Source organism: Balaenoptera musculus, chromosome 4 (assembly GCF_009873245.2).
Source record: "Balaenoptera musculus isolate JJ_BM4_2016_0621 chromosome 4, mBalMus1.pri.v3, whole genome shotgun sequence".
In the NCBI taxonomy this organism is placed as follows: Eukaryota; Metazoa; Chordata; class Mammalia; order Artiodactyla; family Balaenopteridae; genus Balaenoptera; species Balaenoptera musculus.
The window spans coordinates 38,089,527-38,366,389 of NC_045788.1; the positions used below are offsets into that span (position 1 = coordinate 38,089,527).

At 38.9% G+C, this 276,863-nt stretch overlaps 5 protein-coding genes and 1 non-coding gene across 9 annotated transcripts in view; 3 read left to right on the top strand and 3 right to left on the bottom strand.

Annotated features, from left to right (window-relative positions):
- The window catches only part of RSRC1 (arginine and serine rich coiled-coil 1), a 415,975-nt gene extending 355,448 nt beyond the window's left edge, over positions 1 to 60,527 (top strand). Inside the window, exons 8-10 of the mRNA XM_036850366.1 lie at positions 48,310 to 48,416; positions 55,342 to 55,494; positions 56,437 to 60,527. Coding sequence (XP_036706261.1) covers positions 48,310 to 48,416; positions 55,342 to 55,494; positions 56,437 to 56,529 — 353 coding nt within the window. The 3' untranslated portion in view covers positions 56,530 to 60,527. The remainder of the gene's footprint in view (positions 1 to 48,309; positions 48,417 to 55,341; positions 55,495 to 56,436) is intronic.
- Positions 60,528 to 79,072: 18,545 nt separating this feature from the next.
- On the top strand, positions 79,073 to 123,544 carry MLF1 (myeloid leukemia factor 1). 4 transcript variants are annotated; one of them, XM_036851513.1, is made up of 7 exons: positions 79,073 to 79,232; positions 97,581 to 97,728; positions 107,533 to 107,616; positions 108,791 to 108,919; positions 110,730 to 110,889; positions 120,471 to 120,609; positions 122,162 to 122,246. In XM_036851513.1, exons 1-7 carry the CDS (start codon positions 79,186 to 79,188, stop codon positions 122,244 to 122,246), a joined length of 792 nt encoding a protein of 263 aa, XP_036707408.1. In that variant the 5' UTR covers positions 79,073 to 79,185. The 4 variants fall into 4 exon arrangements, with proteins under 4 accessions (XP_036707408.1, XP_036707405.1, XP_036707406.1 ...); XM_036851510.1 differs by having other exon boundaries at positions 79,074 to 79,232; positions 122,158 to 123,544; XM_036851511.1 differs by having other exon boundaries at positions 79,074 to 79,232; positions 107,557 to 107,616; positions 122,158 to 123,544.
- TRNAW-CCA lies at positions 85,217 to 85,289 on the bottom strand. The gene has a single exon. It is a non-coding gene; the product is annotated as a tRNA-Trp (tRNA).
- A 3,252-nt stretch (positions 123,545 to 126,796) lies between the features above and the next one.
- On the top strand, positions 126,797 to 179,780 carry GFM1 (G elongation factor mitochondrial 1). Its single transcript, XM_036850012.1, has 22 exons — positions 126,797 to 127,013; positions 128,329 to 128,481; positions 129,342 to 129,474; positions 129,928 to 130,132; positions 132,105 to 132,221; positions 135,686 to 135,836; positions 139,299 to 139,453; positions 140,026 to 140,110; positions 142,451 to 142,588; positions 144,362 to 144,463; positions 146,145 to 146,201; positions 149,795 to 149,932; positions 150,823 to 150,905; positions 161,295 to 161,457; positions 163,059 to 163,203; positions 167,844 to 168,004; positions 168,775 to 168,828; positions 168,991 to 173,363; positions 174,210 to 174,292; positions 174,969 to 175,092; positions 178,791 to 178,881; positions 179,611 to 179,780. The coding sequence occupies exons 1-18, from the start codon at positions 126,915 to 126,917 to the stop codon at positions 169,120 to 169,122; spliced, it is 2,271 nt and encodes a 756-aa protein (XP_036705907.1). The 5' UTR covers positions 126,797 to 126,914; the 3' UTR covers positions 169,123 to 173,363; positions 174,210 to 174,292; positions 174,969 to 175,092; positions 178,791 to 178,881; positions 179,611 to 179,780.
- Positions 150,935 to 157,397, bottom strand: LXN (latexin). Its single transcript, XM_036850014.1, has 6 exons — positions 156,693 to 157,397; positions 155,294 to 155,356; positions 154,009 to 154,186; positions 153,556 to 153,692; positions 151,544 to 151,606; positions 150,935 to 151,274 (listed from the first exon to the last, which is right to left on the bottom strand). The coding sequence occupies exons 1-6, from the start codon at positions 156,819 to 156,821 to the stop codon at positions 151,176 to 151,178; spliced, it is 669 nt and encodes a 222-aa protein (XP_036705909.1). The 5' UTR covers positions 156,822 to 157,397; the 3' UTR covers positions 150,935 to 151,175.
- On the bottom strand, positions 174,052 to 215,080 carry RARRES1 (retinoic acid receptor responder 1). The gene is made up of 6 exons (XM_036850013.1): positions 214,762 to 215,080; positions 188,912 to 188,974; positions 185,998 to 186,181; positions 182,329 to 182,465; positions 174,435 to 174,497; positions 174,052 to 174,355 (listed from the first exon to the last, which is right to left on the bottom strand). The coding sequence occupies exons 1-6, from the start codon at positions 215,038 to 215,040 to the stop codon at positions 174,206 to 174,208; spliced, it is 876 nt and encodes a 291-aa protein (XP_036705908.1). The 5' UTR covers positions 215,041 to 215,080; the 3' UTR covers positions 174,052 to 174,205.
- Positions 215,081 to 276,863: the final 61,783 nt, after the last annotated feature.

Sequence of the window (276,863 nt, forward strand, 5' to 3'; positions counted from 1 at the left end):
CCAGTGTGTTGAATACATTCATATGTTTTCATGTCACTACTTAACATCCTTTTTTTTTTATCTTGAAAAACTCCTTTCAGCATTTCTTGCAAGGCAGGGGTAGTGGTGATGAACTTCCTCAGCTTTTGTTTGTCTAGGCAAGTCTTTATTTCTCTTTCACATCTGAAGGATAAACTTTGCTGTATAGAGTATTCTTGACTGGCAGGGGTTTTTTTCTTCAACACCTTGAATATGGCATTCTTCTCTTTCCTGGCCTATAGGGTTTCTGCTGAGAAATCTGCTGGTAGCCTGATGGGAGGTTCCTTTTAGGTTATAATCTTTTTTTTTTTTTCCTCCTCTCTGGCTGCCTTCAGAATTCTCTTTATCTTAGATTTTGACAATTCATTATATTGTGTTTTGGAGAAAGTCTTTTTGTATGGATAAGAGGGTAATCTGTTAGCTTCATAAATATGAATGTCTAAGTCTCTCCCCAGGTTTGAGGAGTTCTCAGCTATTATTTCTTTAAATAAACTTTCTGCCCTCTTCTTCCTCTGGAACCCTAATTATTCTAATATTTGTACATTTGATGGAGTCCCATAGATCACGTAGGCTTTCTTTGCTCTTTTTCATTGTTTTCTTTGTTCTCCAACAACCATTATTTCAAAGTTCCTCACCTCTAGCTCACTTATTTTATCTTCTGATTGGTCTACTGTGATATAGATGCTCTCTATTGTTGTTGGTTTTTTTTGTTCCATTTTGCTCATTGAATTCTTCAGCTCCAGAATTTCTGCTTAGTTCTTTTTTTATGATCTGTGTCTCTTTAAATTTCTCATTTGTTCATGTATTATTTTCTGATTTTGTTGAATTGTCTTCATTTTCATGTAGCTTGAATTTTTTCAAAACAACTTTTTTGAATTCTATATCAGCTAGATCACAAAATTCCAATGAGTTCAGTTATTGGAGGATTATTTTTATCTTTTGGTGATATGTGTCATTGATTTTTCATATTCCTTATAGTTTTGCATTACTGCTTTTGCATTTGAAGTAGCAGACACCTCCTGAAATCTTTACTAGTTGCCTTCAGGTGGCATATACTGTTTTTTGGTCCTATTATATCTGAAATTTTCTCTGACCTTGTATGGATACACCTGCTCCACACTTCTTGCTCTCTCTTGTAGTAGAATCCTTTAGCTTTTATGTCTTCTCTGGTTCTTACAATTCACCAGACTGACTGCTGGAAACTTCTCTTTTGTCTTCTGAAGGTGGCGCTACAGCTCATGTTTGTGGTTTCTTCCTGGTCTGCTTTTCTGAGAGCACTCCATTTACCAAGTGTGCTGTACACTTGGGAGCACACACAAGGAGATAGCTGCAGAGTTGGAGGAGGTGTGGGTTTAGCACTTGTAGCATTGGGGGTGCTCATAGGCCCAGTGGGGGGATCCTCAGGTGAGGTTCTCCCAGATGCCCATGGGCAGACTTCCCCCTGAAGTCCTGAGTACAGTCACCCATAACTGCATCCCTCTCATGCTTTGTGACATTCTTATCTTCCTCTTTCCTGATATTCTCCCTCCACTGTGTCATGGAGTTCCTACCTTAGTGCTCTGGGGGCTGCTGATGAGAAACAGGTTTCTCCAGGGCTTCCCCAGCAGCATCCCACACGGCTGTGGCTGCCGAGCACTCACTCATTGCTTTCCTTTTCCCCCACAAGAGAAGTCACTGCCGGTTCAGCAGTGCAGTGTTGTCTTGAGGGAGGGATAGCACTGGCAAAGTTCCTCTTTCTGTCTCCAGTGCATCCAGACTCCTTTGTTGTTGTTGTTTCAACAGCATGCTGAAATCTCCCCTCTCCATGGGTTTCTGCTCAAGTACAGGTTTTCCCAGGCCATGGCCGAGAGGGGTTGTGGTAGGTTCTGCAGCTTCTTTTGGTTTCACAGCCCATACTGAGGTCTGTCTGCTTATTACCAGATGCACATGTGGGCAAGACTCGTCCCAGGCCCTTTGGCATACGGTGCTGGATCCCTCAACTCCCATTAAGGTGCTTTTATTCATGGATAGATGCCTAATTTAGTTGTTCAAAAAGAAGGACAAAATGGAAAGACATCTTACACTGCTGATGTCACTCCTTGGCCTAATAGTAAAACATAATCCCAAGGCTAAATAGTGAAATAGTGGATAACGTTTTCAGTGACAGTTATTTTGATGAGTTTTTCTCTAAATAATGAGAAAAATACCCAAAAGTATGTAGGTCACAATTATTACTTGGTAAATTACAACTTTCTTTTTTATTTTAAAAGTTTCTGCAAATCCCCTTTTGTGTGTCAGTTTCATTGTGTGAAGGGTAGTGATATCACAGAAATCAGTGATTTTATCCACCTGTTCCTTCTGATAGTTATTATCCGACAGACTTAGCTTCTTTTTAAGGCCAGTTCTTGGCCATGATAGTAGCATGTTAGCTACACAAAAGAAGACGTTTGTCTATTTACTAAACCAGGAAGACCTGCACCCAATTGATCTAAAAGCTATATCATGTTTTGTAGGTATTAGTTTATTTTTTTAATTAATTTTTATTGGAGTATAGTTGATTTACAGTCTTGTGTTAGTTCCTGCTGTATAGCAAGAGAATCAGTTACATACATATATATATTAACTTAAAATAAGGCCAAGAATTATAATTTTACAATATTTACATTTAAAAATCAATCTTTCAAAAGTCCATGCCTACATCTTCTAATCTTAGAAGTGCCACTACAAGATTGACTTTAAAGAAAACCATGCTGCAAGAATTATTCCTGTGGTGATACATGATTTCTGTCGATGGAATCAGAAGCTGCAGATGGATAAGTTAATACTGTGCAGAGTCTTATACTACACCGTCTTCTCAGGGAAATGAAACAGTATGGCAAAGACCTATAAATGATTATAAATATAAACCTGCTTTTACACTAGGTTTGAAAGATCTTCACTTTACTGAGGAGAAAACTGATGTTTATTTGAATAAGCTGGCAACATTACCTACATGTCAAGTTACCTTACATTTAATTTTTAGTAGAAATGAGATATGTCTATTTGCTAAAGATCAAAGACAAGCCAGTGTTCACATCAGGAAGAAAAATTAGCAAGTGCATGAATCAGGTTGTATTTATGTAAGATAAGGATAATGATGGGTTAGCCTAAGTAAGAACTCTGCCTTGATTATAGTATTAGCATTTGGAAATAGCAATTACCTGTTAACGGAAAGCAGATGAAATGCAGATAATTTTTGCAATTTATAATTGTTGATATTAGTAAGGCTCAAGTCTTTCTCTTTTTTTTGGCTGCGCCGAGCGGTATGTGAGATCTTAGTTCCCCTACCAGGGATCAAACCCATGCCCCTGCAGTGGAAGCTCAGAGTCCTAACCACTGAACTGCCAGGGAATTCCCTCAAGTCTTATTAATAACTTTAATGATGTCAGAATATGTTTACTACAGCAAATTATTTGCTCTAATAAAAGAAATATGGCCAAAATCCAATTAGAGTGTGTAAATGTTTATCTCCTGCAACATATCTTATAATCTACTTTTTGGCCATAAGATGTATGGCAATAACATATTCAGAGATAAATATTTTAAGGACATTAAATTATTGATTACACATTAATCAATATGTATAATAAATAATGAAGTCAGACCTAGTTTCTAAATAGAATATTTTATCCCCCAAATATTTTATTTCCCAAAACATACTTTTAGGCTTACTGGCAGACTAACAAGCTTTAATCCTGCTCTTAGAGGTTCAGAATGGACATCCAAGAATAATTCTATTACCAAAAAGTTTTACGGAAAATCGGCCTTATTTCTTTGTGCTACTAGAAATTTATTTATGAGACAATTTTTACTGTAATTGACCTTTTTTGAAAATATATATGTTTATTTTATTTTTCTGGGATTAATAAGACTATATCCTTTATTTCTAAAACCATGTTACTAACTAATAGGGGAAAATTAGAGGATTAATATAACATATAAAAATGTTTTCTAAATTACACCTGTTACTTGATGTAAAATTAAGAAATGGAGAATATTGTTCAAAGAAAATAGTTTATGTAAACCCTGATTATTTGTGCAAGTTTAGTATGATTAGATAACTAACCACCATTTTAGAATAGAAAAAGCTGAATTTGTTTATACAAAATCATAATCTGGCCAATTCTGGACATTTCTACCTTACTATAAACTTTTTTTTTTTAAGATTTATTGATTGATTGATTGATTGATTGATTGATTGCTATGTTGGGTCTTCGTTTCTGTGCTAGGGCTTTCTCTAGTTGCGGCAAGCGGGGGCCACTCTTCATCGCGGTGCGCGGGCCTCTCACTATTGTGGCCTCTCTTGTTGCAGAGCACAGGCTCCAGACGCGCAGGCTCAGCAGTTGTGGCTCACGGGCCCAGTTGCTCCGCGGCATGTGGGATCTTCCCGGACCACGGCTCGAACCCGTGTCCCCTGCATTAGCAGGCAGATTCTCAACCACTGTGCCACCAGGGAAGCCCTATAAACTATTATTAATCCAGGATGATCAGCAAGACCCAATGGAAATCAGCTCTGATGTCAAGAAAAAAAGAATTTTTCTGTCAAACTGGATATTAGGCATTGCATAGAGCAAGTAGGGTTGAAATAGAACCAAAATTTAGAGGAGAATTGAAGTTCAAGAAGCTCATGTCGTAAGAATCAGAATCCTAGACTGGAAAACCAAGCAAGAGGCTAAGGCAGAGGATTTACACAATGTCAGACTAGAGCCAGGGCTTAAAAGTTATGAGGCCATGGAACAAGACTATACATCTGAGGGAGATACATGGAATGCTAGTGCAAGCCCCCAAGAGGCAGTGGGTTACCAAGTCTTTTGCTTTCTGAGTCGAAGGACTCACATTTCTGTACACTCTGCTTCAGTCAGAACTAGTTTCAGGGTATTGCCCTGAAAGGCAAGTCAGCATTGTGCTCAGTGGTTGGGTGACTCAGACCCTCCAAGGCTGTAAGAGAGTGCTACAAAGACATTGGGAATGGTAGAAATTATTGGGGTAAGAGTAAAGGAGAGGATTCAGTCATCTTTTTGAATCCTATCCAACTGATGTAGCCATTATTGCTTGTAATTGGAATCAAGCCTTGCTGTAGTGCTGCTGACCAAGGCAGAGGAAGCACCATAGTAATAATGTATATGCTTATTAGTCTTCAGAGCCAAAACACACTAAGACATTTCAGGAAAATACCAGATCGGGGTTGTTTACATGAAAAGACAAAACTACTTGTTTATGTAAACAAAGAATAAGAAATCCACTCTGCAAACCATCATTCAGCACCAAAATATAGATCATGAAAAGGAAAACTTTTGTGTGACAGTAACATTCTAGGTATCCCAAACAATTTTTATTGTATTGACTTCTACCCAGTCTTTGTTTCTACCTACCATATTCATAGATGATTTTTTAAGTCAAGTTGATTTTTAAATCCAGGTTGTTTTATAATTCCAGGCTTCCTATTCATTATCTTTTTGAGAACATTAAGGCAGAAATACCACTGAACAGCATTTACTCTGAGGCTTGAAAATAATGTCTTCTCTTTCTAAAACAACCTGAAATAGCCTCTTGTTAGAAAAAAAATCTCCCTTCTGCATCCTTTCAGCTTCTCTCTCCATGATCTGGCCAGCTTTTTTTTTTTTACATACAACACACAGTAAGAAATATATTATACTTTTAACCTAATATACATATGCATAAGTACATATAACTGAAAAAAATTTTTACAAAAAATACTTATCCACTCCTAATAGGATTGCATCGTCAAACAGGACAAAACAAAAATCACCCACTAATGGGTCATGATTCTCAATTTGAAAGGCGTTGCTCTGGGATAGGTTTCTCCTACATTTCTTCCTTACCCAAATCACTCTCATACCTTAACTATAAAAGCCTGAGAATATGTTCTGCTTTTGCCTATGATTATAGTTAAACTGAAAATAGTAAATTACTGCACACATTGTTGGCATTTTTCTTAAGGCAAATTTTTAAGGTAAATCAATGCGTTGTAATAATATAAAATGAAATTAAGCCATTCAAAATTAGAAGCAAATAGATTTCACTAAATTGGCATCCTGTATGAACTCAATAAATAATTCTTAACTGATTACAGATCATTTCCCTATAAGTATCTGTGAGTGTCTAGAGGACATTGTGTGTTCTTACTTAGGATATAATTATCTGTTAAGTTTCTAGTTAATGTAAAATTTACAGCTTACAAGTGGAATATTATATATGTAGGTGATATATTTCTTCACATCTTTAGATAAAGTTTATTAAGTTAAGTCTGAAGTACCTTCCCCTTTAGCACTGTTTTCCAGCACAGATCACTAACCGCTAATGGAATTCATGTTAATATGAAATTGATAACTGAGCCAAATCTGACTTCATGATGATTTAGATTATAAACTTGAATCCAGGTTCTGGAAATGGCCTGAATTCATCTAATTATGTGTCAGAAGCCAATTTACATTCAGTTATTTCTGTGCATGCAGCTCTTTTAATTTATGAATAAAATTTAACTATAAAATTATCTCAAAAATGAAAAAACAGATCTGGAACAAGTAAACTTTTGAAAAGAAAGAAAATAGAAAAGATGGGGTTTTCTTCCTAGACAGATTGATTAAATTGTATGTCCTCTGAAGTAAAAATGACGTTTTAATTTTAGGAGAGTGATGATAGTAAGTCACACAGTTATTAAGTTGGTGAAGCCAGTATTTGAGTATAGAGTATAGTTCTAATACCAGAACCCAGGAGCTTAACTACTATGCTATATAATCTTCCACTGTGCTATCCTATGATGGTACCTTTTTTGAAAGGGATTTTATTCTTTTACCTCCCTTCCCCCAAAATAGTTACATTCGTATATCTTTTGGGAATGGGAAACATTAAGATAACAAAATTTAAATTGACAGATTTTAATTTGTGTTAATTTTTTTAAATTAGGGGATTGATATTACTACTTAGAATCTATTTTGAAATGCTTTTCTTAAGACTTCGTGTACTGCATTTTGTTTTGCCTAGAGGCATCGTTTTAAATGTAATTACATTTTTAATAATAATAGTATGAACCTATTTTGTAGAAACTGTGAGCAATATATAAAGTATAGGGAAGGATATAAATACACATAATCCTACCACCAAGAGAGAGAATTTAGGCTAAAATTTTGGTGTATCCTCCTAATGTATGTTTGATTGTTTATAATGTTGAGCTCATACAGCATATACAGTGTTAGTTTAATGTATCAACTATGTATTGTAAAAAATAAGAGAGAGATCTCACTGTGCAGAGGACGCCATGTTCTGTAGGCCTCCAAATTTTTACCTCGTACAAATTTGCCAGTGGAGTATAATAAGCACACCTTACCCTGCCTCCCATTCCACAAATCCATCTCACTCTTTTCAGCCCCCAGATATATACAATTTTGTGTGCTGCACTTTTCACTAGTTATGTAGTTATTTTCTCATGCTATTAAGAGCTCTTTGAAAACATTTTAATGGTTGTATAATCTGTATTTATAGATATGCTGTGACTTAAGAATTTCTCTATTTGGGGATGTTTAGATTTTTAGAATATTTTGTCAGAGACACATACTCAGTAATACGAAGCAGTCCAGGTGTGGGAGCATAGTGCTAGACCCATACAAGTACTTGCTACCAGTACTATGTATGTGGAAAGTCATTCCATTTGTTTATAAAGAGCTTCTCTGTGCAATCTTTAAAGAATTTGTACTTCCAGAGCTATAAACCATGATGAAAAGAGGGACAATATAGGCCAGAGAGGGAATAATAATAGTAGCCCTTTCTTTTATTTGCACAGTATTTTATGATTTTCAGTGAACTTTCACAAGTGTATGTTATTTAACTTACTCTTCTCAATTCCGCAAGGAAGGAAGTATTAATCACACTTTGTAATTGAGAAATTGTATTAGTATGACCTCCAAAAAAGAAAGTTTCCTAATGGACAATAGTTGCTTCTGTACAAGCTTCAATAACTGACTCTCCGATAGTAGAGGATTCTTTGCTTATTTGTTTGTTTAGTTAATGGATCAGAGTGAAAATATTACCCTAAAGTTGGATCTACTCAGGGTTGAAATTTAATGCTTTTCAGTATTTTAACAACCATCAAATGGCCCAATCTAACTTTTTTTGTACTTCCAGAAACGTTTAGAACTATCCTTTAGATATGTTACAGAGAAAACAGGCTCTTTTCCCAAAGTAGTATTAATTCAGAACACAAATTCAGTACAGTCACATTTTTTTAACTGATTCATATTTTTGTCAAGAAAACATTAGGTCTGTGCTTTAATAAATGACAATCTATTTCTAAAATTAGATTTTCTTTAGGAATCCTTCACTAGAATATGTATAATGTTTCTTGGCTTCCTTCGGCCTATTGATGTGAACTGAAGTTTGGAGAAACTTTCTGATTTGCTCTTAGTTCTTCCTAGTCAATTTATATACTCCAGGAATGGTAGAGCACTCAAAGAAGGGCTCATATATAATCAGCAAGCATCAGAATTGATGTTGTTCATCTGAAAATTGAACTGTCTGTACTGAAAAAACAGGTTAAAAAAAAAAGAATTCATCTGTATACCCACAAACTGCAGTTGCGGGAGCCAGCTAGTTAATCCTTAGGAAAAATAGCTCATCTGAGTAGTTATCCCCATTTTAATTTTTTTTTGTAAAAAGATAAATCAATGCTTTATTTTGCAGCTTTAATACAAATTTAAACTACAATGAGATACTACTTCACATGCACTAAGATGGCTATAATCGAAAAGACAGACGATAACAAGTATTGTTGTTGGTAATATGGAGAACCTTGAGAGAATGTAAAACATTGCTTATGAGAAGATAAAATGGTACAGACACTTTGGAAAACAGTTTGATGGTTTCTTAAAAAGTTAAACATAAATTTACCATATCACTCAGCACTTTCACTCATGGAGATGTTTAACCCTAGGGAAACGAAACATGTCTATGCAAAAACTAGTACACAAATATTCATAGCAGTATTATTCACAATAGCCAAAAAGTGGAAACATTTCAAATATCCATCAACTAGTAAATGGATAAACAATATGTGAAACATCCGTCTAATGGAATGCTACTTAGTAATAAAAAGGGAATAAACTACTGATACATGTTACAACCTGAACACAAGGGACTACGTATTATATGATTCCATTTCTATGAAATGGAAATTTTTACCTCTAGAAAGGTAAATGTCCAGACATTATTCTGGGAGATAGGAACAAGAAATGTTTACTAACTTAGCTTCAGTTGGACATCTTCCTGTGTTCAAAAAAAAAAAGGAAACTCTTTCCTTCTTTAGGGGCTTCACCTATGCTCTTTTCTATACCAGGAAAGCTAGAAAGTTCTCCCTCTTCTTTACCTGGCTAATATATGCCAATACTTCAGGTATCAGCTTAAATGTTGTGTCTTCAGAGGAACTGTATCCTTACCTCACAATTTAATCAAGCCTCATTGTGACACTATCTTTTAGCACCCCTTGCCGTCTTTTCATAGTATTTATCACAACTGTAAATCATTCATTTATTCAACAAGTGCTTATTGAGCCACACACTATTCTAGTGTCGGCTACAGGAGAAAACGAAGCATGGAGCACATTCTAGTGGGGAAAGACAGATAATGAACAAATAAGCAAATATGTAATACATGAAGAGATAAGCGGTAGGGAGTACAGTAGAACATGGTGAGAGAGAGGTTGGGGGAGGGATGTCATTACCTATATAGTATCTTCAGGAAAGTTCTATAATAAGATGACATTTGAGCAGAATGAATGAAGTTGAGTTTCAGTTTTGAATGAAGAATATACACAGCTTTCAATGTTAGTACTTTCTTGGTTTCTTCTTTTTCTTGATAAATCCCAGTCCTGTAAATCAGTATTCTCCAATTTTTGAATGATTTGATGTTGTATCTGGTAATTCTTCAAAATAAGAGATACAGAAAATGCAAATAATTTAGTTAATCTCTTACCAATTAACATTTGTGAATTTGTATTACATAGTATCTTACTACTCCAACCACTTTGGCAAGTTAAAAAATAGCATTTTCTCCAAAATGGCAGAATCATTTTACGTTGTTACCAAATTCTATCCCACATCTGAAAAAACAAAACAGTGGTAATTTCTTTTGTAGAGATGGCAAGGAGTAAGAAAAGAGCCTAATTTACTAAAAGTAGAAAAATAAACTTTTAGACATAGTGAAATTGAGACTTTCTTAAATATCATACAAAAACACGATTCTGACTACTCCCCTTCCCTTCCTCCCAGATTCTTATCAATCTACTCGTTTTGATGTTCATCTTTTATATCTGTAGAGAGGCATATGTTACCTATCAAAAGTTATTTTTTATTGGTAAGGACATTCTTGCATATCTTCAGAGACAGAATATCACTTTTATAACCTCTCCCTCCCTTTCCCTCAGAATTTGGGTAAATTTCTGAAGTAGACAAGAAAAGCTGGTTGGTAGAAATGATTGTGAATCAGAAATCTGGTCTCTTTTGTCCTAGAAACTCCTTTCTTTTCTTTTCACTTTTAATATGTAAAATCCTCAGTAATGTTTTATCATTCAGGCGTTTTCTGAAATAAATATATCTAGGGAAAGAGGTTGAAAATGGAGAATGCTGTTCTTTTCATTATTTAATATGCAGAAGGTTGAGACTAAAGATAAGTGGGGAAATTAAGCAGAAGAAACTTGTTAACAAAAAGAAAACAAATTTATGGAAGATATAAGCAATCATATGGCATTTTATCATTGTGGACTAAGTTTTGTATGCATCCTCATTTTTGGAATTTACTAATTATAATAGATTTTGTAAATCCATTGGATTAATGAGATCGTAAAAAACAAATGATACAAGCAGTTGCCTTCTGAGCACAATCATAAGAATATCCTTGAGAGCTATTTAAGTACAGTGTATGGATTCCCAAACCTCACCCCAGATCAAAAGAATCAAGACAAGCCCAGTGTTTTTATTTAATCAACCAACACCAAGCCATAAATTCGCACCTTTGAACCACTGTTCTGAACCATTCAGTTTGTAGCTAATAATAGGAGATGGTACATTATATTTTTTGCCAATGAGATTGGTTTTAATGCATCCAAGTTATTGTTGTCTCCTTCAATGGAGTCAGTTTTCAAGACATACAATGGACTAAGCCTTGTGACCTTATAACATTGCCCAATTTTGTTTTTATTTTTGCCTTACTGAAAAGTTTAACCAAGCTTGATACCCCACATAGTTCACCAGATATGATTTCAATACTGACAGAAATATAATCCAGCCTCCAAGGATTGAGTGACAACATTTAGATTATTCAAAAGATTGCATGGCGGGCTATGAAAATCGTATTGGGGGTGTATGGTAGGCTGTGAAAATCCAAGTGTTAAAGCAGTGTCTGCATCGTCGATGGAAAACACTTACACATTCTGGTTTGTTTTTTAAAAATCAGTCACACTATTTTAAGTCTCATCTCCTCAACGGAATTATAGTACCTTGACTGCAGAAACCATGTGTCTCACACTTCTTTGAAATCTCAGTGCTTGCACAGTACCTTACTTAGAATGGTCACTCCTAGCACTTGATAATATTTCCCCACTAACGATGTCTCTGCACAGAACTAATGAGCCTTTTCCTGTTACATTTTGTGATGAACAACACAGACTTGTTAGGGCAGTCGTGTTTGTGATGCTGCCAGTAGTTCTAAAGTGATCCAACACACCCGTAACATTGGTCTTATTACTAACAGATTGTGAGCCAATAGGTAAGCGTCAAATACTATTCTAGAAATCTTGATTACCCCTCATTTTCTCTTCATTTTTGAAATTACAGATCTTGCTTTCAAGCTTTCAGTGTTTTTATTCAGAAGAATATTGTCCCTAGCAAAAGTCAAGGGTAACTGTTTAGCAGCTTCAAGTCCATCTTTCACATGTATTCAGTGTTCACATTTGCAAACAGGCAGGATTCTCATAGCATGCAAAACTACAAGGGGAAGAAAGGAATAGAAGTCATACAAATAGGAAATGAGTTTTTTCCCTAAAAATTAAATTTCTCCATCTGTTAGTATACTGGATGTAGTAAAATCCTAGCTATAATTTAAGGAAATTTGTGTTAATTTGAAATTTTTGAAATCATTTATTTTGGATGGATAGAGATATATCATAAATTAATATACCAAATTATTTTGGATTTCTTTCAAAAGAATAAAAAAGCCCTAAAGTTGAGAAGGTCAACCAACTGTACATTTCAAAATGTTTTATTCTTTCTCTGGACTTATTAATTTAGCCTTTAATTAGCATAGTCATTTAATTAATCTAGAATTTAATTTATTTAAAGTAAAAAAGATATTTTACAGAACTTCCTTTCATGTACTGAAATGCCTATTGAGATATTTGGAAAAAAAATTTTATATTGGATTTGAAAGTTCTCTGAATTAGAAATGTTTATTTTTCTAATTTTTATATTATAGTCTCTTATAATTATAGGCAAATTATAAACAACATAGCCTGTTTATCAGTAATTGACATTTGGGCATAACTGCAGTGTACTGAAACCATATTCAATTTGTGCATTTTACGTGAATTTGTTTATGAACTATTTTACGCTGGAAGGTGACAATCACAAAAACTATAAATGCATATGTATTGTTTTGTTTTGGTTTTATTTTTGTTTCTTGACAAACATTACCTTAATTTCACTTCCACAAAATAAAATTTTAGAAACTCTCTTTGATTATATTTAAAATCTGTGACTAAGTGCAGAGCCTTATTATGCCTTTAAACATGGTTTAATTCATTATTATGAAGTGACTATCCAGGGGTGTTTTAATCTGCATAATCCAGAGCATATTATCACAGGTATGTTTAAGTCGGAATTCTGTGACTCTCTGGGGAAATGGACTACAGACCCTTGAAACTGCTAATTTGAATCTAATTCAACAGAATTAAGATTTTCAAAGAAAAATTTAGAAGGAAGGACAGTTCTGAGCCCTTAGAAATACCCTGCAGAAACAGAAATCCTCCTTGCTATTTGAGGAAGGAGGTGTTTGAGCTCTTTTCTCGTAGGGTGGTTTGTGGACTGCTAGAAAGCAGTGTCATATTGTCCTCTGACTCAGCCCCAGAGAAAGTTTTCACAATTTCCTTCATCATCATAGATTGCTCTTTCTTGACATATATCTAAATCATGTTAGGTATCAGGTAAAGCTGTTTTATTCTTTCCTACCACTCCCTAATCCTCATCAGGCTAGAATAGGTGATCCTGCTCTATGCAATCCTGGTATACCTGTACTGCTCCATTCACATAGCAAAACACTAAGACAAATCATAGGCACTTATTCAAAACTTGCTCACTGAATAAATAAACTTTAATGATTTTGTAGTCCAGTCCTCCCATCTCACACATTGGGAAATTGAGTCACAAATGGTTAAGTTATTTGCACAAATCACGCAAGAGAACAGAAACTAAATCACACGGTTGGGAAAAGTCTGTGAGTTTGGAACTCAGGTTGGTCAACAGCATTGAAGGTTTTTTGTTTTTGTTTTTTCCTTACCCATATCAGCTGCACTGAAGTTGACAGTCCCTAAAAGAGGTAGGGCAAAGCAGCCCACAGCGCTACTATGTCATGAACTAAAGAAATACAGGAATCAAGCAAAAGTAATAAGAAAAAAAAAACCCTGTTGATATTATTTTAAATGTGAATCTGTATACAAATGTTGAAAGCTTCTTGAAAGTATGGACATGTCCTGTTTTTCTTTCTATACTCCCTTCCATTTTGTAATTGGATCAACGCCCCGATTTTTATCATTCTAAAAATAATAACAATAATAATAATAATGTTTGTTCCGCTAGGATGTGAGCCACAAGAGAGCAGAGACCATGCCTGTGTTTTGGCTTTGGTATGCCCAGCACCCAGCACAGGGCACTTAGTATAATAATTAAAGATGATGACTCCCCAAGGAATTCCAAAAACTCAAGGAGTAAAGAGTTCATTTAAAAAAAGTGACATTGGATCTTATCAGTCTAGAAGGTCAGCTTAATAAAGTCCTTTAGTGTTTTTATTTCCTATTTATTGTCTAAATAAGCTTGTATTTGTTTTTGTCCTCTGTTTTATTTAATAAATTAATAAAGAATTAATACATTCTTTTTCAATAGTGAATTAACAAATTAGTGTGTTAAAATTCACACTGATGAAGAGAAAGCTGCCACTCAGTAGAAGGAAAAACAAATAGATCAATATAGTTGCAGAGGATCTTATCCAAAAAAATAATTTAAACAAAAGATTGAAAACTATAAAATCAAATCTGCATATTTTCATGTGATTAGTAAGTCTACCAATCTTTGTTCTACCTGTGTAACATAAATCTTAATCCAGCAAATATTATTCTTTAATTCAATTTTATATGTTACTTTTATAATCAAATCCATGATGTTATAAAGACATTGAGTTTTCAACTTCTAGTTTTCCATTTAATTATTCTTATCCAGCATTGAGAAGCAGCAGTTCTCCTAAAAGAGCTCTTGGATTTTTCAACAGATGGAAGTTTATCTTATATCAAAACAAAGCTTCTGTTTCAGTGTAGTCCTGCCTAAAGGCAGGAGAATGGACTAGAAGACTTCTTAAAGTCCCCTCTATATCCCTATATTTTATTTGTGAATTTCACTGCTTTTTAGTGAGCCAGAATAGATGGAGCCTACAGTGCCCATAAAGGAAGATAGAAATTACATACTTTGCTCATCAACTATCATGCATTGTTAAGTCATTTTCACCTTTATTATTGAAAAGTCAGGCCTTAGGAATATAATAAACCAATGTTAATACTTTAAATAAACTTACTGTTTCTCAGTCCTTTAGAAAAAAGTTCTTATTTCTCCACTTTACGGTTAGACTGTTCCTACATTATTTTTATTGTAATTGTATTGCCAAATCAGGTGTGAGATTAGATGTTGGATGTTACGTGTAATCTGCACAGAAATCAAATTATTTAACCTCTAAGCCCACAATACCCCCTCCTGCTGGTTTGCTGTTAAATATTCAGTATTTTCTTGTCATGAATACAAATGGAGGACAAATTAGAATCTACAGACAGCTGACCTGAGCTTCAGATTAGAGACTGGGGGGGGTTGTGCTGTTTTAAATGTTTTAATTATCATAGTCCCAGTAGCCAGTTGAAGGACACACATAAAATCATTTTTTAACAAAAGAAAAAGCTTCATCTTCCTTTTTCTTCTTAATATGAATGTTTGAGTGTGATTACATTTGCACTTCCATTGGAACTATGCTAATTTGCTGCATTAAATTAGTTCTATTAGCAGTAATAATTTTTTAAATCACTAAACATTTACAGTAATATTTTCAGTTGGCATGTGTTTTCCTTGTAGCTAAGATGATGTATACTCCTCATTTTATTTCAGACAATAGATCTGTGTTTACTTTTAAAGCCTAATTTAGACAACAGGTCTGGCAGTTCACATTCAATGTGGCGAAAATATATAGAAATAATGGACCAATTTAGACGTGATAACATGTATTTGCACCAGTAAAGCATAGAGAACCCAAGTAAAATGAGCTAGAAAGATCATTCTTGGAATTTAAAATATTTAATGTTTCACAGTTTGAGATTTATTTTTAAGTATTGCTGTTTAATTGAAAACATTTATAATTTAGAGTTGAAAAGTTATGAAGTAAATAGAATGTTGTATTGGCTGATGAAATAAAATTTTTATGGGTGTTTACATAGCAAAGAAATATACTTTTAATCTTTAAAAAGAAATTTAAGTAAATTTTTTTATTTTAAAAGTAACTTTACATTAATATTTATTCTCAAGAATATATTATTCTGATGTCTACCGTCTTGAATTTGCATTTTTTGTTTCTCGTATATGTTTGTGTAATGTTGCTTTGATTAGTTACGGCCGACTAGGAAGCAGTGAAACATTTTTATATACTCTTGGGAAATAAATTTGGCAGAAAATCAGCATGAGTAGATTTAATTATCACTCTGAGACCTTTTCCTTTTCTAGCTTAGTGATCCTGAAACTCCATGTGTCTCACTGAAATCTGTGTGGACACTAAGCTTCGCTTCCCAATTTGTTCCTCCACGCAATGATAAGCCAGGCAATTACTGGTTTATTGATTTTTCATCATGGTAAATTTAAAGTTGATTTTTTCCTGAAAAGGCAGGGGTGATTAAGTGTTTCCCCTCAGTTTAGTGTAAGAGAGCTATGTGGCAGAATCTAATATCCTGAGGTCAACCTCTGCAGGCAGATAATACGGTGTCTTGGCCACATGTTAAAGAGAGAAATCAGGGCTACAAATGTGATAGGATATATGTGGAGACAGTTTAATTTGCTCCATTTATATGAACAAGTCATGTGGCACATGCTTGGAAAACATCATTTTGAATGGGCTTAGAAGTGAGGCCCACGTGGGCGGAAAGAATGAGTGAGTACAAACAAGAATGATGTTATTGGCTATTAAGGGAATTCCACTATCATTTTTAAATGAAAATAAGTAAACCATTGGTATGTAAGATGTTCAAAATGTAGAGTGAAATCCACATATACCATTATGAAGATTTTCTGGTCTGTAAAATGTAAAAATAAATAGCCTGTCATGTAAGAGAATCATGGTTAAGCTATGCATACTAGTTTAAAAAATATATAGTACATTCTAATCTCTTCAGGTAGTTCTCAGTTCTCTAGCAGCAGCATATTTTTGTGCTTTTCAATGGTAGAAAATTTTTAATCAAATACTAAATGCTTGATTCCAAAATAATTTACAAAATTCTTTAACAACATTTGGGAAAATATTAGTTCATAGAAGTTATTAATTACTAGTTGTAAATAGAGTATAGATAAATAAATAGACATTATTGTGGGAAGTTTTAAATCTGAGAATGGCAAGAAAGCTCGTCAGTAACTGGATTGAATATTTACCATAATTCTTATGTAAAATGGAAGTGTTCTAGTTTTAGCTTTTCCAGTTATAGCAAGCAAATATATTCACTAGAATATAAAATAGAAGATGCAGTTCTCTATGTGATAGTATTTCTTAATCTAGTATTTGAAAGCTAAATATTTTACCAAAATGTTGAACAAGTTTAACCCGGTCCTAAATCTACAGAGCCCATTTTTCAACTGGTTTTATTATTTTGCAGTATGATTCCTCAATATTTATTCATTACCAATCCATGTTATTATACATACACTTTATCAGTATGATTCAGAAAGATTCTAATTGTGTTCCCCTGATAACCTAAGAATGAAGATTGTTAGCTGCTTCATGTATCTTGTTTACTAAAAAGTCCACTTGGTTGTGTATCAGTCAATACCTGAGGTTAATTGTAGATTGTACTTTTGGCAAATAACTGAAGTAATTCCTTATCTTTAATATTCAAATGCTTTTATTTCTAAAAATGATGAACATTTAAATCCCTTTGAAACAATGGTGCTAAAGGCAAATATTTTATTATGTACATTAAACCAAGCTTAGTTCTGATTCTAGTATATCTTTTAAAATCTTCCACAAAGGATATAATATAAATATATTAAGATCATGAATAGCATTTGTTCTCTCACTAAGCACCAAAGCAGCATACGACACCAGAGCTCTGCTTCTGATTGTGTCATTTCCTGTGGATTAAGACTCACGTGGCTGGAAATAGATTGCACTTTCCAATCAGGAACTCCTTTTCCACTTACTTGATCAGTGTATGAACTCTGAAGTTTTGTGGGTTTTGTTTTTTCTCTCATCTGACAGTAACTATCTGGCTACTTTTTGAAATTGGTGAATCTACCACCTCAAAGTTACATTTAGAAAGATTTGTGAATTAATTTTAGTCATGTGGTAGATTTACACGAGCTTATCATTTTCCAATACAGGTTGACTCTTGTAAGTTAGATGGGCATGATTTTCACTAACCTGGATTTTCAGGTTAAAACAATAAAACAATAAAAATTACAAGAAAACATTAAAACAATAAAACAAGAAAACAATAAAAATAAATAAAACAATAAAAATTACAAGAAAGGGCTTCCCTGGTGGCGCAGTGGTTGAGAATCTGCCTGCCAATGCGGTGGACACGGGTTCGAGCCATGGTCTGGGAAGATCCCACATGCCATGGAGCAACTAGGCCCGTGAGCCACAATTACTGAGCCTGTGCGTCTGGAGCCTGTGCCCTGCAACGAGAGGCTGCGACAGTGAAAGGCCCGCGCACCATGATGAAGAGTGACCCCCGCTTGCCGCAACTAGGGAAAGCCCTCGCACAGAAACGAAGACCCAACACAGCCAAAAATTAATTAATTAATTAATTAATTAATTAATTAATTAATAATAATAAAATAAAACATAGGTGTCTGTGTCTATGTAATAAATCTAAACATATTTGTTTAAAAAATTACAAGAAAAATTACAAGAAAAAATTTTAACTTCAATAAAAAAAAGTTTTCTACCTGGGTTGGTGTGAAGTCCACATGTGTGTAAAATATCCATACACTACTTAAATGAACTTAAGACATAATCTTAAAAGCTTATTTTTAAGCATCAGAGAAAAAATTAATTTTTCTTTCATCAAATGAAAACTTGACTGTTTGTCAACCATACTGATTGTTATTTCTTCAGATATTAAGCAGTGCTGTACCACATCCTCATCCCTTCCCCAGAACCATTACAAATATTTTTGGACTAAGAAAATGGAAATATATTAGCTCTTTCTGTAAATGTCCTTCTCTCTGCTAGCCTTCAAGTAAACGTTAGTTGATTTTCTAATGACTAATTGATAAGTCACATTCTCAGGTTCCTTTACCTGACTTCTAGTGTTGACTTAGCAGCAGTGACCTCTTAACAGTTCATGGTTGTTTAAACGGAGAGGTCAGTATGGAAACTGGATCACTGCCTTGTTGTTTCATTCATAGCCTTCCATTAGCAAAACCCCAAATCTGTTTCAAGAACCATGTTAAATGGAAGGGCTCTAAAGATAAATAAGGCAAGGTTCTTCCCCTAAAATGTTTGCAGCCTGTTAGGTGTCATGTACATAAATAAGTATAAAACAAAGTAGAAATAAGCTTCAGTAAAGAAATACAGGTAGACTGCCCATGAGAAGTGGGGAGATTACTTGCAGCTGAGAGAACTGGGGAATGCCTTGAGGAGACTGCTTACATTTTTCAAATCTGTCAGTATGAAGAAGCCTGGAGTAAACATGCAGGTGGTGGGGGAGGTGAGAGAACAGTTTTTGAGTTTATACCAAGTGCTTATACCAAGGTACCAGTGCTGGTACCTGAACATAGGTTACCTGGTTTCAGCCCCACAACAACCCTATGAATTATGTATTTTCATTTTATAAATAAGGAAACATGACGATTTAAGTGACTTATTCAAGGTCATACAACTAGTAAGTAGCAACTAGCTGGAATTTGAAAATTCATATCCTAACTTTATATTCAGAGCTCTTTTTACTGTTACAGCCAACCAGCCTACCTAGCAATTGGACCTTGATCTTGACTTCCACAGCAACATGCTCTAAACAGTACCAGTGCTTCCCAAGCCGGGCATACACCAGATTCACCTGAGGGTAGTTTTTAAAATATTTAGATTCCAAACACTTTATATTTTTCTGAATTTTGAAGAAGTCAACCCAAGAGCCTATATATTTTCTTAAAGTTTCTCAAGTGATTCTGATTTTTAATCAGCACTGCTGCACAGACAGGCATTTGGAAACAACAGCTCTATGCAGTTGAACTAACTAGTTACAATCATGATTTACCACATACAAGGATAGATATGTAGTCATGTGTTCATACTTAATCAAATTTCTTTTTTTTATTATTATTATTTACTTATTTATGTTTGGCTGTGTTGGGTCTTCGTTGCTGTGCACGAGCTTTCTTTAGTTGCGGCGAGCGGGGGCTACTCTTTGTTGCGGTGTGCTGGCTTCTCATTGCAGTGGCTTCTCTTGTTGCGGAGCACAGGCTCTAGGCGCGCAGGCTTCAGTTGTTGTGGCATGTGGGCTCAGTAGTTGTGGCTCGCGGGCTGTAGAGCTCAGGCTCAGTAGTTGTGGCGCACGGGCTTAGTTGCTCCACGGCATGTGGGATCTTCCCAGGCCAGGGCTCGAACCCATGTCCCTTGCATTGGCAGGCAGATTCTTAACCACTGTGCCACAAGGGAAGCCCTTAATCATATTTCTTTTTAACTGGTCACTGATTATTTAAATATTCAATGGTACAATTTTGAAAGTGCCAAATTTTCCAAGTTTTTAAAAATTTCCAACAAAACTTGCAGAATGAGTGTCAGTAATTTGGAAGAAAACTCTAGAGACAATAGAGGAGCACCCTCTTAAGAAAGGCTGCCTCACAAATACCCCTGATGGCAAAGAGAACATTATTGTAAGCAAAAATGTAGACACCTACAACCCTAAGTTGAAAGATTCAGAAAAGTTGTATTTTGAATGTGGAAAACTTTTAGGAATACCCTAGCCAATTTGTTTCTCTTCCTTTGTCTTTTTATGTATGTGCAAGAGTGATATGTAATTTTTAAAAATCTGTTTTCAGTCTAAAAGAGCTCTTTTAATAAGTGGAAATAAAAAATTCTAAGTTATAAGAAAGCATAGTGGAAAGCATAGTTGGACAGCTTTTTCTTTCTTACTGATGTGTAAGAGAATTGTGTACTGTAATCAATGACATCTTAGATTGGATGAAATATGAAATTAGTACCTGTATCACATTTTATTGTACTTTTATCATTTAATTTCCCTGTTGTGACCTGCCATGGTCAGCTCAGCAGTACTTTGTGATGATGACTGACAAGAGGATATTTCTCAACCTGTGCTGAGCATATTGGAAATTTTAGACATAAAAGAGGAGGTGCTTAAATATGAGACGTTAGAGTATATTAAGATGTTATTAGAAACTTTAGTAACTCTAGCAAAGTGTCTGTTATAGAAATAAAATTCCCTGATAATTTTTAAAATAAAATTCATTTTCTTTTTGACAGGTGAAAGAGGCCATTCCCACATTAACCTCTACTGCTAAATGAGTAGTTTGTTTCTAACTAAGTTAAGCCAGGAGATGAGTCTCTTTGTTTAACACTTCTTAAAGTAAAAGTTAACATCCTACCTTTATCTAATTGCTATCAAAGACATTAGCCTATTTGGCTCTAGCCTGATTCAATTGCATGAGGTCATGCTGCCTAGCTGTAATAACTTAAAGTGCTTCACTTGGTGATAAGAAAATATATTAAAATGCTCTCAGGTTCATTAGTCATTGCCTAAGGTCATGCTTTATGGTCAGTCCATTTACTAAAGTTAGTTGTAATAGCACTGACCCAAACTTACATTTTTAAGTCTTTTGATACACGAAACATATTAAATTTTAAGAAATGATGTTTGTATTTTAATCCACTTAAAGAAAAGTTATTTATTTTCATTTTTACCACTTGTAGAGGAGCTGGAAATATATTTAATGATATCTTGTCACTAAAGTATACTTAAAACCTTTAACAACAACAACAACAAAACACTGCTATAAAAATGAGAGACTTTGATTTAATTTCATTTTTACTATGATTTGAAGTCCTTTTCTATATTTTCATAAATAACCAAATGAGAGCAGGTCCCTCCAAGTCCACCCTTTGTGTCCCTCACGAGCATGTGTTGCTTCATTAGGCTGGCTCAACCACCTGGTGTGGAATCTTTGGTCTCAGGAGACTCTCTCAACATCTGGCATTAGCCATGATCTTTGTATATGTATGCTTAATCTTCTTATTGACATTTTATAAGAAAAAATAATGTGGGACAAATTAGGAAGATGTATAGAACAATATAAAGTAAAGCTATAGTGGATCTAATATGCCATAGTATATTTATAGTATATATATAGGAAAACAAACCAGTAAATAGAAGATCAGTATGTCAAGTTAATTTATTTTAGAACTTAGCATGATGTATGTGATATAAAAGATATTTATTTTATGTGGGATATTGTTTGTTGAGTTATTAATCTAAGGTCAAACTCCATTCATCCTTAAAAGAAATTATATATTTAAATCTACTATTAAACTATTGTAGTTTTCTAGTATCATTTTTAATAGATTTAAAAAATTAAGATGATTTCATGGTGGGACAGGAAAAGAGATTGGCATCTTATTAACTTTCTGAAAGATAATGTAGTTGAGTTTCTGAACTAGGGAATATTAAGATAATGTATGAAAGTGAGTGTTTTCTTATCACAGAAAAACCAAAGAACATTGTCCATTATGCCCTGAAAAAAAGTAAAAGGACTTAACTAGTTACAATGAAAACGAAAGTACTATGGCTTGTTTTTAATTGAAAACCTATTTCTTTAGTACCTTAAAAAATTTTAATAAATATAACAAAAACAGAGAACAACAAATGCTCTATGTTATCACTTATATGTGGAATCTAAAAAATAAACAAACAAATGCATATAACAAAACAGGAAAGGACTCACAAATATGGAGAGCAAACTAATGGTTACCAGTGGGGAGAGGGAAGGTCAAAGGGGTGAGATAGGGGTATGAGATTAAGAAACACAAACTGCTATGTATAAAATAAATAAGCAACAAGGATATAGTGTACAGCACAGGAAAATATAGCCATTATTTTGTAATAACTTTAAATGGAGTTTAATCTGTAAAGATATTGAATCACTATGTTGTACACCTGAAGCTAAAACAACATTGTAAATCAACTATATACTTCAACAAAAAACATTTTTTAAATAATAAACTGAAATTATTTTTAGTATAATTTTTTAAATTATGCTATGTATTTAAAATGAGGCAAAACAGGCACCTTGTGCAGAAAATAAAAGCAGCTTGTAGTGATGTGAAGTGTTGTTCTTTTGTTTGTGTATTTATAGATATAGTCATCCTTTGTAATAGTATTTAATATTTTTATTAGAAGCAAATGAAGAATGAATTATCAAATAAGGTATAGTTGTCATTTGTAACTATTTAATTTAGGTAAAGTAGACATTAGACTCCAAAATGTATATAGTTCCTTACGGTATGGGACAATGTTGAGATCACACGTAATAGATCTGTAGGTGAATGGAGAGAAATTTCTGCCTGGAGCCCAAGAGATGGAGACTGACTCTGATCTTAATCTGCTGACCTGCTGAGTGATCTTGATTAGTGTTCATATTATACATGTACAGCTAAGATTATGAAGATTGTGCAGCTATTAAACGCATTGCATTTTTAACTTAATGGGACAAAGATTAACAGCAGCATTGAGCACTAATTTAATATAACAGATTCACTAAGTGTAATTTTAGCAGTTGAAGACAAACCTCTCTAATAATTGGGGTGGGGGGGAGTGGAGACATCATTTATTATTCTGATACTTAAGTGAGGTCAGTACATTAAATTATATGAAACTTTTGTTTTTCAATTATTATCTTTTGCTGCCCTATTTTGAGGTCAACTGAAACTGGTAATTTTATCATGGTTTTCTCAGTAATGTGATTTATATAATAGATATCTCATTTCCTGTTGTCCACTAGGAGATGGACCATAAGAAAGAACTCTAAAAGAAATAAAATAATAGCTATAACAGCACTTTAACTAAAAACTTCTTTGCCCATTAAAGACTTTTTTTTTAATTTGGTAAATTTAAAATTGAGAAGTGTTCTTAGTGGAGGTACCTAATTAAGTAGATGTATAATACCCTATTTGTGGGGTAACTTAAAGTGGCTTTCACAGCCACGTAATTCAGTTAATTTCAAAATTATCCAGGATTATTGGAATGCCAGGCTTTTTCTTTTGGATTTTGTTTTGTTTTTGTTTTCTTTGCTCTTTAGATCCCAAATGAAGAACATTAAGGATTTCAATATAATTGACCTTGTTAAAATTGTATTTTTTAACTGATTGGCAACTGAAACGGGACTTTAACTTAAAAGTTTAGATTTGGTTAACCACTTTGAGTGTATAACAGTTTACTGTTATTAGACAATACTGTCGTCTTTCATTGTCCAATTATATGCCAAAATAATGAAAGTGAATGTAACTCAGTGTAATTTTCATGTATGATCACAGAATATACCAACAGTGAAAACCTTTAGTACTTTTGACACCTGGTGGTATGGGTTGGAACATTCTGAATAGAATGTTCTTATGTTCTTTATCCAGGAGTTTTGCCTTCTTTGTAGAATACAAAAATAAGCACGCTATTTTGATGTGTTGAAGAGAATTTTTCATATCTCAGTAGTATTTGTTTATGAATTTTTTTTCAAAACTTCTCAGTTGTGTTTATTTAATATAAGCCTTTCCTAGTAGTGTTAAGTGATAACTTAAGACAGTTTTTAAAGTTACAATGTATTTTCAGTCAAATAGTACTCTCATTCTGAAATTGGACAATTTTGAACCAATCTAGCCAAAGGTACTCTTGGGCGGTTTTCATTACCGAATGCTCTCTAGATAGCTGCAGATGGTATAGGAAATGGATTTGTGTTCTGCTCCAGGACATACTCCAGAAGTAGGCTGTGGGGGAGGAGGGGGGAGAGCGTTCGCTCGTTATTTTCCCTTCCTTTTTTTCCTATAAATAAACTGCCAGTAAATTCTCGTTAAATGACTTCCTATTCTCAGATACTTTTCCAGTTAACATTTTATTTCTTCTTCCAAGTGCCATTTTGTTTCATCTCTTTACCATTAGAAATAAGTCACAAAATGATAGCGCTGGGAGAAATCTTAAAGATATCTAGTTCAGCTGTCTCATAGCTGTCTTACTTTATAACTAAGAATTCATTTTTCCCCATCTCCTTAACCCCCCACCCCAACTCAACAGAAATGTGCAGTGGCAAAGGGGAAAAAGCAAAACTAGGTCAAGGGGAGGAAGGTGTTTCAGAGAATATGGTTCAGAGAAAGAGGCTCTAAATGTCACCTTGCTTGAAAGAGTGGCCATTTCTAAAAGGAAAACTCATTCTGGAGGGACAAGCCTTACTGCAGCAACAGACAGAAAGAAGCAGTCTAGTATTTTATGTTAATTCACTCTGCTTAGTGGTTCCTGACCTGACTCTGGGGTTTTACAACAGTGTACACTTTCATTTATCTTCAACAGAGTTGGGGAATTCTGGGAAGCAGGTTGAAGTAACATAAGACTTGTTAAATCCCTTTTAACAAATGCTACAAGAAGCCCTAATCATCACCTACTGAGCCAAAGCAGTAGGTCATTGTTCACAACTAAGCAATTGCTGAGTGAGTACCTTGCATTGTAGGTGCCAATAAACTTTCATTCTCCCAACCCAGGAGGAGAAGCCTTTGAAGCAGTTTTAGTCAAGTCCTGTATTCATGTTTTGTGGTTTGGACTTTTGTTTTCTGATGGGGCTGGAGGGTGGTGGTGAAAAGGGAAAGAGAAGTCTGAGCAGAGAATACAGGAAATATCTTTTGTCCCATACCTCATTTTAAAGAGATGCTCCGTACATGGGTCAAACTAGAGAAAATAGATTTTTTTGATCTATCTAGCGAAGTCATCAAGAAAGATTTAAGACTGAAATGAAAGTCATACCTGAGGTGGCAAAAATAAAGGGGAGGGGGGGCTTGTTTAAAAGGTTTAGCAATGGAACTCTTGAAATTATTTTATTATTTCAATATTATCATATTCTCCCTTATCTTGAATGCAGTTAGGGAAAAATTAAAATATTTTGTGTTCTCAGGGCTTACTCAGCAAACAGGGGAGCAAGATGGCCCAATCAGAGCAAAGAAACATACAATGTGCCAAGCTTGGGGCCTTATCTGTGGTCTCTCATTTAGTTCTATGTTCACAAGAATCTGCTAAGGGAGATAACAATTTACAGATAAGGAAACTGAGTCTTGGAAAGGTTGAATAATTTTCCTATAGTCACGATACTAATATGTCAAGAACCAGGATTCAGACTCAGTTTATATATCCCAAACCCTTGATTTTTTTATATGTTGTCTCAGTACCCATAAAAAAAAGAAAAAGAGAATGAACTTGGCTCTAAGCAACAACAGGTAACAAAGTAGAATATTTCTCTTGTCACAAAACCCACTAGTCATTAAATCAACAGAACACCTTCCTAGGTACAAACAGACATTTCTAAGATCCTTCCCCTCAAAAAGCTTCCAGCTTTGAAATTTAATTCTGTGGGTGCCTTTAAAGGTATATGCATAATCTTTATCACATTATGTGTATTTTCTTCATATAAAGCAGTATCTCCAGTGTGAATTATTCATGCAACATTTGGTTCCTGATTATGCACACACTGCCCTCAGTCACTCAGGAAGCTCAGGTAATGGAAATGTGTTTTAATGACAGCTTAAATCAGAGGTCAGCACACTACAGCCAACCTGCCAAATCCAGCCCACCACCTGGTTTTGTAAATAAAGTACAGTAGCAACAAAAGCCATACTCATTGTTTACATATTGTCTGTGGCTGCTTTGTCCTACAACAACAGAATCTAGTAGTTATGACAGGGATATATGGCCTGCAAAGCCTAGCATATTGGAGTTTAGGCCTTTGTAGAAAATGTTTGCTGACCCCTGACTTAAATGAACAGCATGAGAAAGTAATTTTAATACCAAAATATAATTACAAATATAATTATACACACACATATATACTATCTCCACACATATATATGTTATAAAGACAAAGTATACAGAAAAGAAAAATTATCTGGGAATTAGTTTTTTTGTGGTATCTATGCCCCTAATTCACCCCTTACATAACTTCTTTGTCCTGGATATTAAATATTAGTATCATATTCCTCATAATATGTATCTAGAGGTACAATTGGGACTTAAACTTTGTTTAATGAGTAGTTATTCTTCCTTTGAATAAGAACTTAGGTTTGATTTTTAAGTATTTGTCATATTTTTGCATACTTGAGAAAGGTTTCTATTTGAATACATCAGTGGTTCTCGAACTTTAGTGTGCCTCGAAATCACCTGGAAATTTATAGCACCATCCCCAGAGTTTCTGATGCAGTGGTTCTGAGACGGGCACTGATTACTGCATTTCTAAAAAATTTCCAGGTGAAACTGATGCTTTGGCCTTGTGCCCACACTTTGAAAACCACTGGAATAAACCTTGAAGATGGTTATAGGGTAACGGGAACCAATGAAAGCATTCAGTGAGATAGCCTGAGTCTTCAGAAAATTTACCACACTTTGCCAGAGAGGGTCTACGGCCTTAAGAGGATTTGTTAAGTAGGAATGAAAAAGCAGAATACAAAATAGAATATATACTGTAAAATTAGTAATGGTATAGTCAACAAATGTAAGGTGATATGCAGTGGAAAAGTTGTGTTAAGAGTGGAAGGATGAAAGCTTTGCTATTTTATTTTGCTACACTTGCTTTCTGGCCTTTCTACTTAACTGACTGAGTGACTGGCCATATTATTTAATCACACTGACTTCAGTTCTTCATGTAAAAATGAAGAAAACAGTGCCTATCTCACAGGAATTTTGAAAGGACTAACGATGTGAAAGCCCGTAGTAAAGTTTATCCAAGTGTTAGCTGGAGGCTATGGAACTTCAAAATCTTGATTCTGGAATGAAATAGAGACTATATTTATTAGGAAATGATCCCATCTTTAGGATAAAAGAAACCTTTAAAATTTGTTAGAGGAAAAAGTTATCAACACTGACTTCACTGTTATTAAGTGTATTAGATTCATTTGTTAGGTATTTCATTTAAATTCTGAGGTCTGGCCTTCAAATTTCCATTAATTTGAACTGTTTAGACTTTTGAGGTTTTCATTTGTCAAAATTGTTAGCTCTTGGGTATTACTAACACAAATATTGATATGTAGCTTTGGCCTGTTAGCTATCAATGGAAATCAGAAAATCAGTAAACATAATAGCTGTTCATTACATAGTTGATGCATTTGCAGGACTATGTTGAGTACTGTCAGTGAGTAATCAATTCAGTCAAAATCTATTACCAGATCACTGCCAGAAGTTTCTTATAATATACTGTTTTATTTATGACTTTATATAGCTACCACAGCACTTTTTTATGATGCAGTCTTTTGTCTTGTGGGATTCATACTGCTTATAATTTGTGGTCTTTCCACCCAATTGGAAACACCTACCACCTAGGAGGTATTGTTCCTAGATTAGCCCTCTCAGTATAAACAGGACTCCAGCTCTCAGGTCAGCTTCCACCCTAGGATTAATTTCATCTGGTCCATTCATTCAGCCAGCTTATGTTGGCTGAATCCCTCCTATGTGCTAAGTACTGTGTGGGGACATATATCTGGGCTCTTTTGTAGTATATCAGCTAGTGGGGGAGAAAATGTATGAAGCAATAATACAAGGAGAATAAAATAAATGCCATGTTGGGGGTTCAAAGAAATAATTAACGTTCATCAGTAGGGATTTGGGAAGGCTTCATAGGGAGTGGCATTTGAGCCAAATTTTGCAAAAGTAAAATTCACTTTGTGAAGACTAGATGATAGACCTTCAAGCCTGAGGGAAGAACTTGAAAAGAAGTATTGCATGCTATAGAAGCTTGTAGGAATCAGACTTATAGGTCAAGGAAGGATTTCTGGAGAAGGTAAATTCCGAGCTGAGAGTTAAAGAACAAATAAGATGAAAGGGGGAAAGGATAGAGGTGTTCCAGGTAGAGGACACAGCATTTGCAAAACCTAGAAACAAGAAAACATGGTTTCTCAAATAGTTGAGAACTGAATGAAACTTAGCATGGCCGAAACAAAGTGATGCATGTAGGGAAATGGTGCGCTCCAGGTATGGAGGCCTTATAATGCAGAGATTTACAAAGAAAAACCCTCCAGAAATTTGTTAGGGCAAGAGGTTTACCTACAGAGCATATTTTTTTTAGGTGATACTACGAATGTCTGTTGTTCTAAAGCAGACATTTTATGGTCTTGAAAGTCCATAAAAGAGTAATGTTGCTTGTTGAAAGTAGATGTCCTTTTTTTGTGTATAAAATAAAATGTGACACTTCTTGCTTTGTAGCAGGATTAGGATTGTTCTCTATCTAGGAAAAAAAGTTGCAGGGGGAGGGAGATTTCAAGAATGCTGAGTTTCTAAATTTTAACCAAAAACTTGTAATAAGAATTCTTATCTCAGTTTTTAATCCAGGACATTAAGGATTGGTTTTTTGTTTGTTTGTTTTTTAATACTAGTCTTTCAGTGAGGAGTATTAAATTGGTTTGGACTTTATGTCTGAGATCTTTCGCCAATTTTAAAACTCTGATAACCAAGCTATATACATGACCCAACCATCTGACACCCTGTCATAAGGTCAAAAATCTTTCCTCTCTCTCCCCATCCTATTTATTTTCCTTCTCCTCTCTTTCTCATCTTTTTATTTCTTCTTCCTGTTTTTTCATGCCTTTTTTGTTTGTCTGTGTCACATTTGCCCCCTCACCCTCTCTCTTTCTGTATCTGTTTCTCCCCACCCCTCACTTTTCTTCCTCAACTCTCCACAACATATAGCTAAAGTCTGTGTTATATTTGTTATATTGAATAAATGTCATTTTGTTTCCCTCTTCTTTTAAAATACATATAGATGGGATATTTTACATTTCTCTCCAAATATGTTCTATTTTCATAGATGTAAATATATATGATTTGCTTACTTATATATTGTATTTTTTTCCCACTATGGATCAGTGACATTTAACTGAAAAAGATTAATCTTTCCTCATTGACTATATACAACAGGCCAGGAGGAAGCTGTTAGGGGTCATCTTCAGTTGCTATCAGTGTCTGCAGCTGCTTTTAGCACAGGTTTGGTTAGAATATTTCCCTGGGGTCCCTATGACATAAAAGATATTAAATTAATCTGGGAAGGCTTCATGGAGGAAGCCTTCCCAGATTAATTCCATTCTCGATGGAATTCTTTGAAGCACAAATTTTTTTCATTTTGATGAAGCACAGTTTATCTACTTTATTTTATGTTGCTTATGCTTTTGGTGTCACGTCTAAAAAGACTTTGCCTACCCCAAGGTCTCAAAGGTTTACTACTATATTTTCTTCTAAGACTTTTATAGTTTTAGGTCTAACATTCTCTGTGATCCATTTGGAGTTCATTTTTGTGTACGGTGTGAGGAAAGGGTTCAACTTTCTTCTTTTGCATGTGGGTATCCAGTTGTCCCAGCCCCATTTGTTAATCTCATTCACTTTTAAACTATTTTTTTTAAGGATGAAATACATTCAGAAGTATTTATAGCATATATGAAAGTATAAAAATAACAATGATACAGACACCTGCACTCATTTCCCAACTTGAGATGCAAAACAATGAAAACCCCTTCTGCAGTGTTCTCAAATCTTACCTGTCCTGAGTCCTGTGCTTGTTATTCTCTTGCTTCTCTGTATGGTTTCACATTTGTGTGTATTCCCAATAATGTAACATTTAGTTTCAGATGCTTTTTAACGTTTTATAAATGAAAACACAGTGTATGATTTTTTTATGACTTGCTTTCTTTTTCTGTTCAGCATTATGATATACATCCATTGTAATGCCTATAGTTGTGGTTTATTCATTTCACGGTTATAAACTATTCTATTTTCTGAATATATCAAAATTTATTCATTCTCCTCTTCATGGACATTCGGATTGTTTCAGATTTTTTGCTATTACAAACACTGATGATGTAAACATTCTAGTACCCCTCTCCTGGTGCACATATGCAGAAATTTCTCTAGGGTATATATGCCTAGGAATAGAATTGCTGAGATATAAGGAAGACATGTCTTCCACTCTACCAGAGAGTGCCAAATTGTTTGCAAAGTGGTTGGTGCCAGTCTTTACTCACACAAGTATTTCATAACATTTCTGGTTGCTTCACATCCTGGCCATACTTGATATTTCCAGTCTTTCTCATTGTTGCCAATGTGTGGTTTTATTGTCACAATGTGGTGACTATAAAATGGCATCTGATCTTGGTGTGAATGAGCATTTCCAAGATTATTAATGGAGTTGAGTATCTTCTCATGTGTTTATTGGTTTGGTGTTTCTTCATCTGTGACATGCTTATTCAAGCTTTTAATGCCTTTTGGTTTTATCTTTTACTAATTCTTGGTCAATTAATCTGTGTTGCAGATATCTTCTCTCTCAATAGATCTTAATTTTTATATATTTGACCTTATCAGTCCTTTCTTTTATGTTTTATATTTTTTTATGCCCTGTTTCAGAAATTCTTCCTTAATTCAAGGACATAAGCATATTCTCCTACATATTCTTCTAAAAATTTTATCTTTCATGGTTAAATCTTTAAGTCACCTGGAATTGATTTTTGTATATGGTGCACTATAGGGATCCATTTTTTTTTCGTATAGGTAACTGTTTATCCCAATATCATTTATTCAGTACTCCTTTTTCCCTACTAAACTGCAATGCCAGCTCCTTCATCAACCAGGTTTCCCAATATGTGTAGACTATTTCTGTCCTCTCTGTCCTATTGTATTGGTCAATTTTATTTATCCCTGTACTAATAGAGCATGTATTAGTTAGTTTCTAGCTTTATAATAAGTCTTGACATCTGATAAGACGTCACCAACCTCATTTTTCTTCTATGTGAATATTTTGGTTATTTTTAATCTTTGCTTTTATGAATAAATTTGAGAGTTTTTTTGAGATTCACTAAATAGAAAAGTAAATAGACAGACTGACCAATTGATATCCTGGGATTTTTACTGAAATTACATTGACTCTGTAGATTGATTTGGTAAGAAATCATATCTTTATGATATTGTGTCTTCTTATCCTTTACTTAGGTCTTCTTTAGTGTCTGTTAATAAACTTTTACAATTTTCTTACTAACGGACAAGCACATAATTTGTTGCATTTATTTGTAGATGCGTTACATTTTTATGCTATTAAAATATTATTTTTTAATTATATTTTCTTCTCATGGCTGATATACACAAATGCAGTTGACCCTTAAATATTGATTTTGTACCTAACTAATAAATTATCTGTAGATACTTTTGGGTTCTCTATATAGAAAATAATATTATCTAATAATAGTGACTTTTTTGTTTCTTCCTTTCCATTTGTTATATCATTTGTTTCTTTTTAAAATCTTACTGCACTGACTAGGACCACCAATACCTAATAGAAGTGGTGATAGCTAGCTAGCATCATTATCCTGTTTGTGGGCATAAAAATATTCTTTTTACAAATACCATATGCTAATGCATATATATGGAATCTAAAAAAACAGTACTGATGAACCTAGTGGCAGGGCAGGAATAAAGACGCAGACGTAGAGAACGGACTTGAGGACACAGCGGGGGAAGGGGAAACTGGGACGAAGTGAGAGAGTAGCACTGCCATGTATACACTACCAAATATAAAATGGATGGCTAGCGGGAAGCTGCTGCATAGCGAAGGGAGATCAGCTTGATGCTTTGTGAAGATCTAGAGGGGTAGGATAGGGAAGGTGGGAGGGAGGCTCAAGAGGGCGGGGTATGGGGATATATGAATACATATAGCTGATTCACTTTGTTGTACAGCAGAAACTAACACAACACTGTAAAGCAATTATACTTCAATAAAGATATAAAAAAAGATTTTTTTAATAAAAATAAATTAATTAATTAAAATTTTTAAAAAATATATTGTTTTTAAACATTATACTGTTAAGTGTATTTGCCTTACCTTTTTCATTTTGATTTAGTTTGTAGGACAGGGGTACATTCTCTTTTTAGGTTAAAGATGTTTCCTTCCTTTCCTAGTTTGTTTTTCATCTCAAATAAATGTTGCACCTTGTCAAAGAATTTAGTTTTTTAGTTTAGTTTTTCTCTTTTAATCAGACGATGTTATGAATTACATTAACGTATCTTCTAAAGTTGAACCAAATCTACTTTCCTAGGACTCATCCAACATGATTTTGATGTATTATCTTTTTTTTTTTAACATTCCTTGATTTAATCTGTTCATATATTAAATTATACATATACATGTATGTATATTTGTGTACAAATAGAAGTGTGTGTATTTTTCCCTCTTACCCTTTTTGCATCTGCATTCATGACCTGCTTCTACAGCTTCTCTCTTTTTGTACTATTCTTGACTGTTTTTGATAGCATGTTTGTGCTAGCCTATAAAATGAGTTAGGAAGTCGGTTTGTATAACATCAAAATTATCTTTTCCTTGAAGTTTTGGTAGAATTTTTATGTAAAACCTTCTGAACCTAGTGTTTATAAAATAATTTTTCACAAATGATTCGATTTCTCTATGAGTAGAGGACTTACTAAGACTATAAACTTCCTTTTTGGTCTTTGTGGATTCCTTACTTCATGTGATCTCAGCAATACATTTAATTTAATTTTAAAAAAAATATTTTATCTAGCATTATTTTTTCTTGTGTTCAGCAGAGGTATCATTTAGAGAATCTTATCCTCCATATTCTAGGAAACAGAAATCTTCATTTAAGTGTCATTCCTCTTCAGTGTGACTTACCACATCACTCCATTAAAACTTCTTTTTTCAAAATCACCAATACTGTCTAATTTGCCAAATCTAGTGGAATTTTTCTTATCACATTCAACCTTGCAGCAGCATTCAATGCAACTCACCACACTTCTTCTTGAAACATGCCTTTTTTCACTTAAAATACGGCATGATACTTACCTGATTTTGCTGCCAGCCCTGGCCAGCCCTCTCTCTTCCTTCTACCCAGTCTGCAAGTGTTTGTATTCACTGGAACTCAGTTCTTTTCTATCTCTTTTCTCCTCGAGTGAATTTATCATTTTCCATTGGAGTAAATGCCTTGTATATGCTTATTACTTCCAAATTTATATCTTCAGCCCAGACTTTCTCTTCTGAACTCCAGACTTAGAGACTTTCTTTTTTAAAACCTACAAGCATCTCAAAGTCATCATCTTTAAAACTGAACTCTTAATTCCACCCCCAGGTCTTCTTTGTCTTAGTAAATAGCACTACTGTTTATCTAGTTACTTGATCCAGAAACTTGAAAATCAGCTTGATTCTTCTCTTTGCCTCACTCTGTACAAAATTAGTGTCTATTCTTTATTTAAAATATGTCCCCATCTTATCTGTCACCCCTGATCTGCGTAGTCATCATCTCTTGCCTAGATCCCTGTAATAGTCTCACAATTAACTGGTTTCTCTACACTCTCTTGATGTGCTGGAGAATGACCATTGGCTACTTTAGACTGAGTGCTCTGGGAAAGCCTCCTTGAGCTGGCATTTAAACTAAATCTGAACAAAAAGCAACTTGCCATGCAAAGATCATTCTAGGTGGAGGGAACAGCTTCTCTAAAGATCCTAAGGGGGAAGCAAGTTTAGAATGCTTAAGAAGGCCAGTGTGGCTAGGACAAGCGTTAGAGATTTGGTTGAAGAGTTTAGCAGGATCGAGATTACGTAGGATTTTGTCAGTAAGAGTATGGAGTTTGAATTTTATTCTAAAAGAGACAGGAGCTAATGGAAAGGGATAGTTTAAATTTAGGGGGTAAGAGAGAAAAATAAAGGTCTGGAGTTTGGTAATGATGTTAGGACCTAAAAATTTGAAGGTCATAAGCGTATAGATGGTATTTAGAGCTATGGGTCACCTAGAGAGAGAAAAAAAGAGAAGAAAAAGGGGCCCAGTCTGAGCACTGGGGCACCCTAACATTTAGAGGGGCCTGTATAGGAAAATGAGGAATTGTGACCAGTGGGGAGAAAGAAAACCTGGAGTGTAAGGTGTCATGGAAGCCAAATAAAAAAGTTTCAAGAATAAGGGAGTTGTCACCTTTGTTGAGTAATGGGTCAGAAAAGAAATAGAAATAGAATTCTGCTCCTATAAAGGTCATCACTTAGTAGTTTCCAGGACAGTGAAAAGCTAGCTTTTAAGTACTCTGTAGAAATTCTTGAGAGCAATAAATAAGTATCTACCATTTTCCAAAGAGAGAGAGGGAGTCGTCTTCAAGGAGCATCCCTCCCCAATAAAGGAATGCCACATTCTTTAGCAATAGTAGCCTGTCTGTGTTCAGCTCATCATTCAACAAATACCTACTAGAGTCTTTGTGAATGCTTAGTATGACCCCAACACTTTTCTTGTTAGACTTTCAAACATCATTCATTCATTGCTCTTTGGCACATTGCTACTTTATAGCAAAATTTCAGGATGGTTGATAACCTTTTGGACCAGATCCGATTCTCTTAGAGCTTACAGCTTTGCAGTATCTCTGACTGGACAGTCACAGAGAAATAAATATGTTCTCCCTCGCAGTCAGCATATGGAGGAACAAGTAAACTTGTTTTGTTTACAAGGGACCTTCCGTCAGTCATCACTTCTGAACAAAGACTTTTTGCAGTGAGTAATTATCATTTAAGGTAGTAACTGGCTTTACGAATGTGTTTACTAAACAAGATTTTTAGAAAGACAGCAGGGAGAAATTGAAATTTATCTTTTAAATCCATTTTCTGCCTATTTTGGTAAAATGGCTTTCTGACGTGTTGGACAGTAATTGCTTCCGGGTACTTGTTTTACTGTCTGGCTAATCACTGTCTCATTGCTTCTGGATTATTGACCTCCTATATCCATCTGGCTGCCAGGATCAAGCCCTGAGTCAGCCTGTAAAAACTCTTCTTGAAATGTTTTAAATTAATTGTGGATTTGCAGTGGTTTCATTTTCAAAGGTTTATTTTTAGTGCTAATACTGTGATATCCATTTTGTGATTATTAAGTGAACTCAAGCAGGCCTGGAAGTGTTTATGTGTATATGTATTTGTGTGTATATATAAAATTTATATTTATATTTTTATTTATTTATTGTTAACATCTTTGTTGGAGTATAATTGCTTTATAATGGTGTGTTAGTTTCTGCTTTGTAACAAAGTGAATCAGCTATACATATACATATATCCCCATATCTCCTCCCTCTTGCATCTCCCTCCCACCCCCCCACCCTACCCGCTAGGTGGTCACAAAGCACCGAGCTGATCTCCCTGTGCTATGTGGCTGCTTCCCACTAGCTATCTGTTTTACATTTAGTAGTGTATATATGTCCGTGCCACTCTTTCACTTCGTCCCAGCTTACCCTTCCCCCTCCCCGTGTCCTCAAGTCCATTCTGTACGTCTGCATCTTTATTCCTGTCCTGCCCCTAGGTTCTTCAGAACCATTTTTTCTTTTTTTTTTTTAGATTCTATATATATGTGTTAGCATAGGTATTTGTTTTTCTCTTTCTGACTTAACTTCATTCTGTATGACAGACTCTAGATCCATCCACCTCACTACAAATAACTCAATTTCGTTTCTTTTTATGGCTGAGCAATATTCCATTGTATATATGTGCTACATCTTCTTTATCCATTCATCTGTCGACGGACACTTAGATTGCTTCCATGTCCTGGCTATTGTAAATAGAGCTGCAGTGAACATTGTGGTACATGACTCTTTTTGAATTATGGTTTTCTCAGGATACATGACTCTTTTTGAATTATGCCCAATAGTGGGATTGCTGGGTCGTATGGTAGTTCTATTTTTATTTTTTTAAGGAACCTCCATACTGTTCTCCACAGTGGCTGTATCAATTTACATTCCCACCAACAATGCAAGAGGGTTCCCTTTTCTCCACACCTTCTCCAGCATTTATTGTTTGTAGATTTTTTGATGATGGCCATTCTGACCGGTGTGAGGTGGTACCTCATTGTAGTTTTGATTTGCATTTCTCTAATGATTAGTGATGTTGAGCATCCTTTCATGTGTTTGTTGGCAATCTGTATATCTTCTTCAGATAAATGTCTATTTAGATCTTCTGCGCATTTTTGGATTGGGTTATTTGTTTTTTTGATATTGAACTGTATGTGCTGCTTGTATATTTTGGAGATTAATCCTTTGTCAGTTGCTTTGTTTGCAAATATTTTCTCCCATTCCTCCCAGTAAGTTTTATTTCATTAATCTTTATGCACACATATGCACCCTTTCTCTAGCTAGTGGGTGACCAGAACGTAACAACTTGCAAACAAAGGCAAAAGCATTACTGGGGTTATACAAAGAAGAGAGTTGAAGATTTTTTTTTTAATCTCCTCAGCACCTAGGAGTGAGCATAACCAGTGCTTTTGGGGGACTATAAGGAGGGTACATCTTTCCACTTTCTCTCCGATGGAGGACTGAGTGGATACGCTCTCTGGCTTCAGTATTCATTTATGGAAAATTTGTCTTATTTTACTGTCATCCTCTAATAAACTGATGCATTCACTTTGCAAAATATAAGACTATGGAGTTATTATATGCACTTATAAACACACTTTTGGGTAAATGGTTCTTCTGATCTTCCATTACTCTTCATTTTCGTCTCATTAATTTTCAGGTTTCAACACAAGTTTTTTAAAATAAGGATTTAAACATAAAACAATATCCCTAGATAAAGAACTAAGGGATTTTGATATTTCATAGTTATTCTTTCTGTTTTTAGTAGTTTTTTGACCCTTACAAGTGTGTATAATAGTCACTATTAATATTCTTATTTTCTCTAATTTGTTATAAAAATGTAACTTTACTACAATGATGCAGTACTTTTTAATCATGAGAAACTGTAAGAATATCTTTATATTAAACCCAAAATACAGTATGAATATGAGATCTTATTTTTATTTTAACATCTATATTTCGTAATGTATGTGGTATGTGTGTGTATTTATTTACTTTAGGTACATTTTGCTACATTTATATGTTCACACAGATTTTATATAGAGACACTAAAAAAACCAACAGGCATACCGTTTGGGTGTTCATGGATGTTCGTTACATACATATATACACACACACACACACACACACACACATATATATATATGTTATTGGGGATGCAAAGGTATAAAAGATAGAAGAACCTAGTAATTGCCTTTAAGATCAGAGTACAAAGCATTAGTTTGGATTTTACAAGGCCAGCCAGCAACAAAAGAGCAGTAATTTATGAGCTCAGCGTAAAAGAATAGCATAATTGCATTAAAAATTAATGCTAATGAACACTAAAATGGGGAAGGTGGTTATGATGAAAGTTTGTATTCATCTTCTCTGGTTTGAATGATGGCTAGTGGCTTGATTAATGGCTTAATTTCTATCAATTAGCGGGGAAAAATCTCCTGTGAGACAAGGGTAAATTGAGCATTGAATTACATATCTTGCTTTTGTGTGCTAAGAAAAAAGAACTGCGTGTCTCTGATATTAGCCACAGTGACAAATGTGGTGTTCCCTGCGATGTCTGCATTAGCTCTCCTGACAGGCGAGTTGTGTGTGGTTATGGGGTGTTTGGAGATGGCTGGCAGACAGCATTCACTTCAAGTTCCTTAGAAACATACAACTCTTCCATCTACAGAATTTTAATTAAAGAGTCAATAAGAATTCTGGAATTAAAATGGATAACAAATAGCAACTTCAGAGCCTGTATTCTCTGTTAATCCGGTATACTTCAAATTATATTCCTTTCTTCTATCCTATTAAAATAAGAAAACTTCCAGTATCTTTGGCTTTGTTGGAATTATTACTTACCACTATTGAAAGTGGATTTGACTACCCATGTTTATTACATTTGAGAGAAGCATAAGGCAATAGTCTATGTAGTTCATCTGCATAGTGGTTGTTTGTTTAGCCAAATTCTCAGAAACCATTCTAGTTTTTTGTAGCAACAATTGATGCACAATAAATAAAGAACAGCCCTAAAGTAGTGATTTACCATTCAGGTTGTCTTCAGGCTTAAATGAAAGAATGATAGGTTTTCTAAAAACTTTTATTTCTTTTATTCATTAATAAAGGTTTTCAGAATGTAACATATATAATTCTTTAAAAATTTATTCGAGTATGAAAGATTCCAAAAATATACATCTGTAATCTAGTTCAAGATAACGCCAGAAAACCAAAACAGTATATATGGCATCTCCTCCACAAATAAAGCTACATTGTATTTTACCGAATGTATAAGCATTAAAATGCAGAATAAGAACAATACCAAGAACATTTATTATTCTAGTAAATGGGTAAGAAGGAAGAAAAAAATATGTTTCTTGGCAGGAGTGGGTAAAGAATTTATTTGACTAGGAAATAATGACTGGATCACAATTCAGAGATTGGATCCCACTTCTACCACCAGCTAGCCCAGTGACCTTGGCCAAGTTACTTAGCCTCAGTTTCTCATCTGTACAATGAAAATAATAATAGTACTATCTCTTATGGTTATGATAGTTAAAAGAAGTAATCCATGTGAAGTGCTTAGCACTCAGTGCCATAAATGTAAGATTCTTTTAACTGCCGTGATTACTGCTTCTGCTTCCATGACAGCTCATCTGGCCTTTTTAACAACCATTTAAAAGAAAAATTAGCCGCCATGACCTTCCTCACTAGAAAGGCATCCCAGATATTGATGATCAAATATACGTTTGTTTTGAAACATGATTTCTACCACATGACTGCCATTTTAGGGAGTGTGTGGTAGTAGACATCCGTTAGGATTCTATATGGCCAGAAATTGAGGTTTATATACCAACTTTTTAGCCAACTTCTGTGTCTTAGTACAACTACTAAATCAGCCCTCTAGTCCTATTACTAGTAATAGCTCTCAGTTACTAAGTGTTTTTAATGCTTCACTTCCTCAGCCCTGTGCTGAGCACAGGTGTCATCTCCCAGATTTTCATGACTTGTTCCTTCACATGATTCTTCTTTCTGCTGAAATCACCATGTCAGGGAGTTCTTTCTTTCCTGGTTACCCCATCTGAGATAGCCCCCCTTTCTCCTTTGTAGCCCTCTACCCTGCTCTGTTTTCCTTGATATTATATTGTTTATTTACATGTTTATTATTTGCTTCTTCCATTGAAACATAAGCTCTGTGAGAGAAGAAAGAAACTCTTGTCTCTAAACCCTGGTATGCAGAACAATGCCTGAGTGTGCTCAAATATTTGGAAGTAGGAAAGGAGAGAGAAAGGGAAGGAAGAAAGGAGGGAGGCAACCTCTCAACCATCCTATGATGTTTCACCTATTATCCCCATGCCACAGAGGAGAAAACTGAGATCACCACCATGCACTTGCCCAAGGTCACAAAGCTAGTAAGTAGAAGAGACAGTGTTCAATCCAGATAGTCTGAACCCAGAGCTGTTAAAACTAACCACTTAGAGACATTTAATTTCTTAAAGTTACAAAACCTTTTATAATTTGACATTTCTCCCCCATGATGTTTTTTTTTTAATGGTTATTTTAATGCCCCTTAATTTTTAAGTTTTCAACAAATGTTTATTGACTGCTTACTAAATAATAGAGCACACTATACTAACTCCTGGAGTTGACACAGAAAGGTATGTCCCCTCTAGCTGGGGAAATGAAGCTTTTGCTCAGGAAGAGATTAATATCAGTGGGAGGTAACGTATGCGGAGAGCCTCATTTGGGAAGAGGCCCCTCATTATAGAAGAGGCCCCTTTTCTCAGAGGTGGCAAGGGAAGTGACAGGGAGGATTCAGAAAAGGTAAGAGCATTCTAGGTGAGAGGAACTAAATGAGGTGGAATTTGTGTGGATTTTCAGTATGGATTTTGTTTTTCATAGAACCTAGTCTGATGCTCAATTCACTTGCACTTATTAAAATGTTTATCAGAAATTCTTCACTGGTTCAGTCACATTAAATTTATTCTTATTACTTAATTTGACATGGAAAGCAGTTTGTCATGAGTCTGTCTTGGACCCCATCCAAGGGGGGGTTGTTATTAGAGACACTCCAGGAGCCTCACTGACATAAATAACTTGGTACTGTATCATAAGCTTCCAGAAGGCTGATAGACAAGCCACATTCTACTTAAGAACTTTTCTCATCTTTCACGTTATTTGTGGATATCGGTTCTGGAAATTGGTACCCAGGGATATGAGATTTATGAACAACCTTAAAATGTTATGGTTGGATGGATTTCTAATATATGTTTTATATGTTTTAATGAAAGAAACTTATTTGAAATACACTGTTTTGAACTGTTTTGAAGGGAAAGCAGTGGCTATGTTTCATTAAAATTTGTGTTCATGAGGAGTTGCTTTAACTTTAGAATTCCAAGTGAGCTTTATGGTATGTTTTATTTGTCTACACATTTTATTGAACAGCCATCTCCATTTACTTATTTATTGAATAGCCAGTTTGTTATTGTTTGCTTTTTTTCTTTTGTTCTTGCAAAGCACTTGAAAATGCTTTATATTTCAAAGACTTTGTTTTCAGTGTCTATATTGTACCATAAAAGGGAATTTTGCAGATATTTCCATTCTTGACTAAAATTTGAATCCATTTAAACTGAAAATAAGATCTTCTCTTGTATTATTCATGTATTTGTAGCAGTAGTATTAGTATATAAATTTTTTTTCCCCTTGGGAGAGAAAAGTAGCATAAGTAACTCAATAACTATGAAGCCAACCAACCCAAACTCTTTGTAATATAAAATGCATTTTAACTTTGCGGAAATTCATAAATTATTAATATTCAAAAGTAGTCATTTGGAGATGAGATTTTAATGTGTAAGGTACCTTTCATGAAACTCATGTTGTCACTTAGCCCATTACATTTTGGGTAATAGTGCCATCTGCTGTTCTCTGCCTAACATTGCTGCCAGTTTAGAGAGGTTGGCTTGTTTGTAATCTGCAAATGGTGTACATATTTAAATTTTGCCTTTTCAAATAAAAGGTTCATATTGGACCTTGTCATCTTTATCTACTAATCTTAAATTTGTGTACCTTTTGATAACACAGAAAATTCTGTAAATGTGTCATGTGAAATTGTCAAATATAACTCAAAGTAGCAGGTGAACCTAATTTTTATAATATAACATCAACAGTAACTAATAAAATATTTGATTTTAATTTTTCATCACAAAAAGAACAAAATAATTGTCCATGCAGTGAGTTATTGACTTTTTTAGTCTGTAGTGACTTAGCTTTCTGACTCCATTATTTTCTCTTTTATTATGAAATATGAAATGTTCTGTGGACATCTTGCAAGCAACCTGTGGAAGTCATTTTGTTTACCAATAATGTGTTTATCAAAAAGCATCAAGTGCAAGTAGATATGTGTACTTCATGGTTACCATGTTAATGTTTAGAAACATCCTGTAATTTATTTATTTATTTATTTATTTATTTATTTTTGGCTGCGCATGGGCTTTCCCTAGTTGCGGTGAGCGGGGGCCACTCTTCGTTGCGGTGCATGGGCTTCTCACTGTGGTGGCTTCCCCTGTTGCGGAGTACGGGCTCCAGGTGCGCGGGCTTCAGTAGTTATGGCTCTCGGGCTCTAGAGCACAGGCTCAGTAGTTGTGGTGCACGGGCTTAGTTGCTCCACGGCACATGGGATCCTCCTGGACCAGGTCTCGAACCCGTGTCCCCTGCACTAGCAGGCGGATTCCTAACCACTGCACCACCAGGGAAGCCCCAGAAACATCCTGTAATTTTTATTCTCCGTAACTTTGTCACTTGTTTTCATTTTTACCTCATGGCTGGTGAATACAGGATACTTTGTATGTTAGGCATTCATGCCAAGCATATAAACAATAACTAGGGGACTTCCCTGTTGGCGCAGTGGTTAAGACTCTGCGCTCCCAATGCAGGGGGCCTGGTTCGATCCCTGGTCAGGGAACTAGATCCCACATGCATGCCGCAACTGAGAGTTCGCATACCACAGCTGAGAAGCCCACATGCCGCAACTAAGGAGCCAGCAAGCCCCAACTAAGAAGCCCGCCTGCCACAACTAAGACCGGACTCAACCAAATAAATAAATAAATGTTTTTTAAAAATAAAAAAATAAACAATAACTAGTTTTAATTCACATTCTTCCCAGTCTTAAAATTGGTACAGAATTTTTAAATGACAAATTGGCATGTTAAACTTAAGAGCCTGAATGTAAAACAGTTTACTATAGGGACTTCCCTGGTGGTCCAGTGGTGGTTAAGACTCTGCGCTCCCAGTGCAGAGGGCCTGAGTTCGATCCCTGGTCAGGGAACTAGATCCCGCATGCCGCAACTAAGAGCCTGCGTGCCACAGCTAAAAGATCCCTCATGCCACAATGAAGATCCTGTATGCGGCAATGAAGATCCCGCGTGCCACAACGAAGACCGGGCGCAGCCAAGCAAACAAACAAATAAATAAATAAATATTTTAAAAAATAAAACAATTTACTATATATTATTGATGTGTTTTATTCTGCTTCCCAAAATGACAGGGTTACACTTAAGACATACATTTGTGGACATTGATCTTAGAATTTTGAGTATGAAGCAGTTTAAAACATTTTTTATGCCCGTTTTCAGACAGCATGGAGCTGACCTATTTATAAGGCTAAAAATGAAATCTCCCATGCATCTTTCAAATTTTAATTTATAATCTACAAACAATAAATGCTGGAGAGGGTGTGGAGAAAAGGGAACCCTCTTGCACTGTTGGTGGGAATGTAAATTGATACAGCCACTATGGAGAAACAGTATGGAGGTTCCTTAAAAAACTAAAAATAGAACTACTATATGACCCAGCAATCCCACTACTGGGCATATACCCTGAGAAAACCATAATTCAAAAAGAGACATGTACCACAGTGTTCATTGCAGCACTATTTACAGTAGCCAGGACATGGAAGCAACCGAAGTGTCCACTGACAAATGAATGGATAAAGATGTGGCACATATATTCAATGGAATATTACTCAGCCATGAAAAGAAATGAAATTGAGTTATTTGTAGTGAGGTGGATGGACCTAGAGTCTGTCATACAGAGTGAAGTTAAGTCAGAAAGAGAAAAATACCGTATGCTAACATATATATATGGAATCTCAAAAAAAAAAAATGGTTCTCATGAACCTAGGGGCAGGACAGGAATAAAGACGCAGACATAGAGAATGGACTTGAGAACACGGGGAGGGGGAAGGGTAAGCTGGGATGAACTGAAAGAGTAGCATTGACATATACACACTACCAAATGTAAAATAGATAGCTAGTGGGAAGCAGCCGCATAGCACAGGGAGATCAGCTCCGTGCTTTGTGATGACCTAGAGGGGTGGGATAGGGAGGGTGGGAGGGAGACGCAAGAGGGAGGGGATATGGGGATATATGTATACATACAGCTGATTCACTTTGTTATACAGCAGAAACTAACACAGCATGTAAAGCAATTATACTCCAATAAAGATGTTAAAGAAATTTAATTTATATATCACTCTCTTACTCTTTAATTTAAATATCACATTCTTTAATTTAAATATCAACAGGAAAATGGTTCCCACATTGAAAGGTAAAAGCTATGTTGGTTTATTTTCATATTGTAAGTCAAGCAGACAGGCTCTCCCCTATCTACCCTGTCACTTTGTTAGTCCTGAAGTGATCTTTAAAGAAACACAAAGATAATGTTCTGTTTTTCCTCTAATCTTTCTCCTTCCTTCCTTTACAGTTTCTCCAGTGCTATTTTGTTAAATATACTGGCCCTTTGGCCAACTTCTATGATAACACTTTCATTTGTATTAGGAGCTGGTTGTATGCCCATATTTAAAGCTACAAACACTGCAAGCTTTAGACATCAAGTACTGTTTGTGAGCTCACCTCTGACATTTAATACTAATGATGTGCTTTGTAAATCCACATGAGGGAATATGTTAGAGAAAAAATCCGAGGGGTCAAACAGTTGATACATATGAGACATCATCCTGAAGTCAGAAATATTGTTTTTGGTTGGGAACTAATGATTGTGAAATAATTGTGAAACTAACACCTACACAAACAAATGTGTTTTCATGTTGACCAATTAAAGTTGAACCACTTGGAATGGTATCCATTATAATTTTTCTCTGCTATATTAATGCCATTATATATGTAACTAATGAAAATATTATCCTCTGGTACGGGATGTGTTAATAAGTTAGATGGGCAAAGAGTCTTCTTTCATTTCACATGCTCAGTTAGTACATTGCATAATTAAAAGGAGCTTTTATTCTAAAGCATGTGGAACTATTTGCTCTTCCATGACATTCTGACAGTGTTTGCTTTTTATATAGGAAAATATATTCTTCCAAAGATGGGAGTGTTGGCTGTGACGGCTGTTACTTCCAAACATTCCATGCAGGATTTCTCACCTGAGAAAAGACTGGTTACAGCTGTCAGGGACACATCTCAGAAGCACTGTCTTTCTCTTAAATAAACTGGAACTTGCATAAGACTATATGCTTATAATTTGTGATTGGCCAAAAATTGAAACAGAGATTTTTCATAAAATGTTAATTTTTATTGAATGTGTTAGACCAGGTTTCATACTCTCTATATCATTTAACCTTTTCAACTTAGTATGTAAAAATTACTTTGATGCAAATAACTCTACCTTGTTAAACCAGTTATTACAGTTTTTTAAAAAATAAATTCAGTTATTATTCATACAGGCTAAAACCCCGGCATTTTTAGATGCCTTAGCTGAGTATTCAGTGGCTCCTAATTCAGGTGTGTATTCGTTTCAGCTTAGACCAAGAGTTTAAACAGTAAGGTTGTGAACCATAATGTGTTTTTCCTGCCCAGCTAGCATGTGAAAAAAAAATACAAAAGTATGAAATGACACATGCCTGTGGCTATTTATTAAAGCACTAATTGTAAAAAACAAAGGACTGGAAACAACTCAAATGACCATCAGCAGGGCATTGGTAGGAAAAAACTATCATAAAACCATAAAATAGGTTACTGTATATCTGTAACATAGAATGAGGAAGTCTCTATACTGGAAAACATAGTGTTAAAAGTGAGAGAAGTGGGGCTTCCCTGGTGGCGCAGTGGTTGAGAATCTGCCTGCCAATGCAGGGGACACGGGTTCGAGCCCTGGTCTGGGAAGATCCCACATGCCGCGGAGCAACTGGGCCCGTGAGCCACAACTACTGAGCCTGCGCGTCTGGAGCCTGTGCTCCGCAACAAGAGAGGCCGCGATAGTGAGAGGCCCGCGCGCCGCGATGAAGAGTGGCCCCCACTTGCCGCAACTGGAGGAAACCCTCGCACAGAAACGAAGACCCAACACAGCCAAAAATAAAAATAATAAATAAATAATAAATTTTTTTTAAAAAGTGAGAGAAGTAATATACATGGGAGTGTATAGTATGCTTATTTTGTGTAAGAAAGAAGAGAATATGTATACTTATATTTTCAGAAATAAGCAATGGAAGGATAAAAATCAAAACCCAATAAAAAATGGTTACCTATGGATTGGGGGGAATGGGATAGGAAAGGAAACATACACTTCTCTGAATGACGTTGTTTTAATTTTGACTTTGAAAGCATGTAAGTGTTTTATGCGATTAAAAAACAAATACTAATTATGAAAACAATAGAGCAAAACAACATTTAAAAAAAAAAAACTGAAACAAATGAACCTAACTGTATATCAAATTGGTAGCATAATCACATGGAAAATTATTTCAAGTGACTTTAGAGTATAGTGTTTTGACAATTCATCAGTGGAATAAATCCTAAGATCAAAAAGAACCATAAAGAAATTTTAAACTTTATTAATTCATCTTGTTAATAGTAATATTTGTCTCATTATTTTGAAACTAATATATATTCAACTCATATATTAGGAAAAACAACTAAGTACTTTTGATCATATCATTAAGGCCTAATATTCTTAGAATAAGAGAAAAGATATACAAATATAACTCACATTCGATTTTCTTTTCTAAAAGTATGTATTTCCTACCCCACCCACTGAAAAAGCTGAGAAGCGGCGACAATCCAGTAACAACAAACACCCCTACTGCTCAGATTACTGTCTTTAAGTATCATTCCCCACTAAAAGGAATCCAAGCCCTTTGGAGAAATGGCTGATTTCAAGTCTGAGACAGGAACTGTACAGGATGAACCTGGGACATCTTATCACACTTTAACAAAAGAGATCATATCAAAAGAATGCAGGGACCAACATGAAGAGGCTCCCACTACCCAAAGGTAGAATCAAAATATGAAAATGACTACGATGGACTGAAGTACATTACATATATAAATATTCATGAGCTCATAATGGTCATCTTTGGACCAAAATTGATAAAATAAGGGAAAGAATTAAATATTTATTCTGCCTTTTCCTGTACAGACTATATTTCACAGTTACAAAGTAGTCGATGAAGGAAGTTCTTCAAATCACAGCTAATAAATGCAGGACAAATAATAGAATTAGAAAAAAAAATGACCATTTTGCAATGTCTAATAAAATAATGGAGCTAAGCAGCAAACATTGTCTGCTAAAACCATTAAATGAAAGGTTGGTGGAGAGCTAGGGTCAGGCTGACATCACCTTGGACACACTGATCAATCTTAACATCATTAGAAGTGGGAGAAGCACATCCTGATATGATGTAATAGGAATTACACAGCACCACCTGTGATGTATTCTTTACCAAAAGAAATTGAACCTGAATCTTATCCCTGTCTAGATCTAACTGCTGGTTTACACAAAATATGAAGGATAGAAGAACATGTTAAATGACACCATGAGAATAAAATCAGCAAAATCCAGAATGTAGAAAATTGTAAAGGCTAAATGATCCATTTTCTTCAATAAATAAATGACAATGAAAGGAAGGGATGGTGGACCGTAAGTGATTAAAAGGAATTTAAGATACTTGTTGACTAAGTGTAATGTGTGGACCTTGTTTGGATCCTGTTTCAGACAAACCAACTGTAAAAAAAAAAAACACTTGGACAATCAGTGAAAATTAAACATGGATTATATAAGATGATATTAAGGAATTATTACTGATAATGTTGGGTTTAAAGATGGTATTGTAGTTATGTTGCTAGTTTGTTTTGTTTTTTTAAGCCCTTATCTGAGATGCCTAAAAAAATATTTAGGGGTAACATGGCATTATGTCTGGGATTTACTTTTAAATACTCCAGGTCCATCCCCCAAAATTGAAGTGGGCATGGATAGATTAAGTAAGAATAACAGAAAATTAATGATTATAGAAGCTGAGTGATGGGTGCAGATGGATTCATTGTGCTCTTATTCCTTTTTCCTTTTATGTATTTCCATAGTAAAATTGGGAAAAAAATGTAAAGTCCTCCTTCCAGATTAGCACAGATTAGCTTGGATCATTTTAGCAGTACCTTCTCAGCAATGTTTTAGGTTTTAGGTGAGAGTCTTAGTGGATAGGAATGTTATCTTTGTGGGTCTCCAGGGGGGGCAAAAAGTTTCTATTTTAACTTAACCATAATGTCTTTTTTTTTCCATCCAGTTAAATTTCATAAGTCATAAAATTACTTCATAGAACATTGCTTAGGTATAGTGTTGATAACAAGCTGACACACCAAAATACACTGACATAATACCCTCTTTTTTAGACCAAGCCACCCTGGTAGAACAAGTAAAAAGAGTCAAAGAAATTGAAGCCATTGAAAGTGATTCTTTTGTTCAGCAAACATTCAGATCAAGTAAAGAAGTCAAAAAGGTAAGTTTTCATCCAGGCATTATGAATAAGCCTTTAGATTCCAACTAAAGGGATGCTTTATTAATGGATTTTACTTAAATGTAAGTGCTTCTTCTTCTAATAGATGAAGTAGGGCGAGAGTGTATCAGCATGTTATTGAGAGAGAGAATGAATCAGTGAGAATCAGTTCAAGTTTAACTTGTTAAAAAAAACTGTGAAAATGTATCTGATGCCATTTTTATTTTAAAATTCACCAAGAAGGCAAAGTATAAGATGTCAACATGATGGTTCTATAACAATAATACACATTTCATGAACATACACAGTTTTCTTTTCAAATGTATACATCTACTTTTTGAATTGACATTGCTAGAGAAAAGTTACAAAAGAACTTTAACAATAAAATTATTACCCAAATAGTAACATATATTTACACTCTTTGCCCATATGGGTATCACTTATTCAACTCTAATAAAAGGAGCTTTGATTGGCATTTTATTTCTGTTGAATATTTCATGTATTCTTTCAATCATTATCAGGGCTGCTTTTTGGAATTTGTGTTCCTTTAGTTGGAAAAAGCTATCTACCGTGAAATACATGTATTCTTCAATATCATACATATAATGAAGACATGGTATAGTTATCACTTATTCAAAAATACTCTATATCTGTAGATATATTAATGACTGTATAGTATTCTACTGATGAATGTATCATAACTGATTTATTTTTTTTCTCTGATAGATATTTTAGTAGTTGTAAGTTTGGAGGTATTGCATACATGTTTGTGAATATCCATTATTATCACCTTAAGATAAAATTTTCAAAATGGAGTTGTTAAAGGTTAATATTGTTTATTTTTATACCTGTTCCCAAAGGCATTCTCCCAAAATATTGTATCAATTCAAATTCCACCTCGAAATGCAGGGAGATGTCTGTCTCTCACACCCTGGTTAACACCAAGTCTTATCAGACTTTTCCATGTTTACTGACCTGATAGGTAAAAATTGACCTTTTGTTGTTCCATTAGCATTTCTTTTGTTATTAGTGAGATGGACATCTTTTTAATTACTATATGTATTTTAAAATAATTCATTATGGGGACATGAATTGAGCATGTGCAGGATGCCAGGATGCACTAGACAGCCTTGGTTAATCCATGGTCCTTGCCCTGTTATTTTGCTGATTTCATTTGAACATTTTGTAGTTTGCCACCACAACTCCTGAAAAAAAGGAGCTGTGAAATGGGCATTCACAAATATAGTTGCCCATTTTATTAAATATCTTACTCGTACGTATTAAGAAGTCCTAAAAGAATTGTAATTTGTTTTGAAGTTTACTTGTGTAGTATTTGTTTTCTGGAGTTCACCTTGACTTCCCAGTTCTCACTGCACACACTTCAGATAACCTAGCATTTTCTTTCTGTGGAAATATTTATTCCTCTATGTTAATACACTAGGTTTTCTTCTAAACAACTTTTTCCCATTTGGTATTAATTATTAATATAGTAAATTTATTTTTAATTCCATTCCTCTCCTCCAAAATACTAGCAGTTCTTCCAGTAACTAGTAAAATTGGCAGTGAGCAAGGAAGTTGATCTAAAGCCTGCTTAATATAGTGGAAAGAGCATGGGCTTTGGACTCAAGGAGATCTGAGTTTGAATCTTAACTTCCACACTTCCTACCATGATTTATGATCTCGAGAAAACCTCTCAACCTCTTTCCAAGCCTCAGTTTCCAAATTCATAAAATAGAGCTAATAATTCCTACTTTTTAGAGTAACCGAGGATTAAATATAATGATTATCAAGTATCTAACATGGTTCTTGATCCATTAAATGTTTATTTTTAAATTATATACTCTAGCATCTAAATTATTTGATATCTAAGTACATTCTATAAACTAAGTATGGTGCTTGAAAACTTCTACTACTATAGGCATTCAGACTGTCTGAAGTATAAACCTTACCCCATTTACATTTCTCTAATATGCCCCTTACTTTCCCTGAGTCTCCATGCTCACCAGTAAGACAGACCCCTTGCTGAGAAACACAGAAATTCTTTAGATATCTGGTTGCACTTTAAAAGATTTTTTAAATGTAATGATATCTATATATTTGAATTCCAAGATTAGTCATTTTTTTACCTTGTTTATATTCTCTAGAAAAGTTTTAAAATATTATTTCCTATAGTTATTAATCTTAAGATAACTGATTAAATCCAAGAGAAAAACTCCTCTTCCCATATCTATAACAAAACCCTATATATAGTTAAATGGGCTTCCCTTGGGAGCAGTTTAAAGGAATTTCACCTACATCTCTCATCAAAGGGACCACCATTATTAATTATTTTAATAATTAGTTTTTGCTTGCTTTAGTTTTTAGTGCTGAGTTGGAATTTACTCAGCTTCAATGTAGCTTTTCTTGTACTCCCAATTCAGATGCTACCATTAAGGATTGAGAGGTCTAGGATGGAACAGGAGGCTCTTCATTTTGTAAGCAACCTTCATAAATCTGTGTGAGGGAAACCCACCTTCTGTTTCAACTATCTTTCAAAAAGAGGTTCCCCTTAACAGTAATTCATAGAAAGAAATAAAATCAATCAAAATCAATCTGGAAATCCTAGAACTGGCCAGTTCTTGGTTGGATAAGTATGACAGAGAAGCAGAAGCAGCCTAGAAATGTTAATCCAGCACTGTGAATTGAGCCCCTCAGAAATATATTTAGTTAAAATATTTTAACAACATTTTTGTTTCTTTCCTCTAAAATTCAAGCCAAATTGCAATAAATCTTGCATTTAGCAATTAGGAAGCAGTGGTCAAAAGCATGAGATGTAGACTCAGATCTGGAACCACATTTTGATTCTGCCGTTTACTGGTTATATGTCCTTAAACTACATAATAATCTTATTAAACCTTGGCTCTCGTCCCTTAAAATGGGGATAATACCCGTAGTAGAGGTTTTTATAAGGATGAGCAAGATACTTTACATAAAACCGTTAACCAAGTGCCTGGCGTATAGTAAATACTCAAGAAATGAAAGCTGTCACTACTCCTCCTCTTCCTGCTGCTGCCACTGAGGGCTGTATTTGTCTGTGGCTTCCTTCAGAGGGATTGTAGATACAAGGATTCTGTTTTGGTTGGGCCGGAGACTGTTTTATGTAATTTTTTATGGTCTATAGATCCTAAAATTCTCCTTATTTGAGGCTTGGTGACCAAGCAAATTAAAAATTACTTTACACAGTAACTTTCTGTTTTCATGTATAGACATAAGCTTTGGACCAATTTGTTTCAACACAGCCATTTGGAAATGTTAAAGCAGTAGGCATATGATATAAAACAATGTTGTATCATAGCCCCACTTTTTTATATATTTAAATAATATAAAATAACTAAAATAATGATGGCTACCATTAATACTAGACATTTAACATTTATAATTTAACTAATATCCTAATAACCCTTAATTATAGCTGAGGTTCAGCAAATTTCATAACCCATGGTCAAACTGCTAATAAATGATAGAAAGCAGCAGCCAAACCAAATTTGTCCAACTCTAGAACCCGTGTTTTTCCTACTAATCAAATGTCTCTCATAATTGTGAACTCGATGCATATTCCCTGTTGAAATATAAAGAATATGCTAAAAAGCCACAGAAGATGGCATTTACCTTGGTGAATGTACACTAGTATAAAATATTAGCCATCCAACACTGGACTTATATTAGTCATCGCACTTCAAAACGATCAGAAGAGCAGTGATGGGCCAACAAAGAATAAGTTCACACTGGACTGTAATATAAAACAGAGGACCAATTTATTAGTTTAGAAAGTGAAATCCCTTTCCAGTTTCTAAAATGTCTGTGTCTACAGTATAAGGTAAGGATTCAGGATGCCCAAGAAGATGAATTATTTATCAGGAGATGACTTAGCAAAGGAGGTAAATTATATAGAGGACCATTTCATCGAGGTCATGGGCAGATGTGATGGGCTATTCCTGATGCATAGCAAAGACTAACTCTCTTGAGGACTAAATTATGAACCAAGTTTCAACATCCTTCTCTCCTGGACAGTGCTACATGCATTGGTATAAATTTGTAATATCTCTGAAAAAGGCTTTTCTGTAACTAGTGACCCCTTCTGTTGGTAGAGTCTTTAGCTGTGCTAATTCCACTAATTTAGCTAGGGAGCTATTACCAGAAAAGTGGCTATTACCAATGACATGCTAGACAGTGTGTCTCCTGCAACACATATTGATGTAACTAGTTTAACTCTGTGCAATCATATTTTTCTGGTGTGAGTAGAAAGATGATCTGATAGTTCCTGCTGTATCATCAACTTAAGGAACCAAGATGCAGCTTGTTTTCAGACTGCTCTCCAAAATAAGCTTATTACCAATTATTCAATCCTAAAATTGTTGTATTTGGCAGATATCCGCCTATGTTCAAAAAGAGGGTAAGTAACTCTAAGCAGCATGGTCATTTGTTCTTTTATACTTTTAAGTACGTGTTAAAACAAGTTTTTCCAAACTGAACCACCAGGTGGCAGTGCTACTCAAAGCCAGATGTTTGATAGTGGCCATGCTGAGGGTTTTTTAATAGTCAAATTTTCTGTAACAGCTTTCCTCACTTAAAGAAGCAATTGATGGTTTTCCTCACACATTTTTAAAATTACCCATTATTAAATAATAACTTCTACACTCTGATCCTAACCCCTGAGAACTTTACCTCTTGGGCGTATAAGCACTTTTCAAAGAAAACTTTAATGTACTGTGTAGGTAAAAACAAAATGAGATTACTTGATTTCTGTAATAGAATGTTATCTCTGCCACCTGCACATGTGCAATCCACATGTTTAGCAACTAGAATAACAGCACTTCACAATTTTTCGAGGTAGTTCAATATGGACAGCCAGTCTCCTAGCTGAACCCTATCAAAGCATGGCCTAGATATGCAGAACGGCATGCTCTTACATTCCCTGCATGGCAAGATAGAGTACCAAAAAATTATGTCCTGGACCTCACTGGACTAGCATACTTCCCACTTTCCCCTGTGCAGAATATTGGGCTTTACTGTTACATGTCTTCAGTTTTATAAAGGGTCAGTGTAATATCACTTAGGGCTATGAGTCTTCTATGACCACTATGTTGGAGACATAGAAATGTTTGGGATCTGAGGAAAAAAATATTGGCTCCAAAATGTAAGAAGAAAACTGCCAAATCAAATTTACCAAATATTTCTTTAAACAGCTCTATGTAACTTGTTACAATTTGTGATTATGTATATATTTTGGTATTTATTTGTTAGAGCTCTGTCATCCCATTAGCAAAATGTAATCTGCAATTTGGACAGGGAACATATCTTCTTTTTTTTTTTTTTAATTAATTAATTAATTAATTATTTTTATTTTTAGTTGCATTGGGTCTTCATTGCACGCGGGCTTTCTCTAGTTGAGGCAAGCAAGGGCTACTCTTCATTGCAGTGCGCAGGCTTCTCACTGTGGTGGCTTCTCTTGTTGCAGAGCACGGGCTCTAGGTGCGCGGGCTTCAGTAGTTGTGGCACGCAGGCTCAGTAGTTGTGGCTTGTGGGCTCCAGAGCGCAGGTTCAGTAGTTGTGGCGCACAGGCTTAGTTGCTCCATGGCATGTGGGATCTTCCCTGACCAGGGCTCGAACCCGTGTCCTGGACAAGGAACATATCTTCTTATTCTCCCTCGTGTACCCAGTGCTTAGCAATTAGTAGTGCTTAGTAAATACTGGTTAAATAGATGGATCTCCAACTCTGAGATAAATTACTCTAATAAAGGATTAACTAATTCATGCATATTTCATTTTCTAGATGTTTTCCCCATTGACCTCTGTTTTGCACTTCATTCAGAGAAGTGGATGTTCAGAAGTAAAAAAGTCAAAAGAGAATGGAAATTGAAAAACTATATGTGTAGAACCAATAGGGGTAGAAAAAAAGGCTAAGTAATGGAATTAATCTCCCAATCATCTAGGGTTTTTTAAATTTAACCTTTAATGTCAACTTCTCATCTAATCCATTTCATGTTATCCCTGCAGCCTTTCCCTTATTCAGCCACTTCCCTGGCCTTCTCCTGTCTCAGGGAAGGAGATATTGGAACTAACCTGAGTTAGCACTACACTCCTGGTTCCTTCCAGGCAGGAACAGTGATTTATCAGTGTTTCTGTCCCCAGCACTTTGCACAGTACCTGGCATATAATATTCTATACAATGGAATATGATTCAGCAACAAAAAGGAATGAAATACTGATACATGCTAAATGAAAGAAGCCAGTCAGAAGAAAACCACATATTGTATGCTTCCTTTTATATGAAATATCCAGAATAGGCAAATCCATAAAGGCAGAAAATAAACTAGTGGTTGCCTAGGGATGGGAGGGTTGGGGAGATATGGGGAGTAGTGACTGCTAATGGGTATAGGGTTTTTTTAGGAGAATGACGAAAATGTTCTAAAGCTGCTTGTGGTGTTAGTTGCAAAACTCTGTTGATGTGATAAAAGCTTTATGAATTGTGATATGGAATTGTATCTCAGTAAGGCTATTATTTAAAAAATAGCAGTAATAACCTTTGAATTTGCTTTTTATATCTAAAGAGACCAACTAAATGGAGATTTGTTGCAAGCTTATTTTCATTAATAGAATTTAGGTATGTGAAATGTATATACTTTTTCAATAGTATAGACTCGTAAGTACCAACTTCTTAAGAAAAATATGCTGATTGTAAGACATAACATTTTCACAGTGTTTTTGTATTTGTTTGCTTACTTTAGGAATAGTTGTTTCTTATTCAATAACCTAGGGCCATTTTGTAATTAGTATCATCTCAAAGGAGGCCAATTGAGCAGTTATTATTCAAAATCAGAAATATTATTAAAGCAACATTTTAATTGTATGTTGTTATCCAATTAATAACATGTGTTTTATGTTTCAGTCAGTGGAACCTAGTGAAGTGAAGCATGCAGCTGCAACATCAGGACCAGCATCAGTAGTGGCTGACCCACCGAGTAATGAAAAAGAAATAGACCCTAGCAGCATCCCTACTGCTATCAAGTACCAAGATGACAATTCTCTGGCCCATCCAAATGTAAGATCCTTAAACCTTAAGAATGTCAGTTTAAGTCTAGTTGACTGAAGTTAATTCAAACTGTTGTCCTTTTGGGCTGGTGACAAGAAGACCATTGGAGGAAATGGATTCATTTGTTCCTATTTGCTAAAAATAGGCAGCTCACCCCCAGCCTTTAGAGCTGTTACATGTATTTGAAGCTGGTTTGGACCAACTCATGTTACCTGACTTCTAGGAGATTCTTTCTATGGGAAAGAAAAATGGGCAAAAAGAAGTTTTGTTTTATTTTTATTCTGGCACTAAAAGATCTAATTCTTGGGGCTTCCCTGGTGGCGCAGTGGTTGAGAATCTGCCTGCCAATGCAGGGGACACGGGTTCGAGCCATGATCTGGGAGGATCCCACATGCCGCGGAGCGGCTGGGCCCGTGAGCCACAATTGCTGAGCCTGCGCGTCTGGAGCCTGTGCTCCGCGGCAAGAGAGGCCGCGATAGTGAGAGGCCCGCGCACCGCAATGAAGAGTGGCCCCCGCTTGCCACAACTAGAGAAAGCCCTCGCCCAGAAACGAAGAGCCAACACAGCCATAAATAAATAAATAAATAAAAGATCTAATTCTGGCTCTGCTCCCGTTGGCTCACGGACTGTGAGCGTGTCATTAACATCATATCGTGCTATCTTCTGTGAAGTAGTGTCATACCACTGTGTCTTCAGGAAGATTGTAGGAAATAAACTTTACAAAATGAGATGTAAAATTGCTAACCAATGATTTTGATGTTCGTCCTTTTACTCTAAAACTTTCTGAGCATTATTCCAAATAGATGATCTTCAGTTAAGAGGTCATCAAGAGTTAAATAGTATCCAAATCTTGTGCTGAAGGATGTATTCTATAAAAGTGATTTATAAGGTCAAATCCAAGTTATTGGCAGACAATAACATTTTTTCTTCTTTTTTCTTTTTTTATTTCAGTTATTTATTGAGAAAGCTGATGCTGAAGAAAAGTGGTTCAAGAGATTAATTGCTCTCCGACAGGAAAGGCTAATGGGCAGTCCTGTGGCCTAAAGTTATGTTCATCTGGTTGAATTAACAGTAACATTGGAAATTTAGGTTTTTAAATCCCAGTATTAACTCTTAAAAATAATTTAGCTGATTATATAAAAAGGTAACCTCATTTCATTCTTTTCTCATGTAGGCTTGAATATTTGTTGATTTGAACTTAATCAAACATTGTGAATATTAAAACTAGTGTAAAGTTTAAGAAAGCATGAAAATGTCATACTGTTAATAAAGCTAATCCTGATAATATTGGTATTAAGGCAAATGGTACACAGTAGTGTTTCTGAGTACAATTTGAAAAATATCAAGTTGCCATTTAAGGACACAATTTTGATTAGTCATGCATATAAAAGAGTCGAACTATATGCTATAAATATGAGATTTTATCTTCCATGCATTATAAAACCATATTTGAATCTTTTATTTCGCCTTATTGAAAAATTTTAGGCACAACAAAAAGCACTGTAAACAATCTAAGCAGCATGAACCATGTTACTCTTAGAGGAATAATACATTTAGTAAAAAAAAAAGACTTGAAAATTAAATAAACTGATGGTTTATTTGCTTAGAGATCAGCTTTTACTAGGTGCTCCTTTGAAACATGTTAGCAGGTCCCAGCTCATTCTTTTAAAAATTACATGTTCACGCTAGACCTAAGCAGTTGGCCAAATACTCATGATGGGGAATTGTTTCTGAGAAAACTGGTAAGAGCTCTCACTTCAGTGTTACTTAACCAACTGCTATACCCTGCAGAGGAAGCCAGCTAATTGTAATTTTGATAAGGCTATCTGTCATTGTAGAATACCTTTCTCTGGTAGCTGAATGAAAATCAACTATGCATTCCATACTGAACACGCCAGAGATAAGGACTTTTAGGCCTGCCTTACAAACTGCCTTCAACAGCTGACGTGAATTATTTCCCTTTCTATTTGTTCTGCTCAAATTTGTATCTATGAAGACTGTAGCCCAGAACACAAGATAAGCGTGAAAAGTTCTTGGGCTAAGATTACCAATATATAGGACATTTTGATGCCATCTTTTTATATTTCTGGAACTACTAAAGTTGTAATCCCTGTTAAAAACGAAAACTATAAAGAACTTAAAATCAGTTGCAAAAGGGATGGAAAATAGACTGATGACCAAATACTTGTTTTTATACAAACATGTTTTCATATTCTAAATATATGCTAGTGGGGGTTTTTTCCTTAGCTATAAGTAGAAGTACCCAGTATGAACTCAGGTGTGTGTGGTTTTTAACATATACAAATTTTTAGTGATTTTTAAAAGGGATTACTGGTACTGAATAATTTTATATTTCATTTATTACATAACTTATAAATAGTAAAAGGACTATCATCCTTTGCGGAATTATATTTTAGTGGTCTAGGCAAGAATATGGGTTGTCATTTGGGCCACTAGTGAATTCTCCAGAGAAGCTGGACTAGGCATTTTTTCTCAGTATGCTTGATGTTCCTCATTTATAACATACTGAAAATATTATGATCCACTTTAATTATATTTCACACCAGAGTTCCTCTTTGGCAAGTAACCCAAATACAGATGCTTGAACTGCAATAGATTTATATTTTAAAGCTAAATTTTTCATAGAGATAGAGAATCAAGTTATTTTTTAATTAACTAAACTCTAGTCCCTGCTAAACTCAATGACTATTCCCCTTCTTCCTGATTTCCAGTGTGATTCATTTTAATATATTATTAACTTTGTTTACCTGCATCCTGTTGAAGACTACAATATTACCACATAAGCCAAATCAAATTTAATGAGAAAGACTTCATAGACCACTATCAAACATATCGCCAAACTCAAGGTAGGCGATCCATGCGGGCCTTCTTTAATATCCTAATATAATGACTCTATAAAACAGAACAGTCCCTTTCATGTCAGTTGATTACTGGCAACAGTTTGGACTTACATGAGACCTCAGAGTGTTTTTCGAAACATTGACTTCACACAAAATGATGAGTACTAATAATACAAGTTTTCATTTCTGAACAAGTGCATTCTCAGGGAAAATGGAATAAGAACTTTTTTTTTTCTGGCACTCCCTAATTACGAGGAAGCAGATACCTAAGAATATGAGAACAGAACACTCTTGAGTCTTTCACCTACTTCACTTCAGCATCACAGCAGGTGAAATGAGGATACTAATAGCCTACCTACCTACTTTGATTCTTCAGTAAAATAACACAAAAGAAAGCCCGTGGTAGAAAAAGTGTACTATTTATGCCAAGGGAACATTTTGGCATGGTAGCCCATCTTAACGGAAATATGGAACAAATAGTTGCATGGGTAATTATTTGAAAAGCTACACTCCAACTTCAGTGTACTCCTTATGTATGTGCTTGAACTGCCATGGCCAATAGACCCCAGCTTTTGATGTCCCTCCCTGCCAAGACCACAAGAAACCCTGATTGCTCTGCAGGTAGTGACCTACTATCTGCTTACTGGAGGTATCTCAGGTCTTCTTCCGTCAGATTTACCCACTTACTCATTAACGTTTTTTTGACTACCTAGTTTGTGCTGGGCAGAGTAAGGGTAGTTGGGTATACATGGGTGAATCCAGTGGGGATTCTGCCCTCAAGAGGCTTAGTTATGAAGCCCAGACATGTATATGACATAAAAGATATAATACTTAGTGGCAGAGGAGAGGACATGGTTGCAAAAAAGAGAGAGATTACTGCAAGTTAGAAAATTAAGGAAGCCTTCATGGATGAGATCACAACTGAATGAAGACCTGAAGGATGGGAAAGCCCCTGGAGCCACAGGAACTCACAGCTATCTACTTCCACCTTCCTGGTAGCTGCTGTAGGGGGCTGGGAACTGTTGCACTTCCAACCCAAGGAAGAGTCCCTCTTGTGAAAGACCCAAGTGGCCCTGCCCTCTCAATCCTATTAAAATCCAAGCAAAATGTTAGGTTCCTGGTTGCCCTCTGGCTTTCTCTGATCATTTCTTCCTTTTGGTGGAGAATCAGCTGAATAAGCTGATTTGGCCACTATCATCCAGTCTTGTATCACCACCACTTGTCAGCCAAGATGACTTGAGTGAGACGTGTAATGGTAGCTGAAGGAGGCTTTCAGTACTTCTAAGAAAGAATTGCGTCTGCCAATAAGGCCTTGCACAGCAGTGGGGACAACTGTGTGTTCCCTAATCCTCTTTGTTTTCCCTTGTGTGCTATTACAGAAAGCATTGTTTTGGAATGAAAAGATACGGTTCATTTGCCTGTGGTTAGGTCTGTTTCCAGATTTTCCTTTGATTTGGGTATCAAGTGAAAATCTTGGTATCAAGTGAGTAACTAAGATAGTAACAGAAGCTAGAAATAAAACAAGACACGGGACATTTTTGGTCACTAAACTATGGATGAATTGATCTGGAATTCTTACACCCATGTTACTTCTTCCTTCCCCCCTTTCCCTACCCCAAAATTCCTCATGAGTATGACGGAAGAGGTCTTGAACCAGCTCCTGGCCATTACTCAATGGATACAGTGTTTGAATTATTCAGAAAATGTTTAAATGCCATCCTTTAAATGTAAGCCCTACTTATTACCCTTTGGAACTCCTTTATGGAATAATGGAAAAGTGAGTCATCTTGATAAGAAAATATCTGAGTCTTTACAGAAGAACAAGGATAAAAATGGAGGTAAGAAAGAACTCTTTGTGAATTCTCTATTCATCTTCACCTTTTTTCATAGAGATGGATGTTGATCAGTATATTCCATTTGGTGGGTTTTTTCCCAGATCAAAGAAAATGCTCTGTCATCATGTATTTCCAAGTTATTTTTGCTATTATTGTATCCCCAGAATCTAGCCCATGCCTGACACAAGAAGTCTCTCAATAAATATTTGACAATGAAGGAAAAACTGAATTTGCCCGTCTTAAATGGGCAGTCTGTTTAGCAGTATGGCTGTTTAAAATACTCAAGCTATTTGGAGCCAGTACAAAAACAAATAGGTGTCTAGGTATATACCCAAAAGAATTGAAAGCATGGGCTTCCCTGGTGGCGCAGTGGTTGGGAATCTGCCTGCCAATGCAGGGGACACAGGTTCGAGCCCTGGTCTGGGAAGATCCCACATGCCACGGAGCAACTGGGCCCGTGAGCCACAATTACTGAGCCTGCGCGTCTGGAGCCTGTGCTCCGAAACACGAGAGGCCGCGATGGTGAGAGGCCCGCGCACCGCGATGAAGAGTGGTCCCCACTTGCCGCAACTAGAGAAAGCCCTCGCACAGAAACGAAGACCCAACACAGTCATAAAATACATAAATAAATAAATAAATAAATAAAAGAACGTGAATTAAAAAAAAAAAAAAAAAAAAAAAGCCTCCAGCTCACCAAACGGTTTAGGCAAAGCATTTTTAAAAAGGCCAGGAGAGGGGTGGGTCGCAGGGCACGTGATCAGCTTGTGCACAGTTCTCTGATTGGCTGATGGTGAGGCAGCAGGGTGGTGTCACAGGGGTTAACATTATCAGTCCTTAGGCTCCAGGAGGCCTAGAAAAAAAAAAAAAAAAAAAAAAAGAATTGAAAGCATGGTCTTAAAGAGGTATTTGTACACCCATGTTCATAGCAGCATTATTCATAATAGCCAAAACAGGGAAGCAACTCAAGTGTCTGTGGATGGATGAAGTAAAATGTAGTATATATATATACAATGGAATATTCCTCCACCTTAAAGAGGAAGGAACATGGATGAACCTTGAGGACATTATGCAAAGTGAAATAATCCAGTCACAAAAAGACAAACGCTATATGATTTACGTAGAAGAGGTACTTAGAGTAATTAAAATCATAAAGGCGGTAAGTATAAAGGTGGTTGCCAGGGCCTGGGGTGAGGGGAAATGGGTTTATTGTTTAATGGGAATAGAGTTTCAGTTTTATAAGATGAAAAGAGTTATGGGGATGGATGGTGGTGATGGTTGCACAACGGCATGGCTGTGTTTAATACCACTGAACTGTACACCTAAAAATGGTTAAGGTGGTAATTGTATATATTTTACCACAATTTAAAAATCTATTTAAAAATACTAAATAAAAAAATAGATGAGTTTTATCACCAGATTAGTTTGGTTTCTGTGATTTGTATCTCTACACGTCTCTGAGCTGACAAAGGCCTTTGGAATTCCTGGGGAATACAGACTACACCAGGCCTTCTCTATTACATTAGCAACTAACAACAGTGGGGCTAGAGTTTAAGCAAGGATCTTACTAGTCTTCACTTGCCCAGACTTTCTTTCTGGTCCAGTATTTATATTATATAAATAATATTTTAAATGATGTAGATGTGGTCATTCAAGGTCCACCCACTGGCTCCTGTGACTGCTCTCCTTGCAAATGATAGGTCAGTTTTAAAGAAGTAAAGTCTACCAATATAGTAAGACAACACTTTAAACTCAACAATGTACCATTTTATTTTTAGGTCTTGAGAAGGAATGGCAAAATGATCCTGCTGCAGTGCTAGGAGAGAATGATGAACTGAACTGACCCTCTCTTCTTCACATCTTGTAACATGGTACTCAGGCTTAAATCCCAGTGTAAAAAACCTAGTATAGTGCGGGATCCCTTCATAATCTTTTTAAAAATGAACTGCTAAAATCCCATGTCTTGAATAAAATCCATAACTACAGTTTATCTACCTGTTCGTGTTCCATGAAAATATCATAAGCTTAAAATGGAACCGAAAACAAATAATTGAGAAATAAATAAATGTTTACCACATACCAGCACAATGGTTTGAATGCCTATATTAAAGATTGGGTAGACTTTTTAAACAAATTCTGTAACTGGATTATTTATATAGCCCCATTGTAGCTTTTCTCCTTCCTCTTTCTGCCATAGTAAATCTAAATGACCTGGAGAAGATAACTCATAAGGTAACTCATTTATTAATAGTTTGAAAAAATACTTTTTTCAAAACGCTTTGTATTTGAATCAGCCGCAGTGTTACTACATGCAGTGAAAATGAGGAGTCATCCAAAATTATAATCTCCCATAAATATACTTTCTCCATGTTTGAAATAGTTCATTTCAAAAAAATTTTTATACCTGCCATAGAGCATAATTAGGAGCACAGTCCCTGTGTTATGTAATAGCTGTTCCATCTAAAACACTTAAACTTTCAGGAAGTAAACCGTTTTCACATTAACATTTGTTCCCCTACAAGCACACTTGTTTTTCCAAGGTCAGGTGGGCCATTTTCAGCAAAGGTGCTCAGAGACTTTTAACTCACTTTTTTTACAATTAATAAGAGAAAGTGACAAGTGACTGGTAAATAGGTTAGTATTCGACACGGTCTAGAAAATATCAGAGACTCAGTTTCTGTTTGGGATTCTTAATTTGAAGTTCCAATTTCTAAATATGTTTATCTTGCTATACTAACTGCAGTATAATTCCCAAAAGGCATTGTTCAATTAATTTCTAAATCCCTTTGAAAGGCATTTACACAGACCTTAGAGAGCTTTGAAAGGGTTACAAAACTCTTCAAAGAGTTCTTATTTTTTGAAAAACCTATTTTAGAATTTACGACAATCGATGACAAAAATCTCTGTCTTTTCACTAACAAAGACAGCATAGATTTGAAATGTATTTTTGCTTTGGGAGTTTAAAAAATAATGTTTAAATATCAATGGGGGATTTGAATATTGGATTCTAGTTCAAATGTGAAATTCGTAAGTTAAATATCAATGGCCACCATTTTACTAAACTAATTCTCTTTCTGATAAGTACTTCAAAATTTTCTCAATATTCATTTATATATTTTTCTATAAATTATATAATTTATGCCAGCTAGCAAATGGTCACATATAATTTATTAAATTTGCTCATTTGCTAGAAAAAGTGTACACAAAATGAGAGTTATGTCAATAATTAAGCTTTTTCTTAAGTGATATCTTTCACATTTTGTGATTTGGGTTTTTTTGTTTTTTTTTCTCTCATTGAAAAACACAAAACACAAAAGGAAAGTCATCCATATGGAACCAGTTTTTGAATGTAAACATTATCTGTCCCTCTTAGTCGGCTGCTGCATTGTCTGTCCCCTCTGGTGACCATTATTAACAGTCCTCCCAGCCTTTCCCTGTGCTTGAACAAATACACCTCTGTTGAGATATTGACACATGGGCTCTCTTTTCAGACCATGAAAACAGATTTGTCTACAATTAATTTTTTTCCCTGATCATATTCCTTAGGTAACTTTCCTGAGCAGTACATCTATATGCCTCATTCTTTTTAATGGCTGCGTAGATCCCTAAAAGTGGAATCGCTAGGACGTAGGGTATGTACCTTTCACATTTAAACTAGTAAATAACAGCAACAATAAGTTAACTTTCAAGTTGGATGATTTCATGCAAATTAAGATTATCTTCAAATCACTTAAGAACTAAAAAGTCATTTTATAATGAGAGGACATTATATATAGGTAGTTCTCGCCATCATCCGTCAGAATCATTCTTCAGTCTTTTGTTCTCTACAGTGTCCCAGGAGGCTGACCTTTACAGACCATATCACCCAGTTTCCCTTGCCCTCTGGCTTCTGGTTGGGTTCAGCCAATAGTAGGCACTAGCAGGAAATCAAAGGAAGGAGGAGAGAGAACTGGGTCTCTGTACCCCTGCTGTTTCAGTTGTGGTTGCTTTCCTAAGGCCACAACTCTTGTGGCTAGCCCCTCTCTCAAGGATACAGCTCCCACTGTGTTATAGTAACAGCTCCCTCCTCCTGCCTTCTGACCTGGAGGCTGGGGCGGTTTCCGGTAGTTTTTAGGCCCTGATTGGCTTCCTTAACCCTGCTCACATCTCTGTATATATTGCCTTCGTTAAACTCTTTTGAGTATGTCATTTGTTTCCTGCTGGGACCAAAGCAGATAAGATTATCTGCAAGGGCAGTGTATCAATTAGGATTACTTAAGTATAGCAATTAGTTTTGGCTTCGTAAACAATGACAACAGTAACAACAAACAGTGGCTTAAGTAAGAAAAACGTTTATTTCTCTCTCAAGTGAAAGACATTTAAAGGCAGGTATGGTGGCTTCACATGTGAGGAACCCTGGCTCTTGCTCTAACATCCTCGGTAGGTAGGTGGCTTCCACCATGTGATTCAGTCTGGCTCTAGCCATCGTACTCACATCCCACTGCCCACATTCCGGGCAGCGTGAAGGATGAACTTACTCCTTTTCTTTTAAGAAGACTCAGAAGTTAAAATTAAAGGAAACTTGGAAGTTTGTACCTCATCCCCTAGAACTTAGTCACCTGACTACTCTCCTGTTGCAAGAGAGATTAGGAAATGTATTTCAGCTTGTCAGAGCAGAAAGTAGCCTGATAATTATGAATCTTACTATTTCCTTTAAAAATATAGAAGATCCTAAAGAAACCTGGCTACACAGCACATCTGCCCATTCAAATTTTTGCTAATTGAGAAAATAGTTCCATCAAATGCTGCTGGGTGGCATACTCCCATTTCCAGCTCTCCAGAGGCCACTTGACAAGCATCCTTTTCATGAAGTTACAGTAAGCTGTGACAGCAGTAGCTTTATGTACAAACATTTCAAACATGAAGTGAGTGAGTGGCATTTCGACCCTGAGAATTCCTAATCACCATTGCTCCTCAGTTCTCTATTCCAGGCCAGTACTCGTCAGTTAAGAGTAGTTCTCGGAGCCTGAATGTATCCCATTTAGAGAGGTCTGGCATGAATGTTTCAGCTTGACTCTGTGTCAAAATGGTACGATGTCTTGAGGTGAGGGCCCAGGGGAAAGGAGGCACCAAATCATCAGTTTAACTCATGTGCCCAATCACCTCCTTTTCCATTTAAGTAGTTTCCATGTCTGTTGAACTTTTTCTCCTTTAAGGGAAAAAAAGAACCTTTCATTCATCTTATATTGTAAGCACATGGAAAATGCTCAGTTCAATTCTCATTCTACATTTACCAACCAACCTTTGATCAATGATTTCTGTCTCCACCAGCAGGATCTTCCTGTCTCCACCAGCAGGATCTTCCTGTCAACAAATATTTTAACTTACTAAAAAATTGAATTAACCAGGTGTGTGATCTCATGTAAGTGAAGCAATAAATTTGAATTTTTTCAGCCTGCTCTCACTCCCAAAAAGCCAAGCAAAACCATTTAAGGTAAACGAGAGGCATAGTCTGATTCTCTCTGCCTTAGGAAGAAAGGTTGAAAAGGAGGCTACCGGTGCTTCAACTCTTCCCCAGCCAGTGCATCAAAGTCGTAGATCAGCTAGAAATTAGGGGCAGAAGTCCCAACTAGTAATAGAGGTGCATTTGCCTGGAGCGTGCCCTTGCTTATATTTCTGGCAACCAGGTGAGCCGTCCGGAAGAGGCAGGGAGATAGATGAGAACCTCAACTGTAACATGTAAGCCACAGGTAACAATATGTAGTAAAGTATTATTACCCACTGTGATGGCTTTAAAACATGTCTGCAAATTCTTTGACACTTCTCCCATTGAGGGGGCGGGGAGGGGTCTATATCCCCTTCCTTGAATCTGGGTCAATCTTAGTGACTTGCTTTTAACCAACAGAACACACCAGAAGTGACACAGCATAACTTCCAAGACTAGTTCAGGAAAGGCTTATGCCTAATTCTCTTGCGATATTCACCCCAGAACCCTGAGCTACCATACAAGATGCCAGTTACTCAAGGGCTGCCGTGTTGTGAGAAAACCCAGGCAATGTGGAGAGTCCGCATGTTGGTGTCCTGGCTGACAGTTCCAGCTGAGGTTCCAGCCAACAACCAGCATGAGAGTGCAGACTCCTGCAGCCACAGTCCCCCTAGCTGAGGCCCTTCAGATAAGCCATCTTCATTTCCCAGTCTAAATTCCTTACCCACAGCATCTATGAATGTAATAAAATGGCACCTCCATACCACAAAGTTTTGAGGTGGTTTGTTACACCACAAGAGTAACCAACCCTACTGAGTCACTGAAAACCTGGTTGAACCACATACTGATAAACACTGATGTTTATATGGAGGTCTGCTGAAAGCGAGGTGATTGCCACTGTTAGCAGAGGCTGCATGGCATGGTGGTATGAAATGAGCTATAGAGTTAAACCTCTACCACCTAAGCCTCTGTTCCATGATCTAGTAAACAGGAATAGTAATTCCTATCTTGCAGAGTTTGTATGTGGATTAGAGTTGATGTGTGTACAACGCTCAAAAAGTACAGTGCCTAGCAAAGAACCAGAATCAATTAAACAAATTGTTAAAAATAGCAGTGCTGTAATTTTCTGATTTTATGCTCCCTACCATTTCACTTAGATTGACGCTTTATGCTCTTGTGATCTTACTTTATAAAGCCAACTTGCCATATACAGCTCAGTTGGACAGACAGATCTATAAGAGTATTTGAGTTAAATGATAAATATAATTAGAAAATGAGAGTACCATGTAAAAACAAATACTGGGTTATTTAGTGCCTTTAGCTAGAAATCGGCTTGTCCTACAAGCTGACTGCCATGAGTAAGACTGAATAAGCCATAATCATCAAAATGACTGAGAATTAAGAAAGAAAATTAATTCCCAAAGGTAATCGCTGTACATCTCATTAGTTCAGGAATAACCTACCTTAGGAGTTTAACTAAAAATAGTATTTATTCCAGATAAATGAGTGCTGGCAGGTTTCTGCAGAATCCATAATCTTGGTTATGCTAAATCTTCTTATATTAAGGTAGACATCATTAATCTCATTTGAGATGCCCTCCTGTCTGACAGCCCTTACAGCACTGGGGCTATTTCTTGCAGCAGCCTTTTTATCTTCACAAAAGAGTTATAACTCATGCAGATACCTAACGTAAAAAGGTCTAGGCAATTAGAGACATCACTCTGAGATCTACACTGGCATTTTATCATGTTAGAAAGCTTCTCATAATGAGTTTGTTCTCAACTGGAGGCCAATATCTCAACACTACCATCAAATTAATGGCGGTTATTTTATTATTATTTTATTTATTTATTTATTTATTTATTTATTTATTTATTTATTTATTTATTTATTTATTTATTCCTTCCATTCTTTGTTCCAGAGAAGCGTCAGGTATTTTATAATAATTCAAAGGCTATGACCAGACAAAAGAGAAATCCTAACAAGTCAGTGAAGAAAATAGGGCCAACGAGAGAATGAGAGTAGAAAAGGCAGGAAGAAGTTAGAAGGAATGAGGTTAATATCCTAAACACATGCTGTAAAGTTCTGTGAAATTATATAACTTTCAAGCTTGCCAGCTGATTGTTGGCTTATATTCCAAGTTTTATATAATGATTAATTCTGAGAAATTTGTTCCCTGCCTATTCTGATTATTTCTGTACAAGTTACTAATGGATGCATGCACTGGGTTGAATAGCGTCCCCCCAAAATTCATGTCCACCTGCAACCTGTGAATATGACCTTATTTGGAAATAGGGTCCTTGCAGATGTAATCAAGTTAAGATGAGGTCATACTGGATTAGGGTGGGCCCTAAATCCAGTGATTGGCATCCTTATAAGGAGAGGGAAATTTGGATTCAGAAACACACAGGGGAGCAGGCCACGTGATGACGGGGGCAGAGACTAGAGAGATATGGGGACAAGCCAAGGAGTGAGGCAAAGAAAGAATTCTTCCCCAGAGACTTCAGAGCCAGTACTGCCCCGCCGACAGCTTGACTTCTAACCTCCAGAACTGTGAGAGAGTAAATTGCTGTTGTTTAAGCCACCCAGATACTCTGTTATGACAGCTCCAAGAAACTAATACAACCCTTAAACATTTTTCTTTCTAAGAACCCAGAGTACATGCCCAGTATGAAAATAAGGATTCAAAGGGAGAAAAATTAAGTAACAGAAATAAAATTCCAAAAATGTTGTCTAGTAAGCTTTTTGTTTAAAATGTATAGCTCTCCTATACATGCTGGCTAGTGACAAAACAAGTAGCAAGTAAACAAGTAACAAATATGAAGAGGGGGAAAAAGCTCTTGAAAGCATCCAATCACGTTTAGTTTAACAGATTGCTTTTATGTGGAGAAATGGGCTTTTGATACTTTATTGCATACACTATGAAAGTCTGATTTTTCCCAAAGCTATACAGGGACCGCTGACCCACTCTCTGGCACAGAGGAGACTAGCTGTTTCCTTTACCTCCAATTGAGGGAGGGCCTAACCTAGAGCTAGAGTCAAAAACCACAAGTACTTCAACTTACAAGACTGAGATGCAAGCATTTTAGAGCACAGGCAAGATGATCTCAGGTCTACTTTAAGACAACAGAATTAGGAAAGTAATATAATACCCCAAACTGATAAACTTGTGCTAAACATTTGCACACCAGATGAAAAACATTAGTTTGTAATCTAAATATCCTGCAGAAATGAAACTACTGCTTCATGGTGCCAGTATTTTAAGATATGGACAGCCAGTGATGTGGCAACTGGCATCCACTCACAAAGGCCTTCAGCTGGGAGTCGGGGCACTTCTCAGCTCTCACAACACAGGCCTTGCCGTCAGCGCAGTTTTGAGCTATGCTCAGAAGGCAGTACGTGGATGCTACTGGGCTCAAGTATCCTTTTCTGCCATGACAACTCAAGCTCGCGGTAACTAGATCACAGACTCGAAGCCTGCGGCCCAGATTCAGCCCACAGCCTTGTTTTGTTTGGCCTGCTAGGGTATCTTGTTCTTAATTAATTGCTAACTTTAAAAAATTGGGAGATTTCATTTGAAGTTCCGTACTACCAGTGGGCATGAATTTCTGCAGGGCAGCCATCTGGAGCTGAGTAGCAGTTCCCCTCTTTGCTGGAGACAAGCCCCCTCCAGTGCCCACTGTCACGCCCTTCCAGGAGCCCATGGCCATACAGCACAGGGGTAAGAGTGTGGGTTCCCAGCCAGACTCCCAGGGTTCCACTCCTGGATGTGTGACCTTCAACACATGATTGCTCTTCTCTGACCATAGCTTTCTCTCATGTAAAATGGGTGTAATAATAGTGTCTATCTCATTAGATTGTTTTTGGGATTAAGAGAGTTAAAACATGTAAAACACTTAAGAGTGGTGCCTGGCACACAGTGGAAACAATAAATGTTCTTATTCTCCTTATCATCTTACCTATTCCACTTCTCTCACTTTCATTACTTACCAGGCCCTTATTGATGTTTGTGTTTTTGACCCTGGCTCCAGGTAAAGCCCCATCCTCAGTTGGAGATAAAGGAGACAGCTAGTCTCCTGTGTGTTAGACAGCAAGGCAGCAGGGGTTATACCAGTGCATCGATCAAGAGCCCAGATTCTACAGCCAGACAACCTGGCTTCCAATCCCAACTCTACTGCTTCCTAGCAATATGCTCGTACAATATTAACTCTCTAAAGCCTGTTTACTTACTTCTATAAAAGAGTAATGGAAGTGTTGTGAATTAATGTGCCTAGCACATAGTAGGTTTTAGCTTTTATCATTAACATGCAGCAGACCACAGCATTCTTCTGTCCACCAGCAACCCCAGGCCTGGCCCACCTCAGTTTCTCCCAACAGGCTCCAGGGCCATTCCATAGTATGAGCCCTGCTGAAGGATGTATCCCAAGGGAGATTCCAGATCTGAGGGTGATAAATGAATTAGGAAGAAACCAGGTATAGCTTGGAGCTACTTATGATTAACTCCCTGTCACCCCTTTATCTTGTTATGCACAAGTATATACCCCAGATAGCATTAGAACTTGCATGGCCTTGAAATTAAAAACAACTCTTCTAAGATGGAAGCAAATTTTTTCTACCACTTCAAATAGTTAAAGCATCTAAGCATATGACAAGGATGAAGGCATTCAAGTTCTTAAAGTTTTCCAGAATAATTCCCTCAAGCCCTGGACAGCCTTCTCATATGATTGCCTTCACAGTGGGACATCCACCCACAGCTTGAATTCTCTCCAAATCTTATCAAAGGTTTAAAAATAACTTTTAAAATAATGCTTTAGACAGTCACATTAAACAGTTCCTGAGAACAGATGACCTCAACGGTATTTCTTAAAGAATGCTACCTACTATTCAACTTGTTTTAGGCTTTGTGATTCTAAAATTTTTCAATTTTTTAAAGATGCAACAAAGTGTTCCTTCTATTTTAGACACAAAAGAAATATAGACAGTTGCAAACATCAAAGAGTTGACTCAATAGAAAAATCCTCCTTATGAAATTATTGTCTGTAGAAAGCTTTCCGAATTTCAATGAAAATAAAGATTAAAAAACAGCTGAATGTTAAATTGATTTTAAAAATTAAGTCATGGGAATTCCCTGGCAGTCCAGTGGTTAGGATTTGGCACTTTCACTGCTGGGCCCGGGTTCGATCCCTGGTCAGGGAACTAAGATCCTGTAAGCTTCACGGCACAGCCAAAAAAAAAATTAAGTCATGTACAAGAATGGTCATAGCAGCTCTAGTCAAATGCCAAAAAAAAAAAAAAAAAAAAAGAGAAGGAACAATCCAAAAATCTATCAACAGTAGATGGGTAAATTACTTGTGGTAAATTCATACAATAAAATATTACACAGCAATGAAAAATAATAAACTACTGCTACATGCAATAATATGAGTGAATTTTGCAAACACAATGTTAAGCAAAAGAAGCAAATCTCAAAATACTAGTTACTTTTGAGAGAGATGATCTGGGAGGGCCACGAGGAAATTTTCTGGGGTATTTGAAATGCTTTGTATCTTCAACTGGGTGGTGTCTACATAGGTTTATTCATATGTAAAATTTTATTGAGATGTACATTTAAGACTATTGGACTTTACCATATTTAAATTACACCTCAATTAAAAAGTTAGTTAAAATACTTGTCAGTCTTCAGGTGTGGATTTCCATAACTACACATGGCTCCATTATGGTCTCTGTGGAAAGTTTGTCACTTAAAAAAAAAATTAGTATAACATATTTGTACTTGACGTTGTCATTCAGAGTCCTTCTCTTTGGAGTAATAGCCTTCGTTTTATTCATTAAATAACATTTTTGCTACTGTTTGTTTTTAAAGAAAATTCAAAAACCTTTTTGATGTACTTAAACAAGCTATGCCAAAGTTTGGACAATCCTGGCAGCTTCACATATATGCCGTTTCACTCCATCAGGTTCTTTTTCGTTATGAGAATTACGTAGGGGTGTAGTGAGAAGAAAATGTCCTTGAAGTGGCCCCATCTGGATCAGAATCCCTCTTCTACCAGTCTCCAGCTAGAGGACCTTGGCAAATCTCTCCACCTCCCTGAATCTGTGTTCTCTTCTGCAGAATGGAGATGGTGCCTCCCTCACAGGGTTACTGAGAGAATTAGGATAAAATTTGTAAAACTTTTGGTAGACAATTTTTAGGTGGAAACTGTTAGTAAATGGAAGTGAGCCCTTAGCTAAGTCTATATTTTAAAAAGAACATGGCACGTGCTTCAGAATATCCAAGTCTCAAAGATTTACATCTAAGAAATGTGGGAAAGGCCAAAATTTTGCCCATATTTAACAACAGTATAATCCTTGGTTCAGCCCTGACCCTACAGTGAGCCTTCACTCCCCCGCCAGTGTTTTTCTGTCCTTTCTGGCCTTCCATCACTAGGACAGAACATTCCTCTGCTTCTCTCCTACAAAATTCCTTTTTGCCACCTGAACATTAGGACCCCAGCCCAGGGACTAAAGCCTTGGATTCTGCCCCCAAGGGGCTGCCTAAAGCACCTTTCAACAGAGGCAGATCTCTTGTTACCAATACCTCAAAGGTGACATTTTCTCAATGTTTTTCCAAATAAAATATGACTCAATTACAATTTGTGCAAAATAACGTGTCCACAGAGAAAACGAGCTATAAAAGTAAACACCACTGGAAAATTGTGCTGCTGGTTCGTGGCATGGTGTGAACAAAACTCCTGGCTCTCACCTCAGCAGCAGGCACCAAAAAGGAGGACTTAGCGTTGAAAATTTTTCTCTGTGAAGTCAAATTTGCTTTGAAGGTTTACTTCACTGGAGGAAAAACTTGCTCTAGAGAGAATGATTCTCAAGGGAGAAGAATGCTATTGACATTTAGGACAAGACAGTTCTTCATTGTGCCAGACTGTGCCACACCGTGAGACGCTTAGTGTCCTGACTCCACCCAGCGAGGGGAATACAGATGCCTTCAGGGATGCAGCACAGTTGGCAACTAACTCCACCTTGGCATTGTCTCCCTGGGAGAGAAGGAAGAGTCATCCCCAACAGAATGGGAACACAGAATATAAATCAAGTTCAGCTACAGGAAAATAAAATTACATTTCTTGCTCATGAGTTTGTGGATGAGCTGGGTACATTAACTTCTGACAAGTAGAAAGAATTCACGCTTGGGAGGGGGCTACCATGACCAAGTGTGCAACACCTAAGGGGGCACCAGTCATACCGTACACATTGTAGATTTGTAAATTTACTAAACAATTGTCCCATTAATGGAAGTATCTTGAGAAGGAGGCAACTGTTCCTAATTTGAACAATGATGCTGTATGGACCAGAGGCGGTCCCAACAGGGAGTTTGAAGACCTTGGACCTATGCTTTTATTATATGTCTTTTATCACTATGTATGATTTCCCTATCTCTCATAAAAGTATAATGCAAACTTGTAAGAGGGCTGGTAAGACAGCTAGTGGAAAAGAGAATAAACACTAAAAAGAAAATGAATCATACCTTTTAGAAAAATTGGATTTGTGATACAACTTTTAATTTTTAAAAATTTGAAAGAAAGAAAGATCATGGGGTTAAGACAGATGTCCCCAAATGATCTCAGGTCATGAGCCCTTAGTGCCTCAGTAATATTCACTGTGCCCCCTAGGTCTGAAGAAATACTCAGTAGTTGGTTCTGTTTATTACCAACAACTTAAGTCCAAACAACTTAAATATGTATGTCCTAGAAACTCAGTAGCCTTCTTAAAAATTACATACATTGAAAGAAAAAATTTTTATATCATTCTTAAATAATCACACTGACAGATGTGTGCCACTCTAGCATGGCTCAACTTCTCGAACTTCGGGAACAGATTGAGCTTTGCCATCAACATTTCCTTTTCCACATTGATTTTCACAAGGTACTTCCTTGTCACCATGGTAATTTCTAAAAACCTAGCTTTCCAAAGCTATGACATCACCTTAAGGAATGTAGCACAGTATTGAAATATGCGAACTATCCCAAGCCAGTAGATTCACAACATCCGACAGATGTCAAGTTTCTGTTTCCTTCGAAATTTTTTAATTAAAAAAAAATTTTTTTTTTTTTGGCTGCTCTGGGTCTTCATTGCTGCATGCGGGCTTTCTCTAGTTGTGGTGAGCAGGGGCTACTCTTCATTGCAGTGCACCAGCTTCTCATTTGCGGAGGCTTCTCTCGTTGTGGAGCATGGGCTCTAGGCGCGCGGGGTTCAGTAGTTGAGGCGCATGGGCTCAGTAGTTGCAGCTCGCGGACTCTAGAGTGAGGGCTCAGTAGTTGTGGTGCACGGGCTTAGTTGCTCCACGGCATGTGGGATCTTCCCATACCTGGGATCGAACCGGTGTCCCCTGCATTGGCAGGCAGATTCTTAACCACTGGACCACCGGGGAAGTCCTCCTTCAAATTTTTAAATGTCGCATGGCACCCCCTGTGAATTTGCTGTGACTCTCCTGCAGCATCTCTGTGCACAGTTTAAGACAAAGGGATTAAGACAGTGAAACCCTAGACACATTGAAATTAACTGTAGTAAAGATATTTATCATGGCCTAACACCCATGGCTCTGCAGAGCTAGAATTAAGTCTGAAAGTCCAGCACTCAAGAACCTGTTTAATTCTTCTTGGGCACTTGAGATAATGTCTTCAAAAGCATTTTGAAAATTCGGAAGTGCTGTAACAATAATACTTGCCGAATTAGCTGGTAAAAGAGCTGTCTGCTAGAATGTAAGATCCAAGAGGCCAGGGAGTCTTGTATCCTCAACACCTAGAATAGTGCTCGGGATATAGCTATTTTTTAATAAATAGTTGATGAACTAATAGATGAAAGAAAAGAGGGCACACTGACATTTCAAACTCTTGGTATTTTTAATAGAGTTGTAAGGTTGTCATGGGTTTCATGCTTTTCTTTGTATTCTCTCAACTTGGTCAGTGACTTTCCAAATGAAACCTAAGTTGTAGTGTGGTTAGAGATTACTATGTGTCTCGATGTGTTTCTCCTTGGGTTTATCCTGCCTGGGACTCTCTGTGCTTCCTGGACTTGGGTGGCTATTTCCTTTCCCATGTTAGGGAAGTTTTCGACTATAATCTCTTCAAATATTTTCTCGGGTCCTTTCTCTCTCTCTTCTCCTTCGGGACCCCTATAATGCGAATGTTGTTGCGTTTAATGTTGTCCCAGAGGTCTCTTAGGCTGTCTTCATTTCTTTTCATTCTTTTTTCTTTATTCTGTTCCGAAGCAGTGAATTCCACCATTCTGTCTTCCAGGTCACTTATCCGTTCTTCTACCTCAGTTATTCTGCTATTGATTCCTTCTTGTGTATTTTTCATTTCAGTTATTGTATTGTTCATCTCTGTTTGTTTGTTCTTTAATTCTTCTAGGTGTTTGTTAAACATTTCTTGCATCTTCTAGATCTTTGCCTCCATTCTTTTTCTGAGGTCCTGGATCATCTTCACTATCGTTATTCTGAATTCTTTTTCTGGAAAGTTGCCTATCTCCACTTCATTTAGTTGTTTTTCTGGGGTTTTATCTTGTTCCTTCATCTGGTACATAGTCCTTGCCTTTCCATTTTGTCTATCTTTCTGTGAATGTGGTTTTCGTTCCACAGGCTGCAGAATTGTAGTTATTCTTGCTTCTCTAGAGATTATATATGTAAAAGTGTCTAGTACTTAGAGGTGCTCAGTAAATGATTAATTTTTTATAGGGAGATAAAGTATGGTGGTGGCAAGAATATTAGCTTTGGAATAGGGCTAATTTGGATTTGAATTGACCAGATAATCACCAGATTTCTCTGTGTCTCAGGTTTTCCATATATAATATGGAGATAAACATCTTAGTACAGCAATCCCCAACCTTTTTGGCACCAGGGACCGGTTTTGTGGAAGACAATTTTTCCAGGGATGGGGGGTGGGGAATTGTTCAGGCGGTAATGCGAGTGATGGGAGTGATGGGGGTGATGGGGAGTGGCAGATGAAGCTTCACTCACTCGCCCGCCGCTCACCTCCTGCTGTGTGGCCCGGTTCCTAATAGGCCACGGACTAGGACCGGTCCACGGCCCAGGGGTTGGGGACCCCTGTCTTAGTATACAGAGTTGTTGTAAGGATTAAATGAGAAAATGTATATAAAGCACTTAATACAATGCCTGGAACATAAGAAGTACAAACAGGGGGGTTTGTACTTACAGGACCCTTTATACTTACAGGACCCTTTCCACACCTGCTTCTATTCCAAATGAGGGGCAGGGAATGTTTAATAAGTCTTCAAAAAGGGAAACTTTTTTTTTTAAACAGTATTTTCCATAATACGTGCTTATAAGAGCACTCGGAGACTTTTGCTGTCTCTCCCTGGAAGTGGTTGGAAATTGCCAGGTGCCCTGTTTGTTTCCTTTGCTTGCTTTGTTACAAAGCTAGCCTTGTTTGGAGAGAGACTCCTCTTTCTGTCGAAAGTACAAATAGGACAGGGAAGCAGAGAGGTGCACTGAACACCTCAGGTAAACAAGTGCCAACCCGGTGAATGGTTCCAAGTGAAATAATATGATGCCTTAAGACAAAGGCATCCAGAATAAGAAGGCATCCTAATAGGTAATTTTCACTTTACTTGACTTATCTCATTCCTCTGAAGGTAAGTTTCAGGACCTATGAATAGACTGTGCATTATATACACCAGGAACATGCTACCTCAGGGCCTTTGCACTGGCCTGGAATGCTCTTCCAATACATGTCCATTTCCTTCCAGTGAGCCTGCTCAAATTCACCTTCACGATGAGGCCTACACAGAATTCCCTGTTTATAACTACACACCTCCATCCCCCTTACCCTGCTTGGTTTTTTCCCCTAACACCTATCACCTTTTAACATACTACTTTCTGTGTTATTTATTTTCATTCTGCCCTCACAAGAATATATACTCCAGGAGGACAGGGATTTTTGTCTGTTTTGTTCACCAACACCTCAGTGTCTAGATCAATCACTGACAGAGAGTAGGCACTCAGTAGATATTTGTACAATTGAATTGAATTGATTTTAATATATTCCCACTGAATTTTATACTGTTTAATTTGGGTCCATTTTTTAGTTTGTCAGCATAATTTTGAGAAATAATAACTTGCTTTCATCCTGCATCTTTAAGTGTGGCCCATCACCCACATTGGTGTAAGTAGCCCCCACCAGGGAAAACTCCAGGCACCCCACCCAGATCAATTACTGGCAGTGTGAACTTTGGCAATTTTCTTAGCCTCTCTGTGTCTTGGTTGCATTACCTATAAATGGAGATAAAAAACCATTGCTACTCCATAAAAATCTTGTGAGGATTTAATGAGTTAATACACATGAAGTGCCTATAACAGTGCCTGGCACACATTCAATAAATACGAGCTATTGTTTTTCTATCTATAGCCAAGTCCAGGACCTTCTCCCCTTAGTCCTGCTCTGCATCTCTATTCTCCCCTCCTCTGGTATTCATCCTCTGCCAACCCACCTCGTCTTTCACCTCCTCCCTCTTTACCTATCTGATCTGAAACTGATGAGGTCTCTTTAGCTTCAACTCTCCTTTTTCCTCTACTAACTATTTTTTAAGCATTGGCCATTAGGACCAAACTGCTTTTAGAAGCTCCAGGTAACTCCCTGACTAACCTGTGCCTGGACTAAAGTTTTCATGTTTTAACAGTGCAATTCTAAGAAAAATCCCAATGGGAACAAGAGGGAAAAACGTCTCACAAGTTGCTTTATTTGACCTTAATCCAGAACTATTTTAATCCTATCATTTATCACCAATAACTTACCCCATTTAATTTAAGTTTTTTTTTTTTTTTTTTTTTTTAAAGCGTGGCCTCCTTAACATCTTGGGTTGTATTATTTTAAAGAGAAAATAATTTCAGGTTTTCTAAAACTATTTTTTTTTGCCTTGAAACTAATCAAGAAGATCCCTAATATGTATGTGCTCTCTGAACTTCATTCTGAGGCTGGGGAAGAAAATATCCTCTTCCCCAGAAGGGCTATGCTATCTCAACTTGGGCTGTGAAGGCTGCCCAACCTCATGTCACCAGTCTCGGGAAAGGGGGGCTGCCAGAGAACTTGGCTAAAGGTGGGGAGGTAAAAGGTCCAAAGGATTAAATTTCTGGCTCCCAAAATAACCCTGAGTACTCCTGCCACCTCCAAATCAGGCCCTGCACGCTTCTTCACTCTGGCAGAGTGCCACTTCTCTGGCCCAATCCCAGGAGGCCCTGTGGAGCCATGGCTAACACTCTGTCTCCACATGACAGCCCTCTAGAGAGGCTGGGGAGCCCACTTAATTAAGGATGGACATGCAAGGTGCATTTTCTCTCTTCTTAGACTCAATTGTTCTTCTCTTTCTTTAATGTTCTTTCTTTCTTCTTCTCCACCTTTCTCTAGGGTCCTGCAAGTTCTCAGGACAGTGTTTTCCAAAGTTCAATAATGTGAGAACCACTGTCATGATGCCCTCCCCCTAGCCCCCAACATATCCAAATCCCACCTGTACTGTTTCCTTAAATTAGCTCACTTTTTCACTTAAGTGTTTAAAAACTAGTTACTGCTTTAAATTTAAAACCAGTTTCACTTGCCGTAAACAGAAGGCTCAGATATAAATATAATTAAAGCAAAAATATACAGTAATGGCATTTTAGTTGGCTATGGCTGCTTGCTGCAGGCCTTGTGCCTGAGTCCTACTCTGTTAAGGAATGCTGGAGAAGGTGTTAAAGACATACCAGCATCAAAGTGAGACTTGCTTCTTGAAATAGGGACTGGAAAGAGGATGGAAGAAAGCAAAGTTCTCATCTTATTTTTAAATAACATGTCTACGTAAAACTTAAGCATTTCCCACTCTGGGAAACACTGCTTTCAGTTCAGGCTCACAAAAGGCAAATATTGTTTGTTGAAATCTGATAGGCCTCATCCCATTTCCCTCAAGTACTGGGTACACTATTTACTAACTGTACTCAAAAACTTTTTGCATATCTTTTCTTATTATTTGTTCACAGCGTCCGACCAACCACCACAGAGAGTTTCGGATATAGGACTCTGCTGTGGATCACAAAATGTGGCCGGTGAATGGGTCTTTGGATGCCATTTAGCCTAAATCTTGACCCATCTCCATTTTCCCGAAAAGAGACTTGGGTTTCGAGGCCGAGGGGGATTTGCCCAAGGTCACACAGGGGGTAGACTGATTTTTGTGTTCCTGCAGCCCAGAGAACAAGCTATCTCGTGCTACCGGAGGCTTCACGATGGGTTGCCTGGCTGGCGCGTGGCCAAACTTCCAGTCTCCTGTGTTGATGGCGGTTGCCATGGCAGCGGCACATTGTTTCCCCGCCTCATCTTTGTGACGTTATGGGACCAGCGTCCAATGGGAAAGCAGCTCCGCGTCAAGCACCGCCTTTCCCGACGGGCACGGCCTTAGCGACTGGGAGACAAGCGTTGACAGTGCTGGACCGGCTGGCTCGGGTCGCGGCCGCGGCATTACATCGTTTTCCAATCTGTCCGCAAACGCCGCCGCCCGAAACAGAGCCAGGATGTTCGGGATGCTGAGCAGCAGCTTTGAGGATGATCCCTTCTTCTCGTGAGTGTCGGCGGGCCGGGAGCCGGCGGTCGCGCGGGAACTCGGGGATCTTGAGCGGAGCTATCTTAAGGGAAAAGAGTCAGTTAAAACTCCAAAGAGGGCGAGAGGGAATTCGAGTGACTCCAGGAGGCAACTTGAGGGAGAGGAAGACTTAGGGGGCGTGAGAGGGAACGAAGAAGATATAGGGGCGTGTGAGGGAGAGGAGAGGAGGATTTCGGGACGTGGGAAGGAGGGGAGAGAAATTTACCGGGCGTGAGGAGGGGGGAGGTCTGTGCAGGCTTCCCCGCCCAACAAACCCGTGTGCCGGCTGCTCTCAACTTGGCCAGACTTCGGATACTTCCCGCCCCCCAACCCCTGTGCTTCTGGTGTTGGGAGTCCCGCCTTCGCAGCCGCAGAGGCTTTGCAGGTGACGACGATAACTGCCCTCTCGGTGGAACTTCTGCAGAGAATTGTACTTACAGGACCCTTTCCACACCTGCTTCTATTCCAAATGAGGGGCAGGGAATGTTTAATAAGTCTTCGAAAAAGGAAACTTTTTTTTAAAACAGTATTTTCCATAATACGTGCTTATAAGAGCACTTGGAGAGTTTTGCTGTCTCTCCCTGGAGGTGGTTGGATATTGCCAGGTGCCCTGTTTGTTTCCTTTGCTTGCTTTGTTACAAAGCTAGCCTTGTTTGGAGAGAGACTCCTCTTTCTGTCAAAAGTACAAATAGGACAGGGAAGCAGAGAGAGGTGCGCTGAACACCTCAGGTAAACAAGTGCCAACCCGGTGAATGGTTCCGAGTTAAATAATATGATGCCTTAAGACGAAGGCATCCAGAAATTAGTTGTTTCATTATGATCTAATTTTCTGGTTTTTGCTGTGTCTTGTTTTTTCTTTAGTTCTTCCTCTGTCGATTATATAAAAGTGATAACACAATCTAGTGATCCCTAAAACAGGAAGATTTGTGTTACTTTTTTACCCAAGTGTTTTGCCAGTTTGAATTTTGACTTGCTGTCCTAATTTATTTTGATCACTTAAATTCTCTATCTATGCAACTTGGGGACTATCTTTTAAAAAAGTTAAAATGTTAACAGTTTACTACTTCGATTTTTTTGTTTGTTTTTAAAGAAAAATATTGTATTGGCTTAAATGTATTAGTACTATATTAAAACCAAATAACATAAAAGTAATAACTGAAAGAAAATTAACAGTAGAAAGATGAAATGATTAATTTAGAAAAAATTAAATGATTAATATTTTATTCTAAAGATTATTCATTATAATTAAGGGGTGTATGGACTCCAGCAAATTTATCATGCTGTTTTAACTTGTTTAGGAGCAGTTGGGACATTTATGACCAGTGTCATTTTAACAGATTTCAAATTTTGTATTATGATTTGCTCTTTTAAAAGCCTCTGAGAGTAGGGACTAAATATATCCTTAGATTAGTTGAGCTGTCGAAGTGGTTCTTATGTAATTGTGACATCAGTACAATGGGCGACAGCTAAGAAGATTATGACAGACAACTTTTGAGTTGTATTGTCTTTGATTATATCAAAAGAGCAATGAACTAAACTAAACCATGAATGTATAATTAGTACCTTCTTTAAAACATCTAGCAAAAGTGTAATTTAAACTCTTGGGTGACGCTTTCTGAGCAAAGGCAATGAACCCAAGAGTCAGGGTCAGAAATAGTAACAGACCACAAATAGTAGGCATACATCAAAGAACACTCTTCCCCTGGGCTTAGGATGGATAGGACCATCAGTTACATGTCAGTAGGTTTTTCAGTCATCATTTTCTGTAGCCTTCTTCAAATGCAGGCAGCCATATCTTAGAAATCTGGGATAAAATTAATTACCTTTATAAAACTGACTTATAATTTCTTTGCTCCACAATTAACAATATAGAGAATAAACATAATTAGGGGAGACAAGGGAGAAAGAGAATGTGAGTTTATATTTATTTCAAGTAATGTGTCATTTGACCCACCCCTTTTACCCGAACCCCAAACAAAATGAGAATCCACTAAATATAAGTCAAGCATAAGGAATTGATAAAGGTGACAGACTCCTTATTAAATCATCCACTGACCTTAAGGAACACAGAAGGGTTCCATACCCACCATCTTTTATATAAATATTATCCCTATTGCTAACATTATGTGTCTGGTCATTGGGTTCCCTAGTGGCTATTTTAATGTCTGACATGTAGAAAGTATTCAAGAGATATTGTTTAATGACAATCTGGTGTCTTTTACTCTGTCTTGTAGTTAATGTGGTATTTAGTTGATTGCTGGATTGCTGAAAGTAGTTACAGATGGTCCCCAATTTACGATGGTTCCACTTAAGATTTTTCAACTTTACCATAGTGAGAAAACAATACACATTCAGTAGAAACCATACTTTGAATTTTGAATTTCAGTCTTTTCCCGGCTAGCGACACGTGGTACAATACTGTCACAAGGTAGGCAGTGGCAGGGGCAGTGAGCCTCAGCTCTGTCAGCCACGATCACGAGAGTGAACAACGCATCACTGACAACCATTCTGTTTTTCACTTTTAGTACAGTATTCAATAAATTACACGAGGTATTCAATACTTTATTATAAAATAGGCTTTGTGTTTGATAGTTTTGCCCAACTGCAGGCTAACGTAAGTGTTCTGAGCACGTTTAAGGTACACTAGGCTAAGCTATGATGTTTGGTAGATGAGGTGTATTAAACGCATTTTCGACTTACGGTTATTTTCACCTTACGATGGGTTTATCAGGATGTAACCCCATCACAAGTAGAGGAAGATATGTATTTGCTTTCAACAGGTGCCATTGTCGATGTTGGCACTTTCTAATTTAAATACTACCATTTTCTAAATAATTCATTAGTTCAGAATCAGGGATATTAATAATAAGCACACTCTACTAATTTACTAATTAAAAGTGGGCAGACAAAAAGTATATACTTCTTGGATATGAAATTAGAATGATTAAATAAATTGAGACTAGTAAAATACAGTGTCAAATTGTCAAACACTTTAGAGATTTGAGTAAAAGACAAAATCTAGTTTTGAATTCAAATATATTCATTTTTAATGTTTACCTTCCTATAATAGCACATATTAAATGTTTCATCAGAAAATTAAAGGGAAACTTCAAAAGTGATATTTTAAAGTTCGTTGTTTTATTATATATTTGGGACATTTTTGGTGTCATATATGTTTCAGAGCTGAAGTTATTTCAGTGAAAATTGCCTCACAGTATACATTCACATATACCTTTTTAAACAAATAATACCTGTAATTTGGTTAAAAACACAAAGGCTAAAAGCTAGCACTTCCTGGCATGCAGTTTTCTCTCAAGAATACTACTTTCTCCTTCCGTTTGCATTTTCTTAAGAATAGAAACATGCCAGTATGGACAGAAAAATTAATTTGAGAATAAAATGGTTTTGGCATCTATCCTACACCCTAAAAAACATTGATTATTAAATGTAAAAGTTTACATATATTTAGTACAATCTAGAAACTTCTGCTTTGTACAGAAACATGAACTTCGAATCTTCTGAGCTACGGAAATGAAATTCTGATCGTGCAAGTCTACAAAGAATAGCTATGTTACCACTTATCGGCTATTAGACATTAAACAGCCTTTAATAAGGCAAATCAACCTTATTTTTCGTTATAAATTGTTAGCATTTCTTTAAGCCACCCAAACTCTTCATGTGGGCACCATATTGTGATGACCAGTCTTTGGTTAAAGAAACCCTGCATATATTCTTAGGATGTTACTTTCTCTGTCTCCTCACTCTCATCAGGGGCTAAAATTTACATATCTATAAACTCTATTTTTAATTTTTAAAAATTTATTTATTTTGCACTTTGGAGGTAGTCAGAGGACACTGCTTTGACCTATTTACTGAGTTGAAAGTGAATGTATTACACATACAAGACAGACATTGACTGATATTTTCTTGATTGAGAATATTACCACGGCAGAAAATAAAACAAAATCACCTTATTAAATACACTAGACTGTTCATTCGGGGCATTCTTTGGCTCGTTAAGTACGAACCATTGAGTTAGGAGCCAAGGAGCACAACACAATTATGACATAGTCAAAGAATGCCATGTGGTACCATCTGATCATATCATAATGCTTAGTTCTATCAATGACTTTGTAAGCATTCACACAGAAGTAGGGGAGTACCTACAGGATGGGAAGGAGCCATAGTCATTCCTACATCTCTTACAATATCAAAGCCTTCTGCCACACCACCATTTTAAACTGTGCTTCTAAACAGTAGGCAAATAAAATTGCCTATGAAAATGTAATTCATTCTTCAAGTATTTCTTAGTTTTCTACTATATGCCCAGCCCCGTGGACTTTGTTATAAATTTGTAGAAGTCATGGTCCATGCCCTAAAAGATTCTCTTATGAAGGTTGTATGCATTATTTCTAGTGTCAAAAATATATCATCTGATCTATTTTCTTTATGGACCCATACACCTTACTGAGACTAGGAAACATTTTTTTGTGATCAAAGACCCATAGCAATCTGCTTATGCCACTACCATGTATAATGGAAGGAAGGAATTTCCCTTGATGAATGGGACTGCCATTAGTTATCTAAGTTATCTAAGTTATCATCTAGTTATCATCTTAGTTATCTAAGACCCTTGTGTGATAAAGAATAGTGTACTGCTTTTTTACTTAGAAGCACAAATATCTATATTCTTGTACAGGCCAGTAAAATTGTAATTCTGGTAAAATATATATATTACATGTATATATAATATATATATTTATTATATATATATATACAACATATATATTTGAGAGAATCTTGAAAAAAAAAAAAACTTATTCTGAAGTGAAACATTACCAGCCCTTAAAAAAACACTTTTATGTTGAGGTTATCCCAAGAGACCCAGAATCAATCTAGGAGTTAAGATTTTTTTGTGGGGGGAGGGGCAACAATTTTTCCTAGCTTCTGATAGGTAAATATAATGGAGTAGAAAACATATGTTTGGTGCCAAATTTCATTCTGTTTGATTGTGGTTTGTGTCAACAATGCTGAAAGAAGTAGTATGGCCATCATAATAGTATAAGTAAATTTTTCCTCATTTAAATGAAAATGCATTCTCATGGAAAATCTGAAGACTGTAGAAAATTTGGTAAAGGAAATCATGCAACCCAAGATTTTAGCTACTATCATTATTTTGGTGTATTTCGTTTCTATTTTCCATATATGAATTTTTTTCTCCAAAATTGGAACTAAACTTTATGGTTATAAATATACTGTTTTGGCTTCCCTGGTGGTGCAGTGGTTAAGAATCTGCCTGCCAATGCAGGGGACATGGGTTCGAGCCCTGGTAGGGGAAGCTCCCACATGCCGCGAAGCAACTAAGCCCCTGCGCCACAACTACTGAGCCCGCGCGCCTAGAGCCTGTGCTCCGCAACAAGAGAAGCCACCGCAATGAGAAGCCTGCGCACCGCAACGAAGAGTAGCCCCTGCTCACCGCAACTAGAGAAAGCCCGCGCAGCAACAAAGACCCAATGCAGCCAAAAATAAATAAATAAAATAAATAAATTTATAAAAATAAATATACTGTGTTTTTCCTCAACATATACCATAAGCATTTCCCTAGTCTTTAGGTATTCTTTAAAGCATGAATTTAGTGGATGCAAAATATTGCATCCTGTGGATGTACAAAGAATATTTTTCATATAAATCTTTAACCACATTTCAAGTTATTACTTTAGACCAGTTTATGTACACAGTATGACCAATTTCTAGGGTATTAGCTTTGTAAAGTGTCATCATATTTCTAGTTTATTTTCCTAGAAAACTGAAACATTAATTTTCTTTCTTTTTTAAAAAATATTTATTTATTTATTTATTTGGCGGCACCAGGTCTTAGTTGCAGCATGCGGGATCTTTGTTATGGCCTGCGGGATCTTTAGTTGCGGCATGTGGAATCTTTAGTTGCTGCATGCGGGATCTAGTTCCCTGACCAGGAATCGAACCTGGGCCCCCTGCATTGGGAGCATGGAGTCTTAACCGCTGGACCACCAGGGAAGTCCCAAAACATTAATTTTCAAAAGAGAACAATATGAATAAGTAGAAAAATATAAAAACTCTTCCTACCTGAGAAAACAAACTCTATTAGATTAATTTTTAAAATATTAAAATAACTTCTTGTTACCACAAGAGATTTTCCCTTTGTTAAAAAAAAAAAAAAAAAAAAATTCAAGCTTGAGCAGGAGAAATCTTAAAGTCCTCTTTCCAAGCAGCTGCTGTTTTGGGTAGACATGAGTTGAACTCACTTCAGGGTCCAGCCAGGTTTCTTCCTGAATGGTTCAGACAGGTGCAAAAGCCAGACTGTGAGCCCACTTTTGTCTTAATGCTTTTTCCAACAAGCAGCCTTTTGTTCATGTCAATAAAAAAATTAAGATTTAAAAAAAAATTTTTTTTAATGTATGTATGTATGTATTTACTTATTTATTTATGGCTGTGTTGGGTCTTCGTTTCTGTGCGAGGGCTTTCTCTAATTGCGGCAAGTGGGGGCCACTCTTCATCGCGGTGCGCGGGCCTCTCACTATCGCGGCCTCTCTTGTTGCGGAGCACAGGCTCCAGACGCGCAGGCTCAGTAATTGTGGCTCACGGGCCTAGTCGCTCTGCAACATGTGGGAATGTTCCCAGACCAGGGCTCGAACCCGTGTCCCCTGCATTGGCAGGCAGATTCTCAACCACTGCGCCACCAGGGAAGCCCCAAAATTAAGATTTTTTTAGCATTTGCTCTATGTATAAATATACCTACTCCTATTTAAATAAAGAGAAACCTGGGCAACATTTTAAATGAGCCACCTTTAGTTGCTGCATTTTTAACCCAATTATAATGCAATCAGAAAAATAAATCTTACTGAATGTTATGTTTCTATAGGAAAATAATAGCTATTTAATACTCATTTATTCACTGAGCAAAACTAGTATTCCCTGAAGTATCTTTCTTCATGCAGTTGAAAGTCATCCACGTATCTAAAGGGAAAGTTGACTGGTTTTCTTAAGTAACTGCATATTAATTAGAATGAACATTTTAATCTTCATACTTGTACCCATATTCTAAGCTCTAAACGTGCAGTGAGTATAGAGATCTCAGCAAAATGACTCTCTTTTGAATCATCCATTTTAAAAACATCAGATGGTACGAAATCCTTTAACTCTACATAGTTCTATTTCTTTTTTATTCTTTAAAGATTTTTATGAAACATTTTGAATATATACTACTAAAGTGTAACAGTATAACAATACTGCATACCCCTCGCCCAGAATTTCGAAATTTACACCTGCTTTACCCATCTCTATCACTGCTGCTGTCTCCAAAGCGTTTTGTTTTCTTTTTTATAAATTTATTTATTTATTTAATTTTGGCTGCATTGGGTCTTCGTTGCGGCCATGGGCTTCTCATTGCAGTGGCTTCTCTTGTTGTGGAGCATGGGCTCTAGGCATGCGGGCTTCAGTAGTTGTGGCACGTGGGCTCAGTAGTTGTGGCTCACGGGCTCCAAAGCACAGGCTCAGTAGTTGTGGCGCACGGGCTTAGCTGCTCCACGGCATGTGGGATCCTCCCGGACCAGGGCTCGAACCCATGTCCCCTGCATTGTCAGGCGGATTCTTAACCACTGCACCTCCAGGGAAGTCCCCAAAGTGTTTTAAACCAAATTCCAGACTTCTTGTCATCTTATTCATATGTATTTCCAAATACATCTCTGAAAAATACTGTTGTATTCTTACATCACCACAATACCATATTTACATCTAACAAAATTAACAATAATTCCAATTTCTTGGTATCATCTGGCATTGAGTATCATCTAGATATGAAATACTTAGGAATAGTCTGGTTTTTTAGGTAAAAACTAGAAATTATTTCTTAGACAACTCGTTTATTGGTCTTAGAACTACTTGAAACTCTGTCTCTTTAAGTAAAAATTAGGGAGATACATACACCAAATTCTGATTCCTTAATTGTAAACTAACTTTTAATCTTCACGTCTTGATTTGGGAAAGCATAAAACTCTATTTCTGCCCTCTAGTCTCATTGTGTGCCATTGATCCATTTAATTTTTAAATTGTCACAACTTCCGCATAGTGCTAGTTGACTATAATTCTGCTAAAATAGTGATTCTCAAACTTTTAACAGGTGGCAGGTCTAGGAATAGCAGTCTGTTAAATTTTCCGTGCCCATAACTCCTATTAATAAGACAAAAATCCAAAACTAAAAATTCTATAAGAATTCATGGGAAAATTATTTATGATATTTTTCTTCATTGTATGTATAATGTCTTTACTTGATTATCCGTAATATGTTAGAGTCTGTTTTTAGTTGGAAAGAATGAAATATGAATAATCTCTAAATAAACCTAATGCTCTAGTGTCTTCATTTTATCCTATTTCCTAAAAGAATTTAGTGCAAGTACATTTCTGTAGTTAATACTGAACGTTCAACTAAAGAGACTCTTCATTCTCAGAGATTCGGTTACTAATTTGGTTAAGAACAGTTTAATTTTTGGACTCCTGTTGAAATTTTTGTGTTCTGTTGCACTAAGAGCATCCTCAACCTGCACACACTGGAGAGCACTTTCCTTTTATGACTTTGCATAAAATTTGTCAGCAGGAAGGAGGCTGGAAAGTAGTCAGGGCAATGTCCGCAAGTGGATTGGTATGTAAAGGACAAGGGAGTGACAGTAGGAGAACAAATGAAGAAGTAAGAGTACTGACATGTTACAGTTTTTTAGAATACGGATCAATCATCCAGACCAGCAGTGGTCCTAATGCAGGGGTGGTTGAAACTTATCGTGTTGGTCAGGTATGCAGAGGACCTGCTATTTGTCGCTTGTAAATATATTTCTTTCTCTACTTAACGAGTTTCCTCTAAAACAATTGATACTACACAAGAGTAAACAGATCTGTAGAACAAAGCAGTCAGGAAACACTCTCATAAACAGCCTCCCTATTAGATTTATTTAGAGAATACTCATCTTTTTATTTTTTATTTTAATACTTCATAATATCATCAAATGTACCTGGGAAATGGCACTGCTTTCTGAGTAGAAGACTAGATTTTAATTGCTGGAAATCCTTTAGACAACTTAAAAACACTCACCTTGGGACTTCCCTGGTGGCGCAGTGGTTAAGAATCCGCCTGCCAATGCAGGGGACACGGGTTCGAGCCCTGGTCTGGGAAGATCCCACATGCTGCAGAGCAACTAAGCCTGTGCGCCACAACTACTGAGCCTGTGCTCTAGAGCCCACGAGCCACAACTACTGAGTCCACGTGCCACAACTACTGAAGCCTGCGCGCCTAGAGCCCGTGCTCCACAACAAGAGAAGCCACCGCGATGAGAAGCCCACGCACCACAATGAAGAGTAGTCCCTGCTCACCGCAACTAGAGAAAGTCCGCGTGCAGCAACGAAGACCCAATGCAGCCAAAAAAATAAATAAAATTAAAAATAATTAATTAAAAAAAAAACAAAACACTCACCTTTACACCAGTTATTGTAGAATCAATTTAATCATTTGAAACATTCGACATAAATTTCTACATTCAATTTTCAGAAATTATGTTCAAGTCGAATTAAGGCAATAAGACTTCAGAACTACACAATACTTTTTGGAGTAAAGTTCTGTCTTAGCATATAATTAAAACTAATGCCTAACTGAAAACAGATGGGAAATATTAATTTATTGAAGCATAAAACTTAGTAACATCTTACCATGAATACCAAAATTTGACAAGCTTTAGGGTTTTCACAGAAATAAATTGGTATACTTTATTTTACAGCATTTTAGTGGGATTTGCCAAGAAATAAGCTTTATTACTATTAGGGGGAAAAAACCACATTTATACAGTCTGAACTGAACATTTACATTGGATTTGGAATTGTAGAACTTTTATCCCATTTCAATTTTCCATGTTTACACATGCACTGTAAGACTTTAAAAAATGAGGAAAATCTCTTAAAATTTAATGACATCCAACATCCAGCAATTAATACCTTATTTTGTAAAGTATCAAGGTGCTTTACATTTTCAAAAATGTGTTTTTGGAATGTGTAATACATGCTTATGGCAAAAACTCAAAAAGGTACAGAAGAGTACATAATTAAAAGACCCCTCCTCACAACAAAGCAAATATAATTAACACTAAACTGTACATTTAAAAATGGGAAAACTCATTGAGCTGTACAGTTGTGATTGATCTGTGCACTCTTCTATATGTGCTATACTTCAATAAAATAATTTAAGACAAAAAAAGACTCCCACCTTTGGCCCTCAACCATCTAGCCACCCTCTCAGAATGCAACCCCTATGACCAGTTTGCTGCATAGCCTCCTAGGGATATATTCTATACATTTATAAGCATATGCACATGAATATTTTTAATATAAATGGAGGTGTACTACATATCTTGCTAATACTTCTATATCAATACATAAATATCTGCCTTGCACTTTCAAAGGTGGCATTATATTCCATTTGAATGCTTTTAAAGTGCTGAAAAGTCTTCAATGGCTCTTTTCCTATCCTTTTTTGGTTATTGTTCCATCAGTCAGTCCAGAAACATCTGTGGGCCAGATAATTTTGTAGAGGGAGCAAGAGAGATGTGTCCCCTTTCCTCAAGAAGCTTCTAATTGGGCAGAAAAGACTAATAATATTTTCTGTATGTTATTTTATTTTCAAAAGTCTTTGTTTTATGAAGAGGGCTAACACAAATAGCAAGACTTTATTTTTAACTTAAATTAAAAAAAAAAATTTCCCCTTGACTCCCAATAATGGTAACCTATGCCTTCCCTTCAAGGGGAAGAAAAGAAAGTAGAAAAAAATATTGAGGAGTACATACAAGAAAAATGATAAAATAGTTGAAACAGTACTGTTCAGACATGCTGCAATGGGATTAAGGCTGATGAAAATAAAAGGAGTAAACCTTCCCACCTACGTTGACATTCGAATGTGGAAAACAAAATTTACTCTAGCAACTTGAAGCAGAAAATGATTTATTACAGGGCATTAGTTGGCTTAGAGAATCACTGTGATGGCTGAAGAAACAGACTCTAGGTTGAACTTTCAAGAATGACCCTCAAAGTCACATCACATCCAGACCACTGGGGAAGCAACTGCCACTTCCCAAGTTAGGAAATCACTAAATTGGGAAGCTGCTGCTACTCCTAACTCCAAAGCCATTGTGTACCTGATAGCAACCATATCAGCGAAATGGATTTCACTTCCTGTCCCCCAATACCCATAAAGCTCTAGTGATGAGACACTCTGAGTTGCTAATACTGCTACAGAAAAACTATGTAGCTCTGTGATCATGTTTACCAACAAACAAAAGTAATAGTACATACAGACTCTCCCACACCTCTACCTTCCAGTTGTCCATTGTCCATAATTGGCAGAACCTAAATCCAGAATCTTAGCTGCAGTGGGGTGTAGGAAATCAAATTTTACCTTTTGAACGTCTGCAGTATAAAAAGGCACATTGAAAGGAAGTTGAAATGGATTGAATGCCAATCTGTCTTTTATATCCTCTTCCCCTTCCCCCAATCTGTAGCTCTCTTCCAACCCCAACGTCTTTTTCTCGTTTGTGTTGCTATTTTAAAGCAGGTAAGTGTAAATAACTATACATGATGGGGAGGATTAAAGTCTACAGTCACACTACCCTCCCCTCATTTCCTTTTTAGAAGGATAAATTATTGCTCCCAAGGTACTCCTTTGCTGTGCTGTGTCTCAGGAACGAAGGAAAAAGAAAATTGTAATATCTAGAGATCTGCTGTATAACATTGTGCCTGTAGTTAACAATACCGTATTGTACACTTAAAATTTTCTTAGGAGGGTAGGTTTCATAGGAAATGTTCTTACCACAGTAAAAATAAAAGAAAATTGTAAAAAGCTAGAGAAGCTAATTTGATAGAAGAAAGAGAGAGTAGTCTATTAGGCCTTGGATTGAAAGGGTTTGGGGAGGAGGTTAAAACAGGAAATCTCAAATACTAAACCAAACTGTAGGACTAAGCACACATTCCAGCTTCTCCCTCCTAATTCAGATCTATAAACTCACTTAAAATACTTTTAACCACTCATGTCCCTTCATCCATTTATTTCTTTATCTTGTTCAAAATATGTAAATAACTGCAAACATTTGAGGAAAACTAACATCATGAAAGACAGAAGCTACACTAACCAAACAGAAGAACGAACATTTAAGGAAACAAAACTAATGAAACAAAAAAGACTATAGAATGTGAGATTAATATCTTCAGGAGGCCTTCATTTCTAGCATAGCCAAGAAAGCTCCGGTTGTACCAACTCTCCTTCAGATAACAGTATAATGCCAGAATAAAACACAAAAACAACTTTCTGGAGAAGGTACTGGAAAATGACCAAAATCAGACATACACTGGAGGTGACTCAACAGTTGGAAGAAGGGAAAGCAATGGTAGCCTATGGGTAAGCTTGATCTGTGCTATGTAGGGGTGGCTAAAACTCTGATAGAAGACTTGAAACAGTCTGGCCTAAGAACCAGGCTCAAAGTTCAGTGCAGCCACAGTCACAGGAAAATGAGGAGTGAAGTCCCAAAAGGGGAGAGAATCAGAGAGGGTGATCTCTAAGAACTGTTAATAAATTTTGCACAAGTCTCCATTTGAGCCTTACACCTTGTATATGTGGGAGAGACATAAAGCAGTTCAGCCAAGGATAAAAACTAAATTGAGAATTGAGCTGCCACTCAAGAGACAGAATTTTAATATTAAGGCCAGCCAGAATAATTTCCTGCTTAAAACAACAACAGCAACCCACACTACTCCTGAATATAACAGATACACAGCTCCCAAACATAATAGCCACAATTTACAGATACAATCCAAAATTATTTGACAAAAAAAAAAAAACAGGATAAAATGCGACCCATTCTCCAGAGAAAAGATAATCAATAGAGATTGATCCCAAACTGATCCAGATGTTGGAATTAACCAAGAAGGATTTTAAAGCAATTATTATAATTTTGCTCAATGATGTAAAGGAAAATATGTTTACAATGAATGAAAAGATATGAAATCTCAGTGGAGGAAGAGAAATTATAAAACAAAAACAACCAAATAGAAATTCTAGAAGTGAAAACTGCAGTATTTTTAGGAAAAAAATTCACTGGATGGGCATAAAGATGGCCAACAGCTACATGAAAAGATGTTCAACATCCCACTAATCACCAGAGAAATGCAAGTCAAAACCACAATGAGATATCACCTCACATTTGTCAGAATGGCTGTCATCAAAAAGATCACAAATAACAAATGTTGGCAAGGATATGGAGTAAAGGGAACCCTAGTACACTGTCAGTGGGAATGTAAATTTGTGTAGCCACTGTGGAAAACAGTACGAAGTTTCCTCAAAAAACTAAAAATAGAACTACCATATGATCCAGCAATTCCACTCCTGGGTATATATCCAAAGAAAATGAAAACACTAATTTGAAAAGATACATGTATGCCAGTGTTCGTAGCAGCATTATTTATAATAAAGACATGGAAGAAACCTAAGTGTCCATCAACAGATGAATGAATAAAGATGATGTGGTATATGTATAATGGAATAGTACTCAGCCATAAAAAAAGAATTAAATTTTGCCATTTGCAACAACATGAATGGACCTGGAGGGTATTATGCTTAGTGAAATAAGTCAGACAGAGAAAGACAAATACTGTATGCTATCATTATATGTGGAATCTAAAAAATAAACAAATGAAAGACTATCACAAAACAGAAACAGACTCATAGATATAGAGAACAAACTAGTGGTTACCAGTGGGGAGAGGGCACAGGGGAGGGGCAAGAGAGGTGGGGAGAGGGGATTAAGAGGTACAGACTATTATGTATAAAATAAATAAGCCTCAAGGATATATTGGACAACGTGGGGAATATAGCCAGTATTTTATAATCACTTTAAATGGAGTATAGTCTATAAATATCTTGAATCATTATGTTGTATACCTGAAACTAATATAATACTGTAAATCAACTATACTTCAGTAAACACAGACTTATTTGGATAGAAATGGGCAAATGTTCAATAATTGCTTTATCATTGTACTTTATACTCTGAGTACTTCAAAGAGTATTACAACTTCCTGGCCAATAGGAAGTTGAAATTGATTTTAGCCCTCCAAAAGTCAGGGCTCTATACCCACTGCCTGGGGCCTTCTACAAAGGTATTCAGTATATATTTGTTAAATAAATGGAGACCATTTGCATCAAAACAAGCAGAAATTGAACTAGAGTCCCTGATAAAGTGGTTGAAGAGGACAGATTATAGTGTTTATTCACTTGAGGTCCTTGGAACATCTGCATTAGGGTTACTTGAAATGCTTGCTGAAATGCAGATGACTGGGCCATGCTCCAGATATCCTGAATCAAAAATCCCTGGGCGTATGTCTCAGGAATCTGCATTTTGATGAGTACCTCTGGTGACTTTTAAGCATGGTCAAGTTAAAAGAAATAATGCACAGAGGGCAGGGAAAAGAAGACCGGGTAAAGCCCAGAGGAAGTATGTCTTTAGGGGGCAGTGCTTTTCAGCATTTTAACATCATTCACAATTAGAAAATACTTGCAAAGCACCTTGGAGTACAAGAAGGAGAGACTGATAGAAGCTGGAAGTAACCAGCGCCAGGGACTTTGGCAGGTTCAGGCCCCACCTGGCTGCCCCAAGGATGAGGTATCAACATTTTGACACATCAGTAATCTATCTGTGACTCTAAGAAAGCTCCATCAAGGGTGAGAAGGAAAGGAGAATTTAAAGGAGAAATTTATCAAACATGGCTGAGAACAGTGCATTGCCCCGAAAGTTCCAGATGCTGCGGAGAATTCAAGGAATAGGGATGACCTTTGGGTTTCAGTAATTGGAAGGTTAAGGGAATCATTGGCGTTTTAATGCAGAGGTGAAGGGAAGGAAAAGGCATTTGTAAAGAAATAAAGGGAATGAGCTACAAGGATGTAAAGGACACAAGTATAGATGACTATTGGAAGATTTTAAGTGCTAAAGGAAAGGAGACAGTAGCTGGAAAAGTATCAGGAAAGGGTTTGGGGGAGGGGGAGGGAAAGTATAACAGAAGCCTTTCTTTGGTACATTAAGAACAGAAGGTAGTTTGCATTGGCATGGATTTCATAAATTACTTTTTAAAAAATTGTAATTATTTAGTAGTCTAATAAAGGACCTCAAAAGTCCCCTTGAATTATAACAAGAAATAATAGTTACAAATCAGGCCATTAGTCAGAGGGAATGCTGCCATTGGGGTGGATACATCTTCAAGAGCTGATGCTTTCGGAGCTGATGTCTTTTGGCTTGTCCTAATTCAGGTTCAAGTTCTTTAATCTATTGTCTTCATCATCAGTCATAGAAATCCCCTTCAGCACACTAGTGCCAGGTTAATCACAAGCTGTATTTTATAGCTTTTCAATCTTCTAAGATGATTTTATGCAGACTGGCAGGAACAATTGGAAATTGCTTTAAATAAAGTGATTTTAGGAATGTATTTGTGGTAGACAGAATAATGCCCCCCTAAAGATGCCCATGTCCCAATCCCCCAAAACTGTGAATATGTCATTTCGCATTGCAGGGGGAAATTAAGGTTATAGATGGAATTAACTTGGTTAATCAGCTAACCTTAAAATAGGAGAATAACCTGGATTATCCAGGCAGGCTCGATTTAATCACAAGAGTCTTTTAAATATGGAAGCATCAGAGAGAGATTTGAAGGTGCTATGCTGCAGGTTTTGAAAATGGGGAAAGGAGCCGTAAGCCAGGGAATATGAGCAGTCTCTAGAAGCTAGAAAAAGGCAACCGATTTCCCCCTGCAGCCTCCAGAAGGAATACAGCCCTGCCAACACAATGATTCTAGCCAATTCTGGGCTTCTAACCTCTAGAACTGTAGGAAAATTAATTTGTGTTGTTTTAAGTCACTAAATTTGTGGTGATTTGTTACAGAAGCAATAGTAAACTAATACAATATCTAAGTTTTAAAATCTTAATTTTAAAACATAAAGTCTCACTTCTCTGTCAGACCAGAAGTTCCTCCAGACCAATAATCAACCTCTGTGCTTGATGCACAATTTACACAATAAACATTTGCTGAACTTGAACCTGTATATCATATTGTCTCTCCACCATTTCTTGGGAGAGTTGCTTACTGTTCTTAAATAAAGTTTCCACTCACCTGGGAGCATGCTACATAGAGAAGCATTTCCGTTGCAGTCAGTACCTGTAGTTCCGAACTTCTTCCTTAGTGACTTTTGATTGACTGGGGGGCGGGGAGGTAGGGTTGGAGAAGGGAGTTGCTCGCTTAAACCAGAGTTAGTTTTCTCTGGGCCAAGTGTTTTAATATATGAAACTTGTATCTCCTGATCAACAGTTCCGTGGCTTCTTGTACCTCAGTTTCAACTGCTTTAGAGTAAGACCACCTATCTAAGAAACACCACCCTCAACTGAGGTTTGTTTTATGCCATAGAATCTTATATATATATTCATACCATCCCAAACGTAGTCTCAAAACTTGGTGAAAATCTATAAAACATTTTCTCATGATGCAGAAACAGACCTACTTATTTTTATAGATTTGTATTCATTTCCTTCCCAGTCATTAGATGAAACTACCAAAATTGACAGAATAAGGGCAGTTTTAAATGTATTATACACTGCTTTTGGGGATGTAATATGTATTAGCTATCTATTGCAGCTTAAAACAAACATTGATTATGTCATAATTTCTGTTGGTTAGGAATCTAAGAGCAGCTTAGTGGTTCCAACTCAGGGCCTCTTAGGTTGCAGTCAAGTTGTGAGTCAAGGCTGTCGTCATCTTAAGGCTTGACTGACGGAGAATGTACTTCCAAGTGCCTTCACGTGGCTGTTGGCTGGTCTCAGAAATCTGCCCCTAAGCTCACTCATGTGGGCCTCCCCACAGGGCTGCCTCATAGTGTGGCAGCGGCTTCCTGCAGAGTGAGCCATCATGCTAAGAGAGCGTACAAGCAGAAGCCACAGTCTTTCTAAAAACCTAATTTTGGAATTGACATCCCATCACTTATATTCTATTAGAAGCAAGTCTGTAAGTCCAGCCATACTTAAGGGGAGGAAGGGTTTACATGAGGGCATGAGTACCAGGGAGTGGTGATCATTGGGGCCATCTTAGAAGCTGGGTACCACACATATAAATTAGTGAGTTCATTGGTTTATCAGAGACTAGATAATCAAGTTAATAATATACCTAACTGAAATTAAGTTCAGTAATATTAGAACATTTTGTTAAAAAAAAAAAAAAACTACAAATAAATCTCCCATGTTAGAAGATGCAAAATAAAAATGGAAGCCTTTTAACTTTAAGGCAGGAAATTTAGAAGGTACGGTAGAATAATCAACACAATTTACTCTTTTATACGATACTCCCCTCAGATTTTCCACTTCTGACTTTCTATTACAATTCTTCCCTTCATGTTTTAAATTCTACTTATTCCTCATCTTCTAAAAACAAAAGAAGCTTATGGAGATATGTAAAATGTCATAGGAGTTGGAGTTAGTTAAAGATGAAAGGCAGAGATAGAAAACTAAGTCAGAAATAAAATTTCCATGCAAAGGTCATAGTCTGGTGAAAACTGAAGACCTAACAAAGAATCCTGGCTGTGTGGCTCAGTAAGCTGATGTTAAGAAAATGAAAAGGCAAGTCCAAGATTGGGGGAAAAAAGTATTTATAAGACATATATAATAAAAGCCTGATGTCTAGAATATATAAAGAACTCTTATAACTCCATAACATTAAGACAAAAAAAACCTGTTTTTTAAAAAATAATGTTGTATCTTTTATGGTATTCATAACATAGCTATAGTTCTCAATGCTCATATTTAATAAATAAGAGTTAAAAAATAAACAAGCCAGCATTCTTTATTAGCTCTCACTAGAATTTATGTTGACTGCCCAAAGTGGCCTCTACCTGGTAGCAGTATTTTTCAGTCCTTTTTTGCCATTTCCTTTAGTGCTGGCTTAAGCTACCTGAGATGTGTTACTTTGTGTTTATCAATTTCATACAATGAGATAAATAAAGGTATATTTTTACTATTATACATAAGTGAATTAGGGTAGATAACAAACAGAACAGGTTTTGTATTCATGAATAATGGGTCTTTATGAGATAATTCTATTCTCCTAAACTCTTCTTTCGTCTCTTTAACAAGCATATTAGCCCAAAATCATTCTTTGTAGTATTAAGCTGCCTACTTATTATTTAAATTCCAACACTTACTCTTACATGATACTCTTATGTATTTTCAACAGTGATTCTTTTATGGCACACCGAGAAAGTATGCGACAGATGATGAGAAATTTTTCTGAACCTTTTGGAAGAGACCTGTTCAGCATCTCTGATGGCAGAGGAAGAGCTCGTAACCATACGGGACATGAGGATGGAGAAAATTCCTTGACTGTAAGTTCTTTATTTTAAAGTTAGTAAAGAAAAGTATTACAGAAGAATATATCTCTGACAACAGGATATGACTAATACTTATGTTATAGAAATAACTTATGTAAAAGGAGGGACCAGTTGGAAAGCTGAGTTCTTGAACAATGAATTGTTAATTGTATAGAATTCCACTGTGCTACTAAAACTTTTAGCACCATAAAGTTATATATTACAAGCCAAACTTAAAACATTGTTTTCCATATGTATATAGTTTTTTCCTCACCTTATCATTTACTCCCATGTCTTACATTAGAACAGGCAAGGAAATATCATTGCATACAACACTTTTTTTCCCCCACTTTAAAATAAAAAACTATAGTATAATGCTTTATCTCTATTGGACCAGGAAAAACCAGTCTTCTGCATGGCTACCTTGGACCTTCAAAACTTAGATTAACTTTTAATTGTATTCAAAAGCCTTGCAAAACTACAATATATATTCAGAAGTCTTGTCTGAGAGCAAAACTAAAAGGTTACAAACATACTCAACTCAAAAAAAAAAACCCAGGATATTTATATACCTTAAGTATTTTCTTTTCTGCTTATTTCTATTGCTTCTTCAGCCTCAGGAATGGCAGTTCTAGAACAACAAATCCACAGGAGTTTCTAAAAGATAAATCTCTGCAATAGAAATGTAGATATTCAGAACTCAGTAAACATTTTGAATTGGTCAATTGGGAAACTTCCAGAATCTTCCAGGAAAACATTTTCGTATTTTTCTATTTGCAGTGGTCTTAAATAGAGCAAAATGTTTCAAATACTCCTAAGACGTTTGATGGATAACATTGCATTTGCCATTTAAATGAAAGTAATCTTCACATTCTTTTTCACATACATATTATTCCAATATATATATTAATTACATTCCAGTTATTTTTTAAATTAGTTAATGTGGTATCATTATATATATTTTTTACTGTTAGAGCTATAAATTTCCATAAAAGTTGAAAATTAAGGTCAAAGGAAAAAATTGTCAAAGAGAGCAGAAAAATCAAATATGACATTCTGAAATTTTATCTTTCACATGAGCATTGAAGCATTTTATGTATCTGCTATAACCACAGCAAAGAAAGAGTAGGGCTGTATATAGTGCTTTGTATTTACGTGCATAAATGAGCTACTCGTAGCCTTTGTAGAAAAAGAAGTGACAATTTTATTCCCTTGTAAGCATAGAAAGGAGATCTGTTTATAATTCAGCTATAAAGTTCTTACTGAGGATGCCTAAGCTGTAACTCTGCTGGTCATCCACTGGAAGTAGAAGTAAACGTTTCTTTCCTGGGTACTTGTGCTTAAAGCATCTGAATGTTTAATGAGCTGGAATAAGAAATATATGTAACCAAATAAAGAGATAAATTTCTGTGAAACTGTAGTTTATACGATTCATAATGTAGAACTATTTGTATTTTAGCTTGCCTCATATTTGCCTTGCCAGTGTGGCTTGAAATCAAGTTTTGGGGAACCAAAAACACCCACACAGCTGAAGTAATATGGTTGCATAAATGTGATGATTAAATAAGGAAAGTCAAGCAGGAAAACAACTCTGAATATAAAGGAAGGCCAAGACCAACATTTGAATGAAAAACTAAAATAGTTGCTACCTTGTCCAGTTTATAGTGACATAAATTAACTTTTGTCTAAGATTATTAATCATAGGTGTAGGCTAAAGTCTGTAGCATTATCCAATAGAACATTCTGGATGATGCAAATGTTCTAAATCTGCCCTGTTCAGTGTGGTTAGCCACATATGGCTATCAAGCCCTTGAAATGTGCCTAGTGCTACTGAATTTTTAATTAAATTCTAATTATTTTAAAACTAATTTTAAATAGCCACATGTGGCTATTGGCTACCTTAATGGAGAGCATGATGATATTCAAATAGACTGGAAAGCTTTTAGCTTTTTTTTAAACCAATGCTGAGTAAAGTACACTAATCACCTATACGTAAACCTATCATCTTATTTTTTAAGTTAATAAAAATCTCTTTAAACATTTTCCCAAGAAAAACTGCAGTACTCATCTACCTATTAAATAAAAAGTAAATGGTAATTTTTACTATATCAGATTTAGACAAAACCATTTCATAAAACTTTGAGTTTTATAACTTTTTATATAGTCAATACTGCTAAGTAGTATTTAGTTGCCTCTCCCATCTAAAATCAAGTAGTATACATTCTTCTTCAATTACATTATATTGTATCAACTGTCTTAGAAAGCTAACACCAGTGGAGTTTTTTCTTGTTCAAGCTATGAAAACTCTTTGCCAACCAAGAGTTCCGAGCACTGTCCTAGGGCAGTTGAAGGGCAGTAGGAATTTTTAAATATAGGAATTTCATCCAGTTTTCCCAGGAACATTCAGCTTCTCTTTTAGCCAAAACACTTTTTCTTTCCCGGTACATTATAATTTGTACTGGTGAGATATGGCTCACCTTTTTTCCCCTAGGGTGTGATACATTTGACATGTTTATGTCTCAGTATGAAAGACTTATGTTATAGCAAAACTAACTAAATTAATTAAAAGAAAACAAAAACAAACAACAGTAGCAACAGAAGACCTCTATCCTAACTTGACTTTTCTAAGTCAGTGTCTTATAACTAGATGCGAAAGTAGAAACAGAAATTAGAAATTGACTGCAGAAGATGAAAAAGATGGCTGCCTAGTTTGAAAAGAGCACAGTGAAGAAAACAGTAGTAGGCTTTTTGAGCATGCTGGCTGTTCTGTTTGAACTTTTATTAACAGTTTACACAAACTCTTTTTTCTCTTTTTATGAAGTTATAAATTTTAAAATGAGTATTTTGATTAAGTAGTGAGCCATATGCTGATGATTTTAAGCACAGTGGATGAAAATTTATATTTCAAATAGACGCTTGATAACTTTTTTCTTTATTTTTGGCCCATTTCTTGACATTTGTCATCTTTATCAGCCCTATTAGGAGGGAAAACAGAGACACCTACAGAAGTAGAAGCATCAGCTTTGCCGTTTTCCTGTGTTTGTACTATTAGTATTTTCTTCGGTTCATGATTTCCTTATTGGGATATTTTTAAGCCATTACGTTTAAAAAGTTGTCCATTTTGAGAGGATTGGTTTGTTTAAAACTATAATTTAATCTGTAAATTTATTTAATTAGGCAGTTTATAATTCAAGATATGACGTGTGACCATTTGACAATTAGATTGAGAGATGGTGCCAGAGTCAATGTAAAATCTGTTTTTCCTTTCAGTAAAAAGAAACAGAAAGAGAAATTTTACTGGTACATCAATACACTTTGGAGATTACTGTTCTACATATACAGTATAAGTATATATCATCTGAGATAACTTATAAAATTGAATATAAACACAGTTTTCTCTAGTTGTTTTGACATAACTTACACAGGGAGAAAATTATCACAGAATGATGGTAAAACTTTATATATACCTTTTACCAAGAAATTCAAAATTTATTTTCAACATTTAAAACTTCCAAGTAATGAAAATTTTTAATTTGTATACGTGTCTAAAAATTTATTTTCATCTGTACCTATTGAGGAATATAATTTATGAATTATTAATTTTGATTATTCCATCTATTATACTTAATGTTCTTTTTCCTATCGAAGACTCCAAATATCTTTAAATCTCTATGTGTGATCCTTTCTGAAGTCCATATTTGTTATTCCATAAATTAGTTCTTAGGAGGTATTCATTAAATTTTTGGCCAAATATCTCTACTAATTTTTTGGAATGTTATTAATTTAGATACTTTTGATTTTTAACGGGTTAAAGGAAAGATTAACTGATTTTAAAAAAATATGGAATAGTTGAACAAAGGAAAGATGATATAATCTTAATCATTGTACCTTATGTGTTAATTTTGGTGTGAATTTGCATTTCCTTTGAGAAATGTTTGTCTCAATCCATAGCAAATACTTTCTCTTTCAACTGCCTTTAACAAATACTAGAGTAGTCTTATTTAAAAGTGATATATGGTCTCTCTATTTGCCTGCCAGGATCCTGTCAGGCTCTACAATGAATAATAAGCAGATAACTTTAAAAATATATGTTGAGTTCTTTTTGATTAAAAGGTTCTGTAATTTGGTTAGCTCTGAACTATGTGATTATGCAGTGCATTTCTCTCTTTTTCAGAGATTGTTATATAATAAATATCATAACCAAAATTAATTGGATTTTTTTTCTAGGTGATGAGTGTTCTTGTGCCTTTTGGCAGTTTTGGTAGTATGGTTCATATCATAAGACACAAACCATTTGAGCAATATTTTCTGACAAATATTTATTTTTCATTAACTCAAGCAAACTGAATAGGCATGCCATCTCACTTTCATAATGGCTTTTTAGCATTTGTTACTGAAAACTTGTTTCATGTGTTAAATTTATCTTAGAGTGTTTAGGCCTGTGTTTTGTGAAGTAAGTAATATCAACATAATAAAATCAGTCTTCCAAAAGAAATAGTACATTTTAGTTGATGACTATTCACTTGATTTGCAAAAGGGATCCCCACAGTTGTGTTTAAAAGTTGGAAACTTCCCCAGGCTTATGAAGACTTTTCAAAAGGTGAAAAACCACCAAACTGTAGATAGACAAGCACATTTGGAAAAGCTCAGATTGGCTGCTTTCTCTAGGACTCTATTGCCAATTCATTCATGCTTTTCCTTTCCCAAGTTCAAGCATGGCTACTCTGCAACTAGCTTTTCTCCCACCCCTGTTTCTCCAGGCCTTTGGTCCTGTTTTCTGTGGCTCTAGTTTCTAACACACTTAAAGGCAATCTGAGGAGTAACAGAGAATAGCATCACCTTGGAACATTTCCTATGGATGCACCTATGCTCTCATGAAAAAGTTTTTTTATTCTCTTGTGCTAGACTTCAGCCATTTCTCTCCTTAAAGTTTGACATATAATATTTGTCCTTCCTGACCAGAGTTTTTAGTGGGACAAGTGATGAAGGAAAAAAAAAAAAAAAACAGCTATAGCACAGAGTTATCAGTAAAAATGATCAGGAAGTTCAGCATGCTGTGGGAGCACAGGCAGAAAAAAGCCTGTAGCCCAGACGTTTTGGGATGGTAGAGTGGAGGTCAACTACAGAACACTTCCTGAACCTTAAGGATTAATAGGAATTAGCCAGGAAAATCTGGGAGGGGAGAAGAAGAGTGCTCAACACAGAGGAAACAGCATGTGCAAAAACCTAGAGGCTAGGGAGCCCAAAGATGTTTAGGGTCATTTGGCCCTAGGATGTGAGTTGGAGAGTGTGTATAGATGATGATGGAGAGGTAACCAGGGGGACTTCTTTTGGCCCTGGTAAGGATTGTGGACATTATCTTAAGAACAGGGGAAGCAATTGGTGAATTTTCATCAAAACAGTAGTAGAATCAGGTTCTCATTTTTTAAAGATCATTGTGCCTGCAGGGAGGAGAGAGATTAGAAGGGATCACAGTGGAGGCAGGGAGGCTAGGAGGCTGATCAAGTATTCTGGGAAGTATTAGTGATAGCTTCTACTCAGGTAATAGCTGTGGTGATAAAGAGAAATAATCTCCTTTGAGAAAGAGTTAAATAGGTGAATGGATAGAACTTGGTGATTAATTGGGTTGATGGATCAGTAGAGAGGGAGAAGGAAAGTATTATGCTTATTTTTGTGGCATGAGGCATTAGGTAGATGGGAACGCCACTGAGCTAGGAACAGAGCATTGATGCAGTGCAGATATGAGGGCAGGGGTGTTCAGAAAGGTCATTTCAATTCTGGGTGTTTTGCATTTGAGGCATCTGTGGGCTGTCCAGGTGGGATTTATCTGGTAAACAGTTGGATATATGGGTTTGAGCTGAGCTAGAGATAATTAGTTCATTCATTCAGCAAATATCTATTGAGCCCTCCTATGTGCCAGGAGTTGTTTTTAAAGTATTGGGAATATAGTAGTGAGTAAGACAGAGAAGATAGCCCTGCCTTCACAGAGATTATTTTTACAGAGTGGCAAGACAGACAATAAACAACAAAATAATTTCAGATCGTCAAAGTACTCTGAAGGAGATGGAGTAATGATATAGTGACAGGTGGAGGTGAGGCAGAGATTAGTTTAGACAGGTGGGCTTCTTAAGGAGGTGATACTTGAATGATTAGAAGAAACTATACTGAGAGTCAGGAGAAAACATTCTAGGCAGAGAAGAGCAGCCGTACAGAGTTCCTGAAGGCCTCAAAAGCCCACTGGAATCTCTGCTCTAATTTGTAGCCCCACTTTTTGTCAAGGCGTTGGGCCACCCCATAGCAAGTACAGATACATCTTTTGATGGCTGATTTGATAGTGAATTGAGAAGAGACAGAATATACCCCAAACATCTGATCTTTTTCTCCTCCTCCTCTCCTTCCTTAGGCCAGCCCTTCTATCTCTCTTGAATTGTTCTCTCTTATACAGCCTTGATTCTTAACCTAATGTTGAAGCAAAAAATTCACAACATTTCCTGAATTGTGTTGAATCTCTGAAATGCAGATTAATTCTATTGTAGTCCTTTGCATCCTAAAGATGTATCAATATCTCCTAAATGTGTCTTTGTTGTTCCCTACTGTGCTAAGTGCAGGTTCTAAAAAGGAATTTGCTTTTTTTCGTCTATTTCCTATTGTAACTAGCAATAAAAACCCAGTAGAAGGCAGAGACACAAACAGGCCTTTGATAATTCTTTACTGAGTCCCAGCTTGGCACAAAGCAAAAGAATATCCAGAAGGGCTGAAATACCAGCATTGAATAACAGTGCCTTACAGGGTTCAAAACACTCCTCCTGCTTGAGCAGGGGAGTTCCTTGAACTAAACACTCCTTATAATAGTAGATGATGCTTTGGGTGACACACTAGAATATGTGCTTCACTTTTTGATTCCTGGTGATTGTTCCAGTGATAAAACCTAAAATCAATAGCAGATCTTTCTAGAGCAGAGTTTTGCAGCCTTGACACCACTACTTTCATGTTGGTCTGGATAATTCTTTTTTCTTTTTTTTTTTTAATTAATTAATTAATTTATTATTTTTGGCTGTGTTGGGTCTTCATTTCTGTGCGAGGGCTTTCTCTAGTTGCGGCGAGCGGGGGCCACTCTTCATCGCAGTGCGCGGGCCTCTCACTATCGCGGCCTCTCTTGTTGTGGAGCACAGGCTCCAGACGCGCAGGCTCAGTAGTTGTGGCTCACGGGCCCAGTTGCTCCGCGGCGTGTGGGATCTTCCCAGACCAGGGCTCGAACCCGTGTCCCTTGCATTGGCAGGCGGATTCTCAACCACTGCACCACCAGGGAAGCCCTGGGCTGGATAATTCTTGTTCTGGGGAGCTGTCCTATGCTTTGTAGGATGTTTAGCAGAATCCCTTGCCTCTACCACTAGATACCGGTCATATACCCTCCCCAGCTGTGACAAACAAAAATGAGTATAATTATTGCCGAATGTCCCACTGGGATCAAAATCACTCCTGGCTAAGAAACTACTTTCTGGAGGAATTCTTAACTGTTCTTCTAAAGGAGCATACCTCTGGAGGAATCAGGTTCCCCAGCTTCAAACTATAGTACAAAGCTACAGTAATCAAGACAGTATGGTACTGGCACGAAAACAGAAATATAGCTCAATGGTACAGGATAGAAAGCCCAGAGGTAAACCCACGCACATATGGTCACCTAATTTATGACAAAGAAGGCAAGAACATACAATGGAGAAAAGACAGCCTCTTCAATAAGTGGTGCTGGGAAAACTGGACAGCTACATGTAAAAGAATGAAATTAGAACACTACCTAACACCATACACAAAAATAAACTTCAAATGGGTTAAAGACCTAAATGTAAGACCAGACACTATAAAACTCTTAGAGGAAAACATAGGAAAACACAAACCATATATGTAGTTTGACATAAACCGCAGCAAGATCTTTTCTGACCCACCTCCTAGAGTAATGAAAATAAAAACAAAAATAAACAAATGGTACCTAATTAAAGTTAAAAGCTTTTGTACAGCAAAGGAAACCATAAACAAGACGAAAAGACAGCCCTCAGAATGGGAGAAAATATTTGCAAATGAAACAACGGACAAAGGATTAATCTCCAAAATATACAAACAGCTCATGGAACTCCATATCAAAAAACAAACAATCCAATTAAAAAATGGGCGGAAGACCTAAATAGACATTTCACCAAAGAAGACATACAGATGGCCAAGAGGCACATGAAAATTTGCTCAACATCACCTAATTATTAGAGAAATGCAAATCAAAACTGCAATGAGGTATCACCTCACACTGATCAGAATAGCCATTATGAAAAAATCTAGAAACAATAAATGCTGGAAAGGGTGTGGTGAAAAGGGAACCCTCCTGCACTGTTGGTGGGAATGTAAGTTGATACAACCACTATGGAGAACAGCATGGAGGTTCCTTAAAAAACTAAAAATAGAACTACCATACGACCCAGCAATCCCACTACTGGGCATATACCCTGAGAAAACCATAATTCAAAAAGAGACATGTACCACAATATTCATTGCAGTACTATTTACAATAGCCAGGACATGGAAGCAACCTAAGTGTCCATCGACAGATGAATGGATAAAGAAGATGTGGCACATATATACAATGGAATATTACTCAGCCATAAAAAGAAACGAAATTGAGTTACTTGTAGTGAGGTGGATGGACCTAGAGTCTGTCATACAGAGTGAAGTAAGTCAGAAAGAGAAAAACAAACACCATATGCTAACACATATATATGGAATCTAAAACAAAAAAAAATAGTACTGATGAACCTAGTGGCAGGACAGGACTAAAGACGTAGACATAGAGAATGGACTTGAGGACACGAGGTGGGAGGGGGAAGCTGGAGCGAAGTGAGAGTAGCATCGACATTTGTACACTACCAAATGTAAAATAGATAGCTAGTGGGAAGCAGCAGCATAGCACAGGGAGATCAGCTCAGTGCTTCACAATGACCTAGAGGGGTGGGATAGGGAGGGTGGGAGGGAGGATCGAGAGGGAAGGGTATGGGGATATATGTATGCATGTGGCTGATTCGCTTTGTTGTGCAGCAGAAACTAACACAGTATTGTGAAACAATTACACTCCAATAAAGATCTATTAAAATAAATAAATAAATAAATAAATAAATAAAGGAGCATACCTCATGCTTCAAGGGTATGCCCTACTGAGCCGGCAGTGGTAGGCAGCAAATCCAAGGACTGTTAGTGGAGTGAATCAACCTATATCACTTGGGTCCAAGTCTGATGGAAAGGAGGGCTGATTACTCCAGAGGCAGCTTCTATCATCCTTGTGGAACTGCTGGAAGGAACACTGTCATCTTATACTCGGGTTTTATTTATTTGCCTGGTAGGATATCCAGAAGGAAGAAGGAAAAATTGGAAGACTAGTCTATGCTAGAGCTGTCCCACAGCCAAGGATACACCACTCAGTATTTAAATATTAACCAAATTATGTTATGAGCAAGTTGAATTTTATGTGTGTGTGTATTTATATGTTCTTGCATGTATATATGTGTGGATATATACACATGTATGTATGCATGTATTTATAGTGTTACAACTCCCTAACCATTTGTATGTTGACTGTTTAGAATTTTGTGTATGCTTCAAATTCTTCTTTAACAAATCACTTTCATTATATAGTCCTTAAATTATCTTTGCCTGGTCGATCACTGCATGAGACCCCACAGCAAAAATCAAAAAAAAAAAATTTCAGCTGTTTTGGGAATGTTGATTTGCTTCTTTTGTGTTGTGCTTATAGTTAATGACATACTTCCTAATATCCTATAGCGTACAGATGTCAACCCTTTTCAGGCAATGGACCGAATGATGTTAAATATGCGAAACAGTATGCAGGAATTACAAAGAAACTTTGTAAGTACTAAAAGATTGTTGAGAATGTTATTTTCAGTTATCGGTACTCTATATTACAGTGGCTTTCAACCTTTTTCTAACCATTGTCCACAGTGATTGAAAAATATATCTTACATCATGACAGTACTTGTGTACCGTATATATTTTACACCTGAAATAAAAGTTTCATGAGAAAATAATCATACTGTTTACAGCGTGTGCTGATATTTTCTATTTTACTTCATATTATAAAAATCCCGGTCACAACCTACCAAAATGATTTCAGAACCTGCAAGTTTGAAAAACAGCGTTAATTAAACTTTCAAAATGAAAAAATTCAACCTCAAAAACATTTATTCTGCTGAAGATGACTATTGTAAATGAATGTTTTATATGAATTTAGATTTTTTTATTATGTATAACTTGTCTACTTAAAAAGATTTGTGGCATCTAAGAAATTAAGTTTTAGCGTTCAAAAATAACTCTGAAAATAGAAATTTCAGGAATGATGTTTAGGCACTGGATTAGATTAATACAGTCCAAACACTTATAAACTAGTACTAATACTCTTACTTTTCTACTCGTGATATTAATCAAAATAACTTGATTCAGTATGAAGACCACCCATATTATTTTAGTCATCCAGTTTGAAATCTAAGGATCATTTCAGAATGTCCAAATCTAGGACATTATTAATGATTTTAGAAACGTAGCAGTTGGTACCCACAGAAGGTATAAAACTTCTTGGCATATGGCTAATTGGCTCAAGATTGGCAAAATTGCACACAAAAGTCAACCACTGACTGTAAAAGTATTACATGCTTCAGGGCATGGCATCTATAAATTTAAGCCACAAGTCTTTGACCTCAAAGATTTGAGGATTTCTAAATGAATCACTTGTTATTTATTATTCCTTATAAGGAGAGTGTGAATTGGTATCTAAAATGCAAGGAAGTTAGGATTTCTAAATGAATCACTTGTTATTTATTATTCCTTATAAGGAGAGTGTGAATTGGTATCTAAAATGCAAGGAAGTGAGGGCCTTCATGGGGGTACCATTTGGACATCATACTGATCATATATACTATCTTTAGTAGAACTTCTAGCTAGTGTTGTTACTTTATTTGAATCCTCTGACATTAGTTCTTCGTATTTGACTGAACTCAATGGATTTACAATTTATATTTACCTCTAGGGTCACCTTTCAACGGATCCAAATGGACATTCGTTTAGTTCTTCCTCAGTTATGACTTATTCCAAAGTAGGAGATGAACCACCAAAGGTTTTCCAGGCCTCAACTCAAACCCGCAGGGCTCCAGGAGGAGTAAGTATTTTCTTGGAACTTTATAAAGTTGTGGAATCATAGATCACCTATATCAAATTTTAACTATTAAAATTTGACCTGGTACTGGTCGGGGGAAGGGATGGGGGGAGAAAACACAGGTCAGTGTGAAAAGCAATAAAACTAACTATTTATTTATTTATTTTAAGGCATTCTTTGTCTCCCCCACCTACCTCCATCCCTGCCCCAGGTGCCTTTTTTCATGTTAATATCTATGGATGTTTATTAGCTTTACATGTTGACAAAGTAAGTAGACACTATAAGAAGTCTTTGTTTCATGAAATAAATGTCTACTTTTAGTTTCTATTTGAAGTAAATGAATTTTTTAACTCATAAAATATTTCAAGTATACAGAAAGGACATAGAGAATAATATAAGTACCCCATACTCCTTCAATCCAGTTTAGTCAAATCATTAATACTTTTCTCTATTTACTTTAAGTTGTCTCTTGTTTTGCTTTCTTTTTAAGCAAAGATGTTACAGATTCAGTTAAAGCTTCCAATATACTCCTCCCTCCTCTTCCTTTTCCCTTTCTCTGTCCCCCAAAGACAACCATTTTCTTATACAGGCATACCTCGTTTTATTGGGCTTCACTTTATTGCACTTCACAGATAAATTGTGTTTTTAACAAACTAAAGGTTTGTGGCAACCCTGTGTTGTCAGATGAGAGATAGCAATTTTTAGCAATACAGTGTTTTTAAATTAAGGTATGTACATTGCTTTTTTAAACATAATGCTACTGCACACTTAATAACTACAGTATAGGATAAACATAACTTTTATATGTACTGAGAAACCAAAAAAATCATGTGACTCACTTTATTGCAATATTCCCTTCATTGTGGTGGTCCAGAACAGATCCCGCAGTATCTCTAAGGTATGCCTGTACCTGGAATTTATCATTTTCATGGATGCTTTTATAATTTTATTACTTATGTATGCTTCATATACAATACAGTGAATTATTTTACAGGTTTCTAAACTTTGTATAAATGGTTTCATACTGCATGTGTCCTCTGCAGCTTGACTTTGCTCAGTAATTGCTTCTGAGATTTATTCAAGTTGATATGTGTAGCTCTGGTTTCTTTATTTTAACTTCTATATAAATGTCTAAAATATGAATATACCACAGTTTTTTAATCTATTTTTCTATTGATAGATATTTAGGTGTTTATAATTTTTCACCTATTCATCTTTATACCTGTCTCCTCGTGCAAAAGGGCTAGGAATGCTATTGTTGGATTGGAGGAGACCTGTGTCTTCATCCTTACCTAGAAATCACGAAGTTATTATCACACAGTGATTGAGACAATTAGCTCCCACAGACTTTGGTATGAGTTCCCATTTCTCCACTTCCTTGTTAGTACTTATAGTAAAGAAAATTTGGGTTTGCCTGTCTAACGGGTGACTTAAATGAAAATAGAATATGTAAGTCATTTCATGAGTGCAGAATAATTAGTTGCCCTTTCTTGTAGGAATGCTAGTATGTACTCCCATCTATTAATTGTCAAGGACAGTGTTGAAGGCACTAAGTTTAATATAATTAAGTTATTCTTTGTTTTAATAATTATATTGGTTCTATTTGTCCTAGATATTTTAATTGTAAGCAGTTCAGGAAATATCAGAGAACTATTACCATAATTTTACTGTAAGTTGGTAGTGGAACTGAGTACCCATTAGTTTTAGAGCAGTAGATTTATATTCTTACCTCTATAGGTAAACAGGTTCTGAGGAGTTTATAGTCTATATTTATTTAAATAATAACTAATTTTTATTTTCATCATTTTCACAGGTAAAGGAAACTAGGAGAGCACTGAGAGATTCTGAGAGTGGACTAGAAAAAATGGCTGTTGGTCATCACCTCCGTGACCGAGCTCATGTCATTAAAAAGTCAAAGAACAAGAAGACTGGAGATGAAGAGGTCAATCAAGAGTTCATCAATATGAATGAAAGTAAGTTATCAGAGAAAATAGCATTCTTCCTCTCAAAGTTAAAATAGCAGCTGTACCAGTAGAACTTGGTGAATATTTTTTATAGAAACATTTTGTATGATGTTGTTTCCGACAGTTTATGAATTGTAAATGTAGAGAATACGTTATCAAAATAGTAATAAAATTGTGGTTTCGGTGTTTCATTGTAGATCTGTTTTTTATAGTGATTTTTGTTAATGTTGAGTACCATTTATTTTTTTGTTTTATACTTGGAAAATGGAATCTTTTTTTTTTTTTTAAACTCTTTTTTAAAATTATTTATTTATTTATTTATTTATGGCTGTGTTGGGTCTTCGTTTCTGCGCGAGGGCTTTCTCCAGTTGCGGCCAGCAGGGGCCACTCTTCATCGCGGTGCGCGGGCCTCTCACTGTCGCGGCCTCTCTTGTTGCGGAGCACAGGCTCCAGACGCGCAGGCTCAGTAATTGTGGCTCACGGGCCCAGTTGCTCCGCGGCATGTGGGATCCTCCCAGACCAGGGCTTGAACCCGTGTCCCCTGCATTGGCAGGCAGATTCTCAACCACTGCGCCACCAGGGAAGCCCGGAAAGTGGAATCTTTTGAATTGTTTTTTAGAAAGACTATCAGTAGGAAATCGAGTTTTTATTTATTTCTGATATCAAAGAAGTACATTCGAAAAGTATAAAAAAGTATAAAGAAAATTAAAATTATTCATAACTCCAACCCAAAATAACTACTATTAATGTTTTAGTGTATTTCTTCCTAATAGTTTTATGTATTGATATATATAAACATACAATCACACATACTGTTTTTCAAAATTTGTATTTTACTATCTATATAGTTTATATTGTGCTTATTTTAATTCCCCACTATAATTGTGAACAGTCACCTATGGTGTTACTTTTCAGAAACATCCTAGATGGTTACCTAAAAGTTTTATCATGAATTGGCCATAATTTATTTCAACTATTCTGTATTGTTGGGCACTTAGGCTTTTGTATAGATAAGATATAAATTTCTGGTGTTGTTAGATAATAAATCACATATATATCAAGCAAACCTTTCCATTTCTTAGATTTTATATTCATTCTTCAACTCATTTAAGACTTCCTAACTTTTTTCATTATAGTTTTTTTTTTTTTTTTAACATCTTTATTGCAGTATAATTGCCTTACAATGGTGTGTTAGCTTCTGCTTTATAACAAAGTTAATCAGTTATACATATACAATATGTTCCCATATCTCTTCCCTCTTGCATCTCCCTCCCTCCCACCCTCCCCATCCCACCCCTCTAGGTGGTCACAAAGCACCGAGCTGATCTCCCTGTGCTATGCGGCTGCTTCCCACTAGCTATCTATTTTACATTTGGTAGTGTATATACGTCCATGACACTCTCTCACCCTGTCACATCTCACCCCACCCCCTCCCCATATCCTCAAGTCCATTCTCCAGTAGGTCTGTGTCTTTATTCCCGTCTTGCCACTAGGTTCTTCATGGCTTTTTTTTTTTTCCTTAGATTCCATATATATGTGTTAGCATACTGTATTTGTTTTTCTCTTTCTGACTTACTTCACTCTGTATGACAGACTCTAACTCCATCCACCTCATTACAAATACCTCCATTTCATTTCTTTTTATGGCTGAGTAATATTCCATTGTATATATGTGCCACATCTTCTTTATCCATTCATCTGTCGATGGACATTTAGGTTGCTTCCATGTCCTGGCTATTGTAAATAGAGCTGCAATGAACATTTTGGTACATGACTCTTTTTGAACTATGGTTTTCTCAGGGTATATGCCCAGTAGTGGGATTGCTGGATCGTATGGTAGTTCTATTTGTAGTTTTTTAAGGAACCTCCATACTGTTCTCCATAGTGGCTGTATCAATTTACATTCCCACCAACAGTGCAAGAGAGTTCCCTTTCCTCCACACCCTCTCCAGCATTTATTGTTTCTAGATTTTTTGATGATGGCCATTCTGACCGGTGTGAGATGATATCTCATTGTAGTTTTGATTTGCATTTCTCTAATGATTAATGATGTTGAGCATTCTTTCATGTGTCTGTAGGCCATCTGTATATCTTCTTTGGAGAAATGTCTATTTAGGTCTTCTGCCCATTTTTGGATTGGGTTGTTCGTTTTTTTGTTATTGAGCAGCATGAGCTGCTTGTAAATCTTGGAGATTAATCCTTTGTCAGTTGCTTCATTTGCAAATATTTTCTCCCATTCTGATGGTTGTCTTTTGGTCTTGTTTATGGTTTCCTTTGCTGTGCAAAAGCTTTTAAGTTTCATTAGGTCCCATTTGTTTATTTGTGTTCTTATTTCCATTTCTCTGGGAGCTGGGTCAAAAAGAATCTTGCTGTGATGTATGTCATAGAGTGTTCTGCCTATGTTTTCCTCTAAGAGTTTGATAGTGTCTGGTCTTACACTTAGGTCTTTAATCCATTTTGAGTTTATTTTTGTGCATGGTGTCAGGGAGTGTTCTAATTTCATACTTTTACATGTATCTGTCCAATTTTCCCAGCACCACTTATTGAAGAGGCTGTCTTTTCTCCACTGTATATGCTTGCCTCCTTTATCAAAGATAAGGTGACCATATGTGCGTGGGTTTATCTCTGGGCTTTCTATCCTGTTCCATTGATCAATATTTCTGTTTTTGTGCCAGTACCAAACTGTCTTGATTACTGTAGCTTTGTAATATAGTCTGAAGTCAGGGAGCCTGATTCCCCCAGCTCCATTTTTCGTTCTCAAGATTGCTTTGGCTATTCGGGGTCTTTTGTGTTTCCATACAAATTGTGAAATTTTTTGTTCTAGTTCTGTGAAAAATGCCAGTGGTAGTTTGATAGGGATTGCATTGAATCTGTAGATTGCTTTGGGTAGTAGAGTCATTTTCACAATGTTGATTCTTCCAATCCAGGAACATGGTATATCTTTCCATCTATTTGTATCATCTTTAATTTCTTTCATCAGTGTCTTATAATTTTCTGCATACAGGTCTTTTGTCTCCTTAGGTAGGTTTATTCCTAGATATTTTATTCTTTTTGTTGCAATGGTAAACGGGAGTGTTTTCTTAATTTCACTTTCAGATTTTTCGTCATTAGTGTATAGAAATGCCAGAGATTTCTGTGCATTAATTTTGTATCCTGCTACTTTACCAAATTCATTGATTAGCTCTAGGAGTTTTCTGGTAGCATCTTTAGGATTCTCTATGTATAGTATCATGTCGTCTGCAAACAGTGACAGCTTTACTTCTTCTTTTCCGATTTGGATTCCTTTTATTTCTTTGTCTTCTCTGATTGCTGTGGCTAACACTTCCAAAACTATGTTGAATAATAGTGGTGAGAGTGGGCAACCTTGTCTTGTTCCTGATCTTAGTGGAAATGGTTTCAGTTTTTCACCATTGAGGACAATGTTGGCTGTGGGTTTGTCATATATGGCCTTTATTATGTTGAGGAAAGTTCCCTCTATGCCTGCTTTCTGCAGGGCTTTTATCATAAATGGGTGTTGAATTTTGTCGAAAGCTTTCTCTGCATCTATTGAGATGATCATATGGTTTTTCTCCTTCAATTTGTTAATATGGTGTATCACATTGATTGATTTACGTATATTGAAGAATCCTTGCATTCCTGGGATAAACCCCACTTGATCATGGTGTATGATCCTTTTAATGTGCTGTTGGATTCTGTTTGCTAGTATTTTGTTGAGGATTTTTGCATCTATGTTCATCAGTGATATTGGCCTGTAGTTTTCTTTCTTTGTGACATCTTTGTCTGGTTTTGGTATCAGGGTGATGGTGGCCTCGTAGAATGAGTTTGGGAGTGTTCCTCCCTCTGCAATATTTTGGAAGAGTTTGAGAAGGATAGGTGTTAGCTCTTCTCTAAATGTTTGATAGAATTCACCTGTGAAGCCATCTGGTCCTGGGCTTTTGTTTGTTGGAAGGTTTTTAATCACAGTTTCAATTTCAGTGCTTGTGATTGGTCTGTTTATATTTTCTATTTCTTCCTGGTTCAGTCTCGGCAGTTTGTGCATTTCTAAGAATCTGTCCATTTCTTCCAGGTTGTCCATTTTATTGGCGTAGAGTTGCTTGTAGTAATCTCTCATGATCTTTTGTATTTCTGCAGTGTCAGTGGTTACTTCTCCTTTTTCATTTCTAATTCTATTGATTTGAGTCTTCTCCCTTTTTCTCTTGATGAGTCTGGCTAATGGTTTATCAATTTTGTTTATCTTCTCAAAGAACCAGCTTTTAGTTTTATTGATTTTTGCTATTGTTTCCTTCATTTCTTTTTCATTTATTTCTGACCTGATCTTTATAATTTCTTTCCTTCTGCTAGCTTTGGGGTTTTTTTGTTCTTCTTTAATTGCTTTAGGTGCAAGGTTAGGTTGTTTATTCGAGATGTTTCCTGTTTCTTGAGGTAGGCTTGTATTGCTATAAACTTCCCTCTTAGCACTGCTTTTGCTGCGTCCCATAGGTTTTGGGTCGTCGTATCTCCATTGTCATTTGTTTCTAGGTATTTTTTGATTTCCCCTTTGATTTCTTCAGTGATCACTTCGTTATTAAGTAGTGTATTGTGTAGCCTCCATGTGTTTGTATTTTTTACACATCTTTTCCTGTAATTGATATCTAGTCTCATAGCGTTGTGGTCGGAAAAGATACTTGATACGATTTCAATTTTCTTAAATTTACCAAGGCTTGATTTGTGACCCAAGATATGATCTATCCTGGAGAATGTTCCATGCGCACTTGAGAAAAATGTGTATTCTGTTGTTTTTGGGTGGAATGTCCTATAAATATCAATTAAGTCCATCTTGTTTAATGTATCATTTAAAGCTTGTGTTTCCTTATTTATTTTCATTTTGGATGATCTGTCCATTGGTGAAAGTGGGGTGTTAAAGTCCCCTACTATGATTGTGTTGCTGTCAATTTCCCCTTTTATGGCTGTTAGTATTTGCCTTATGTATTGAGGTGCTCCTATGTTGGGTGCATAAATATTTACAATTGTTATACCTTCCTCTTGGATCGATCCCTTGATCATTATATAGTGTCCTTCTTTGTCTCTTATAATATTCTTTATTTTAAAGTCTATTTTGTCTGATATGAGAATTGCTACTCCAGCTTTCTTTTGATTTCCATTTGCATGGAATATCTTTTTCCATCCCCTCACTTTCAGTCTGTATGTGTCTCTAGGTCTGAAGTGGGTCTCTTGTAGACAGCATATATATGGGTCTTGTTTTTGTATCCATTCAGCCAGCCTGTGTCTTTTGGTGGGAGCATTTAATCCATTTACATTCAAGGTAATTATTGATATGTATGTTCCTATGACCATTTTCTTAAATGTTTTGGGTTTGTTATTGTAGGTGTTTTCCTTCTCTTGTGTTTCTTGCCTAGAGAAGTTCCTTTAGCATTTGTTGTAAAGCTGGTTTGGTGGTGCTGAACTCTCTCAGGTTTTGCTTGTCTGTAAAGGTTTTAATTTCTCCATCACATCTGAATGAGATCCTTGCTGGGTAGAGTAATCTTGGTTGTAGGTTTTTCTCCTTCATCACTTTAAGTATATCCTGCCACTCCCTTCTGGCTTGCAGAGTTTCTGCTGAAAGATCAGATGTTAACCTTATGGGGCTTCCCTTGTGTGTTATTTGTTGTTTTTCCCTTGCTGCCTTTAATATGTTTTCCTTATATTTAATTTTTGACAGTTTGATTAATATGTGTCTTGGCGTGTTTCTCCTTGGGTTTATCCTGTATGGGACTCTCTGTGCTTCCTGGACTTGATTAACTATTTCCTTTCCCATATTAGGGAAGTTTTCAACTATAATCTCTTCAAATATTTTCTCAGTCCCTTTCTTTTTCTCTTCTTCTTCTGGGACCCCTATAATTCGAATGTTGGTGCGTTTAATGTTGTCCCAGAGGTCTCTGAGACTGTCCTCAGTTCTTTTCATTCTTTTTTCTTTATCCCGCTCTGCAGTAGTTATTTCCACCATTTTATCTTCCAGGTCACTTATCCTTTCTTCTGCCTCAGTTATTCTGCTATTGATCCCATCTAGAGTATTTTTAATTTCATTTATTGTGTTTTTCATCATTGCTTGGTTCCTCTTTAGTTCTTCTACGTCCTTGTTAAATGTTTCTTGCATTTTGTCTATTCTATTTCCAAGATTTTGGATCATCCTTACTATCATTATTCTGAATTCTTTTTCAGGTAGACTACCTATTTCCTCTTCATTTGTTAGGTCTGGTGTGTTTTGACCCTGCTCCTTCATCTGCTGTGTGTTTTTCTGTCGTCTCATTTTGCTTATCTTACTGTGTTTGGGGTCTCCTTTTCACAGGCTGCAGGTTCGTAGTTCCCGTTGTTTTTGGTATCTGTCCCCAGTGGGTAAGGTTGGTTCAGTGGGTTGTGTAGGCTTCCTGGTGGAGGGGACTATTGCCTGTGTTCTGGTGGATGAGGTTGAATCTTGTCTTTCTGGTGGGCACGTCCACGTCTGGTGGTGTGTTTTGGGGTGTCTGTGGCCTTATGATTTTAGGCAGCCTCCCTGCTAATGGATGGGGCTGTGTTCCTGTCTTGCTAGTTGTTTGGCATAGGGTGTCCAGCCCTGTAGCTTGCTGGTCGTTGAGTGAAGCTGGGTCTTGATGTTGAGATGGAGATCTCTGAGAGATTTTCGCCGTTTGGTATTACGTGGAGCTGGTAGGTCTCTTGTGGACCAGTGTCCTGAAGTTGGCTCTCCCACCTCAGAGGCACAGCCCTGATGCCTGGCTGGAGCACCAAGAGCCTTTCATCCACACAGCTCAGAATATAAGGGAGAAAAAAATAGAAAGAAAAAAAGAGGATAAAATAAAATAAAATACAGCTATTATAATAAAAAATAAGAAAAAAAATTATTAAGAGTAAATGTATTCAGAAAAAAATTTTTTTTTAATTTTTAAAAATAGATTTATTAATTTTTTATAGTAAAAAATGAGAAAAAAATTTTTAAGAAAAAAATTTATTAAGAAAAAAAATTTTAATTTTTTAAAATAAAAAATATGAAAAAACTTATTAAAAATTTTTTTAATTTCTAAAAATAGAAAATACGGAAAAAATTATTAAGAAAGCATATATTAGGAAAAAAAAATTTTTTTAAGTAAAAAGAAAAAAAATGGACGGACCTAACCCTAGGACTGATGGTGAAAGCAAAGCTATACAGACAAAATCTCACCCGGAAGCATACACATATACACTCACAAAAAAAGGAAAAGGGGAAATTAATATATCCTGCTCCTAAAGTCCACCTTTTGAATTTGGGATGATTCGTTGTCTATTCAGGTATTCAACAGATGCAGGCACATCAAGTTGTTTGTGGAGCTTTAATCCGCTGCTTCTGAGGCTGCTGGGGGAGATTTCCCTTTCTCTTCTTTGTTCGTTCAGCTTTGGATTTGGACCCGCCTCTGCATGTACGTCGCCTGAGGGCGTCCGTTCCCCGCCCAGACAGGACGGGGTTAAAGGAGCAGCTGCTTCGGGGGCTCTGGCTCACTCAGGCCGGGGGAGGGAGCGGTACGGAGGAGGCAGGGCGAGCCTGCGGCGTCAGAGGCGTCGTGACGTTGCAGCAGCCTGAGGCGCGCTGTGTGTTCTCCGGGGGAAGTTGTCCCTGGATCACGGGAGCCTGGCAGTGGCGAGCTGCACCGGCTCCCAGGAGGGGCAGTGTGGAGAGTGACCTGTGTTCGCACACAGGCTTCTTGGTGGCGGCAGCAGCAGCCTTAGCGTTTCCTACCAGTCTCTGGGGTCCGCGCTGATGGCCGCGGCTCGCGCCCGTCTCTGGGGTCCGCGCTGTCAGCCGCGGCTCACGCCCGCCTCTGGAGTTCGTCTAGGCGGCGCTCTGAATCCCCTCTCCTTGCGCGCCGCGAAACAAAGAGGCAAGAAAAAGTCTCTTGCCTCTTCGGCGGCTGCAGACCTCCTCTCCGGCTCCCTCCCGGCTCGCCGCAGCAGGCCAACCCCTTCAGGCTGTGTTCACGCCCGCCAACCCCAGTCCTCTCCCTGCGATCCGACAGAAGCCCGCGCCTCAGCTCCCAGCCCCGCCTGCCCCAGCGGGTGAGCAGACAAGCCTCTCGGGCTGGTGAGCGCTGCTCGGCGCTGAGCCTCTGTGCGGGAATCTCTCCGTTTATCCCTCTGCGCCCCTGTTGCTGTGGGATCCGCGCTGATAGCCACGCAGCTCGCACCCGTCTCTGGATTTCGTTTAGGCAGCGCTCTGAATCCCCTCTCCTTGCGCGCCGCGAAACAAAGAGGCAAGAAAAAGTCTCTTGCCTCTTCGGCAGCTGCAGACTTTTTCCCGGACTCCCTCCCGGCTAGCACCAAAGCCCGAGCCTCAGCTCCCAGCCCCGCCCGCCCCGGCGAGTGAGCAGACAAGCCTCTCGGGGTGGTGAGTGCTGGTTGGCGCCGAGCCTCTGTGCGGGAGTCTCTCCGCTTTGCCCTCCGCACCCCTGTGGCTGCGCTCTCCTCCGCGGCTCCGAAGCTTCCCCCCTCTGCCACCCGCAGTCTCTGCCCGCAAAGGGGCTTCCTAGTGCCTGGAAACCTTTCCTCCTTCACGGCTCCCTCCCACTGGCGCAGGTCCCGTCCCTATTCTTTTGTCTCTGTTATTTCTTTTTTCTTTTACCCTACCCAAGTACGTGGGGATTTTCTTGCCTTTTGGGAGGTCTGACGTCTTCTGTCAGCGTTCAGCAGGTGTTCTGTAGGAGCAGTTCCACGTGTAGATGTATTTCTACTGTATCTGTGGGAAGGAAGGTGATCTCCGTGTCTTACTCTTCCGCCATCTTGCCCCTTCATTATAGTTTTTAAGCTGTATTCATTTCCTGTTTTTAGAAAGTATTTTGAATAAAAATGTTTTATCATAGTAAAGAGTTTAAATTATATGATTTAAAAAAAAGAAGTTCTCTTAAGGTTGGAGCTGGATAAAATTATTCTTATGCAATGAGATGGGAGCCACAACATCTTAACCTCTCTTTAATTTTAACCTTTGTAATTTGGTCATATTTAAATATATACAGAGTAGTTCACAATAATAAACATACTGAAGAAAATTTTAGTAAAGTAACACATTATTATAAAGGCAATCTGAAAGAAGAAGTATTATCATTTACTTATTGTTATTATGGAATTTAGATTACCTACTTCCTAACAACATGAATTGTCAGATGAGTAACCTGTCTCAGGAAATTGAAAAAGAAGCTCGTGAGGCCAAACTGAGGGCAGGAAGCGCTAGGCACAGGAGGAGTGTCCTCCCAGTGAGAGGAGGAGCAGGATCACCATGAGATGACCCAGGAAGAAAGCCTGTTAGTGTCGCTGGGTCATGGGGTCCATTGGATAAGTAATATGATACCCAGGCAGGTGTGTGAAAAACCAGATCATCAATAACCAAATTATCAACAGGAATAGGAGAGGAACAGAGAGAAGAGGAAATATTACTCTGAGTCAAAGACCTTTTTATGTGAAGCAGTTTCCTGCTTCTACTTTAAGGTTAGGCTGATGGAAACACCAGGCTAGAGTGAAATGCCTGGGGAGCAAGGCAATTACTGACAGCTGATACCTTAATATTTACCCCTTTATTTTGATATTTGATGTAGGTGATGCTCATGCTTTTGATGATGAGTGGCAAAATGAGGTTCTGAAGTACCAACCCAGGGGACCATGGCACAATCTAGAAAACTCTAAGATGCGAAGCATTGGTCATGAGGATTCAGGATCCCGAGAACTTAAAAGAAGGTAAAAGTTATTTCTAAACTAAACTGTGTTTTTTAAAGACAAATTAGAAGAGAAGTTATGTAATTTTACCTCTGTTATCAGGAAGTTTTGATTAACATCCAAGTTGTTTGTATCAATAATATCTTTTGTGAAAAATGTAATAACTTTATATTATTTCCAAGTATTCCAACACAAATTTAAATTTGTATCTGAAAACCAATATTTTAGGATTATATGACTAGTACCTCACTAGCAAATTATACTTTAGACAATGGGGCTAAAATCCTCCTAAGGTAAAGCAATATACTATAATGCAGTTATTCTTGTGAAACAGATTTTCATCTGGATAGAGTAGGAGTCATACATTTCGTACCAGGTAAAGATATTGGTGTTTAGGGATATGGTAAGGGGAGAGGAACTGTAGCTAAAAGGCTGAACAAAACTTCCCTAACAAGTCAAAATTGAGCATTTAATGGTAAAAAGATTTTTAGACCCTTGTATAATATGTAACAGTATCTGTATTAGATATCAAATATTTTGGAAGAGTTTTGCAAAAACTTTAGCCTCCTTTGGAATTACCGTTTGGAATAGCTGCAAAATATGAACGTGCTAAAACCACACTTTTATAGAGATTATAGAGATTTTGACACATTTAGTATATATTCTAGAGTTACAATTTTATTTGATACTCTGGGGGAAAAATTGAAAACACTACCTAATTCCTATTGAAAATTAGACTCGAGAGAGAGAGAGAGAGAGAGGGCTCAGCAGGTCTTAAAACAGAAATCTGTTCTAGGCTCTAAGAGAGTGGAGAATTGCTGCAGAAGGTGGAAGCCTTCCCAGAACCAGCGGTCGACAAGTGGGTACCAAGTAAATTAGAAGACTTGTGCAGAATTTCATGTGCTAGCATCTTTTATTTTAAAATACTTGTTTAGGAATTTAGAGCCCTAATGTTTTCTTTAGAAAACTTGCTCTCATATTAATTTTAGATAATATTTGTGTCACTTTGAAAAGTTTATTGATAAAAACCTAACAGTGCTAAGTTTGACTATGAAATCCAGGTCCCAGTTAGAGAAAAGCATGCTCTTTATAGATGATCTATAAATTTATGGCCTATCAGTGGCATTTTCTGTAAACCAGCACTGTCCAATAGAACTTTCTGAAATTATTTTTTGCAATGACGAAAATGTTATGCATCTGTGCCGTCCAATATGGTAGCCAGTAGCCCCATGTGGCTATTGAATCACACTTGAAATGTAAACAATGCAGCTGAGGAACTGAATTTTTAAATTTTATTTTATTTTAATTAATTTAAATGTAAATGATGTGGCTAGTGGCTACCATGTTGGACAGCATGGTTCAACGGTAAACAGTTAAATCTATCTCAGGAAAGCAGCTGTTGCTTTCTTAAATGTTAAGTGAAATAGTCTGCCATATGTTTTTCAAAGCTATTAAGGAACCTTTAAGATAAAACTCACCTTAAATTACAGTGGTCTGTATCATGTTTGTATTGATTTTTTTAATGACCATTTAGAAAATGGTATTAATGTTCACATGTATATTTCTCAGAGAGAAACTGCATCAAAGTCCAGCCATTGAACGTGGAAGAAGATCAAATGTTTTTGTGGACAAACTCAACATCAAAGGATCACCTGTGAAAATCAACAAAAAATAAATAGCATTGCATTTGATTTGTTTAGTTTTGGTTGTTTGAACAGAGAAAGTAATGGTGCTGAGTAATACACCTAAGACCAATCGCTTGTTATTAAATCAATACTGTGTTCTTACCAACTTTCTTCTGAATGTTCTTGGAAGTGCTAGCTTTATATTGTCCCTACTTTAGGAATAAAACTTTAATTTTCAATAGTGCAAGCTGTTAAACATTCTATAACACTCTTTAAAACATAACACATGCTGATTTTGCTTTCACAATTATTTTCCTATTGGCTATGTATTCCCCTATATATTCAAGATTGAATGTACAGCTGTTCTATCATATAAAGTTAGTTAAAAGAATAAACTGTAAAAAAATAATCTCAATTTTTACTAACACTATAATAGAGTGATGTTAAGAAAGGTTAAAATTATTTAGCTCAAATTTTATAATGTGTTATGTAGCCAGCTAGCTTAAAGAATTTTTTTAAATAAAGCAAAACTATACTAGTACTCTTTTACAAAAAATTAGTTATTATTTTGATAAAGAACATAAAGAATAATCAAATAGTTCCTTTTCAAAGAGATTTTAAATTGTTAATATACATGAATTTTCTTATTATTTCTTTATACAGTATATTCTTTTTTTGTTCTGTGTTACATTTTCAACATTCATCAGACTTTATATTGACCTTTCTCTTTAACATCTTAAGGTAGCATATTTCTGTTCTCCTTTCTCACAGACAGCTTAATCTATCTCCACGGTTAACATTCTAAAGTTGGAGTGTCCTTGGAGAAACTCTGCTCAGCCCTTTTGTGACATTTAGAAAAATGCATTTGGTATTCTGCAAACCTGAATGATTGATTGTCTCAAAATTTCTTAGACAGGTGAAGTGTGTTTGAGCAAGGTACTTAATAATTCAATTGTTCCCTTTTTAAGTATACTATTTAAAAATTCAGCTCTTGGGTTTTTTCATTCTAGAATGTGAGCATTAATCTGTTTTTATAGTTAGGTATGAAGTTTGTGAGAATATAAAATCTTAACTTTTAAGTTTTTGTTGTTTCAAGGGGGGAAAAAACAGAATCGATTATCACTCTATAATCCTAATATCTTCCCTTTTAAACTTCGGAAGTAGAATTGTGTGATTGTGCTTATACTCTTCTAATTTTCTATATCATATCCTGTTAATTTTACTAGTCAGTGTTTCATGCCTTTAATTAGTCAGTAAACTAAGATGCATATGTGTCAATTCATTTTTATAATGGAAAGTAATTGAGCAAGTATTAAAGATGTTAAAATTTTCCTCTTATGAATAATTTAGTGTACTAATAACATACTATTACATACTGGGAAGTTATCATAAGGCATCCGTTTGAAATAACACTTTTGCATAAATTCCCTAGATAGAGCAAAATCCCAGTAGACACTGTAATTATTCTCCTTTTGCTTAAATTATTACACTGATGTTAACTTGAATCATTATATTCAGATATGAAAACACATTTTAATAAATATTTGTGCTTAAAACAGTATAACTTCTATGCATCATATAACAGAGAATTCATAGATGCTTTTTTCATCTCAATTTGTTTACTGTAGAAATCAAATTAAAATTGAATTAAATATATATTTCCTCCTATGCCACAGTGCTTCCTGAGGGGCCACTTACAAAATATGTGACATCTGGAGATCAAATGTTAATTCTTTATGTTCACACGATGCTGAAATTAACTTTTTTTCTGAATTTATTTTTATCCTAATTCTGAAGTCAACTAGTATAAAAAAGAAGGCTCGCCATAGCTTGTAGTTCACATGTTATTTTTTTCTTTATTGACAACCACTGATCTTTCTGGAACGCTGGGTCTTTGGGGAATGTAAGGATATTAACTATTTGGTGAATGTGGCCTTGACAATAAGTCCAAGTTGAAAACTTAGGCTCCTTGCTACTTTAGTGATTTTCCTGGTAACTTTCAGTCTCAGTGATGGGTTTTCATTATTTATCTTTAGGACTTCATTATCTTTTATTGTTACAGGGCAGTGGCAGGAGCACATTGGTATCAGATGGTGCCCTATGTGAGGCAATGTGATGGTGTTTGGAGGTGGGGCCTTTGGGAGGCGATTAGGTTATGAGGGTGGAGCCCTCATGAATGGGATTAATGCCTTTGTAAAAGGGACCCTAGAGAGCTCCTCCACCCTTTCTGCCTTGTGCCCACACAGTGAGAAGTTGGCTGCCTATGAACCAGGATGTGGGACACACCAGACACCGAATCTCCTGGAGCCTTGATCTTGGGCTTCCCACCTTGCAGATCTATGAGAAATAAATTTCTATTGTTTACAAGTCACCGCATCTATGGTATTTTTGTTATAGCCGCCTCAATGGACTAAGGCAATGGTCTCAGGCTAGTTGGGCTAGGACAATTTGGAGATTCTACTGAGGTTTGACCTAGACCCTCACTGCAGTGAATCAGGACCTTCACTGAATTTATCTTTATTCTTATACATTATAAAATGACTATGAATTAACAGAATGTGTAACTGCTTTGAATGATATAATGTATGTGTATTTTGCCACTTTAAAACCTAACAGAAGTAATCTATAATGTGTACTCATATAAAAATTTAGCTAGACAGTTCTTGGCTTTTTGTCCTCTAGTTTCCTCTGTGGAGAAAACAAGTTTATTACTTTGGTTAAAAGTGGTGATTAATAAAAATAATTAAGAATATACTTGGTATAATAATTACAGAAAAATATGAATATATATATATATACACACAGAGGACCATGAGTATGAATTTTTACTTCAGGAAACTTAGTTTGTTAAAGTGGTAATTTCAAAAAGTAATTTCAAAAGTAACAGATACACTTTTTTATTTAACATAAATATATATTAAAATTAAAGTAAAACCTTAATGTTATTACTATTTACATAATTATTACTTAATTTACATATTTTAAACAAATACATACACAGGCTTATAAAGACTAAATTTTTGAAAGCCTACAAATCAAAAAGTTTACTTAAAAGTATTCAACATTAATGGATTGATTCATCAAAGTAAATCCTTTACTAAAAATTAATACATGGATGATATACAAAAAATAAGTACAAAATTCATCATTGAATCTCTGGTTTTTCCTTGTATCCTGTAAGTTACTCTGATTTCCATTTATTTGACCTTATTCATTTAACAAATATTTATTGAGCACCTAGCACAGCAAGGGGTACAGCAATTAACAAAACCAAATCACTGTCCTTGTGGAACTTACATTCTCATTGGGAGAGTCAGACAACAGACAGCTGTGTAAAATGTCCGGGTGTATCTAAGAAGAGCTCTGAAGGAAAATGAAGCAGTGCAGGAACATAGGGAAGAGCTTGCTGTTTTAGAAGAGTTGGTCAGGGAACACCTCACTGATAGAGGATATTTGAACAGAGAGAAGAAGGTAAGGGAAAGAGCCATGCTGGTATCCGGAGGAGAGCACAGGCTCTGGTCATGTGAGGATCAGCAAGGAGGCCAATGTGTCTGGAGGAAAACGGGCAAGTGAAGTAGAGCTACACTGGTGTGGCTGCTCAAGCAAGACCTTGTATTGTAGGTGCTTATTCTGAAGGTTAATTTTTTTTTAATTTAGTTATTTAAATGTTTAAGGTTATTAAAAATTTCAGATTAAAAAAATTAGTTATGAAAAAGTTCAAGCCTGCACAAAAGTAGAGATGACAGCAACAGTGAATTCACTGGTTGAGTGATTTCAGCAGAAAAATGACATGGCCAGGCTTAAAAGGATCCCTTTAGTTGCTGTGCTGGGAATAGACTGAGCAGTCGCAAGGCAGAAGCAGTAAGGTCAGTTAGGCTATTACAGTAATTCCGTCGAGATAGCAGCGCTTTGAGAGGTGGAGAGAAGCTGCCGGTTCTGGATCTATTTTTGAACGTAGTTCCCATAGCATATGCTGACAGACTGGACCAGCAGAGTCAAAGAGTGGTTCAAAGTGACATTTTTGGTCTGGGCAACTCGAAGAACGGAGTTTCCATTTATTGGATGAAGAAGACTGCAGAAGAAGGTTTTGGTGGAAGATCATTAGCTCCTTTTTGGACATATTAAGTTCGAGATGCCTCTAAGAGATCCAAGTGGAATCCTCAAGGATTCTGTCTTCTATGTGGACTGGACATATAATGTTTAACATCGAACAAAGATGGAACATTTTGAAAGGAGAAAAAGCACTTGTAGATAGTTCATTATTTTTCCACGTTCTTTACAGGTCATCCTATAGATTAATTATTTTTTCATATTTCTGTAGTAGCATACATAACAATTTTGCATTTTTTTTAACGTAAATTCTATTATAAACGTCTCTCCACTCTGCTGTATGGGGAAAACCACCACGTTTAAAGGCTGCATCTTTCTGGGAGCGTGCCAAAACCCTGATTAGCTCCGGAAAGCGACTGCACTTCCTCTTCCCCGTCGGCAGAGGGCATCCTGGCAGTGGAGGGCGCTGCTCGGCTCTGAGAACCGGAAGCTTCTCCCTCTCTCTTTTTTTCTCCCCTCCCTCTCATCCTTCGCCCCTGAAGTGCTCTTCCGGCACTGGTTGCCGGCGTGCGTTTGAACGCTTCTAGTAGTGGTGCTGGTTGCTGGGCAGAGCCGGAGCTGCGGGACCTTCGCGCCTGTTCTGCGCTCGCCATGAGGCTGCTGGGAACCGCCGCCGCTGCCGCCGCCGCGGCTGTGGAGAGCCGGCCGCTCCCGCGGGTCCCCGCCGCCCTGGGCTGGCAATGGAAGCAGGTAGTGGAGTCCGGCGGGGCGACACCGCACCACGGACTGTCCCCGGGACCTTGCGGTGTGTCCGGAGCCAGGGAGGAAGTGACACTCCTACCCTCCCTGGCACCTCCTTACTGGCAGCTCCGAATGGGAGCTGTCGACCTCAGCGCTGAAAAGCCCCTCGGTATCTGCACAGCCGCTGGTTATTAATGAGCAGCGTCCCGGTGCGCTGGGAGGTTCGGCGGCCTCCGATTTACGGTTAAGCCTCTTATTTTTGGTATACCTTAGAGAGGAGTGAAGGGCGAGACAACGGAAAAATTAGTGTGTCCAGGGCTCGAATCCAGAGCTTCTGACTCGTTATGCCGTGCTCTTTTCACTACAGAGTGTCGTTGGCCTCTGACTGATCCCTCTTTCAGCTGACCCTGGGTTATTTGATTTGGAGCCCGACCCTCCCAGTACCTTTCTTTGGTTCTGTGTCTGCCTTTTGTGGGGGGCGCGGGGAGCGCAGAGTGGACTAGGATTAGGTAGGAGTAGAGCCTTTCCTGTTATGCAAACCTCCTTTGCTTTGCTCGCTGATATCCGTGGGATTTAATCAACCAAGTGCCGATCACCTGGATTCCATTTTACCCAGGTTTTCCAAGTTCTTCCCTTTTCCCAGAAGTGGCTGCAGTGCATTTTGGATGGGCAGTCCTATAGAGAGAAATTTATATTGTGTCCTGTGTATATTGTGTCCTGTTTCCATAAATGGAAACATCCATTCCATCACCACCAGAGTAAAATAAAGTTGTTGTTGTTGTTGTTTTAATGTTACTAATTGTTTTGGGGTGGAAAGGAATTGGAAACCTTTTGTGGGCTGCCTTGAAGCTATTGGTACCACTGCATAGAGCATATAAGTCCTCAAACATCCTTGCTAGCTGTGAACTGCAGTAAGGAGGAAGAGGAAAAAAAGTAAAATTTAGAGTAAAAACTATATTTCCTATTAAAGTAGTTGTTGGGAGCTGTTTTTCTGATTTTATCAGCCCCAGTGTATATTTTCAAACCTGTGCCATTCGGTAAAAGTATCTGTCCCCTTTTCTTTATTTAATTAATTTATTTGAATATATCTTTTCTGACTTATTTATTTTTAAGAGTATGTCTTTCCTGTCCTCTCTTGCAGCCTCTTCTTTGGTTACAGGAGTTGCAGGTTGAGACATTCCTTCTTTTGCCTTTTCAGACAATCTCATATGACGTTTTGTGTCCATTGAGATTTCTTGGAGGAAAGATGTCCATTAAACCCTTTCTAATTGTCCACTGTTTTCTCATGAAAAATGCATTGAATTGAGCTCTCTTATTTTTTCAGGCTAATTGGAAGATTTGCCGATGGTGTTCATCAGGGGTGATTCCTAATGAAAAGATACGAAATATTGGAATCTCAGCTCACATTGATTCTGGGAAAACTACATTAACAGAACGAGTGCTTTACTACACTGGCAGAATTGCAAAAATGCATGAGGTATGTGGTTCATGGTTGATTCCATTAGTTTGACCTTGGTTTTAATTGTTTTATAAGGATTTAAGAAACTTCACAAACCTGGAAGATTAAAAGAATGGTAACAGTGGATCTTTAATCAGAGTCACAAAATGGATAGATCAGGTTGGCTTGAAATGTTGCTCTGAGGAATCTTTCTAGAGACCATCACTGTGGGTATCCTGAGTAGGCTGTTTTTCAAGAATGTTAAGTCAATATGATGTACCCTTAAGCAGCCATTAAAATAATGTTTACATACTTTTAAATGTTATGGAGAGATGTTTATAATGTTAAGTGGAAAAAGGGTTTAAAATGAGCTTAATAGTTAAAAAATACATATGTCAGGAAAGAATTATTTTAGAAAATCTTCAAACTCTCCTGAAGACATTACATATTATTGAGTAATTCTACTCTCCACTTAAAAATGTTACTTCAGATGAAGATCATCTCATTAAACCACAGACTTTAAAAGCTGAATTCTTCCCACCCAGACCTCAAAGTCCACACGAAACACAAGAGGGAAAAATCTCTTCTCTGCACATCTGCTCACAGACTAACACAGGGCTGGTGGGCAGGAACAGTGCAGAGGGAGCAAGGATGGCTCTAAGACCAGGTAATGCTCAGTGGTAGCAGCTGCTAAAAATGGCAATGAAAAAAGGGTTAGGGTTAATAGAGGGCAAAACCTGTAATCAATTTTCTACTCCATGAGATGATATGGTTTGACAATTAGGTTTCTCTGAAAATTGCATCAGTTAACTATCTGTGTTCTGGTTCCATCTGTGAAGATTTCTTTCCTTCTTGGAATGCAGGGACAGAGAAATCTGAATTGCTGTGCTTGTGTTTAGGTAAAAGGTAAAGATGGAGTTGGTGCTGTCATGGACTCCATGGAACTAGAAAGACAAAGAGGAATCACTATTCAGTCAGCAGCCACCTATACCATGTGGAAAGATGTCAATATCAACATTATAGATACTCCTGGTGAGCTAAGTTCTTGGTTTTATTGCAGCTTGTTTTGGCAGTGGCATATTTAGTTCTTTTCTCTACCATGTTCTAGCTCATTTTTGAGTATCAAAGAATACTCAAAAGTGTGACTGTGAATTCCCTATTAGAGAAATCTAACTTGGGACCTAGAATACTTCATCTTTAAGTGGTTTCTTTGAAAAATAGTTCAAAGAAATTGTGAATAGGAAGGTTCTTGCCTTTTACATGTTGCAGCTGATTCCAAAGAGGCCCATGCCCTAGTATCTTTTGAAGTGATTTTGTTGAGCCCCTGAACCTTATGTTAAGTGAACAGTATTGGTGGTTTAAGGAGTTCATATTTTAATTAGAAGACTTACGTAATGATCAGAGATAGAAGAACTTTTACTTGTACATGTTGTAAAAATTCATACTGCTTTTTAAGACCCTGACACAGTTCTCTGTCTCATTTAGGGCACGTGGACTTCACAATAGAAGTTGAAAGAGCCCTGAGGGTGCTGGATGGTGCCATCCTTGTTCTCTGCGCGGTTGGAGGGGTGCAGTGCCAGACCATGACTGTTAATCGTCAGATGAAGCGCTACAGTGTTCCATTTCTAACTTTCATTAACAAACTTGACCGAATGGGCTCCAACCCAGCCAGGGCCCTGCAGCAAATGAGGTACTGAACCTTAGAACAGAGTGGGGGTAATGATCCGGATAACAAACCTTACATCCAGAAGGACAGTTAATTCAGTGTCATTAAGCTTTATCCCCTTAAATTTTTTTTCCTTTTTAAAATTCATCTATGTGTATGACTTATCATAGTAAATGGAACACTGAGGTCCATAGTTTGGTTTGTGATGTGATTTCATCAACTACTTTCTCTGTAAAATGGAAGAAATATGACTTAAATTTTAGGGAGGTTGAAGGTGAATTCAGAAAACCATCTGGCAATTTGTAGTGTTTTGCTGTAATTAGAGAATTTATAATCTAGGGTAGATTCTAAAAGTACTGTGCGTTTATTTAGACAAACCTAGAGGATTATCTTCAATTTTAACCTTCATTTGAGGAATTTTAATTAATGACTTAAATTAGTATGCTATATTCTCTTGCTTTTATTTGTTAACATATTTGTTAAGACAACAGCAATACTTCCTTTCTGAATCAGACATAACCCAGTGGTATTGATATGATTTTACATTTTGCACAATACTACTTGTTTCACACAGCCTTTGAAAAGAGTCGGAGTTTCACTTTTCACCTTTTGTAGATCTGTAAATGTAGCGGTAGAGTTCCTACCCAAGTTTCACATGGCAGAGCTGATGGATGTAGGCAGTAAGGTTTGTGGTAGTGGAGAGACTAAGAGTGATGTGCCTGATGACAAAAGATACCGTGTTGAGGAACTTTAACTGACAGTATTGCTGTGTGCTCTCTGATGGAAGTGACGTTTTTGAGAACATGAGAGTGAAATTTTTCTTTATTGGGCATTTGTAATACTTTCTTGGGATAACGAAACGTTTTCACTGTTTTTTTCTAATTATATTTTACTTGTGGTTGGCAATAGATGGTCTCTTTGCACCAAGTTTTTTCCTGAATTCCAGGCAGATTCTGTTTCAGCATTTATTTGACTACTTTGGTTCTTTCTTTGCACCACTCCCTTTTACCTGTTACCTCATTCTGTAGCTCCCATTAAACAGATCTTGAAACTTCTGAATCTGGCCTCTGTGTCTTAACTTTTCTACCATACTTTCTCATACTTTCTGTCTCCTTCTAATTTTTCACTGGGTTATGAGAGAATTTTTGAGGTCAGTCTTCCAACTCACTAATCTGGTATTCATCTGCATCCCTTCTGTTATTTAGCCTGTTTTTTGTTCTTTTTAATCCCAGCAGTTATGTAGTTAATTTCTATAAACTTTCCCTTTTATTGTGACATCTTTATTAATAGAGGTAATTCCTTTTTAGATCTACATTTTATTTTCTTCTAGTAACATTCTCCTTGGAGGTTAGTACCATTTCTTGAGCTCCCACCTCTCTTTCAAGCTATTGATTTCCTTCAGATATTTGGTGGTTCTTAGTTATCTATCCATAGTTATAGATGGATACCTAGAATCTAGAGCATAATTAGCTAGAGCATATTTCTACTTGAGTGTAAATCCCTGCCAGTGAGTGTAATTTCTCTTCGGTGGTTGTGCCTGATTGAGCGTACAGGCTGATGATGAATGTCTGACTTTAATACCCACTCTAAGGGTTTTCCCCCTAAGGAACTTCCTTTTCAGATAGCTATACTCAGCTTCACTAGAGTCAGCTGATCCAAGAATGAGATGTGGGTACAATTATCCCACCATCCTTTAATTTCCTGGCCAACCACTCAATGACCTGTTTTCCCCTCTTCTGTTTCTGATCCAGGGTATTCTGGGGATCTGATGGGAAAATACGTATCTTACAGTTCTTTTTGTTGCCCGAATAGGGTTGAGGCTTCCTGAGCACAGTGAGTTTGGCTGTCGGTCTGTTCCCAAATGCTTTTGTATCCTCCGCTCTGACCTGCTGATCAGTTCCACAGATCTGCCATTGATTTCTTTTTATATTTATTTTGTTATTTCAAAGGGATTTGGGGAGAAAAAAAGGGGTAAACATGTATTTTTATTTTTCAGGTCTAAACTAAGTCATAATGCAGCATTTGTGCAATTACCCATTGGTTTGGAGGGTGATTTTAAAGGTATTATAGATCTTATTGAGGAACGAGCCATCTATTTTGATGGAGACTTTGGGTAAGTGTTAAAAATATACTATTCTATTAAAATCTTATATTTTAAAAAGTATCAAAGAAAGGAAAAGGATGAGTGCTTTAAATATAAACTTCTTTTTGAAATGGGGCTGGAAGAATATCCTCTAAGATGATTTTGTTTTAATACTTTTAATCCTAGTTACTTCCCATTTTGCTTAGTATTCATTCCAAGGGAGAGTATGTTACTCTTTGGGTCATATATTTATATCGCATTATGATATACACGGTGTGGTGAGAGGAGACCTTCAGCTTGGGCTAGTGATGTAATATCTCTTTTTCTACTTGTTCATGCATTCATCCATGTATTCATTCATTCTGTAGACTTTTCTGGAACAGCTACTATGTTCTGGGTATTATAAAAACTGGGAAGAAAATAAGGATCATAAATATTTCATCTACCTACTTCATGGGATTACAAAAATAAAAAGATTAATATATAAAAGAAGTTAAAACTTGTATACATGTGGTTTAGGCAATACAAAAAGCAAATTGGTAACTTTTGACATGGTTTTGGTCCGTCAACCAACTTTTGAAGAGACCTTTGCATACAAAGCATAGTAACTGCGCAGTGGTTATCAAACCATGGCATTCAGAAGAATCACCTGGAGAGCTTATTAAAACACAAATCTCTGGATTCACCTCCAGAGATTCTAATTCAGTAACTGTAGGGTGGGCCTGGAATTTGCATTTCTGGAAAGCTCCCAAGTGGTGCTGATGTTTCAGGTCTGCAGACCACAGTTTGAGTGGCACTATTCTAGACAATTTAGGGAGTCATAAATGAACCTTTGTTCTGAAGTGTGGACCCAGTAGCCTGGCAGTTCTCTCCGAAGGTCCTTTATTAGAGGTTTCCTTTTTCTGCTATGGAACTGAGATTGCTGGTCTGGCAGGTGGGTGAAAGGCATTGTGATCAGTTAACTATATAGAATTTATCCTTATCGACCGTCTTGTAGGCAGGGAAAAGATCAAGCCTATTCAGTGGACAAGGCATTTCTCACTCTTACTTTTTGTTTGACAACTAAGTAATGACAACAAAGTTTATCTCTCACTCCTTAGAGTGTAAGGGACAAGGATTTTTACCAGGTTTATTCGCTGCTGTGTACCCAGCCCTAGAACTGTCTGGTACAAAATAGAGACTCAAAAAATATTTTTAAGTAAATGAATAAATCTGCTTCCCCAGAATTACCAGGGCACACATTCCTGTGTACTGAAGCAGAGGCTTTTAAACATTGTTGTACATCAGAACCACAGGTGGAACTTCTTAACATACCTGCCCCCTTTCCCAGCCCTAGACCACTGGGTATGTACATTTTGAAAGGAAGATTCTGATGTGAAAGACTAAGAAGCAGGGAGCTTGCCAGAATGGAAGAAATTAAGTTCTGAAGATTGTGAAGAGCATTCTTTAGGACAATAAGAATTATTTTCTGACTACTTGCAATTATTTGCAATTGGCTTCTTTTCCCTTTTTTTTTTTTTTTCAGGAATGTGTTTTCTGAAAAGCTTGTTATTTTTCGACATTAGATTCCATTTTTAAAGAAATACTTTTAAAATGTTAAGACTGATGTTTCTAAATATCAAATATATCCATTTCTCTGTTGTGTATTTTATTTGTGACTCTTACCTATCTGGCCCCTAGAGGGACGGAGAACTGAGGTCAAGGTTGAAGAGTCTGTCATAATTAGTAACCTTTTTTTTTTTTTAACTACAGAATGGAGTGTTCTGTGTTAAAAATTGCTACTAATGAAAAGGAATAGTCAAGTCTCTAATCCTGCTTGTCAGAGACTGTGATATTCTTCTTTTGTTTTTTTTAAAGATTATGAAAACTACTGATACATGGAGTTGTTTTTAATAAATTTTATTTATTTATTTATTTATTTTTGGCTACATTGGGTCTTTGTTGCTGCACGTGGGCTTTCTCTAGTTGCGGCGAGCAGGGGCTACTCTTCCTTGCGGTGCGCAGGCTTCTCATTGTGGTGGCTTCTCTTGTTGTGGAGCACGGGGTCTAGGCGCGTGGGCTTCAGTAGTTGTGGCACGCAGGCTCAGTAGTTGTGGCTCGCGGGCTCTAGAGCGCAGGCTCAGTAGTTGTGGCGCACGGACTTAGTTGCTCCACGGCATGTGGGATCTTCCTGGACCAGGGCTCGAACCCGTGTCCCCTGCATTGGCAGGCGGATTCTTAACCACTGCGCCACCAGGGAAGTCCTGACTGTGATATTCTGATTAATTTGGTTAATAGAATTTTCAAGTACAGTTGACCATTGAACAATGTGGGGGTTAGAGGTGCTGATCCCCCCGTGCACTTGAAAATCCAAGTATAACTTTTGACTCCCCCAAAACTTAACTACTAATAGCCTACTGTTGACTGGAAGCCTTACCAATAACACAGTTGATTGACACATATTTTGTATGTTATATGTTGTATTCTTACAATAAAGTAAGCTAGAGAAAAGAAAATGTTAAAGAAAATCATAAGGAAGAGAAAATACATTTATAGTATTGTACTGTATTTATCAATATGGAAAGTAATACCTACATTTATCAGTATGGAAGGTAATACCTACATGAATCAAAGCACTGTAGATGTTATATGTATTACTAACACTAGATATCTAAAATGAAAAGATAAAATATGAAAAGAAATTCATATTTATATACAGGTATTACAGTTCATACATTGATAAGGAAGAAGCAGCACTATATTGCTTTAGGGTAGCCTAGTGTAATTGATGTAATGCAGTAGCCTAGTCTGTATGCTAATGAATGAGTCGTTATAGAATTTTTTATGGCATATCATATAATCATATTCATAATACAGTATTGGAAGCATTGTGACTTTTAAAAAAATATTACTTACCTGTGATGATACACAATTTCTTTAATTATGTGAGAAAGGCATACTGTATGGTGATATAATTCTTTGAAAGCAAAGTTATAAAACAGTAAGAACACTAACACATTATTAATTTCATATTAAATATCACTCCTACATAATGATAGGCTGTCCACTTCAATACAAGTTTTGTACACAGTGTTATACACATATTTTTGCATGTTTATTGAAAAAAATCCGTGTATAAGTGGACCTGTGCAGTTCAAACCTGTGTTGTTCAAAGGTCAACTGTACTCATGGGCTTTGGAGTCAGTTTAGCTTTGAATCGTGGCTCATCTGTTTACTAGTAGTACAGCCTTGAGCAGTTTGCTTTGCTTGTTTAAAGTATTTTGCCCACTATTCTGAATTTTAAAGATTCACATTTTTCTTATTTGTGATTTTAATGCAAACATATCAGAGCTCTTATCTGAAAAAATATTTTGGCCATTAGTTTATCTTTTTCATTGGTGCTTATATGTTTAATTGAATATTCTTTTTTTAAACTACTCTTTATTGGAGTATAGTTGACTTACAATTTAACTGAATATTCTTAAAGTACCAAAATAAAACATTTCTACTTTTAGTCAGGTTGTTCGATATGGGGAAATTCCAGCAGAATTCAGGGCAGCGGCAGCTGACCACCGGCAGGAGCTGATTGAATGTGTTGCTAATTCAGATGAGCAACTTGGAGAGATGTTTCTGGAAGAAAAAATCCCCTCAATTTCTGATTTAAAGGCAAGTGCTCTCAAAATTAATCTTATATTAATAAGAAAAAAGAGGGTTTTTGGTTTGTTGTTTTTTTTTTTGCAGGGAGGGGACATGGTGCTTTTATGCAGGGGTTTTATTAATGAAATCTGAGCAAAGTTGTTTAACATAATTGGTTTCTTAAAAAAATACTTGACATGGCAAATTATTCTCTTTTTTTAAGTAGTGAGTTATGTAAAATGGGAAAGGAGTCATAGTTCTAGGAAAAAAGATACTTACACTGCCAACCTCTTGGACATAGTCTTATTAAGAAGAAAGAAGATAAACTAGAAATGTACCCTGTTGTACTATTTGGAAGGCTGTATAGATTTTTTTACTTGATTGTTCAGCTCTTAAAAAATAAAGAGAAGATCCCTGCCTAAAACTGGTATTCAGTTTGTAAATAGACAGTTCTCCGTAGAAGGTAACAAATGGCCAAGAAGCACATGAAAAGATGCTCAGCATCACTAATCATTAGGGAAAGCAAAGCAAAACCGCAATGAGATACCACTTTACTTATTAGGGTGACTATTATTTAAAAAACAAAATAAGTGTTGGTGAGGATATGGAGAAATTGGAACCCTTGTGCATTGCTGGGGAATGTAAAATGATGCATGTGCTGTGGAAAACAGTATGGTGATTTCTCAAAAAAATTAAACCTAGAACTACCATATGATCCAGCAATTCCAATTCTATATACCCAAAAGAATTGAAAGCAGGGACTCAGATATTTGTACACCAATGTTGATAGCAGCGTGATTCACAATAGCCAAAAGTTGGAAACAACCCAATGTCCATCAATGGATGAACAGATAAACAAAATTGGTATATTCATACAATGGGGGGTATTATTTGGCTTTAAAAAAGAATCAGCTTCTTATACATGCTACAGTATGGGTGAGTCTTGAGGACATTACGTTAAGTGAAATAAGCCAGACGTAAAAGGACAAATATTGTATGATTCCACTTCTGTGAGGTACCCAGAATAGTCAAATTCCTAGAGACAGAAAGTAGAATAGTGGTTACCAGGGGCTGGGGGAGGGAAGAGTGGGAAGTTTAATGGGTACAGAGTTTCAATTTGGGATGATGAAAAGTTCTGGAGGTGGATAGTGGTAACAGCAATGTGAATGTATTTGATGCCACTGAACTGTACATTTAAAAATTGTGAAGATAGTCAATTTTGTTATGTATATTTTATCATAAAAATAAAAATCATAAAAAGACTGATATTTATTTTGCCAAACCACTTGGTGCCCTTAGCAGAGATCAGATAAGTAATTATTGTGTGTAAGACATTGCACTCAGGGAGTTTATAGATCAAATGCAAAAGGAAAGAACCCTACTGAAGCTGAGATGCTTACTAAAATATCTCATAGCTTGAGTTCTTTACCATTCACAAAGGCCTTATCACCTCAGCTCTCTGATGAGTAAGGAACACCACGTAGGAAAGTATAGGTCTGGGCCTTGATTAAAGTTAAGCACTGTATCCCAGGAACCACAATAGAGAGTTAGGTTTTGATCTATGAAAGGGAATATGTCAGGGGTTCCCAGGACCACTCCCAGATTCTGTGATTCACTAGGAGTAAGGACTCAGCACATAATCACACTCATGGCTATGATTTATTACAGTGAAAGGATACAAAGCAAAATCAGCAAAGGGCAAAGGCACATGAGGTGAAGTCCAGAAGAAACCAGGGGTAAGCTCCCAGGCATCCAGTGCAGTCTTGCAGTGCTTGCCTGTTTCCTCCAGCAGCAAGTTGTGAGTGTACCTGTGAAATGACATCTACCAGGGAAACTCATTAGAAACTCAGTGCCAAGGTCTTACTGGGGACTGGTCACACAGACACCCCCTGCCTAGCATGTACCAAATTCCAGACTCCCAGAAGGAAAGTAGGTGTTTAGCACACATCACATAGTTTGTACAACAGTATAGGCACAGTGAACCAGTCTTACCAGTCCTGGGAATGCTGGGAACCTCCCAGAAATCCAGATCCCCAGGCCTCAGCCAGGGGCCCAGCCTTGCAAGCAGGCCTTTATAAGGAGGACAGTTTCAGGCCTGCTATGTTTACTGTTTTCTGCCAGGATACATGGGTGTACTTTAGTTTCTATGTTGTTGTTGGGTATATTGTTATTAGGGACAGTGGAAAGGCAACGGTTTTCAAGTGTGAATGTGATTCTTATAAAAGTAAGGGAAATTTTCGGGAAAATAAAGCTTTTGTTATGCTGGTATAGGGTTAGCTTTAATTTCTCCTTTTTTCTATTTATCAACCACCCTCATGTGTTTCTCTATTCAATGGATGTAAAGTTAAGCATGGTAAGATTCATATGTTCCTACTGTTGCATATAGGGAGGGTTGGAAAGTCAAAGACGTGACTTTGTGGCCTAGGGTAGCCTAAGTGATTAGTGACCAAGCCATTTCTGGCTCCTAGCAACAGCAAAGGCAAGTGTTTTAAGATAGCTCCAAATGGTAATTGCTTTCTTACCATGCCTACTTTCTCCTTTTTATACTCCTTTTATTGTGCTCAGCTGTTATCCTACTTTTCATTGTGATGTTTAGAAATTGTGGTTATAAATGTTTTGCTTTAAGCTTTTTAGGATAACTAGTTTTCTGTTTTTCCTGAGGACTGAGAAATAATTGTATGCAGCTGCATATTTCTGGAGTGGTGGGTTGTGGCCACAGCACAGCACTGCTGTTGGCCTCTTCCAGCTGCTAGAGCTAAAGGTCCACTGCTCCCTCTGAGGCCAGTAGCCAGTAAGGAATGAGGCTGGGACACATGGACAGTGTTTGCATGAGGGGTTGGGACATGACCAGGAGGTCGTTATTTTAGAGCCTTGTTACTATCATGGCCCTTAATTTATGAGCAGTTTGTACTGTTTGGCTTCCTGTATGTATATCCTTTAAAAAAAGGAAACAAGTCAGTTAAATGTTTTTTAATAGGTGATACTTTCATATCGTTTAAACATTTAACAACTGTACAAAGGTACACAGGAAAAAGTCTCCCACCTGCCCAGTTCTCTGCCCTGTCCCTAAAACAGATTGCCAGTTAATAGTTTCTGGTGTATCTTTCCAGAGACTTTTTGTGTGTGTGTGTGTGTATATTGCTGTTCCCTCTATTTTACACAATTGTTAACATACTGTTTACACTGTTCTGTGTGTGTGTTTATTTTCTATGTATGTGTGTATATATATATATCTTTTTCTTTTTTTTGCCAAATTGAAAGTTAGTGACATTCCAGGAGTGTTGAAAGCAGTTGCAGTGTTGAAAGTTAAATAGCCTTTTTTCTTTTTTTTGTATTTTGATCTTAAGTTATAGAGAACCTGATTCCAGTCTTCACCAGAGCCAGTACTCCAAAGACTATCAATTCATTTCGTTCATTTGTTGCTTTGTAATTGATCTGAAACACAAAATGTAACTTTAAGATAAACTAATCATTAATTTTTTTCGTTTGTAGCTCGCAATTCGAAGAGCCACTCTAAATAGGTCATTTACTCCTGTCTTTTTGGGAAGTGCCTTGAAGAACAAAGGAGTTCAGCCTCTTTTAGATGCTGTTTTAGAATACCTCCCAAATCCATCTGAAGTCCAAAATTATGCTATTCTCAATCAGGAGTAAGTCTTGGAAATTGATTTTTAATTTATGCACAAAGACTTTAACATTTGTGCACTGGGAAAGTATTTAAGAATGGTTCCTGTAGTTGTGATTGTGGAGTTTTCCCCATAATTTACAAAAATCAATCTCCATTTCTATTTGGGTAACAATTTTGGCATAGAGAAAAATATTTATTATACCTTCCCATATCATATTCTATTTGTAAGTTAGAAATATGATTTATTTCATTATCAAAGTTTACATCATTAGAAAATTTACTCATTTGGAACCAATTGTATTTTTTTTTAATGCTTTAAGAAACAAAAATTTTGAAGTTCTCATTGATAATTTTTCTTTTTCTGCCAGACTATTTTTGTGTTTTTTATTCTGCTCTGGTCCTGTCACAATGCAGTAATTAAGGCCAGAAAAGTTATTCTTATTGATCCCTTTCAGTGAAATTTCACTTATGAATCAGCCCAGAAATGTTTACTGCACATGTGCTTCTTCTTAGATAATATTCTGATGAAACAAATTGATATAAAAGAAATATCAAATATTGCATCTCATAAATGTGTATTTCTTTTATTTTAAGTGACTCACAAGAGAAAACCAAAATCTTAATGAACCCCAAAAGAGACAATTCCCATCCATTTGTAGGTCTGGCTTTTAAACTGGAGGTAAGTTGCTTTCTAATGTATTTAACTGCTATATGTAGAAATTTTCTTTTCTATTAGGCTTTTATTCCTATTATAAAATGACTTAGGAAATATTTGGTTACAGGTTTCTCCACTGTAAAGTTACTTTCCCCTCTACCCCGTTCCATATTGACTCTTTAGAAGAAGGTTCCTGGGCACAGCCCACACTTAAGGGCTGGGAATTATTTTCTTCCTCCTTGAGGGAGCAGTATCTATGTAAGTTATTTGAGATTCTTCTGTATAGGAGAATTGTCTTTTCTCCCCTGTGTATTTACTTATTCAATCATTTATTTTTATCAGTATGGACTCATGGATATTTATTTTGTACTTTGAGTTATAATCCAGTGGTATGTTACTTATTTTGTTGCCAGATTGACCAGTTTTGGCCATTGGAGCTGTTTCACTTGGCTTCTGTGCCCCTTAGACATTCCACCGTATTTTGCTTTTTTGAATACTTCCTTACTTTCTGGCACTACAGGATGCTCCAGGCTTATGTTGTATATTCCCTGCCCCAGCCCTAGAATCAGCCATTTCTCTAAGAGCCCTGATTTCTTTTAATTGTGAATGGTATTAGAAACCAAGATTTGGGGACTAGGTGTGCTTTTTGTTGTGTTATTGCTTCTGTGTATAATATTTTAAGTGGGAAAAAAGTTGGATAAGTTGAAAATGTTAAAGAGTGGTTATTTCTGGGATGGAATTATATTGGGGGGGCTTTTTCCTAGTTTGTATTTTTAAATTTTTACAATATGCTTTTTATTACTTCTAAAACCAGAAAAAGTAATTTTAAATTAAAAAGTAGAAATAACATTGCAGTGACAATTTTTATGCATAAAGCTTTTGAAAATATATATTTAGGAATAGTTTTCTTAGGATCCTCAGAATTGTAATTATTGTGTAAAAGGTATGAAATATTTTAATATTTAATGGTTTATATTGCCAGATTGCTTTCATACTGTCAGAATTAATGTACATGTTAGATTATTTCAATGAATCTTTATCAGCATTGTGTATTGTTTATTAAAAATCATTACTGATTTCATAAATGAAAATAGTATTTTAATACCTCATCTTGCCTTAATTCCTAATAATAGAGAACATTTTTCCATATATTCATTATGGAATTGTATTTCCTCTTTTGTAATTGCCTCTTTATTTTTTTTGTCTTTCCTTTTTTAAAATTAGAGTCAAAGTGTTTTACTTATTTGTACGAGCCTTTCTCTAATAAAGTTTTTAAAAAAACAATTCGCAGTTTAAAATTTACATAGACAAATATATCAGTGTTTGTCTTTAGTCATTTTCTCATTTTTAACCTTATAAATCTTCCTCTTTGATTATATTTTGTAAATATTTACTTTTCTTTCTACTTTTTTGTGGTGGGGTTTCTTGTTTTTTTCATTGTTAATCCAGTTGGAATTTGTTTTGCTGAATGCTGTGAGGTAGGATCTAAACGTATTTCCTCTGCCTTCAAACAGAAGACCAATTGTCTAGTTACCAGTTTTTGAACAATGTTATATTTTTTCATTGATTGTCATGTGTCCTTTATCTTCTATTGACAAATGAATTAAACATTTTAGATATTTATACTATACCCTATGGGCTGTTCAGTTTAATTTGTGCTAGTTTTATACTATTTATGTTTTGGAGTATTTAATATATTCTTATATCACTCAGAGTTATTTTCTATTTTTATCCATTCTTCTAATTAAATATTAAAGTCACTAATAAAATGTCTAAAAATTCCTCTTCGGATTTTTATTGCTATTGTGTTAAACCTGTAAATTAACATGGGAGGAATTGGCAACTTTTAAATACTTACCTAATAAGTTAGTGTTACTATTCAGGAGGAAATGATCCTTGATTATTCATTTTATATTCAGTCACTTTACAGAACTCTTATTTGTATAGCTTTCCAGGTGACTCTCAAAGTTTCTCTAACACGTAGTCTAACTAACAATGTTAGTTTCTCCAACATTGTTGTCTTTCTAATAATTATACCTTATTTTTATGTCTTCTTGTATTAAACTGAACTTATGGAATAACTTCCTTATTATATAAATTTTAAAACTTTTTCTAATAACTTTTATTTCAGAGGAAGCAAAAGTAGTATCTTGGGTTTTGATATCAGAAAGAACAACCATTTAACTTATCTATATTCAAAACTAGTATTAAAGTAGTTTATGACAACAAACTGAAGCATGTATATATGTTGTACTACTAAAACTGATAGCAAATATTTGAAGGTAGTTGTGAAGTTTTCCTCTTAATTTTGATTCCTGGGTTTCTTTTTTATTCTTTCTGCCCTTATCCAATCTTGACTTCTAGGCAGGTCGATTTGGACAGTTAACTTATGTTCGAAATTATCAAGGACAGTTGAAGAAGGGTGATACCATCTATAATACCAGGACGAGAAAGAAAGTACGGGTGCAACGACTGGTTCACATGCATGCCGACATGATGGAGGCGAGTACCTGGGCATTGTTGTGAGATCAGAAATTTCTCTAATGCAAGTGAAATATATCTACCTTCTTGGTATCCTGAGCCCCACAAGAAAATCACTTCTAGTTGAATGTGTTTTCCTAGCTTCTTCCTTTTTAGTTAGGTGGGCTACAATTCTCATGTGGCACTTTGGTGTAGGCTAAATTAGCACATGTCAAGAACACATTTTAAACCACCATTTGTGAGTTAGCTGTATTTCCTCAGTGGCCACGGTTAAGGAAAAGGGACATGAGTTCCCTAAGATTCAGAGCACAAGATTCAGCACTTTCCTCAAGAGCTATCCTTACGAAGAGTATAATAGGTTCTTAGGACAGTGGAACTGTGGTTCTCAAAGGTAAATGAGAGTAATAAATTCATACGTAACTTCCCACATTGTTCAGTAGATTTACTTCCTGAAATATGGAAGTAGAACCAACCCCCAGAAGGGCCATGTTGATGCCAGAATTCATCTGAGCATTTAAAACCTCTGAAGGTCTAGTCTGGGAGATAAACTTTGGCTTATGGCTTGAATTCTTGAATTGGCTCTGAATCTGTCCTAGCCTTCTGTGGTCCATAGGGTTAAGGCTTGGCAGGATTACCAAGTGTGTGAGGTTGTCTCCTTCTTGCACCCTTTCTCAATTCAGCTCTATATTCCTAGAGAAATTTATTAGTCTAAGCAAAATGTTATGATATTCAGAAATTTTCAGTGGCCATAACTTTTTTATCTCCTGGAAAATGAATAGGCAGTCTTTCAAAATTAGACATCATTTCTCTTTTTTGAGATAGGCAGCAGGGGGCAGGCTAGAGGGATTAGTGATTGTCACAGCTCTTTCATGGGCCAGAAGCTAGGAGATCCGTACAGCTGTGTAACCATTAAAGCAAGACACACACACTTGCTCATTCACAGCCACAGCTGTTATTAATGAACGTCAATATAAAAAAAGACTAGGAAGTTTAGAGGCACCAATGCTTTATTCTTCGATTTCCTGTGTTTTTTTAACTGCCTGCATCTGTGAGAAATTAAGATTATTTTAAGTACAGTAGACTCCATTCTCCTGCCTTTGTTTTCCAAAACTTCCTTTGCAGGTTTTCCTTGTATGCCTTTGTCATACACATCTCATTATTGGACTGTGGCAGCACATGTAGTACTACATGTTTTTTGTTTGTTTTTCTTTTTTTTCTTTCTGATAGAATTTTATTTTTTTGAATTTATCTTTTTAAAATTTATTTCTTAATTGAAGTGTAGTTGAATTACAATGTTGTGTTAATTACTGCTGTACAGCAAAGTGACTCAGTTATACATATATATATACATTCTTTTTCATATTCTTTTCCATTATGGTTTATCACAGGATATTGAATATAGTTCCCTGTGTTATACAGTAAGACCTTGTTGTTGTTTATCCATTCTATACTACATGCTTTTTAATTCTGTAGAAATAACTTTAGAACCATGAGGCTCTGTGTTCTGTCAGTAGTGCAGATCCTCCAAGTAAAGATGCCATAGCTCGGAGCTTCCATTTAAAGTAAAATCTTGTCAGTTGAGATGTGGTTTAAATAAGGGCCCTGTTGAAGGTATATCTTGCCGTGGTTGATTGTTGGTGTTGCATTGATTCTATCTAATTCCTTCTTTGTGGAATTCATGGTGAGATTCTGCCACGTTTGTCTGTGTACAATGTGTTTATTGTGCAATTACTTTTTAGTTATGATGTCCTGGTTTGTATTACTTGCAAGTATCGTATTGTGTTCTTTCTTTAGGATATTGAGGAAGTGTTTGCCGGAGACATCTGTGCATTGTTTGGCATTGACTGTGCTAGTGGAGACACATTCACAAACAAAGATAATAGTGGCCTTTCTATGGTAAGTCATTTAACTTCAAAGCTGTTTATCACTTGCGTTTCAAAAGTCTATGTTTTAGTACTTCAGAAAAACAACCACAGAAGTTTTCATTGAGTGCCATGGGCATCAAGTGTAGATTGGTTGTGGCTCTTTTAATGTCAACTAAACAAGTGCTCTGTTAGCTAACTTACCTGGTTTTTCTTAGTAAAATCATTCCACCATTCTCCAAGGTTTAGCATGGAGGGAAAATCTCCACCAGGTAACCTGGCATGTGTAGCGCTGACTCCTACCCTGAGATCTGCCTCCCCATTGTGGGCACACCTCTAATTGCTGTCACCGTCATCAGGCTAGTCCCAACCAAGTGCTCCTTCCTTATTAACTCGGCAGCTGGAGATTGGACCCTTCCCTCAATCCCCTAGAGAACTGTAAGAGCAGGCTGTAACATTTAGGCTAGACTCCAGGGGCAGCATGACAGAACGGAACCGTGCCCTGCAGGCAGGATACAACTAGACAGTCCACCTTACTGTACACAGCCTGCCTTGTGGAACTCACAGGTCCCTTTTTGTCACTGAGGGAGACTGAAGGGAAGAGCATGCTCTGGCAGTTCCCGCCTTTCAGTCCCCGCCTTTCAGTCCCCGCCTTTCAGTCCCCTTTACTCCTCCCCTTTTTGCCCCCACAGGACAGCAGGCTCTTGCACAGCATGACCATGTGTTCATGAGGGTGCTCCCTCTCCTGAATTCATTCAGTAAAGGACGAATATGAGTACGCAGGGGATAGGTGATTTGCAGTGAAGGAATTTACAGTGGGTTGTTTATATAAGAACTGGTCCAGCCTAACAGATGAGCACTATAATAGCTCCTGTATCATATGATGAATTCTTGATTTTATAATTTAGCTTTTTTGTATAAAATACTCTCTAATGTCTATGGTTTTACATGTGGAGTTAGGACACTGCAAAAATCATAAATCTGTAAAGGTTTTTGGGTGATCTAGATAAGGGGACTTTTTGATAAGTATTATTGATAAGGCTTTTTCTAAACTTGTCATTACCAATATGAAGGGACTGGAGGTTGTGGGAAGTACTCAGGCGTTGAGGCAAGTAGACCCTGGTCAGTCTTACCTCTGCCCTGAGCTACCTGCTGGCCCTTGGCCAAGTTAGTTATTCTTCTTGCCAAGCCTTTGATGCTTCTATTTGTAAAATGGGGATAATAATATCTGCCTCTCAGAGTTGTGACTGATTAAATGAGATGTCATATGTATAAAGAATCTAGTCCCTTTCTCTGCTTCTCTTATCAGTGATGGCAGTATATTTTGATTAAATAACTTATCAGAAGATAGCTATAGCAGATGTAACCACGAGCTAATAAGTATTCCACATCTCAGCATTTGAATTCATTATATGTAATGATTATGTTAAACTGAAAGTGTCAACAAACTTAAGGGTCTTAAACAGTTAAGTAAGTAAATAGATGCTTTATTTTTGTTATTTTGGGAGGGAGGAGATCATATAAGTGGACACCTTTATATATTAATATATTCATTTATTTAAGGAAAAACAGACCAAGATATATTTGTCTACCCTAAGATGTTGACTAGTATTTGTCTTTTGTTCTATTGTAAAGGAGAACATTAAAATTAATCCATCCCTGACACATACGGTACTGTATTTGAATTCTTCTCTGTTCTTTGAAAAATATTTTAGGAGTCAATTCATGTTCCTGATCCTGTCATTTCAATAGCAATGAAGCCTTCTAACAAGGTAGGAGTTTGATTTAACGCTCAGTATATCACAGTAAAAACTTGAGCTCTTTTTTGTCTGTCTCCACAATGCATATGGTGTCTTGTGATAACCAGCAGTCTTATGGTCTCTATTTGCTCTTTTGGTATTGAGATCACCTTTTATTTTTTTTTTTTTTTTTTTTTTATAAATTTATTTATTTTATTTATTTATTTTTGGCTGTGTTGGATCTTCGTTGCTGTGTGTGGGCTTTCTCTAGTTGCGGCGAGCGGGGGCTACTCTTCGTTGTGGTGGGCGGACTTCTCACTGCAGTGACTTCTCTTGCTGCAGAGCACGGGCTCTAGGCACTCGGGCTTCAGTAGTTGTGGCTCGCAGGCTCTAGAATGCAGGCTCAGTAGTTGCGGTGCACGGGCTTAGCTGCTCCGTGGCATGTGGGATCTTCCCAGACCAGGGCTCGAACCGGTGTCCCCTGCATTGGCAGGAGGATTCTTAACCACTGCGCCACCAGGGAAGTCCGAGATCACCTTTTAAAATTTACCAGTCTATTAGTAGTAAGTACTTCACAGTATATTTGAAGAAGTTGATGGTATTAAAGTATTCATGAGACTGTGCTTTATAACTCTTTACTATAGTAAAAGTATATCATTGGCTCTGGAGTATTAAGTGTGAGTAACTTCCTAGATTGAGATCATAAGAGATGGAAAAGAGGCAACTGAGGCATTTGTCCTAAGTTGCAGAAAAACCTCACTGTAAAGTATATTAAAATATTGCATAGATTAATTGCCTCATGGATTATAATACATCTCTACATCTGTGGTAGTTATGAAGTAAATGTCTGACTATAACATGGAAGGCCTGCAAATAAGACTGTTTTGACTCACTTTCAAATATAAAGTTTTATGATTGGATTTGATGTCATTTAGCTTTTTAGCCAAAATTGCTTGAATAGGTTCTGCATTTGCATTGCTTGTCCTTGGAATTAGTCCTGATCTTGAAATATAATTGTTTAGTTCTTAAGTTAGTTACATTCATAATAATCATTTTAACGTGATATATTGACATTAACTCATTCATGCATTGAGGGAACATTTTATGATCTCTTGTCATCTGGGTACTATCATTTACAGAACGTATTCTGATTTATTGTCTTGTGGATATATTAACAGCAACTACTTCATCTATTTTGAGGAACTGAGATTTTTCCAGGCCCTTCTCATTATAGAAAAGAGAATGTTGAGGTGGCAGGAAACGTTCAGTCACTCTATCTCAGAAAGTTGAAAGGCGAGCTTTACATCTTACCACAGTGAGATGCCACAGTTTGCTCCAAGTACTTTGCCAGATTGGTTGCTTTTCCCTTCAGAAGATGAAGGACTAGAAGTTAAAGATATTATTCTTCTTTATTCCTAACTCCAGAGTTTATGTAAGACATTTAACTGTTGATAGTTCACAATCATGGAGGGAAATCAAATGCATCAATATTCAAAAGGTTTTTTGGTGTCTTGGGGTTGTCTGCTTCCTGGAGAATTAATATACATCAAATAATGAAATCACTGCATAAAACCCTGAATCTCAGTAGTGGGGCAGGGGTGATCTTCTAGTAAGTTGAGAGTCCCTGGCTAGTGCAGGGCAAAGGGAAAAGACTTTGGAGATAGACTAACCCAGGATTCAAGCCCACCTAGCTCTGTGGCCTTGAGCAACTTGTTTGTACCTAGTTTCCTCACCTGTAAAACATGGATAATTCTGTCGTGCAGCCTTGTGGTTAGAATTTGAGATAACGTATACAAAACACATAACACATCTTCAGCCACATGTGATAGCTGTTAATATTGGTGATTGGAGCGTGTTAGTTTTCTATTGCTGCCTAAGAAATTAGCAAAAACTTAGTGGCTTAAAACAGCACAGATGTATTATTTTACAGTTGGGTAGGTCACAATTCGGACATAGTTCTTAATGGGCTAAAATCAAGTATTGGCAAGGCTGTGTTGTTTCTTGGAGGCGCTAGGGGACAGTTTAGTTCCTTGCTTACTCAGATTGTTGGCAGAATTCAGCTCCTTGTTGTAGGACTGGGGTCCTCATTTCCTTGCTGTCACCTGAGGGCTGTTTGTAACTTCTAGAGGCTGCTCATAGCCCCCTTCCTCCTGTCTTCAGTGCCAGCAACAGCAAAATGAGCCCCTCTCATGTTTCAAATATCTCCTGTCTCTTCTTTCCCTCTTCCCATCTCTCCACTACCCTTCTTCATTCAGCTTCCTTTTTTTTTTTTTTTTTTATTCAACTCCTTTATTCAGCAAGTATTTATGAAGCATCTGCTACAAAGCAGACACTCTTCTAGGTGCTGGGGACATAACAGCATCCCTTTCCTCAAAGAGCTCATGTTCTAGCGAGGGCAGCAAACAGTAAACTGAGAAGGTGTGATTTATTACATGGGAATGATGTCTCGGAGACCACTGCAGGGGAGGGAAGGTGGGAGAGGAAAGGGGCAGTTCTAAATGCAGGCTCAGCTTCCATTTTTATTTTATTTTATTTTATTAAAAATTTTTTTTTTTTGCTGCATTGGGTCTTCGTTGCTGTGCATGTGCGGCGAGCGGGGGCTACTCTTCATTGCGGTGCACAGGCTTCCATTGCAGTGGCTTCTCTTGTTGCGGAGCACAGGCTCTAGGCATGCAGGCTTCAGTAGTTGCAGCACGCAGGCTCAGTAGTTGCAGCACACGGGCCCTAGAGCACATGGGCTTCAGTAGTTGCGGCTTGTGGGCTCAGTAGTTGTGGCTCGTGGGCTCTAGAGCGCAAGCTCAGTAGTTGTGGTGCACAGGCTTAGTTGCTCTGCGGCATGTGGGATCTTCCCAGACCAGCGATTGAACCCGTTTCCCCTGCATTGGCAGGCGGATTCTTAATCACTGCACCATCAGGGAAGTCCCTCAGCTTCCATTTTTAAAGGCCCATGCAATTAAATTGGGCCTGTCCAGATTATTCATGATAATCTCCCCATCTCAAAGTCTGTAACCTTACTCACATCTGCAGAGTCCCCTTTACCATGTAAGGTAACAGTCACAGGTTTGGGGGGATTAGGGCATGTCCTTAGAAGACCATTATTCTGCTTACCACATAAGGAAGTTACATCTAAGGAGAATAAAGGTGCATCAAACCACATCCAAGCAGATTGTTTTGAAAGGGAGAGGTCTCAATGTGCATTTGCCTAGTGTTGGTCTTAACTGCCCTCTTGAATCTACAGTAGAAACTTGGTAACCATGCTGATTCCTTTGATTATGTATAGGATTTCTAAGATATAACACAGTAACACAGATTCTACTTTCTGCTTTATGGGCAGTTTTCCACAAATGGACAGTTTTTGTCAATATAATAGGAAAGGGCATAGAGTTAAGTCTTGGACTCCTGTATCTTGGTGTGAAAAGAAAATTCTGTCAGTTAGCTATTCCCTGCTGTCTTGGTTGTGTGGTATTCAAGCTCTCATATTAAAAGGATATAGCCTAGAAACTAGATGGTAGATCATTTTTATTTTTTAACTGTTCATGTATTTGATTTCATTCATTAAAGTTTTTTCAACAGTTTCATTGCTTATCATGCTTAGTAAAATGTGTAATGATTTTCTTTTTTTAAAGAATGATCTGGAAAAATTTTCAAAAGGTATTGGCAGGTTTACAAGAGAAGATCCCACATTTAAAGTCCACTTTGACACTGAGAGCAAAGAGACAATTGTATCTGGAATGGGAGAATTACACCTGGAAATCTATGCTCAGGTAATGAATAACAAGGAAGTTAAATTCACTTTATTTATGTCTATGTTTTGTTAAAAGTCGATAATTCTCAATCTAATGGTTATAAACTAATAGTGGTTCTTCAAGCTTCATTCTGGTTTTTGTATCTAGATGTGGTATACTGCTTCTTCCAGTGTGTGTTACTAATTAATTACTTTTGGTTTCTAAATCTTTTTATTCGTAAAACATTGCAGACTTCTAGAATCAAGGCTCAGGGGATTTGCAGTAAGACCATTCATCCATCCCTAGGTTATGGTTCCTTGGGTCGAGTGTATCCTAGTCTCAGCCTTAGGAAGACAACCTCAGGGAGAAACCTGCTGAGAAAGTCGGCCCACCAGTACCCACTCTTCAGGCCATTTCTTGCCTGTTTTCTTCTCAAGTCAGTACTTGAAGATCATTATAATGGAGATAAACAAGTGGGTAACTGGGGCCCCTGCTTACCTAGGAAAGGTCTTGTGTGTATATGAACGAAAACAAAATATATATGACTTATGATTAAAAATTCTGGTTGTGATTATATCTTTGAAGTTGAGATAGTAGAAAATTATGACAACAGATTCATATACTATTCCAGTGAATATGTAATAAAATGGAGCAAAGATAAAGTTTTATTGGATAGATTAATTGGAGGTAAGTATAAATTAATCAATCTAAATTAGAATTCATTTATATAAAATCTGTAAAAGCAGTTTTATTGTTTAATATCATGTATTTATCCTCATAAGGTACTTAAGTGATTTAAGATTTATCATTTGCTTATCATATTTAAATGAATGCTTCTAAGGTAGTTGAGATTCTTGGGATTTTTCTTCCTTTAGTTCATTATTTTTTTAATTTAAATATATCAAAAAGATCTCTCCTGCTCTTTTTAGAGGATGGAAAGAGAATATGGCTGTCCTTGTACCACAGGAAAGCCAAAAGTTGCTTTCAGAGAAACCATTACGGCCCCTGTCCCGTAAGTATGCAAAACAATTAAACATAAACTATGAGGCTGGAATTTAAAGCTTTTTATTAGGGGATATACATAGCACTGTTACTGTTGATAAGACACTTTTACATTGTGATGCTCTTTATTATGGAAGCTATATAGTTCTTTAGTTCAGTCCATTTATACAAAGGGACACTTATGAGATTTGTCTGACCCTTTAAGCTAGATATCAATGAAGACTGGTATACACATCATTAATAAGCATGTTTATACTTCATCGAATGTTACAGTCTTCATTTATTCCAATTGTGCTTCCTTTGGTAGACGGCTATTATGTTTTACTTTAGTACCATATTGTGGATGCCAGAGAACTTGCATTTGCCAAGGAATAATCTCCTGCAAGTAAAGGAAACTGATGCTATGATAAAATTCAGAAAACATTTAAGAAAACAGAGTTGGGTTTATATTTTGTTAGAAACAAAACAGTCCTCATAAAGAAAGCACAAAACAAGTTAAATTGCTGCAAGTGTAATATATTTCAACCTGGTGCCTATTTGAATTTATATGAATTCTGATTTAGAGTCAAAATTAATAAGGCATACTGTGGCTACAAAATGAGTCTCAATTTTCAAAGTAGCATCAAATAAAGGAAAATGATACTCTACCTGAGATGCAATGTCATGAAGTAGAATGGTGTAGTCTAACTCAATGAAGTCATCATTTCTTTGCTATAATAAAAAATAAAAACCTGCGTTTAAAACTTGATATCATTGGCAAAAATGATAATTTTAAGAATCAGCTTTCATTAGTAGATGACAGTAATACTTCCACTTAAGTAAAATTAAAAATTGAATGTCATAATTTATTTAGCCTGGCAGAAAAACTATTCTCTTATAAATAAGATTTCTTTCAAACTACATTTTAAAATCATGATTTTTAAAAAATTTGTTACTCTAAAAATCATTTACCCCTTCTGTTTTTAGTTTCTGAGTTGTGGTAGCTACTTAAGAACATTACAGTCTATAATTTGTCATTTAAGATTCCTTAATGTTTCCATTATTCAGAAAAGCATCGTTTAAGGGATAAACTACTGAAATGAGAGTTTACACTAAAGGAAACCAATTTTATAATAGGAATTCTCTTTTAAAAAACTGAAAATAATAAAATGTAATGTTTGATTTTGTAACTAAAGCTTTGATCTATGCTGCTTATTGCTTTGGACATATAAAGTATTTATACTATCAGCTGCACAGAAATATTGCGTCTACAGAGTTTCAAACCATGGTCATCAGAAATTTGCTGTACTCACCCAAGGCTCTTTAAAGCTTATAACTGATGTATTGAAACAAGCCCTAGACTCCAAGAGGCAGCACAAACTCCTGTGGCTCCTTTGGTTGACAGTAATTATAAATATGGCCCCAGGATCAAATAAAACTATGCTCTTCTCTCCTTAATAGTATCTTGAAGCAATCCCTTCTTTGACTATATCAACAAAGAATGTCCTTTAAGGATAAGGTAAAAATCAGGAAGGTTTCTTACGTGTTGGATCATAATAGGTAAAGATATATAATATATACACGCTGAAGCAGTGGTTAAACTCTTCTGTTGGGATTTTCATTAATGCTTTAAAACTGCAGTTTAGTGAAGGGTTACAGGAAATTTCTTTCATAAAGCAGTAACACTGCATATTTTGCTATAAAAACATGGCTTGAAAATCATGATTGTGATTGTAGATCCTCTGTAACGTGGACCCAGCTACTCAATTATCTGAGCCGCAATGCCCCTATAGGAGTGTTGTAACCAAGGTTGCTATCTACAAAAATGCATTAGAAAAAGGCTCTCTTAAAGTGTTATAAATAGTGATGCTAGGTATTTGGCATTACACTCTGAGTACTGTAATTGGTATCCTGTCCTCCAGTGTCCAAAGGTATCTAATAAGTGGCTGCAAAAGCTTGTGGAGTACAGGTGCTCCAGCTGCCTTGCAGTTTGTTATCAACAAACTGAAACAAGCCAATGGAAAGTGCTTTTCTCTTACAGAGTATTTTTCTTGTATTCCATTAAATACTACTAGTTGACATATTTTGTTTTTCTTTTAAACCTCTTAATAGAGCTAAACTCAAATAATTTATTTTAATCTCTTTAAGGTCTAGAAAGAGGCAGTTTGGAATAGTCATATCAGACTTAAAATACAAGGCTAGCAACAAGTAAGATATGAGGTTGTCAATTATGACTAAATGGGTTATAAAAGATAATTATATACAGCAAGCTTCACAAAGACTGAGTGCTAATATTTTTGTTCCAGCTGATCCTGGGGGAAAAAATGCCAGCCATATCTTTAGCTCTGACACTACCATTTCACTAGAGGAAAAAAGCAGAGGTGGTTTCAGTATCACATGATTATAGTAATTTGAACACAAAACTTAGGTTGCAAAAGGAAATAATCTGTATTAAGCTGCACACAAAAACCACTGCCAAATTATTTATAATTCAAGACTTCACTCTCTTGAAACTGCAGCTTCACCTTCTCTGGCCTTGATAACTGACTTCTCCTTCAAATACTGACTTCACTATCTTAAATACAAAATGACTAAAGGGGCACTATTTATCCAATCATGAATTATAACACCTTCAGTAAATATTAAATCTATTAATAGTGTATTTTATAGAAATTACTTACCACTTGCTTGACAGTTTGAATTTTTGCCATTTTATACCATGTATTTTCAGTAGAATTTTGCCATATTATATAACCGCAGGCAACCCAGGCTAAATGTTGAACTGGCTTCATTTCCGGAGGTACATTTCCAAAACTGTCTGGTGAGGGAAACATTTATATGATAAATGGAATTATTTTATATATACAGTATTGACCTTTAAAAAAAATCTAAATTCTAAGTCATGTCTTAGTTTTCTTCAAATGCGTACAGAAAGTAATTAATTTAATTAAGCCATAGATTGATCTATAAGGTTCCAAGGCTTTTTTTGTTGTTGAATTAGATTAGTAATAAATATTTTTGCAAAAGTCAGTATATTGCCAGCATAATGTTAACATCTAACAATTTTGAGCATAGGTAATTGATATTATCTTAAAGTCGAAAAAAATATTTTTCCGTGCCATATATTTACATACCTGGAATATTTTGTGCTTCTAGTGGTTCCTTCATAGACTTGAGTCTATGATAAAATGTGGTATCTTCCTCATCTGGGTTCTTTCCAATTTCTCCTTCAAATGTGAAGTTGACTTCTGGTGCAGTATCTTGTCCCATTGGAGGGTACAGTACTTCAGCTGTGCAATTCACTGTAACTTGCTGTTTGAAACATTTTGTGAAAGATCTTTACATGTAGATGGCCATCCATTACTAATTATTGTTCTTTGAGATATAACATTTAAAGCATTGCCCCCCTAATGATGTTGTTTCAGACTTGACTTGAGTGTACCTATTCCAGAGGTATCTAATTGGTGGTGGCCCAATAATTTTCTTAGAGGTATCTAAAATAGGTAACTTATTTTATAACATATAAGGTCTCATAATCTTGTAAATTCATTTTAAAACTATGTATTTCAGTGTTAATGGGAAGTCCATTTGTAAGGCAGATTTTAGTCTTTATATACCAACTCTAGACTCTGGTTACTTTTTTAAGTCTGTCCATTACTCTTATTCTCTCCTCCTGAAATAACAGAAATTTTCTCAAACTCAGATTCTGCAATCTATATCCAAATATAAAATGAGAAGATTGTAGCGTTGGTTCTGCTTTGTAAAGATGACTATCAAGCAGCTCAAATGCCTTTTAATGAATCTCCTTATGTTAGCCTGTATCTCTTCTTAATTATGCTTAACAAAAGGGCAAGCTTTTTTAAATTTCAAGGTGGTTATGGTACAAGTGGCAGTTCCTTCCTTTTAAGTTTGTCTCATTAATAATTTGACAGGTGTATAATTTTTTAAAATTTCCCTGCCCCATTACTGAAAGATTCTTATCTGAACAGAGTGGTACCAGTTGGCCATTCTATTGCTCATAAATATCTAAAAGCACTTGCTTTCTTTAAATAAAAGAAATGAAAAACAGAATGAAACAGACATAAAAAAGTGATGATGATTGTAGAGTTAATTATTACACTTGTTCATATTAGGCATAAATTCATACTGGCCTATGAGTACATAACATTTTTAAAGGAAATTTATTTGAACTGAAGTATATAGAGTCTCTTTTCGAAATAGCGTGATAGAAATACTAAGTGTATCTCAGAATACACAAAAAGTAAAAACTGACCTTTGTATGGTGATCATTTTTTTTGAGGCAGGGATTTTACAACAACTTTTTAAAAAACCAAATTAATCCTATGATTTGATCAGCAGAGGTGATATGGAATATTAGGAATCAAATTTTATTTCATAATAAAATGACATTTCACTTACTTTTTGGATAATTTCTTCCACAGAAAATTTAAGGCGATACTTACGTCCTCTTCCCGGAATATCCTAAAATTAAGAAAATGTTGTGTTATTATAACAATAACTCAATTCTTTACATTGTTAGAAGAATCCATTCTCATTTGGTTGGGCGTGGTGCTGACTGTTGGGGGTAAATGGTTAAGGCCTTACACCTTGACCAAGGCATGTCACCATGTTTGTGACATCTAATTTAGCAGGTCCTCTAGCAGGGTTATTTTGGATGAGAACAAGAGGGTGAGATAAAAGCATATATAAATAAAGTCGGTTATAATTCACTTTCAATCATCAGAGTACTCTAACCTCTGGATCTGTGATCCTAAATTCCACATGAGAAATTTTGAAAATTTTAATTCTAAAGGTGACAAATAGGATGCACCATTGAAAAGCTTTTTCATAAAGCCTTATGTACCCTGCAAATAGTGTTCAATGAAGATGAATTCCATTTTGAGGCAGCTTACTGCGAAGTGGTTAGAGAATGTTAAGTACTGCTTTTACTTGTATGTTAGTGGACCTGCAAAATGATACGTTAACAAATTTTATAACAGTAAGACAGACGTTTAGGTATTTCACTTTTGAATCAAGATGTAATTGAGAATTTGTACCTAATTATGTTATCTGGTGTGGTTTTGAAATAACATTTACTCCCTGTCAGCTCTTAAAGACTGTTAGCAGTTAAACTTCTGTCAGATAAATAAGGGACAGTCGCAAATCTATTAGATTTTAGTAAAACGGAAACAAGCTTAGTGGTTGCTGAGGTCTTGAGCGTTTAATTTAACCCTTTAGCCAGAGGGGGCCCATCATTCACAGCAGTCAGTGGCAGTAGTGTTTGGATGGTTGAAGTGAAGCTTCAGGCCACAATACTTTTACTCTGCTTTGTCAGTTTCTGTTGCTTTTTGTTTAACCCTTCATTTTGGTCAAAGAGTCTAATAAAGGATTGATCTTAAAATTCAGGCAGTGAAGAATCTTTTGCAAGACGGGAGCTTTTGTTGGCCCAGATTGGAGTAGTATATGCTAAACATAGCGCCAGTTTTAAGATCCTTTTGAAAATGGTTCCTGTAGGTTTCACTTGGGGAAAGGGGAGAAGCCGCCCCAATTGAGAACATTTACCGATTTCCTTATAGCAGGGCTCATAAAAACTACCAGTGTCTCTGCCTTCCCGTAAAAACAACAAACATTCCCGGGGCTGTCCCCAGAGACTGGAGTGTAGCCCAACCCCAGAAAAGCCAACTCCTCTAGAGAGACAGCCAGCCTTGAGGCCCAAAACGGGCATGGGGTGTGGGGGGTCAGAAGCAGGTGGAGCTGAGACCCTCGGCGGTGGGGGGGAACGCTAGCAGGTGCCGCCACCACCCTCTGCCCGACTCACCTGCAGGCTGGCTTGTTTGACTGTCTGCACCAGAAACACCTTGTGGGGGCTGCCCTGCTGGTAGTTGATGCAGCTCTCTACCACCGAGGCCGCCCTGGAGGCCGGGTAGTGGGTCGGAGGGATTGCCATTCTTGGTGAGCGGCGGCTGGGCTTGCGTGGGGCTGCTCGAGCTTCACAGGAAGGGAAGGGCACCCCGTCCTGCCTGCTGCCGAATCCCCCAGGCGGAAAAGTCAGCCCTCCTTCTTCGGGCTGGGCGGGGCCTGGGGCGGGGCCGCCAGCTCCTTCCCTCGCTGTCTCCCTCCTTCCTTCCTTCCGATTCTGCAAGCCGCTGCCTGGGAGCTGGCTCCTAAGGAGGCTGCTCCTGGAGCCCCGCCCTGCTACCGCCTACTGTTACTCTCTGGTCCCTGTTTGGAGAGAGCCCCCTCCTCCTTTAAGGGGGGGTGAGGAGTGAGTCGTTGGGCTGGGTTGTTAGGGACTACATCCTTCCTTTTATTAACCTTTACAGAAGCTTGGGGAGGGGCTTTCGGGCCTTCGCCTTAGTGGAGAGTCTCTGGGGCTTCAAGTTTCCTCTTCGTGGAAGGAGGCTGGTTGCCTTACTTGCAGACTGGAGCGCAACTTCCTTATACACCACCCACAGTGTCCGGCACGAGCGCAACTTCCTTATACACCACCCGCAGTGTCCGGCACGGGGCAAAGTACAAAGGAGCGCCAGGTAGTGAGTCATTGTGATTCCTTCTTTTCTCTTCCCTGTCCAGGAACAGGCTTGCTCATACCCAGCTTTCTGTGGTGGTGTATCAGTTCTGCCCAAATCAGGGTATGAGAGACTGCAAATGATAGCATTAATTTGGAGGATTATGTAATTTAGGTCAGGAGAATTTTAAAAGGTACTTGCACTCCTCTCTCCCTTTACTGATCTTTGAAAGATGAGGTTTTGATATCACACCATGCTTCCAACTTTCTGAATCACTTTGAAAATTTTACTTTGAGGATTAAAACTTACTTAAAAACTGAATTTATACAAAGCACTACATTGAAGTAGCTTCTAACAAAAGCAGTTTTTAAAGCTCCTTAAGCAAGCACAGACTTTTAGTAGGCAGTGCATTTTTACTCTCCAGATCTCTTAATTACCTCCTGTGAGCTTTAAAGGAACTGTAGTCTAGGCTGTTCTTTGGATTTGCTGTAGATCTAGCAGCTAAGATTTCTTTTCATCAAATGTATAGCCAAACTGACACTGTAGCTGGTTGGCTTAGAAATAAAGACTCTTTGCTATTTTTCCCAAAACGGATTTTGAAGGTTCCTTGGGTAGACATATATATTGTGTTGCTTTTTTTAAAAAAGTTAACAAAAATGTATTTGTAATGTGTTGTTTTCCTCAAATACCCTTTTTATTTGTAAATAAAGTCTTTGGAGTAAGTAGATTTTTAAAGAACAGTAAGTAGTAAGGCATTCCCATTCTTTCTAATTATATTAGCCAACAACCATCAAGTAACTAGAGGATGAAAGGGTTAGTTTCTCCTCAAGGCTTTTTGTAAAAAATTGAAGCTTGTTTTTCTGTTTTTGGGCGGTGTGTGGGGGGGTGTGAGTCATTCATCTATCAGCCAACCTCTTAGGTTGTCACTGTATTTGTGTGTTAATTGTATGAATTATGTGCTCCTTTGATAGTGTCCAAGAAGGAGTGGCGGAATACATTCTAATTACCCAGAAAGAGCTTTTTTGCTGATAATGAAATTTTAAAGTTTTCACAAGTAGCTAGTTAACATCTGTTTTATTACCAGTTAGAGTTGTGAGGAGTACAATATGTGAGCTTCCTAGATGAAATCACCCTTTTGAAGCTTTACGAATACAGTTAACATCTCTGTAGATCAAGGCTAGTAACAGAGGTTGTGACGTATCAGGCATTTATTTACTAAAAGTACACATACCAGTTTAAGTTCTTTTAAAAATATAATTATTATATTAAAATTTTTAAACTGCTTATTTAGATGTTAAATAAATAAACTGCATTGAGAGAATCTTATTCCTATACTTGAGTCCTTGAAATCTTACTTACTTACTAAAATTTCATTAGTGGTAAGTCAAGAGATCATTATCCGCAAACTTGAATAATGTATGAGTTACCTTGAAAGTAGCAAAATTATTATGGGTCTCTGGGATCGGGCAAATTAAATTATTATTTTAAATAATTGTATGGACATAAAACTTAAAACGCCTATGGCTTGCAACTTTGATAAGACTATGAAGTCAAAATAAATCTACAAAATAGAGATATGCAATAAAACCAACAGAATTCTAATTAACAGTAATTTTAATGTGAGAGATGATGATGTTTTGTCAAAATGAAATTGTCTTTTATAAAATTCCAGTGGTCTGACCACAGGAGCATGGATTCTTTTGCCTTCAGCACATCTATTCAGTGCCTACCAAGTGATGTCTTAGTTCTTCCACTTCTCTATTTAAGCTACAGTAAAATCTCTCTTTGTGCAGTGTCTTCTAACAGCTTTTGAAGTGAATGCATCGTGTGCAGATTAAATCAGTTTATGTTCTTATTAGCCTTTTAGAAACATGTTTGATTAAGAGTGTTGGTCTTGGTACAAATCCTGGCTCTGCCACTTAAGAGCTGTATCATGTTTGGCAAGTTACTTAGCTTTTCTGACCCTCAGGTTTCTCACCTGTAAAATAATAATAAAAAATAGTGCCTACTTCATGGGTCTGTGGTGAAGAGCAAGTAAGACTGTTCATAAAAAGTGTTTAGCACAAGCCTGGCACATGAGTGTCCTGTTATTTGGCATCCACTTGATTATAAACACAGCCATGGTCCCTGAAACCGCAGGGATTGCTTGTCTGTGAGCTGGCCCTCCAGGGCACTGCTGTCCAGTAGCAGTTTGTGCAGCGATGGAAATGTTTGGCTCTGCTGTCCCGGACAGTAGCCACTCTCCACACCTGCCTGTTGACCACTTGTAATGTGACTAGTGCAGCTGAGGAACTGAATTTTAAATTTTATTTAATTTCAATGTAAATATCCATGATTAGTGATTACCATATAGACAGCACAGATCTAGAGTATGTTGTATGTCATATTATTGTCAAATTGAAAACAAAATTTAAAATGTCTCAGAGAACTTGAGCATACTAGAGAATATGTCAATGGACCACAGTTTTGGAATCCCTTCAGTAATTCTGTGGTGATTTGGCAGTTGTTTCTCTTCTCCTTTTCCTGCTCTTGGTGGTTCTGATGGCTGTTTGTTTCTCTCCCGGGAAAATCAACCATTCAGCATTGTTTCCCAGCCTATCCTGAAGCTCTTGGCTGCTGGAAGATTATTTAAAGGCAGTTCATCAGGCACATTCACGCTTAGGCTCTCTATGGAAACTGCTTATTCCAAGCTGACATCTACTGAAATTTGCTGTTTACTTCTTCCAGACCATTCACAGATCTGTACGCAGGAACACACACTCATTAATGTCCATTTACCTGCAGTTATCTGCAGACACCTTTGAAAGCAGCCAGCTTCTTCCATCTTATGGCCTTGAGGAAGGTTTCAGTTGACAGGAAAAACGCCTTCCAAACAGTAGATACTCATGAAATGTTTTTTTTTTTTTAAATTTATTTTTATATTTATTTTTAGCTGTGTTGGGTCTTTGTTTCTGTGCGAGGGCTTTCTCTAGTTGCGGCAAGCGGGGGCCACTCTTCATCGCGGTGCGCGGGCCTCTCACTATCCCGGCCTCTCTTGTTGCGGAGCACAGGCTCCAGATGCGCAGGCTCAGTAGTTGTGGCTCACAGGCCCAGTTGCTCCGCGGCATGTGGGATCTTCCCAGACCAGGGCTCGAACCCGTGACCCCTGCATTGGCAGGCAGATTCTCAACCACTGCGCCACCAGGGAAGCCCTCATGAAATGTTTTTTCAATGGTATCGTAGCCTGTGTTTACATATATTTAGTATGCATGTAAGATGTTTATTTCATCCTATTTATGTTGTCATTAGTAGTTTCAAGTAAACACTGACCTGTGTGTCTATTTGAATGACTTAACTTATGTTAATCATGATCATTTTGCCATTAATCATTTTCAGGTGTTAGTTATTCCGCCTGAAACTCCCTTCTCTCGTATTTTCTCAGTCCATAGTGTACAAGTTGTAAAATCAAATAGCAACTATCTGAATGAATTAACTGCATAGCTCCTATTTTCAGGTAATTGTCCTCATAGAGATTTAAGGAGAGAACACTGTCCCAGGGAAGGGAGGCATTCCAAAAGAAATGGGTAAGCTCTTTGGAATGTAGGTTACTATTAATAGAATAAGAACCTTAGACGGACTTTTTATTTTAATTTGTTGACTTTTACTTTCTACTTGTGAAATTCAGAATTAGCAGAATTAAAACCATGGATTACTTTGGTGGTGTGCCCCACCCTCACCTCCAAGTAAAAACAGAAGGGACAGGATTACTTTTTAAATAAATTCTATAATAATTTTATAGCAAGGCCATGGTATTTGAAGGAAAAAGTAAAAATGATGAGAGGTGGTTTTTCATTTAAATTAGTAGGAGTTATTTCATTTTGGTGATTATATAATGCTATGTTGATTTTTTCTTCTTCCTAAATTACTTTCAGGTTTGAGTTTACACATAAAAAACAATCAGGTGGTGCAGGCCAGTTTGGAAAAGTGATAGGTGTACTGGAGCCTCTGGACCCAGAGAACTACACTAAGTTGGAGTTTTCAGATGAAACATTTGGGTCAAATGTTCCAAAGCAATTTGTGCCTGCCGTAGAAAAGGTAAAAACAAAAAAAAAACTATTGCATTTAAAAAAAAAATCAAAAACAGTCTATTAGGTATCAAATCACATTGCTCTCACGTCTTCTGTAGTTCATTTTCATTACAGTTCTGCTTCTTTTTCTCATTAAGCTTTCCATCTGATTAGAATCTTTAAGTTCAAGAGCTATAAATATATGCTGTGATGATGAGGGGAAGTCATTCTGTTTCTTAATCATAGTTATTGTATTTCTCTTGATAAATTTAAACTACTTCATTGATTACAATCAGCACTTGAAATTTGCAGTAGGCGTTAGGGGTTTATGAAAGTTTTAGGTGTACTGATGTAGTAGAATGGACATTCATTAAGATTCCCAACACCTGGGTGCTGTCCTAATCTCTGCTAGTGATTAACATGCCCTTGGGTAAATCAGAGCCACTTTCTTTTGTAAACTGAGCATATAGTACTTAATTCCGAACCCCTCACAAACTCAAGGATCAGATAAGACTCTGATATTTCTTTGGGAATTGTGAAGTGATTTGCACATATAATGGGGTTACTAGTGATTTGTTGGCTTTCTAGGTCAACTGGCTTTAAGACTGTTGTAAACCTTTAGCAACTGTCTATTCTTGTAGATTGAGATTTTTAGGTTTTTTTAACCTTTTAACTTAGAAATCTTTATTAACAGATCATAATTTTGGCTTCAGCATTAATTTTGGTAGCATTTTTTGTGATTAGTGTGTTTCATTCATTATACTTTATTTCAAGACAATATTTTGTCATTCACACACTTTTAAATTATCTTTTATTCTCCAGGATTAATGTAAGTGAAGGAAAGCTCAGATATTTTTCAGCATTTAGAGTTTACAGTTTTGAATGCCAGAAATATATTGTACTACATGTGCAGCTGTGTGATTGTCTTGCCATGAAAAACTATCTTGAATTGTAGGAGCTCTACGAGTATTTAAGTGACTGAATGAAAAAAAAAATTGCACACTTATCAAATTTTACTCTTTAAATATGTATAGTTTATTGTATATCAGTTATACCTCAATAAAGCTGCTTTTTTAAAAAAAGAATTGCTTTGGAAAAATGAAATTAGCTTTTAATTTTAGTTCTTACTGACATTGTAGAACACTAAAGCTGTTAGTGATCTGCCAATGAGGCAGAGCAGTGATAGGTATATAGTAGGAGCTTAAGACACAGCTGTTGATTAGATGTCAGTTTTGATTGACGTTTTATTTTAGAGAATTTCTTAGTTTTGCCTTTCCTCTCTTTCCTCCTTGTAAAATTGAGATCATGCTGTCTCTGTAATGCATCATGAGCGTTTAGTAATTCTTGAAGATGAGGTTATGAGAAAACGATTGTAGCACTCTCAGCATCACTTTCAAACCAGCTCTCACCTTTAAGTGATAGAGTTTTCCAAGGGATTGCTCATCTAGATTCCACAATAATAATACTTAAATAGGCTGTTCAACTTAAAAAAAAATTTTTTTTTAAACAATGAAATATAGCATACATAAAAATGTTACACTTCTGAATACTAAAACGTTTGGGGGTTTTTCATAATGCTTCTGTGAGTAAAACCCACTCACTCCAGAAGTTGTGTTCATTCATTAACAGGGGTTTTTGGATGCCTGCGAGAAGGGCCCTCTGTCTGGTCACAAGCTCTCTGGGCTCCGGTTTGTCCTGCAAGATGGAGCGTATCACATGGTGGATTCCAATGAAATCTCTTTCATCCGCGCAGGAGAAGGTGCTCTTAAACAAGGTACGCTGTGTCTGGCAGTTGCCGCATCAGTGCATCTATTTCCCTGGTGGACCATCAGAGCCGCAGAAGGCAGCACTGTGTTGGTTAGGTCTTCTTCCCATCCCCCCCACCCCACCAGAGCAGTAAGCAGCACACCAGGGAACATGATAGGCTCTGGGCAAGTATTCATAGAATCAAAGTGAGGATAGATTACTGTGTTTTCTTTCTTACAAAATTAAAATCCTACTTTGTTCTCCTAAATTATCTGGTATTTTTTTGTAAGTTTAAATTCATAGATAATCTGTAAGTTCTACTTTTAATAGAGAAGACAGAAGTGCTCAGAATTATAAGAATTATTTTAAAGAAACATTAATTATAGTCATCCTGTTTTTAGTGATTTATTCAGATGTCAGAAAAATCTATAAATTTGTAAACAACTTTTTCATGTATGACATTGTAGGCTTTTAGGCATTTGAAAGAATTCAGTAAACCTTATTCTCAGTGCAGACTTCTTGTTAAACTGCTAAAATTGTCAACCTTTCTCACATAGAATAATATGTCTGTTAAAACCCTGATGAAACAGAACCCTAAGCAATTGCAGATATATCTGATTCATTGCTTTTAAGAGAGAAAAGCAAATGACGGCACAGCAGTTTGACGTTGGGGGCTTTTACATTGTAACTGGGAGCCAGAAAATTCATTCTCTTTGTCATCTCTTCCATATCCGTTATATGGTAATTCATTAGTTATGTCCATAAGTGGATTTTTGCAGAGAATTACATTATGATTCACAAAACATTTCAGAGATATTTTTGTCAAAGAGGGTCGAAATAGCAGAAAATTAATCCTAACACATCATTTCCAGGCATTCGGAAAATCAGGATTTTATTGTATGAATTTTGGACTTTGTTGTTTTTGGTCTGTTTGCATCTGTGACCAGGTGTGGGGCAATGGCTGGAGAAGGTTGCTCATTCCCTGACCAGGTTGCTAATTCCTTATTTTAGTTAAACTAATGGGAGCCATTAGTAATTTGTTGTTTCGTTTCTCAGTTGTGAAAGGGTGAGAGAATCCTCCATTTTCTTTATGCCAGCTAGCTGTCTATTAAAAATGCATTTGAAATTTATGATCTAGAAACCTTGTCACAGTCTGTCAGTTGTAATAGGAAAAAGGGAAATAAAGTCACAAAAAAAATAAGACTTTATTAAGCATGATTCAGATTGTATTGATAACACCTGCCTCTTGCCTTCTAGGGGTTCACCACTTTAATAAATCTTAAACTGGCAAATTGGTTGTAATCACTTCATATTCTTTTTTTCAGCTTTACTGAGGTGCAGTTGACAAAATTGTAAAATATTTAAAGTAATGATTTGATAAATGTATACATTGTGATACTTTTTTAAAGTATAGTTAAAACAAATTAGATATCACCAACTGTTCTATGCTGGTTCTTGACTGGAAATTGGTAGCTTTCCTGGATAGAGGTTGCATAAAGCAAGGTAATTGGTAAAATCAATTAACAAAGAGCCTCAACCTTTTAAATTATACCTATATGAAATATAAATAAATATAGATTATATGCCCATAACATACACATATATAGCCATGAAAAAAGTCTGTATGTCTATGCATATTAACTAAACAGGTAGATATGTACCATTCAGTTTGTAAATACTTAAGTGTACAAATACTGTTATGTGTGATGACTGCCTGGTGGGGTGCAAAGGAAAAGCACCAGATAATAATTGAATTGAGGAGTATTGGTTTTTGCCAGATAAATATGTGCAAATAAACAGGTTGCAAGCGTGAAAAATGAATTACTTTGCTGTATCATCATCTGATTCTTTTTTCTCCATGACTGAAAGATAAAAGGGTAAAAGGAAATTTTTGCTGGGCTCTTAAGAAAATCAGCTTTTCATGCATACACCTCCACTGATTATCATATGAGAGTTTTAGGGTGGAAAATGTTGATAAATGAGCTTAGTATCAGATTAGCTTATACTTTTGAGCTATTCTCTATTATCAAAATTGGAAGAAAAATAGTCCAAATTCTCACGTAGTTTTCATTAAAAAAAAAATGAAAACTGGAACTATTTTCAGTCACAATGTAAACTTTGCCCCTGAGATTAATCAGTGATGTAACTAAAACTGAAACGTGAAATTGAATGTTCTTTTGGGGACTGTTTCACCCCATGGATGTTAACCGTTGCCATCATTGTCTATGGCCAATTTTTAGACCGCTGTGCTTGGTCTCTGCAGAAACATTGAACTTGTAGCTACTCTACAAGAGAAATAAAGGCCTACCCAGAGTCATGTTAGCTCATTTTACTCAGCAGTGTCCCTTTTCTGATCTCCTGGGCTTTGAGTTTGAATGCTGGCTCTACTTCATACTTAACTCCGTGGAAATGGGCAAGTCCAGGCTGTTTGGAGATAGTAATGCCAAAGTATTAGATGAGAATGTACTTGAAAACACTTGCACACACATATTTGGGCATAATGAAGTCTAATCCCTCTTCCCTTCACATTACCTTTGACCTAGCACTGTGCAATGCCACCCATTTGCCAGCTTTTGGTCTCAGAGTGGTCATAATAACACTTATTGATCACTTTTGTGCTGTGTATTATGCTGAGTACATGAATTATCATATCTTACCTTCAACAGTGGCCTTATAGTTGAGAAAATTGAGACTCAAGAGTAGTTAATCAAATGGCCCAAGGTTACATGTTAGTTAGTGGTGGAGCTGAGAGTTAAATCCAGACCAGAGCCTAGCCCTTGACCACCTCCTCACACAACCTCTTTAGCACCCAGCCTGGTGTTATCAACTTTGTCCCTAGGGGACTGAAATAGAAACATTACCACCTCTACGCACCACTTTGGCTTAAAAGGTCCTGTGATGGTGTGGGTATTTTCACTTGCTTTTTATTCTACTTCAGGAAAAATTGCTTGTAGGACTTGGCTGCCATGTGACTATTAAAAAATGGCAGGATGAATTTAGCTCTGGAATCTTGTCATATGGAATGGGACAGAGAAAAGCATGAATAAGGGCGAGGTGAATCAGAAGGTGGATTTAGGAAGAAAGAGGGAGTTGAAAGGAGCAGGGTGAGGGAATATGAAACCGAGAACTGGACAGGCCGTCCTCAACAATTATGTACTATACACTATATACTTGGCCCCTTCTTTCTCTTTAGAATATGAGCGTCTTACACTCTAGCTCTTTTATATTACTGACCTATATTGAAAACACTAGATAATGTGTTACTAAATTTTAATATGTCTGTTCACATCTCTCTTTCTGGGTACCTTCTTCTGCATTAATTACATTTATTTAGAACCAAGGAAGCTCTGCTGTTGTGGTAACCCAAGAAGTTAACAAGAAATAGAGCTTCTTCCACAGTCTATCTAGAATTTTTAGTCTACTGCTTTAGCTGTCTACGTAGAATTCTGCAGGCTTAGCTAATGAAACTTAGGAGTCTGCAGAGTTCAGTTATTCCTCTTTTCAGAACAAAATTCACTAATTAGGAGTAATGAGTCAAAGTTAGGTCTGAGCTAAGATATGATTTGAATTAGAAAACATTTCAAAGAAATGCAAGTATATTAAATGGCTGTTCTTATAATTATTGCACTTAAGCTAATAGTGTCTTTAGAACAAGTGCTTTAATGAATATACAAGAATAATTGCTGACTAGATTATTATAAACAAATTGATGCTTGGAAAATTATGATTATTTTAAAACAAAATATTTTCTTTGTCACCTTTTCATGTTATGCTTAAAGTCTTTATTTAAAGATAATTCATCCAGTCTGAGGCTGAAGTATTATTCCACACTATCATGATGTCCAAATTAAATATGAGTGTTTGAAGTTTTTTTATATTCTCTCCGCACTGTTACATTTTCAACCTCAGTCAGCATTTGTCACAGTAAGAAGTGTTCTTGTTATGTACTAAGTGGGATTAAAAAAATAAGGTTTTTTTATTTAAAAAAAACACACATAAAAAACACATTGGGGTTTAGTGCTTAAATGGCCTTTAGCATCTAGCCCGATGTCTTTATTTTGTAGGTGAAGAAACATGACCTGGACAGATTGTGTTTTTCCAAAAGGCATATAACTTATTAGAGGCAGAGCAGAAACTAGAAACTTGGTTTTCTAATTCTCAATTGGGTATGGAAATTGTTTAGCCTAGACATATCTCAGGCATGACTTGATTATTGTCTCCAAGTATAAATAACTGTCTGCCAGGGACCAACAAGAAAGAATTGATTTACCTTGGTCAGAGACTTAACAGATAGTGTCTTTATTCCCGAAGGATTTCAGAAAGAATTAGTAACCCTCAACTGCATAATTTAAATGGGAAGGGACTTGATCGAATGTTGTTTTAAGACCCTTTTATATTACTTCTGCAACCTAATGATTTTTAGGATAAAAATATGGTAATGGACATACTAATATTAGAATTAAGTGTTGTCTTACTGGAAGTTCCATTCAGAAGAGTGACTGCTGCTGCTACTAGAAAAATGAGTCCAGATCAAATATTTTAACCTTATCATTTATGTGTGTACCTTTGGGAGAGCACTTTCTATTTCCCTTTTGTATATGTGGATAGGAAAGAGCTCCAGTTTGTTTAAAGATTAATCAACCAATTTATATTTTTTTTAAACCCTAGCCCTGGCAAATGCCACATTATGTATTCTTGAACCTATTATGTCTGTGGAAGTTGTAGCTCCACATGAATTTCAGGGACCAGTGATTGCAGGAATTAACCGGCGCCATGGAATAATCACGGGACAAGATGGAATTGAGGACTATTTTACGCTATATGCAGATGTAAGTACTGTTAGTCACTGACAACCTTGCTTTTATTATCCACAGGAGGAAATCAGAGTTAGCTTTTGTTTTTGGAAATTGTAGAGCAAATTGGCACATTTCCATGGCTGAGTGTTGAATTTGTGGCTTATATGTATGTGGTAATTTTGGTACTTTGCTGTTAGAGCATCTCTTTAAGTGCAAAATCTAAAAATAAGATTCATTTCAGGTAGGCCTTTTGTGAGTATGTCATTTTCTTAGATGTATAATTACCTTTCTCATTATAGCTTTGTTTGCATAGCCGTTTTATTATGTTCTAATTTATTGGGATAATATTTAATTCCCTTGCCTGTCCCTTACTTAAATCTCATGGGAGAAAGGGTTTATCACGTTACCTAAGGCCTCTTAGAAGACACTCCTCTTGGCATATGGCCTATCATTGAGGAGTCCAAGGGAAAGTTGTATTCACATTTTCACAGAAGAAACACTTCTGAGTGCTTGAGCTGCAGCTGCGTGGAGTGGGGATGAGAGGGACAGCTGTTAGTGGTGTCCGCTCCGTGAAACTGAAAGATTGGGTTTCTAGTTGTGTCTGTCAAATGAAATTATTTTCAAATAGGGTTTCTACTGTGGTCAAACAAAAACAGGTTTCTCTTTGGCTTTTAATTCTTTTAAACCAGGAGTAGTTAGTAGAAACCTGAGTCTAAAGGAGTTAAATGACTAAGTCTTCTCTGTATTTTTCTCAAATATTTTTCAATAAGCAATGCTGAAATATCTACTGTGTATGTTTTCAGGTCCCTCTAAATGAAATGTTTGGTTATTCTACTGAACTTAGGTCATGCACAGAGGTAAGCAAGTGTTTAAATTTTACTTCAGTGTTCTTCAAGAGACCATCCTGCAAAATCATCATTTTTGTGAAATCTTGTCTTTGCATGACTTTACTTGATAGTTGTTTTAAAAAAAAAAAAAAAAATCTGCTTTTTGTTTCTGTTTTTGTGTTAAACCCCCAGGGGAAGGGAGAATATACAATGGAGTACTGCAGATATCAGCCATGTTCACCAGCTACACAAGAAGACCTTATCAATAAGTATTTGGAAGCTACAGGTCAACTTCCTGTAAAAAAAGGAAACGCCAAGAACTAACTTTCCTCACTTTGTTGACTAACTTTAACTGTATCTGCAAGGTTTAGATACGTTAATGGATTCATGGAATAAATTCAGCCTGAAAAGAAGTAATTTTAGAAGCCCTTCCTATTATATTCAGGAGCTTCTGTTATATCATAGTTAATTCTGTGTATATCTCAACTGTTGATTGGTTTTATACCTCAAATAAAATATGATTATTACTGAAATATATTTAATATTTATTTGAGGGAGGAAGAGACTTATTTTTGTTATACTTAATAGGCTTAGAACATGTATAAACGTCCAAATTTTTTCATCATAAGAATTTTCAACATACAGAAAAGCTGAAAAAATAGTACAAAGAACAGCCATATACCTTCCATCTAGACTCAACAATGAACAATTTTGTTAAGTGTTTATTGGATAATAATTTGTTTTGTCATATTTGCTTTATCTGTTTGTCTATTGTCCATCTATGTTGCATACTTTCATTCTTCAAGTTGTTTTGCTGTATACTTGAAAGTGAATTGCATATATCATGACACTTCTTGGAGTATCACCTTTTTTGTTTAAGAGTGGATTCCTTTGTGACAACCTGGATAGCTAGCCCTAGAGGGTATCATGCTAAGTGAAATAAGTCAGAGAAAGACAAATACTGTATGATTTTACTTAAATGTGGAGTCTAAAAAACAAAACAAGTGAACAAACATAACAAAATGGAAACAGCCTCACAGATACAGAGAACAGACCAGTAGATGGTGGTCAGAGGGGAGGGAGGAGCAGGAGGAGGAGTGAAATAGGTGAGGGAGATTAAAAGGTACAAAATAAATGAGGCACAGGGATAAAGTGTTTTTTTTTTTTTTTTAAATGGATTGGAGAACACTTTTCAGATTTTCTTTGGAATATTAAAATGCTAGCTCAATTTCTAGCTGTTTTATATAGAGCTGATTGCTTCAGTCTGTGGCTTCTGCAGATTTTTAACTGCTTGTTTTTAGGAGTATAAATGTTACTTTTTTGCAGACCTGTGAGGTAAAAAAAAAAAGGCCCTTGCACATGCTGTTCTTGTCTATGTTCATTTTAATGTTTCTGCAGCTTGGAAATAATAAAATATAACCTACAGGGTTGCTGGCTAGTCTATTTCATCCACCTATTAAATGCTAGTTGAATTAGAGTCTGTTGGAATGTATCATATATTGTATTCATTGAGATTGTGAAAGAACAAATGTTAAGCTGGAGTATGTTGGACATTGCCAGGGAGTTAGTTCTACCATATTGTTCAGAATTGCTTCATCCAAAAACCATCTGATGTGAAAGACATATCGTAGTCCTTTCCCTTAGTGGATAATAGACATGAAATAACTGTTTTAAACTCCTTTGTTTTTCTTGATTTGTAGATTTGGCTCTATAACTTCAGGTTCCTAGAAAAAAAGACCTTTAAAAAGTATTGAGCAAATGTTTTCAAGGCATTTGTTAAATGCTTTAAATGCATTATCCATTTTAGTTTTCACAACCCTATGAAACTAGGTACTATTATTATGTCCATTTTGTAATAGAGGAGGCAAAAGCACAGAGAAGGTAAATAACTTATCTAAGACCACACAGCTCATTAACTTTTCAAATTGATAATGCAGTTATGATACTCATCAAACCAAGAGCATTTTCCCATGAATATGTCTGTTGCTACAGTAGCATCAAGCCTGAAAAGTTGTGTTGCTTTGGCATTTCATCAGCATCTCATGCTATTCACACTGACTTTGAATATTGTTCCTGATGAGGAAATACCTTCATAGAATTTAGCACAGTTCCTCTTGCTGTTGCTAACAGTCAGAAATATTAGAACTAAGATGTATAAATTTGGAAGTGCTTTTAACTTGTTAAAACATTTTGGTTATGAAGATACGGTGCCAGAAGAGAGTCGAGATATCTAATACAACACCAGCATTTCATAGGCAACGACACGGGCCCAGCTGGTGGGAGTAACTAGAATAGGATCACATAGGAACCCATCCAGGACCAGAACCCACATCTTTTGTTAATTCATTAGTTTGGTTAGAGTTGGTAAAGACCACATACCAGCCAAAGTCTGTATAAGGAAAAAATTAATGAGAATATTCATAAATGAGGGTTTCTTTTATACTACTGTTGTAAAGGATGATTGTTGGCTAATTTAAAGACAGTATTATTTGTGTTGGAGAATGGTAGCAGCACTAGGTCTGCTGCAGTATCGCCCTGATTCCCAACCCTGGCAGCACTTTAAAAATTACTTGGGGAGCTTTAAAGAGAAATACCCAGGCCAACCCCTAGATACTCTGATTCTTTGCATCAAGATCAAAAGTTTTCCAGCTTATTCTAATATACAGGCAAGGTTAAAGACCATTGCAGTATAACCTGTACCTCCAAAACATGAAATGCAGGATTTGTTCAGATGTGTCACATTATTAATATTCTTTGGTGTGATGTTAGTGATTGGGCTATTGGTTCCTAGCTTGGTAAGTTTATCTTTAAAGGTGTACAGTCAATTTTCTGTTATTCCTTGCCTCCTTGCTCACTCTTAGATTTACGTTGTGAAGTCACTAAAATTTAATACTGAAATTTTAGGATTTTTCATATTTTAGTACTTTGGAAATCTGGATGAGTCTTAAAATTGATGCCAGTGAAGTGAGGCAGCCACCAGGTAAGCAGTAAATTGTGACATGTAGGAATATATCCCTTAGTAGAAAACATCTACTTGCATTGCTAAAACTATCCGTTTTTGAATTAGAGCTTTAATTGCTGCTTAAAGTGTCTTCAAATAAAACTGTAATACATCGTTGAAACAGTTCATGTTTTCACAGGCAATTTACTGTGAGCATGGATTCATTTATCCTTTCAAATAAGTGCCAGGCAGCATGCTAGTGATTGTAGCACTTTGAAAGTTAGGAAAGGTCACAGAACAGGTCATAGAATTTTCTAGGCTGAGAGAAATCAGTGTGATAAACTCATATGTCATGAAGCACTATCATTCAAGGGCCAATATAGAAACTTTCAATTGACTTTCAAAAGAACTTAACTTCTAACTATTCATAACTCAGGTAGGAAAAACAAAACTATAAGTAGAATCAAATGGAATGCAGGCAAAATCCTGGTGTTAATTTGTATGTCTTAAAATTTTTGAAAATTCTAAAGAGATTAGGAAAATAAATGTGATGCTGTTATTGTCATTGGGTCAGAGTGATTCAGAATTCTTTAGACTCTTAATGAATAAAAGAGGGCTTAGGGAATTTAGAGGTTTTCATTTTATGTCAAGGCAGATGAAGTAATTTTTCTCCTCTGTTAGCTAGTAAAATCAAGTCAGCAATTTTAGAGTTTGTGCTAGAAAAGATGTTCTGATGGTGATATTGAGAAATTTTTAGTTGGTTTAACTTATAGGTTTTGTAAATTTATAAATTAGGTAATTTTTTTTTTGTATGTCGTATGTGTAGAATTTGCCTTCATAATCTATTATACCGAAATCTGTTAAAGGGTTACCACCTTAGCTTCCTTACCTGATTGAATTATGGTCACATTTGTGAGCCTAATCTCACTAATTTAAAATGCCTTTACAAGGATGAGAGGACTTTTAGAAAGTTGAGACAAGAAAGCTGAAACCCCTTTCTAGCTCTTAACGTGACACTGAAAGATTAAAAATCACAGGACATTGAATATGCTCTTATAATGCTCTTGGCACTTTTTTTTCCAAGATATTTAGGGAACTTCAGTTAGAGGAGTTTATTACTTGGTTCTGGCATTGTTTATCACTAGATTGTTTGATATCTTAGGGAAAGTATTTTCTCTGTATTATCATATATGTGGGAGATCTAATGTTTTCTTTAAATGATTGTTTCCAGTGCTTTGGAAAACTTACAGTCCTTAACTCCAGAGGATGTTGGGAAGATGAATGCAAAGGGGTTGGGGTCTTAAACAGAATAATACATGATCTGCCTCTGCTTAAAAGTAACAGTATCATTCATCTTATTTTTATTTTGTAAGAGTCCATGTCTTAAAATTTTTTCTATTTAGTATAAACTTTTTCAGTTTTCTAATACATAAAGGTAACATTTTGGTATGTTTTAAAAAGGCTGATGCTTCCTAACTAATTACTGATCAAGGAACCCGGCTAAAGGTTTTGAGACATGAATATAAGCATTCCATTAAATACTAATTTTGAGAGGCAAATGCTGGCCACGTTTCCTGGATCAATTCTTCCTGCCTTGGGGAGGTACTCCACAAATCTGATAATGGTACATATTGTGTTTGTTTTTATAAATTACTTAGGCCAACACTGGGTCCAAGTTGTCCTTATAAATGAAAATTGTAAATACTTTATGTACTTTCAGTTACATCACTGTTCCATTTAATACACGTTTGCAGACACTCGGCTTTATCTCTGAGACACTATTTTTATTTGTAAAATTTTTATTAATATATAAATATCCTTTAATTCCAGCTTAGCAGATTTTGCCTATATAGACAAATCTCTACAAACACATGTAACACATTTTATTTAGAAAGAAACATTTATTTAAAAGTAGATATCAAATTTAAAAGGAATACTTGCTCAAAATCATAAAAAATAGTAAAGTTCCTTTTAAACAGGTAATATTTTCCCTACAGTTTGCTTTCATTGAAATATATTATCTTTTTTACATACTAGGTAGAAGCAATTTAACAACAGAATAGTTAGCTACAATATGTTCAAAATATTGGGAAATGCAGATTTATAGATGTGACCATCAATTTTATTTTGTTATGTTTTTTAAATACTTACTGGTCCAGCTGCAGCATACACTAACTGACTTGGTTTTACATTTTAGGGCTGAAACCCTGAGGAACCTGCGGAGTAACTGTTTAGCACTGAGCAGAGTTCAGTATGCATGTGCTCCCAGAGTTAAAAACTAAACCAAACCAATCGAAAAACAAAAATCCCAGTATCTTTTAATTTTTGAGTATTTACTTGTAATCACAGGCTTTCGCAAATTATTAGAATGCCTTATACCTTGGCTATTTTACTAGAATAATGATTTAGGTTATTTAGTATAGTCATTTTGTTCAGAATTTGGTATAAACAGATCTTTTTTGCTTTTCAGAAATTACTAAGCTCTGTCGGTGCCACAGCTGATCCCTCTTCAGTTCCAGAGGCTTCTTCTGGTGTCTGTAGCTCTTGACAGTGGTACTTCACCTTCAGTGGTTTGCCGGGGTACCAGACCAAGTGAATATGACAGGGAATCATTTCCTGGGAAATAAGAGTTCTAAAATATTATGATCTGCAAAAACTTCTGGTTTAAACAGTTCTATATACCGTTTTGTTTTACCTGTGTTGAGAATTCATGGAGTAGAACAGTATAATCAAAATCAATTGCATCTTCATTTGTTTTCTAGAAGAAGAAAGAAAGAGTTAGTGCGATAGATAGTGTGGGTTTATATTAGCTTAGAATTTGGAAGGCTCATCTTATATCACCTGCCTCCTCTTTGATGCTAGCCTTATCTCCTTTGGTGGTATCCTGCATTAAGATGTGAAAGCTGTTGATTCTTACTGTTTTGCCACTGTCATGATAATCTAGTAAGATCTTTCTGTCCCTTTTTCTCTCTAATATTTATGGGTTTTGATGGAGATTAAGGTCTATGAGAATAGGGAGAATCTTTTGACAACCTAAGGAATCTAGATACTGTATATGCACCTCAAGCTGATTTATAGCCCTGATATGCCAGGCAGTAAGACAAGGGGCAGGGCAATCAGGATTTCTAGAAGGACACCATGGGCCAGGTTCTCTGCTAGGCCCTTTATACATGTTCTCATGGAATTCTCCTGTCTTGCAAGAATATGTATTATGAGCCTTCTTTTACAGGGAAGGCAACTTGAGGTTACAGCTAGTAGGTGACAAGTGGGGATTCAAACCCAGATCTACTGACTCCACCACCGACATCCTTCATGCTGTACCACACTGCTTCTAAAACCAGCACATTTTATAGGTAAGCAGGCAGTCTCCCTCAGCTCTTTTATTCTCTTGATTTCTATAAATTTTAAGAGTGACTAAACTGATTTCCTGCTTTCTTTTTGACAGTAACTGTTTTGAGGGGAAAAGGTTGGGGCACAAAAGTGCTTATCCCTTTACTAGTAAAAATGGAAGAGAAGGAATAAAAAAATTAATTTGGATTATGATTTTAATCTACCAGGCTTTCACTGAGACTAAGAATATGCAAAAACAAAAAGGACTTGATATTAAGTTTTGTCTTCCCTTTGCTTACATTGATGAAGACTTTTACAAGCCATGAAATTTCCATCAGGTGGAGGGGGTACTGGAGGGATATGATACAAGAGAGGGCCTGGATCAATCAGAAATTGACTGCTTTTCTGTGGTGCTTTGCATCATTGGGTAGGTTTCCCTTCTGCCTAGCAGTGTACCCATGAATGGTGAAAGTAAATATCCAGAACACAGGCTGCAAAGTCAGAGAATTCATGAGAGAAAATTTAGCATCTTTTATCTAAAGGAACAGTTTCTGGAGGCTCCAGTTATCAGTTGGGCGTTGCTGGGTTTGGGGGGATGGATTTAGCCTTGTCTGACCCTCATTTGGTGACGATGTTGACCTTGGACTATATTGACACAGCTGGTTGCTGTGCTGTGTAATTTTTGTCTCAGACTTTTGTGCTGCCTGCACTTTTTCTCAAGGTCTGTTTACCATGTATTTCTACAGTTAAAAAATTGGTCTCATAAAGTGTTTTTTCAGGACAGTGCCTCTTTCTGTTTTTGAAAATAGCATTTCTTAAGGAAATCATGGCAATCTCCAGATTTTAGGCAAAAAGGAAGAAAGGCTTGAAACAAATGATGGCGTTCCAAGTCCATTTGACCAACTTCTGCTCAATACAAAGTTACCCATTTTTTAATAATCCAAACAAAAATTTGGATTATTATAATGCTTGGGCACCCTCGACATTTAATTAAGACCTTCCTCAGTAAGGCTACTGAGACACACCGCATGTTTCTGTTCATAGATTCTTCCTCCTTCAGGGGGAAGCGCCCTTAGACCAAACCAAACCAGGGCTTATTAAAGAGCTGCAGCCCAGACATGGCGCAGCCCAGCCTGGCAAAGTACCCAGGGGGCACTGCCCACACCAAGCAAGGCTCTGCCAGGAAGCCATCATTTTTAATACTCAGAAATAATCTCCTTGGTTTTGTTCAAATCATCACATATGTCAAATCCTTATAGTCCAAATTGATGATTTACTGTCACATTTTTCTGATAACTTAGCACTTTAATCTTCCTAGAGATAGAATGAAGTATTTGGTTTCCTTATACTTACTCGTGACCTACCCTACCCCTACTGCTCCCCTCCCCACTAAAAAAAAAAAAAGGAATGATCCCTAGCAGAACCAGTGTGGTTTTAGTAGAGAATAAGTAGGCTTAGGTTATTAATATATGCTATCAAAAGTTGATTATTTTTAATTGAAGTTTAGTTGATTTACAGTGTTGTTAGTTTCTGGTATACCGCTAAGTGATTCAGTTATACATATCCTTTTTAATATTTTTTCCATTATGGTTTATTACAGGATATTGAATCTAGTTCCCTGTGATATACAGTAGGTCCTTGTTGGTTATTTTATTTTATTTATTTTCTAAATTTATTTATTTATTTTTGACTGCGTTGGGTCTTCGTTGCTGCACTCAGGCTTTCTCCACTTGCGGCGAGCGGGGGCTACTCTCCGTTGCAGTGTACGGGCTTCTCATTGCAGTGGCTTCTCTTGTTGCAAAGCACGGTTTTAGGCGTGTGGGCTTCAGTAGTTGTGGCGCGCAGGCTGTAGAGCACAGGCTCAGTAGTTGTGGTGCACGGGCTTAGTTGCTCCACGGCATGTGGGATCTTCCCGGACCAGGGCTCCAACCCATGTCCCCTGCACTGGCAGGCAGATTCTTAACCACTGCACCACCAGGGAAGTCCATATCTATTTTATATATAGTAGTTTGTATCTGTTAATCCCAAACTCCTAATTTATCCCTCCCCAACCCCCTTTCCCCTTTGGTAACTGTAAGTGTGTTTTCTACGTCTGTGAGTCTACTTCTGTTTCGTAAATAAGTTCATTTGTGCCATATTTTAGATTCCACATATAAGTAATAGCGTATGGTATTTGTCTTTCTCTTTCTGACTTATTTCACTTAGTATGAGAATCTCTAGGTCCATCCATGAAGCTGCAAATGGCAAAATTTCATTCTTTTTTATGGTTGAGTAGTATTCTATTGTGTGCGTATACCACATCTTTATCCATTCATCTGTCGATGGACACTTAGGTTGCGTCCAAGTCTTGACTATTGTGAATAGTGCTGCTGTGAACATTGGGGTGCACGTATCTTTTCGAACTATAGTTTTCTCTGGATATATGCCCAGGAGTGGGATTGCTGGATCATATGGTAACTATTTTTAGTTTTTTAAGGAACCTCCATACTGTTCTCCATAGTGGCTGTACCAATTTACATTCCCACCAACGGTTGTAGGAGGGTTCCTTTTGCTCCACACCCTCTCCAGTATTTGTTATTTGTAGATGTTTTAATGATGCCCATTCTGACCAGTGTGAGGTGGTACCTCATGGTAGTTTTGATTTGCATTTCTCTAATAATTAGCAATGTTGAGCATCTTTTCCTGTTGGCCATCTGTATGTCTTCCTTGGAGAAATGTCTATTTAGGTCTTCTGCCCATTTTTTGATTGGGTTGCCTTTTTTTTTGTTTGTTTTTTTTGTTTATTTATGGCTGTGTTTGGACTTTGTTTCTGTGCAAGGGCTTTCTCTAGTTGTGGCAAGCGGGGGCCACTCTTCATTGCGGTGCGCGGGCCTCTCACTATCGCGGCCTCTCTTGTTGCGGGGCACAGGCTCCAGACGCGCAGGCTCAGTAATTGTGGCTCACAGGCCTAGCCGCTCTGCGGCATGTGGGATCTTCCCAGACCAGGGCTCGAACCCGTGTCCCCTGCATTAGCAGGCAGATTCTCAACCCCTGCGCCACCAGGGAAGCCCTGGGTTGTTTTTTTGATATTGAATTGTAGGAGCTGTTTGTACATTTTGGAAATTAAGCCCTTGTTGGTTGCATCGTTTGCAAATATTTTCTACCATTCCGTAGGTTGTCTTTTCGTTTTGTTTATGGTTTCCTTTGTTCTGCAAAAGCTTATAAGTTTGATTAGGTCCCAGTTGTTTATTTTTGCTTTTATTTCTACTGCCTTGGGAGACTGACCTAAGAAAACATTGCTACAATTTATGTCAGAGGATGTTTTGCCTATGTTCTTTTCAAGGAGTTTTATGGTGTCAAGTCAAAAGTAGATTTCTTAGCAGAATAAGGTAGATACGATGGTTTCTGTAATGTACTGTTGGCTGATGGAGGCCTCTAGTTAGGGTGAAGACTTGGGCTGGCTGCCAGTGATGGGCTGCCGGTTAGATAGTTTGGGATGCTGACAGTATCTGGTACTGATGAGATTTGGAACAATGCTGGAAAAGTAACAGTTTTACTTTTCTCAGTTCACATTAAAGAAAGGCTAAAGGGTGTCAGGAAAGTCCTTATCCGTTTTTTTTTTTTCTAGCCATCAGATATCTCCCCTGCCCTCGGCTTAGTCCTTATGGTTTGGGAATGACATCTGTTCTTCAGTCCTAAGGCAGTAACTGCCAGTAAGATGGGTCTTATATTTGTATTTCAGCTATTTCTTAGCCCACTCTTCTCTCAGGCTGTGTTCATTTGGGGCTGTGAAGTTTATAAGGCTGCACTGCCTTACACAATTGGATTAAAAGGTGAGTTTATCCCTGAGTGCAGAGATAGTAATTCCCACCCAGAAAGCTTTTGGAAAAAACTATAATCCCTATAGATTCCTGAGCTACCTTGGGCCATGGGCACCTCCAGTCACTCCCTGCTTCTCTGTCTTTGCTTTGTCAGCCCTACTGTCCTGCTTCTAGTCTCCAGGGACTGTCCCTAGACTTTCTGATCGTAGTGACTTTTTTAGAAATTGTTGCTTGTTTTGCTTGTTGTTATGTTGCTTATTTTTCTGAAAGATCACAAGAATCTTTAGTAGCCACCAAATAGCAGAATTTGAAAATCTATGTGGGTATGTGCATGCTTTTATTTAAGAGAACGCTAATCTTGGAAGCTAAGCAGTGTTGGTCATGGTTAGTAACTTGGATGGGAGGCCGCCTGGTAATATTGGGTGCTGTAGGCTTTTTTTAAAAAAAACTCTAATCTGAAATGCATATCAACCTTAATCCAAATTTCCCAATTGCTTCAGTATTTTAGATTTATGTTAGTTTCAAGGGCTTCATTCAATAAGCTTGTTGACCCTCATTTCATAGCCCTAAGAGAAGAAGTGATTTGCCTTAGGTGACCCAACCAAGTCAGCTGCATCTTCAATTATTATTTATCTAAAACCCAGACACCACAGGGTAAAAAAAATCTAAAAGTCCTGTTCCCCCTGCATTTTTGTTTTCTTAGCTCTACAATTACATTTGTCCCCACTTTCCCACTTGCAGGGATATTAATGACAGATGATGGACATCAAAGAAAGACTGGCTAGAATGAGCGAGAAACGGGGCTGCTGTTTTCAAACCATAGTACGTCCTGGTGTTTACTTAGGTGATGTGTCATTTATAAATGCAAAAGAAGAATGGAAAACAATGCCATTAAAAGATCCTAATTTTTTCTCTTGTGTCCCTGTTGCTCTATTACTATTGAGTTTTCCTCTGACATTCATTAAAATTAGTTCTATTATCTTGACGCCATTTTCTACACTAAACAAAAAGTTTCCCCTAACTTCTCAGTTAAAGGAAAAGCCTTCTGTTGAGGATGTGATTGTCTTGGTAGACGAGAGAAACTTTTTACCTGCAGCCAAAGAATCGGTGCTGTGCCCTAACTCCTGGTGTAACAGCAGTCAATTACACGGCTGTTTCTATCAAAGCCACTCCATAGGGGAAAGAAACGTTTATTTCGATAAGGAATGAAACTACATTTCAAACAGTTGTCTGTCTGCTTTACAAGTGGCCTTTGAAAGGTACACCAAGCTATTACCGGCATGAATAATGCTGACTGGACGCCAGGCAAATCCTTGTACTCAGAAGATACTCACTGATATCCATCCATGGTGAATCTACTGCTTCAGCCACCCGTGAAGAAAACGATGTTTAGAAATTTGTACTTATGGTTGGTTCAGCCTGCCTCTCTGAGTAGTTGATACTGTTTACTCTGGAAATGCCCCTCTCTCTCCACATGACATTTGCCTGACAAAGCCCCCCACTCAGCCACCTCCTTGTCCACACCCAACCAGTTGACTGGCCCTTCTCTAAATTCGTGACCACAGACCTTCAGAGGCCTGCAGTGCTGCGTGATGCTCGAATCCACGCACTCCCACCCTCCACCACCCCACCTCCTGTTTCATCCTTAACGCTCAGCTGGTGACTTTGCCTCATTTTTCACTGAGAAGACAGAAGCAGTCAGAATAGAACTTCCACAGGCTACCACGTGATACCCACCCTCCTACCAGCATCTGTGCCACACCTGAAAGCCTTCCTCCAGGTGAACTCTGTGCCCTTGTCCACAGTCATCTCCTGGATGGATCATATCCTCTCTTTATCTCCTCAAAGATATTAACTCCAACAAGTCTTCCTTCTCTTCCCTACAAGTCCTACTTTGCCCCTCTCTACTGGATTTTTCTCATCAACATGTAAATATGCTGTTAAATCGCCCAATCCAAAAATACAACGGAAAACCCTCCTTCAACCCTGTGCTTATGCATCCTCCAGCTCTAGCCCCCTCCCTCCCTTTTACTCCCCTTTATAGCTAAATTCCTTGGAAGACATGGAGTGCCCACTTCCTCTCCCATTCTTTCCTGAACCTATTCTAATCAGGACTTTGCCCACACTGTGCCAGTGAGACAGCTCTTGATAAGCTCTCCATCTCCTTCCAGCTTGCCTAAATCTAATGGTCAATTCTCGGTCCTCATCTTTCTTGACTTTCCAGCAGCATTTGATAGTTAGTCAATTCTCATCCTTGAAACACTTTTTTTTTCTATCATCTCTAAACCCTCTAAAGTTGGAAGTGTTCCAGGACTCAATCCCTCCATAACCTTTCTCTGTTTACACTCATTCTCTCATCTCATCCACTCTTGAGGCTTTAAAAACCATCTACGTGGTGATGACTCCAGCCTAGACATCTCCCCTGAACTTCAGACTCTTATGTCCAGATGGCGATACAAATTCTCTACTTGGTTATGGAATTTAGAATGCTCCAACTCAAGCTAATTTCCACCCAAATCCGTTCCTCTGTAGTCTTCCCCAATCAGTAAGTGAAAACTCTATCCTTCCAGTTACTCAGGCCAAAATCATAAGAATCATCCTTGACTTTTCTCATTCTTGGATATATCCATATCTAACCCATCAACAAATACTGTTGGTCTACCTTCAAAATGCAAACACTTCTCACCACATCCACTGCTGCCACCCTGGTCCGAGTTACCACCAGGCCTTACCTAGGCTACTGCAATACATTACTGCTCTCCTTGCTTCCACCCTTGTCTGTCTACGGTCTGTTCTCAACACAGCAGCCAGAATGATCCTGTTGTAAGTCAGATCGTGTCACTTCTCTGCTAAAAACCCTGTAATGAGTAAAAGACAGGGTCCTTCTAATGGCCTTCCATGAACTGATCCCCTCCATCCGACCTCATCTCCCGGCACACTCCCCTTGCTCACTCTCTTGCAGCCATACCAGCCTCACTGCTGTTTCTGCAACCCATCAGCCACAATGCTGCCTCTGTTCCCTCTGTCTGAAATGCCTTCCCTTCTGGAGGCGTGGCTCACTCTCACTTCCCTTAGGCCTCTGCTCCAGTGTCACCTCTGCTCAAATTAGAGGGGCCTTGCTTTAGACTAAAGTTTAATTCTGTCAATAGCCTGCATTCCCTTTTCCCTACTTTATTTTTCTCCATAGCACCTACCACCATTTGATACAAATTTACTTGTTTATCGGCTCAGTGTCTTTCTTCTCTCGCTAGAATTAGTCTCAATAAGGGCACCTACACTGAGTTTTTTGTTTAGTGCTATATCCTCAGTCCCCACAACCATACCTGGCATTCAGATATTTATTGAGTTAATGAAATGCAATTAAAACTCTTGCCACAGAACTAGAAGTTCACATTAATTTAGTCTAAGAACATTGCATTGGTTGTATCGCTTGTGATACAAGTTGTCAGTTTTTCTTACCCACTGCTTCACACTGCTGAGCTGTGCCATGTAGTAGTGTAAAAACTGTGTTGTCTTTTCCCACATCACGTAAGAGCTGCCCAGAAAAGCTAAATCCCAGATGGGTCTCAGAGAGGGATCAATATGTCCATGACTATCTGAGGGCACAAAAAAAGTACATTCATATTAAGACATTTTCAGGACAAAATATTACAAGTTTCAGTAGTGAAGTGGGACTTGCATCTGTTTCTGCATTGTATGGAATCTTACATGTTTCAACTTGCTCTGCTAAGTAAAGCTACTATAAAACAGTTTAAGGGCTATTTGCTGTACAATATAAATGCAAACTAAGAGCTATAATGATACTCAAAGTTAATCTAAAACCTTTAATCTAAAATCTTTTAATTAGATGGAAACATCTATCAGTTATCTTCTCCACATTACCTTCTGGTGTGGGTCTATAGTCAATGTGCTGGTCTTTGACAATCTAGCAAACGTCTTTGTCCTTCTCTGATCCTTGGTGTTAAAGCTAATCTGTGTATTGGCAGCATCTGTCACTTTTTTGACCACATGAAGAAATCAAGTGGGTTTTTCCTGTGGCATTGTTTTTGGAACTGCAATCTTTTTAATTCAGCAAACATTTATAAAAAATCTACTTAATATCATACTGCTATAGGTAGGGATACAATGACTAATAAATTACCTCTTGTGACTTTTAGGAACTCAAATTTTAGCAAGTAATTTATGAGCTATTCATGGACCATCATTTATGCAGTTTGAAAGAGATAGTGTATATTAAAGCCCAATAATAGTATAATATGTGAGGAATACGAACAGCTTATTAGGAAATGAATCCTTCTTAGTAAAATAATCTTTCGCATAAATTCTGCTCTGTATTGGTAGAACTAGACTTGGCTGGTTTATAGTGGTAGTCAATTCAAAAGGCATTCATTGATTGCTTGGGTGCTGTGAGATACAAAGAGAGGCCCTACCCTCCACTTGACAGTGTGGAAATGCAGCTGACACCTTCCTTAAGAAAAAGGGAGGATCAGAGAGCTGAGGGGACACAGGGAAGGGGGAGGTTTCTTTGGGCTGAAGAGGTTGGGGACAGCTTCACAGAGATGAGATTTGAGCTGAGCCTTGAATTCCTGTCGTGTGTGTGGAAGTGAGAGAGTGACAGACTTCCTTCGTCTTACAGTGCCACTAGGAGTTTAACTGGTGAGATCAAAATGAATTACCATAGAAGAAAAATTAGTTACACAAAATCCTGTGAATAAAGAGGACAACTGAAAGTTATAAATGCCAGTAGCACTGCTACAGAGTCACTTAGGATTTTGGTTATTCCCAGGTCCCCAGTCTTTTCTTTTGTATGTCATATACTTGGGCTCATCTATAGGAAGTTTATGAATTCATTAGAAGAGGAGACATTTTTACTCTTCATAAAAACCAGACAACTACTTTTTTTAGGGGAAAAACAGTTCAGAGCAAGGATATCCTAAAATGGATTAGATCTTCTCACTTAGCAGTTATAGAGAAAACTGCTCAACAAATACCCTGAATTGATTAAATACTGAATGGGATCTGCTGAGATCTGAACTGGCTGCTCCAACATAGGTTTTGATTCAACTTATCTAAAACCAAACCTGTTCAGTTTTAAGTAGATAATTTTAGATATACAGGCTATAAGCACCATTAAACATCTCTGCTGAACTTCAAGTGACAAGAGAACTTGTAGATTTTGTTGATGAAGACATGCCCTATGTTAAGCAAACACTTTCTTGAAGCTTCATAGCAGCCACATGAAGTTAGACTGTTATAGAATAATCCTTGTGGGCATACAGGACTTAACTGAACATGATCCCGTTAACCTGCGTTATTAAAAATTGTCCAAAATCTAGACATTCTGTGGCAAAAGGACTGAGACCCTTTCAAAGAAAGAGTCCAATACGATTTCTAAAATTTGTGTTTTAAGAAGAATATACAAAACCCTATTTCCCCAACTAATGCTAATGAGGGGACCAATCCCTGAATAACCGTAGATTTTAAGTATTAGTCATTGGCCCATTTATTTCAGGCAGTTAAATATAAACAAATACTACTACAGTGTAAGATTCTGAATTTTCTTCATAATTCTTTGGAACAGGATTTAATCCAAGTTGTCAAAGAACTATAATGCGAATGCGCCAAGCTTCTGAATTTGAGAAACGCAAGGAGCAGTATCCCACCTCCGGGTTTTTCAGAACACTTAGTCTCAGTAATGGATGGGACACAGATGCAGCCAGAAATGGAGACCACAGGTCCTCCACGCTGACACAGGTCTGTCACAGTCTCCGGGCAAATGAGTGAACTGAGAGAGAGACAGTGGGACAGGGAGCGCTGTGGTGGTCAGATGTCAAGCTTAATACCCCAATGCAAGTCCAGAGATGACTTCTGTGGTTTTGGAGATTGGATTTGCCGGTAAGTGCCGAGTGTCAGCTGCTGTCCACATACCCTGCTGAGTGCCAGCGCAAATGGGCTCTGCTTCACTTCAGCTGAGTCACTTCAGAGGCAGGGCTCATTTCTTATAAGAGACGGCACCACTGCCCATTAGCTGTGGACCTAAAATGAGATCAGCTTGACTCCACTGCAGCCTCCCAGCAAGGCCCTGAGACGGCTCGCCCGGCCCTGGTGCAGAAGGCCGTGATGCACACGACAGAGGCCCTGGATGGGGTCCTGTCACCTAAAGTTTCCAAAGCCACCACCAGAAACCTCTAGAATTTTTCTCCTCAGCTTCTGGACTCAACCCTGAAAACTGCACCCCTACGTGTGGGTCCTGTTGCAAAGACCTCCACCTCTTCTCCCTGGAGTCCGGCTCTTGCCCTGCCCTGCATCTGGGATGAGAAGTGGGCAGATTAAAGGGGCACAGATAGTTTTCAATGGAGTCACTATATTGCACTCGAGGGGGAAAATAGGAAAAGGATACTTCTGAATTTTGTTCAAATAACCAGGTGTACCACATTCTGTAGCTGAATTAAAGTGCCATTTGGGGGATATATTTTTAGATGATCATTTTTTAAAAATCTTTATCGGAGTATAACTGCTTCACAATACTGTGTTAGTTTCTGTTGTACAACAAAGTGAATCAGCCATATGCATACATATATCCCCATATCCTCTCCCTCGTGAGCCTCCCTCCCACCCTCCCTACCCCAACCCCCTAGGTGGACACAAAGCACCGAGCTGATCTCCCTGTGCTATGCGGCTGCTTCCCACTAGCTAGCTATTTTACATTTGGTAGTGTATATATGTCCATGCCACTCTCTCACTTCGCCCCAGCTTACCCTTCCCCCTCCCCGTGTCCTCAGGTCTGTTCTCTAGTAGGTCTGCGTCTTTATTCCTGTCCTGCCCTTAGGTTCTTCATAACCTTTTTTTTTTTTTAGATTCCATATATATGTGTTAGCATACAGTTTGTTTTTCTCTTTCTGACTTACTTTACTCTGTATGACAGACTCTAGGTCCACCCACCTCACTACAAATAACTCAATTTTGTTTCTTTTTATGGCTGAGTAATATGCCATTGTATATATGTGTCACATCTTCTTTATCTGTTCATCTGTCAATGGACATTTAGGTTGCTTCCATGATCATCTTTTTAAGATGTAGTAATGACATGCATTCCTGAATATAGAAATTCCAGATATTGGTTCATACCAGGTATGCTGACTACATCCAAGAGGTTTTGAAGCTGCTTCATGTACTTGTAGAGCCGATAATCTTCTTCTTGTCTTGTCTTCTTCTCAATGAGCCGAGTACATGTTATATTAATGGCCGGTCTGGGTTTCTCGTTCCTGAAAAACACTCGAGCAGAACATTTCCCCAGACGTTCCTTACCTTCCTAAAATAAAGATTTTGGAATTAGAATGGTTCCTTATCACTCCCCACCCACTCCAATGAACAACACACACAAGATTGGGGAGTTCCTTGTACATGGCAGGTATGCACTGGCATCCATATGTAGTATTCTTTGTAGAAAATGATTTTTGTGCTCACAGCCAAACTCAACAATCTTCAGTCTTTGCTGTCATTTAAAAAACTCCTGCTTTCTGATGGTGCCCTTATGAAAGAATGCTGGGCCTCTTCCAAAGAGATACCACTGACATCTGTGAGTGCTACTAGGCTCAAACCTCTAGCTAGGATAGAAGTACCTTCCTCTCTACTGTGGACCAACCAACATCATGCTTACTTGGCCCTCAAGCTGGCCAACTTGAACCAAAAGGAAGCTGATTCCCATCAACACAAATGACAGTGTCTTCATGCTGCCTGATGAATTCAGTCCTCTTATTCCAATTTTACAGTTTAAGACTGAAGTTTAAAGAGGAACCTACTCCATGTCTCACAGCTAGTAAGTGGTAAGCCAGGACCTGAGCTGTGTCTGTGTGATGCCAGGGCCCCAGCTCTGTGAGAACTCCATCTCTCTACTCCGAGGTCTAATCTGGAAGAAGTGGAGGGACAGATCACCCAAATGGGACTGATTCAACTACCTGAGTGACCGAGGGAAGTCTGCTTGCACTCATATTTAAAGGTAGACACACTGAGTGTTCTGGGATCTCCCTCACTTTCCAATCCAGAGACACATGGAGCTGGGTAGCTGGATGCTTTAAGTAGACATCAAGGGTACAACTCATTTCTGGGACGGCGCTTCTCCACTCTTTTAGGTCACTGATTCCTTAACCTGACAATAAAAGCCAGGGAACCGCTTCCCAGAAAAATGCACATTCACTCATGCCATCCACTGGGCCTAGAATCTGAGGAAGTCCGTGGCGGCACTCAAAACCCATTCATGGGCCCCTAGTTAAGAACTCCTGTTACAACATGGTTGGTTGAGCGATTGAGTTCTTTTCACTTTTACAGTCATTTAAACTGGGTGGAGTCCCAGTTAAAACAACCAAAAAGAAAAAGCCCACAATGAAACAAACCGTACTTAAAATTGGATCTGCTAAATAAGCCCCCTCCTTGAACTAATGCAAAAAACTGAAATAGGCGTTCCACTGGGCGACATCTTCTCCCGTGAGTGCTGGTTTACAGGAGAGCAAATTTAAGTGGTACATTAAAATCCTAATTATCGGTGCAATACAGGAAAACGGTGAAGGGACCATTGGGGAAGAGGCTTATGAAAGGCAGAAGACAGGGCTGGTACGTGGGCTCTTTTGATGTCAAAACCGTTTCCAGGGAAGAGAAAAGGCAATAGGTATTGTCCCCTTTTGTTTGTCTTTCCCTTTCCCCCCAAACAGCTCCACAGAATCAAAACAGTTGCCAGAAGATGAAAGAACTCTCCCTACCTCCCAAAAGGAAGCATTTCAATTAGCTAGCCCTTCAGAGAAGCACAGTTGGTCAAAGTAATCTAGTAATTGTTTTCCTTTTAGCTTTAATCTAACACTTCCGTTTGCAACACAGAAACCAAAAGCACCTTCCTTATGCTTTAAGAAAACGTTAATTCTTAGGTCAATTAGCAAAGTTGGCGTAGTGTTTTCTTGTCAGAACTTGTTTGTGAATACTGGTAAGCTTTCTTCCAGAAGCATCAGCCGGAGGGGTTATGCCTTCTCCGAAGCTCCGCCTTCCTGAGACGCCGTAATGCCGATGCTGCCTGCTCATCCCCCGCGCTGACTCGGCGCCACACAAAGGGGTTTGGGCTGGTCCCTCCACCCCGGTTCCAGGTGCTGCCTCCCAGCCTGGCCCAGCACCGGGAAGTCCAGATGGCTCTAATTTCTGTATGAGTCCTCTGTTTCCTCTCTTATTGAGAAGGGGGAGGTGGTGGGGAAAGGAAACTTGGCGACCGTGGCCCGCTGGGTCAGAAGGAGAGGCTGAAGATGCCTGCGGCGCACGTGGGCTGCTCTGAGTTGCGGAATGCCTCTGTGCGTGGAAGCTCCTGGAGGCGGCCTCGTGCTATGCTGGCCCGCTAACGAGAAATGCCACCAGCTGACAGGAGGAGAGCAGGTTGGCATTTGAGAGTGAGTCATTCTGGGGATTCGGAGGTGCTAGGGAAGGGCACCGGGTCCAAAGGGGGTGTGAAACGCCCTCCCAGCGGCAGGAGGGGACGACGGCTGTGTGGACGCGGTAAAAGGAACCCTGAGACCATGAAGTGGTCCTGCCTACCGCTGTCTTCAATTCTTGGGAACAAATAGAAAACAAAGCAGGAAAGAAAAAAAAAAAAAAAAAAGGCAAACCTCCAGGTCACTACATATTAAGATTCTCACTTAAAAAAAAAAAATTCAGGGGCTTCCCTGGTGGCACAGTGGTTGAGAATCTGCCTGCTAACGCAGGGGACACGGGTTCGAGCCCTGGTCTGGGAAGATCCCACATGCCGCAGAGCAACTGGGCCCGTGAGCCACAATTACTGAGCCTGCGCGTCTGGAGCCTGTGCTCCCCAACAGGAGAGGCCGCGATAGTGAGAGGCCCGCGCACTGTAATAAAGAGTGGCCCCCGCTTGCCGCAACTGGAGAAAGCCCTCACACAGAAACGAAGACCCAACACCGCCATAAATAAATAAATAAATAAATAAAAATTAAAAAAAAAAAAAATTCATACAAGTTGTTAATAGGACACTTCACAAACCATGGCAGCTTACCTCTGGGTTGTAGAGCTCCGTGGTAAACGCCAGGTCAACTTTATATTCCTTCTTTTGATTAATCTGAAACACAGAAGTAGAACTTTAGCCTCGTGGAAGCTATGTTAACACCTTCATATCCAAGAACCACTCGCTCTCTGGGAATAACATGACGTGCAAATGGCAGCTCTAGCATTCATACCTGAACAAAATCGGTGATTTTTTACAAAGAGAAAAGATCCCAAATTTGGGGCTGATCACGACACTCTGCTGGCTGATTTGACAGCTACTCACAAGGAGGGAGGCTGAGAGGGGGGAAACAGTGGTCCTGAAGCTACAAGTAGGCTTTGTGGAAGCAGCTAGATGAGAAACAGACATGAGCACACAGGGCTGAGGAGCGGGGTCCTTCCTTCCTTCCCCAGCTGTGGAGTGCCCCTCCGCGCCCTGTGCTGGGCGCTGGGCCCCATCAGCGGCCCCTCCTCCTGCCACTCACAGTTGAACACGGGATCCAGCGACAAAGGTGCGCCCAGTAATAAATAATGGGTTTTCAGATGGTGATGAGTGAAGAAAGAGAGCGGTGGGGCAGAGTGGCTACTTCTCTTAAGGTGGTCAAGGAAGGCATCTGGGAGGCGGAGACCTCAGCTGAGGCCGAAGGGACAGTATGGAAGCAGCCACGCCCAGACCCGGGGCAGGCGGGGGGCACCCACACGTGAGGCCGGAAGTGGGCTCCGTGATGGGCCCGAGTCTGGGGCGGGGTGAGTTAGCCGCACAGAGGAAGTCCTCAGATGTTCTGGTCTCCCCTTTCTTCGCAGCTTTCACAGGCTGGCATACTTCTAAACTTGGGGAGTGCCTGTTTAACCTTTTTAAACCTTTGAACTGACTCCAGTGCATAGTTTTAGAGTATATATACCCATATCATTGAAGCACATTAGACTGTTTAGAAGAACTTTATGTTATTGGCCTTTTTTTTTTTTTTTTTTGAACACCACAGTGACCATTCAGTAAATGGAGTGTTTTCTAGGGAAGAAAGGAAACTTCCGCTGCCTGGAGCTGAAGTTATTTCACATAGTGTTGATTAAGTTAGACTCTGGAAACAACAATTTCCCTTGAATCAGGAACACAACAACCAAACAGGGTTAACTTATTTTAAGTAGACCAGATATCATCTATTCCTATCACAGATTTTTAAAAAATTCTGGGAAACCAGAGAATGGAGGGTGAGGATTATGTGGCAATTATTTATGTAAAGAATATTTAAACATGTGGATATATGGATAGTGCTGGGAGACAGGGTGGGGGGCACCCAGAGCACATGTACGAGAGCAGTTTGCTTAGGGCTCATTTTCAATCTCGAAACAAGCTCTGGTGTAAGCTGAAACATTGATTTCAATCACAAATTCATACAAATTACAGAATTCATACAAGTCTGTCTTCTCATTCACTTTTTGCCACCTATTATGCCAGGCACCAGAGATATCCAAGGAAACAGAACATCCAGTCCAGCTTGACCAGAAACCTACTTCCTGTGTGGAAACAGGCATGTCAACAGCTACACAGTGCAGCCCACCTATGTGGCCAGAGCTGCACGTGTGCCGGGCGCTCAGTTTAGGGGGGCTTATCTAGAGCAAGGGGCCCAGGCGAAGATGTGGGAATGGAGTGCAGGGGCTGGCGTTCCAGGGAAGGCGGCGAAGCTAGAAAAAAGGCTGTCTGGGGAGGCTGGCGCAAGGTCACAAAAGCCTCTTTTTTTGTAAAAAAGTTTGGGATCAACTTGGAACTTGATCCCAAAGTCTGTGGGAGTCCCAGTTAACATAATGCAGTACTTAGGCTGTTGTGGACAGTAAGACATGGCACAAATAGAGCTTCGACTGTGCCTGGGTCGGGGTAAAAGTCCAATGTATGCTCACTCTTTTTATCATTATTAAAACCTATTCAAGCCCACAGCTAACATCATTCTCAATGGTGAAAAGCTGAAAGCATTTCCTCTAAGATCAGGAACAAGACAAGGATGTCCACTCTCACCACTTTTATTCAACATAGTTTTAGAAGTCCTAGCCATGCAATCAAAGAAGAAAAAGAAATAAAAGGAATCCAAATTGGAAAAGAAGTAAAACTGTCACTGTGTGCAGATGACATGACACTATACATAGAGAATCCTAAAGATGTCACCAGAAAATTACTAGAGCTCATCAATGAATTCAGTAAAGTTGCAGGATACATGGGAATTCTCTGGCGGTCTGGTGGTTAGCACTCGGCACTTTCACTGAAGAGGGCCTGGGTTCAATCCCTGGCCGGGGAACTAAGATCCCACAAGCTGCACAGCGGCAGCCAAAAAAAAAATACTACAATGAGGTATCACCTTACACTGGTCAGAATGGCCGTCATCAGAAAGTCTACAAACAATAACTGCTGGAGAAGGTGTGGAGAAAAGGGAATCCTCCTACACTGTTGGTGGGAATGTAAATTGGTACAACCACTATGGAGAACAGTATGGAGGTTCCTTAAAAAACTAAAAATAAAACTACCATATGACCCAGCAATCCCACTCCTGGGCATACATCCAGAGAAAACTGTAGTTCAAAAAGATGCATGCACCCCAATGTTCATTGCAGCATTATTTACAATAGCCAAGACATGGAAGCAACCTAAATGTCCATCAACAGAGGAATGGATAAAGAAGATGTGGTACCTAAAAACAATGGAATATTACTCATCCATAAAAAAGAATGAAATAATGCCATCTACAGCAACATGGATGGACCTAGAGATTATCATACTAATGAAGTAAGTCAGACAGAGAAAGACAAGTATTATATATCACTTATATGTAGAATCTAAAAAGATGATACAAATGAACTTATTTACAAAACAGAAACAGACTCACAGACTTCAGAAACAAACTTATGGTTACCAAAGGGGAAAGGTGGGGAGGAGGGATAAGTTAGGAGTTTGGGATTAACATATACACATTACTATATATAAAATAGATATCAACAAGGACCTACTGTATAGCACAGGGAACTCTACTCAATATTCTGTAATAACCTATACAGGAAAAGAATCTGAAAAAGGATGGATATATGTATATGTATAACTGAACACTTTGCTGTACACCTGAAACTAACACAACATTGTAAATCAACTATACCCCAATATGAAATAAAAATTAAATTAAAAAAAATAAAATGCAAAAATAAAGGAAACAAAACAAAACGTATTCACATCAGGGAGGGAAAGAACTGTGCTGGAAAGCAGGGTCTGGCCCAAGGATGAGGCTAGGGAAGGCTGAGATACAGACTCCATCTAGCTTGTTTTTACGTTGGTTTTCTCCTGCCTAGAGCTCGCAGTGAATCATTAAAGGGTGTAAACAGGGCCTGCACGAAAGCGGCTGCACAAGGCGCCCCATATATCTGTCTCCAAGTCTCCTAAAGTTCAGTGTCCTCATCGCCCCACCCGAGTTAGAGGAACACATGGAACACTCACCCGAGCCACGCGGGCACCAACAGCTGAGACTCAAAGAAGGCAACACTTCCGCCAGCCGGCAGGTCTAAAGCCTAAATTGCTTGCTGCGCCAGTCCTAGGGCCCTCTGGCCTGCTGCACGCACGACCTAGGAGTCTGCCCTTCCCGTCCACTTAGGGGCCTAAGCTCAGCCTCCTACACAGGAGTCAGGATGCCCCTCAGGCTGCTAGGTGGGGGTGAGGGGGGTGGGTGGTGAGGCCATTCATGAGAAGAGGAGGGGGCAGCAGGGCTGGCGCTGCATTCCTTGTGCTCAGGGACATGGAATACGGCCAGGAGGCAGCTGCACGTCATAAAAGTAGATTCAGTAGAGGTGCTGGTTGAAGCCACGGAATTGGCTGCAATCCCCCCGGGGAAGGTGTATACACTGAGAAGAATCTTGAGGACCACCAATCTTCCCATCGGTAATAAACTGGGCACGCTTATTTGCTAGCCACAAGGATTCACAAAAATCTGCCTTATTCTTGATATAACTGTGCATATTTTAAATAAAGTACTTAAGATATTATTTGACTCAACATTTTTTTGAAAACACATGGAGGCAAAGTGATGTACCAGTACCTATTCTTTGCAGGGAAAGAAACAGGTGGATTAACCAAAACAAGGCTGTGAGCTGAATGGAGCTGTCTGGTTTTTTTGGCCGCACTGCACAGCGGCTTGTGGGATCTTAGTTCCCCTGACCAGGGATTGAACCCACGCCCCCTGCAGTGGAAGCATGGAGTCCTAACCACTGGACCACCAGGGAATTTCCCCGAGCTGTCCTTTTGAAGAGTAATTTTTCCTTCCCGATTTGATCTCCTCCTTTTGTTTTAATTAGGCACTCTTAAAGGCATCTACATTCTGTCCAAAATAAGATTTTTATATTTTTGGTTGTACTTTATCCTTTATCAAGACACAGCCCTTTTTGCTCCCACAAAGGCCTCTCCCGGCTCCCTTCCTCTGAGTCACAAGTTCCCCTGAGGCAGCTTTGCTGGTTCTCCTGAGATAAGGCAGCAGCCTCAGGCCTTGGGCAAAGCAGCACCAGCCAGGGCCTTCTTGTCTGGGACAAAGTGTCTCACACTCCTCAGGACATTTTAGGGCTGTGAGCTCCCTTCCGCTGCCTTTGATTAAACTATCCTGTGATAAAGAGGTCTTTGTAGTTCAACACCTACCCCAGGAGTTGTGAACGTGAGCGCAGGGCTAGGAGCAGGAGGACAGGGTACAGACAGTCACAGCCGCCCTCAGGGCAGTCAGGTGACAGGAGGAGAACTTCAAATAGATCGCTGTAGAGCTGATTATTTGATCATGGATGACTTAAGAGCTATGAAAGGATAACTGGAGAAGTGATCTAGTCTGGGGGTCAGCGACGTGACATTTGAGCTGAACTCTGAACATTAAGAAGGAATTGACTTTGGGGTGTCAGGGTGAAGGTGGGGGGCTGGCAAACTTTCCACATGGAAGGAAGATGGGGCTGAAGGTGCTGGGGAGCAGCTGGGGGGCAGAGGGCAGGAAGACGGGGGCCAGGATCCAGAAGAGGCTGGCCCTGGCCAGGTGGTCAGGGGCCGTCCCTTGCAGGCTGCAGTAAGAGTTTCTTCCTAAGAGAAATGGGAAGCCACGAAAAGGAAAGAGAGCTTTTTAAAGATCCCTCTAGCCCACATATGGAGAACTGGTGGCGCTGGAGTGAGGAGGGGTCCGGAGTGAATGCAGAGACTACAGGAGGCTCGTTGAGGGGGTGGATGAACCAGGGTGGGGACAGCGGAAATGGAGGGAAGTTTACGGTGGACAGATGTGGATGTGAGTCCTAACTAGCAGGTCAACATGACCAGTCACATCACTCAAGATTAGAAATAATCACTAGAATACATGTTTTGTATTAGGACAACATTATTATATGCACCATCATTTAAAGGACGCTTGTATTTACAGAACAACAACAACAGACACCCTCTAGGGCCTGTGCTGGGTGTGATTCTAAGCATATCACATGTTTTACCTGGGCTAACAGAGCTCTGAAGGCCTGTGCACAAGTGAATAATCGGGAGATGCAAGCTAAAGAAGCAGTGAGGGACCACTGTACAACTGTTAGATTGGCAATAAATGAGAAAATGCATAGGGCCAACCCACTGGCCGGGTTTGGGGGGTTCATGGCTGATAGGGAACCACTGACTGAAACCGCCCACTCTGGCCAGGCACCATAGAAACCATTTGCATGAGTTACCTTGCGACAGGAGGTCCTGGTAAGGAACACAGAACAAGTCACCACCAACCGGAAGAATTCGGGAAAGGTCAAAAGGGGCGAGGAGATGCCAGTCCACGTGTCCTACCAACCTCCCAGAATCCTTCTCGCTGTTATCCATCTTGGCTGAGCAATGCACGTGCCACCAGGAAGGACCCTGAGTCTGAATGATTGGCCAGAGACAACCCGGAAACTAACCCCATCACCATAAAACCTGAGACTGTGAGCCACGTGGCAGAGCAGTTCTCCTGGACTCCCTTACCCTCCTGCTCTCCACCGAGGCCCCCCTTCCCAATAAAGTCTCTTGCTTCGTCAGCACGTGTGTCTCCTTGGACAATTCCTTTCCAAGTGTTGAACAAGAGCCGACTGCCCTGGAAGGGGTCCCCTTCCTGCCACATGGCTGGGGGGAGGTAGCCTGGTGCAGCCTAGCTGGAAGGCAGTCTGGCTGACTTGGTCAAATCAAGACTGCACACACCTTATGATCCAATAACCTACTGCTGGGTATATATCCCAGACAAACTGTGATGCTGTTACAGGGGACTCGTGGGAGAATGTTCCTTGAGGCATCATCTGTGTGGTGGGAAGTGGGAGGCAATCTGGTGTGTGTCCCTTGGGGGCAGGCAGGTAAAATGGGGTTGCTGTGCAGCAGGGAAAGGGAGCCAACTAGCCATACGTACAGCAACAAAGAGAGATCCTCAAGGCTGGGAGTGCAAACAGAAGCAACAAAATGCATGGCAAAATACCACTTACAAAAATGTTTTAAATAAAAATTTGCATACACACACCAAAAATATCTTTTATAAGAGCACTTACAGACAGAAGAATATACATCAGCCCTTTTCAAAGTGGTTGCCCATGGGAGGGCAATGGAATCAAGGTGTGGACAAAGAATGTCACCTGCCATTTCAGTAAACACAGGATACTGCAGCCATAAAGCCCCTACAGTGCAACCCTGAGGGGAATTCAGGATGGAGAAAAACAGGATACTGGCCCTAGATAGTTAAGATGCATATCAAAGTAATAATTTCAGTGAGCCCAGACTCTTGCATCTTCCCCTACATAGAAAAGCACGAAACTCATTAACTTGAATACAGACTGAAAGTGAGGGGATGGAAAAAAATATTCCATGCAAATGGAAATCAAAAGAAAGCTGGAGTAGCAATACTCATCAGATAAAATAGACTTTAAAAGAAAGACTATTACAAGAGATAAGAGAGGACATAATGATCAAGGGACCAATCCAAGAAGAATATATAGCAATTGGAAACATTTATGCACCCAACATAAGAGAACCTCAATACATAAGGCAAATGCTAACAGCCATAAAAGGGGAAATTGATAGTAACACAAAAATAGTGGGAGACTAACACTCCACTTACACCAATGGACAAATCATCCAGACAGAAAATCAATAAGGAAACACAAGCCTTAAATGACATATTAGACCAGACTTAATTGATATTTATAGGACATTCCATCCAAAAACAACAGAATACACTTTCTTCTCAAGTGCACATGGAACATTCTCCAGGATAGATCACATGTTGGGGCACAAATCAAGCCATGGTAAATTTAAGAAAATTGAAATCATATCAAGCATCTTTTCTGACCACAACGCTATGAGATTAGAAGTCAATTACAGGAGAAAAAAAAACTGTAAAAAACACAAACACATGGAGGCTAAACAGTATGATACTAAATAACCAGTGGATCACTGAAGAAATCAAAGAGGAAATCAAAAAATACCTAGAAACAAATGACAACGAAAACTTATGACCCAAAACCTATGGGCTGCAGCAAAAGCAGTTCTAAGAGGGAAGTTTATAGCAATAAAATCTAACCTGAAGAAACAAGAAAAATCTCAAATAAACAACCTAACCTTACATCTAAAGCAACTAGAGAAAGAAGAACAAACAAAACCCAAAATTAGTAGAAGGAAAGACATCATAAAGATCACAGCAGAAATAAGTGAAATAGAAACGAAGAAAACAACAGTAAAGATCAATGAAACTAAACGCTGGTTCTTTGAGAAGATAAACGATATTGATAAACCTTTAGCCAGACTCATCAAGAAAAAGAGGGAGAGGATTCAAATCAATAAAATTAGAAATGAAAAAGGAGAAGTTACAGCAGACACTGCAGAAATACAAAGCATCCTAAGAGACTACTACAAGCAACTCTATGCCAATAAAATGGACACCTGGAAGATATGGACAAATTCTTAGAAAGGTATAACCTTCCAAGACTGAACCAGGAAGAAACAGAAAATATGAACAGACCAATCACAAGTAATGAAATTGAAAGTGTGATTAAAAATCTTCCAACAAACAAAAGTCCAGGACCAGTGGCTTCACAGGTGAATTTTATCAAACATTTAGAGAAGAGCTAACACCTGTCCTTCTCAAACTCTTCCAAAAAACTGTAGAGGGAGGAACACTCCCAAGCTCTTTCTACAAGGCCACCATCACCCTGATACCAAAACCAGACAAAGATATCACAAAAAAAGAAAATTACAGACCAATATCACTGATGAACATAGACGCAAAAATCCTCAACAAAATACTAGCAAACAGAATCCAACAACACATTAAAAGGATCATACACCATGATCAAGTGGAATTTATCCCAGGGATGCAAGAATTCTTCAGTATACACAAATCAATCAATGTAATATACCATATTAACAAATTGAAGAATAAAAACCATATGATCATCTCAATAAATGCAGAAAAAAGCTTTTGACAAAATTCAACACCAATTTATGATAAAAACTCTCCAGAAAGTGGACATAGAGGGAACCTACCTCAACATAATAAAGGTCGTATATGACAAACCCACAGCAAACATCATTCTCAATGGTGAAAAACTGAAAGCATTTCCTCTAAGATCAGGAAAAAGACAAGGATGTCCACTCTCACCACTTTTATTTAACATAGTTTTGGAAGTCCTAGCCACGGCAATCAGAGAAGAAAAAGAAATACAAATTGGAAATGAAGAATTAAAACTGTCACTGTTTGCAGATGACATGATACTATACGTAGAAAATCCTAAAGATGCCACCAGAAAACTACTAGAGCTAATCAATGAATTTGGTAAAGTTGCAGGATACAAAACTAACACACAGAAATCTCTTGTGATCAGACAGAAATAAAGGAAACAATCCCATTTACCACTGTATAGAATAAAATACCTAGGAATAAAAAATAAATAAAAAAAGAATAAAATACCTAGGAATAAACCTACCTAAGGAGGCAAAACACCTGTATGCAGAAAACTAAGACACTGATGAAAGAAATCAAAGATGACACAAACAGATGGAGAGATATACCATGTTTTTGGATTGGAAGAAGCAATATTGTGAAAATGACTATGCTACCCAAAGCAATCTACAGATTCAATGCAATCCCTATCAAATTACCAAGGCCATTTTTCACAGAATTAGAACAAAAAATTTTACAATTTGTATGGAAACACAAAAGACCCCAAATAGCCAAAGCAATCTTGAGAAAGAAAAATGGAACTGGAGGAATCAGGCTCCCTGACTTCAGACTATACTACAAATCTCCAGTAATCAAGACAGTATGGTACTGGCACAAAAAGAGAAATATAGATCAATGGAACAGGATAGAAAACCCAGAGATAAACCCACACACCTATGGTCACCTAATCTATGACACAGGAGGCAAAAATATACAATGGAGAAAAGACAGCCTCTTCAATAAGTGGTGCTGGGAAAACTGGACAGGTACATGTAAAAAAATGAAATTAGAACACTCCCTAACACCATACACAGAAATAAACTCAAAATGGATTAAAGACCTAAATGTAAGGCCAGACACTCTAAAACTCTTAGAGGAAAACATAGGCAGAACAATCTTTGACATAAATCAGCAAGATCTTTTTGGACCCACCTCCTAGAGTAATGAAAATAAAAACAAAAATAAATAAATGGGACCTAATTAAACCTAAAAGCTTTTGCACACCAAAGGAAACCATAAACAAAACGAAAAGACAACCCTCAGAATGGGAGAAAATATTTGCAAATGAAGCCACTGACAAGGGATTAATCTCCAAAATATACAAACAGCTCATGCAGCTCAATATCAAAAAAAAACAAACAACCCAATCAAAAAATGGGGGGAAGACCTAAATAGACATTTCTCCAAAGAAGACATACAGATGGCCAACAAACACATGAAAAGAGCTCAACATCACTAACTATTAGAGAAATGCAAACCAAGACTACAATGAAGTATCACCTTACACTCGTCAGCATGGCATCATCAAAAACTCTACAAACAACAAATGCTGGAGAGGGTGTGGAGAAAAGGGACCCCTCTTGCACTGTTGGTGGGAATGTAAATTGATACAGCCACTATGGACAACAGTATGGAGGTTCCTTAGAAAACTAAAAAGAACTACCATATGACCGGAAAGTATACATATGGTGCACATTTGGCAGTTGGTGGAATCGGCTGGGATTCTGAGAAGTCATTTTGTCTGGCTGTACCAACTCTCAGGGGCTTTGTCATCTTAACCTGTGCAAAAAAGGTCTTTACCTTCTTTGACTATTTTGGGGAGTAAAGTTTTCTCTTTTTTTTGGCTGCACTGCACAGCTTGCGGCATCTTAGTTCCCTGACCAGGAAATTGAACCCGGGCAGCCGCAGTGAAAGAGCCAAGTCCCAGCCACTGGACTGCCAGGGGATTCCCAGGAGTAAACTTTCTATATCTTGTGTAGGCTTTGCACTCTCTTGTGGGGATGCCTCTTTCATCTTCCTAGTTTGAGTCACTATTAAGATATATCTTGTTAATGGCCAGATGATGGATCATTTAAATTGGAGAAACTTCAAAATTGGTAAATTTTTAGAGAGCTCTTATTATATAGTTGTTTATTGGCACCTATAAAAAAAACAAATCAGAAGTTGGAGATGTATAGGTATATGTATATATAAAATGGCTAATCAAAAGAACCCCTTTAGTTTAATTTTTTTTAATTAAATTTTTTTAAATTTTTGGCTGCATTGGGTCTTCATTGCTGCACACAGGCTTTCTCTAGTTGTGGTGAGTGGGGGCTCCTCTTCGTTGCGGTGCGCAGGCTTCTCATTGCAGTGGCTTCTGTTGTTGCAGAGCACGGGCTCTAGGCACGCGGGCTTCAATAGTTGCAGCACGCAGGCTCAGTAGTTGCGGCACGCAGGCCCTAGAGCATGCGGGCTTCAGTAGTTGCGGCACGTGGGCTCAGTAGTTGTGGCTTGCAGGCTCAGTAGTTGTGGCTCACAGGCTCTAGAGTGCAGGCTCAGTAGTTGTGGCACACGGGCTTAGTTGCTCCACGGCATGTGGGATCTTCCTGGACCAGGGATCGAACCCAGGTCCCCTGCATTGGCAGGCAGATTCTTAACCACTGTGCCACAAGGGAAGTCCCACTCCCTTAGTTTAAAACAAACAAAAAACCAGTTTGGGAAGTCTTATTTGTGGCCTTTGCTTCCCCTCAGTGGGTCTTACAAATCCTAATAAAAACATTACGTTAACTAATGTAAATTAGGTTGATTAATGGGGAGGGAGGGAGAAAAAACTGAGGGGAAAGTCTAGAGACTTCTTCCCAACAAGGTGGAAATTTTAAAGGGACTCCTACCAAAAGGATAAAAATCTTTAGGTGGTTATTAAGAAATGGGATAAATAAAACAGATGTTAATGGGATTAAAACAAAAGGTTTTGATACAACACTACCTAAGGTTGGGTAGTTTAAAGGGACCCCTACTGGTCCCCAACATAAAAGGCCCCAAACAAGTCTGCTTTATTTACCCCAGTTATATATATAAAGGCTGGGGCGGGGTGGAATTACATTGAGATACTTGACCAGCAATTGCTTGGGGCAACAGTTAGGCCAATTAATCAAGTTAAAAGATTGACAAAAGGGCCTGAATCTCTCAGCTAAGCCCTTCGCTGGGGACCCCAGAGCCTTTTATACAAAAATAGATTAAATGGTTGGGAGATTAAAAAAAAGAAAAGCATCTAAGACTCCTTGTAAGACCAAGACTTATTGATGGGGTCCTAATGGAAACTAAAGTTAAAGGTATAAAAGTTGATAGAATTGAGATGAAAGCTTACATAAATTGGTATGTTTAAATGGGCTTTATAAGATGGTTACATCTTTTTTCCCTAATTATACTGTAAGACAGACACTATGTCTCCCCCTTCCTGGTATAAGACAGGGCATATAAATCTGCCCCTCAGACAATATTAGTTAAACATACTAAAAGAAACCAACACGGTTACCTGAGACCACACAATATGAAATAAAAACTGAGTGCTAATATTCAGGGGCCAATAAAAACAATAATAGAGATTCTTGCTCTGGGTTTAACTTGTGCACTCAGAAACAGGGCCTCTGTTGAATCCCTTATGCAAACTTGTGAAAGCATGATAAATAAAAGCTTAAAATTCTAGGACATAGAACTCTTGAATTTCAGTTTAGTTGGAAATCTTCTCACTGATATAAAAAAAGCAACTTAAAGAAAATGTTGTTGGACAAATCAATCTTTTAGTATAATTTAGGCAGCAGATCTGTTCTCTGGGGTATTAAAAGCAACTGTCTGGTTTCAAGTCTCTACAAATCAGAAATGTAGATACAGCTACTATGACCTGAGACTGAGCCTAATTCACTTAATCAGGTAAAACCTGATACAAATAAAAAAAAAAAAGGAAAGAAATGGCCTGTTAAAACTCAAACCATTGGAAAGGCTCCCTCGCTCAAAATCTAATTCACAGCTTCCTTAGGGCATCATCAAGAACAAATACAAATCTTAGAAGTCTTTTCCACAAATATCAATAGTAAAGTCTTGGTCATCTGAGAAAATAAAGTTGACTTATTCCAACTTATTTATAAACTAGTAAGTTTATATCGTAATACCTGATTCAAAACTAAGTGTTAAAGTGAAGCTATGAGATCTCTATTTTTGTTTGTTTATGTCAGTGTGTACATTATACATATAGGTGTTTTTACCTCTGGAAAACATTATCAAAATTAAACTCATAAAAGAGCTCTATTTAATTGACTAAATAGTAAGCACTTACAAATTAAATATTTCCAAGTATAAAGGAAACTGGCCAGAATGAATTACAGGTTCACATGATCTAGTATGCAAGGAAAGTAGGATGAGTGTTTTTGGCAAAAGAAGGTATGAGGAGTGGAAGTACATTTTGTTAAGGGAAAAGAGAGATTTTGTCCTTGAGCTGGTTGTCTCTGGGCGGAAAAATAAGGGACAAACTAAAATGGATATAGAAAGTGTGAAAGGTTTGTAGAAAGACAGCTCTGAAAAAGTTGTTCCATGCATGGTCGGGCTGGGTTTGGATTGAATTTAATTAGGTAAGTGAATTTTGTTCAGGGTGGGCCAGTGCAGGACTGGAGTTTGGTTTTCTTTCTCTGTTAAGAGAACAGAGTTTTCTTGGAATGTTGAACTAAATACTTTTGGTAACAGATTGTGAGTTTCTTTGCCTTCTAAATGGTCTGTTATTTGCCTTAAAAATCTTTTATTGTCACTTTGGTTGAGTGAATAACTATTGCTTCACAGTGACCTATGATCCTATTTGACCAAGTGTTTTAAAAACTTGACTTTTTTTTTTATAACAAACTTCCCAAATATCAAATTCTAATTAAGATTCTTTTGACTTTTCAGCTAACTTTGGGATGCTTCAAAGGACCCCTGAAACATCCCAAGGAGAGATATTAAACTAATTAGGTTTATTTGGCATGTTAAATTACATGGGAAACATTGTCAAATAAGTGTGATAAAACCTTATTTTATGGGTAAATGTCATTAATATAGATATTCCAAAACTTATATGGAATTCCTAAAAATCTGATATGTCCTGATATAATGTTATCAGTTATAATTCTAGTTGTTATCTTAAAATGTCATATGACACAGAAATAACCAAGTCTCTTGTCAGTTACACTGTAAACAGATCTTTAACCATGCCATTTTAAGTCTTTTGTCATTTATAGACAATCACTATTTTACTCTGATGCTTTTATAAAATGAAGATTCTCAAGAGGATTCGTAAAAACGACTTTTGACAAATTTGTTTCTGATAACTTTTAGATCATACCACTGAACTCAGTAAGAAGTTACAAAACCCTAACGGAAAACCTGATGACTTCATCCAGATCAGCTGGAATTAATTACATGGGACTGAATGAATTGATAAATATGATTTATAATTTTATGATTTTTTTCTGAAATATACTGGCTTTTAATCTTTTTTTCCAGAAAATCTTTCCCTTTACGCTAATTTTGATCTACAACAAGCTGATAAAGTGTACCTTTGTAAACAAAGATGAAACATGTACCTTTTTCTCTCTACATGACCCTTCCAGAATTTGGCTTATCCAGCTGGCTCCCCTGTGGATTTGATGGCTTATTGAGACCAGATTACAGCTAGTTATACTAATCATTGTTTTAATCTGTTCTCTTGTTGTTTTCAAATTATTTATGGCTTGTGCCTTTCTCTGCTGTACTTTATTAACATTACAGGTGTATTATTTACATCCTGTCTATTTTATGAGATTATTGTCTCTTGCATTACCCAATGTGTAACCAGGCCTCCAACAAAACTAATGACGGCTAAATGTCTTGAGGCAATCAATCACATATATAACTCTACGTAGAATAATTGTAATAATGCAACTGTAGATATGGGAAGAAGCAACAAGAGAAAACATTTCCTGGATCATAACAGACTAGTAGAACAGGCAATCCAGAGAATTTTAGATTATCAACAGGGCCTAATCCAAAAAACTTAGCACATTGAGTGGCCTATCAACAGAATCCTCACCTGATCTAGGAATGAGCTTTCCTAGAGCCATGGGACAAAATTGGTCATGAAATGCCTCCCAAATGTTGGTCAAGTTTATGACCAAGAAGAGGCACTGTGGACAAAGAATGTCGCCTGCCATTTCAGTAAACAAAGGATGTTGCAGGCTTAAAACCCCGAAAGTGCGCCCTGAGGGGAATTCAGGATGGAGAAACACAGGATACTGGCCCTATATATTTAAGATGCTTATCAAAGGAATGATTTACATAAGCCCAGACTCTTGCATCTTCCCATACATAGAAAAGCACTAAAATCACTAACTTGAGATGTTTTTGTGATTAGCAATAATCTTTTGATGTTGAACTACATGTTGTTTTGTTTTGTTTTTGTTTTTGTTTTTCAGCAAAAACTCCTACATATCCTGGCACCTCCCTTACCTCTTTGGAGTAGTTCCTCAGAGCTATCTGAGAGGCTGCATCCTGGGCTATAGTCCTCAGTAAGTTCACCGAATAAAACGTAACTCTCAACTTTTAGGTTGTGCATTTTTTTTTCAGTCGACAATGGGAAAGGGGATAAAAGAGAATAAACAGCCATAAGAGAGGGGTCTCCACGAAGCAAAGGTAATGAGGGTGTTATTCCCTCAGCTTTGTACCTGGAACCAACAAGTGCATGAATGGGCTTTTAACAAGATAGAAAGTCATTTAAAAAACGTTAAGTCCGAAGTAACTCGGTAGGGATGTCCCCACCCCATATCTTAAACTTGTGTTTTTGTCCCTCATGTTGTTGGTGTGATCAGATTTGCAGAGTGAGGTAAACTGCTCACTATAGTGGTTTTGAATCTAGAAGTTCCGTACCTGGGACAGAGCCAAAGCCAAACTCTCAAGGTCAGGTGGTCCCCCCTCTGTGCTTACAACATGTGTTGTGACGGCCAGATGATGCAAAGCTAATCCGTTCACTTAATGACATTTTTTGAAAAGCTAAACAGACATTTTTTAAAGAGCCAAGGCTGGCGCAGGGAAGGTGACAAGCAGGTCTGGCTTTCCTGACGTGAGGAGTGTTCCCACGGAGCGGAGCGGATCATGGGGCTCTGCTCCTCCCATCCCCACGCTGCCAAAACTGCCCACATGCCAAACAGATTAGGAAGTTCACATCCCTCTCCAGGCACAGCCAGGGGCACAGCACCTTGCTCTAATCTTTTCCAGAATAAAGCTTTTTATGTAAAGAAAAAGTTGGCAAACAAAGCAAATTACTATATGGCTGTATAACCTGAAGGAATGAATTAGTAGCTCTTTGCTACAGATTTCTTTTTAATTACGTGTAAAAGAGGACTTATGTACTGTAGCCTAGAACTAAATGCTTTACAGTCACGGACCACCAATGATGTGGTTTATGTTCTAACCCGTTTTTTGTGTGTTTGGTTGATTTTGTAGGTTCCTTGGTTTTTGTCCCCAAAGGCCATGAGGAAGGGCAGCCCCAGGCAGCCGCCCTGCCTCAGGACAGGCTCTTTAGGAGAGTGATCAGCACTTTGATTTGGGGCTTCCCTTGCAATCATTTGGGAGGGAAACAGGCCACTTTTAAAGTCCTGTTTAAGAAAGTGTACCACAGAATGCCTTCATAGGACAAACTCATCTTACTAGATTTTTTTTTGGGGGGTCAAAAAAAAAATGTTCCTCAAATCCCTATCTAATCAGTGTCAAGCATTTATTCAGCACTTGTGTATAAAGCATTCTGCTAGCCACTGGGTAGAATCATGATAAAAACTATAATATATATGTTATATATATATATATTGAGCTCTCACTACATGTTTCATGTGGTTTAACACAGCGCCCAGGAACTACTTATCACAGCACAAGAGTCCTTTGAGGTAAATACTGATCTTATCCCCATTTTAAAGATGAAGAAACTGAGGCACCTGCCCAAAGTTAAGGAATTGTCCAAAGTCACAGAGCCAGTAAGTAGCGAAGCCTGGCTCCAGACCCCTGCTCTCCCCTTATACAGCACAGAGGTCATACAAACAGACCCTGTCAATCCCTTTAAGAGAGGGCGGAAAGAAAGCTGCCTGGTGTGTGTGTGTGGGAAGTGTGAGTGTGTGTGCGGGCGTGAAGTGTGAGAGAGGGAGGGGGAGAGAGAGAGGAATTGAGAGAGTTGGACTGTGCTTAAAACCACAGTTCCTCTAGACAAGACCACGCAGACCTTCTGGAAGGGAGACAGCCGGGCCGGGAGTGTGTATCCATTTCCTAGGGTGGCCATAACAAAGTACCATAAACTGGGTACCTTAACACAACAGAAATCGATTCTTTCACAGTTCTGAAGGCCAAAAGTCCAAAATTAAGGTGTTGTCACGGCTGGCCTCCCTCTGAGGCTCTGGATAGAATCCCTCCTTTCCTCTTCCGAGCTTCTGGTGGTGGCCGTCAATCCCTGCCTTCCTTGGCTTGGAGCTGTATCACTCCAGTCTCTGTCTCTGTATTTAAATGGCATTCTTCTCTCTGTATCTTCACATGACCTTCTTCTTTTTTTTTTTTAATAAACTTATTTATTTAATTTATTTATTTATTTTGGCTGTGTTGGGTCTTCGTTGCTGCCTACAGGCTTTCTCTAGTTGCGGCGAGCGGGGGCTACTCTTCGTTGTGATGCGCGAGCTTCTCATTGCAGTGGCTTCTCTTGCTGCGGAGCATGGGCTCTAGGCACACGGGCTTCAGTAGCTGCGGCTTGTGGGCTTCAATAGTTGTGGCTCGTGGGCTTCAATAGTTGTGGCTCACGGGCTCCAGACGCGCAGGCTCAGTAGATGTGGTGCACTGGCTCAGTTGCTCCACGGCATGCGGGATCTTCCCGGACCAGGGCTTGAACCCGTGTTCCCCACACCGGCGGGCAGATTCTTAACCACTGTGCCACCAGGGAAGCCCTCACATGACCTTCTTATAAGGACATCAATCATTGGATTTAGGGCCCATGCTAACCCAGTATAGCCTTATCTTAACTTGATTACATTTGCAAAGGTTCTATTTCCAAGTAAGGTCATAATCACAGGTACAGGGGGTTAGGACTTCAATGTATCTTTTTTGAGGACACAACAATCCACAACAGTATGGAAGTGACGATGATCTGAGACTCTGGAAGGAGTCCCTGGATGCACTCTTTCAGGCAGGGTTTAAGTGGGAGCTTGAGCCAGTGCAGCGCAGGAGGGGGAATCTCCAGGAGGACTAGGCTGGAGACAACTGGGGAGAGAGAGGGCAAGGACACTCAGGAAGACAGGTGAGCAGCCAGGCTGGGGAGATTAGCAAGTTAATAGCGGGGATACTTGGAGTGGAGGTCACCATGGTGGATGGGGCCAGATTAGAGAAGGTCTCTTAAGGGACTTTATTCCAGAGCCATGGGTCTCAAACTTGAGCTGGAACAGAATCTCCTGGAGGGCTTGCTAAATAAGACACAGTGTGATGGCTCCACCCCAAGTTTTGATTCAGTAAACCTGGGGTGGGGCCTGAGACCCTGCATTTTCACAAGTTCTAGGGGATGCTGACGCTGCTACCGCTGGTCCAGGGACCACACTTTGAGAACTTCTCTCTAGACACTGAGTGGAACCACTGAAGCTCAGAGAGAGGGACAGGAAGTAACAAGTAGCTCCAGTGACTGTCACTAGAAGACAGATGAGCAGGAGATTGAGGACATGACAATTAATTCTCTCCAAAGGTTTGAGGGTATCATGAGACTAAATGAAACAGAGGAATGTTATCTCAAAGTTTGGTCCACCTGGAGTCTTTGGCAAATCAGGTCATGATGATTCAGGAAGTTCATGGGACAGATCGACCCTCTGCTTCAGGGAGTGCAGGTGATAAAACTCCGTGGCAACATAGCATGTGCTGTTTTTCAAGCAGGAACATTTGGAGAAGGCAGTCTGGATTTAAATCATTTCTGAAGAAAATTCACTCCTTCCTTCTTGCTACATGGATAACGACTTGGCCATGTTATGCCATTTATATCCAGGAAGTTAAAAATTACATGTTCTAATAGCAACTCTACTAAGCCATGTCTCATTTTCAGTAAAAAGCTATTTTCTGTAAAACACAAAGCTTTTGTTTTCATGTCAGTAGATCAGAGATGTCTCCTCCAGCACGTGTCCAGACTATCTTTATATTAGATACTATACAACATTTGCTTGCTTGTTTAAAGTCAAGTCATTGAAATACTGGGTGTGAGTACTGGACATAAAACTGAGGAACTTGATAAGGGATGGAGAATAGGTATTTATTATTCTAAGAGCACATTTTAAACACCTAACACCCCCTTTAAACTCACTCAAAAAACACAACAAAAACCTAGGGCAAATGTAAGAGCAGGGACGGTACCCAGAGAAACCTTGCTGTCGGATGCCGCAGGGGTCACAAAAACACCGCGACTCTGGGAGTCTCCAAAGATAACATTCTGCCCAAAGCTCATTTACAGAAAGAAAACCCTTGGGAATTCCCTGGCAGTCCAGTGGTTAGGACTCTGCGCTTCCACTGCAAGGGGTGTGTGGGTTTGACCCCTGGTTGGGGAACTAAGATCCCACATGCCTCGCAGCGCAAAAAAAAAAAAGAAAAAGAAAACCCTGTGCTTTGGGGGAAGCCTGTCTCTTGTTTTTTCTCTCTGCCACTGGTTCCTAGGCATGTTTCCTTCATGTGACCTTAGAGCCGGTGGTGACAGCCTTAAACTTCATGTTTCCACATTGAGGGGGTGGGCAGTGGGGACAGACCAGCTGTCAAGAGCTCAAACGGTGATGCTACTCTCCCCTCGGGCACACAGTGGGCCTCACTGGCCTAACAGACTCGGCTTCTAAATGTCCCCTCCAGCCTTCACATTTGGTAAGAAAACATAAATGTCATGCCATTCCAGGAAAAGCAAACTTCTTCATTTCATAAGGTTAGTTTTATGAGTCAGGCTTAGTTGGAGACAAGTAAACAACTCATCTGTGGACAAAAATTGCTATGCTGCTCTTATATTCTGGACAGAGAGAACATCAGCGTATTACATTATACCCTGGAATTATCTCATTGCATTTTCCTTCTCTTGGGCAATGCCAGATAAGGCGATTGCAGTTTACGGAACAAAAGTCCATGACCTCCAGATCAGGCCCCATCCTGTGGGGTCCAAGGAGATCTTTGCACTGGACACTTCAACAGGCTAAGGAGTAGTGGAGAGAAGGAGACAGAATACTGTGTGTTAATCTGTTTGGCCAACTCTGAGTACGAGTTCTTGACCCTTCTTCCAAAGGAGCCAGGGTAGAAGTGACCAGCGGCAGTGTTCCCCTCTGCTTCCCCTCTAGCTCAAGGTGGGGCTCAGAAAATTAGAAAAGGCTGGTTGCAAGAGATTTGAGGTATTCGATCTCCCTCCTCCTGCAGGAGGGCTGGGAATGGGTCGGGGCCTGGCCCAGCCTCCTGTTCCTGATGCCCAGTGGTCCCAGCACCCGTCCAGCTACCTGTGTTTTCATCTAATACTTAATATTTGTCTTTAGCAGGTCCCTATGCTACGACAGTGGAGATAAAGGGAGGCCTTCCACCCTGTGGAAGCAGACACACATGCAGGGCAAGAGAACAAAGCAGCCTACAGTCAAGTACCAGCACGGGTTGTGGAGGGTGGGCGTGTTTGGGGGTGACGAGGTTACCAAGGCTGCAGAGATCAGCCAGAGCTGCCATCTCCTGGGTAGAGTCACGTGTCCGGCAGTGTGGTAAACACTTGCATGAGCTCGCAGCCACCTGGAAGCTGGGTGTGTTAGGCTGAGTAATGGCCCCCACAGATGTCCACATCCTAATCTCTGGAATCTGTGAACATGTTTACAAGGCAAAGGGGATTTGGCCAATATGATCGGGTTAAGGATCTTGAGTTGGACAGAGTATCCTGGATTATCCAGGTGGGCCCAGTGTACTTACATGGGTCCTTATAAGGGAGAGTAGTGTTATATTCAGGAGATGCTACCTGCTGGCTGTGAAGATGGAAGATGGAGGGCAAGCCAAGGAGTACGGTCGGCCTTTAGAAGCTGGAAAAGGCAAGGAAATGGATTCTCCCCTAGAATCTTCTGAAAGGATGCAGCCCTTTCAACACCTTAATCTTAGCCCAGTGAGACCTATTTCAGACTCCTGACCTCCAGAATTGTAAGAGAATAAATTTGTGGGAGTTGTTTTTTTTTCCCTACAAAGTCTGTGGTCATTTGTTACAGCAGTGAAACTAACACAGATACAAAATTACCTGTGATCCTCCACATAGTGTTCTGTGTTGGCACCTCCTCTTGGGGCCATTGTGGATTCATATACATCTCGTACACAGCTATGGTACAAGACTCTTTCATAACTCGACTTTACTGGCTAGAGGCATCTTGAACGATCCTAAGAAGTAACCCAGAGTGGGGAACTGCTATTGCTACTGTGGGACCAGCTCTGTGCAAACCTCTTCAACTGAGGGGCCATCACAAAGGCAAATAAATACCGCGGCTGCAAAAGTGTGAATAAATCTCTAGGGTGATTCATGCTGATGAATTGAGATCAAGGGTCAGGTTGGATCTGGGAGACTGTGTGTGTGCATGTGTGTGTGTTTATGTGTGTGGATTTAACATTCCTTGTCTCATTAAGATGAGTCATCTTAGGGCTATTTACATTCCATCTCCAGCAGAACCACCGAGGCCGTTCAAGGAAGAGTGTGCAGCCAAGCCACACTCCTGATGGTTAAATTCACAACCCACCAATGGTGGTCTTTATTTGGGATCACTACTAATGTTCCATGATCACACGCACCCTTGGCTATGACTCCCCGTGTGGCAAGACAAGTGGAAATGTTGTGGGCTGGTAAAAAAAAAAAACGTGTGCGGTTCAAAAACAACTTCTTACAAGCTGGTTAAAAGCGTTTGCTCATCCATGTGCAGCTGGCTTGAGCGACTGAGGGACACGCGCCAGGAAGGCCAAGGGCTAAGTTTACCCTCAGGGCCAGTGGCCTTTCCCACCCCATACTGGACCCAGACTCTGCAATCAGAGCCTTTAGACCAGGTGGGCGCCGCGGTGGGAGGTGGGCGGAGCCATTGGGGGCACCTGTGCCATTTCAGCAGTGGCAGTGCCCGGAAAGGAGGGCAGGCTTGGGCCTCGGTTCTGTGCTTTCAGGATTGTTATGTTTCATCCTCACGGCAGAAGGCGCTGAGGAGCGCCACCTGCATCCTGCCAATAGCCACCCTCTACTGTTCTTTCACGAGGGCTGTAAAAGCACTTAGGAGCCTTGCTTGCATGAAAGCAGAGATTCTTTCACTTAAGGGTTTTATTACTTATCTTTCCCCTCCATATTCATTGCGACCTTCTTCAGTCTCCAGTTTTCATTTCTATGGTCTGCTTGATGTATTGCTTTCCTATTCTTGTGAACCATCACCTCTAAATTAGACATTAATGGAGAGAGGCCTTCAAGGAGAGCAGTAATTAGATGAATTGTGCTGTATTAAAGTGCTTCACAGATTGAAAAGGGATAAAAGAAGAAGCTTTTTCTTAGTAGACTAGGCGCTCTCCCAGCTGCCTTGTGGCTCAGCAGACCGGCTCTGTTCCGCCTTCAGACTCACCCGGGCCCGCGGGGGCGGGGGACAGCAGCCCAGCCCACCAGTGCTGGGGCGGCCGGATGCTCACCAGAAGTCAGCTGTTTTGCTCCCAAACTTACCTATGCCAGGTGTACTCATTACCTAGCTGCATCATTAAATGTTCTGGTGAGGAGGGGCCACAAAAAAAGATGTCATGTCCACAAAATCCAAGTTAAATGCAGTAGAAAGAATTGATGAAGTCAAGTCTCTAAAACTCTTGCTGGTAAATTGGGTATGGGTGAGTCATAGGCAAGAAAAGTCAAGAAAAGTAAAAGGAGAGGATCATGAACTGTATTCTTTGCAAGTGCTCCCTCCACTGTAAGTAAACAAAAATGGAAATCACAGATGCCCATTATGGGTGTGTCTTCTTGCTAGAAAGACTGCAAGGAGTGCCAATTAATGGCCTTCGCCCTACACAAAAAGACAGTTTTATATTTACTGATTTTTTAAAAATTAATTAATTACTATTATTTTTTGGCTGTGTTGGGTCTTCGTTTCTGTGCGAGGGCTTCCTCTAGTTGCGGCGAGCAGGGGCCACTCCTCATCGCGGTGCGCGGGCCTCTCACTATCGCGGCCTCTCTTGCTGCGGAGCACAGGCTCCAGATGCGCAGGCTCAGTAGTTGTGGCTCACAGGCCCAGTCGCTCCGCGGCATGTGGGATCTTCCCAGACCAGGGCTCGAACCCGTGTCCCCTGCATTGGCAGGCAGATTCTCAACCACTGCGCCACCAGGGAAGCCCCCTACTGATTTTAATTTAGATTGAAGCAGTTAAGGTTTGGGCATAACTCCCTCCTGCCCCACCTTTGGTCAATTGTTTCAATTATTGATGTTTCCAACTACTGGTCCTGGCCTGGTCCTTGTGAGCAATCCCCAAGCAAGGGCTGATTTCAAATGGGTTGCCTTTCTCCTGAAGTTTGTGCACACAAAGATCTCGCCAGTCTCTCTAAATGCCAGGGAAGGGCTGGCCTCTCACCGGCTGCTTGGGGCAGGGGCCGGTTGTCGTAGGACTGGCCAGAGGATACTTGCCTCAGTGTAAGAGACAGCCCCAGATCGTCGGGAGCAGGGCTGATCTAGGATACCCTGGGTAGCATAGGAGCTCTCAACACCACCCCTCCATGCTCTGGGTCCTAAGGCATCAGAAAAATAGCCTCCTGGTCGTGGAAGGGTAGTGTATAGTCAGGAAAGAGAGGTCATCAGATAAGGGCAATGAGGGAACACAAATCATGGTCTGTGATCTCTCCTTACAATTAGTAAACAAAACAAAACAGAATGCTCACAAGCTCACCAGCTAGCTCTAATTTCTTCTCAATACTTCCTTGCATTTACTACCACAGCTATTACTGCATTTTACCACTAGAGGGCAACAGTGTTCCTAAAATGAGGGTTTGTTGCAGAACCGAAAAATCACTTAGAATCAAGAAATTTCAGAGCTGGAAGAGGTTTTAAAAATCATTTGGTTCACTGGCTTTCAAAATTTTTTCAGCTGAAACACATAGCAAGAACTGCATGCTTCATAATGACCCAGTTCATACATATATGTTTGCAACATTTTGAGGCACTACTTACCCTGTCTTCGGCAATGCACTCTAAACAGTTTGTATTCCAAACTATTTCATTTAAAACAAAACAAACAAACAAAAAAACTGCAACCACTAAACAGATTTCATAACCCAATAGTGTGCCATTAGTTTGAAAAACCCTGACTTGGTCCCAGCCTCTCATCTGTAATACAAAGGGATGCACTGACCCCGAGGATGGAGAAGGATGCTATCAGCTACACTTCTCTCGCCCACCCAGCCACCTGCTAACCCCGGGTCAGTCCTAGAGGACTGACAGATATTGTCCAGCAACTCAGTGCTCACTCTAATAATGCACTGATTGGATAAAGAGTTTTGAGAGTCTATCATTTTCCACCTCTTATCAATGCTACAACTGCTCTTGTAATTGAAGCAGATATTCCTTGCATTGAAGGCTCCTTGCAGGTGGTGTCTATTCTCCTCATTCAAACAGTTTCAATCAATCAAGCAATTTCACTGAATTCCAGGGGGAAACTGAAACCACTTTAGTCTCTAGAGTCTTGGCCTTGAAAATCACTAAGTTCTCTTCCTTGGCTCCTTGATGTTAAAACATTTATAATCACTTTGGGAGGAAATGTAAAGGTAAACCAGATGATGGAGGAAGGTATCGTTTCTTAGGGTCAATGCCCTGGATTCTTCTACTTCTTAACTCCTCCTCCCTCTCATGCATACCTGCCTCTAATTTATTGATTATCCCCCCCAGCTTTTTTAGGCCAAAAAAGGAGATCCCTTTAAAATTCAGGATTATATTATTACAGATGAAAACAGTAACTGAGCTCTCTGTGGGTAAGACAGGAAGTTTTTCTTAACTCACTTGGATTGAGTTTATTTTATGAAAGAGGCCAAGTATTTTATTTTTTCAAGAAGGGGTTAACTAAATGCATGAAAATGCAAATCATTTTATTATTTAATTCTTTTTATGGTCTTAGAAGGAAGAAAAAAAATTCCTGGGACCTGAAAAATTCCTGGTGCACTTTAGAAATCTGAGCTTAGTTTTCTGTAGGGAATCCTTCCCACTGATAACCAGGGAGGAAATATTCAGGGGGGGCCCTCTTTGGGCTCTGGGAGGTGGCGACTCCCTTACTTTGATAGAAAGTTCTCAAGCTCTGTTCCCTCACTTCTCCGTTGGGCTGGTAAACTGAACTTTTTCCTCCCTGACACAGCAAGGTCTGTTAGAACAGGTGACAAGCACAGGTTGCCTTTTTTTAGGGAAAATTTTATTTCACCATTCAATAAATCTAGACAAGCTGGGTGTAGGGTTAAGTCTTTGAAGAACCAAGGCCGAGCTTCCAAATGGCTTTCTCACACCCTTAACACCACGTCTAGAACAGTCTTAAAGAAAAATCCTACAGACACTCTTTAAAATTCTATTTACACTCTTTACTAAACTCTAGATTCCTTAAGGCTGAGTCTACAGGCTTTGTGGAATACTGGAGGATTACTGGAAAAAGCATCGTCACTTTTGGGACAGACTTAGGGTAGTTCTGTAACTTTCGTAATCTTCTCCTTGATGAAGAAAGCAACGTAGCTTCACAGACACAAAATGGTACCTACAGCCAGTGCCTTGAAATCAGCAACCGAATGAGATGCCACGTTCTTACAAAACAGCCCTGGTTCACTCACTCTCATTAGATTAAAGCAGACGCCAGGATTACGAAGATTCTTGCCCAGGGCAACGCGTAAATTGCAATATTATCCAGAAGCCCTTGCAAGATGGCCTGCAATTAACCAGGGAACGTCAGCGGTTCGGCCTGGGAACTGGCTTAGATTTTGGAAATCCCACCCAGAACTAATGCTCGGTGACCACCCCATAGCAACCAACTCTGGGTAGTCGCAGAAAAGATCAAGCCTTGCCTTTTGAGCCTGTTCCTCAGTTTCCCCATGCACCTCCTTCCCAGGTATGGGAGCTGCCCTGTAAAAAATCTTTATGGCCCCGTAAATGCCAGAAAGAACGAGCCAGCTTTCTGCGGACTCCGCGCACTGACGGGCCTTTCCACGCCTGAACAGTTCCCGGCGCCGAGGCGCGAGCCGGGATCCCCGCAGGCGCCTGGCGCATCACAGTCTCCCTCGCGGATCCGCCGCTGGGCGCACAGGCTCGCGTACCCAGGCGTCACCACCCACGCGCCTCGCGGCCGGTCCCCGCGCGCGCCCACTGTGTCGCTCTGGTACTCACCCACGCGCGGCCCTCCTGCACCTCAGCCAGCACTCGAAGGGCGCTGGGCGAGCTCGCGCGGAAGTTGAAGAAGTGCAGCGCCGCGCGCGCCGCCTGCGACAGGAGCCCGCGCGGGAGCTCCGCGTCCTGACGCCACCCGGAGTCCTCGGGGTCCCCGGACCCCGCGGGCGCCGCCGCCGCCCCCTGGAGGGCGAGCAGCAGGAGCAGCGCGAGCAGCGGGGCGGCGGGGTACGGGTCCCCCGGCCGGGGCGCGGGAAGCGGTTGCCGGCGGAGCTGCATGGGCGCGGGCTGGCGCGACGCTCGACGGGTCGGGGCTTCGAGCGGGCTGCGCCGGCGCTCGAGGCAATAAAGCCGCGCGGGCCCCTCCCCTCCGCCCCCGGCTGGAAGGAGTCCGGGTCACCCTCGGCCGCGCCCTCTCGGCGCTTCCCGAAGCCCCTGGGCCCCTCCGCCCCGCCCCACTCCGCTTGGGCTCCCGCTCCCCCGGCTCCGGACGCGGCGGACGCGGCGGCGCCTCCGCGGCGCGGGGCCGGGGTATCTGGCCCGGGCCGCGCGGGCAGGGGGACGAGGGGGGCAGTGAAGACTCCTCCCCCAAGGGAGAGCAGCCGGGTTGGCGCCACCCCGCGCCCCCAACCCAGCTTGGGGACCTGGTTTCTCTCCCCTGAGGCTGCTGTGATTTCGAAGCCCTTAGGGTTTCAGAGCAAACCTGCTTCAGTTCTCCAAGGCTTGGAGCTCATTTCCCAGGAGATGAAATTGGAAACGGGTGGAGAAAGGGGCGGGACGCAGCCGGCATTGATGGGGGTCCTTATAGCACAATGACCTTGGAAGTGGGACAGGTCGCCAGAGAACTGGGGCTGGAGAGGAGGCTGCTGTGGTCAGCAGGGCAGAGCCAGATAAGGCCCCAGAGGCCCCAGTGGACTTAGAAACATTGATAACCCTGGTGCGGCACAGATGGGCGTGGAAGCCAGATTCCAGGGAAGTGAGGCATGGATTGGGCTGTAGGGCAGTGGAAGCAGTGAGGGTTGACGACTCTTTTTAGACACCTGGCATGAAGGGGTGAGATGGCCTTGTTTTTAGGCCACAGAGGGAAAGCCCAGGAGAACCAGGAAGTAGATGCACTCCCCTCATCCTTTTTCCCACCTCTCTTTATTTTCTTCAGGGGTCCACCTCTCGCCAACACCCGCTGACCCCAGCCCCACTGTGGAGCTAAAGGAAGTCCCTTCTCTTTGCCAGTGACTAGTTGAGGCCCCGCATGCGCGATTCTGGATGAGATATACCGGGGGAAGCCTGGGGGGTGATGCGATGGGGGCACCATCTCTGAAAACATCCCCCCTCCCCCACTTCTTCCTCTGGACGTTGTCCATCTCTTGTCTGTCTTTTCTTCTACAGAAATTTATGGAACACATACTCTGCTAGGCCCTGGGGGAAGTGAAGAGAGGGTAATCAGATAAGCATCTCCGTACTCCTGGAGCACACCTTCTAGGCAAGGGGAGCCCAGACAATCAGAGAGGCAAAGGAATGAACCCTATGTTGGATGCAGTTACATGCTGGAGAAAAATTAAGCCTGAAAGGGGATGGGGAGTTGGTTGTAATTTTAGATAGTGTGGTCAAGGCAGGCCTCACTGGGAAGTTGATACTTAGGACCTGAAGGAGATGAGGGAGCCAGATGGACATGTATGGGAAGAGCACTGTAGGTGGAGGGAACAGCAAGTGCAGAGGCCCTGAGGCAGGAGTCCACCGGCATGTTTGAAGAAGAGCAAGCAAGTGCAGCTGGAGGGAGAGGACAAGGAGGAGAGTATCAGGGTGCGAAGTCCGAGGGATAATGGAGAGGGGGCAGAGCATGCAGGACTTGGTAGGCCCTTGTTGTGTCTGGGTGTGCCGCGTGGAAGTATGCCCCTATCTTGCTAACAGCCTGGGGATGAAGCCCATCTGAAGAATGTCTGAGCAGAGAGAGGAGGAGACTGGGTTCCTGATGACATTGTTGAGCACCCAAATCAGCTGATCCTGGAGCTTATTTATTATGTTCCTTGAAGCTGGAGGTTCTGTTTCTGGCCTTCAGAGGCAGTCTAACGCAGATAATTATCTTCCCAGAACTCAGTCATCTTCCCGTCCAAGGGGTAATGGTAGTAGTTTTCTTGAGAATTATCACCTCTAGGTCTTATAAAGACTAAGTATTCCTTATTTTATTTCAGTGCTTCACCCCCAGTGGGTGTTGGGCTGCTTTCAGCTGCACACAACAGGAAAACTGATTTACGTTGTGGACTCTGCAGTGGTGTGGAGTGGGAGGTCTCGGGGATGGTTTGAAGGGTTCAGGCTCTCTCCATCCTTCTACACAGCTCTTCTCAGCTGTTTGGCTTTTTGTCCATAGACTGCCCAGTAGTTCCATAATTATAGAATGGCTGTCACAGCTCCAGACACCACATTGTCACATGCTGCAACCAAAGGCAGGTAGCACAGAGTAGGTTGCCAGGGTGGCAAGAGAGCTCTACATCATGCACCTGTTTTGGTTTTTGTTTTGTTTTTTCATCAGAGAAGAAAAATTTTTTTTCTGGAACTTCTTCCCCCCACCCTTCTCCCCACCTGACCTTCCCATACATCTCGTTGGCCAGAACTGGGTCACACTAGCAAACCCTAGCTGCAAGGGAGGCTGGAAAAGCAAGCATCTGCCTTTTTTCAGCCTCTATCATAGTGGTCTGGTCTATAAGTTAGGATTTAGGCTTGGCTACATAGGACGAAGAAAACAAATGACATTGGCTTAAACAGGTGAGAAACTTCTCTCTCACATAAAAGAAGTTGTAGGCAATCTGTGGTTAGTTTTGGCAGGTCCATGACATTGTCAGCGGCCCAGGGTTTTTCCAGATCTTGCTCCCACATCTGAGGGTGTGCCCCCATCCTCAGAGTCCAGGACAAGCTCTAGCCATCAGCAAGAGTGCCCTTTTACAGGCTTCTGAGAAGTCCTACAGGGCACTTCTGCTTATATCTCATTGGCAAGAACTTAGTCATAGTCTTAGTTGAAAAGGAGGCTGGGAAATGTAGCCTTTTTTTGGAGAAGTTGCATGCCAGAATAAAAAAAAAAGAAAAATCAGGATTTTGTTACTAAGGAAGAAGACTTTGTTTTACATTGCCTTTAGAGCCTGCTGCTGGGACACCCAAGGATCATGTGAGAGTGGTTTATGAAGGAAACACTCCCAGGAGAAACCAGTAAGGACCTAGAAAAAGGGTAGCAAGCAAGGATGTCAGACAAAGTTATAAGAAGGGTAACTTCACCTGGTCAGCAGAGGAGCTCCGGAATATGAATTCCTACCCCGGCGGGGGGATCTGGGCTTCCATATCTATGCCTGTGGGTTATTGGCTAAGGGCCACCCTGGTTAACATAATCCAGGCACTCAGGCTCTCTATGTGGGTACAAAGGGGCAGTCGTACAGGACAGCCCTCCTGAGAAATGTCACGGGTACCTCAGATTGGAAGCAAAAGCACACTTAGCGGTAGGGGCAGAATTAGGGAAAGGGATCCCGGGGATCTGGGCAGAGCCCCAACGGGGTCCCTGCAGGGAGAGTGGATAGAGGCAGGCAAGTAGGAATCTGTCACCGAGGCCGGGAGGGGAGGGTGGGAATGGCTGATGGCAGCGTCAGTGCTTATGAGATGGTGAGTCACAGAAAGTCATACACAGGAAGAAAGACAGACCCAGAAAGGGCCAGGGGAACAAGGGTGGCTGCCTGAGTGCAGAGGGCTCGTCTGAGGCCACAGCTGTTTTTAATAGTGGTAATGACCACACTTGGGGCAGATTGATGTTGATCAGAAACACACATTTTAAAAGTTTTTAATTAACAGCATTCATTTTATTAACAGATTTTCTGGAACACAGGAGAACATTTGCTTCGTTGAGAACTGTGTTTGTCCTTTGTCCATTTATCTGTGGGGTTGTTGGATTTCTAATTGATTTGTAGAAGTTCTTTAAATACTAAGGAAATCAGGCCTAGGTCATAGGTATCACTAATATTTTTTTTCTCAGTTCCTACACTGTGTGTGTGTGTGTGTGTGTGTGTGTGTGTGTGTGTGTGGATTGTTCCTCCTTGTCAGATAGCATGTGCATGGGCGATGCTGTTAACTGCACACCATGTTCTCCAAAGGGCCTGTCCTCTTGGGTCACAGGTACCACCTCCCACCCCGGTCTTTCCTCCTTGGCATTGCAGGAGGACTGCCCTACAGGCAGGGAGGAAAGTCTTAGTCAGCAGGGTCTGGCCCCCCCGCCAAGAGTGTCCCATATGTCATGTTTCCTAGTTCCTTAGCCATTGCTCAAGTGATTGTGAGCATTTTTATATGGAGAATTTAGTTTAAGAATATAAAAAATTATAGTGACTTTTAATCACATGAAAAGATTCAGAACAGAGGGAAGAAATTGATACAACATTTTCTCGGGCTATTTGCAATATCTATCAAAATTAGCAATGCATGTACCTTTTGACTCAGCAATTCTACCTCTATAGTTTATAGAAATGATACATTCACACATGTACACAGATGTATGAGAATGTTCCTCTCTGTATGTGGATTGTAAATTCCTCAAATATCTCATTTTCTGCTCTCCATCCCTAGAACAGTGCCTGGCACATCTTGGGCATCAATACAAACTTCAGGAAAGAATGAAGAGTAAGAGGCTGGAAAAAAACCTAAGTCCCACGGCTGAATAATTATGGTACTTCCATCTAGCGGGATACTGTACAGCCATTAAGGAGTGAGATCCAGGCGTGTAGATACTGAACTACTTCTAAGGTATAATGTTAACAGACAGCAAGGTGTAGAGTAGGGCAAATTGTGTGCTACTGTTGAAAAAGAAACAAATGACATACACATATGAGTACATAGATAAATGTGGAAACATGCAAAGATGTCTGAAAAGGTTCATAAGAAATTAGCAATTATAAGATGGGGGACAGGGGTGTGAGAAACTTTACTATATACCCTTTTGCAGTATTTTTTTTCTAACGTGCATTACCCATTCTAAATAACTACATAAATGAAATGCTGTGTATGAACGCACTTCGTATCAGTTTCTTCGTCACCATTTCTACAGGGACGTTACAATTCTATCACTCAGCATAGTCAGAGCAAGCCTGACCTCACCTTATACGTACAGTTCAGGCTTGTCTTCCTCCCTCTGCACCTCACCCTTCCAACACCCTTCTTTTGCCTCAGGCCCAGTCGTGTTTCCCCACATTAGAATGTCCAAGAGTGGAGCTGAAGAGCTAATTCATACTGTGGTAAATGGCTGCCATGGCTCACTGCCTTGCTTCTCTTAGGAGTATTGCCATTTTAATAGGGTCAAAGTCTTGAGCCCAAGAGACCTGAGCTCTGATTGAACAGATTGCAGGCACTGGCAGCTATTCAGTGTGTGAAGTAGAGGCATTCAGCAGCCCTGAGCATCTGCACCTGCCCCTTCCTAGCCCTTTGAGTAATAACAGGCCAGAGAGCTGAATGGGAGGGTTTCGAGAGGCATTGACTGTTGACTCCCCTCCTCCAGGAAGGAGGGGCTGGGTTGTGTCTTCCCTGGAGGTGGCTAAACACAGGCTTGCTGAAGTGCCCTCACCAGCGGCCTGACGGGACTGGCTCATGACGTGCAGAGAAAGAAAGGCATGGTGACACGGCTGTCATGGCTATTCCCAGCTCTGCTGGCTTTTAGAGAGTGTGGATGAGGACTCAGGAGCCAGTTCCATGACCTGCAGGCCCCATGTTCCTTATCCAAGCCCTGAGAATACACCTGAGAACAGGTGGAGTCGAGTGGGCATTCGGCCTGAGGAGCTCTCATCTGAGGTTACCGAAGCTGGAAGAGCTGAAAAGTTTATTTCTGCACAGATCCAGCCCAGAGCACTGTCCAGATTCTCCACCCTGGGGCCCCTTTGGACAACTTGGGGGGGGGTCTTGTAAATTAATTTTTGATGAAAGTTTCAGTTTAAGATTTTTGACCAGCAGTCTCTTGTGGACATATTTGTAAATACTATCATGTTTCTGTGAAAATGTGTTATCAAATAAAATGGGAGGAAAACACCTTTTCTAGCAAAGAAAAGCAAAAGAGCAAAAAAAAAAAAAAAAAAGCTGGGGCCTCCCAGCAGTGTCCCCTCTTCCTCTGGGCGATGCTGCTCTGATTTTCATCACTGCCTGCCCCTCTCCACTGCTGCTGAATACACCTCACTCCAGGGGCCCTGACCGGGCTCCCCCTTCACCCTCACACCCCTGGTCGTTGGAGGGGGCTCAGGCATAGGCTCGGGACCTATTTGGGCAAGTGTTGGGCTGCACCCAACAGGCCTGCAAGCCTTGGAGTTGCCCAGCCATGAGACGGAAGAAAGAGCCCAGATACAGTGACAGAGACATCAAGAGTTTATCAGATATGGGAAACTTACAAGTCTGAAGCAAAAGGTCCTGGAGAGACACCCCACTGTGTACAGTAGGCAAGACACCGCTACAATCTTCACTGCTCTGGGGAGAAGGAGGCTACCATTTATAGGGGGAATTAACATCAAGTTGGCTCATCAGTTACCAGGGAAACTGGTGTCTGGGACAGGAGGCAAGCATGTAGGCAGTTCCTGATTAAGCCCTATGATTAAGAGGACTGGTTGGTGATGTGAGTGAAGCAGGGACTGGTTGAGCAGGGCATGTGCAGAGAGCACGAGAACAGCCATCTTGAATGGCCTGACCAACAGCGAGTGAGTCACGAGGAGCTGCTGGTGGGGTCTTGGAGAGAAGCTCTCTAGCTCTTCTGAGACAGCATGTTCTTCCCTCCCTTGCTGGGACTTTGAGAGGAAGCCGTGGCCCCAGAAGTTGCTGGTGCCATCTTGCCATCCACGGGAGAGTGGACCTCAGCATGAAGGCAGAGATGAGGCACAGAAAGAAGCCAGGTCCTTGGGGATATTACTGACCTTCTGGCTCACGACCTACCTGAAGCCTGCCCCATCCAGACCTTTCCATTATAGGAACCAATAAGCCAACTTTATCGTTTAAGCCAACTGAAGCATGCTTTTGCTGCCCCAGTTGGAAAATTCCTAACGGATTGCTGAGGCAGGTACTACTGCAGGAACCAAAGAGCTATAAGGCTGCCCATGGGGGTCTGCTCATGCCAGGGACAGGGAACACCTCCGCTGCCTCTAACCTGAGAAGACCATAGGCAGCTTCCACCAGCGTCAGGCTGAACCAGGTGGTGAAGGGACACCCTTCCCCCAACGACTCCCAGCCTGGCTGTGGACCTTCTCCAGCCACAGGGGCCAAGCCAGGCCGTGAGCCCAGGTGAGAAGTGACCTGCCCAGGCTGGACAGCTGTCAGCTGCACTCGCTCAGGCTCTACTCTAAGAAGAGCAGACTCAGGAGGAGTGCGAGGGAGAAAAGACCCTGCGAGAGGAGAAGGAATCCCTAAGATAGAGACTGGAGCCCGGGCCATGGCTCAGAGGAGGATCCAGGGCAGCACCACTGGGGTGGATGGGATCTCTCGCAAAGGCCCGAGTACGCTTACTGACAACTTTTTCTCCCCCTGTGGAGGCTTGGAGAGCAAAGTCGATGTCAGTAACTAGAAAAAAATGAAGACGTCCCCTATTTGTACGTGAGTGAGTTTATGTGCCATTACACGTGATGTAATACCACAACTTCTCCTTTCTGGATACTGATGTTGGCACAGAACATCTCTGGAAGGACAGTCAGAAGCTGCTAACAGTGGAAGGGAGCTGGGGGCAGGAGGGGCTAACTCAAACTGTAACTCTTTGGTTCCTTTCTGTTTTCCTTTGCAGGTAGCACAGCGGCTCAGAGCTCAGACTTGGAGCCAGGCTGCCTGGTTTGAAGCGCAGCTGCACCAGTGTGAGCTGAGGCCAGCTGCTTCACCCCCGCCCTGTGCCGTGGGGGTACATCCTCCCTCACAGAGTCGTTGGTGAGGCTCACGTGCCCTAACATCTACACATAAGTAAAGCACTTCACAGTAATGGCTATGATTGCGATTATTGTTATTAACTTTAAAAATTTAGGCGTAATTTTTTTTTAATTTATTTATTTGGCTGTGCCGGGTCTTAGTTGCGGTATGCAGGATTTTCAGTTGCGGCATGTGGGCTCTTGGTTGCTGCATGTGGACCCAGTTCCCTGACCAGGGATCAAACCTGGGTCCCCTGAATTGGGAGCGCAGAGTCTTAACCACTGGACCGCCAGGGAAGTCCCTGGGTGTTATCTTGAAAAGAATGCAATCAGCTGTGGATTTCTTTTCACAAATGATGAGAAGAGATAGTAGGGACTAAAAACTGCTGGGTCATTATATAAAATCTTAGCTATTACTTTTAGCCTTCTTAATCTCATCTTTTATTGGAGCTATTGGCAAGTCAGAAAATGTGACTCTCTATTGCCTTTTTATTCTTCACCGACCTAGGTGAAGGTCGGTGGAATTGGGAGAATATGGATAATCAATCCTTGACTATTGAAAGCTGCTTAACCGTAGCTCAGGTGTGACGGAGATGACCCTTATCTCCAAGCTGTGGAACTAGAAACGCTTGTGGAGAAAAGCGTTGTGCAGCTCACCTGGTTCTTTGGGTTTGCATCTAGCATGCTCGAAGTGACCTCTTGCCTTCCGTTTTGGTTCACCCTGCAAACCTGCACATTTTCCATGGCCCACAATGTCTCTCCTGAAACCCCTGCAGGGAGACACTTTACTGGCGATGGAAAGAACAGAAGCCCTGCTCACTCCATCTGCTGTCCTAGACATCTGGCTTCTTGATCTCTCCCTTGAGGGTGCTTGGGACTCATGGGGGAATTCCCAGTGTCCTCAACACAGGGCTCATAAGCTCCCTGAGGCTCACACTGGCAGCAGCAAGTCCCCAAAGATGGCCTTTTGCTTTGGGAACAAGACCAGTGGAGCTTTCAGTGTCATGCCCACACCCTGCCAGACCCTCAAGGGCAAGGCAGAGGCTGCAGTGCCAAGGGCACTAGATGTAGGTCTAGGTTGCGGTGGGACAGCTGACAATTGTTTTCTGAATCTGTGAGGGTAAGGAGAGAGTGTTTCTAGCTGAACCTGGTGAGACTCACACAACTGGAGACAAGGTTCTTTCTAAAAGAGATGTGAGGGACTTCCCTGGCAGTCCGGTGGTTAAGACCTCACTTCCAATGCAGGGGGTGCAGGTTTGATTCCTGGTCAGGGAGCTAAGATCCCACATGCCTCACGGCCAAAAAACCAAAACATAAAACAGAAGCAGGGGGCTTCCCTGGTGGCGCAGTGGTTAAGAATCCTCCTGCCAATGCAGGGGACACGGGTTCGAGCCCTGGTCCGGGAAGATCCCACATGCCGCGGAGCAACTAAGCCCGCATGCCACAACTACTGCGCCCGCGCTCTAGAGCCCGCGAGCCACAGCTACTGAAGCCTGTGCGCCTAGAGCCTGTGCTCTGCAACAAGAGAAGGCACCTCAATGAGAAGCCCGCGCACTGCAGTGAAGAGTAGCCCCTGCTCGCCGCAACTAGAGAAAGCCCACGCACAGCAACAAAGACCCAACGCAGCCCAAAAAAAAAGAAATTAAAAGAACAAACAAAAAAACAGAAGCAGTATTGTAACAAGTTCAATAAAGACTTTAAACATTGTCCACATCAAAAAAAAATTAAAAAAAAAAAAAGAGATGTGATAGGAAACAAAGTGGTTGCATTTATTCCTGTTACCGAGGAAAGATTTCACATGACACAGTTTAGGTAGAGACTGACATGGATGTGTTTGGAAGCCTTGAAATCCAAGTGAATATGGTAACCAGCACAATCCAATAGAACTTTCTGATGAAAATGTTCTACATCCACACAGTCCAATATGGTAACCATTAGCTACAAGTGACTACTTAATGCTTGAAATCTGGTTAGTGCAAAGAACTGAATTTTAAATCATATTTAATTTTAATTGATTTAAATATACATAGCCACTTGTGGCTGGTGATGATCACATTAGACACGTAGTTATAGACAACTGACTTTCACTACAATAATGATTTGGGGAAAGAAAGAGAAAGTAGTATTTTTGGGAGCTGTGTTTCAGACACAATGCTGGATACTTTCTGTAACAGAATTATCTCATTTCATCCCCACAATTTAGAGGGGTAAACTGGGGGCCAGAGAGAGGTAAGTGACTTGCCGAAGGTTGCATCCCTAGAGGGGTCAGGGAAGGGGTTCACACTTGGGTCTGGCCCATTCTTTCTCCAAGCACCATCTTGTATGTGCCACAACCAGAGAGACTCAAGATGGACTGGAGGGGTTTAGGTTACAGCAACAAAGCTAATTAAGGCCCGAAAATATGACTTTGTGGTTAGGGAAGTGGGGATTATCTTATTTCAAGGTAAGAATACTGAAGGAAGCACTCAATCTTTAGTACTAAATTGAAAGATTTAATTTTTGGAAGAGAGTGGCAGGCTGCCTCTGGCACCACTAGTGAAAGTGGCACTTAATTCAGGTTAACGTGGGGGCCATGGGAGAATGTAATAAAGTCTTAGTTGTATTGTGGGGGGCACTCCCTCCACATCTCAATGAGCCTGAGTGGACTTAGGTCCCCGTGGGGGCCATGGGAGAATGTAATAAAGTCTTAGTTGTATTGTGGGGGGCACTCCCTCCACATCTCAATGAGCCTGAGTGGACTTAGGTCCCCGTGGGCCAACTCTGGTGCAGGAGGAACTCGACAGCCTTAGGACACTGTGTGAGTAGCATTTAGGCTAACCAGAAACTGGTGGCTTCTAAAGCAGAAGCCTGTACTCAGATTACATGTAGATCTCAACCCTGGTGTTAGCAAAAGCACACAGTGTGGACAGCCTCTCTGCTGGACTGCTCTTGATGTGGAGTTATTGCCAAGCTTGAGTAGATGAATGGAACTGTTAGGCAATTCTCTGCTCCACTTACCTGTGGGCATGAAACAATTGTTTAAAAATCCACCATGTTTCACATTTGAAACTAAAAGTAATTTAGATTGTATAGCTTGGAGGAAAAAAAAAAATAACTCATTCTCTTGCAAAGATTTGACAAGCCCATTTTGACACACAATTGCCAACAGATGGTTTTATAAAATGTAATGAAATGAACACAGTCAGTATTGCATGTATTGGATTTTGCAATTTTCCAAAGTAAGCCCTCATTTTTGGCATGTCACACTAGTTAAGAACACAACATCATTGTAGACCAGTTATACATATTCTGGTGAACTTGGCGTGGCCTTTTGTTTTTCCATCACTCCCTTAAGACAGGATGCTTGCCGTTCTGAGAATGAATTAACATTCTATTCAGTGATCTGTAAACTGTGATGTGAAATAAATTACAAATTGGGACTGTTTTAATTTCCCAAGCAAAAAATATTTAAACTTGAAATTATAAAGTTTACTCCTTCCTATTTGAGAATATGCATTACAGAGTGAAATAAAGGAATTTAAAGGTTTTTTTTTCCTGGCAATAATCTTAGAATTTTACAGTCTTCCAAGAAAAATCTCCAATAGTTGTTAATGTTTGTATACCATAAACTCCCTGGAGCAAATGACTTATGAAACTGTTTATGACACTACTGTTCACCAATCAAACTTGTATAGAGTATGTTATCAGGGAAACCAAAACCAACTTCATACACCACAGAGGAAGGCATCTGCGCATGTATGGCAGCCTAGATAACACAACAATATGTTAGAAAACCCACATTCCATTCTGCTTTTCTTTCCCTCCTTACCATTCTTTCCACAGGTACATTACAGGGCATGCATCTAATAGAACAAAGTGCTGATAAGTAAATCATCTGAGTAATACATAGATAACACAATTGCCTAGACAATTTATATACATACAGAGGTTGGTTGTGTTTCTTAGAATGTAATGATGCAGTGGGTGGATCTTCAAGGCAGGAAACTATTCAAGACAGGCTGGATTTGTGGTGGGTTTAGAAGAGACAGCAAGTTGGGAGAATATCAAGGGGCAGGCTGTTCCAGGCAGAAGGGGTTTCTGAGCAAGCAAACATGGGGCTGCAGTGAGGCTGGCTGGAGTGGCGCCAGGGGCTACCTGGGGTAAAGCCAAAAGGTGGAAGACCTGGTAGCCCAGAAATGGGATTTGTTCTTAGAGGTTCCTCAGAAGTTCTGCACACCTAGGCTGAAAAAAGCATACAAGTTGGATCATAGGAATATTCATTTTTGGAAACAAATGTTCGTGCAAAATAGTTTTCATTGGTAATAGAATTATGACCAGGTTTTAGGGTAAGGAGGTACTACTGCTGGCTAGAGTGAGATTCTTGTCTTTTGATTCTTAAAGGACAAACAAGTACAGTCTAGCACAAAGGGCTCTTGTCTGAGAGGCAGGAGGAATGAGGTCTAGTCCCAGCTCAACCACCCAAACTGGCTTCAGTCTCTTCTGTGTAAAATGCCAGGTGTGGGGTGAATGCGATGATAATCAGAGGGAACTGCCAGTTTGGAACACGGTGGTTGTACCCTCCTTAAGCTGTGCCTACCCAGTGCAGGGAGACTTGCTAAATTGTCTTTTCTTGGGACTAACCTCAGTGACATCTTCCCACCTTCTATAAGAAGCCCTGTGCCCTCTTACTAGCATGCAGGTATCACATATTTTAGGCTTAAAAAAATCCATTCCCCGCCCCACCCCCCCATCAATGGTTTAATGGATAGGCCTATCATCTGAATTCAACAAAACAACTGAATGTTTGAAATTTGGTAAATGAGATGACTCAGATTTGAAATGCTGAGTAAACTGATGTAGCAGTCAGGAGAGGCTGGGTTCCCTGCAGTGATGAATATGGCAAAATCTCAGGGCTTCAAATAGCAAAAGTTGACTTGCCGCTCTCACTACGAGTCCATTACTGGGTTGGCTGGGGGCCGGCCAGGAGCAGGCTGGTGGAACGGCTTACTCAGGGGCCTGCTCCTGGCTGTGGCTGAGGGGAAAGAGAGCAGAGACAACTGTCCTCAGGCTCTTGAAGTTCCTGCCAGAAGTGACGTGTCGCTTCTGCTCACCTTTACGGGCCAAAGCACATCACATGGCCATGCCTAACTTCCTCAGAGGGTGGGAAGGTACAGTATCGTTACGTTCCCCAGGAGGTAGGGAGCTGAAAGTATTTGGAACAGCACAAATGCCTACCACCACGTAAGTGCCAGGAGAGGCCCAACTTCATCATGAGTCTTTTGTATAACGTTATTCGTCTGCTAGGGCTGCCCTAACAAAGTGCCATAGACTGGGTAGATTAAATAGCAAAAATTTTTCTCACAATTCTGAAGGCTAGAAGTCTGAGATCAAGGCTTGGCAGTATTGGTTTCTTCTGAAGCCTCTCTTCCTGGTTTGTGGATGGCTGTTTTCTCCCTGTGTCCTCGCATGGTCTTACCTCTGTGCCTGTCTGTGTCCTAATCTCCTCTTCTTATAAGGACACCAGTCATATTGGACTAGGGCCCACCTTAATGACTTCATTGTACCTTGTCACCTCTTTAAAGTCTGGGTGTTAGGACAGAATTTGGGGTGAGGGGTGGGTGGGGCACAATTTATCCCATAACAGATATCATGTTAAAATTGGGGCTATCTCGTTAATTGGGGCTATGACAATGCTAGGAGTATGCAGAACTTTCGGATACATCTTATCCCTATACTTGGTGCCAAAACTCTAACGAAATAAACTTCAGCAAACAAATCATTTCTTGCTATGACCTTTAAGACAGATGCTGTGATTAGAATTAAAAAAACAATTTTTTTAAGAAATTTAAATTCAATGGCAGGCCTATAGAGAAAGTTTCCCTAATTCATCGAATACCCTAAACTCTTTCTGAACTTATTAGATAGTACTGATTTAACTTTTTACTGGCTTAGTAATTCTCTTGTGATAGCTATATGGTAGAAAACCACAGACCAGTTAACTCTTATTGAATACTTCCCTGCTATTAGACACTGATCTAGGCTAGGGATTCTCAAACTTGCCTATATATCAGAATCCCAGGAGGTCTGGGATGGGCCTGAGGTTTTGCATTTCTACCAGGTTCCCAGGTGCTGCTGGTGCTGCTGGCTCTGGTCCAGGGACCAGACTTCAAGCAGGGCTGGATTAGGAAGCTGCGGCTCAGGTGATGCAAAACCATCTTCACGTGCCTTCTCATCTGGGTGCCTGTGTGTGGGGGTGCTGGGAGCTACCAGGTTAACGTAGGTACGCACACTGGCACCTTCCAGGCACTGGCAGACAGCACGCCAGGGAGAATCATCTAACCAGGACTAGGTCTTCTGTGTTTCTTCATCACTGCACAAACCATGTAACTAACCTTCCTCACTCTGCACAAGGCCTGCCTCCTCTTGGCTCACTTTTCAGTCATTCTGGTTTTGTTTTTAGAACAGAGGGTCCTGGTAGAACATTCTTTTCAACAGTTACGCCAATTCCACCAGTCTTGAGAAAAAAAAAAGACTTACCCAAATCCTTTTTCCATTTCCAACAGTGCTGTTGTCACAAACAAAAATTTCCTGGGCCCAGGGTTAACTTCAACCAGTTCTGCTTTGGGCGTCACGGAGCTCCCTGCCGAGACACAGCATGGCAGCCTGTACTCACTCTCTTCTTGACATCCTTGCCCTCCTATTGGGGCTGCAGACTCCGGCCCTGCCATTAGGACTGGTTGTTTTTTAGTTCCCCAAGGAGCAGGGACAGCCAGGGAGGTGACAGGTGTATATGCCCAGAGGTGGCTGAGGCAGACACTGTTCTCTGCCTACCCGATATCCGTTCTCCTTTTCTTCCTCACTAAGCAGATCCCAGTGTCGTTCAGGGTGGCAATGTGTCCCCTAAATGCCGTGGCAATGCCCTTGCAGCCAGCAGTAGCTGTGTGACCCAGTACTGACCAATGACATCCAAGGAGTTTCTGCATGGGGCTGCCAGGAATGGCTTTTAAAAGGTGTCTGGCTCAGCTGGGGTGCTCTTATGCCCTTCCCTTTCCCTTTTTTTCCTTCCTGGAATTCAGGTGCAAGGCTTGGAGTTGCAGCAGCCACTTTGCTACAAGAGCTGCACACTGAGGAAGTTGGAGCAGGAAGAAAGAAGGAGCTTGCCTCTTGAATGACTTCCCTGCAGCTGCTGATCTCCAGACTTCCTCTTCTGTGAGAAAACGAACCCCTTACTCAGCGAGGCCTCTGTCAGGTTTTTGGTTACTCAGTTACCCGCGAGGGCTCTGCCTCAGGCAGCATGGTGTCTGGGAAGGAAAAGAAGTGATTGGGAAAGGACATGAGCATGCTCCCTGCCACCGATGATGATGACGATAAGTGGTAACCACCATTTCCTGAGCACTGTAGCTCAAGCACGATGCCAAGCCCAGGACACACAGAACCCTGGAGTTGAAAGGAATCTCGAGCAACATCCAGCCTCACCCTTTCCCCTGAGGATGGCAAACTCGGAAGTGGCGAGGGGGTTGGAGGACTTGCATGGGAGCTGGGAGCCGAGCATTCTGTATAGAGAGGATAAATCATGTCTCCCACTTTCCAAATGTATCAAGACACTGTTGTGATTAATGTAATAGAATAATATATATAATAGAATAATATATATTAATATGTAGAATGATATATAATATATATTAATATAATAAAAGCATCGCTGAATGCAGAGGTTGTGACCATGATGAATTTTCTGGTGCGTGTGTGTTTAAAGGGTTTTCATACCCCAGGAGTCATGACCACCTCCTCATGCAGACCTGCCCTGTGCTGTTCCTTCTCCTGAGAAAGCTCCCTGGGAATCTCAGGGCCTTTCTTACCTTGAGTTCAGCTCTGCCTCTGGGTAAGTTCTACCACTGATCTGGTCCACATGAGGGCAGTTGAGAATAAGCCCCTCCAAATATTTGGAAATCAGCAGTCGTATGTCCTGGTACCTCTTACCCCATTGTCACCTCGACCTAGGGTGACAGCTTGTCCTGGTTTGCCTAGGATTATCCCAGCTTTAAAACTGAAAGCTCTGGGACTTCCCTGGTGCGCCAGTGGTTAAGACTTCAGCTTCCAATGCAGGGGGTGTGGGTTCAAACCCTGGTTGGGGAGCCAAGATCCTACATGCCTTGTGGTCAAGAACCAAAACATAAAACAGAAGCAATATTGTAACAAATTCAATAAAGACTTTAAAAATGGTCCACATCAAAAAAAATCTTTTAAACAAAACCAAACCAAACCAAACCCTGAAAGCTCTGTGTCTGGAAACCTTCTCAGTCCTGGGCAAATCAGGATGGTTAAGGGCCTAACCTGTACCTGTCTACCCCTTTTCAGGCTAAGCAATGTGTTTCCTAAAATGCTGGTAGTAGAATGAGGTGTCTCCTCCCATCCTGATCCTCCCCTCTGGCACACTCCAGCTTGTCAATGTCACTCGTAAAATGCAGCACCTGGAACCAGAGACAATAGTGTTGAGTTCAGCAGACCTGTCAATGCAGTCAATTTGTAACCAACTGTACAACCATTGGCTCATAACTGTATATGTGGTCAATTAAAACCATAGGGCTTATTTCCCTCAAGTCTGGTTTCCCTGCTCACACCCTGGATTTGGCAATCGGCTTTGTTGAACTAATGGCAGTTTGTTTTTTAATTTATTCTAGTTTAACATTTTGGCTTGGGCCCAGGCATCATTCTTGTTCAGGTGATGTGAATTGTGAGCATGTAGCATCTCTTACTGGTGGTCTCAACCCTGTGTGTGACTTCTGAATATTTGGTAAACACTTCTTCTATGCTCTCATCCAAATTGTTGATTATGTTTGACAAAGAGCCCTGGGGCACACCACCGAGACATCCTTTTAGAGTAACAACAAGCTGTCAGTCAATAATCTGTAGTTTTCTTGTTCAGCCACCTAGGAATCCATCTCACTGTGTTTTGGCCCTTGGGGGTAAACCACAATGACTTTGAGCATATGCTCCTGAAAAATAAAGATACTTTAGGGGCTGAAGCCTTTCCCAAAAAGGCGAGGGTGTCACCAGGTCAACCCCACCTGAAAGAGCACAGATAGTTGAGGCACTGACCCTATAATTACGTGGGTGGTTTACTCCCTGCAAAGCCCTAATGGTCAATTGACTCCCTTTGGTCACTGACAGGTCTCTGAGCCTCCTCCTCTCACCAGAAATTATTTAGTAAACTCCTGGGGAGTTCAGATCGATTTGCTTAGTATTCCAAGATTTTATTCTGTCACATAAAGAAATTGATACCGTGGGATATATTATACTTTCAAATGTATCCTCTTAGAACTTGTGTTTTAACTTTTCTATTCCTCTACCTGTTCCTATAACCTCGATTACAACTGAGCTATGGCCTACAGAGAAATGCCCAGGTCTTAAATGTGCAGTTCCAAGAGTTTTGACAAATGTATGGATCCACATAACGGGCACCCCAATCAAGATACAGAGCATGTCCGTCACCCTAGGAAGGTCCCCTCCTTTACCCTTCACACAGTCTAAGGCTCTAACACAGCAACAGATCTTAGACAACATGCAAATATAATTAGGGTGGAGTAAATAAGCTATAAAAATAAAATTAAGAGATATACATGATTTGAATGTCCCTCCTACATTCAACTGTCCCTCCAGTTTAGAATGTCCCTCCCTCTCCATGGGGCAAGGTAACCAAGTGTTTACTACATTGTTTCCCCACAATTCCCATTGCATAATTTTTTTCAAATAGCTCAATATGTCATAACAATTAAAGCGTTTATTCTGTGTTGTAACTTGTAGTATTTAACAAATATGTATGTAAAACTGAATCTGTTTGGACATGAGTGTCATTAGGTATGTAAGGACCAATGTCATGGTCATTGGCTGGCAGAACTGACCCATGAAGCCTGCAGCCAGCAGAGGTGCAGGAGTGGCTGCTGGCTGGCCTCCACCACTGGTTTGTGTCGGCTGCTGTTTAAGGAGACCTGCCTTTGCAAGTGCATCGCTGACTGCTGTGGCTGATACACCTGCAGGTGTCTGGTGAACGTGAGTGATTGGTGGGGCCTGACTTTGCAAATAGTGAAGACTTCTTTTGTTGCCAGAGAGGAACTGGACTGGCCCATTCATCATAAGTGGACAGAAGACAACTCTCTGTAATTCCACCTCGTAAAGAGTGTTCAACATTTATTATGATGGTGACGTTAGGAAAACTCTGGGAAGTTCTTTAAGTCGGATAGCAAATTATGTTTTAGGAATCCTGTCTCAGGTTCAGCTTTGGTGTTTTTGCCCAGCTATGGTTAGGTACTACTCACATCACTGGGTAGCAATGAAGAAATATTAGCAGTAACATCAGTAATAACCACCACCATTATGACAGCAATAGCAACCGTTACTGTCTGCTCATGTGCTGGGTGCTGTGCTGCGGAGCTTATGTAAGTCATACTAACGAGTTCCCATGGCTGCACCATTTATAGATGAAGTAATTGGAGTCAGACAGGTTAAGTAACTTGCCTAACAGGGCTACACCACATTAACAGCAGCATTTGTACCAGGTTTACTAGTCAGTGTCCCAGGGGAGAACAGATGGCCAACTTAAATTGGGCGATCAGAAGTGAGTATACATAAGGTGTGGGCAGGGTTTAAGGAAACCATAGGGCTACTAACAGTGGGGCCCTTGGACCCCTAAGCCAGTGGAGCAGAGGAGAAAGCTGGGGACAGTGAGGCTGTGTGGAGAGGGCTGTTTCAGGAGCTGCGGTCTTTGGTTGAGAGTCACAGTCAGTCATGGGGACATCCACGGATATGGGGAGGATAGATGCTCTGAACTCAGGGCACTTGCCTGCCTCCACTCCACTGGGCTCTCCGTTGATAAACCCAGTGGAAGCAAGCGGTGGAGCCCCGTTGACGTAGTCGAGTATTGGTATTGAAAACTTCTTCTTTCAGTCTATGGCTTGTTTTTTTCACTTCATGTATGCTGACTTTTGTTCTACATATGTTTTGCACTTTAATGTAACCAGAGTTAGATTTTCTTTCATGGTTTATGCTTTTATCTCATTGAAGAAATTCCTTTCCTACTCTGATGTCATAAAAACAGGCTCTTATTTTCTTCTACATGTGTTAAGATGTTTTCCGCATTGGGTCTCTAGTATCCATAATTTTGTATGTGCAGGTGAAAAAGTGATTTTTCCCCCCAATCAATAGCCAGTTGTCCCAGCATCATTCACTGGTCTAAACTGTAATGTCACCCTTGCCATGAATGGGGTTTTCACACGTGTGGGGACCTGAATGTAAATGTGTTCCTTGGTTGATTTGTCTATCTGGGCTTGTTATTTTACAGACACCTGGCACTCATTATTTTAGTGTCTCCTTCTTAGCAAGTTATATTATCCCGAAGTGTGAGTCCCCATTTCCTTCTCTTCCCCCTCCTTCTTCAATTTTTTTCTTAGCTGTACTTTTCCTTTTGTTACTTGCTATTAATCTGAGAATGAACTTGACAAGTTCCATGAAAAAGATTTGTTGGGGTTTTGTCTGGAATTGCATGGCATTTATTGATTAATTTGGAGAGAACTGACTTATTTAAAATATTAAGTTTTGGGGAATTCCCTGGTGGTCCAGTGGTTAAGACTTGGCACTTTCACTGCTGTGGGCCTGGGTTCCATCCCTGGTTGGGGCACTAAGATCCCACAAGCCGCGTGGCCCGGCCAAAAATAACCCAACGGAACGAACAAACAGAAATATTAAGTTTTGCCATTTGTGACTGTGGTAGGTATGTCTACTTGTTTAGATGTACTTCATTTTCATGTCCTTCATTATAATTTGATAATTTCCTCTGGATCATGTACTATTTTTGTTAGAATTTTTTTCCTAGTTAAATACCTGGAGGTTTTGTTTTGTTTTGTATTAAGATTGGAAACTTCTTTTTTATTACATTTTTTATTAGTTGACTCTTGTCTAAATACTTTTTTTTTTTTTTTAATTTGGTTGCACCAGGTCTTATTTATTTATTTATTTATTTATTTAATATTTATTTTTGGCTGTGTTGGGTCTTCGTTTCTATGCGAGGGCTTCCTCTAGTTGCGGCAAGCGGGGGCCACTCTTCATCGCGGTGCGCGGGCCTCTCACTATCGCGGCCTCTCTTGTTGCAGAGCACAGGCTCCAGACGCGCAGGCTCAGTAACTGTGGCTCACGGGCCCAGTTGCTCCGCGGCATGTGGGATCTTCCCAGACCAGGGCTCGAACCCGTGTCCCCTGCATTGGCAGGCAGATTCTCAACCACTGCGCCACCAGGGAAGCCCTACTTTTGTTTTTTTATCTGTTGATCTTTTATATTTAGCAACCTGTTAAAATGTCATATTAGGTATCATAGTTTTAAAGAAGCTCTTAGATTTTCTATGTTGTGGTAGGCAAAAGTCTAAGAAAGTCCCCAAGATTTTCACCTTCTGATATACACCCCCATGTAATCTCCTCCACTGAGTGTGGCAAGATCTGTGAATATGGTGGAATAGTCACTCCCTTGAATAGGTTATTTTATACGGCAAAGATGATGGGATAGTCACTCCCATTATTGTTATATCATACAAGACTCAGTCTTAGCCCATGGAAAGGAATGACTCTCCTGGAGGCTTGAGTAAGTACACTGTCATAGTGCGGGGCATGTGGCAAGGGACTGCGGGCAGCTTCTGGGAGCTGAGAGCAGCTCCCAGATGATCAAGGAGATGGAAACCTCAGTCCTACAACCACAGGAATTTAATTCTGCCAACAACTGCATGAGCTTGGACGAGGACCCTGAGCTCCAACTGAGAATAGAAACAGGGCGCCACCTTGATTTCTGCCTTCTGAGACCTTGAGCAGAGAACAAAATTCTACTGAACTATGAGGTAATAAGTGTGTACTGTTTGAAGCTGCTATACTTGTGATAATTTATTACCCTGCAACAGAAAACAAATACATACATAAACAATTATATTGTCTGCAATTAATGGCAAGATTTTTTTATTCCTTTCCAACCATTACACATTTTATATTCACCTCTGGTCTTACTGTGGGTGCTGAAACCTTGGGTTAAATAGAAGAGCTGATTTGAAATCCTTGAATTTTCTTGATTGTGAGGAAACACTTCCAATGTTTCATCATTTAGTATAATGTCTGCTGTAATTTCTTGTAGGACATCTTTTATGAGGTCATAAGCTTTCCCTTCTATTCCTAATTTTCTAAGAGTTTATTTTCTAATTATAAATGCGTTTTAAGTTGTTAAATGAGTTTTCTAGATCTATGGAAATAATTATGTATTTTTCCTTTTTTAACATGCTAACTGGCTCCTACATTGATAGACCTTCTGAAGCTAAACCATTGTTTCATTCTGGCAATGAACCTTACTTTATTTTTTATTTTTTAGGTTTCAATACGTTGCTGGATTTAGTTTGCTAACATCTTATTTAAGATTTTTGTTATCTTTCTTCAAATATTTGGAAAACTATCAAGGATTGTTCCTTTTTTACTTTTTAAATAGAATTTTTCTTTAAGAGCGGTTTTAGGTTCACAGCAAAGTGGAACAGAAAGTACAGAGTGTTCTCATAAACTCCATCTCTCCCCACCCTCCAAGACTCCCTTGTTATCAACATCTTTCACAGAGTGGTACATTTGTTAACAACTGATTAATCTACGTTGACACATCGTTATCACCAGAAGTCCATAGTTCACATTAGGTTTCACTCTTGGCGTTGTACATTCTATGGGTTTTAACAAATGCATAAGGACATGTATCCACCATTATAGTAACATACAGAGTACTTTTACTGCTCTAAAAATCCTCTGCAATCTGCTGATTCATCCCTCCCTACCTCCAACCCCTGGCAACCACTGATCTTTTTACTGTCTGCATAGTTTTGCCTCTTTTAGAATGTCATATAGTTGGAATCATACAGTATGCAGCTTTTCAAATTGGCTTCTTTCACTTCATAATATGCATTTAAGTTTCTTCCATGTCTTTTCATGACTTGATAGCTCATTTCTTTTTAGCACTCAGTAATATTCCATTGTCTGCATGTACCACAGTTTATCCATTCACCTACTGAAGGACATCTTGATTGCTTCCAGGTTTTCGTAATTATGAATAAAGCTGCTATAAACATCCATGTGCAGGTTTTTGTGTGGACATAAGTTTTCAAGTCCTTTGGGTAAATACTAAGGAGTGTGATTGCTGGATCATAGGTAAGAGTATGTTTAGTTTTGTAAGAGACTGCCAAACTGTCTTCCCAAGTTGCTGAACCATTTTGAAAGATCATTGCCTTTTTTCAGCTGTTGAATTTTTTTTTTATTACCGATTTGACTTATTTTTTTAAATAAGTCTATAGATCTTAAAGTTTATAGATCTTTTCAGGCTTTTAAAATTCTTGTTTGATTTTTTAATATTTTTCTAGAGAATTGTCTACTGCATCTAATTATTTATTGTTCTATTGTTCACAGCTTTCATGAAAATTTTTTAAAATTTCCCATATCAATATTTATATTTAATTTTCATATTTAGTATTATTGATTTGTGCCTTTTCTTGTTTATTACTGACTAATTTTGGAGAGTTTTATCCATTCTACAGGTCTGTAAAGAGTCAGCTTTTGATTTTTATTAAATCTAGTTAGTTAGCTTTGTTTTTACTCCATTCACTTCTGTTCTTACATTTATTAGTTCCTTCTTTCTACTTTGTTTTATTATTATTTTTATAACTTCTTCAACTGAATGCTTCAGATCATTAGCTTTTAATTTTTCTTCTTTTCTACCATATCGAATTTTTTCTCTAAGCATTGTTGCATTCCACATATAGAATGGCACCCAGTTCTAAATATTTTGTAATTTTTATAATGGTTTATTCTTTAACACATGAAATATTTAGAAAACTATTTCTTATTGTTCAAATACATTGATTCATTTTAAAAATTTGTTTTTGATTGCATTTTCTGGGTGGTACTGAGTTTTTGTACTTACCTGAGATTCCTTTCGTTGCTGTTCAGTGGTCAATTTTTGTAAATATTCAACTTTTATAAATGTTTTAAGTGTGACAGGAAAAAAAATATGTTCCTAACATTGGGCACATGGTCAGATTATTCCAAATTTTTGAAATACTAATTCTTTCTGGTATCCTTACAGGGCAGTCTGCCTTTTCTTAGATTGAAGGGCTTTTGGAGTCCCAGACTAGCTCTCAGTTTAATTTTTTTGTTTGTTTGTTTGTGTTTTTGGTTTTTTTTGAACATCTTTTTATTTTTTTATACAGCAGGTTCTTATTAGTTATCTATTTTATACATATTAGTGTATATATGTCAATCCCAATCTCCCAATTCATCCCCCCCCCCAATTTCCCCCCTTGGTGTCCATATGTTTGTTCTCTACATCTGTGTCTCTATTTCTGCCGTGCACTCAGTTTAATTTTTTGGATCAGGATTCCTGTGCCCTGGGAATAATGTAAACGTGACTCCTATTTCTGTGAGTGAGTAAGCCTGGGGATTTGATTTCATGTGAAAGACTTACTCTTCTTTATCCATAGCAGCAGACAGATGACAAACTCGCTGGATATCCATAGTCCTGGGGGAATCACTTATATTTATGTGTATAGTTTTTCTAGCCCCCTTTTCATGGAAGGGTTCACAGAGAGTTACAAAACCTGTGCTACATTTATTAGAAATTTGAGAGGTGACTCAATGAACACTTGGTTGAATGATACAGAAGTGCCAATTACAAGGGGAAAAAATATATAACAGTATAAGCTTAGGTTTTCATTGTAGTGTTTATTCTAGCACCTATTTCCAACACTACATTTGAGCTTGATAGAAAGACTTCAGTCAAATATAATATTTTAAAATTATCTTTTTAAAAATTCTATTGAGTTGGCTGCAGCTACTAATTAGATTGCTCAGTTATCTTAGCCAACTTATTCTGTATTTGAGAAATTAGGAACTAAAAGGAATTATTTATTATCTATTTGTGCCACTGTCTACAGAAAATGAGATCAGCTTTGACTAAGATTTGCTGTGTACCAATGGTTTGAGGATTTTCCTTCTGCTTTTACACAAAATAAATTTTATAATATGTGGGACAGGGACTTTCCAAATTTCTCACCTACTTATTACTACATCCTACTGAGCTGATTACAGTATTTTTGATCCAGCAGCCCTACAGATGGAAGGCCACTGAAGACTTTAGTAGACCCCCATTTGGGACTATAATCACTCTGAATGAAGAAACCTAAGTTTTTTTTTTAGACTGAGTATTCACGTTTTATTTTTTATTTTTTTTATTAAAAAAAATTCCTTTTAACATCTTTATTGGAGTATAATTGCTTTACAATGGTGTGTTAGTTTCTGCTTTATAACAAAGTGAATCAGTTATACATATACATATGTCCCCATATCTCTTCCCTCTTGCGTCTCCCTCCCACCCTCCCTATCCCACTCCTCTAGGTGGTCACAAAGCACCGAGCTGATCTCCCTGTGCTATGCGGCTGCTTCCCACTAGCTATCTATTTTACGTTTGGTAGTGTATATATGTCCATGCCACTCTCTCACTTTGTCCCAGCTTACCCTTCCCCCTCCCCGTATCCTCAAGTCCATTCTCTAGTAGGTCTGCATCTTTATTCCCGTCTTGCCCCTAGGTTCTTCATAACCTTTTTTTTTTTTTTTAGATTCCATATATATGTGTTAGCATATGGTATTTGCCCTTCTGACTTATTTCACTCTGTATGACAGACTCTAGGTCCATCCACCTCACTACAAATAACTCAATTTCGAAGAAACCTAAGTATTAATAACTAAAGTGTGATGTATTTGGAGGAAAAAGGATTGGGGTGAGATAAAGTCTTTTTTAGGTCTAAAAACAAGATTGCCCTTTGACTTCTTCATGAAGGCAAGACATCTTAAATGCTTAAACCATCTGACTTAATATTTAATAAAGATGTACCTTTAGTCTATGTTAATCCACCACAGTTCTGAGCTCAGTTACTTTTGACTCATTTATTTTTCTCAGGCTGTGAAAGAGGACGGGTGGAAGGGTGCCACTGAAGCACGCCAAGTGTCTCCCATTCCTCTGAGCTGGCTCACCCTCACCTGCTGCCAGCCCATCTTTTTCCTCTGACTCAAAACAGCACCTTGTGACTTTTATAAACATTTTTATCAGCAACATTAATTCTTGAAATCATTATTTTAATTATGTGACAGGCAGGATTGTTTTGTTTATACTAACCCCCAGATTGAATCATAATACTGTACATATTGTAGGTGTTCCATAAGCTGGTTGGTTCAGAAAGAAGTAACTCTACTAATGGTCGATAATATTTTTTGAGCACTTGCTCTATGCCAGGTGCTGGGATAAGAGCTTTAAATGGGCTGTTTTTTGATCATCAGGCCAATTGTATAAGGAGGAAGCAAGTCGTTTATTGTGAAATTTAGAGCTAAGCAAGATTTGAATCCTCATTAACTGTAGTTCTGCTGGCTTGCACTGTCCAGGTTATTTCTTTTGTTGTTCAGTTATACTCTACTCTTTATCCCGACCTTGACCTTGAAACATAAGGTAATTTTATTGCCTTGAGAGAATAGTTCTTTTTTTTTTAAATTTTATTTATTTATTTATTTATTTATGGCTGTGTTGGGTCTTCGCGAGGGCTTTCTCTAGTTGCGGCGAGCGGGGGCCACTCTTCATCGCGGTGCGCAGGCCTCTCACTATCGCGGCCTCTCTTCTTGTGGAGCACAGGCTCCAGACGCGCAGGCTCAGCAATTGTGGCTCACGGGCCTAGTCGCTCCACGGCATGTGGGATCTTCCCAGACCAGGGCTTGAACCCGTGTCCCCTGCATTGGCAGGCAGATTCTCAACCACTGCGCCACCAGGGAAGCCCGAGAGAATAGTTCTTAAAGGTATAAAAATAATTTTAAAAAGAACTCTTTCTCATTTTGATGCAATCACAGGAACCGTTTTTTCTCTTCCTCATTGGTAGTGTGTCCAGAATGGCAAGACATACTGAGATCACCTTATAACCCTTGACAGAGGATGGAGAAAGAAAACAAGTCCTAAGCTATATGGAATGACTGATTGATCGAATAAATGAACAAAGGACCAGGACCATAGCTTCTGTTTCACAAAGTGCTGTGTAACAGAGAGAATATGAGCTTTGGGATTCGACCAGGTTTTAAATACCGTCTGCTGCTTACTGATGATGTCACCTGGGACCCATTACATAAGCTCTCTCAGCCACAGTTGCCTTGAGGAAAGAAAGAGTAGAAAAGAAAATAACATGGTGGTGAATGAAATCTCACACTATAAGAAAAGTAGGTTACAAACCATAATTCAAAAAGACACATGCACCCCAATGTTCACTGCAGTGTTATTTACAATAGCCAGGTCATGGAAGCAATCTAAATGCCCATTGACAGACAAATGGATAAAGAAGATGTGGTACATATATGCACTGGAATATTACACAGCCATAAAAAGGAATGAAACTGGGTCATTTGTAGAAACATGGATGGACCTAGAGACTGTCATATAGAGTGAAGTAAGTCAGAAAGAGAAAAACAAATATCATATATTAACACATATATGTGGAATCTAGAAAAATGGTACAGATGAACAGGTTTGCAAGGCAGAAATAGAGACACAGACATAGAGAACAAAAGTATGGACACCAAGTGGGGAAAGGGAGGGTGGGATGAACTGGGAGATTGGGATTGACATATATACACTAATATGTATAAAACAGATAACTAATGAGAACCTGTTGTATAGCACAGGGAACTCTATTCAGTGCTCTGTGTTGACCTAAATGTGCAGGAAATCCAAAGAAGAGGAGATATATGTATACATATGACTGATTCACTTTGCTGTACAGTAAAAACTAACAAAACATTATAAAACAACTGTACTCCAATTAAAAAAATAATAAATGGTAACAATTACAAGACAGAAAAAAAGAAGAGAAAAGTGGGTTACAACAATATCTGTTAAATCAGAGCACCTTATTGTAATGCAAGTCCTTAAAGACACTTCATGCTAGCACTGCTAATGACGGAGAAAAGCAGTGGAGGCACTTTTCCCCACACTCACTCTCTTGTGCACCCCCTCTGCTCAGAATTGGTCTCTACAAGGAAACAGGACTCCCAGAGGGTAGCTGAGTCCATGTCCAGGGCAGAGAAAACCTCAGGATATATGTGGAGCAAAGCAAGAATGATTTCCAGGACTTCTGGAGTTGTGCTGAAAGGACACAGGAGTTGACCCAGGGAGGTTCCCACCTGCCTTTGACCATATGAACATCACAAAGAAAATGGTAATTATAGTTGGAATTGTTGAATTTGTACAAAGTTAATAACATTTAAAAGAAAAGTTAATATAAGATGAATGAAGAGGAGGTCATAGTAGAAGAATGAATGCGATGACACGTGTTTAATTTTGGGTTGATTGTAACAAGTAGGAGAACAGTAACACACACCGGCTTATTTCTTCCCTTGGGCTATGATTACAGCTGGCTCTCCAAAAACAGTGGGTTCAACCAACCTTGGACCAAAATTTCCATAATACTAGAAAGGTATTGTAGTAAGTAGTACTAGATTTTGTACAACTTAGAGAAGGCTTAGGAAGTATAGAAAAAATTAGGAAATGAATTGGGTTGATAATTTAGAGTAGTTTGAAGGGTTCCGTAGTCATTGTGTTTGTGTGTGAAGTGTTCAAAAATGAGTCATGCTAAAATTTTAATTGTAGCTTAGGTAATTTATGGTAATATAAGTATATGATCATTGCTTGAAGGTATAAGAAAATTTGACTTTCAAAGTTTTGTTTATTAAAATTGTAGGTTTAATAAATTGAACATTAAACAAAATACAAATTACAATGAGTGTTCTTTCCAAGGCGAGTTTTTTAGATATAAAAAAATGTAATCACCTTTTTTGTGTGCGTATGTTGGAGATATTTGTGAGTATTAAATGAATTATAGTCTGAAAAGCAGGATATAAACTTTCTCTTTAAATGAATATTCAACTTTCATTGTCCTTTTCTTTGTGGATGGTAAAGAGCTTGGTCCATTCTGGGTGTGAGGTCAAATTTCTCTAGGGCTGAGAGGTAACACCTCTCTTCTCTCCTTGGAGTAAAGATGAGACTCATCAGGTGTGATGAAGAATGGGTACCACTTGCCCTTGAGGACTGATTGTCAGTTGATGACAACTGGGGCTTATCACTGAAATGGCAATTGAGGGCCTTCCCAATAGGCCAACCACAGATATTGTAAGGGAAGAGAAGAGAGCAGGGCTTTTACTCAGAGGATAAAAGGGATAGCGACCAGAAAACAAGTGAGGCCAGGAAAGCCAGGAGAAGCTAGGCACTCTCAGGCTGAGACTGTGATCCTTAAGTGGGTGCCTTGGCCTAGAGGCAGCCTCAAGTGCGTCAAGTGGGGAACCCCAAGAGGAGCCATGAGGGATCACAGCCTTGGCCAGCACTGCCCGGGATTTCCAGTGCTTTAGTGACTCTGGTGCCCAAAGGACATGGCTACTGAAGCAGAAATTCTGGCGCTAGTCTCATCAGTTATCATAGCCTTATAATGTATTTAATATTTGGCAGAGCTGGTTTATCCTTACAATTCTTTTCAAAGTTGCCTTTTCCATGGCACCTACACAGAAGTTAAGAAGAAAAACCACTGTAAATAAAGGAATTAAGCTAGAAATGGGGGGTGGTTTATTTCCGAGAACAGAGGGCATAGCATCCATCAACTACTCAGAGAGCTCATGAAGAATGAGGAAGATGCTGCAACTACATCTGGTTGATCTTCACTTCCCAGACCATCTGTCAGAGGGAGAGTACATGAAAAGCAAAGAGAAATTTTCCTTGTCTATTAGGGTGCATAAAGATTTAAGTGGCATTTGACTAGACTTCCAGGGCAGGGAGATAATCTCTAACAGTAGAAAAATTTAGGAAGCTCAGTTAACTTGACTAGACTGCTTAACATTTGCCTAATATTTACACTGTCCAGTCAAAATAACTGTGTCCCCTTTACCATTATGAGTCTGTGATGATTTTCTTTGTCTTTAAAGGACGGAGATACACGAATTGAAGTAATCAAAATACAATTAAATCCTAGAGGATAAGATACGAGGAAACCTTTACTGTATTTGTGATAGAAATTTGCATGCTGATTATACCCTGTGCTGGAGTGGTGGGGAGTGAATCCCAATCTTACATTTATAAAGGATGGGACAGCACTCTACCATTTATTCATTCATGAAGCATGTATTGAGAGCCTATGAGGTACCTGTGCCAGGCATTAGGAAATAACACGGTGAGCGAAACAGACATGGGCCTTGTCCTTGTGGAGATCACAGCCTAAGTGGAGGAGGAAGACGTAAAATAATAACGCACATGCCTGCATAATTGCATATTGTGATAAATCCTTTTTTTAAAAAATAAATTAATTTATTTATTTTTGGCTGCATTGGGCCTTTGTTGCTGCACGCGGGCTTTCTCAGTTGCAGTGAGCGGGGGCTACTCTTCGTTATGGTGCGCGGGCTTCTCACTGCAGTGGCTTCTCACTGCAGTGGCTTCTCTTGTCACAGAGCACAGGCTCTAGGCGCGCGGGCTTCAGTAGTTGTGGCTCACGGGCTCAGTAGTTGTGGCTCGCGGTCTCTAAAGCACAGGCTCAGTAGCTGTGGCACACGGGCTTAGTTGCTCCATGGCATGTGGGATCTTCCCGGAGCAGGGCTTGAACCAGTGTCCCCTGCATTGGCAGGTGGATTCTTAACCATTGCACCACCAGGGAAGTCCTATTGTGATAAATTCTTGAGGGAAAGACACTTGGTGCTGGGAGAGGCAAACTAGCCTGGGGCAGGAAGTTTATGGAGGAACTGACTTTTAGGCTGAGATCTGAAGCACAAGTGTGAGACAAGGCAGAGGAAAGGGGAGGGGAGAGAGTTCCCGGCAGAGGGAACGGCCTGTACAGAGCTCCAGGGCGGCAAAATGCCCTCATGGGATGCTTGAGGAGCTTATAGAGGGCTGGTGCGTGGGAGCAGGAAGTAGATGATGAAGGTGGAGAAGCGGGCCTGAAGACGCTATGAGGATATGGTCCTTGTTCTAAGAGTGACATGAGGCCTGAATGTTTAAGCAGAGGCCTGACGTGATCAGAAGTGTCTGGAAAGGGTCACTCTGGCTGCCCTGCTGTGAACATACAGGAACAGCACAGGAGGACGCTGGCAGCTCAGTGAGAAGGGTGTTACTGTGACACCCACTCGGTGTTGGCGTCTCCTTCCCCCCAGTCTGTCCACCGGGACCTCAGGTTACACAATATTTGTAGCGGTGACCTTTCTCAGCAACTCGGTGCCCTGGGCCTACAGTGGGGCCTTGAGGAGCTTCTAAGGTTTCAAAAGCACCCCAGGAGGGCTAAATATTTTTGTTGCTGACCCAAGGGGCCTGAGGCTTCCTAAATCATAACTGCCGCATCCTGCTATGCCCCAGGGTGCTTTTTGGTGGTGTCCTGCTTGAGTTCTCTCCTACCCCAACTCCGCTTTGCCTGAGGACACGATCCTACAGAGCTTGAGAGGGCACGGCTTCAGGCCACACTTTGAGCAATCGTAATTCTTAATGAAATTCATTTCTATTTTCCTCCTTACTGACCTGCAAAACTTTCACTTACACTGTTTGGGGATTAATTATGAATTTTGAGGCAATGTCCATGTAAACTGATACGCTGTCTTTCAAATTTTAAAAAAGTGAAGTGAGTTTTCTCTGGCAGAACTATTTAGTGGAGCTATTACTTTTTTGTAGTGTTAATTTTTCGCCACAAAATAATAAATGGTACCAACAAAATAATATGGTATCAACCTTCTGGAAATTAAAGCTGGTTTTAGGGAATCTGAGTAAGATTTACGACTACATGTATCACTGCATCTTGGATTCAGCGATCAAAATAGTTCATTTTGGACTTCCCTGGTGGCGCAGTGGTTAAGAATCTGCCTGCCAATGCAGGGGACATGGGTTTGAGCCCTGGTCCGGGAAGATCCCACATGCCATGGAGCAACTAAGCCTGTGCGCCACAACTACTGAGCCTGTGCTCTAGAGCCTGCGAGCCACAACTAATGAGCCCACGTGCCACAACTACTGAAGCCCGTGCACCTAGAGCCCGTGCTCTGCAACAAGTGAAACCACTGCAACGAGAAGCCCACGCACCACAACGAAGAGTAGCCCCCGCTCGCCACAACTGGAGAAAGCCCGTGCACAGCAACAAAGACCCAACGCAGCCAAAAATAAATAAATAAATAATAAAATAAATTAAAAAAAAAAAAAGTTCATTTTGCGACAAATTATATTTAAAAAGTACTTTGTTCTTCTCTAATTAGAAGAGAGGGATTCTTACCCTATCAAAAGAGATCAAACCCACTCTGTTCACCATCTTGGAGCCTGTGGAAGCCTGCCAGCAACGGGACTTCTACAGCAGTAACTGCTGGGGAGGCTGGGGCCTAGGGCCACTTTTGCTGGCTATAAGCGAGGTCTCTGCAACCAGAAGGAGCACACAGCTCTTCTTAAAACTGCAAGTGTTTATGCCCCCAAATGAAACCGAACTCTATTTGGGCAAGGGGCATAAAGCGCAACAGAGTGACTTCTGGCGGCAAACCAAACAAAGCCAGAGGAATCTGGAGAAAGGTAACTCGTGCCCATGGAAACAGTGGCAGTTCCTGCCGAACTGCTAAGAACGGTCTTCCTGCTAGGGCCGTTGCACATAGAATCTCTGAGATGCTGTACCCCCTCAAGGATTTAGACTTATTGAAAAGTAACTAAATAAAACCGTGGATTGGTTCTCTTGAAAAACAAAAGATATCCAATTCTGACCTGTTGCAAGGGCCAAGCAATGGAACGTCGAATTTTGAAATGGGGGCAACACCTAGGGTCCTTCCTCCCGACCTGCCCTTGAGGCGTGCAGGCAGGCACCCACTCCTCGAGTCACTGACGGGCTGCTCTCCCCTCCCCAAGGGGCCTTTCGTGGGGCCTCAGGGGTGTCCTCTCTAAGGTGATCACCCTAGCAAAGGTCAGAGCCGTTCTTGGAGAGAAAACTAATTAGACAAAAATGTTAAGCAGCTTACGGTCAGGACAGTGAGAGTAGATCATGAATTTTAGGAAGATTCGTTAAAAGAGCTGCCATCAGAAACTAACACGACATTGTAAAGCAATTATACTCCAATGGAGATGTTAAAAAAAAAAAAAAAAAAATCTGCCATCTACAAGCTGGAGACCCAGGAGAGCTGGTAGTGTGGTTCCAGCCCAAGTATTCAAGAAGATGGATGTTCTAGCTGAAGACAGGCAGAGGGAGCAAATTCTCTTTTACCTCACACTTTGTGCTACACAGGCCTCCAAAGGACTGGATGAGGCCCACCCACACTGGGGAGGGCAATCTGCTTGACTCAGTCTATTAGCATTATTCGAAGGCTAATCTCACCCAGAAACACCTTCACAGGCACACCCAGAAATAACGTCTAACCAAATATCTGGGCACCCCATGGCCCAGTCAAGTTGGCACATAAAATTAACCCATCACACTGTGATATCTTTATAAGGTTAAAAAAAAAAAAGTAAGTGTATCTTACTGTATCTTACTTATACAGAAAGTGTATAAGGTAAGCTTTTATTTGTGTAAAATATATACATAGGTTCATATAGACACACCCCACAGGTGACCGCACTAGCTCTTGTTAGCTGAGAGCCCACGACATGGGGGGAGATCACGACGTAGGAGTGAATTGTGTGTATTCACACATACACGTATATATTTTTAAAATACAAAATTTATGAGATTTATTGTGTCATCCTGATCAGTTTGCAGGTGGTATAAAATAGGGTGTGTGAGGAAGTGAATAGAAAATTTCCATGAGGATACACAGGTAGCTGTCAACTGTGTTTCTCTCCTGATGGTAGAACGCTGGGGATTGAGAAGCAGTGGAAAGAGATTTACTTTTCATTTTATATACTTCTATACTGTTTGAACATTTTAACCATGGTCACATTCCTCTTTTAAATGACAACTTCTTTAAAACATGTGTGTGTGTGTGTGGTTTTGCTGGCCACTAGTGTAATAGGCCCCTTCAGAGTGATGGGCTGCAGCAAACCCTACTGACAGCTTAAGCTCAGGTAACCCTGGACTGGTCAGCTTTGTGGTCAGTTTTGGATGGACATATTTAAACTACAGTATCCCAAAAAAGTGCCAGGAGAAACACCTCACACCCATTAGGATGGCTGCTATCAAAAAGATAGGAAACAACAAGTGTTGGTGAGGATGTGGAGAAATTGGAACACTTGTGCACTGTTGGTGGGAATGTAAAATGGTGCAGCCACTGTGGAAAACAGTATGGCGGTTCCTCAAACAATTAAAAATAAAATTACTATATGACCCAGCAATTCCGCTTCTGGGTACATACCCAAAAGAATTGAAAGCAGGGTCTTGAAGAGATATTTGTACACCCGTGTTCATAGCAACATTATTTACAATAGCTAAAAAGTGGAAGCAACCCAAGTGTCCATCAGTGGGTGAATGGATAAGCAAAATGTGGTATATACATACAGTATTATTATTATACAGGGATATTATTCAGTCTTAAAAAGTAAAGAAATTCTGCAATATGCTACAACATAGATGAACCTTGAAGATATCACACTATGCGAAATAAGACAGTCACAAAAAGACAAATACTGTATGTTTCCACTTATATGGAGTAGTCACAATCATAAAGACGGAAAGTATAATGATGGTTGCCAGGGGCTGGGGGAGGAGAGAATGGGAAGTTATTGTTGACCGGTATAGCTGCAGTTTTACAAGATGAAAAGAGTTATGGGGATAGATGGTGGTGATGGCTACACAACAAGATGAATATATTTAATACCACTGAACTGTATACTTAAAAATGGTTAAGATAGTAAATTTTTATGTTATGTGTATTTTAACACAACAAAAAAAAAAAGAAGAAAAAAAGACGCAGTCAAACATGGCCGTGTCTTAAAAAATGAAAAGCAACAAATACATCCATTTTAATAACAACAGCAAAAAACAGTACCAGTAGAATGGTTAAAGAAAAGCAACCCATTTCATCCTTTCTAGCACCAGAGACAGTGCCTGGAAATTCTAGGAAGGACAATCCAGGCTGCTGACACAGGGGTGCTTCCCTGGGACTCCCATGGCTCAGCTTCACTCCTGGCCCCTAGGAGAGGGGCACCTGCTCAGCTGGCAGGAAGTTCATCACCACTACCAGGCCTCCTGACCATAAAAGCCTCCAGTCACACCATCGGTCAGGTTCTACTGCCTGGTCTCAGATCTCAAAGTCCATAGCAAAAGGGAGAGCCAAGGACACTCTCTCTTCTGGAGCACAAACCAGGCCGTGTCCAGCTGTGCCTGGTCTGAGCCAGCATATCTTTCTTTTTTTTTTTTTTTTAACATCTTTATTGGAGTATAATTGCTTTACATTGTTGTGCTAGTTTCTGCTGTATAAGAAAGTGAATCAGCTATACGTATACATATATCCCTATATCCCCTCCCTCTTGTGTCTCCCTCCACCCTCCCTATCCCACCCTCTAGGTGGTCACAAAGCACCAAGCTGATCTCCCTGTGCTATGCGGCTGCTTCCCACTAGCTATCTATTTTACATTTGGTAGTGTATATATGCCCATGCCACTCTCTCACTTTGTCCCAGCTTACCCTTCCCCCTCCCCGTGTCCTCAGGTCTGTTCTCTAGTAGGTCTGCGTCTTTATTCCTGTCCTGCCCTTAGGTTCTTCATAACCTTTTTTTTTTTTTTTAGATTCCATATATATGTGTTAGCATACAGATTGTTTTTCTCTTTCTGACTTACTTTACTCTGTATGACAGACTCTAGGTCCACCCACCTCACTAGAAATAACTCAATTTTGTTTCTTTTTATGGCTGAGTAATATTCCATTGAATATATGTGCCACATCTTCTTTATCATCTGTCGATGGACACTTAGGTTGCTTCCATGTCCTGGCTATTGTAAATAGGAGCGTATCTTTCTTGAATGACAAGTGGCTTGGGATTGACATGTATTTTCTTGCTGACCCTCCCCTATTCATTTAAGCTGCACCACGTGACATGGTGGAGTTTGTGCCAGCTCTTCACTTGAGGATAGTATAAAGTCTGGGGCAGCATTGACCAGCACTGACCATTGTGACGATGGAAATGTTCTATATTCTCTGTGCTGCCTAATATGCCATATGTGGCCACTGAGCACCTGAAAGGTGGCAAGTGTGACTGAGGAACTGAATTTTAAATTTTATTCAATTGTAATTAATTTAAATTGCAATAAGTACATGCAGCCAGTGGCTGCTCTGTTGGAGAGTGCCACTCTAGAACCCTGACCAGAATGGGTGTTAGCTTGGTCTTGGTTAAATTCTAGCCTTGGAATGTAAAAAGTGACCTAGAGGGGTGGGATAAGGAGGGTGGGAGGGAGATGCAAGAGGGAGGGGATATGGGGATATACATATGCATGTAGCTGATTCACTTTTTTATACAGCAGAAACAAACACAACACTGTAAAGCAATTATACTCCAATAAAGATGTTAAAAAAAATACCATTTACATTAGCACAACATATACATTTTAGAAATAAAATTTATAAAACATGTAAAAAAAAAAGTGACCTTCTTGAAATGAATCTTCAGTGGGAGAGCTATTAGTAACTAGCTGTTTCACCTTTAAACAAACTAACTAATCCAGCAACTAACTAGTCAACTCCCCTCCATTGACCCCACAGCTTCCTCCGGGTACCATCTGTGTCTTCTCCTTCCCTTCACAGACAGGGTTTTAGAAATCATTTTCTATAATCGTTGACATGTCCTCATTCCTGCTCACTCCTCACTCCCTGCCACCTGGCTTCCCCTCATGCTGCTTTCAAAGCTGCCTCTCTCGTCAGAGTCACCACTACTGCTGAGTTAGTCTTCGAGGGTTGCCACCACAAAGTGCCACAGAATGGGTGCCTTACACAACAGAAATTTATTTTCTCACAGCTCTGGAGGTTGGAAGTCTGAGATCAAGGTGTCAGATGGATGGTTTCTTCTGAGGCCTCTTTCCTTGGCTTGTAGATGGCTACCTTCTCCCTGTGTCTTCACATGGTCTTCCCTCTGTGTGGTCTGTGTCCTAATATCTTCTTTTTATAAGGACACCAGTCATGTTGGATTAGGGTCCACCCGTATGTCCTCACTTTAACTTAATTACTTTTATTTTTTCCTTTGGCCACGCAGCATGTGGGATTTAATTCCCAGACCAGGGATCGAACCACTGTCCCCTGCAATGGAAGTGCGGAGTCTTAACCACTGGACTGCCAGGGAAGTCCCTTAATTATTTCTTTAAAGATTCTATTCCCGGGACTTCCCTGGTGGCGCAGTGGTTGGGAATCTGCCTGCCAGTGCAGGGGACACGGGTTCAAGCCCTGGTCCGGGAAGATCCCACATGCCGCGGAGCAATGAAGCCCGTGCGCCACAACTACTGAGCCTGCGCTCTAGAGCCTGCGAGCCACAACTACTGAGCCCACGTGCCACAACTACTGAAACCCGCGCGCCTAGAGCCCGTGCTCCACAACAAGAAAAGCCACCACAATGAGAAGCCCGCGCACCGCAACGAAGAGTAGCCCCTGCTCGCCACAACCGGAGAAAGCCTGCGCGCAGCAACGAAGACCCAACGCAGCCAAAAAATAAATAAATAAATAAACTAATTAAAAAAAAAAAAAAAAAAAAGATTCTATTCCCAAATATAGTCACACTCTGAAGTACTGGGGGTTAAGACTTCCACATATGAATTTGGAATGGGGGACACAATTCAACTCAAAGCATCTGCTTTGCTGCTAAATCCAACATACACTTTTCCACCCTTGTTTTGCTTAATCCTTCAGCATCACTGGACAAAGATATCCGCCTCCCCCTACAACTCTCTCCTCTCTTGCTTCCCTGACTCCATACTCCTGGTTTTCCTCCCATCTCTCTGGCTGCTTCCCCTCAGTCTCTGCCACAGACTCCTCTTCGTTTGTCTTGCCTTTAAATGTTGGGGCTCCTCGAGGTTTTGTCCTTGTTTTCTCTTCTTCTCTGACGCACTCTCATCCACTTGCACGGCTTTCCTTACCATCTTTGTGCTGATGCTATCCAAGTCCCTGTTTTCAGCCCAGCTTCTCTGCTGAGCTCTAGACCCAAATACACAGTGTCCATCTAATGGACATTTATCTATGCTTGGATTTCCTACAGGTAATTCAAATTCAACGGGTTAAAACTGAATCAGTTGTCTTCCCACCTTCTCCAAACCTGCTCTTCCTCTGTGAGCTCTAGCTCAGGGAATGGCACCTCATTCACCCGCTTGCTTGTTTTAGAAGCCTGCAGCTTCATCTTGACTTCTCCTCCTCTGTCATCCCCCATATCCTTTTCCCTCCCACATATAAATTCTGTCTCCTAAAAGGTTCTTAAAATTCTGCTGCTTCTCTTCATCTCCATTGCCACTCTGCTTGTTCAAATCACCATCTGATATTTCTAAAATGCAAATGTGATTATGCCCCCTTCGCCCTGCACTTAAGATACTTCAGTGACTTCCCATTTCTCTCAGGATAAAGCCCAAACCTCCTAACATGATGCCTCTGTGATCTTCCCCCTGCTTCCCTCACCCTCCCTCATCTGCAGCTTCTTGCACTCTGTGCATTCTCTGTTCCAGGTTTAGCCCAAATACATCACAGCATCTCTCACCTATGGGCTGTTCCCCTGCTGGGAACTCTCCTTGCCCACCTGCTCTGGCCTGGTTTCAGCTCTTAGAGATCACTCTCTGGGTGTCTGGGCCACGCGTCCCTTTATGTAGCCCTGTAAGACTCTACAACTTCCAGCTCCTGCACGAGACTTCGAGTTCCCTGAAAGCAGAAATGTGTCTGTCTTGTTTACCACTGACACATAGTAGGTGCTCAGCACCCACAAGAGAATCATTAAATGGAGCATGGCCAGGACACAGCTTATGGGGACCTCCTTCCTATGAGTTCTAAGGGGAGACCTGCTTTCTGTCCACACAGATCTTCCTATACCATAAACCACTCTAGATAGCCTGTGTGATTCATGGAAAATGGCAGCTTGAGCCCCAGCCTCCAGGAGCTGGATTCACAAAGGAGATTATTTGAAAAGAGCCAGGAGAGAGGCCTTTTCCTCTACATTTGAGCCATAGAACCACTAGATTAATCAGCATACATGGGCTTCCAGGCCAGCCTCAAACAAAATAGGTAGAGTCTATGTAAGCTCACAGGATGGACAAGTGGATTTGAAAAGAACACAAAATAGAACTCTCTGACACTCTCTTGTGTGGTAGAAAAAGCTTACGGCTATCAGATGCAATGTTTTTATTTTTCATTCACCTAAAAATCTTTATGGAGGGACTTCTCTAAGCAAGGCTCTGTTCTGGACACACAGGGCTAGAACTGAGCACTCCAACACACACATACAAGGAACCAGGTCCCTAGAAGTGAACAACCTATAGAGATCAAGAGCCTTTTAAGATTGTACGCCTGTTGTAGTTATCTTATTTCCCAAAGTCAGGGATGTTTAAATGTCAAGGGCATGCCTTTTGCTAAAAAGGAATATTTACAAAACTGAGAGTATTGCTCCTCCAGATATTTTTACAGGAGTAAATAAAAGCAAAGTAACTGGAGCTAAAGAAATAAAGACACTATACTTGGAAGTCTGAACAAGTGGAATGTGAAACCAAGAATTCTCCACGGGGACATTCCTCCTAGAATGTGGAAGGGGCTGTTCTGATGTGAACTGGTGTGTCTGGCATTGTACCCAGTAAATTCCTGAGGACACAGAAGTGGAGACACAGAATTGCAGAATTAGAAAACACCAAAAGTAGGGGCCTAGACCAGTGAAAGTTCTCTTAGCTACTCCTGGATAATGGTTTAATGCTTGTTCCAGTGGGAAGAAATACACAAACGGAGGAAATCAATTGATATCTGGAGCCAAGGAGTGAGCAGAGCAGGCAGCTGGCTAGCACTCCTCCCACTGCCCTCCTGGCAGGAAGGAAAGACTGGTGAGATTTCATCACCAGAGAAACTTATTTCTCTGACTTAGAGTGAAAGCCTTAAGGTAAACATGAGAATGCTTGCGGGAAGCCAACCAAATTTGCACTTTGTTGACTTTAGTCTTCCCTTCTTTCCATCCTCAGTGTGAACAAAATACTTGGGAAATAATAGAGGGACTCTGCAGCCAGTGTCGGGAAAGTCAGTCCTCCCTGCGCCACGCCCTCACTCAGCTTATGGGTTCAAGTCCCATAGTAACTTCTTCCTTTGCACCCACCGCTCAACTGCCCACGGCCATAAGCTTAAATTTTCCTTTCTTCACATTTTGCCTCCCCAAACAGATAGTAATATATTTGAAGGCAGGAGTGTCCCTTGCACATTAGAGATGCACACTTCATATACATCAAAACACACAATAGGCCAGTAAATCTCTGAGCGAGTCAGAAAGAAGCGCTAGAGGCAAACAGTGTTGGTCCTAAAATTTGTTAAGCGTTCACGATGTATGAAAAATAGTGGGGTTTTCTTTTGCTTTCATTCATTCATTCTTTCATTCATTCAAACCTGTACTGAGTGCCTGTAAGTTGGGTGAAGACACTCATGGGTCTCATGTTGACAAGAGGCTCAGGGAATAGAGCCTCTGCACAGACACTCCCAGCTATCCGTGTGGCTCTGGCGCCTTCCCTATTTGTTATGACACTTTTGGCTTAGAAAAAAAAGGATGAAAACAAAGTTCAAATGAAGTTCATTGTGTGTGTTTGTATGTTTCCTTAGAGCTTACACTTGGCCATCCTCAAGGGAGAACTTTGGCTGAACCCAGTGAACTAGGGGGAAAGAATTACAAAAGTCTGGAACTAGTTGACCAGAAAATTCCCTGTGGTCTGACAGATTACCATTTCCCACATGTTCCTCTTCATCAGAGAAATGAAAGTCTCACTTTCAACTGGCTCTGCTGCTTCTTCTGGATATTTCGTCCATGTGTCTAAACCATATGCTTCTGTATTGATTTTTCAGATTTAGATATAAACTCTTGACTTCCTGCTGTGAAAGATGAGGATGTGGCACTCTTGTTCTGCCCATTCTTCCAATGTAACTGTCTCATAATTGTTTTATTAAATCAATAGTCAAGGTTAACACTGTGGTGATTATTGTAAATATTTTCCCCAGCTAAGGCGAACTGATAATGTTTCCTTTGTAATGCAACATTTTTTTTTCTCCCTGGAGTTCAAAATTATCTTGTGATTTATAACTATTCCGGATGTTCTTTCAACTCTTTGCCAGAATTGTTAATCTCCTCTTAATAGTCAAAGGTGTCAGGTAATCTGTTGATGTTTTACTTTTAACACAGCCCCTCTGGAGCCCACTGGCCTCCTGCTCTGATGTGTCATCCAACTCTCCTGCGTTGAATCCCTGTTTCTTGAATCCTATGTCTTCTCTTTCCCTGGTTTACTCCCTCGTTTGGGTGGAACACATCCTCCAGTAGCTTCCCAATAAAGCCTGCTTGGATTCTATTGATTTTTTTTTCTGTCTTTATATTTTTTAAAACTGAGAACTCATTTTTATTCTATAAGTAGTATTTTTTCATTGGTGCAATTATCTTCCATTACCTCTCCGAAGATATTAATTAAGATTTTCCTGAAAGTTTATGCTGTTCTTTGGGCTGCCTTAATTTCCTCTGAATTTCTATGTTTGATTAGGATTCCCAATAATCATGGTCTATAAGTCTTTTCTTTGAGCTCAGTTACCCTAAAGAAGAACATTCCAACCTGCTGCCTCAGATGTCCAAGCTGGGCCACCAGAATTCTCAGATGCAATGGAAAAAAAGTTGCTGGTGGTTCTCACCATTCATTCAGCATGCCAACTTGCCTTTAAGCTCCTTCTCCAGTATGTTTTCTGTTGGATGAAGTAGATGCCTCACTGGTGGGGTGGAGAAGTGATCTAGGGGTCCCCCTGCATTTAGTGCAGCCTCTTAACCCACACCGCACCTCCTGAGAGGTTCCTGGTGCCTCCAATCCCGTGCCTTTCAGGGGCTCTATGGGGCCAATCTGTTAGCTTCCTGCCCCCTATCTGCAACTCATGCCTGGTCTCTAAGTCACTTCTTACTTGCTATCTGCTTTCCAGTTTCCAACATTTTGTTCACATCTCTCTCTCCATTCTTATTGCCTTTTCTTTTAGCTTTGTCCTTGAGGATTTTGTTGCCTTTAACAAAATCTTTATATCGTAATGAGGTTTTGAGACAGAATGGAGGCAAAAGAGGGTGTTTAATCCATCATGTTTACTTGGAAGTTTACCCTACCTTTCAATGGAAAAAAAAGTACTTAAAATAGATTCTATGACAAGTTCACCTAGTTTGAGAAAGTTGTTAAATCATCACATCTATAGGTCTAGTTCATGACCCTCACTGAGCTGTCTGCCATGTAAAAGGTGAGCAGTTACTGCTGGTTGACTATTTGAATGAATAAATGAATCAGGTGTTTACTGGTAGTGCTGTTGGCTCCTTTGGAAGCTAAAGGACCCTGGAAACTCAGAAGGGGTGAGAGCACAGTAGGTTCAGTGAGCTCAGGAACAGTGGCTCCACATCTGGTTGGATCACTTGGGAAGCTTCTAGAATTAGAGATCCCCAGATAATTACAGGGTATTCCAGAACTAATTGAATCTGGTTCTCAGGAACTGGGTCCTGAAATGCAGTTGCATTTCAGTGAAGCAACTGCCCACCTCTAGCCTTCTTGTTACATTAGAAAAAGAAACCTCTGGTGCCTAAGGCACTGCAAATCATATACTTTTTTTGTTGTTTGCAACTGAAAGCATTCCTAACAGATACATGGGGCTTGTGAGAGTCCTGAAACGTGGAAGTGGGGAGGGTGTCCAATCAGAGGAGTGTGGAAAGGGCTTAGCAAACATCTCCAGGGGTATGCAGCCACCAAAAGCCTCCCAGGAGGAAGGGTGCTGATGGGGAGCCCTCTCAGGGGCTCTCCAGGTTCCCGATGCTGACCTGTTCCTCTCCATGTGCTCTTCCCTGCTCCTCCCCTTGCCCAGCCCAGCAGACCTACTCTGGCCTCCCTGGGAGGCACTGGGGTGCAGTTGTCTGGCAATTCCTCTAGTCTCTCTCCTTGTTCTATGTTTCTCTACACGCTTCATGCCCTAAGCCTCACTTTTTGCTTTTCTAAAGCTGTTTTGGAGTCACAAATCTCAACATTAACTATTTCTGGCTCTTTTCAATCACTTTCTATCAACTTTACTCCTCCATGAGGTCACTTGGTCACTGTATAAGGAAGCAGGGAAAGAAAAATCCACAGACTAATATCTCAAGGTAACATCTCGCCACGCTTGTTAATAATAACCTACTCATTGTTGAATTCACCCCTCCAGCCATACCCTCAGCAAGAGAGGCTGGGTTTACTTCCTGAACTGCTGGAGGTGGATTATGTGGGATCCTGCAGAGATGGCAGAAATACAGGGAGTTCTGGGGAGAAGGCAGTGGCTGGAATCCCAGGGAGTTCTCCCAGCACTAAAGAAGAGTAAGGGGGTCTTTTTTCCTGGAGGAAGAGGAAGTGGGTGAACTCTAGGGCCAAAGCCCTATGTCAGGGAGAGGGGACCCCTCAAAAGAATGGTGCAAGTTCTTTGATGGTTAAATGTGGTAGAGTAATATCCTGTTCCTAGAGAAAGGGATTCAAATGCAGAGATTGTGACCTCTGACCTGAGACTGTGCCCTGAGTAGGCAGCGTGTGTTACGGTGGCAGGCACCAGGGGACTCTGCAGACTCGATGGAGAGAGTTAAATGATCCTCATGTAACAATAGCTCTTGGGGCAGAAATTAGTGATGACATAGGGAACCGAACGATGAGCTCCTTGCTGGGGAGGAAACCAGCATTTTAAAATCCTCTACATATTTACCATGCTTTGGACCGTATTCCTGGAGCGCTTCACTGTTCTAAGTGTCTGAGGAGGGCTCCTGAGGGACCAGGTACCTGGTCCTTTGACAACAAGACTAGGAGCTAGAGGATCCCAAGGCAGGACAGGGCCCTGGTGATCTGCTGACACTGATTAGAATTCATTTAGAAAAATGCAGATGGAATGCAACAGTCTCACTTAATGATGTAATAAACACATAGTGTTTTACTTGAAGTGCCCGGAGATGTTTCCTAGGGGTCTCACGCAGCAAGAGATCTAGTGGGATGGATGCAGCTCACTGTCCAGCCACTGCCCCTTCCTGACTGTCCCTGAGGCAACTTCAAGGCCAGTGGTGCTCAAGAAAGTCAGGTGGTTTGCAATAATGAGTTCAGAGTTAGAAGTGACTCACTCTTCACATCAGTTTTGAACTTGATCGTTGACTTCCCTCAGTGGATGTCAGATCTGTCAATTTTTTACTTTTTGTACTTTTAAGTTAAAGCTAAGTTATTGTGTGTGTAAGCATTTGAGATTATGTTATTTTTCTGGTGGATTGACCCTCTGATCATTATGAAGTGTCCCGCTTCCTGTTGGGTGATCCTTCTTGCCTCACAATTTACTGTCTGATGTTAGGAGAGCTACCCCAGCTCCTTGTGGTAAACATTTGCACGATAACTCATCCTCTCAATTTCAATCTTTCTGTGTTCCTATATTTCAAATGTGTCTATTTTTTTTATACAGTATTACAGTTTTAGCTTTTTACTTGGATTAATTTATATTAGTTCTTGATATAGTTGGGTTTATAGTGACTATCTTACTATTTGTTTTCTAATTAACCCGCCTGCTTTATGCTCCATTTAAAATTTTTCCCTTCCTTCTTTTGAATGACTGAAACATTTTTTTATCATTCCATATTACCCCTTCATTAACATGTCATAGATTTCTTTACTTAGTGTTTTCATGTCTTCAGTGCTGATCTCTGGCTACATACTAAGGCGTTACTTTCAGTTCCAGGTTTCATAGGTTGAAGAGGAAAAGTAGCAAACTTTCTGAGTGCTAAGAGGTGAGCAATAGATGGTTTAAGCTTAGAAATTAATGGCTGGATGGATAAATAAAAATGGAAGGCTGAACTAGGTAATTCTTTGAAGGAATCCATGAGATACATGGTTTTACATGGAAGGGACTACATTTGCAACAAAGGAAAACACCATCAGTGGTGTTTACAACAGTTAACTCCTTTTAATTTGCCTTCTGGTTTTGATCCAATCACCAATTGCTATTGGAAATTTATACTGGATTACCCATGAGTATCTCAAATTCAGTGTATCCTCCCCCTCTGCCCTGGCTCACTTCTCTGTACCCTATCTTAGCAATAGCACCACCATCCACCAGGTTGCCAAGCCTAGAACCTGGGCATCATCTTTGACTTCCCCCTCTTTCTCATCTCTTTTTAATCACCAAATCTGACCGCCTCTATATTTTAAAGGTCCCTCACATCCATCCATATCCTCCAAACTCTTTCTTACTGCCTCTACCCAGTATTTTCTATTGCTAAACCACAGAACAGTGCTTAATGCCTCAATTTGCTAAATGAATGCTCACAGAAACAAACATTTTAAGACAAACAAGACTACCCTCTTGCCATATCAATTAGCCTCTTTTCAGATACTAAAGGCCCGCAAGGGGTTGGGGGTAGGGGAGACCTGATACAACAGGAAGGACTAGTAACAAATAGCATTACAAAGGATACAATGATTTAACACTCAGTGGGTCCTACACTAGCCTCTGCTTCTCTCCTCATGTTAGGAAACATAAAATGCTCTCCTTGGAGGTCATAATAACCGAAGTGAGTAAAACTCTGAAAGCCAGTTTTCAGTTCCCAAGTGTACTGGCTATCTGGAATTTTCAGTGGACCTGATGGATCAAAGTAATACAAAAAAGCGGGACCTCCAGCCCCAGGGTTTTATAGCATCTATAAAACATGTTTTACAGTTTCTGCTCAATTTTATGCTGTTAAGCTAAACATTTGATATCATATGGCACTTTAAGCACATTAATTTATGGTAAGTCAGCAATTGCATCTGTAATAAAAAGCCCAAAGTACGGGTATTTAAAGTAATCTACTGTATTTATTATTGACATAAACGGTTACCTGCAGTCCATTTGAACATCATCTTAGATTTAACTCATGTATTAAAGATATTATGTTTCCCAATCAGCAAGGTCATCACCAAGGTGAAAACTATATATGGTTGGAAATGAAAAAGATTAAATGTGTAATGATAAATATTTTTCAAATAAATGATATATAGGATTTCATCTTTCTACATTTCTGATTAATAACCATATTCTGTTTATTTTTTACACCCGCCTACTTCGCCCAGTCCCCAACTCCGGCAGCCACTAATCTGTTCTTCATTTCTATAATTTTTTTATTTCAAGAATGCTGTATAAATGAAATCAGTTTGTAAACTTTTGAGATTGGTTTTTATTTTTTCCATTCAAATATAATTCCCTTGAGGTCTGTTTAGTTTTATGTGGATTGTCTCATGCTTATTTTGCCAGCATGGATACAACTACGCTGGCATAATTAAATTAATTTAAGAACTACTTCAATACAAACCAAAGTAAAGAGAGTCTAAATTCAAAGTAATTTCATAACAGGGAAACATTATTTATAATTGAGTCCATTTTAATGAGAGAAAAATGTTTATTTTTAGACAGTGTTAAAACAAGTTTAGACAAAAATGCATTTAGTTCATCTAAGAGGTGGTTGGCAGAATAATTAAAAAAACACCCAATATCCCTAACGCTAATTTAAGAGATGTTTTAAACATTTGAAAGAAATTATGAAAAATTTGGAGAAGATTCCATTTTCATTTGCAGAATGCATATTTTTAGTATGTAAGCATTTATTGAGTTCAGGCTATGTGTATACAGTAAGGCCAAAAGTAAGGGAAAAAGAAAATTTGCATGGGCCGAAGGCACAGATTTGTATTGCTTTCCTTTGACTAACTTGTGTGTTCCTTGCTATTGTTCTTAAGATATTGTATGTGGGCTTATTTTTGTTTTCATAAATAAATTGAAAGTTTGATAAAGGCTCTTTCTTTTCAAATGCTTCAACAAAGGGAGGTGTACAATTTCATTTCAGGGAGTGTTAGCAGGCCATGTCATGAGGTCCCCAGGTTTAATGATTTTCTAGGAGGACTCACAGGACGCAAGATAAGTTGTAGTCGTGATTTATTATAGAGAAAAGACACAAAGCAAAATCAGCAGAAGGAAAAGGTGGATGAGGTGAAGTCTGGCATAAGCTTCTAAGAGTTCTCTCCCAGAGGAGTCACAGAGGACACTCTGAATTCCCCCAGCAGCAAGCTGTGACAATACATATGGAATGCTGCCAACCAGGGAAGTCCATTAGAGATGCAGTGCCTAGAGGTTTCCTTGGAGACTGATCACACAGCACTCTATCTAGCACATATCCCAATTCCAGGCTCCCGAAAGGAAAGGACATGTTTACCATAAACTACACTATTTGTACAAACGGTTTGGCACAGTGAGCCTCATTTATCAGTTAATGGGTGGGAACCCTCCTGAAATCTAAGTTCCCAGATGCCAGCCAACGGCCAACCTTGCAAGCGTTTTCAAGTTAAGCAGCGTAGGCATGCTGTGTTAACTCTTCTCTGTACATAAGGCCATTTAGTGTAACACCTATCAATTTGATCTCCATCTCTCTGACTACTGTGTCTTGGAACACACATGGGTAACAGATAAGGGTTATTTGTTGACTCTCAGCTAGATAACAAGGCAGGAACAAATGAAGAAGAAAGTGACTAGCAGACATGCCTCTTTCTCCTAGCAGGAGAAAAAAGAAAACAGAGCTACAACAAACTTAACAATAAAAATCAACACACAAAACTTTAAGATTAAAACTACTATAAAAAATGGATTCACATTCACTATCCTTATTGACAAAGTCTATATTGTGGCTTGAGATAGTGATAATGATATATAGAGCATCCCAGTTAACAAAATATCTAAAATATTATTTCATTTTAAAATCTCATCTTTTAAAAGTTGTGTGTGTGTGTGTTCATTACTATAAGGTACTAGTACTGTGATACATGCATACATTTTGAAACTAAATAAATATGCATATGTGAGGGTTGTGCACTCAAACTGTTTTACTAACAGGCGGTTAGCAACTACAGTCGTCCCTCAGTATCCATAGGGGATTGGTTCCAGGACCGGCCATGAATACCAAAATCCATGGATGCTCAAGACCTGCAGTTGGCCCTTCATAACTGTGGATGTGGAACCCGCAGATATGCAGGGCTGACTGTACTGCCTTTGGGTCATAAAATTTTAAAACTGGAAAAAATCACATAGACTCAGCTAAATTTCCTCATTTTATATTGCAGCATTATTCACAGTAGGAAGATATGGAAACAACACAAGTGTTGACAGATGAATGGACAAGAAAATGTGAGGTATATAAAATGGAATATTATTCAGCCATAAAAAGAAGGAAATCCTGCCATTTTCAACAACATGGATAAGGCTGGAGGACGTTATGTTAAGTGAAATAGCCAGACACAGAAAGACAAATGTCATATGATCTCACTTATATGTGGAATTTTTTAAAAAGTGGAACTTATAGTAGCAGAGAGTAGAAAGGTGGTTGGGTACCAGAGGCAGGGGTGGGAGTGGAAGAAAATGGATATTGACCAAAGGGGATAAACTTTCAGTTACAAGATGAATAATTTCTGAAGACCTAATGTACAGCATAGTGACTACAGTTAATAACAAAGTACTAATAGAAATTTGCTAGAAAGGTAGATCTCAAGTGCTTTAACAACACACACACAAAATAATAACTATGTGAGTTGATGGATATAATAATTAGCTTGATTGTAGTAATAATTTCACAGTGGATACATATATCAAAACATCACATTGTATACCTTAAATAAATACAATTTAAATTTGTCAATCATATAACTATTAAGCTGGGGCGGGGGGAATAAGAAAATTGAAGCCCAGGGAGGTGAAGTGGACTTGTCCAAGGTGATAGAGAAGTTAGTGGGAGGGCCAGGCTAGAACCTGGATCATCCTTGAGCCAAGCAGGAATGTTTGACAAGATCCAGGATCTTTCGGAGGAAGGAATGAACGAGCTACATTTCTCCTTGTCCCTGTTTCCCCTGTGTCATCTTGCCTTGGCATCTTCTTTTCCATATTATTCTTTCTCAGGGGGACTGGGCTGCCACAGCTTGCCTCATCTGGAGAGAGGGGAGGGGGATTTATGCCCAGTTCCTTCTCTGATAGGTGACTTCACCTTAGAGTATACATGAGACATTGCTGGTTAGACGTTGGCCAGGATTACAATTGCTCAGAACTGTGCCATTAGTACATTATTAGACATTATTTTACTCCTTTCCCAGTTAGTTGGCTGGAATTGGTGAGAACTTAAGTTAGCCTGGAGCATCAGTAGTAATAATCCCTTATGTTTTCACAAGGCTTCCCCAGCTATAAAGTATTTTCCTCCACGTATTATCAATTGGTTATTGCTTAAACCACTAAATTTTGGGTAGTCTATATAACCAGAAAAGAATGTATAGAACTATTCATTCTGTCCAATAATAAAAAGACAATCCAATTAAAAATGGGCAAAGGATCTGAATAGATACTTCTCTAGAGAAGATCTATGAAGTCTAATCAGCACATGAGAAGATTCCCAATATCATTAGCCATCAGGAAATGCAAAGCAAAGAAATATGACTTCACATCCACTAGGATGGCTATAATAAAAAAGACAAGACAATAACATGCATTGACAAGGATGTGGAGAAGCTGAAACCCTTATACATTACTAGTGAGAATTGAAACATATATCCACAAAAACTTGTGTAAGAATGTTCATAGCAGCTTCATTCAATATAGCCAAAAAGTGGAAACAATTCAAATGTCCGTCAAGTGGTGAACGGATAAAGAAAATGTTGTATAGTCACACAATGGACTAATATTTGGCAATTACAAGGAATGAAGTACTGATATATGCTACAACACAGGTGAAACTTGAAAACATTTTATAAGATGAAAGGAGCTAATCATAATATACCACATGTATGACTCCATTTGTATGAAATGTTCCAAATAGACAGATCTATAGAGACAGAAAACAGATTAGTGGTTCCTGAGGCTTGGGTGTGTAGGGGACAGTAAGGGGAAATGGAGAGTGAATGCTAATGGGTAAAGGGTTTCCTTCTGGAGTGTGGAAATGTTATAAAATTAGATTGTGGTGATGGCTGCACAACTCTGTAGGGATACTAAAATCGATTGAATTGCACACATTAAATGGTTGAATTGTATGGTATGTTAGTGGTATCTCAATAAAGTTATTTTAAAAGACCTCATTAAGAAAATAAAAATGCAAGCCACAGACTGGGAAACATTATTCACAAAATATAATCTGATTAGAGAACTTACATCCCAAATATATAAAAAAACTTTTACAACTAAATATTGGGAACACAACTGAATTTTTAAAAAATGGGGGAGAGATTTGAATAGACAATTCACCAAAGAAGATCTATAAATGCTAAATAAACACATGAAAAGTTGTTCAGTCAACATCATTAGTCATCAGGGAAATATAAAGTAAAACTACCAAGAGCTATTACTACATATCCTTTAGAATGGCTAAAATCAAAGAAAAAACCTTACAATACATAGTGTGCAGGAGCATGTGGTGTTACTGGATCTCTCATACATTTCCGTTGGGGATGCTAAAAGGCACACCCAGTTTGCACAGTAGTTTGGCAGTTTCTTAAAAACTTAAGTATACGCTTACCATTCAACTGACCAAGCCTACTCACAGATATTCACTCAAGAGAAATAAAAACCTACGTTTTTACAAAGACTTATGCATGAGTGTCCTTAGCAATTTTATTCATAATAGCTTAAACTGGAAGGAACTCAAGATTTCATCAAAGGTGGTTGGATAGACAAACCATTCTATATCCCTTCAAAGGAATAAAAGGAATAAACTACTGGTGCACACAACAATATGGATGAGTCGCAAACAGCTTATGTTAAGTGAAAGAAGACAGACAATGACGACTACATATTCTGTGATTCTGCTTATATAAAAATCTAGAAAAGGCAAACTGTAATGAAGGGAACCAGATCAGTGGATGTATAGGGACAGGTGTAGAGGAAAGAATCAACTGTAATGGGCCATGAAGGACTTTTGGGGGGTGATGTTTTGATGTGGGTGGTGGTTACATAATGGAATACATTTGTCATGAGTCATTGACTTGTACAGTGACAAGGTATACATTTTACTGAATGTAAATTATACCTTAATAAAAGTGATTAAAAATTTTAGACAAAAATCAAAGAAATGTGGGGTTTATGGAGGTAGTGAATTACTACAGACTGAAGGTTTGTTTTCCCTCTAAAATTCAATGTTAAAACCTAATCCCCAACGTGATGGTATTAGAAGGCGGTGCCTTTGGGAGGTGGGATTAGTGCCCTTATAACAAAGAAGACAGAGAGCTTCCTTGCCCCTTCTGCCATGTAAGCATGCAGTGAAAAGAACCAGGAAGCAGACTCTCACCAGATACTGTCCCTGCCGGCACCCTGATCCTGAACTTGCCAGCCTCCAGAACTGTGAGAAATAAATTTCTGCCATTTATAAGCTACTCAGTCTATGGCATTCTGTTTTATTCAATAGTAGCCTGAATGGACTAAAACAGGAATTAACAAGGGATTATTGGTGGTAACAAACTGCAATTCACCAATGTGAGCCAGTCCTTATGTGAGGTACATAAGGATGAGAAATTAAGAGCCCTAACTCCCAGAGCAGGGGTCTGGCCACTATACCACATGTTCAGTTCTTTTCGGTTTGTATAGTATCACTTAATACAAATCCAAAGCATTGTGAAAACGAGTGAAACATGAAGGAGTTTTAAAAGCAAATATGTTGAGTTATGACACAGTTACTGGACAGTACCCTCAGAGGCGGGGCATGCTCCAGGATTAGCCTGGGTTAAGTGAACCCTGAGACAGGGACCTGAGAGGTGGAGAAAAGCATTAACATGCAGGCCTGAGACTGCTATCCTGAGGCCCTTGGAGGTCATCTGAGAACTTGGATTTGGGGAAGGATCCCAAAACGCTTGTAAGAATGGTTCACCGTGCCTAAACTGTGCAAATAATGTGGTTTGTGCTAAACACACGCTTTCCTTTTGGGAGCCTGGGATTTGGGCACAGGCCAGGCAGAGGGTGTCTATGTGACCACCTCTCATGAAAGACATTGGACAGTGAGCTTCTCAAGAGCTTCCCTGGCAGACAGCATTTCACACATGCTGTCACAACTTGTTGCCGGGGGAATGAAGCACATCCTGTGCGATTTACTGGGAGAGAAGTCTTGGAAGCTTGTTCCTGGTCCTCTGGACTTCACCCCATGCACCTTTTCCCTTTGCTGAGTTTGCTGTGTGTCCTCTAGCTGTAATCTATCAAAACCACGAGTACGAATATATTCTGAGTTGTGTGAGTCCTTCTACAGAATCATTGAACCTAGGGGTGATCTTGGAGACCTCAACACAGGAGGTGATCCCAGGAGACACTAAGAAGGGAAGGGATGATGGCCTTAAAGGGATATATTGTCAAATAAGTTACCAGAGTGGGCGAATGGGACAAAATTCTTCTGGGGAATTTGGAACGATTGTAGAACATGCACTTATGTGGCAAGGGGGGATGTAATATTTATCCACCAACTCCTGAGTTGGTATTAATTATCTGGAACTTCCAGCCTACCCTGTGCATGGGCCCAGTGGGCTCTGGTGGCCACAGCCAGCCCTGAAGCCAAGAGCTGCAGCTGGAAGCTGGGCTTGCACGCGTAGAAATGCTATGTGCCTGTGGAGGATATGGTGGGGCACTTCTGCTACAGCCCCTAAAAGGCATGAAATCAAACATGAAGTAGGACCATTGCCCAGGCTTTCCCAAGGTGCTCATCACCTGCCTTAGCAACACAGGGAGGATGGATTACTTGTGCTTCATTCCCACCAGCGAGCCCCTGCTTCCCAGGAGAGGACGCTGTAAGCTGCAGCCTCGCCTGGGGCACCGTGAGCACAAGGGAGAGGTTGCCTTATCTATTCGAGACAGAGATGTGGTCCTTCTTCTTCCCTCTCTACCCTCAAGTCCTGGGCACAGGAAGCCCTGCTTTGGTTTACTGTTTCTTGTTTCACCTCTTTACTAGCTCAGTCTAATGAGTAGGTCAATGGGAGGCTTCCTCTCCCACAGAAGGGGCACCTAGGCGGACGGAGCCCCCTGCATCAGGCTACACACTGAGGGATAGTCTCCCTGTCTGGGTGTTGTGCGGGTCCACTGGGGCTGATCCACCTTGTCTGCTCTTGGTAGAGTTCCCACACTCCCCAGAGCTCTCTGGCTTACTTACAGTTTCCTCATTCTGCCTTTTCCTACTTACGTAGCTAGAAATTCATCATCCACCACATGGGAATATTAAGAGTACCTACCTCAGAGAGTTGCCACGAGGATTATGTCAGATAATACAAGTCAAGTGCCTAAAACAGTGCTTGGTACACAGTAAGCACTCAATAGAGTTAATTATTATTATTAGATATTTATAACTAGTTGGCAGATGTGTATTTATTAGAAGAAATAGAATGCCCAGATTGCTTCAACTTGCTCCTTGCAATGCATCAGCAGACTAGCGTGGCAATGGATTCTTCAAGAACTCTCAGCCAATTTCCAATTTCAGCTTTTTCAAAACTGTATGAAGTTCTAGGTAAAATACTATTCCTCTCAAACAGCTGTGAGTGATTTACATGTTCAACTCCTAAAATCAAGGTTGCTAGGCAGACTTAGTGAAATTCTTGCTCAAGGAATGGAAGGTAATAAAGTGGTAACTCTGCTAAGTTCACTGTCACCCTCTGCTATCCATACAGTTTAATCTTCTCTTTTTTTAAAAAAAGTCCAATATTTACAGAACAGATTTGAAAACTCCTCCCCCTCCATAACCACCTGTGGGGAGAACAGAGAGGCCACGGCCAAAAAATTCAGAATGCTCAAATGAGAAACACACAGAAGCCACAGGGCCTCACGGGCACAGTGAGACAGCCAGTCCTGTGGTCACACGTGATGAACAACGAATGCTTAGCGAGCACAGCCGAAGGAAGAGGATGCTCCTGAGAACTCCCTTGTGAAGACTGCGCTTCAGGTGATCTTGGAACAAGAGCACAAGCAAGAACCTCAGGCGGCCTGGCAACTGCAACAAAGGTCCAAACAGGACTGAGCCAGCAGGTGACAATGTATGGCAGGACTTCCCCAGTGTGGAGGGAGAGATTCAGAATGGAGATGACCTCTCGGCCACACCTGGCTGAGGGCTGTCATCCGGAGGGATTTACCTGTTGATATCAGAACTCAGTGTGTATCACTGTTGTCGGTTTTACTAATCATGGTTATGTTTACTGAATATTGAGCTCATACCAGAATGGGGAGTTGGGCTATCCCAACTAATGTTTTGTGGTCTTTAAGATCCTTAGAACCTTTTTTGATGTATCCTAATTTGAATATGCCACCATTTTTCTGCTGGGAGTCTCCTGATAAAATATCTAGTTAAAAATAACAACTATATTTAATTAATGTTGATAACAAATATGCCGGATTGATGACAAATAACACAGCTCTAATCCCTGAATTTAACCTTTTCTTTCTCTCGGATTTGAAAATTACCTGCTTTTTGAAGTAAACAATAATGAATCCTAAAGAGCAACAATAATGAATATTTAAATGCCCTAGACTGGCTAAGATTTCTCTTTCCCTTTAATGCACAAAGTAACTAACTCAAGGATTTCCCAGCTTTTAAGATCGACTTTGCCAGTTTTTAAAAAATGTATAAATGCTTCAGGAATTCATTTAAAGATCAATTTTATGAAGGTAGTGTTAGGAGAGGGACTGCAAGAGCTAAGCTAAAAGATGTGCATTTCGTGTTTGTATACTGTCCTAAGTGAAAAAGCCATTGCCCTCGGCTGGAGAGGGGTCTGCAGAAGTGCAGGTAAACCCTCTCCATCTAGTTCTCTGAACCTGTACAGGACATTTCATCAGGGACAAAAATGCCAAGCTCTTAATATTTACATACATCAAAGAGCCACATGATCATGGTTTAGTTCTCACTGCTCATGAAGTTTGTTCTTAATTTAGCTGATTTTAGGTATCAGCTCAAACCTACTACACAGCTTAAATCAGAACATGCTGAATTTAGCCCTTCAAAAAGCTCCCTCCTGTTAAGCATAATAGTCTTGGGCTTTTCAAAAAAAAGAAAGAAACTCTTGCCTAGTTTATCTAATGAACACATGGGGTGGATTTTTAAAGAGAGTTATTGTCCTAAAATATACGAACTGAGAGAGTTGTACCAGAATCTATCCCTTAAAGTAGCAGAAGAGTGACATCCACTGGCCAAACAGCTTTCGTGACTATGGGCGAGAGAGCTTACCTCTGAGGAGTGACAAAGAAAGAGAACATTCGAAGACAGATGCTCTACATAGCTGAATACATCTATCCAAAAGCAAATGATTTCTACCTTTAAAAATTTATATCCACTATTGCATACACTTCTTCACATTATTTTTACAAATCTATGCGGCATATGCCAATCCATATTGGCAAAAATTCAAAGGCTTGACAATATACTCTCTTGGTCAGGCTGTGGGAAAACAGGTATTTTCACAACACAAAATGTTACAACCCCTCTAAAGGGAAATTTTGTAATATCCAACAAAACCACATATGCATTTATTCTTTGACCCAGCAATTGCACTTTAGCCTGAGAAAATTCCGACAATATAAAAATACATATGCACAAAATTATTTATTGTAACTTGATTTATAATTGCAAAATATTGAAAACTTAATAAATGCCTCAATATAGGAAAGTGGTTGAATAAACTATGGTACATACATACAATACAGTACTATGCAGGTAAGAGAAAGAAAAGAAAGAGTAAGATATATATGAACTGATATGGAGGGCTTTTCAGGATAGATCATTAGGCAGAGAGAAACCACTTTTAACGACTGACATTGGTAACAATACTTTTTTTTTTTTTTTTTTACCTAATCCAGGAGATAATTTAAATTTTTAGTGCTAGAAATTTGTGGTGAATCAGGCATGGTAAAGATGGATGAGAAAAGCATTTCAAGCCAGGTATGATACCTGTGATACCTGTCTTTGTCTTTCATGGGCCAGCCCTCTTGATACACTCACTAATGCAATCTATCAGGGGTAGTCATTCTATAGATAGATAGATAGATAGATAGATACATACATACATAAATAGGTAGATAGATACATACATACCTACATACGGAGATATATCTGCTTCAGATAGATATCTGAAGATATCTGAAGCAGATAATAAAAATGTCTGGGTTTAGGTATATGAATTGAATCACACATTGACTCTGCCATTTGCAGTATTTACAGACAAATCACACTTGAACAGATGACAGCAGGTGGACCAGAGTCTAGTAAGATTGTTTACTTCAAGATTTTACACTGATCTGTTTGACATGGGTGTGTGTTGACTCAAATTTCAAGCTTAGAGTAGGGAAGACATTACTGCTTCCCAGACTGTAAAATCTGCCATGCTTCTGTAGAGGTATGCTCATATTTCCCTTTCTATCATTGTTCTTCCAGCAGGCTGGCCATTTAAATTAAATTATATTTAATTTAATCTAATTTAATGTAATTTTTTCTCATCCTTTTTTCTCACTTAGAATTTCAGAGGTATCTTTATTGTATAGTTTTGTAACAGTACTGATTTTATAGTACTATACTTCTTTCTTCTATTAAGCTGTGGTTTTCTTAATATTTTCCCTTAAAAAAAAAAAAAAAAAAAAACCTGTGCTGCAGGAACTGGGTGCTGGTGAGCCTGTGCCCTCAGAAGCCCAAGAACGAGCACAGGAGAGCTGGGGGCAAAACCCTTTCCATCTGAGATGTCTCTCCTGCACCATCTACTGACAAAGCTCAACTGGTGCCAGTTGGCGAAGGAAGCATATTTAAATTATCACAGAATAGGTGAAAAGGATGAACTGGAGCTCAGACAGTAAAACCATAACCTTCATAAGGAGTTCCATATATACTTCCTATGGCTGTTCGTCTAACAGCTTAATTCTTTCTTAAAATATTTGCTCATCCTTTGTCTTTCTCTTCCTCAATATGTAATTCATAAGCATGTACACATTTTTTTATTGCTTATATTCATATATACACATACATATGTATATGTGCATATATTTTTTTATTTTACCAAGAGGGAGAGTTCCTTTAGATTTTTCCCATTAGAAAGTGTAACATTACCTATTCTTTCCTGACTCCCTTCACCTGTTATGAAGGAGGAAAAATATGGTGAGTTTATTTTTGCAATTAGACTGTAAAACAGACTTCCACAACTATAGTAGACAAATAGGCAGATAAATGTATAGGCATATGAATGAATGCATAGCTGGACACATACAGAAAGAAGAAAACAGAAATAGTTTGAAAGAAGAATGCATGTATAGATAACGCTAATAGTAAGAGAGACATAACTTTATTAAAAATTGAAGTCTGTAGGACATAAATTTAATCATTGGTGTTAGAAATTTGGGGCAATTTTGGATGGCATTTTATCCTAGGCATTGTACCTATCTTTGTGCCCCATAAGCCAGACTTTAAATACCAGCATGCTTAGGTTTTTTTTTTTTTTTTTTTTAAATTTATTTATTTATTTATTTATTTATGGCTGTGTTGGGTCTTCGTTTCTGTGCGAGGGCTCTCTCTAGCTGCGGCAAGTGGGGGCCGCTCTTCATCGCTGTGCGCGGGCCTCTCACTCTCGCTGTCTCTCTTTGTTGCGGAGCACAGGCTCCAGACGCGCAGGCTCAGTAATTGTGGCTCACGGGCCCAGCCGCTCCGCGGCATGTGGGATCTTCCCAGACCAGGGCTCGAACCCGTGTCCCCTGCATTGGCAGGCAGACTCCCAACCACTGCGCCACCAGGGAAGCCCCGGTCCCGTAGTTTTTAATTAGTTTTCAAAACAGATAATAATGTGCCCGTCTGTATGAATGGAAACAAAACACATGTATGTATTTACTCTTAGACTCCACACTGATGTGCTTACAGCTCTAACAGTCATGCTGGCATCTGAGGGTCAGAGGCTCTGAGCCCGGAGGTGTAAGAGTTTTCCCCTTCCCAATTTTTATTCTTCCCAGTGGGAACCCTCATATGCTGCTGTACCAGCACACTCATATTTACTTTCTAAGGCTGCTTTTACAAGGGGCTGGTTTTGGTGTTAATTTTTTCTTATCTTTTCTTCTTCATTTTGTAATTCTGTATTACGTATCTCTTTATTATTGTTTGGTCATATTTCTTCACATATTTCCAATACTTCCATAGATTTTTGCATTTTTAATGAATTTTTTCATTCAGTGGAATAGTCATATATATATAAATAAATAATGTAATATCTTTTGCAATCCCTTTCCTTCTTTTAGCCAGTGGTTTGAAGTAAGTTATACAGTACTTTACTTTTAATCTTCATTCACTCACTAATTTGAACTGCAACAAATTCTATTCCTTCAGGACTCGAGTTTGCCATAAACAAATGAGGAAAACAGAATTATTCCATGGGAAGTGTATAAAATAGATCTAAATGATTCTTATGTATTTTGCTATATAATAAAAAGCATTATTTACTGAGCATGCAAACATTCTTTCAGACCTTTAAAAAAAAAGTTTCGCTGCAGAGGGTGTGATCCATAAAGACTGCTCTTTGGCTTTAATTATTTTAGATTCAGGACTTTGTACCCAAAAGACATTAAGATTAGTATTTATTGTTCATATTTTTCCATATGAGGACATGGACATGCTTAAAAATTCCACTATCACTTTGGCATCCCAGTGAATTATGCAGGTCATAAATATGATTTTACTGATAGGAAAATTAAAATCTGAAATGAGCCCAAATCATATAGTGAATATCTTTTTTTATTGAAAAAAGCACTTCTATTTCAAGCAACTTTTAAAATTATGCTTTATGAGGACATCATTTCAATTTTATGTTATGCTATTGTTCCTTATAAAGACTGAATTTTCTATTCTGGACAAAGGAAGTAGATATTCAGAGTGGACTTCCTTGCAAATGTATTGCTGAGAGAAATGTTAATGAATGAACAGGAACATTACCTGAGTCCCAGAGCTGAGAGGTGAAGGAAGAGCTTTCTCCATACCAGGGACAGTCAAAGGCAAGTTAACAGGCAAAATGTGTGAAAGACACAGGTTCTCAGGTCACGGATGGTAATGCCAAAAAAGAAAAGAAAAGAAAACGAAGGCAGTTAAAGAATGATTAGTAGGTGAATTAGCTAAGGCTCCCCAGACCTCCTAGTGGATACCTTTTCATGATCTGGTCCATGAGTTTTGCCAATTAAACTCTAAAATATAAAGGCAATCTTATACTACTAAAGCACATATTTTTCTTTTAAAAATTGGTACCTCATTCAAATAAGAATCTACAAAATTTTCATTCTGATTGTATAAACTTGACCAGAGACCTATAAAATATTTATTATGAGTTGATAAATGGAAAAACCAGACTTAAATTCTAGTTCCAGGACTTAAATCAACCTAAAAATTATTTATATTATATCCAAAGCTTTCCTTGGCACATATTCCACATAGAACTGGATAAAGCTGATATGTCAGTTGATGTGCTTTTGAATCTCTTTCTAAGCCTTTGCATATGATGTCGCTTTTGCCTGAAATACCTTCAATCTCCTCCTCCTCCTCCCTCAATCTTCTCTGTTCTTTGAGATCAAGCTCACTTATTACTGCTTCTGGGCTCCCAAGCAGAGCCCGACACTCCTCTCTCTTGTCCCGCGTTAGAAACTCACACTGCTGGTGGGGAGAGGTGGGTTTGGGGCAGACCCAGGAGGGAAAGAAGACACTGACGAGGACTATGTGGTTTCCAGCTTGGCTTCCGAATAGGATGGGTTTAGAGGAATGTTTTGACCCACACAGCCCTCAGGATTAGTGGTAGGAAGCAAAGGCAGGTGAAGGCTGAATCTAGAACTTAGATTTTTGAGAGAACCCTACCCTCTTCTCTGCCTGTGGGGCTAACTTTGCTCCAGAGGCTACAGCTATCCCCACACCAATGAAACCAGCTGGTCAATCTAATGGCCTTGTGTCCTGGCCAGATGATAAAATCTACCCCTACACCCTCATTCCTATTTTTCCATCACTCGGTAATTTTAAGTGTGATTTGCTTGACTCATAAAAGGTCGATGCAGGTAGAATAAGCATGCTTATTGTATAGGCAGGAATGGGCTTTTCCATGGCAGTATGCTTTCCTTATCACACCATGAGCTGGTGCAACTCTCCCTGGATTTAAGGGCCTCATCCATCCACTTCAGCATTTTTTCAAGCTGGGTCCTGTGCAAGGTGTTTGAGATACAAAGATGCACAAGGCTCTCATGAGGTTAAAGTCTGGTGGACATAATTTCAGACCTACATAAAAGTTGTAAGACTAGTACAAAGAATTCCCATATATCCTGAACCCAGATCCCTTAAATGTTAACATTTTACCACATTTGATTTCTTTCCCTCCCTCTGCATACATATAAACATATACATACATGTATGCACACACACACATTTTTTGGAACTGTTTGAAATTAAGCTTCAGGTAAGTTGGTACTAAATATCTCAGTGCGCGTTTTCTATAAGGAAGTATTCTCTCTTTCATAACCACAGTGTGATAGTCAAAATAAGGGAATGACATTGATAGAGTATAAATTATCTAATCATAGGCCTTATTCGGATTTTGTCAACTGACCCAATAATGCTTCTTACAACTAAAGAAATTCTGGATCACGTGTTGTGGTCAGTGGTCATGACCCTTTAGTCTGCTTTAATCAGGAACAGTTCCTTAGTCTTTTATGACATTGACTTTTTTAAGGAGTACAGGGCAGTTATTTTGTAGAATGACCCTCAATTTGGGTTTGTCTGATGCTTCCTCATGAGTAGATTTAGGCATGAACTTTTGGTAGGTCTACTACAGAGGGCTGTGTCCATTTCAGTGCATAATATCAGGAGGCACATGATGTCAGTTTATCCCAGTACTGGTCATATTAACTTTGATCACCTGGTTCAGGTGGTGTGTGCCAGGTTTTTCCATTATTTTTTTCTTTTTATAATTAATAAGTGTCTTGTGAAGAGATACTTTGAGACTATATATGTATCTTACCCCTCCTCAAAACTTCACTTACTAATTTCAGCAAACACTGATGATTCTTGCCTGAATCAGTACTATGATGGTTGCTAAATTGTGATGTTTTACCTCCATTGTTCCTTCTACATTTGTTAGTTGGGTCTCCACTGTAAGGAAGAGCTTTCCCTTCTCCCCCTTTTTTGTTTGTTTGTTTAGTATTTACCCAGGTTCAAGGTAAGAATGTGCACTAGTTCCACTGCTATCTAATGCTGAACTGAAGGTATTAGCCAGTGCAGTTAGACTAATGATGCCCAACCCTTTGCCTCCTAAATGTACCTGTCTCTGAACTCTGTACTTCCCGTAAGTCCTATACAGGATCCACAGCCTGCTCTGCTTGGTGAGACTGTGCATACCCACACAGCTCTCCCTTACAAGAGTACGCAGTAACTCCAGTTTTGCCTTTTTTAGTTCACATATTGGATGGTTGTCTTATTATCCTTTGACAAACCAAACCCCAAAACTAACCGAAAAGATCATTCTGATTTGCTGTGCGGGCAACATATCATAGAAATGCAACAGTGGAAGTAGGAAACCCAATTAAGGCTGCTGAAAATCTTGTGTGGGAAGCAAATCCCTGGAGTTCTGAAAAAAAAAACCCAACATTTACACTAAAAAACTATATGGAAAAATATACCATAAACATAGTCAAAAGAAATTATCTCACATCACTGACAAAGCCAATTTCATCAGTAAGAGAAAGCAAACGACTCATCTGAAAACATAAGCAAAGGATATGAAGAGAATTCCTAGAAAATAAAAGTGGCTATTAATCATATAAAGAGGTTCAACCTGCACTCTAACAGAAATGCAAATTGAGACAACACTACAATAGTCATTTTTCACTTATTAGATTTGCAAAGACCAAAAATCTGATAACAAGCTTGATTAGGGATGGTGTGGGAAATAGGCTCTTCCCAGCATTGCTGGTGGGAGTGTAAGCTGGTATGACTTTTAATGAGAACAATTTGACACTATGTAACAACATTTTAAAAGTATACCTATTTGACCTGGCAATTCTACTTTTAAGAATTTATCCTACAGGTAAATGTGAAATGAGTATTGTCCAGGCAATTCACTGCAGGACTGTGTACAGTAGTTTGGAAACAACTTCAATGTCCATCAACAGGGGACTTGCTACGTAAAGTATAACACATCCATACAACAGAATCCTTTGCGTCTGTTACAAAAAATGAAGCCAATCTCTGTTACACTGTTGGGTTGAGAGAAGAAAAAAAAACTGTGTGGGATATCTCTGGTAAGATACAAAGGAATCTAATAAAGGTGACTGCTTCCCAAGAGAACTGGCAGAAACGACTTGCCTTGAGCTCTGCTCTCTTTGGTACTGTTTGAATGTCATACTGTTTGCATTTCTCCTTAAAAATAAGCAAAATAAAAAAATTTAAATGTCTGTTGCAGTTGTGCAGGTGATATCAGTCTTTTAAGAACAGTAGTGGTGGAGATCATGCACGGATTCAGGATATGTTTTGGAGGAAAGCTGACAACTCCAAAGGTGGAGTAGTTGTGGGTGATGAGGTAAGTAAGCCGTCAAGGATGACCGCTAGGCTCATGGCTGGCAACTGGTGGAGAGACGTGCCATTTACTTTCCTGGGGAGCAATTAGGGAGGAACAGGTATAACATGTGAGAGAGCTCAAGGATTCTGTTTTGGATATGTAAGCCTTGAGGTGCCTATTAGTCATCCATGTATTGCTGTTAAATAGGCAGTTGGAATAGGAGTGTTACTGCTTAAGAAAGGAGTCTGGAATGGAGGTATTTAGGAGCCATCAGCATATAAATCTACACCAATAAACAGAAATATAATGTAAGCCACACACGTAATTTAAAGTTTTCTAGCAGCCACATTAAAAAGTAAAAGCAGGTGAAATTAATTTTAATATATTCTATTTGACCCAATATGTGTAAATATTATCATTTTAACGCTTAATCAATGTAAAAATTAATGAGATTTTTTCTCTTTTGGGCCGCGCTGAGCGGCA

Excerpts from the sequence above, each read along its gene's own strand:
- MLF1 (XM_036851510.1), top strand. The coding sequence starts at position 79,186 with ATGTTCGGGATGCTGAGCAGCAGCTTTGAGGATGATCCCTTCTTCTC. Across the intron at positions 110,890-120,470 it reads GTTCATCAATATGAATGAAA|GTGATGCTCATGCTTTTGAT; the intron begins GTAAGTTATCAG and ends TATTTGATGTAG. Across the intron at positions 120,610-122,157 it reads TCCCGAGAACTTAAAAGAAG|AGAGAAACTGCATCAAAGTC; the intron begins GTAAAAGTTATT and ends TATATTTCTCAG.
- GFM1 (XM_036850012.1), top strand. The coding sequence starts at position 126,915 with ATGAGGCTGCTGGGAACCGCCGCCGCTGCCGCCGCCGCGGCTGTGGAG. Across the intron at positions 150,906-161,294 it reads ACCATTACGGCCCCTGTCCC|GTTTGAGTTTACACATAAAA; the intron begins GTAAGTATGCAA and ends AATTACTTTCAG. Across the intron at positions 168,829-168,990 it reads AACTTAGGTCATGCACAGAG|GGGAAGGGAGAATATACAAT; the intron begins GTAAGCAAGTGT and ends TTAAACCCCCAG.
- LXN (XM_036850014.1), bottom strand. The coding sequence starts at position 156,821 with ATGGCAATCCCTCCGACCCACTACCCGGCCTCCAGGGCGGCCTCGGTG. Across the intron at positions 153,693-154,008 it reads AGAAGCACAAAATATTCCAG|ACAGTTTTGGAAATGTACCT; the intron begins GTATGTAAATAT and ends TTCCCTCACCAG. Across the intron at positions 151,275-151,543 it reads TTCATGACATTGCATCTCAG|GAGATTATTCCTTGGCAAAT; the intron begins GTAGAGTATCAT and ends CTTTACTTGCAG.
- RARRES1 (XM_036850013.1), bottom strand. The coding sequence starts at position 215,040 with ATGCAGCTCCGCCGGCAACCGCTTCCCGCGCCCCGGCCGGGGGACCCG. Across the intron at positions 188,975-214,761 it reads TGCAGGAGGGCCGCGCGTGG|ATTAATCAAAAGAAGGAATA; the intron begins GTGAGTACCAGA and ends TCTGTGTTTCAG. Across the intron at positions 182,466-185,997 it reads GGATGTAGTCAGCATACCTG|ATAGTCATGGACATATTGAT; the intron begins GTATGAACCAAT and ends TTGTGCCCTCAG.